The 288,358-nt window shown below is 35.4% G+C and overlaps 1 pseudogene; it reads right to left on the bottom strand.

Annotated features, from left to right (window-relative positions):
- Positions 1-69,391: 69,391 nt before the first annotated feature.
- LOC736312 (little elongation complex subunit 2-like) lies at positions 69,392-271,673 on the bottom strand (annotated as a pseudogene).
- Between the last annotated feature and the right edge of the window lie 16,685 nt (positions 271,674-288,358).

Here is a 288,358-nt window from a genome sequence, read left to right as displayed (position 1 = left end):
AAGTTTTAGGTACTTTTTTCTACTTTCCTTTAAAAATCCTCTTTATTTCCCTGTTCGCTCAATCTTCAATTGCTAAAGAAGACCAATAAGTCATCAGAGAAGTGCTTTAAGTGCTCACAGCATAGGAAAAAATTGGTCTTCTTTCCTCCCAAAGAATGCATTATTAAAAATCTGTAAGATGTGTTTTAAATGTACACCCATGCATCCAGACAACCACTGCCACCACAAAGAAGGAAAATAGTCCAAAAGTGACTCGAAAGGACATCTTTGTACATCCTGCACAAAGCTGGGGCCTTTCAACATATTTGTGGCTTCATTGCAGGAAACAGACTCTTATTTGTTGATGAAGCTATTATGTAGTTATGAAGCAATGCTCTTTTAACTGAGGCTGTGCAATTTTTTTAAACTATTGGTTAAAATACAGTAAATTTAAATTCTTCAGCAAAAAGAAAAATAGAAAATCAAAGAAAGAGATCAATCCCCCACCCAGTTTTGTAGGAAAAGTTGCCACCTCAAAGATCAGAGGACACAATATGTTTCCAGTTATAATTTCCTCATGCTTAAAACTTGGCTGTGAAAAGCCAAGTCCCTTCAAGGGGATGAAATTTGGCACAGAAACCAGTGAATTGCTTGTTCTTAAAACTAATTTAGCCCGGGCATGGTGACTCATGCCTGTAATCCCAGCACTCAGGAGGTCAGGAGATCGAGACCATCCTGGCTAACACGGTGAAACCCCGTCTCTACTAAAAATACAAAAAAATTAGCCAGATGTGTTGGCATGCACCTGTAGTCCCAGCTACTCTGGAGGCTGAGACAGGAGCATCGCTTGAACCTAGGAGACAGAGGTTGCAGTGAGCCGAGATCACGCCACTGCACTCCAGCCTGGGCAACAGAGCAAGACTCAGTCTCAATAATAATAATACTAAAATTAAATTAAATTAAATTAAACAAATAAATAATTTAAATACCTCACTTGCTTCTGTGGAACAGGAATGCCAAAATTTCAGGTTTTTCTGTAATCATATTTCTTCCCCTCCAACTTAAATACCTAATGTGATAATGATGCTGAAAATGATTAGTTTTCAACTGCTTTTACATTATGTGTAATAGTTATCCAGATAAAGTAATATTCTTTACTCCTTTGCATTAGATAATATGATATATCAAAGGATGATTTTCAAATAAAAAGAAATATATGCTAGCAGAAGTTTAACTTACAGGCTCTATTGTGAAACGCGGTATATTAACTAAAATATTTTTTGTAATAATATAAACATATATGTCGTTCTATGATCAGCACTGATATGCAGGTATGTTACTGTGTTTGAACAACTACAATGTAATATTTAGAACTGGATAAATTGTATTAAATATTAAAATTTGTTTAAATTATGTAGTAGATATTAGATTTGCTTGCCAATATTTCTTGTACATGTGAGTATTGCAATTCTCCACTGCCCTACAATAAGTCATGGCCTTGGACTTTGCTTTGCCAACAAAATGTGACTTTAAGAGAGTATTAGTCTACTCTCACATTGCTATAAAAGACACGGGACTTGAGATTGGGTAATTTATAAAGAAAAGAGGTTGAAGTGCCTATAATCCCAGCACTTTGGGAGGCCGAGGCAGGCGGATCACAAGGTCAGGAGATCGAGACCATCCTGGCTAACAGGATGAAACTCCGTCTCTACTAAAAATACCAAAAAAAAAAAAAAAAAAAAACCCAAAAAACAAACAAACAAAAAATAATTAGCCAGACGTGGTGGCGGGCACCTGTAGTCCCAGCTACTCAGGAGGCTGAGGCAGGAGAATGGGGTGAACCTGGGAGGTGGAGCTTGCAGTGAGCCAAGGTCGCACCACTGTACCACTGCACTCCAGCCTGGGCAACAGAGCGGGACTCCGTCTCAAAAAAATAAATAAATAAAAATATATTAAAAAAAATTAAAAAAAAAAGAGGTTTAATTGGCTCATGGTTCCACAGGCTATAGAGGAAGCATGGTGCTGGCAACTGCTCAGCTTCTGAGGAGGCCTCAGGAACTTACAATCATGGTAGAAGGCAAAGCAAAGTGGGAGCAGGCTTATCACATGGCCAGAGCAAGAGCAAGCGAGTGAGGGGAAGGAGTTTCACACTTTTAAACAACCAGATCTCAGGAGAACTGACTACCATGGGGACGGTCCCATGGGAGATGGTACTAAACCATTAAGGAGAAATCCACACAATGATCTAATCACTTCCCACCAGGCCCCACCTCTGACATTGGGGATTATTTTTCAATATGCGATTTGGGCAGGGACACACGACCAAACTCTATCAAAGAGCTTATGCACAACTCTCCCCTCTTTCTTTCCCTGTTGCCCAGACCCCTGTTGCCCTGAGGCCATGTGTTTATAATGAAGCAGTTACTGAATGCTTGACCCTCCCACCCAAGTTGCTGTATGAAGGACAGTTGCCTTGGAGAGGTGCTCACATCTATAGCAGACATTGTGTAAGATAAAAACAACACTTTTGTTGTACTGAGGATCTCATATTTGTATTTTGTTTATTATGGATTCATAATCCAGATTGGCAGTAACCTAGAAACAGTAATTTTCAAACTTTTGAAATTTGAGGGTATTTTATATACATATGGGAATATGTATACATATTTATAAAAGTTATAGCTTATTTTTTTACAGTTTTTAAAAATTATACTTTAACTTCTGGGATACAATATGTAGAACGTACAGGCTTGTTACATAGGTATACAAGTGCAGTGGTGGTTTGCTGGACCCATCAACCCATCATCTGCATTAGGTATTTCTCCTAATGCTATCGCTTCCCTAACCCCTCACCCCTCAACAGGCCCGGACAGGTGTGTGGTGTTCCCCTCCCTGTGTCCATGTGCTCTCATTGTTCAGCTCCCTCTTATGAGTAAGAAAATATGGTGCTTGGTTTTATGTTCCTGTGTTAGTTTGCTTTGAATGATGGTTTCCAGTTTCATTCATGTTCCTACAAAGGACATGAACTCATCCTTTTCTAGGGCTGCATAGTATTCCATGGTGTATTCCAATGTGCCACATTTCCTTTTTCCAGTCAATCATTGATGGGCATTTGGGTTGGTTCCAAGTCTTTGTTATTGTGAATGGTGCTACAATAAACATACATATGCATGTGTTTTATAGTAGTAATGATTTACAGTCCTTTGGGTATGTACCCAGTAATGGGATTGCTGAGTCAAATGTATTTCTGGTTCCAGATCCTTGAGGAATCACCACACTGTCGTACACAATGGTGGAACTAATTTACACTCCCACAACAGTGTAAAAGCATCCCTATTTCTCCACATCCTCTCCAATATCTGTTGTTTCCTGACTTTTTAATGATCACCATTCTAACTGGCATGAGATGGTATCTCATCATGGTTTTGATTTGCATTTCTCTAATGATCAGTGATGATGAGCTTTTTTTCATGTTTCTTGGCTGCATAAATGTCTTCTTTTGACAAGCGTCTGTTCATACCCTTTACCCACATTTTGATGGGGTTTTTTTTTTACCCACATTTTGATGGGGTTGTTTTTCTTCTGGTAAATTTGTTTAAGTTCCTTGTAGATTCTGGATATTAGCCTTTTGTCAGATGGATAGATTGCAAAAATTTTCTCCCATTATGTAGGTTGCCTGTTCATTCTGATGATAGTTTCTTTTGCGGGGCAGAAGCTCTTTAGTTTAATTAGATCTCATTTGTCAATTTGGCTTTTGTTGCCATTGCTTTTGGTGTTTTAGTATTTTACTTATATATTTTTATATTATAAAACATAGTCAAAAGGTAAAAAATTAAAAATTAAAAAAGGATGAATTTTTAAAAATAAATTGGGCTCTAATACTTTTTCTACATTTCAATCTAATATCTTTGCTCCTCAGATACCTGCATTTTACTTTGGAGATCACTGATCCAGAAGTTAATGAGACCATGAAATTGATGTAGAGATAATTAAGAAAAAAAATCACTATCAAATATAAAGAGACACTATAATTTTAGATTCTAATCATTAGGTCTCCTCTCTATAGGCAATGTGTCTGAGTGTGGCTGAGTATTGTTAGAGCCTTCCTTCCACACTAAATAAATCACAATCTCTGCAGAGGCTAGAAATCTCTGTATTTCAAAGGCCCCCACATGATTCTTACATGTCTTAACGTGGTAAAAATATATGTCTTAAAGTGTTCTGGAATAAGGTAGCCAGATGTACCTTTTCATGGCAAAATACCTGAAGGTGATAATATGTAGGCCATTGAGATTTCTGTGCACTGTTCTATACTTGTTGGTAATGACTAATTTGAAGGTGAAGTTCAAAGACAGAATTCTATGGAACTCAATTTCCTCCTGGAAACTATCTCAACTAAAATATCATTTACAGAGGAAGCCAAAATTTGTCCAAAATGCAAGCTAATAGAAGTATTTTATGAAGTGACAGCATAACATAGCACTCTAGAAAGCTTGCATTATATAAATATTTACCCTATATTATGCTATTTGTATGTGTGTGCACATGCATGCATGTATGTATGTATAAAACCTAGAGTCACTATCAGAATGAATATATATATATATATGTATTCAAACGGTAATTGTTATTTTAAAAAGACTTAATACTGACTACCATTAACAGATTTCATATTTCAGTGTCTTGAAGAAATGACCTCACAAATGTTTTGACTATCATATTTTTTGTTTCCACACAGGGTTTAAATGGAATGAAATATCCACTGTTTTGTAACATGATTGTTCATCAGTTGGATGTTTCAGAGATGACACAAAGAAAAGTAGCCAAATTCGATGCAACGAAAATTTTCATCTCATATCATTTCAACTGCTCCCTGTCCTAATTAAATCATCCACATAGGTCGAGTCAGTGGTTTTCAAACACTAAGATCTCCTTTAGCAAACCACACAATGTAGATTAATAGATGGCTTCAAAAATCTATACTATTATTATTTTTATAATTGTGATGTTAAGCTCAGGAGGTGCTTTTATATATATAATAAAATATTGACAATAATAAGAATAATAATTGCTGCTATTTTCAGAGTTCACTATCTCAATTGGCAAACAGGATGTGTTACATTACAGGAACTCAACAAATAAGCATAATGAATAACTCATTCTAATGATGAGATGAGGCTGGAATAATAACAAACCAACAGCTCACTGAGTTAGCATGTAGAAGTATGCCTCTGTATAGGATTCAATGAAGAGGTTTGCTGTTACGAATGATGACAAAATATAGAGAACCTTATATTCATGGATGCTATCTTATCCAGCTCCTCGTCATTCAGATTATTTTCATCTCTTAAAGCTTTGACAAGCAATTCATCCATCAAGTAGGGATCAACTCTAAACAAACTTGTTGTGGGTAGTTTGTAATTAGGGAGAAAGTGACTTCAAGGGCCTGAGATACATGCTGTTTGGTTGTTTGTTGTTTCTTTCCTTTTCAAATTCTGAAATATCGAATTTTTTTCCTTTCACTTATTCAAAAAATCTGAAACAAAAATCTTGCCTTTATTATCAACAGATGAGGTACATATCCCTGAGGAAGACCACAGCCTAAGAAAAGTTCATTTATTGTTCAACTTGTTTCTGTGTGTAATTGTGTGCCCTTCATGCCATTCTTTGACAGTTTTCTCCATTGTCAGTGACTAGTATAATATCAAGCACAGTGTAGACATGCACCAAAATAGTTCCTTTTGAAAGAATAAACGAATACTTACTTAAAAACATATTCTGGGTTGACTTAAATGCAAGTTCAGGCATTAATTATTACTTACTTTTCTATGTTCCCCCTAATGATTTGTGCTTTCTATTCTTCTAGAATGTGCTGTAATAACAGGTACTCTTTTATTTTATGTGTCCATGTCACAAACTTTGACCTCCTTGAGTGTACCGGTCATTACTTAATTGAGCATTATGTTCTCACACCTAGAACCATGTCTAGAATACAATAGGCGCTCAACAAACATTTGTGGACCTGAATTATGTAGATGTCATAGGAATCTCCATCCCTCAGCTGACATAGCTTAAGACTAACCTAGAAGAGCAACAGGTGACTGAATCACTCAGAAGCAAAAAAGAATATGAATCAGAATGGCCCATTGACATTATGGAGCAGTGCGTGGCTACCAATGAAGGACTGCCTGACTCACGACACAAAATTGGTGAAGGTAATGGAAAACTTCCTTTGGTTCTAGTAGTGATGACAATATAGGATAGAGAATCCTTGTAATCACATCTGCCACACTTAGGTGCTACAGAGCAAGGGGACATAACACAGATAGATGACAGCCAACAGAAAGTCAAAAGCTGATTCACACGTCTGTACAGAACTCAAAGCCTAAGTGTCAGAGCTGTAGGTAGCCTAGAGGGCTAAACTTGCGCGATGTCTAACGTGAGTGTTACCTAAATCAGCGTGCCATCTCTATGATCATAGCCCAATCTCACCTGATCCCATGGAGGAAATACTGGAGCCATGAAACAACCTCATAAGTCCTTGGGCATATGTTGAACCCATAACTATGGGAAAGGGTTGAAGAGGACTCAGAGAAACTAGACCAAAGCCCATGTGGGTATTGGTATGTGCCACACAGCCAGAACAGCTGATTCTAAGCACTTGATAGAAGCTTAGAAAGTTTTGAGAAAGGCATTCCAAAACATGAGGAGCCTCTGATGTGAGGGCCTACAGCAGGGACCCCACTTGCCTAGACCTAAGAGTGGTATTGATCTGAATCAAAATTTCCTGAGGTGCTCATTGAATATGCATAGTTCTTACTTCACTCTAAACATACTGAAACAAGACCTCTGTGGATCAATCATAAAATTTATGTTAACAAACTTGTCAGTTAATCTTAAGGACACTAACATTTTAGAGCCACTGATCTAATCTATAATATCTCTGACCCACTTGAGTAGATACAGATTGATACCCAGGCTCATTTGCCACTCAGAATCTCTGAGTACCAATGGTTGACCAATAGACCAGATGGAACCATTTTCTATCCCCCAAACCTTCTGTGCACTTTTATGTATTTACATCTTTGTTCACTGTATTCTTTCTGCTTGGATGATTTATTTTATTTTTTATGAGCATTGAAGTCTACCTCATTCTTAACGGCACACCCTCCGCAATGCCTGTTGATGTTTGTGTGTGTCTTTTGTATATTGTTTTTAGTTATTGCCTCCATACCTATATTTCCTTTCAGATTTGACCTCTTGAATGCAAGGAAGGCATGATTTATTTTGGAGCTCATTTTGTCACATTTGTAGGTGCTCAACTAATAGATTAAATATAATGACAAAGTTAAAGCTTACCTTTGTATTCTGCTTTCAGATAAATGTCTTGCCGAAAGAGTTCAGACATACTTTAGTAGAGTCATGTATTTCTAAAACCAAGCCATTCCTAGAATAGAGCTTAGACAGACAGGGTTTCTGCAGCCTACCCATTGAAATTAACATAATGAGTCCCGTTTTAGATCAGGGACCATCAACACTGCAGAATTATTTAGCTTAAGAAAAAGGCACATCTAGATGTCCAATTAATGCTACTGAATAAGGTGTGTTCTGATAGCAGGGATTGATCTAAAGCAGGAGGAAGTGGCTAATGTATGGATAATCCAAGTCTGGAGTAAGAAAATAGGCTTCTTTTTAGCTCTGAATGCTTTTGCCAGATGCATTTATTATACCATATAAATAAAGAGCAAGGCACAGAACTGACACTGTAATTTCTACTCACACAGCTTGTGAATATGAAAAGTCAGCTTTTACAGGAGAAACTTAGAGCTAAAGCTCTGATCAAACCTCACTTACAGAATTCTATATATCACACAAAGAGAGAATTGAGCTGTTTTGAGCATTATAATTGGTCACAGAAAATTATTTTGGAAATCCTAAATTCCTAAGGAATCTGGGATGTGATGAAAAGCTACACTAAAAGAACACTAATGTGGTTGGCACACACTTAAGGAGTAGTGAGAAGACTAAGCTTGATTGAATTATGAGGTCTGTAAATCATGTAGTTTACAGTCAGGCATGAATTCAGTCAAATGGGTGAGTAGTGATTGAAATGTGTTCTTGTGATTAAAATCATATTTTTAAATTGAAAAAAAAATCCTTCAGGATTACCTCAACTGTATTCATCTATCAGAAGCAGAATATAAAGGCTTCACTAAAATAAGATTTCTTTTTCTCTGACCCCTGAAGGTTATTAGAACTCAAGACAAATTCAAAAGTTAAATGAAAAAAAAAATCTATGTGAGTTTAATAAAAGCTTAGCCGAGTAATTCTGATTTAAAGGCTCACATGTATTTTTATCATAAGTTCATTATCCTTTTCAGTAAAAAATGTTACCCATAGTTTCTGAAAATTGAGCAGCTGGTTTCAGTTGATTGATGGGTATGTTTAATGAAAACAACGAACTGCAAATGAGCTAGCTTCTTGCAGTTGGTGCTATTTCATTCACTGTCTTATGCAAAGGTTCCATCTGTAACTATGTCAGTCACTGAAACTGTTACCCCTGCCAATTCAGCTCTGGAAGATATTAGACATTTCTGAAAGAATATCCTTTCACTTGTACTCTTTTCTACTAATATGTATTGACTATGTCTTATGTACAAAAAACCCTGTTAGTAAGTAAATGCCCCTTTCTCCGAAATGTTAACAGCTGGCAGAGATAGGCTCCTGCCATTTTAGTGCATTATGTGACTCATCCATTGGCCAGTAAATTTGTATTGAACCCCTGCTCTCTCTGCAGGAGACAAGAGGTACATGGAACAATGTTTCTGCCCTCAGTGAGTTATGGTCAAATTGGGAGACAGATAATGAAGAAGTAAGCAGATTAATATGTTTTAATATGAAATATTTTACTTAAAAAGAATAAAAGTCGAGGAGACTTTGGGGTCTGATAGGAGAAGATAATTCTTCATAAGTTGTTCATGTAAGAACTCACTAAGGAGACAACATTTAAGCAGAATTTAATAAAGAGAGGGAGTGACCCTGTCCATATCTCAAGAAAGGAGGCAGGACATATTTTTTACACAAACAGTATAATGGTAACTCAAGTGTGATGAAACACCAATATAAATATTAAAATTCCATTAATGTAAACATTTTTATCGCATCTATGAGCATGATAACTAAAAGGGATATTTGTATAACTCTGGTACACTTATTTTCCCCCAAATTTTGAACAGTGTTGTAAAGTACACATAAAGTAAAATTTACCATCTTAACTGTTTTTAAGTCTATATTTCAGTAGTATTAAGTACTTTCATATTATTGTGTTAGCATCACCATAACCCATCTCCATAGCTCATTTATCTTCACAAATTGAAACTCTATACCCACTAAACTACTCTCCATTCTCCTCTCCCTGAGCCCTCACCAACCTCCATTCTACTTTCTGTCTCAATGAATTTGGCTACTCTAAATACCTTGTATAAATAAAATTAAAGAGTATTTTTGTGTGTGTGATTGGCTATTTCACTTAGCATAATGTCCTCAAGGTTTATCCATGATGCCGCCATGTCAGAATTTTCTTCCTTTTTAAGGCCTATTAATGTTCCACTATATAGAGATAAACAACGGATATATATATATATATATATATACACGTATATATATACACATATATATACACATATATATACGTATATATATACGTATATATATACGTATTGGACATGAGGTGGTATCTCATGGTAATTTTGATTTGCATTTCCCTAATACACATATATATATACGTATATATATGTGTATATATGTATATATATGTATATATGTGTGTATATATATATGTGTATATATATATATATGTGCTGTATACACACACGCACACACGCACATATATACAGTATATTTTAAAAATTCAGGCCAGGTGCTGTGGCTCACGCCTGTAATCCCAGCACTTTGGGAGGCCAAGGTGGGTGGATCACGAGGTCAGGAGTTCGAGACCAGCCTGACCAAAATGGTGAAACCCTGTCTCTACTAAAAATACAAAAATTAGCCTGGCATGGTGGTGCATGCCTGTAATCCCAGCTACTCTGAAGGATGAGGCAGGAGAATCTCTTGAACCCGAGAGGAAGAGGTTGCAGTGAGCCAAGATCATGCCACTGCACTCCAGCCTTGGTGACAGAAGGAGACTCCATCTCAAAAAAAGAAAAAAAAATGCATTTGTCTGTCAAAGGCCACTTGGGTTCTTCCATGTTTTGCCTATTGTAGATGAATGCTGCTGTAAACATGGGTGTGCAAACATATCTTCAAGGCCCTGCTTTTAATACTTTGGGCATATAACCAGAAGCAGAATTGCTGAATCGTATGTTAATTCTAGATTTGATTTTTTTATGAACTGTCATACAGCTTTCCATGACAGTTGCACCATTTTGCATTCTCCACCACAGTGTACCATGGTTCCAATTTCTCCACATCCTCCAAACAATAGTTATTTTCTTTGTTGTTGTTGTTGTTGTTGTTGTTGTTGTTGTTTGGTTGGTTGGTTTTTTTGAGACTAGCCATTTTATTGGACATGAGGTGGTATCTCATGGTAATTGTGATTTGCATTTCCCTAATGATTGGTGTTGTTGAGCATCTTATGTCCCTATTTGTAGTTTGTATGTTGTCTTTTGATAAGTTACAACTCAAGTTCTTTGTTTGTTTTTACTTTTTTTTCTTTTTTTGTCGATGAATTTTACCAATATATTTAGAAATATAGTCTGGATATTAATTCCTTACCAGACATATGATTTGCAAATATTTTGTCCCATTCTGTAGGTTGCATTTTGACTTTGTTGATGGTGTCTTTTAATGCACAAAAATTTTTAAGTTTTCATGAAGTCGGATTTGTGTATATTTTTGTTGTTTTTGCCTGTGTCTTTGGTGTCATATCCAAACCATTGCCAAATCCCATGTCATAAAGCTTTTTCCTTACATTTTCTTACAGGTGTTTTATAGTTTTAGATCTTACATTTAGGTCTTCAACTCATTTTGGTTAATTATTGTATACAGTAGGAGGTAAGGGTCCAATTTCAGTCTTTTGCATGTGAATATTTAGTTTTCCCAGAATCTCTTGTTGAGAAGAAGGCCCTTTTCCTGTTGAATAATTTTGGCCCCGTTGTAAAAAGTCATTTGACCATATATGCATGGGTTTATATTTAGGCTTTTTATTTCATTCCATTGATCAATCAACCTGTCTTTGTGACAGAACTACATTGTTTCGACTACCGTAGCTTTGTAGTAAGTTTTGAAATCAGAGTACGAATTCTCCAGCTTTGTCCTTCTTTTTCAAGATTGTTTTGGCTATTGAAGTTCCCTTGAAATTTCATGTAAAAATTTTCAGAATTGTTTTTATATCTACAAATACATCAGCTGGATTTTGAAAATATTTTACTGAATCTTTAGATCACTTTGGATAGTATTGACATTTTAAAGATATTAAATTTTCCAACACATGAAGATGAGATATTCTATTTATTTATGTCTTTTTAAATTTCTTTCAGCAATGTTTTGTTGTTTTCATTGTACAAGTCTTTAGTTTTTTGGCTAATTAGTATTTTATTTGTTTGATGCTATCATAAATAGAATTGTTTTCTTGATTCCTTTCAAATTGTTCATTGTTAGTGTGTAGAAATGGAACTGATTTTTGAGTGTTGGCTTCATATCCTGTAACTTTTCCAGATTTATTAGTTTTACCATTTTTTGGGAAGGAGTGAAATTTTCAGGATTTTCTATGTATAAGATCATAACATCTGCAAACAGAGATAATTTTACCTTTGCTTTTCAATTTGGATGACTTTTATTTCCTTTTCTTTAAATAATCTGGCTGGGATTCCAAGCAATATGTTAAGTAGAAGTTGTTAAAGTGGGCATCCTTGCTGTTTTCCTAATCCTAAAGAAAAAGCTCAAGTCTTTCACCATTTAGTTTGATGCCTGCTGTAAGTTTTTTATATATGGCACCATATATATATATATATATATATATATATATGCATTTTTCTTTTATTTCTGGTTTGTTTAATATGTTATTTTAACCATAAAAGTGTGTTGAATTTTGTCAAATGTGATTTCTGCATCAATGGAGATGGTTATGTGTTTTTTATTTCCTTCATTCTGCTAATGTGGTATGTTATATTGATCAATTTTCAAATACTGAAACATCCTTGCATCTCAAGAATAAATTCCACTTGGTCATGGTGAATAATCCTTTGAATATGCTGCTGAATTTAGTTTGACAGCATTTTGTTGAGGACATTTTAATCAATGTTCATAAGAGGTACTGGTCTGTAGTTTTCTCTAGTAGTGTATTTGTCTCGTTTTGGAATCATGGCACTGCTGGCCTTATAGAATAGTTTACAGAGTGTTCCCTACTTTTGAATTTCTTTGAAAAAGTTTGAGAATGATTGATTTTAGTTCTTCTTTAAATGTTTGGTAGAATTCACAAATGAAGCCAGATCCATTACTTTCCTTTTCCAGATATTTTTGATTACTGGAGTAATATCCACGTTCTTTTTTTTTTTTTAATTATACTTTCAGTTCTGGGACACGTGCAGAACATGCAGGTTTGCTACATAGGTATACATGTGCCATGGTTGTCTGCTGCACCCATCAACCCATCATCTACATTTGGTAGTACACAGGAAAATACAAAATATTATAACAATGTAACTGTGAAGTGTATACTACTCTTAAGTAGAAAGACTATGATGACCAAACAAAAAAAATAACTACAACAACTTTTTAAGATGCAGACAATACAATAAAATATAAATAAAAACAACAAAATGTAACAAAAGCTGGGGATGACATTGAGGTATAGGGTTTTTATTAGTTGACTTTGCTTCTTTGTTTATGCAAGCAGTGTTAAGATGTTATCAGCTCAAAATAATGGGTTATAAGATAGCATTTGTAAGAATCATGTTAACATCAAATCAGAAAATCATGCAGTGGATACATAAGAAATAAAAAGCAAGAAATTAAATTATACCACCCTAGAAAGTCACTGTTCACTAATAGGAAGACAGGAAGGAAAGAAAGGAGAGGGGACCACAAACTAACCAGAAAACAAATAACAAAATGACAGAAGTAAGTCCTGACTCATGAATAGTAACACTGAATGTAAATGGACTAAACTCTCTGATTAAAAGACATAGAGGAGCTGAATGGTTAAAACCACAAGAACCAATGATCTGTTATCTACAAGAAAAACACTTCGTCTATACAGACACACATAGACTTAAAATAAAGTGATGGAAGAAGATATTCCATATCAGTGGAAACCACAAAAAAGCTGGAGCAGCTGTCCTTATGTTAGACAAAATAGGTTTGAAGACAAAAAGTATAAGAAAAAGATAAATAAGGTGATTATATAATAATAAAGGTCTCAAATTATCAAGAGAATATAACAGCTGTAATATATATGCACCCAACACTGAAGCACTGAGATATGTAAGGCAAATATTATTGGAGCTAAAGAGAGAGATAGACCCCAATGCAATAATAGCTGGAGACTTCATCATCCACTTTCAACATTGAACAAACCGTCCATATAGAAAATCAATAATGAAACATTGTACTTAATCTGCATTAGAGACCAAATGGATTAAACAGACATTTACAACACACTTCATCCAATGGCTGCTGAAGACAATTTTTTTTCTCAGGACACAGGTCATTCTCAAGAATAGACCACATGTTAGGTCGCAAACAAATCTTAACACGTTAAAAAATTGAAATATTATCAAGTATTTTCCCTAATCACAATGAAGTAAAACTAGAAATCAAGAACAAGAGGAACAAGAGGAATTTTGGAAATTATACAAATACATGGAAATTTTTAAATGTGCTCATGAATGACCATGGAGTCCATGAAAAAATTAAAAAGAAAATCGAACAATTTCTTGAAACAAATGATGATGGAAACACAACATACCAAAACCTATGATGTACAGGAAGAGAAGTATTAAGAGAGAAGATTATAGCTATAAGTGGCTATATGAGAAAAGAAGAAAAACTTCAAATAAACAACCTAATAATGCATCTGAAAGAAACAGAAAAGCAAGAGCAAATTTAACCCAAAGTTAGAAATAATGAAAATCAGAACAGAAATAAAATTAAAACAAAGAAAACAGTACAAAACTCAATAAAAAAGTTGATTGTTAGAAAAATTAAACAACAGTGATGAACCTTTAGCCAGACCAAGAAAAAATAGGTAAGACCCAAATAATTAAAATCAGAGATGATAAAGGAGATATTACAACTGATACTGCAGAAATTCAGGGGATCATTAGTTGCCATTATGAACCATTATATGCAATACATTGGAAAATCTAGAAGAAATGGGTAAATTCCTAAACACAGACAACCTACCACCATTGAAGCATGAAGAAATTCCAAATGTAAACAGAACAATAACAAGTAACAAGATCAATGTCATAATAAAAATTCTCTCAGAAAGAAAAGCCTTGGACCCCTTGGCTTCACTGCTGAATTTTACCAAACATTTAAGGAAGAATTAATACCAATATTACTCAAACTACTCTAAAAAAACAGAGGATGAGGGAATACTTCCAAACTAATTCTACATGGTCTATATTACTCTGATACCAAAATGAGACAAAGACACATTGAGAAAAGAAAACTATAGGTCATTATCTCTGATAAATATTGACTCAAAAATTCTCAAGAAAATGCTGGAAAATTGAATGCAACAATACATTAAAAAGATTATACATCATGACCATGTGGGATTTACCCCAGGGATGCAAGTGGTTCAACATATGCAAATCTGTCAATGTGACACATTATATCAAAGGAATGAAGGGAAAAAACCACATGATCATTTCAATTGAAGCTAAAAAAACATTTTATAAAATTCAACATTTTTTCATGAGAAAAATTCTCAAAAAATTATGTATATGAGAAACATATCTCAACATAATAAAAGCCACATATGACAGACCCATAGCTAGTATTACACTGAATGGGGAAAAATGGAAAGTCTTTTTTCCAAGATCGAGAACACAATAAGGATTTCCACTTTCAATACTGTTATTCAACATAGCACTGTAAGTCCTAGCTGGAGCAATAAGACAGGAGGAAAAAAAATAAAGGGCTCCAAATTGGAATGGAAGAAGTCAAATTATTTTTGTTTGCAGATAATATAATCTTGTATGTGGAAACAATCTAAAGGATCCCCCAAGAAGCTATTAGAACTGATAACAAATTCTATAAAGTTGCAATATACAAAGTCAACATACAAAATTCACTAGCACTTCTACATGCCAACAGTGAACAATCCGAAAAAGAAACCAAGAATGTAATCCCATTTAAAATCATAACAAATAAAACACCCAGGAGTAAACTTAACCAAAGAAGTGAAAGATCTCTACAACAAAAACTAAAAAATCATTGATGCAAGAAATTGAAGAGGACACAAAAAAATGGAAAGATGTTTTATGTTCATGGATTGGAAGAATCAAAATTGTTAAGATGTCCATACTACACAAAACAATCTACATATTTAATGCAATCCCTATCAAAATAACAGTGGTATTCTTCACAGAAAAGAAAAAAAATCCTAAAATTAATATGTACCACAAAAGGCCCAGAATAGCCAAACCTATCCTAAGCACAAAGAACAAAACTGGAAGAATCATGTTACCTGACTTTAAATTATACTATAAGGCTACAGTAAACAAAATGGTATGTTACTGGAATAAAACCAGATACCCATGTCCTTGGAACATAATGGAGAACCCAGAGATAATTTATATATCTACAGCGAACTAATTCTCAACAAAGGTGCCAATAACACACACTGGTGAAAGGAGAACCTCTTTAATAAATGGTGATGGGAAAACTGGATATCTATATGCAAAACAATGATATTTGATCCCTATCTCTCACCTCATACAAAAATCAAATCAAAAGTAGATTAAAGACCAAATCTAAGATCTGAACCTAAGAAACTACTGAAAGAAAACACTGGGGAAACTCCAGGATATTGAAGTAGTCAATGATTTCTTGAAAAGTACCCCATAAGCACAGGCAACCAAAGCAAAAATAGACAAATAGGATCGCATCAAGTTAAGTAGCCTGGAACACAGGCATAGGAAAAGGTCCTCAATATCGTATATCACCAGAGAAATGGAAATCAAAACTAAAAATCAGATATCATCTCACCCCAGTTAAAATGGTTTTTATCCAAAATTCAGGCAATAACTAATGTGGGAAAGGATGTGGAGAACAAGGAACCCTCATGCACTGTTGATTGAAATGTAAATCAGTACAACCTCTATGGGAACAGTTTAGAGCTTCCTCAAAAATTAAAAATTGAGTTACCATACAGTCCAGCAATCCCACTCTTAGGTATATGTCCAAAAGAAAGAAAATCAGTAGATTTTCTTTATCTGAAGAGATAACTGCACTCCTATGTTTATTGCAGCACTATTCACAATAGCCAAGAATGGAAGCAATTAAGTGTCCATCTTCATATGAATGAATAAAGAAAATATGGTACATATACACAATATATGGCACTATTCAGCTATAAAAAAATGAGATCCTTTCTTTTCCAACAACATAGATGTAACTGAGGTCATTATGTTAAGTGAAATAAGCCAGGCATGGAAAGACAAACTTTACATGTTTTCACTTATTAATTGAACTCATGGAGATAGAGAGTAGAAGGATGTTTACCAGATGCCAGGAAGGGTAATAGCATGGTTGGCGAGGGGTGGTGGTGGGGAGGAAATGGAGATAGTTAATATGTACAAAAAAAAATTTAGAAAGAATGAATAAGACCTAGTATTTGCTAGCACTGCAGGGTAACTATAGTCAAAAGTAATTTAATTGTACATTTTAAAATAACTAAGAGTATAATTGGATTTTTCAAAACACAAAGGATAAATACTTGAGATGATGGATACCCCATTTACTCTGATGGGATTATTACACATTGCATGCCTGTATCAAAATATCTCATGTAACCCATAAATATATATACCTACTATGTATGTACAAAAATTAAAAATTAAAAAATAAAATATCAGCATTAGCAGGAGTGTAGAAGAATTTAATCATAACCCTCTTGTTGACTTTTAGGCATTCAAGACCTCAGTGGAGGAAGCAGCTGCACATGTGGAAACAGCAAGAGAAGTGGAATTAGAAATGGAGCCTGAGGATGTGGCTGATTTGCCACAATCTTGTGATTAAACTTTAAAGAATGAGTAGTTTCTTATAGATGAGCAAAGAAATTAGTTCGTTGAGATGAAATTTACTCCTGTTGAAGATATTCAGAACATTATTGAAATGACAATCAAGGATTTAAAATATCACATAAACTTAATTGGTGAAACAACAAGGTTTGAGAGGATTGACTCCTACTTTGAAAGAATTTTTACTCAGGGCGGAATGCAATCAAATAGTGTTTCCTGCTATGGAGAAATATTTTGTGAAAGGGAGCTTTAATTGATGTGGAAAATTTATTTAAATTTAATAAATGCAATTTATTTATTTATTTATTTAAAAGAAAATATAAATTTTAAGAAATTACTACTGCCACCCCAGCCTTAGGCAACAATGACTCTAATCATTCATCAGTTATCAATAAGAAGTTAAGACCCTTCGCCAACAGGAAATATTAAATTTTGCTTTAAGATCTGATGATTATTAGTATTTTGAGCAATAAAGAATTTTTTAATTAAGGTATGTAGTTTTTATTAGAGATATACTACTGCACACTTGATAGGCTATAGTAATATAAACTTTTATATACTCTGGAAAATGAAAGAATTCATGTGACTTGCTTTATTGCAATATTGACTTTATCATGGTGGTTTAGAACTGAACCCACAATATCTTGGATGTGTCTGTGTATCAACCCATTGCCTTCTGGCCTCCAAAGTTTCTTATGTGTACTGGCAATCTTATTACCAATTCCTTGTATGTGGTAACACTCATCTCTTGTTACTTTCAAGATTCTTATTTTTGGCTTTTGACATTTTGATTGTAGTGTGTCTCAGTGTGGGTGTCTTTGACTTCATTTTACTTTGAGTTCATTGAGATTCTTTCATGTTTATATTTAAGTATTTTATCAAATTTGGAATTTTTCAGCCTTTATTTCTTCAAATACTGTCTCTGCCCCTTTCTCTCTTTTCTCCTTCTGGGACTGCTGCTGTGCATAAGTTGGTTTGCTTGATGATGTCTCATGGATCTCTTAGGCTTTTTCCACTATTCTTCAGTCTTTTTTCTTTCTCTTCCTGAGACTCAATAATTTCAATGATCTTATCTTCAAGTTCACCAATTCTTCCGTCTGTTTAAATCTGCCTTTGTATCCATGTAGTGAATTTCTTATTTCAGTTACTGTGCTTTTAAGCTTTAGAATATTTTTTGTTTGATATTGACTTTTCCATCTTTTTAATGTATTTTCCATTTTGTTCATACATCATTTTCTTCACTTTCTCTGTATCTTTCTTCAGTTCTGTTAACAATTTTAAAAACACTTGTTTTACACTTTTTAGGTTTTCCTCAGTGACAGTCTCAGTTGGTTTGTTTTTTTCCTTCGACTACGTTATACTTTTCTGTTTTTTTGTATGCCTTGTGATTTTTTTTCTTTGTTGAAAACTGGATATTTGAGTCTAATAATGTGTAAATTCCCGGAAATCAGATTTTTCCCCTTTCTCAGCATTTGAGAAATTGTTGTTTAGTTTTTCTTTTTAAATTGATGTCAGCTGTCTTTGTGCTGAGAATGAGCCTAAGGTATAATCTTAAGGTCTTTGTACGTCTTTTCTGATCCTGCACATTTCCACAGGCATGCATAGTGATTTTCCAATTTTTCCTGTGTATGTGATTGCTTTGGAATGTTCCGATACTTAATGTCTGGCCCCTAAAAAGAGGACAAGATAAGAATAAAGGGGGTTAAGAATCACTAGTCCTTTATGTCCCTTAGAAACCACTTCAACTAGAGATTTGGGGGGCTTGCAACAATGGGGGGATGCAAAAACGATAGCTATCTGCCTCTGTATCTGTACCTCTGTAATCAAGCACAGCAATCAATAATTAGATCACACTTCCCCAATATTTGGGGGACAGCTCCTTATTGCCTACTCTTGTTTTTGCATGCTGCATGCAAGCTGTTCTAGGAACATGAGCATGGCTGCCTGCCGGGAGGCTAGGGTTCAGGGATGGGTAGCTGCTGTCAAAATAAGACCTGAAATTGACTGATATTATCTGTAATTTGTTAACCAGGACTTCCCCTGTGAATTATAAGCCTTCAGTGGAGTCTACAGTTTCAAAATAGTTACAACAAACAGATTCTGATGGAGTAATTGTTATATGTGTGTGGTATGTGGTGATTTCTACTCCACCATCTTCCTATAATACTGTTTCTCTGGTGCTTTTAAGTTTGAATTTCTTCCCTCACTCCCTAAAAGCTATGTAGATTATATAGGGAGTCATTATCTCTCCTTCCATTTTCAGAGTAGGAATGATAATTTAACAGTAAAAAGCATTCTCAATTGTTGTGTCCTGCTTACCATGATCCAAAAAATTGCAAAACCCTTCAATCTATAGACCATGCAGTTTGCAGGCAGTTTGAGTCCTGTAAGGAGCTCAAGGCCTATTTGCTTCCTATAGAAACTGTGTTAAAAAGACAAAGAAAAGTAAAATCCAGTGCTTCATTATAGTCTCTATATGATTTAATGATTGAATAAGTAAAAATAAATCAGAATCATATGCAGTGCATTCCACGGGAATTTCCTTGGGATTAACATTTAAGAGAGAAAAGCGTTTGGCGAAATTCACTTGTATTTTTTTCTGAATATAATTATTGTTAAAATTTGAGGGTTAAAAAACAAACATAGTTGGCCTCACACATTCCTAACAATTATTTCGACATACTTTTAAGAATGTCCTCATGAAGATGTGGGCCAGATACATCCTTCTCCCTGTATGGTATTAATTTCTGTAACAGTCCTTGCTTAAGCCATTATTGTTGCTGAATCATCCATCTGATTCTGAAAAGTTTTTCATCCTTCTGTATTTCAACGGATAAACTCCTGAAGGTAGCAATTATAAGTTCTGCAAAGTTTTAAAGTTTAGTATGTGATGCCAAAGTCCCAGGATAGCTGCTTACCATGAATCAATGGTGATGACAAATTACTTTTATTAAATTTATCCCGGGAATCAGCTGTTTTAAAATGAAGCAAATAATCACTTCCAAAATATTTTATAGACTGTGTCCACATACTAAAGGAAATAGAGATTTGGTGCAATTTTCTGACAGTTTGGTTTTAAAATTTCACTTGCTTAATCATGCTGGGTAAGTGAGCCAAAGTGTACTTCAGGCTTCACTTATTGTGGGAACATAATAATGAGTAAGTCTTTATTGACTACACTGTTAGAAAGTAGTTTTGATATAGCCCCTGGAAGAAAGTAGAAATTAGAAAGAAATGAAAGAAAGAAAGAAAGAAAGAAGAAAGAAAGAAAGAAAAAGTTCACATAATACTTTGTTTTCAAATGAAACGATTCTGATAAATCTAACATGATCCATTGCCAAGTCCTATGTCGTAAACGTTCTATATTCTCAATGCAGAAACAATGCTAATAGTAATGGCCCTGAGTATTACCAGATTTTTGTTAACAACAAAATTTTCATTGTTATTTTTGCTTAGTAAAGCAGGAAATTTCTCCAGAGCTTTTTGGGAAATATATTTAACAAGAAAAAAATAAGAAAAAGAGAAAGATAATTTCCTAATTTTTTAAATGAGTAAGCTTTTCCCAATTGTTTTTGTAAATGTGTCATTTTTATACTTAATATAAAATATATCTCATGCATATTTTTGAAAATGTGGCCATCATTGATGCTAATGTTATAAGAATGCAGGGTCTGAATGAATAATGTTTGAAGAATATTGTGACTAAGGTCTTGGGATCTGGGTAAGCATAAAGCATAAAATAAGAGTATGTAACCCGTAAAAGACCTGCCAAGCAGTGTAGGTTAACATAAGAGAAGACAAAGAAATAGAGTCAAAAAAAACATGGTGTAAAAAATGAGAGTAGTAAATAAAAATAAGTAAGTCTGTGCATGTATGAATGTTTAAAAAGAAGTTCCAAAGATCCTGACTCTTATCTACCACGTGAAGCAGTCAATTGGGAGGAGTTACCTCCAGCTTTAACTCAGAAGTTGTATTTGGAGCCCTGCCAAATATAATAGCTTAGAAAGATTGCCAAACCTACTGTGGATGGGACTGAAACAGAAAAGAGCTGTAAAGCCAGCTTATATTAAACCAAAATTATCAACACCAATGAAAGTAAATTCACTTCTTAGTGTTCCCAAAGAGTTTTGTTTCATGATTCTTCATAATTTAGATAACTACTTCATGACAAATGAATGGTTCACTGCTTGTATAATATTCCAATAACGATTGGGAAAGAAGGGTCACAGAGTAGATAGGACTGGCTCTAGACCTGAGAACTCACCAATTCAACAGGCTAAGTATTATGAAATCACAAGGGATGGTGATAAACCACCTATCTCTAGTTCTTCACAACCAGAAAACTGTAAGATACAAACCATAGCCAGATCTTTCTCTTCCTTCAGTTACTTATTTGCTCATATTCATTTCTTCATTCATGTAGTCATTCTGTAAATATGTATTGAGTATCTATTATATGCCAGACTTTGTGCCAGATGCTGAGAATAGAATGGCGAACAAAGAATTATGTATGTTTTACACATATAATTTCAAAAAGAGAGAGTGATAAAGAACAAATAAATAGATTAATTATAATTTTGATGAATGCTTTGGTGTTGGTAGTGGGGGTGGGCCTGAGAGAGAGATAGAATAAATAAAAAGAATCTATTTTACACAGGTTGGTTATGGGATGGCATGTTCAATTTGGGATCTCTGAGACTATCAATTTAAATAAGTAACAATGAAAATAAGAAACTGGAAATATACAGTTTGGGTCACAAATAATGTTATATACTTTATGTTGTATTTTCTTTGAAAATATTTCAGCATTGGTTATGGAATGTAATTCTAATTCCATTTAAATGCATTTGTTTTGCTTATTCCACATCTGCATTCATGCAGTTGAATGTGTCTGGAAAAAAATGCATCACCAAAGTGAACAACCTTGAAATCATGACTAATAACAACAAATGGGCACCTAATACTGCAAATAAATAAAACTTCATTCCCTAATCCATCCATGTTCCTACTATCTTATATGTTGATTTCATACCCTTCCTTTTGTCTTCACCTCCAACCCTTCTTCTCCATCTCTACTTTCAACTGATGACATCCTTACATCACTGAAAAAATTAAAGAAATTATAATAGAATTTTCCTAAGGTCCAAGAGAAGCAGGAAATTTTTCCTGACCCTTTTGCAGGCGAGTACTGGGAGTGCACGGGTGCTAGAACTAGCCATCCACTTCTGTGCTGGGAGGGGAAGACTCCTTTTGTTGGGTCCTGCTGTGTTCCACCCCTTACAGGAGGGGGAGCACAGGTGAGAGGGTGCAGGAGCTGGGTCGAGTGCCTTTAAGTGCCTGTAGGAGCAAAATTCCTTGTGGTTCTCCTGCAGCATCTAACAGGGAGTACCCATGACCCACAAAGCCCCAGAGGGTGTGTGTTACAGTGCTTTTTTAGCTTTGCCAGCCACAGACAGCTTAAGTGTTAAACAACTCAGTGGGCCCTCTGCTTTTTTGCATGAGGTGGTTGCTCTTTGTCAGTGAGGATAGAGGGTCAGTGTGACAGCCTTTAGCATCTGTGTCCATGGCACCTGAGCTCTTGTTCACCATTGAGGAAAAATCAGGTCACACAAACGAATTGAAGGGTGGTGAATACAGAGGATTTCACTGGCAATGAAAGTGGCTCTCAGCTGGAAGGAGAGCTGGAAAGGGGATGGAGTGGGAAGAGGATCTTCCCCCAGAGTCCGACTGTCCCCAGCTGGACTCCTCTACAAAGCAATGCCATCAAGCCACCCCTCTGAGGTTAAGCTGCTTCTCTCCCACATCAAACCATAGTCTCTGGCCTCCAGCTGCTTCTCCTCTTCTCCTCTCTCTCTGCCAGTGAAGCCTGAGGGTTTTAAGGGTAGAGGATGGGGGGCAGGCGTGCCATGGGTGCTTTTGGAAAAGGCAACATTTCAGCAGGAAAAGAGGAATGCCTGTTCTCACTTTGGGCCGTGGTTCCATGCTTGAGGGTGAGGCCCTCACCAGACTCACCCTCTTCTGCCCAGAATTTTCCTGCCTCCTGTTCCTATCACAAGTATATCAATCCAGCTTCTCTGCCTCCAAGGGATGTTAGAAGTAATTGTTCACTGGTAAAATGATGGTGTTCAAGACAGGTGTTTAGAAAGGTGACACGGGCCTTCTTTTTCATATAGGAGTCAAATGCTAGAGCCCACTTGTTCCTGCAAAGCTATGATTCTTGGCAGATTAATTCCCCTAAACCAACCACAAGGCTGGTTGCTCCAGGTCCTCAGAATTGAGAGTCTTCTATCTCAGCATGATGGGGGACCAAGAGAGGAGTTTCTCCATACTACAAGTAGAAGCTGAATCACTTTATATATCTGAGTGCTTATAGGTTGCCTTAGTCCATTTGAACTACTATTACAAAATACCTTAAACTGGGTGGCATATAAATAGAAATTTACTTTCAGTCTTGTGACTGGGAATTTCAAGATCAAGGTCTCAACTGATTCTATCTCTGGTGATGACACACCTTTCTGGTTTATAGAGGGTGCCTTCTCGTTGTGTTCTTATGTGATGGAATGGAAATAGGTTTCTCCTGGGCCTCTTTTATAAGGGTACTTATTTCATTAATAAGGGCAAAGCACTCATGAACAAATCAACTCCTAAGGACCCTAGCTCCTAATACCATCACCTTGGGGATTAAGATTTAAGCATATGACTTTTAGGGGGACACAAACATTCAGACCATAGCATAGATTCTGGACAGCACATAGTTTAACATTTGGTTTCATTATAAAATCTCACCTGGGGTCCAGATTATGGATGGAAAACCATAAAGCCCCCACTTATTCTAATATCCAGAGGCTCTTTGCCTAAAGTACCAGATAGTTGTAGAAATGCCGAATAGGTTGTCAATAGTTTACAAGTAGTAATATTTGCTTTTTTAAAATAATACTTGTTGCTCACACAGAACAGAAGTGTAGGAAAAAAGAAGGTCTTGTGGAAAAAGCAAAATGATTCAATATAATAAAAGCGTTGGAGGAAACGGGTCTCAAAAACACAAGACCCTATTGAGCTTCAAGTATGCAGCTTATGGAAAGGAGCCATAACTGCTACTAGGATGCTATCCAGAGACCAATCAACTTGGAGAAAATACAGGACACGTTTCCTCTGTGTATCAGGTAGGTCACAAAATACTCTGCTTTTAGTTTCATAAAGAATTTCCAGTGAAACAACCTGTATTATATTATTACATTCTCTGGTTTCCCTTGTCCCCCAACATAACACACACACACACACACACACACACACACACACACGCCCTTCAGAACAAACAGGAATTGTGTTACAAGACTATCTGGGTTTAACCCCATTAATATGCACAGATAGTCCTTACTTAACAGACCATTCCACATGAGACTGGTGCTCGGATCTATATGAGAACATTTCTCAACCAGCCTAGAGATTTATAGGGTGACTTATGTCCCTGAAACCATATAGCTGGCCTCCTAGTTATATTTTGTTCTTTTCAGCTTCTGATTCTTCAAGAAGTTAGATTCACCTTGAGCTCAAGACTCCATCTCTACCAACATGCCTTGACAAGTCTGAGCTGGCTGGAGGTATAGGTTAGACAGGCTTTCTGGGGACTAATTATATGAAAGAACAGAGTAAGGAAGAGCTGGAGTGCTGGACAATCCAGCTGTGATCTAGGGGTGTTTCTGTGTTGAGAGTGTTCCCTGCGAACAGATATCACATCCCTTTTAAAACCAAACCAAACCAAACAAAACAGCTTCAATTTCCATAATAGAGTTCTTCCAGGTAATTTGGACAAAATAAGTATTTTTCTACAACTGTCAACTCAGTCTTTATTGTCTTTTCTGTGGGAAAGCACATTCTGTATAACACATCCCTTGTACTATTTGTAGGTCATGTTGTTTTTCATATTTGCCCAGCAAATCCACCTGTATTTAACGGGCAGTTCTGATGTTTGTTTAATCATGATGTCCCAATAAGGAAAACTAAAAACTCATAAAGAAAATAGCAAAGTGACAGAAAATGAGGATAAAGGGATTCTTAGACAGACCTGTAATAACCCATGAAGGAGCATTTAACATGGTGCTGTCACTGATTTCCTAAGAATGCCTGGGACTCTTTCTTTCTCGACACTGACAAACTTGGGAGCTCTGGGTTCATGGGAGAGAGTTACTGCTTGCATACTAAGTTTGTTGCCTGTCTCTGGTGCCGTTTTTATCAGAGATGTTAGACAGAAAGAGTACTCTGTCTCTCTCTCCCTCTCATTGTGTTTATCTCTATTGTATTCCCACATGTGCTGTTAGTAGAGAAAATATAATTATTTATCACTGTAATTTCACTTCCAGCAAGTTCTAATTATAGCACTTTGGCAGAGTGAATACTGACAGAATTTTGTTGTTGTACATTCCATAGAAAGGGCTGTGTTCCTTTTGTTGCCTTAGCTATTGTAAAAATTTAAGAGGTGGGAGGATTGAAATCTCTCCCAATAAGGACAATGAGTGATTAGTTAAAACAAGGTCATACATTTCACTTTTTCTTGTTGCTCTGTTTAACATAGCATCACATTGCATTCATCCCAGGTTTATGTATGATTATGCATTTTAAATAATAAATAAATTTGGAACATAATTCTTTATATGTTGAAGTTAAAGGTGAAATCAATTTAGTTTAAAAAATAGAAATTTTTATGTCATGGATTGAATTAGTTGGGAAGAAAATCAACTTGACATTTTCCTGACGATGTTTAATTGTCTGCTTCCCATTACCACCATTATTTTATAAAATCATTGTGTGTGCTACTGTAATTTCTGTTAAATTCTAGATATCATGGTTGAGGATTTCATTATTTGTTGAGATGATTATACCAAATCACATACCATACAAAAGACTGGATGATAAGAAAGCATCTCAAATACAAAATAATAATTAAAAGTGGATTGAGCTTGTATATGGAATATTCAATTTAAAACATGACCTATCTGAGCAAATTAGAATTTTTAAAGTGAAACATTACCTAAAATAACTACTGTTATTTTTCGGGGTTCCATATGTATTCTTATATGTTTCTTCCTAATTGCTTCTTGAAATTTAATTTTGTCTTTTATTGCAATCTTAGAGATAACCTGGACTGCTTTGGGAGGCAAGCAAAGAGTGATACTTTTTTTGTGTTTCAAAAGATTGTAATTTTTTTTTGGTGTCAAATGAATGAATTCGAATAAATGAATAAAGTAGCCAAGCCTGGGCTTGATAGAGAAATCATAGCCCAGGGGTGAGAGAATTAAGATTTTAATGAGCAAGAAATCTAGTGATGGCCTTTTGGTAGAGAATTCAAGATACACAGCCATCAGAAGTTTTAGTCCCCTACTCTCACTAAGAGTTTTTTTGGTGGGGAACCAGCATTAATTAGACATTGGAACTCCTGAGAGATTTGGTGCTTCGTGATGCAAAAGCAATCAATATTTCTTTTTATTATAAAATTGTTAGATTATGATGTCACTTTTTTTCATGCTAGTTGTTTTCCTGATGTTTATCAACTTTCTTTTCTTTTCCTTTCCCTTTCTTTCTTTCTTCTTTCTTTCTTTTTCTTTCTTTTTTTCCCCTCCCTCCCTCCCTCCCTCCCTTCCTTCCTTCCTTCCTTCCTTCCTCTCTCTCTCTTAAAGACAGGGCCTTGCTCTGTCACACTGGCTGCAGTGCAATGGCACAATCACAGCTCACAGCATCAGGCTCCTGGCTCAAGTGATCCTCTCACTTCAGCCTCCCAAGTAGCAGAGAATACAGGTGCAAACCACCATGCCCAGCCTTGTTTTTTTTTTTTTGGTAGAGATGGGGTCTCCCTGTGTTTTTCAGAGTGCCCTCAAATACCTGGGCTCAAGTGATCCTATGCCCCGACCACCCAAAGTGCTGAGATTACAGGCGTAAGCCACCATGCCTGACAACCTTTTCTATCTCCGTGAAACTAACCAATTGATGTTTTGTTGCAAACTCCAGTTTAACATATTCCATATTAATCTCGCAACTGAATGAAATTTTCTATTTCACATAAAAATCAAATATTTTACTTTCTTAATTTTATTCTGACTTTATGAAAACAGTTCCTATCATTTACATGTGGATTCGTAGGATATTTCTTAGCTCATTCAATGTGCAATTTTTAAAAATGTGTACTCCATGTTTAGGTATTTATAGACTAATAAAGGATATTAAAAAGTATGCACACATTATAACAGAATACCATGATTTCTACAAATTATTTAAATTATTTTGCTTGTACAAAGAAGAAGAAATCATATCTTATTTGTGACATACTGCTAGGAATCTCGGAAGACCTCAAATGAAAACAGATATTTTAATTATGTCTTGAAGCATGAGTAGCATTTCAATACATAAATAGAGAAAGAGATTGTGGGGAATGAAGACAAGTCAGATGGAAGTGTATTTCAGTCAGATCAAAGAATATGAGAAACTGTATGACAGTGGAAAACCAGGTCATGTGTGAAATATTGGAGCAGCCTAGTTTGGCTAGAGTTTTCAATATCTGCATCAGAATAGGCAAAGGCAACTTTGAAAGGTGCCAGATCATAGATCAGGCACTACACAGAGTTGCAGTTGACTAAAGAGGTCATGAGAGGAATCTGAATGTTTCCGAGAGGATCAGTGTCACAACTGTGTGAGCAAAGGTGTGCTATTAGGGCACAGTCTGCAACATTTATGGAGTTTAAAGGTCAAGTTTTGCATTTGAAAACAGTCTTCTTGTTTTCTCCGGTGGCCGAGTTGCTCTACATCACCATTTTCTATAGGAACAGAGTTACCATTAGCCAAGAACATGAAATAGTATCTCTCGCCTGTATATACACTTCCATTCATTGTGCTCCCATTGTTTTTGCTCAGAACCTGCTCACTTACAATCCCCACCCCAGCACCAGCTCATCAAGTTCCTGACAGGACATCTATTCTACCAGGTTATTTCTTCCTTCTACTTCTCGATTCCTTTTCATTTAAAAATACTCATTGTTGTGACATAGTACCCTAATCCAGAAGAAGGATTAAGGGATTCATTTAATTTCATTATACTAGGTATTTCCAGTATCAAAAAGATGATTGTAAATAAAGCTCCAAAGGCATATGTGGAGGTAAACTAAAAACTAGGAATATGGTAATAGCTGTAAGTTAGATGAATCTCTCTCTCTCTCTCTCTCAGGGAAATTTCCATATTTTTTATGACATATATATTATAAACACACACACACACACACACACAGAGAGAGAGAGAGAATGCAGAGAAGAACATTGAATTATTTTCTCAGTATCACGAGGGATACATTTGTATAGGACATCACATTTGACCTGGATTATGAGAGATGCATACAATTCTATCAAATGAATGAAAGGCAGGAGGTTGTTTCAGGTGGTGACGTTATCCCATATGGAAAGGTTGGTTTGAGTAAGAGAATGTAAGGGCGCGTAAGACATGTTTAGAGATGAGAAAGAGCTTAATTTGGCTGAAGTATAAGGTACATGTATAGGAATAACTGGAAGTAATGGTTATAAATTTTGAAGCCAAAGGCTGAAACGGAAAAAAATCAGATATATTCAATGGGATATGAATAACCTTTGAAGATATTTTTATAGACAATTTTAAGATCATCACTTATCTTTATAATATTAATAATAGAGATATAAAAAGTAATTAAAAATAAGGCTACAACACTATTCAGATAAAAAGTTTTGAAAATCTGAAATTGTAGGCAATAGGAATACAAAAGAACTAAGAAGTATAAAATTCCTCACAACATACTATGAGTTCATTTTTATCTGCTGTTATATGAGAAATATATTTAAGAGAGATCTAGTGCATTTTGTATATTCCAAAAGGACGCTGGTAATTAGTACTTAAGAAACTAAGGTTACTGGCACAGCTATTTGCAAACCAAATGTACTTGATATTTTTAATGCCCAGTTAGTTTTTGTGTTATACCTTGAATGAACATTTGCTTTTTAATTGAGAAAGGACTAACATTTATGAGACACTTCTAGACGTTTTGTCTTCTCATATATTATTTCATTTGATATTTAAAATACCATAAAAAAATGCTATTGACTTATTTTCTAGATAAAGAAACAGGAATTCCAGGATGTAAAATGTATAGCCAAGCTAAAACAGCTGCCAGTTAGCCTAGATGAGATTTCAAACCATAAAAAATGCTGCTGCCAGGAAGTTGATGACAGTATTGCTTGAGGCAAAGAAATAAATATCTAAACATGCACATTTATGTCTTCAGGAAAAATAAAGCATTACAAAAATAAAGTGTGAAGCCTCCTGGAATTAATTTCTGTGCCTATATTATGCACTAATATTCAAGTGTAAATATTGAAAATTGAATAAACTCAAATTAAGCATAAAGTTGCTATGACATGCTATCAAGGATTCAAATTATCTCCCCAATTTTTCATATATATATAATTTTATCCCATTGTATAACTCTGTCTTCTCTCTGTGATTCTTCCAGAATTTTTTAGCACCTCTTGGCCTCTTTCCTGAGTAACTGGACAAAACTATTGGTCCTGTTTTGATAACATGAATGCCAAAAAAAGTTATCTGTTGTCAGATAGATACTACAAAACCCCTTTGTGACACACCCATTGAAAATTTCTGCATTAATTTCAAAACTTTCAAAGTAAAATGTTGACTCCATACCTCTTCATAGCTAACATAGAAAATGTATTATAATGAAATGAGAAAAAAAGAGAAAAATCTCTGGTGTCAGCATTGTTGCTATGTACAAGAAAAGAAAGAACATACTTGGTACTATGGATTGAAATACCTGAAGGCGGCACATTAATGCAAACCCAATTTCTGAGATAAGGAATGAACTCTTTGATTCTTTCCAAGAATGTGGTAGACTTTCAGCTTTCTTCACCTCAATATAATAAGAGTAAAGTGTCTACATTATTTGGCTGCTTCTGGAAGATGGTACAAAAAAGAGAATCCATAGTCTGGCCTTTTAAAAGGATGCTGTCTAGCTAATCATTTCAGTGTGCTCTTTGCAGAGAGCTAATATTGTTAACACCAAACTAAAAAGGAACTTGACAATTTACAGCTCACAATTAAAAGATTTATTAAATTATCAGGCTTTCAAGCATAATTTTAGTTCAGAGAATGCTAGTGCCCCAAAGGAATGCAGAACAATTGCTTCAGGCAGGACACTCACAGCATGTACTACTCTGCAGAGTGAATCATGGTAGTATTCTGTGCACCTAAGGTTTACACACAGTGTTTTCTAATAAGGAGACTGAGCAAGAGGGAAGGAACTTGTGGTTGAGAAAGTAATACCTCCCTGTAGACAAACTCCAAATTATTATGCATTTTCGAATAAGTGTGAAAAATTGATTTTTATTTTTCAAAGAGATTTGCTTCAGGGATTTGTTACTCAACCTAACTGTACCTTCCAAGGTATGAGGATAGTGCTAATTTGGAAAAGGCAAGAATGTGTGTGATGGGAAAAAGCAGCTTTTTCTGCAATTGAATAAGCCTACCAATCAAACGAAATTCAAAATTTATCCAGAACCTTTACAAAAGAGATGCAGTCAAGAGCAGAGGTTGGCATATAAACCTTTAATCAGTGTTATTTAAGGAAATTTTGAAGAGTTTTATGCCAACCTACATCTACTGTCAAAACCTACATCAGGAATGTCTGTATCTCACTGGTATCCCTCTGTGGAAAAGTGGCAGCTCATCCATCTTACTTCTTGTCTTATACTATGGGGAAAATAAAAGATAAATGACTGGGATGACTAGACAGAGATTCATTCCTATGCTCAAAACATGAAATACTATAGCTATACAAAGTATAATTGGGGACTAGCATATAAAATTTTATGGATTAATACATAATCCATTTTCTACTTGAAATTGAAAACTTTTTCCTCTCAAAACCACATAATTTGCTTTCCTTGAAAACAATTTTAAGGACACATTCTAGGTCATACAGCCAGTCACCTATGTATACTCACGAAATAAAAAGGTAACAACAATATATGATGACTTAAGAGAACCAGCTGACATCTGCAGGATAAGCACAACTTCATTGCCCCTTTTGAATCACACTGGGTGTCATGAATTTTATTGATTTATTTAGACGGTGCCTCGCTCTGTCACCCAGGCTGGAGTGCAGTGGTACAATCACAGCTCACTGCAGCCTAGACCTCCCAGGCCAAAGCGGTCATCCCACCTCAGCCCCACTCGAGTAGCTGGGACCAGAAGTCCAGGTAGGCATCACCAGGCCTGGCTAATTTTTCTATTTTTTTGTAGAGACAAGGTCTCACTTATGTTGAGGAGGCTGGTTTCGAACTCCTGGGCTGAAGTTATCCTCCCACTTTGGCCTCCCAAACTACTGGTATTATAGGCGTGAGCCACCACGCCCAGTTTTTTTTTTTTTTTTTTTCCTTTGAGACAGGGTCTCTATTCTAATGGCAGCTTCTACCTCCTTGTCTCAAAGGATCTTCCTATCTCAATCTTCTGAGCATCTTGTATCACAGGTGAGCACCACCATGCCCAGCTAATTTATTTATTTTTCCTTTTTGTAGAGATAAGGTCTCTCCATGTTGCTCAGACTGTGATAATTTTTTGGTTTGCTTCTTGAATTTTTAAAACTCCCACTTGACCCACTGCAATTATTAATTTGTATTATCACTAAGATATTATTCTCAAGATGATTTACTTAGGTGGAGTTGAAAGTTCCTCTGAGTATTTGTATTGAAAGTGGTAATTTTCCAAATAAAACTTAGTTTTCCACAAAATTATTATCTCTTGTGCTAAAGACAACATGAGGTATACGTACTATGGCTAACTAATTATGTTAACTAGACTATAGTATCAATCAAGGTTAATCATCCAGACCCAAGTCAATACATGTGCAGCATATTTTACAATTTCAGTTTGTATTTTCATTATATTGGCTGTTCCACAAAACCTGTTGAAAATGTTAATTGGTCTAAACTAAACAAGAGCTACAATAAGTGACCTTTATAGCAAAGTGAAAAGTAAACCAAAAATTTTCTGCTGATCTTAGATATCACAGTATTCACTCCTTATTCTTGAGTACATTCCAAGACTGTCAGTGGATAAAGATTCCTAGTGAAACTGCAGATAGGACCAAACCCTATATATACTGTGGTTTTCCCTATGCATACGAGCTATGATAAAGTTTAATGTATAAATTAGGTGCAGTAAGAGATTAACAGTAAGCCAGAGACTTAATTCAAGAACCTTAGATATCAGCCTGGTGGTCTATTGTGACTGAAATGGCACTCAAACCGTGAGATGCAGTCCTTCCCACTCTTTCCTCCCTTTTCCACATGCAGAGGAGTCTCCCCCTGTGGCTAACATCACCAAAGGCCCATAGAGAGTACTGCCAGGGTACCAATGTCCCTTTATGATCCAAGGGCTCTTCAGTCAGCTTGTCGTGAATGCTGCCTGGCCTGAGACTCCCCCTTCAGGGAAGTGGCCTCCCATCTGGCCTAGGGAAGGTCCAGAAATGCCATCCTGGACCCAATGCCTGGAATCAAGGACTCCAAGAGCCCACTTGGTGCTTTTCCCTCCTGCAGCCAAGCTGGTATCTCAGATGCAAGACAAAGTCCCCTTTACTTTTTCCTCTGCTTCTGTCAAGCAGACGGAGTTTCCCATCATAGCCACCGTGAATATGCTGGGTGTCACCTGAAGCCAGCACATCTCAGAGCCTCACCGAATCCCGTTGGCTTACTACGTAGGTATCACTGTTTGTTATTCAGGGCCCAAGAGCTCTTTCAGCAGGTGATGGATCCTGACAGGATTGAGTCATTTCCTGAAAGGCAACAGATTCCCTTCTGGCCCAGGGCATGCATAGATATGTCATCTGGTAGTTAGGCCTGGAATGGGAGCCTCATGACTCTGACTGTGCCTTATCCTACCGTGGCTTAGCTGATATCCAAGATGCAAGATAAAGTGCTCTTTACTCTTCCCTCTTCTCTCCTCAAGTAGAAGGAAGGGGTCTCTTTTGGAGCTGCAGTTTGCAGCTGTGCAGCGTTGCACAACCACTGCCTTAGCCACTCTGGGTGGTGTCTCAGTAGTTTGCATGCCCCCCGAATCCACCAGCTCCACACCGGGCTCAGCAATATGATTTGTCTAGGAGTTGCAGTCCTTGTGGCCTAGACTGCCTTTCAAATTTATTTAGGGCCTCAAAGTACTTTAGAGTACAGTGACAAGGCTTGCTGGAACTCAGCTTCCAGCCACTGGGATGGGCAATTCCCCTCTGGCTAGTGCTATTCTAAATGTGCCCTCCGTGGATTGATGTGAGCTTAGTTCCAACCTAGTTTTGCTTTCTGCTATGACAAGACAGCAATGAGATCAGTGCAAAGACTCACAGTCACTGTGTTCTCCCTCTCCTGAGTGCACAGATTCTCTCTGTGGCAAGGCACTTCTGTGGGTGAATGGGGAAGGGGTGGCATCAGTAATTCAAGACTGTCTTTCCTACCTTCTTCAGTGCCTCTTTCAGATATGGAGTCAAAACAAGGTACTGTGAGTGCTCATTTGATTTTTGGTCCTCATGAAGGTGTTTTTGTGTGTGTAGATAGTTGTTAAATTAGGTGCTCCTGTCGGGCAGATGACTACTGGAGCCTTTTATTTGGCCATCTTGCTTTGCCTCTCCATTTTTTTTTTTTTTTGGAAAAGTTTTTTATTAAGTCAGATGTGTTATTTTCATTTACATTAAGTGTATTGAGCTATATTGCTTATTTATTTCATTTTGGCTTTATTTCAGTCAACATTATGTTTTTAAAAATGTTTCCATGTTTCCATGAGGATATTTATGTCATTGATTCTAATAGCTTTATGAGATTCAATATAAATCCACCCTGTTTTACTTGCTGAATTCCACAGTGATTGTCATATAAGATGCCTTCATAGCTTCACTGCCACAAAAAATACTGCAAAGAATATTTTCTTAGAGGTTCACCTAGGGAGCTTTTCAAAAATATTTCTGGAATGTATAATCAGAAATATTGTGTCAGAAAGCAAATCCTACTTATTTCTTTGCTTCACCAGAGTCCTTTCAATATTTATATTACCTATTATAAGTGCATTAAGGTTTTTGCTTTCTTACATCGTTACCAACCCTATTCAAATTTCATGCCTTTTACCAATCTGATGTGTGAGAAGTAGTATACTATTACTGTTTTAAGATTTTTGCACCTAACTAATGTTGCAGTTAAATATAATCACAAGCTCTTGACCACTTCTGGCGCTAAGAGACTGCAACTATTTCCTCTTTCTGTTTTTTTTTTTTTTTCCTTTTTTTTTGTTTTTTGTTTTTTGTTTTTGAGATGGAGTCTGGCACTGTCCCCAGGCACGATCTCGGCTCACTGCAGCCTCTGCCTCCCAGGTTCAAGTGATTCTTCTGCCTCAGCCTCCCTAATAGCTGGGATTACAGGCTCCCACCACCACACCTGGCTAATTTTTCTATTTTTAGCAGAGAAGGGTTTCATCATGTTGGCCAGGCTGGTCTTGAACTCCTGACATCAGGTGATCCGCCTGCCTCCCAAAGTGCTGGGATTACAGGTGTTAGCTACTGCACCTGGCCGATTTCCCCTTTCTTTATCTGGCTATGTGACTTACTATAACCAATAGAATGTGGCAGAAATGATACTATGCTAGTTTGTGCTTCTGCTTTTGCTCTCTGAGACCCCTGAACTGTATAACGAGGTGATCTACATTGATAGAAAACATACCCAGATAAAGTGAGATGTGTGGCCCCATCTGTTCAAACCATCCCAGCTGAGGTTCCACATATGTAAGAGAAGCAAGCCTTGACGTTCCAATTCTAGAAAATCTCAAAGATAAATGCAGCTGAATGAGTAATAAGCCAGTCATTATCCCATGAGGCAAAGAAGAAATCACTTTTTTGTTTCAAGCCTCTCCATTTTGGGTTCTGTGTTATGTAGCATTACATAAGTGAAACATCTTATTAAAAGTGAGTTTAGTCGTATCTTTGTCTACTTCTTAGGCATTCTAATTTTCTTTCCTGTGATGGATCTGTTCATAACCTGTAGCCCTTTATCCATAGCATTTTCTAATTTTTTTCATTTTGATTTTCAAGAGTTCCTTTTATGTTTTTACTGTTAATCTTTAGATGCTTTAGATATTTTAAATATTGCTTCCTGGTCTATGAAGTAGCTGTTGATTTTGTCTATAGTGTCCTTCATTGAAACAAAAATACTTACTTTGATGGAATAAAACCCATTTTTTCTTATGATTTGTGAAATAAGAGGATTAGTAGGAAGAGATGAGAGCGAGAGGCTATTGCAATTCCTTATAACGTTTTGTAAAATGTACAATTTGTTAACATCTGTAACATTTAGATGAATATTTAAAACAAATAATAAAATTTAAATAGTAATCTTTGTTTGAAATGGTGAAATTGCACATTTAGGTAGTATTGACTTCATGTTTCAACCAAAAACTTTCCATTAGCTGAGACTGTTAGGTTGATGAGATACTTTCTAAGTTATAAAACATTCATAGTACATTGTTTGCTAACTAATTGGCTGCTTCATATTTTTATTATTTATTCAGATAAGATTTGATTAAAATGAAATTAGGAAGAGAGACATTTGCCTTCCTTTATTTTAAAGGAAGTTAATTTTTTCAAATATTTATATGCGAAACAAGTGATCGAATAAGTAAGATTTGGATAATACTTTATACAAGTGTTTATTTGTTATGACAGGGTTTGACTTGTAATAGTAATCACACGTATATAAACTTCACATAACATATTTTCATGAACTAATACTTTTATCATTCATGCTACGAAAAATGTTTTTAACAAAGTATTACTATAGACGCAGAACATATTAGTAAAATATGAGTCTATAGCTTATTCTTAAATATTTTCTTAGTATTTTTTATTGTTTTCCAGGACACTCATAGGAACATTCTTGGGTGAACAAGCCAACCCTACTTAATTCCAAACCAGGAAAGCTGACATTTTGGTGGTTATAAGATGTTTTGTTGAGGCTCCAATCTTCCTTCTTCACCTTCTCCCTAATTTGGATGGCAGTAGGGTTACAAGAATGTTGTCTGGAAATGATGAGCTGATTTAATTTGGAAGATTTCTCTTTCCACCCAATCTGTTTGTGTAGGACATAGTACAAAACTTGTTGATGTAAGCTATTGGTTCAATGTGGGTTTCAGCCATGTTTATGTTCCAGAGACCTCACAGCAGCAACTAATGTCTCCTGACCACAAGATTTGATTATTGTGATTCCTAGACTTTAGATCCTCCCACGTAAATCTTCTTTTTCTTTGAAAATGGCTTCCAGGTTTATTGCATGCTTATTGCCCAATAATGATCTTTAGGGATTTAGTGAATTTTTTAAAACATGGGATCTGAATTACATAAAATTTGTTAAGTATCAATTATAAGTAATAATGTGCTATAAAGAATAGGCAATTCCTTTGGAAAAATTCTGCTTAAAGTTATGAATTTATGGGTCAGAAAGGATGCCAAAAAGTCATTTGGACAAACACCCTGGCTTCAGCTGAACCATTCCAGACACATGTGTTTAATTGCATTGAAAGATAGCTTTGCTTGTATAACTGGTAGGCCAAATGCCTTATTATCCTAAGGATCCAAAATTTGAACAAATTTTTCAATTCTTAATTATAATAACTCAACTATCAGAAGCTTGAGTAAAGGAAATGTTCACTGTCTAGGGTACCCCAAAGGAATGACTCATGTTTTTAGCAGATCAATTTATTTATGTATCATCTATGTACCAAGTCCTTCCTTGTTAGATAGCTCCCCTTAGCAGATGGCTGTTGACCTTGAAACTTCCTGAAGGAGCTCTCATGAGTTAATGCTCTCATTCCCTTGATGGGTTTGCCAGATCTATATTAAGAATATGGTCTACTGATGCACTCGGAATTGCCAGGTCCTGAGAAGCTAAAGCAGTGTTGGTTCTCATGGGACATTAACACTAGTCATTAAAAATAACTCAAGAAAGCCGTTGGTATTAGTTGTCTATTGCTATGTAACAAGCCACTCCAAATATTAATGACTAAAAATGACAATTATTTTTAATGTTCATATGTCTATAGGTCAGCTGCAAAATAGTTTTGTTCTCAACTGTGCTCCCTCATATGTCATGTCTAGAGACAGTTAAGAGAGATGTAGATGGATTTTCTAGTCTATCACATAGATTTTCTAGTCTATGTTTGAGATCATCTTGCCATAGAATAGTCCAGGATGGCTTTGACTGAGATAACTGGGCTGTGCTCCATATGGTTTCTTGTATTCTAGTAGCTAGTCCAGTCTTATTCTTGTGGAGGTAGCAGGGTCCAAAGAGGAAACAAGAAAGATAGGGAAGGAATGCAAGACCTTTTAAGATTTAGGGCTATAATTAGAGCACCATGACTCCTGTAGCTTTCTCTTGGCTAAGGCAAGTCACAAGGCCAGTTCAGAGTCAGCTTAGGAGGGGACTATAAAGTTACAGGGCCAATAGCTGGGCTAAACAGAGGCCATTAATTTATGAATTGGGGCCAAGAACGCAATCAGTTAATCTATCACATTATCATATCAGCCTGGGCTTTCATTCTTCAGCACACTAGTCATCTGAAGCCTCAGAGAGAAAATAAAATACTACTTTTGTTTTATTTTATTATGTATAATGTGTTATTACGAATAAACATATTATTGGCATCCAATATTTTTACACAAATCCTGACACCATAGACAAAACAAGTTTGTAAGGGAAGTATATATATTTATATATAGTGTTTGTAAAGCAAATAAATCAATGAATTACATTTGGGATCAGAGCAGTGCTTTGGTGTCCTTCACTCTAGGAGAAAGGATGTGAACTCTAGAGTTAAATGAAACTGTCTTTGAATATTGGCTTCATCCCTTACTAATATGTTGAATTTGTATGAATTATTTAACATCTCTGAGCTTCAGTGTTTTCAGTGGTAAAAATGAGAATTTCTCTGTTAATGTGAAAAGTATAAAAAGGTTACCTACATTTGTATTTGAAGCAGATCAGATACTTTGCCCATGCTTGTTTGTCTTCTTTCCTACTTCCCCTAACCTAGCCACCACACCTGCTTGCTTTCACCACCACATATTCAATAGTGTTAACTGGAGGCTCTTCTTTTCTCCTCCCTTCACTGCTCCTACCAACTTACATGTTTCAGCATTTCTTTACAAGAGCACTATGAGCATTTTGGGTGGGAGGTTTTTATAATACACAAATTCCCTTATGCTTGAAGAATATTCAACATGCTCATCTCCATCCACAAGTATGAGACCTCACCCAAAGTATGTGTTGCATCTCCATCCACTAGTATGAGACCTCACCCAAAGTATGTGTTGCTTCTAAAATACCCCCAATTTTCCAAACATTTCTAGCAGTGGTGGGGAGGGGGTTGCTAATAATTCTAGGTGGGAGTAATATGCCTTATAATCTAAGTTCCACACTATCAATCAATTCATTAAAACTTCTATATCCTGCCTATAGGAGTTTTTAAAATCTCTATTACATCATACTGCAATTCAAATTTCTAGAAATGAGAGATAGAAAACAAATTGAAGAGGAAATATTTTCTACAGAGTAAAACCTAGGGAGTGCTGCCTTCATGTTCTGGCCAGAACTATGATTTGAAGCACACCTGTTTTACAAGATGCTTCCTGTATGTCTATTACTATCCACTACCTCCATTTGGATTAAGATGTACAAGACTCTTGAAAAAATCTGAGCATATAACTTAGAACAAATGATAATATCCTTTTCTATATTCGCTTTTGTGCAAAATAATCTATCAAGTTAGTACTGTAACCTGGCATGGACCTATGAGGTCTATGTACAAGGATGACAAGAAGAGATTCAAAACCTTCAAAGCCTAGGACAATTTGGGAAAGGATAACCAGATAACAAGTGCATTAGGTATCCAGAGAATGTATAAGAGGAAGGCATCAAAAGACATCAAAAATAAACATTGATTGATTTAAAATTATGCCCAAGAGTACTGCTTTCTCTATTTCACAGAAAATAAATCAATAGCTTTTCTAGAGAGCCACCTGGATACTAAGGCAATCTTTTACACCTTTGATCACTAAGATTGATTATTGGCTATTTTGGAAGTGGGTGAAGCCTTCACCTTTCAATTCCTCATAAACTTGTGTCCCTCTTCTTCTCAAGTCTTCCATTTAGTGAACAATAGCCTTCCCAGAAAGAAAATAAGGAGGCTGTATTTTAGCCAGTTAGAAAGCCAAGTGTTTAGCCAAGTGAGTGGCAGAACTTAAAAGAATACATAGTAGCTTGAATAAACCTAGAACTCGTTATAATTTAAGGAAGAAATCAATTTTCATGGTAATTTTTAGTACATATCAGAAACCAAAAGCTACCTCTAGAGATACTTAAAGAGAAAGTAGAATAAAAGGTTTTTCTAACATAGTTTAACAAAATAGATTTTATAGAATAGTTAATAAGTACATTTTCATATTTTGTGAGGGATGTTTATTATCTCAAAGACTTCACACTTGTGTTACAACTTAACACTAAGACCGAACTGATTTGAACAGTAGAAAGTCTTTGCTCAAATATCATTTCAACACAGTGTGATGTAAATACATGATTTTAAAGTGTACCCCACCTGCTTTATTACCCTGCCTTACATTTCTCTCCCATGTCATTCATGGCCACAGTCCAGTCAGCTAGAACAATATTTGTTAAATTTATGGCAGAATGAAGAGAGGGAAATATAGAAGGAAAAACTATTTGCCTGGAATCTGTAAAATCTGAGCAAAGATGTTTTGAATTCTTTGTCCTTGTCTAAATTAAGAACAAAATGAGAAGATAAATTTGTCGCCTTAAACATTGTGTTTTCAGTACCTTCCCTTCTCTTTCATCTCCTTAACTACTGAGTCTCCCTAACCCCCTTTGCCAGTTCCCATTAACATAAACGTGTCAGATGAGTATGAAATCTTCACTACATGAATTTTTTTTTTCTGGTCTAATCCCTTATTATTTGCCTCAGTCATATGGGCCTTATCCTATCAATGTTATAAATTCCACTAAAGATTATTAACTTGCCGCGAGTTACACTTTCATAAGAAACAAAATATGTATTGGTAAATTCAGCAAAATAATTTCCCAGGTATGATTAATTGCTTCCTTAATCCCCTTTATTGATAGCAAAATCCCCATTGTCACTCAGGGAAGGATGTCACTTTTCTTAGGTCCAAGGGTAATTTCTGATTTGCCTAAGCCAGTCATGGTGGCCTTACTCCCCTTACTTGCCATTGGTTTAACCTTAGAGATGTGACATAATACTGGCCAAGGAATATAGGAAGATGTTTTCTCAAATCTCCTGGAAAAGGTTTCTTTTTTTCTTTTTTTCCTTTTACTGGATAGAAAAATGACTGCGTATAATGTCTGAAATTGTAGCAACGATCTTCCCATTATGTCAAAAGCTAAGCTGTTATACTGAGGATTAAAGGTCCTTCATTATGTCTTTAGAATACTCCATTAGGCCCTACCTGAGGACTTTTTGTTTTAAGAGATAAGTATTTTTTATTGCTGAGTCAAAATTTTCTGTCACTTCTAGTTTAATGCTTCCTAACAAATAACCACCAATATTTTCTAATAGTAGAGTTTTTAAAACAACTTCTAATGACATACATTTTAACAGTGACATTCTAGCAAACGTTTTTTTTCTTTTTAGTCTATGTTTCAGACTCATTAGCAGAAAAAAGATTATGCAGTACTCTTCCTTTTCAACTATTTTCAACACACGCAATCTGGAAGACTGTCCACAGTTTTGTGGGACTAGTCTGATTCTGGGTTACAAAATTAAATAGTCTCTGTTCTATATTCTTGCTTGGATGTAGACAAGTTTTAAGAAAGATCCTCTGGAATCTGGAATCATCAGAATGTTCTCTTCCTCTCTTGTCTGGTAGTTGAGGCTGGCAGATGGCTAAAATTTGACTCTAACCTTGTGATAGGAGTGTCAAAGCTTTTGCAGGCATGTTTTAACAGACACAGGACTCTTTTGGGTCTGGCTTTCTTTTGTTCAGCAGAATATATCAGAAATTCATCTATTTTTCTGTGTGTATATAATTGGCTCCTTTTAGTATTTTATTTCACAGATAAGACACAATCTGTTTATGCATTCATTTGTTGATGAATATCCAAATTGTTTCTAGCCTAGGGTTTTTATGAATATAGCTACTATAAGACTTACACAAATATTTTGTCTGATTTTTTTTTATTAAATAAATATAGTAAATGTAAAAAAAAAAAAAAAAAAAGAAAGAATAATTTTCTAGTTGGGTGCTGTGACTCATGCCTGTAATCCCAGCACTTTGGGAAGCCAAGGGGGTGTGGATCACTTGAGCTCAGGAGCTCGAGATCAGCCTGGCCAACATGGTGAAACCCTGTCTCTACTAAAAAATACAAAAATTAGCGAGGCGTGGTAGAGGGAGCCCATATTCCCAGCTACTCAGGAGGCTGAGGCAGGAGACTCACTTGAACCCAGGAGGTGGAGGCTGCAGTGAGCCAAGGTTGTGCCGCTGCACTCCAGCCTGGGCAACAGAGGGAGACTCCATCTCAAAATAATAACAATCACCATCATCATCATCATCATCATCATCATCAAAATAATTTTCTGGTTACTGGCAGCAACAAGAATACTGGACAAAAAAATAGCAACAAAATGCTTTTAAGATGCTAAACAATAGTTTAAAATGAACATTGTTAAGGTGTCACCTAAGGTTCTTATGTTACCTAGTAAATAGCTATCTTTCCATATTATTTAATTAAAAGCACAGTCATGAACTATATATTCTCCCTTTTAGAAGGTCACAATGCAGAATAAATAGGGATATATATCTGAATTTATATATGAAGCCAGGATGAAATAGTCCTCAAACATTTGAATCCAGGAAGGTAGGCCTTTGACAGAAAGGAGGATGTGATAGGCACAGGGAGAATGTGGCAAAGAGACTAAACCAGGGCTGCCATAAAGGGAAGAAAGGGAACTGGCCTTCACTTGCAATTTTCAGACTGAGGAGATTCTCTTAACATGTGAATTATTTGTGCTAAAAAATGAAAGGAAGGTATGAAAGATGGAATAGCATTTAGAGCGCTTTAAATTCTGCAACACTGACTCTTCGGTGTAAAAATATGAGACCAAACACAATCGAGTAGATCATATATTGTTTCTACATACTGCTGTGCTAGTGAATTCATTCTTGATCTGAATGGTAAGAGCAAATTCATGGGGAATGAATAATAGTGTGACATAGCTAATTAATGCCAGTTCAGTCCAAGCCTCTTAGGCAATCATGCCAAATTGTACAGTGCGATGGGGTGTTTTTTATGTGACAGTGGTGTATGGGGGATAGATCTTTGAATGTAAAGATGGCATCAAACTGCAGGGCCAGAACTAACTGCTCAGCATTATGGTCGACACTGAATTATGGCTTTTTGATCTGGCAAAACTGCCACAAGACTTAACATTTCTGAAATACTATCACAAAATGGAATTCTGAAATAACTAGCTCATCAATCACTGACATTGCATGCTGCTTCTCAGAACATGAAGCACATATGCAAGTATTTTGAATGTTCTTAGTGGAAAGAATCCTTTTTAAATGCCTCATTTTATACAATCACATAAACCAGGTTTAAACGGCCAGGTAAAAATATTCTATTTTATATCAAAAATTGAATGAAATATTTGAATATAAAGTGGATTAACAAGGGGATCCTTTTCGAGTAGTTGCTTATGTAACATAGAGGAAAGACATCAAGATTACACATTTATTAACTAATTCTGAGTAGTGGATTATTCTTCTACCTTGCCAATTTCAAGCTAAATTCATGTTTTATGGATCCTTGGGAAGATACGTTCTCTGTTTCTTGCATATAAAGTTTCTTATATTTCTTTTAAATCAACCATATTAATTATGTTATTCAGAGCATTATTTATTTTTGTATATTTGTTCTAAGAATTGATAGAAATGTTTTCTTATATACAGTCATTGCTCAGTAACCATGGAAGATTGGTTTCAGGACCCCTCACAAATACCAAACCTAAGACCATACCCAAGACCCTTCTGTAAAATAGTGTGGTATTTGCATAGATTCTATGTACATCCTGTTGTATTCTTTAAATCATCTCTAGATTACTTATAATACACAAGTGAATACTTACTCATAATGTCATTAGTATAGATTCCAAGTGGTACTCAATGCAAGACAGACATGGTGGCTCATGCCTGTAATCCCAAAGCTTTGGGAGGCTGAGGCAGGTGGATCACTTGAGGCTAGGAGTTTGAGACTAGTCTGGGCAACATAGTAAGACCCTGCCTCTACAAAAAAATTTTTTTTTTAAAACTAACCAGTGGTGGCGTTGCATGCCTGAGTCCTAGCTACTCTGGAGGCTGAGGGGGAGTATTGCTTGAGTCCAGGAGGTTGAGGCTGCAGTGAGCTATGGTCGTGCCACTGCACTCCAGCCTGGATGACAGAGCAAAACTTTGTCTCAAAAAAAAAAAAAAAAAAAAAAAAAAAGGTAAAGAAAAAGAAAAGAAAAGAAAATTAAAAAAAAATTGACAAACAAACAAACTCTAGTACTCATTGCCTCAGTGCATGGCAAATTCAAGTTTTATCCAAATATTTTTCACCTGGGGTTGGTTGAATTCACAAATTCAGAACTCATACATACAGTGGGTCCACTATATATAAAATATATATCTACTTTTGTATACAGTCATTCCCCATTACTCATGGGGGAACTGTTCCAAGACCATCAGTGTACTGTACCAAACCCTATATATACCTTTTTTTCTTATACATACCTACTTATGATAGAATTTAATTTATAAATTAGACACATTAAGATATTAACAATGACTCATAAATAAAATAGAGAAATTGTGACAGTATATTGTAATAAAAGTTATGTCAATATATTTTATCTCTGTCAAAATGTCTTATCATACTGTATTCACTTAGTTTTGGATCACAGTTGACTATGGGTAACTGAAACCAAAGAAAGCGAAACTGCAGAAAAGGGAGGACTATTGTATCTGACTAATTTCTTTGAATTTCCAAGACCTTAAGAAATATTTAATATTGTGTAATTTGGGACATATTAATGATACTTACATGTCTTTCCCAAGCATTATCTCTCATCAAAGTACTTTTTTTTGCCTCAATTAAGAAAACATTTTTTTCTTGAATGCCGCTTTGTCAGATTTTAACATTATCTCTTGTTTTATATTTGCATAAATATACAGATGTTAATGTTACTTGTGATCTTAATATTTTCTCCTGGTTTGTATATGTATGCATTACATGTCTGCTATACATGCGCTTATTTCATTTAACATAATGATGTCCACTTCCCTCCACGTTGCTACGAGTGTAAGGATTTCATTCTTTTATGGCTAGATAATATTCCATTGTGTATATATACCACATTTTCTTTATCCATTCATCTATTGATGGATACATAGGCTGATTCCATATTTTTGTTCTTCTGAAAAAGTACTTCAATCAACATGGCACAATGCATATGTCCCTTTGATATATTGTGTTTTTTTCACTTTGGGTAAATACTGAATACTGGGATTGCTGGATTGTATGGTATTTCTAGTTTTAGTTTCTTCAGAAATCTTTGTATTGTTTTCCATATTGGTTACACTAATTTACATTTCTACCAACAGTGTACAAGAGTTTCCTTTTCTCTACATCCTTGCCAACATCTGTTTTTGTTTGTTTGTTTGTTTTGTTTTTTTATCTTTTTGGTAATAGCCATCTTAACTGGGGTAAAATTATATCTTATTGTGATTTTGATTTGTGATGATTTGTGATGTTGGACATCTCTTTTGTACATCTCAGGAGGTATATGGCTTGCATTGAATATATAGATTGCTTTGGTTAATATGGTTATTTTAACAATATGAATTCTTCTTGTCTATGATCAAGGGATATCCTTCCATTTGTTTGTTTCCTCCTCAATTTCTTTCATCAGTATTTTGTAGTTTTTCTTGTAGAGATTTTTTACTTTCTTGCAGTTTTTAAAGGAACAACTTTTAACTTTTTCCCATTCAATATGATAGCTGTCAGTCCTTAAATATGGCCTTTATTATTTTGAGTTATATTACTTCCATGCCTAGTTTGTTGAGCATTTTTATCATCATGGAATGTTGAATTTTATCAAATGCTTTTTCCGTGTCTATTGAGATGAATATGATTTTTATTCTTTGTTCTTTTAATGTGATATATCATATTTATTATCTGCATATGTTGAGTCATCTTTTTCTTGTGTTGTTGGATTCAGTTTGCTAGTGTTTCGTTGAGGATTTTTATATCAGTGTTCATGAGGGATATTGGTCTATGCTTTTCTTTTTCTTGTTGTGTACTTTTCTAGCTTTGGTGTCAGGGTAATGCTGGCCTGCCTTGTAGAATGAGTTAGGGAGAATTTTCTTCTCTTCAATTATTTGGAATGGTTTGAGGAAGATTGGTATTAGTTTTTACATATATGTTTGGTGGAATTCAGCTGAGAATTTATTCAGTCTTGGGTTTTTCTTTACTGGGGGATTTTTTATTACTGATTCAATCTCCCTACCCATTATTGGTCTATTCAGGTTTTCTACCTGATTTACTCTTTGTAGGTTTTATGTTTCCAGGACATTATCCATTTCCTCTAGGTTTTCCAATTTCTTAGTGTATAGTTGTTCATAACAGTCTCTGATGATTTTTGTATTTCTGTGATATCAGTTGTAATGTCTCCTTTTTTATTTCTGCTTTTGTTTATTTGCATCTTCTCTCTTCTGGGTTAGTTTAGTGAGCAGTTTATCCATTTTGTTTATCTTTTTAAATAACTAACTTTTAATTTCATTCATCTTTTATTTTTTTTTTAGTCTCCATTTTGTTTAATTTTGGTCTGAGGTTTACTGTTTATTTTCTTCTGTAAATTTTGTTTTTTATTGGTTTTTGTTTTTCTAGATCCTTGAGGTGTATTATTAGATTATTTATTTGAAATCTTTCTGTTTTTATAATGTAGGTGTTTATTGCTATAAAATTCCCTCTTGGTACTGCTTTTGCTGTGTCACACAGGTTTTGGTTTGTTGTGTTTCCAATTTCTTTTGGTTCAGAGCTTTAAAAAATTTCCATCTTAATTTCTTCATTGACCCAATGGTTGTTCAGATTCATGTTGTTTAATTTCTATCCATTTGCATAGTTTCTAGAGTTCCCATTGGTAGTGATTTCTAATTTTATTCCAGGTGATGTGAGAAGATGATTGATACAATTTTAATTTTTTGAAATTTGCTGAGGCTTGTTTTGTGGCTTAACATATGACTTTTCTGGAGAATGTTCCATGTGCCAATGAGAAGAATGTGTATTCTGCAGTTGTTAGATAAAATGTTCTGTAAACATCTGTTAGGTTCATTGATCTAAAGTTCGCTTTAAATCCAATGTTTCTTGATTTTTCTGTCTGGATTATCTGTTTAATGCTGAGAGTGAGATAAGTCTCCTACTTTTATTGTATCAGAGCCTATTTCTCTTTTTAGATTTAATAATATTTGCTTTAGGAATGTGGGTACTCCAGTATTGGAAGCATATATATTTAGCATTGTTAATCCTCTTGCTGGTTTGGTCCCTTTATCATTATTTAATAACTCTTTTGGATGTTTTTGGTTATTTTTTAACTTAAATTCTGTTTTATCTGATATAAATATAGCTAATTCTGTTCACTTTTCATTTTCATTTGTGTTGATTTTTTTCCATCCATTTACTTTCAGTTTATATGTATCTTTACAAGTAAAATGCATTTCTTATTGACAGGATATATTTAGATCTTGTTCTTTGATCAATTTAACCAGCCTATATCTTTAAATTGGGAATTTAATCTATTTATTTTATTTTATTTTTCTGAGACAAAGTCTTGCTTTGTCACCCAGGCTGGAGTGCAGTGATGCAGTCTCGGCTCACTGCAACCTTCACCTCCTGGATTCAAACAATTCTCATGCCTCAGCCTTCCCAGTAGCTGGGACTACAAGCATGCTCCACCAAGCCCAGCCAATTATTGTATTTTCAGTAGAGATGGGGTTTCACCATGTTGGCAAGGCTGGTCTCAAACTCCTGACCTCAGGTGATCCACCCGCCTTGGCCTTCCAAAATGCTAAGATTAGAGGCGTGAGCCACTGTGCCCTGCTTAATTTTATCTATTTTCATTCAAGGTTATGGATATCTGAGGTTTTGTCTCTGTCATATTTTTAATTGTTTTCTGGTTGTTTTGTATGTACTTTTTCCCTTTCTTTTCCTCTTAATTATTATTGTAGTTTGGTAGTTTTCTTTAGTGGTGCCATTTGAGTCCTTTCTCTTTCTCATTTGGATGTTTGCTTCGCCCACGTGTTTTGTACTTTTGTGTGTTTTCATGAAGGTAAATATCACTCTTTCACTTCCGGGGTTAAGACTCCCTTCAGCATTAATTATACGCCCAGTTTAGTGGTGATGAATTCCTTGAGCATTTGCTTGTCTTAGAAAGACTTTATTTCTCCTTTATTTTTGCTGGATATAGTATCCTTGGATGGCAGTTTTTTCTATTTATTTATTTATTTATTATTTTTTTCTTTTTGAGACGGAGTCTTGCTCTATTGCCCAGGCTGGAGTGCTGTGGCGCGATCTCCGCTCACCTTAAAGAAGTCTGAGGCCCTTTTGATTTTTTTCTTTATCTTTATCTTTATCATTAGAAATGATTTTCCAATTCCTCCTTCCTGTTTCTAACATACCTACTATCACTGATGACACCATTCTCCTCACTTTGTTTTCTGACTACTACTAACTCTCCTACAACCTCATCAATTTTTTGATTATCTCATCATCGATCTCTTTTTCATAGATTTCATGGTCTACTTGGTTGAGTACTTGATGCACTTGTCTACTAAATTTATTTTAGCACTTGGTGAATTTCTTCTTTAAGCTTTCTTCTTGTTTCTATTTACTTGGATTGTATTCTCCATGTATCTCTTGATTACTGCATTCATTCTTTGATTTGTTACTCCCTAAAATAGCTGTACAGAACCCATGTGAATTCTCTTTTCTCTTCCCCCTCTGACTGGAGACAATTTTACTTAAAGCTGGTTTTCAGAAACAGAGTGAATAGATTCTTTGTGTGTCTCTCTATTTACCTGGATAACCAAATGTGGGGAGTTTGTATTATTATTATTATTTTTTTTTACATTTCAGATACCGGAATGGTGTGGAGTAGGAGTTTCAACTATTTCAAAGAAACTTTTCTTTGCTTCTTTTTCAGTCTTTTTGTTATCAGGGCATACTCTTCATTCAGTTCTATCCTATCCCATCCTATCAATGTGTGCATTTAATGCAGGAACAGCCTGACTAGGTTTTGGTAAAAGCCCTTTGGCCTTCAGTTTTTGCTTTCTTTTCCATTTTTCCTTTATTAATATAGACTGGAATTGTTCTTTCTTTAATTATTCTCCTCCTTCTCTTTCTCTTCTTCTTTCTCTTCTAATCAAGTAAATATTTCTACCAAAGAAAATTGACCTGAGAAGATTATCGCTGAGGTCCTTGAAACCCAGGCATTAATTTGACTATGTCTTCCTGCCCCGCTTGCTTTTGGTACTTGATTTTTGTTTTTGTTTCCTTTTTCCAAAAAAAAAGATGAGGCTATTGTAGCCGAAGGCTACAACTTGGCTACTGAATGCTGAAACTTAACTTTCACTATCTATTTTATAGATAGCATTCATAGGTCATAGTGGTAATGGTCATTTCAGTTGCTTTTCCGGAACACGGGCCAACTCCTGTCCTGTTCAAACCAGTTGAGATCACTGACCCTTCACTGGGCCTGTGCAAGTGCCCTAGAGGTAGTTTTTGATATTAGATGGTCAAAAACTCCACCCTCAGATCATGCTAATGCAACCATTTTCTGCATATATAAGTCCTCTGAAACGCCATGAACCCCAACTACAGTTGCTCAAAATAAGTCTGTTACTTCATTTTTCCCCACTGCCAGTCACCTCTCCCTATGCCTTAGACCAGCCCATTTCCCTAACCCATAAATATCCCTAAGCCTTATATTCAGGGAGGTGGATTTGAGAGCTGTTCTCCCACCTCCATGGTTGGTGCCCTTGTAAATGAATCTTTTCTCTTTTGCAAAACCAGTGTGATTGTGATTGATTTACTGAGCATGGACAAAATAAACCTGAACCTGGCTGGCAAAATCCTATCTGCAAACCACAGGAAGATGTTGGCCAGAAGAAAAAATCAATAATAATAAAAATAGAGTAGATTTAAGTTTATTCTCTAATGTTTAGAAAATATCAACAAGGTTTTTCATAACTATGTTAGTTTTGGGAAAGGGACATCTCCAAGTGTCTGTTAGGAACTATATTCAGCATATATAGCATCATGTTTAAAAATGACAGTTTCACCCCATACTGCTCAGTTCAAATCCTACATCTACTATTATGTCCTCTGTTTGAAACGGGCAAGATATTTAACATCATATCTTACCTTTGTGTATAAAACTCTATGCAATCATTGTGCCCTATCTCCTAGGATTTTTGTTAGGCCAAGGTTCTCAGGAAGCTTAAATTTGCTGGATCAAGTAACTTGGTAATTAATATCTGTAAATTACTTGGCAATAAGCACTCAAAAATTATATTTTTATTTGTAATGTCTGTTTATATACTTAATAGAGGGCTGCAGAATAACTCTCAAGCGATACTTCTAAAATACTCCATATCTACATGCGTATTTAGTGTGTTATATCACATCATTAAAACTGCAAATGATATTCCATTTAAATTTGAAAAGACAGAACAGAACAGGAAGTAATGAAACTTTCCAGAGAAAAGTAGTGGTGTCTCATTGCATACAATCTATAATGATCGAATTTCTTCAAGTTATTGTTATCCAAGCTGTGACTACCCAGGTGCATCTAAAATAATGTTCATTTTTCTGCTTTGTATTCAGCACCTGCTAAGGTGTATCCATTTTCCTGAATAGCATTTAATGAATTAAAAATGTACATGAATACAGTGCTATTTCTACCATATAATTCCGCTTTCAGTGTATTTGAAATGACTGTGTTATCATTTATATTCATTTTGTTTTTGGATGATTGTTTAAACAATGACACCGTTGTTTAAGATGTGGTTTTTAAAAATTGTTCCTTGGATGCATAATTACTATTTTTTAACATCAGTTTTTCATGGAGATAAAATATAACATAGATATTTTCCTGTGCCAGAATTGATTTTTACAAATATATTTTGCCTAAAGACCAATCAGCTTTGCTGATATTTTACTTTGTACCTCTTCAGTGGGAAATTTGTTTAGCAAAACTGCCATAATCAAGCATGTTATAAAGATTTCAATTTAGTAAATGAAATGCAAAAAAAAAAGAGTTACAATCTTTTAACAGAAGTGCCAAGTGTCTTATAGTCTTTCTTAGGAAATTTGGTCTTTCTGGGTAGGTGTTTATCACCAAGCTCATTTGTTAGTGATCACGGTTGGACTGTCGTCTCTTAATTATGCAGCCCAATATATAGAGATTCTTGTTACACTTTTAAACATTATGTGGATAAATTATGATCATTCCAAGTGCACTGTACTCATATGTAGAAAGGCAGAACATCAACTTCTGCATTATTTTATAAATCAATAATTTAATCATATGTAAAAACATAACATTACCCACCTCACTGTTTAATTCCCCCTTGAGACTGCTATTTAAACTACAAGAACTTCTCAGAATTTTATTTTTGATTTGCTTCTCAAATATCATCTTGCTACATTTGATATCAAATTGGTTTAAATGATATGCAAGTGTTTCAGTTTTAACTGTATGTGTATGAAACTTACGAAGCAATTTTCTGAAACCTTAATTCTCAACCTGATAAAGCTCTTGTTTTATGTTTTCTAGTCAGGACTTACTTTTAAGTTATCTTCTAGTAAAAATAATACTGGTTCAAGAATACTTTTATCTTTTAAAAATCTCAGATAAGTCATTTTTATAACCACTTACTGTTAAACCAGTCACCTTAGATTCTCTAAGAACCTATTTTTACAACTGTGTAATACATCAAAGCCAAAAGTTATAAAAATAGCATATATAATAATTCCCTATATTAGCATAAATATGTTATAATTTAGAATGTAAGTGCATTCTATTATTTAAATAGTCAGTTTGGGATTAAAATTAAGTATAATGGAGACTAGAAACAGAAGAATTTGTTTTCATTCCTATAAGCCTGCAACCTGTATGTCATTAAACACATGCCCACTCAAAATTCACTCACATATATAAACATAAAAATACAATTATAAATGTGTAGAAACATTATAAGAAAAGTAATACTACATCTGCTTCTTAATTTTTTATTGGATAATGGCATTTTCTGGTTGAATAAATATTAAGTTCTAAGCTTTCTGGTGTAATATATTTTAAAACTCTTAAGTGTTGCCACCATTCTATATAATGACACTTTCAAAAAAATCAAAGGAAAATTCTGATACATGCTCGGGTTTTTCTCACACTTCTGAGATGCTGATTGGAACACCAATTTCAAAGAAGACCTTAGGTTCAGTTTAAATAGCTGAGAGAGAAACTGACCCTTCCTGAAATCACCCTCAACATAATAACTTATATCTTTGCAGGATACTATCTACAATTTTTATATAAGGACATAGAATAAGCAACAAAAATAAGACTAACTCACTTTATGAATATGGACATACAAAAAATTTTCAAAAGCTTGCCAGAGCTAAGAAAAAAGCAATTCGCCATTTTTATCCCTGTTCCCTTTTCCACAATGTTCTATGTTTAATTATTTCCTTTGTGTTTTAGTTAAGAGTATTTTAATGAAGTCTGTTTTAGTTAATTGCTTTTGCATTAATCTCCCCCACTACGTTGTGAACAAGTTGAGAATAGGGAATCTAATTCGTATTTGAATTATCTCACACAGAGCTTTGCAACTATTACAGGTTCAAACCAAGTAGGCAATGAATTCAGGCAAATATTAAAAGTCTTTTCCTTGTTACTTGTTATTTTGCCATTTCAGGCAGTGTCCTCTTTTCTTATAGTGGTTTATGGACAGTTGTGGACAGGATGGGCCTCCATTTGTAAAATAGTTTGGGCAGGTAGACAAGTCGACTTGTTGCTGGATCAAGCTTGCGCACCTGCCCTTTGATTTCAACCTGGAAAACAGGAAAAAAAAATAAAAAGATTTCTTACGATATTCTGGCCATTTGCTCTTTAGAGTTTGAATGGATCTTAAGACAAGATGTTAATTTGGTTGGCATATTAAATAATTCTCCTTTTATTGGCCTTGGTATATGCTTGAGATAATACTTTTTGTTGCTCAAAAAAAGATAAAATTGTGTGGTCCAAGTTTTGTTTCCAACTACCTAGGTAATTTTCACTCAAGTGAAAAAATTAAATTTTGTATAAAGTACAAATTTTCTGCATTTTTTGGAAAATTTGTGCTCAGTATTTGGTCTGAGTATTTAGTTGCTACTGAAAATGTGAATTTTTAAGCTAAAAATAACTGCCGCTCTCCTGGACTTCTTGCAGTGCCTTTCTGACTCCAGGACTTCTGCTGAAATTACTTGGATAATTCCATACATAGGAAACCTGCTATGGGTCTTAATGATTTCTATTGTAGAATTGTATAAGTTCATGATTTTCCTGGACATGTCCCAAAATGGATGAACTAAGTGACCATTTTTTTTAACAATATAAAGAGTACTAATTCAATTTGACTGTCACAACTGAAAATTGTGTGTGCCATGAAGAGTTTTATTGTGTAGATCTCACTAAGTCTAGTCATTCCATTATCTTCTTTTCTACTGCCTTTTGAGCATGACTTTTATATAAAGTCCCACTCTACCCACTTGGTATGTGGCAGCAACATTGGTAAAACATTATTTTTCCCTGCTGGAGTTCATCCTCTAACTTCTTTGCGTTTCAGAGAACTGTTACTGCATTTTGACTTTTAGTTTGGGGGTTAAAAATGCAGCAGGAAAGGAGAGATAACAAGACCTGCCCTACATTTTCAGGTGAATAAACCAACATGAGAAGATAGTGCCATGCAAACTTGGTTGAAAGTGTTGTCTCCTGGCAATATAGATATAAATGTTGAACTTGTATAACATCTGACTTCAAATAGCTAGAAGATTTGCTTGATAACTTTTTTAAAGGATGATGCCATGCTAGTAAAATCAGTTTTCATCTTCAGACTTAATGTTTATGTTTTTCCTTACTAAGGTGTCAAAGTTCAAGACATCTCTTTTAGCTATTTCAATTCTATTTTCATTACGGTCCCTATTCTCATCCCTTCTTCCAGATATTTTAGGTTTTCCTTTTCCCTTGAGGCAAAACTGCAAGGAGTAGCCTAATCAATTAATGGCAAATTTACTAACACATTATTACTAAATAAAACACTTTGAAAGCATAGAAAGTTTTTTAAAAAATCCAAAAAACTTCCATACATACCTCAATGGTAGTACTTAGTGGTCTTCCTTTTTTGAACCAGTTGTAAGATTCTTGGGAGTACGAGCCACATTCTGTTCTTTGAGTCCCCAATGCTCAATGCTTGGCAAGAAGATAAAATTAAAATATTTATTATTAGATCAGTCAGTGGTTCCCAACTGGGGATGATTTTCCCCCAGGGTTATATTTGGCAATGTCTGGCAACATTTTTTTGGTTGTCACAACTGAGGAGAGTTGCTACTACATCTAGTAAGTAGAAGCCTGTACTGATGCTAAACATTGTATAATGCATAGGACAACCCTTTCCAAGAAAGAATTATCTAGCCCAAACTGTCAATAGTGCCTAGATTGAGAAACTCTGAATTAAATGATGTGTTCATATTCTCAAAGAATTCAAGAAATTAAGTAATATTCAGCTATAGTTACCAGCTTTCATAAATTACCCTGATTATCTCAATGATAAAAACCATGTAGAATAGATTTTGTGATATTACAAAATGACTTCTGAGATAAAATTTTAAAATAATGTCAATGCATGGAGTGATTAAATGACTGAATTTGTGTTTGAACAGTTTTGAACTAATAGAAAATGCCATCCTGAACTTGCTTGTGGTGGTATGAGTAATAGTTAGTACCTATTTATATCTGGCTTATTCAGCTTGTTAGAACAGAATGCACATTAAGTTAATAGTGCTTTTAGCAAGTTGGCCTTAATTTGTTCTATATCCTTAGGGGTGTCTACAACTTATCTTGACCTGGCTTAAGTGCCATTGATCACAAGAAGCAAGGATCAAAATAAGGTGAATGGATTATTTTAAAATTATCATTACTATATTATTGTATACAACAGTGTCAATGGCAGCCCCATCCTGCCAGTAGGTCAGCATCGTGATTTTATTCTGGAAGGACAGCTTATAAACTAAGCAGTTGACTTTTATGTCAGTCAATCAACATTGGGTGATCTAGGTCTGCCAAAGACATTAACTTTGAGCAATGGCCACCTCACCAAAGGCAGAAATGCAGTATTTATGAACCTCTCATTGTTGTCTTTGCCAAAGTCTCAGTGACATTGTCTGGTTATCATTTTTTGTCATCGATTAAAAGGCAGGAAATAATGATCAATTGCCTAGAACATTACCTGTAAAAAATACAATGTCCCAGAAGTTAAGAGATACACAAAATAAAAATTCTAAGTAATATGCTTATTTTACAGCTTTTTGCATCAGAGCACTACAAAAGATTAGAACTGTAAAGTATTCAGTGATATTTTTATTTTCCCACTTTTTTATTGCACAGATGTAGAAATAAGGCCCTGAGACCAAGTACCAGAACACACACATACTGGACTCTTAAGTAATTATCACTTCTCATTATCTAGTTAAATGGTCTCTGCATTACATAATAAGGCCACATAACTGAAAATATGAGTTAGACAATATTATATTTATAAATAAAATATGACATGCAGTGAATGTCACTGCATTTAAGATACTCTCTCCAACCGTGGCAAAAGTAGGAAGTAATCGGAACCTCAAATGATAATAGTATTGACCTAAGTAGAAATCCTGTGTATCTGTTTGATAAAAAGCCTCACTTAACACAATTATTGCATACTTATTAAACACTTAGAGCACGTTGGAGACACAAATACAAATCAGGCACAGATATATAACACTGAGGGAGTTTACAGACAATTGATAATATTAGAAAAGATGTTTGTATAAGTTAGGATACACTCAAGTTAGGATGACTTGGGAAGGATTTATTTGTGGATGGAGTTATTACCAAGGTGGGGGCATGGTGTAAGGAAACACAAGTAGAATAGAAGTACCAGTAGTCTAGAAAGCGCCAAACTTGGTCTGAATGTAGTGGGGAGGGAGAAGTCACCTTAACCTAGAAAGAGAGAGAGTCATTAAAATATAGACAACTCCTGAAACAAAATACCTTTACAATTATCCAAGCTGGTATATTGGTAGAAGGGATTGCATTAAATGGTGTGTTGTGTCAGGTATGGTGTGTGAGAAATATTGGATAAAGGTACCTATAAGGACATAAAACTTGTGGGTCAGATAAGTGCTATTGCCTTAGAAAAAAGAAAGGGAGAGGCTCAGAGTGATTAATTGATAATTGAAAGCTAAGTGTGAAAGCTAGGGGACTTTTACCACATAAATAAAATTTCACTTTCTGAAGTTAGAGTCAGAGAAAGTTGGGGACTAGGTCCAGGACTTAATCACAGGAGTGGCAGAGCTTCAAAGATGGTTTAACTCTCAATATAAGTAGGTTTGCTATGCTAGGACCAAGACTCCAGTTAGGAAAGAATGTGACCTTGACACATGCGATGGGGACATCTAGATTTATTGGACCTAGAATTCCCTAAATTCCCCTAAGCCTTGAGGGTGAAGTGGCTTACTGCTTCTAATTTAAGGCTAACAGTCTACCCTTCTTTTGAAGATGGTGAAAAGGCTTCCTTCGTGCACCTCAAGATTTGTCCCCAGTTCTCCTACTGGTCTCTAGGGTTAAGTCATGATATAACCCAGCTAAAGACAAGCAGGGCCTAATAAGGAGGGAAATTGAGAATACTTCAAAAGAGCTGTAGGACCTACTCACCATGATTATGCATGGGATGAGAATCTAAGGATTCTTGTTCAAGGGACAGGGTTGGAGGGAAAAAGGAGACAAGAAGGAGAGTCACCATTTTGGCAGAGTTCATCAAATCTGATCAGGAATATCCAGTGGGTCTGTTGTCACATAGTGGTGGCAAGAAGAAACATATTTAGCATTCAGTTAGTACATTTAGTTTCTCTTGATAGTCTCTTTCCCAATATTGGTGAATGGACAAATGCAACAACCTTAATTTGATAAGAACGTGAGGAACAAGGGCTCAAATTTCTCAGAGATTATGGTATTCATCATGCCAGGAAGATCAGCAAAACTGCTAGTCAGTGTTGAAGGGAAGGGCATATAGAATGGATGATAGAGGAGAAAAATAAAAATAATGTTTGTGGTTCTAAGACCAGTCATAGCAGTAGTGTACATGGTTTTCTCACTAATCCACTTCAACCAAATTTCCCTAAGAAGAGAGGTTGACTAGATTCCTGGGCTAACTGTTCCCTGAATTTTTAAATTAAGTGGTGCCAAGTGGTTCAAGCAGTAGGCTTCTCCCAGCTGTCCCTTCAAGAATGTAGCTGCTAGAAGAACTGTCTGCATAGCTAGTCCTCACCTGCCAGCCCCATGCTGGGCTTGCCTTGGCTGCAGACAGGTACACTGCTCAAGGTCATACCTTCTTCTAGGGGCAGCCTGCATCTGGTAATCACTACAGGGCTATAAATATCTGGCTCTCTCACCCCGGTTGGGGATAAATATAAATGGTTATTCTGGCTGCAGTTGGTTTGTCTGATGCCTCCACTGAGACTGTATCACAGCTCAACTTCTCCCTCTGCCTAGCTGCTTTATTTATTACCAAAGCAGTTGAACCCAACAACTCTCTAATAAAACGCTTGCACTCTAAACTCCATCTCAGAATGGTTTAATAAAACACTTGCACTCTAAACTCCATCTCAGAATGGTTTTCCAAGGGACCCCGACTTGCAACAGCTGGTGAGACATTTATTTGTGCCATTAGGTGGAAATACCAGAAATATTGGTTAAAAATCACTTAAAATATATGTTGGGCAGTTTTTATATAGATGTTCTATAAATAACTGCTACTCTGCCTGACCTCTGTGTCTTACTCCATTGCAGACTTTGTTTGCACTATTTTTTTTTGCATTAGACTAAGATTTATTTATGTTTAACAGTCAAGTTCTTACAGTATATTCTTATTAATAAGCTTCATAATTTCCTAATGTTTCAGAAACCCACAATGTGACATTTACATAATAATCCTAAAACTTGCACAAAATTATAGTTGCTAGTATAAAATCATTTAAATATCATAACCTTATAATTTACCTTATTGTTATTTTAGTGTAGTAATAATTAAGAGATTCAGTCTACATATACAGTACTTTTTTGAGACCCTGATATTAAAATGAATACCTGATTCATGTCATTAAACAGCTTTAATTTAGTTTAATTTAGTTATTTTCAAACAACGATACATGAGAAAACATAGAGTCCATGGCCCTACCCACCAAAAGTCCTGATTTAGCCAGCCTGGGAGATGGGTGCAGAAATCAACATTGACAAGGAGGGTGCAGGGTTCATGACACTCTTGGAGAAGCACTGATTTATGAGCTAGAGAGAGCAGACTGAAAAGCCTTGGGTTACACAGACATATCACTGTTGGTGCTTTGAGCTTTTCTCTGAGTTTTCTCACATCGTGCAAAGTAACACTAGGTAATAGTGTCTATGCACTAATTTTTATTTCACATTATCATAATCTCTCTCTCATTACTTTTGATATTCTCATTGTTCAAAAATCAGGTTTATCATGCTAATTACCAGTATGTTATGCATCAGGGTAATAGTTCTGTCAGTACTAGTATACATTTTAGGCAAGTGTTGCAAAACCAAAAATTTGTTCAGCTTTAGCTGTTAAGGAATTGTTATAACCCAAAACGACTGCTCTTCTAGACACAGTATTCCCACCTAATTTCTTTAAATTCAACACTTCAGTTTCGTAGAAATATACAGGTAGATTTTCTTAAGATCACATGTCTAAGACAGCAGCTGTTTTTAATCTGAGGATCATGATAAAAATACTTTCTTTACTGTTTATAAAGGACTTTAACATAGAATCAATCATATATTTAAAATTGATAAGGTGTCTTAATAAACCATTAAATACTAAATTTTGAACATTTTTGTACTCATAGAAATTCTTTTCTAGTTTACCTCTGAAAGCATGTGATATTATATCAACATTAGATCTTCACATTTACTGCAATTTTCAACCTTAGGTGCCTATGGATTTGAAAAATCTCTTTCATCTTTTCTAGGTTCTTTGTTTCATAAAACCATTGAAATCTGGTTTGCCAAAGACACTTTGCATATTATTCTCCTTTTCTATTCATTTTGTTTATAATTTTGTTGATTTCTCACCTAATTGTTATTATTTGTTTAATCCGCTTACTTCAAATTAATTTTCTTCTTTTATCTGATTTTCTGAAGTGAAAGATTAGATTGTTGATTTTAGATTTTTGTTCTTTTTGGATATATGGAGTCAATGCTAAAAAATTTTCCTGTAAGTAGGTCAGGCTGGGTGGCTCATGCCTGTAATCCCAGCACTTCAGGAGGCCGAGGTGGGCGGATCACCTGAAGTCAGGAGTTCAAGACCAGCCTGGCCAACATGGTGAAACTCCGTCTCTACTAAAAATACAAAAATTAGCCAGACGTGGTGGCGGGCACCTGTAATCCAAGCTACTTGGGAGGCTGAGGCAGGAGAATCACTTGAACCTTGGAGGAGGAGTTTACAGTGAGCTGAGATTGCGCCATTGTACTCCAGTCTGGGTGATAAGAGTGAAACTCCGTCTCGGAAAAAAGAACAAATTCTGTAAGTATTACATTCCACACATTTTGACATTTTGTTTTATTTTAATGTAGTTTAAGGTATTTTTAAATTTTTCTTGAGATGTATTTGACCCAGGTGTTATTTAAGAGTGTTTTCAGTCTACAAAAATTTTGGAAATGTCCAGGTATATTTATGTTATTGATTTCTAGTTTAATTCCATTGTGTTCTGAAAACATATTTTGAATGATTTTTGTTCTTTTATATTTATTAAGTTGTGTTACATGGCTCAGAATACAGTTTATCTTGGTTAATGTTCTGTATGAGCTGGAGAAAAAATGTACATTCTGCTGTTGTTATATGAAGTATTTTCTGTCAATTAAGTTCAGTTTATTGATGGTGCTATGTAGTTCAACTACATCCTTACTGATTTTCTGCTTGCTGGATCTGTCCATTACATGTAGCAGGGTGTTGGCATCTCCAACTATAAAGGTAGATTCTACTATTTCTCCTTGCAGCTCTATCATATTGTAGATGAGGAACATGCAACAGATATCGGAGAAATAACTTGCCCACGTTCCATGGCTGTAAGTTTATGTTTTCAGATGATGATGGGGGAGCTAACTTGTTAATCTAACAAATAATACTTATTTACATGCACAGGAATGAATAAAATTGTAATTTACAAGTGTTTTGGGCAAATGTTGTTCCGCCAAAAGGTATCTCCACTAGGAACCTCAGAATTTGATCTTATTTGGAATAAGGGTCATTGCGTATGTACTTAAGGATTTGCAGATGAGATCATCCCGAATTACGATGGGCCCTAAGCCCAATAACTTTTGCTTTTATAAGAATAAGTACAGGGACATTTGAGACACAGAGAAACAGAGGAGGAGGCCATGTGAAGATGGAAACAGAGATTGGAATAATTCATCTACAGGCTAAGGGACACCAACAATTGCCCACGGGCACCAGAAGCTGGGAGAGAGACAAGGATTGGCTTCTCCCTCAGAGCCTACAGAAGGAACCAACCCTGCCACCCTTAATTTTGGACCCCAGAACTGTGAGAGAAAAAACCTCAGGTGTTTTGAGATGCTCAGTTTGTGGTAATTTATTATGTCAGCCCTAGGAAACGAAAATGAGTATATAAGTACTTCACAAATTGTTTAGCTCAGTGGCATGGTAAGCTAAATCCATTTAGCATTTTCTTATTGAAATCCTGACCTGAAAAAGACACAGAGAAAACTAAAACAAACAGAACTGTGTGTGTATGTGTGTGTGTGTTAAATAAAACATAAGGGCATTAATTAGTGATTTAAAAAATTATTCTCCACTAATCACCTTATAATATATCAGGCTTTAGAAAGCAATTAGATTTCAATTAGAAAAACAGGAAAAACTTCATAACATTAGTATTATTTATAGTTTGTAATTATCCCATTTATCTTGGTTTATCGTCTGTGCTCCCCACTAGAATATAAGCTCCTTGACATATTGGTGACATTGTCAATATTGTTTGTTGTATTGTTTCAGATATCTAGCAAAGGTATGTAATAACTGTAATAAATATGTGTCGAAAGAAAGAAGGGTTGATTCATAAAGAGAAATCTTTATTGCTATGATGCAGTTGTATGTGAAAATAAGAATTATTTCATATATCTAATCAACAGAGACAGGACAGCAATGTATCTACTGAAATATATCACAGGTAACAAGCTGACCCTACCTATGGGGTTATTACCGCTTGGACGTAGGGATTCATGGATCTATTGCATTCAAAATGACCTGGAAATTGACTTTTTATCCCATACCACTTTTTGTGGTTATACTAACCACACTATTATTTTTCATAAAATTTTCTCTGTCTCGTGGCTTTAGTAAAAGAAGTATATCGAAATACAGTTGAGCATTTTGGTAAAGAATCTTATACTGCAGTTTTAGGAGAATGTAACATTGATTGTCAATATTCATGAAAAATGAATCATTTGTTTGCCCTCATTTCATGCACAGAATTCACCATGACATCAGTGGGAGCTTTTTACAGCCATAAATCTGTGCCAAATAATAAATTACATTTCCTCATATTAAATTAAAATGTGCACATTGGAGAGGCTTAATTTTAAATTTCCATGACAAATGGAAATCTGGACACTAAAATAAAACAGGAGAGAGAAAAGAAAAAACTAAAATGCAGTTTAACTACAAAGAAAAGGCCTAAGCTTTGACTCTCAGGATTTTCTTTGAAAGGTAGTTTTTTTTTAAATTAATAACTGTTAATATTAGAGGTTGTCAGAATGCTATTTAATTCTTTCTAAAAGGAGGTAAGTGGTATTTACATCATTTTTGGTAACTGAATATACATAGAATATTTCTACATGTAGAAGAACAGTAAGAAAAATAATCTCATAAGAAAGCAAATGAAATTAGACACACTAACAACTCTCCTTCCAACATGTGAATGTAACTCAGAATTTCAGAACTATTCCCTTTTTTAGTGAATGCTGGCATGATAGCTAAACTGAGTTAATGCAGCAATTTCTTACATTCTGGGATGCTAATCATATTACTACCCACAGAAGTCCTGTAACACTCTACAGTTCTTGAAAGGGTCAGATGAAACCTTCAGATATTCTTTCATCACCATCATAAAACATCAGCTAAAGGTACAAAATGTCATGTTCCTATTCTTCTCTTATCAGTGTGAGGTTCTCAAAATAATCTTTACAGCACAGGAAGCATCATGAAAATAGTGTGCCCTCATTTCACTCCTAATAAGAATGGAAAACATCAGGTATTTTCTAAGTCTTATCCTGGGCCACTGCTATAGGCATCACAGTGATTAATTTCATCCTGCAGTCTTCAGTTTACAGGAAATCCATATAAATCAACCAGAATATGGAAATTCATACCTCCCAGGGGTAACAGGTTAACAGATTCTAAATTGGAGCAAAAAAGAAAGGTCAATAAGAAAGCATCAATGAGGAACAGGGGAAAAATATGCCAGACAACTGAGTACTTTCTTTGGAGAGTTACATTGTGGGTTATTATTATTTTTTTCTGACTCAAAATGACACAGCTTTGAGCTGGCAACCACAAATATGAATATTTGGGAGCCAATAGAATTACTGTCGTGAGGAAGTTTTTTGACTCAGAGATTCTTTTCAACATCTGAGATAAGCCATGGAAACTCTCCTTCCAGAAATCTCCATTTTCACACCACTTCAGAGAGAATTCTGTTACTGAAAGTATAATCAGTGCATGGTTAGGCTAGCTTTCCATAAGGGAGAGAACTGAAGGTAAAGAGGGGCTCAAAGAAGCCAGATGGAGACCAGCCAGAAACAGCTAGTACAGAGTTTCTGTTTGCTTTGCCACAAGGTCTAAACGTTTTCATCCTTTAAAGTATTTCCTAAAAACACAGTGTCTCCAAAATTATTCATTTAACTCTAAGGTCAATCCGAGTGAGAATCTGGAGTGAGGCCTCATGAACTATATAAAACCAAAAAGAATTAGAAGTGTATGTTATTCTTGAAATGACCTCCTATGTGATCTCTTGGGTAGGAATTAGTGCAACTAGTGTTGAAAAGTAGAAAAGGATATATACAAAAAACAATTTTTGTTTTTCATATACAAAACAATTGTTTTGTTGGCTAACCAAAGTGGACACTTGCAAAGTAGTTCTGAGGAACTACTTCAAAGAGGAACTTGAAGGAAGTTACATTTTTGAGCTAGGTACCACTGAAACTATTGTTCATATTTCATGGAAACAAAAATATTTCTGAGCTATGTCATCAACTAGTGGATGTGTGTTGGAATTGATCATATATTTTATTGAGTGATGAAACTGCATTAATGAATTAAGAAAGAAACCTGACAGAGCCATTCCTAAGACAGAGAAATGCAAACAGAAGCTCTGGCTTGTTTCGGGGTTGGGATTATTATTAGACTCTCAAATGTATTATAGATAAAGGATACGAAGGAGGAAACACTGTCAGCCAGTGCAGAAGAGACCTCGTGTGCACGCACATTTTAATCAACCCACAATAAAATCTCTAATGAAAACAAAAGCAGTTAATAGGTCTACACAGCTTTTATATACTTTATTTTTTTCTACAAAATCAGATCTTTGGGTATCTTTTATTTAATTAATGAATGCTCTAGATGTTCATTTTACCTGCATTAGTTTCTTATACTAATAAGCTGGGCGCCACTATAAGTGAAAGAGCTTGGTAATTTGCATAAATAAAATATAGAGTTATTATATATTGAGCCTTGTTTGTATATAAGGAAATGTTCTAGATACTTTGTAAATAATGTCTTTGCTTCTTACAAAAACGTTGCAAGGTTAGTGATGCTGTTATTATTATTATTGAATCAATTGAAAGATGTGGAGTTTAAATATCTTGCCAGAAAGCACACAAACATGAAGTGTTAGGGTTGGCGCTAAAATCGGTTTGCCTTCAAAATTATTTGAAGCCCATTCTATTAAGCCATGTTTTCTATTATGGATACGCATAAATGAAAGGTCAGAGAATTTCAAAATATCAAGGTTTTTTTTTCCAGAAAGTGAAAATATAAAGCTTTTGATATCAGGCCAAAGGTGGAAAGACCAAATTTTACAACAACAAATTTACAAGTACCAAAAACTTGTGCAGGTTGTAAAATGAGCCACAGGCTCCAATCCAGGCTGAAGTGATAACTATAAAATATTTGCTTTTTAAAAAATTGCTCCTCGTATTGTAGCAAATAAAGGCTTCCCATAGTAAGGACGTTTGTTTATGCACATGGGCTATGAGTAAACAAAGAACTCTTATCTCCATATACATCAGAATATTTTTGCTGAAGGCAAAAAGAACAGCCAAGTGTATTAATAAAAAATGCTAAGCAAGAGAAAATAAAATTCTGTGTCTATTCATTCCGAGAATTGAAAGACTGAAAATAATTTGAAGCGTTGAAGCTCAACATTCACTATTTGGGAAAGATATACATATATATTTTTCTGAGAACAGCAGTCCATGATTACTGAAGACGACATCGACACTGGTAGTATTCTTTGTTGAAAGAAATGAGCCATCATGGGCCATCAAGGGGCAATGGCGGATTTAATGGGGCCATTTATGCAGGGAACTTTCCGTCTTATTGCTGTTCATATCACATTGTGCAGTGGCTTCTCCTTTATATTCAGCCTGTTAACTAAAATAGAATTCAGAGGGGAAAAAGGAACCTGGAGGGACTGCTTGCTCCTGCAAAACCCTAATAAATTGTTCAATAGCCATTTAACACATACGCATGAAACTCTTTAGTAGAGCTATGTTTTCAACTTTGTGTAACACCTGTCTAACATGGTTTAAAAGAATGTCAAGAGAAAAGAAGATCAACTGATGGCAATGACGGAAAGGATATACAAGGTACACATTTATATTACCGGCTCATTCCAATCCAGGCAAGACATAAACCAGGGTGCTGAGAGCAGTGTTGATCATGACAAGATTAGTGACCAGTGCCTTTCTTCTCCTCTGACAGCTTGTGGATGCAGGATGGATTTACGTGTCCCTGGAGGACAGGAAGGCATAATAAACAACGCTTGGCATCAGCATCATGAAGTGCTGACATCACCAGTTCAAATCATCTGACTGAGCCAGAGAATTAGAATCCAAAATTTGATTTCGTAGTATACTGCCTTGCAAATGAGGAAATATGACAGATCTCAAAAGTGCTTCTGAATGTACACCCTCTTGCCCATTTTTTTTTTTTTTTTTTGCATTCTGATCAAGTATATTCAAAGGGAGATAATATTGCAAGCACATCCTGGGCAACTGGGGAAATGAAGATTTGAATATTGGCCCTGAAGTTGTAGACTAAGTGGTAAGCAATGCTTCATAACAATAATAATAAGCTCCAATCACACGAAGGCAAAAACCAGTCCTAACCTCAAGATAACAGACATATTTATATGGTGGAATCGTGCCATCTCCTGCTTGGCAGCATCAGAATGACGAGCAAGCTGTGTTTGAGCTGTCAGATGCTCGGCCATCACTGTCAGTTCCACTTTTGACACTTCAGTTATGTCTGTATTTTGAGAAAGGGCAAAAGACTGATGCTTCCCAAATCTATTTTCTGTCCCAGAGTTTCATTTTTTCATCAAAAATATCATTTATCAATATCTAGGAGAGAGGTTACTTTTTTTGAAGGAAGGGAAGGATTTCTGAAATATAATAAATTTATTTCAACATTTATTTTGCTTTTACTTGGTGATCATTACAATCTCTAAAGGGCACTTTTTTCAAAGAATAGGTTATTTATTTTATAAAACTATTTCATGATGCCATTTTCACCGTTATTGCAATACACTTCAGCATTTCAGGCTCAACAGCAGTTATTTTAATGTTTTCAGGGAGATAATTCATAAAAGCAGTATATTTTACAATGTCTATTTTTTATGTATTTATGTATGTATGTATGTATGTATGTATGTATGTATGTATGTATGTATTTGTTTGTTTGTTTGTTTTTTGAGATAGTATCTCACTCCATCGCCCAGGCTAGAGTGCAGTGGTGCGATCTCGGCTCACTGCAACCTCCGCCTCCCAGGTTCAAGCAATTCTCATGCCTCAGCCTCCCGAGTAGCTGGGATTAGAGGCATAGGCCACCACGCATGGCTTATTTTTGTATTTTTAGTAGCAACAAGGGTTTCGCCATGTTGGCCAGGCTGGTCTTGAACACCTGACCTTAAGGGATACACCCGCCTCGCCCTCCCAAAGTGCTGGGATTAGAGGCATGAGCCACTGCTCCCAGCCAGTGTCTATATTTTATATTTGATTATTTGTTTCCAATGTTATGTACCTACAAAATTAGTAAAATCTGTGTTTATTTGTGAACTTAATATGTCACCTAATGAACATTATTTTATCAAATAAAGTCAACTAAAATATGTTGAATAGTTTTATATATTCAGCCTTATAAACTACATTCAGTTGTCACGTGATATTAATAGTAATATTGCTAACCAACAAGAAAACTAACTATTTATTGAGAGGCTACTATGTGCCAGACATGGGGTTAGGCAATTTGCATGCAAAATCAAAATTAATGTTTACACATTTAAAATAACTTCTTGGAAGATAAACCTAAATTAAGAAATATTCTTACATCTCCTTTGAAATAGTTTCTTTTCACCTACATTTTTTAATAAACATGAAGGTTAAGATTATCTTATTAGTCATTTTAAGGGGAATGTGTGAAATGAATAACTTCTCAGTGTTATCATTTTCAAATTTCTGTCCTCTACTTAAGCACAAAAAAGTCTAGATAGTTTCAACTGAAACTTTCTTCCCAACATGAAATTTAATCACATTTCATGGAATAATGCCTTCCCTACTTGCTATGAACAATGAAATCAGAATTACTGCTTACTGGAAATTGTCTCACAGGGCTTTGGCCTCTGTGATATGAATATAAGCATGGTAAAATATTAATTTTAGCATAAGGTTTTTTGTTATTCTACTTGTACAGTAAACATAAAAAACAAAATCTTCTGGCAAAAAAATAAAAGGATGAAAATGATAGCTAGGATTTTCTTAGACGGGGAAAGATGGCAGGTTGCTGTTCACAACTTGAGATGGCTATAATAAAATAACACCAGAGAAAAGTTAGGAGATTCATAATTGCTTACTAAAAATGAATTAAAGCCTCTAATTGTGGTACATTCCCAGTGTCTCAGGTACCTCATCTTTTATTGGTATTTATAATGTCTGTATTGACCTCTTTGACCTTGGCTACAAACATAGCTATTACTCCTTTACTGATTCTCTCTCTAGGAGGCGGTGGAAACTTTTACCAGTCTGGTCTGCTCTTCTGGCTTCAAAAGGAAGTTGGATACATGTTCTCTTAATTACTCGATCCCACAAAATGTATATAGCGGCCTATAGCTAATGGACTAGGGAGTGCTGATAGATAAGAGGCCCTCAATATCCATCTAACTCTCTGCTTTCTCTTTCTTTGGCATCCCAGGATGTTGAGATTCCTTCTGTGATAAAAAATACACACATACATACCTACATGCACACACATATAAATACTCAAATAAAGTTTAAAATTGCTCTGCAAGGATTCTTTCAAATGTTATACTTTGAACCAGTCTATCAATTTCTTCACTGTTTTAAAAAGCTCACACTGAAACTATAATAACTGATTAACTGTTCTAGGGTGTTGGCTAGGTCTTTTCAGAAAAAAATGAGGGGGGGGGGTAGTAATGTTACAAAGTGGAAAGCATCTTGATTATTATTTCACAACACTGTTTTATTACAAAAAAAAAAAAAGAGAAAGAGAAAAAAGAAGTACACATATTCAACTTACATCCTTTAGGGTATATTGCTTGTGATACACCTCCAAGCAAGGTGATATAATATCAATATAATAACAAATCAAAGGACTTTGTTTACCATGCCATCCAACACCCTTTACTCTGAAGATAAGAACGAAAAAAGCCCAGAGAACATAAACAGTTATTCTGATGTTACATACATCCTTCTGTCAAAACATATTCTAGAATCTAGTTCTCCACTTTTTGGCCTATCTCATTGACAACTTTGTTACCAGTTTGGGGTATTCCTGTGTGCTCCTGGACAAACTTTGGCCTGATTTTCCCACTATGGCTGCCTCTCTAGTTTTTTTTCTCTTTATCACTTAAAGAAATATAACTAGGGATGATAATGTATACATGGTAAATTGTTTTCCTTTATAATTTCAAGGAATTAAACACTGAGGTATTCATACCTTCTTTCATATGGAATATTAATAGTGATAAACACAGGTATACCTTGGAGATATTGTGGGTTCACTTCCAGATCACCTCAAAAACATAAATATTGCAATAAAGCAAGTCACACAATTTTTCTTCATTTCTCAGGACATATGAAAGTTATGTTTACGCAATATTGTAGCCTGTTCTGTGTTCAAGCACACGGTATATAAAACAATGCATGTATCTTAATTTGAAAATATTTTATTGCTAAAAAAATGCTAATGATCACCTGAGCCTTCAGCAAGTCATAGTGGAAGGTCTTAGCTAGTGGAAGATCTTCCCTCAATGCTGATGGCTGCTTATAGATCAGGATGGTGTTGCTCAAGGTCGTGGTGGCTGTAGCGATTTCTTAAAAGAAAACTATAAAGTTTGCCTCATCAATTGACTTTTCCTTTCTTGAAAGGTTTCTCTGTAGCATGTAATGATGTTTGATAGCATTTCACCCACAGTAAAACGTCTTTCAAAATCGCAGTCAATCTTCTGAAACCCTTCCACTGCTTTCTTAACTAAGTTATGTAATTTTAACTTGTAACATTCATCATTTTAAAGGAGTATATAGAAACTGTCAAAATGGGTCAGAAACAAGGTTTGCAATGCTCATAATTATCTTCAACAGTGGCAATATTTAACATTTTGAGTCAGTCTCAACAGACTGGCAATATAACTAACATAATACATAATGGTAAGTGTTGTTCTTGATTTAAAAAAAAGCAAATTATTTTTCTATTTAAAATTTTTAGAAAAGGTTTAATGTAAAAATATTTTTCTTTTTTATCTATTTCCCTGCCATGATAATGTTAAAACTTATCAAGATCCTGCTCAAACTTTAAGGATGAAAAGTATAATATTATGTTTTAGTGGAAGCATTCCTTCACGTAGCCAACATATTTTTTCAAGACACTCTAAGAACTCTTGAGGATACTACAGGAAAAACGTTCCTCTTGCCTACTGATCTTTTTGTCATATTTCCCCTCAAACTTTTCTTTTCTTTTTTTTTTTTTTTTTGAGGCGAAGTCCTGCTCTGTCTCACAGGCTGGAGCGCAGTGGTGCAATCTCAGCTCACTGCAACCTCCGCCTCCCGGTTTCAACTGATTCTCCTGCCTCAGCCTCCCGAGTAGCCGGGATTACAGACGTGCGTCACCACGCCCGGCTAATTTTTGCATTTTTAGTAGAGACGGAGTTTCACCATGTTGGCCAGGCTGGTCTCAAACTCCTGACCTCAGGTAGCCACCCACCTCAGCCTCCCAAAGTGCTGGGATTACTGGCGTGAACCACCAAACTTTTCTAAACTAAACATTGTTATAACTGTTTTTTAAATTTAATTTTCCATGGTACAGTCCTCAAGTTATTTTTCTTTTATTTGGAAGCACTCCTTCAGTTTCAACTTGCTGAGCAGGCAAGCAACTGCTTTAGGTTTCTATGGAAACTGGAATCCTGTGGCTGCGTATAGGCATTCTGGTTCCACCAACGTTTTGTTGTGGTATCCAGTGATTTAGGTGGAAAAGTACAAGGTATTCTTCCATGATGGATATGATTTGGTAATAACAGCCTGGGATCTAATGGAACCCGGGGAAATGAGAGACTGAAAGGTACGCCAGGAAGGCTGCAATGGGTTTTATACAAATTGTATGCTGTCCTAGTAACTTTTCCAACAGAGACCTTATAGTTCAGGAGTGAAGAATCTTCTGCTGCATGATATAACAAGTAGGAACCCTCCTGCAAGCTACTTAATTTCTTTAGACTGTGTTGGAGGATGTTAAATAAATTGGAAATCTTGAGTGCTGAAAGCTTTTCTTTTAATTCTTCTGAGGTAGTTTCTTCCAGTAGAAAATGCTTTGAAGTAAATGCATCAATATGCCCAACATAAAATGAGCTGTTGGAATTTAATAAACTTTCAGTCCTTAAGTGACAAAGTTCACTTTCAATCAGAGCTTCAACTCCATAACAAGCTTGATACTCTACTTTTGGTAGTACATCAACTGGAAATTGTCTTCTGATTTTCTTCTGTTCTTTTAGAATGTGGTCTTGTCTCTATCCTCTGGACACTGCAGCACATGAGAAACAACAGATCTTGAAGGCTAAATAACTTATAAACAAAATTTCCTTTCTGAGGAGCTAGGTATTCTGATGTATCTTCAACATAGTCCTGAAGTTCATATGGCAATTGTCCTTTGGGCTTCTGAAATGCAGAAGGCCATCCAGATTTCGGTCAACTAGAGCCATCTGAAGGAACAGACAATTGCTCAGAAACAGAAGACTGTTTAGAATTTCCTAAATTCATTAAGGACAGTTTGGGTACTTTTCTGGAAATTGGCTTTAAGAGCTCATCCTGCATTTTTAAAATTTCTCCAACTGGATCATATTTTTTATATACTCATTTGATACGTTTTTTAAAAAAAACACACGACTCTGCAGGCCTACAAACAGTAGTAGTCTGTTTTCCTACAGAAGCCTGTCCTGAGGAAGAATTTGGACTAGCTGATCTAAAACTTAAGTTAGAACCCACAACATCTGTCTTTCCATCGCTATTATTTTTACACTCTCTATCAATGATTAAACACTCCTCATCTGTATCACTGCTGAAGAGAACTGTATCTTCAGTTTTAGCTGCTTCTGATCTAACAGTCTTTTCCTTTGAGTTGTCTAGGTTTTCCAGAACATTGGGTCTTTCACCATCAGCATGTTCCATATCTATAGTCATATCATTTTTATTAGAAGTTTCAATTTCCTAAGAATCTTCTAACTGTAAGGCATCAGATGTTTTCAAGTCACTATCTTGCATCAAAGACTTGTCAGAATTTGATACCTTATCACCACATGATTCAAACTCTGATCATCTTTATTTTTGCACTCTTCAGGGCCAACATCCATACCAGTGACAAGTTGTTTCTCCTTTGCCATTGTTCAATCAGAATCTGAGATGAACTTCTAGAATTAGCAGAAATGTCTGGTGCACTTGGTGCCACAGGTGTTGTTACTGCTTTGGGGGCTGTAGGAGCATCTGTCATGTTAGGTACTGTGGAAGTACTTGCTGGAATTAGTGACTTTGATGCTTTGGTGGTGGTTACTCCAAAAGTTTCAAGTTCTGTGACCTCATCATCAAAATCCAGATACAAGTTTTCAAGAGTCTCAATTTTTCGGCACTCATTGAATTCATGGGACATGTCCATTTCAGATATAAACTCTTCAGGTTTGTCCATAAAGACTGCAGATACTGGAACAAATGTGTTTTGGGGCATCATAAATTTTAATGGAACTTCATGAAAGATTTGTTTTCCCTCTCTCATAGTTATTTTATTTCGGGGAAGTGGCCAATTAATATATATTACTTTTAACTGGTTTTGAACCTGCAACAGGTATTACTTGAATCAATACTGAAAGTCCCCAAGGTTCCTTGTATGTTGGTCCATGATTATTTAATAAAGTAAATAATGATTGACTAGTTAGAGCTAGCTGAGGGTGATATCTTGAAATAAGCTTCTCTGCATTTGGATCTTTTCTAATATAATAATGCATAGCTTCAGCCGTTCATTCTGGCAATTCAATGGCAATATATCATCTTTTGAGAGCTGCAACTTTATAAGCATTGAGGGAAATACTGTTTTCACATATTTTACCCTGCCCAATGCAAGAAGAGATTTTTCTAACTTTAATTCCATCTCTTCTCTGAATGGGAAGAATACCATTAAGCTGGTGACCTCGTGGAGAGTGTAGAATTCTAGGAACTTTTTCAGTTGTTCAATGCAAGCTCTTAAAATTTTCACTGTGAAGAGACAAGCATCATCAGAAAGCATATTATAATCCTGTGCACATTTCTTTGCAGAATTCTGCAAAAACTTTAGGAACTCAGTAACTTCTTCATTCACATGTTTTTTTCATATCCAAGTACTACAAGAAGTCATTTTTCTTTATTCTGATAGTTTTGGAATTTGCAGAAATCTTTGTATATTTAACCAACAAGTCCACATAACTCCTCTGCTCTCTCTGTTCAATAAAACACATAGTTCTTTTAAACTTGGAGCCATAGGATAATCTTTATAATTTTCTCAAGAGAAAAATGTCTTAAGGCCATTTTTGGGGAAGATATCCCAATTCAGTCCTGGTTCACTTATGACCAACTTGCAGCTCGTCTTCCTAGATTTCTGCTTCACTCTAGCTCATAGTTCACAACTGCCTGGCTGCAAAGGCTCCAATAGAGGCAGAATCCCTCCAGAATTTACTCAACTCATGGTCCGCCGTGGTTCTTGCCCAGGTGGCAGCCACACAACACACACGCTCCACCCCACTCCTCACATTGTCTTGTGCACCTGGGAAAGCCATATTTAAAGGACATGGCCCAGGTTATGTAATTTTTGTTGTCATTTTGATAATGTTCATAGCATCTTCCCTAGGAATAAATTTCATCTCTGAAGAAACCACTTCTTTAGGTTATTCGTAAGATGCAACTCATCTGTTCAAGTTTTACCATAGGGATTTAGTAGTTCAGTCACATCTTCAGATTCCACTTCTAATTCTAGTTCCCTTGACATTTTTACCAGATCTGTAGTTACTTTCTCAGTTCAAGTCTTGAACCTCTCAAAGTCAACCATGAGGTTTGGAATCCTCTTATTCTAAGCTCCTGTTAATGTTTATATTTGTCCTTCTTACATGAATCACAAATGTTTTTAAGCATCTAGGAGAATGAATCCTTTCCAGAAGATTTCCAATTTACTTTGTAGATTTAAGTGATTTTTCAGATCCCTCAGAGGAATCACTGTGATCACTATTTGTGGCAGCTGTAGCCTTACAAAATATATTTCTTAAATAATAAGACCTGAAAGTCAAATTATTTCTTGACTCATGGGCTGCAGAATTGATGCTGTGTTAGGAGTCGTGAAAACAGTAGTCTCCTTATACATCTACGGCAGAGCTCTTGGTGACCAGGTGCATTGTAAATGAAAAGTAATTGTTTGAAAGAATTCTTTTCTAAGCACTAGGTCTCAACAGTGGGCTTAAATATTCAGTAAACCATGCTGTAAACAGATGTATTGTCATCCAGGCTTTGTTTCATTTATAGAGCACATGCAGAGTAGATTTAGCATTGTTCTTAAGGGCCTAGAATTGTCAGAATAGTAAATGAACATTGACTTCACCTTAAAGTCATCTGCTGCATTGGCCTCTAACAAGAGAGTCAGACTTCCCTTTGAAGCTTTGAAGCCAGGCAGTGATTTCTCCTCCCTAGTTATGAAGGCCCTAGATGACATTCTTCTAAAAGAAGGTGGTTTCTTCTACATTGAAAAATCTGTTGTTTAGTGTAGCCACTTTCATCAATTATGTTAGTTAGGTCCTCGGGATAAGTTGCTATAGTTTCTCCATCAGCACTTTCTGCTTCTCTTGCAATTTTATGCTATGGAGAAAGCTTTTTCCCTTAAATCTCATGAACCAATCTCTGCTAGCTTCAATCTTTTCTCCTGCAGCTTCTTCGTCTCTCTCAGTCTTCATAGAATTGAAGAGATTTAAGGACTTGATCTGGATTAGGCTTTGGCTTAAGGGAATGTTGTGGCTGGTTTGATTTTCTATCCGGTCCACTAAAACTTTACATCAACAATAAGGCTGTTTTGCTTTCTTATCATTCATGTGTTTATTGGAGTAGCACTTTTAATTTCCTTCAAGAAATTTTCCTTTGCATTCATAATTGGCTCACTGGCATTGAAAGCCTAGCTTTCACCCTATCTTGACTTATGACATGACTTCCTCACTAAACTTCATCTTTTTTAGCTTTTGATTTAAAGTAAAGGATATGCAAGTCTTCCTTTCACTTGAACTGTTAGACACCATTGTAATGTTATTAATTGTCCTAATTTCAATATAGTTTTGTGTCAGGAAATAATGAGGGCCAAGGAGTAGGAGAGCGTTGAGAGAAGAACTGGTTGGCAGAGTAGTCAGAACACGCACAACATTTATTGATTATGTTTGCCATCTTAATATAGATGTGGTTCATGGGTAACCCAAAACATTTACAATAGTAGAAAAAGATCACTGATCACAAATCAGTATAACACACATAATAATAATGAAAATATTTTAAAAATTTGTGAGAATTACTAAAATGTGATACGGAGACATGAACTGAGTACACGCTGTTGAAAAGTGGTGCTCATAGACTTTCTTGACACGGGGATGCCACCGACCTTCAATTTGTAAAAAATGCAATATTTTCAAAGCATAATAAATTGAAATGTAATAAAATGAGGTATGCGTGTACTAGGAAGAACCATTCAAGAATAGAGAATGACCCTCTCTAAAAGTAGAGGTTGATTTAATGTAGCAAATACAGTATGCTTCATCATAATGGTTGTTGAATTCACTAGTAATAGATTTTATAGATATATAAAAATTGTAATATGATATAAGAGCCTTTGAAACAGTCACATAATTTCAAGTTGCTAATAAAAACATTACATTAATTCTATGAAAGTAATCATTAACATCTGAAATGTAAAGTAAAATATTTAATTTTAAGGTCCTAGATCCAACAGATTCATAGAAGTTTTCACTTTTATAATGGAGACTAAGAATAGAATTTTAGTCCCTCTCTGAATTAGAGGATTTAATATTATCTGTTCTCAGAAGAATATGATATAATGAAATGGGCATATTGAAAATATTCAAATAAAAGGAAGCAATCCACAATGTTAAACTCAAACTCAAAAAGAATTCCTAGTTCTTTTTGAAAATCATAACAACGTTTCTATAATTTGCTACCTGAGGAAGTGTTTGAAAATTTGAAAGGTCTTTTGGTTTTTGGTGGTGGTGTTGCTAGTGGGGTACACTTTATGTAACATCTAAGAATGATATTAGCATTTTTAATTATTCCAGTAATTTTTTTAAAATTTAGAAAATCTAAATTTAGGCTTTCTTTGTGATTGATTTTGTAACATACTAATTCTATTCATGATGGCTATCAGGAAAACTCCTAAATATCAGCATTGCTTAACGTTTTACTTGATTTAGGCTCCCCTTTGGATACATACAATTCATATTGATATTTAAGAGCTTCATATACAAATGTATTGAGTGAGTTTCTTTGGCTATCTGTGGGATTCTGCTAAAAAAAAAATTGATCTTTCCTCGCAGTGAACAGCCCCATTTGATTCACTGTTTTTTAATATCTAGGGAGCATTGTAGCACACAAAGTGCAGAAGTAGACATGAAAGGTTAGTGACTTGCTTTTATAAGACATGCCCTCCTTAATCTGTTATACTAATGCCTTTCATAGCATCACCCTGTAAGATAAGAAACTTAAAGCCATGTTTTAATAATGAGGCCTCACTGAGAATTCTAAGAAGAAGCTTCAGCTGGAGTCATAGCGTGAACACTGAGTAATGGCTGGGGTCAATAAAATCTGAAGTAATTATTTCAAAACATAGTTTGTATCAACAAATTTTTATAGCTCATGTACCTTGCTTCCCACTATAGCTGAAGAATGCAGAAGGGGTTTTTGTATTCAAGTCAGATCAATATCAACTTATATACATTCATAGATACAAAAGTAATTATCATGGATTGCATTGACAGTATCATTTGTTACCAGTGGGTGTTGTCATAGTCATTTACATTTGGCATCACAGTTAAACAGTTTTATGCCAGTCTTTTTTTGTGGTCTAAAAACATTGAACCAATGAGTCATTTAGGAAATAATAAGTATCCCATTTTGTTGATTATTTCCAATGGCACATGGCAAGCTATGATTTAGAATGGTGTAGGATTTTATTATTACAATTACCTTATAAGATTGCACCTTGGATAATAAGGGTGATTCAGGCAATCAAATGCTGGACATTACTGTGTTTTAGAACTTTAAGAGAACTTGTGTATCTTGAGAGAGCCTTAGGATTAAAGCTAGGTTTCCTATGTGAGGAAAATGTTTACTGTAGGCATAAAGGGTGTGTGTGTGTGTGTGTGTGTGTGTATGTGTAAATTAGAAAGAAAAAAGAATTCAGAAACACACAAAAGAAAAATAACAAAAAGAGACAGATGACTGAGGAGAGACATATTTGAGGTTGAGTTATTGGAAATGCATTGCTCTCTGTAGAGCAGTTTAGTCCACCAAGCACAGTGCTTCTTTTAGGAAATGCCTCTGCTGCACTATCAGGAGCCCTATGTGTTGTAGCTGTTTTTTTCAAGGAAATCAGATGGATGTGTTTTCATCTATTCATGTGTACCCAGGCCTCTTTATGATAGAAGGCAGTTACTGATTTCCAAAATAATTAGTTGGGGTCACAGGTGAACTGAACACACTTTACCAAGGTAATGGTTACAGAATGTTGGGGTAGGGCTTGGCACATATTAAGGGCTGGACAAATGTACGTAATTAGTATAATTCACCTTTGTGAGGCCCTGTTATGTTTAAGAAAAAGCATCATTTTATAATAATAACAACAAAACAACCATAATTCACAGCCAGTCAGGCAGTACTTATTTAGCTTGGTATTATATTGAATATATGTGTGTGTATATATATATATGATATAGATATATGATTAACACAATGACCTATGAGGCAGGTACTGTTACAAATAATTTATAGGTACTAAATAGCTATGTTACTGATATGAAAAGTGAGGCACAGAGAGATTAGATATCTTTGCCTATCACCTAAACTATTATGAGCATGTTTATTTAAATCTAAAAAATATAGTTATTTGACTCCTTCTATGCTCTCTAATACATATTTAATTAGTTTTCACATACTATAACTTTATTTGAATTTTGTAGAGATGGTCATATCAATCTTTAAGTGAAAGTTCTTCTATTTCTACTATAAATTCTGGTCATACTCTCCCAGCAAATTATTTCCATTCATTCATATTTCTGCAGTTGCTAACAGAGTAGAGAAAAACAAACTCAGTTTCTCCTGCTATACTTTCACAACATGCTTCTGACACCAGTTGTGCAGAGGTTTACTCCCACACCTTAAGCTAACAATCAGTTCTGCAACAGATACCAGCTGGGTTTCCTCCAGTTCAGTTCAATTCAATTCTGACACTATCTACCTGGGCATAGGTTCAGATCCTACAGGTTGAGGGCTCAGCCCCAAAGACTACCCCTCACTTCTGATGTCAATCACAAGCCCCAGGTTGCTTTACCTGTGCATCTGACAGGCTGGCTGTAAATCCAGGTTCCCACAGTTCCTTCCTTAGGTTCAATTAATTTGCAAGAGTGGCTCACAGAACTCAGGGAAATGCTTACTTATTTTTACAGGTTTATTGTAAAGAATATTACAGAAGATGTAGATGAAGAGATGCATACAAAAAGGTATGGGGGAAGGAGTTTGGAGATTCCATACTTCTCCTCGTGTGCCACCCTTTAGGAACGTCCACATGTTCAGCTATCTTGAAATTCCCCAAACCCAATCCTTTTGGGTTTTCAATGGAAGCTACATTGCATAGGCATAATTTATTAAATCACTGGCCATTGGTGATCAGCATATCCTTCAGCATCCCCATGTCCCCTCCCCGATGGTTGGGGTGTGGGGCTGAAAGTTCCAACCCTCTAATCCCACCTTGGTTTTTCTGGTGGCCAGCTCCCATCCCAAAGCTATCTAGGGATTGCCAGCCATTAATCATCTCATTAGCATACAAATGACATTTATCACTTCGCAGATTCTAGAGATTTCAGAAGCTGTACACAAGAAGATGAGGACCAAATATATATTTCACAATATCACACTAACTATTCTTCCTAATCTCTGTTGCTCTAAGCTATCTCTCTCACCATTAATAGATTTACCTTCACAAAATCACACAAAAAAGTTTTATGCATGAGCATGTTCTTCACATTATCAGTGTTACTCAAGTGACTCAAGTTACCAAAGTCCCTGAGACTTGAGTGGACCTTTATTATAATGGTTCCCACTCCATATACTATAAGAAACTCACTTGCCCCCACCATGCTGTTGATGATACTGAGGAGTTGTATATTTCTCTTGAGCACATATATTGTTCCAATGGCCTGTTTCCTTTGCATTCTTAGTTTCCACTGTGCATCTTGTCTCAAAAAGGTTATTTTTTTCTTTGCCATTTTCCTGAATTTTGGATTCTACCCCTATTTTCTCTTTATCTTAAAGTACCACTTCTCTAAAATATATTACTTAATCTTAAAGTACTATTGGAAAAACATTTTAATTCATATTTGGATGCAAAGAAGAGAAATACATATTACAATTAGTACTGGAAATAATTTAAATTGTAACAGTAGATATCACTGTGCAAAAAATTGTCAGGTGTGTCCTACCATGTGGGCGGCACCCCAGGGCCCCTAGCCTCTTGCTATAATTTTGAAATTCTCCTTCACATTATTTCTTCTCCTCTTCAGATTATCTCCCTTTTATAAAAGAATACTGAAAATATCAAATTCTTTCCACTCTTTTAAACCAAGCATTTGTTTTTATTTATTTGATCCAGAATGGGAATGAGTAATCTGCATTTTAGCTAAGGTGACAATAAAGCATAATTGTCTTGAGCTTGTTCTCCTGGCTTAATTATCAAAGCCCCCTGTTTCTCTCTCAAAAGGGTATTGGATTGGAAGATGCATTATACGGTCATCCTAAACAAGTATTCCTGGTGATTCTGGCACAGTTGACTCATGAACATAAACTGCTCGAATGTTTGTCCTAATTGAGTAAGGAGAACACCAAACCATCACTTTTCCTCCTTGAGTGAGGCCATGTGTGGCTATCTTATGAAATAGAAAAATGGTATAAAATAAAATATAAATATGGAACTAAATGTTCACAATACGTTCTCTCTCTCACTAATATTTTGCTTCTTTACTTGCATTTCACTCTTTCATTCCTCTGTAAGCCCTGATATCTGCAAAGGGTTTTACAAATTGGAAACCCATTACTAGCACCAAAGGCCATTCAATTGAGAGAGTATTGATAAGATCTATATCCCAGCCAGGTGAAACTGCCATGTTCACTGTCTCTGAGTGTGTGGAACACAGATGTTCAGAGATAATTTTCGTGACCATAAACGGGCACTTAAATTTCAAATGATCTCTAAATATGTGTTAACAACATAACATATGTGTTAACAAGGAACTACTTTATGTTGCTGCTTTCTTCTCCAATTTGCTAATTGTCTGAAGAAACTGAAAATTCAAAAACTAAAAGTAATTTGAAAGTTTCTAAGATTAATCTTCCTTCAAGGGATTCAAAGAAAGAAAATATACACATACGGGAAGTGTAGGACACATTTTAATCAAATAGTTTGCTATGGATTTTCATATTAATTGAATTACAAAGTTAATATATTTCCAGGAAACCTAAATTGACCTATGAGAATGGTGATAAACCTTGAAGAATAATGCTGATGTTCATAAGATTGCCTTAGTGATGTGTGCAATGAGGAAAAAAAAGGAACAATCAGTTTTAAGTAGTATTATCATCAGCCTCTGCAGCATCTATACATCTGTTTTTTTTAATAAAAGTGTTTTTGTGATTTGTCTCAGCAATAAATTTTAATAAAATTATCTTGTTTTATAAGCTAAGGTGAAATGTTCACTGTGAAGAATGTACACTGAAATGATAGTTAAGGAAGTGTTGATTGGAAAAATATTTCATACCACTCCTAAATACTAATTTGTCATACATGATTTCACAAGCATAGGGCTGTTCTTGATACAGATGTGATATAGTTCTGGAGCATGTAGTTGCATATATACTAAATACCCAGGGGATAATGTCACAATTTACTGCCTTGCTTTTCTTTTAGAGTTCATTTCAATGCTTAGGATGACACTGATTTGCTGCCTTGTGCCTGGCCTCTATCTATCTTCAGCTGCTGATCTATGCGTTAATAACACCCAGGGGAAATCTGGCCCACGTTGAATTTGTTTAGTCTTTATATTCTCATATCTATTGAAAATCATTATTGGCATTTTCAATTTGGTTATTAGGCAAAACCTTTCATGTCAACCAGCAAATTTAGGTAGAATATCTTAACGTAAATCATCTGTACAGCCATACATTATATAGCATGACCATGGCAAAACACATTTTTTTGTAGACAACAAAGCACAGGCATTTGCCATATTAATAGTCTCTATAATGGTTGTAGCATAAATCCTATTGTTTGTATTTAAATAATAAATAAATATATTTTCAGAAGTCACGGTAGGACTGATTTTGTAGGATTCATGAGACATAGAAATATTATGGAGAGAGAATAGATGTGTGAACCAAAACATGCAGTTCAAATTCTGAAGTCTTGAAACTATGTTTTATTATTATTATTATACTTTAAGTTTTGGGGTACATGTGCAGAATGTGTAGGTTTTTTACATAGTTATACACGTGCCATGGTGGTTTGCTGCACCCATCAACCCATCATCTTCATTAGGTATTTCTCCTAATGTTATCCCTCCTCTAGTCCCCCACGCCCTGACAGGCCCCAGTGTGTGACGTTCTCCTCCCTGTGTCCATGTGTTCTCATTGTTCAACTCCCACTTATGAGTGAGAACATGCAGTGTTTGGTTTTCTGTTCCTTTGTTAGTTTTCTGAGAATGATGGTTTCCAGCTTCATCCATGTCCCTGCAAAAGACATGAACTCATCCTTTTTTATAGCTGCATAGCATTCCATGGTGTATATGAGCCACATTTTCTTTATCCAGTCTATCATTGACGGGCATTTGGGTTGGTTCCAAGTCTTTGCTATTGTGAACAGGTTACAGGAGTTAAGAAGAAATTACTTAGGCAGATAGTAAGGGTATGGAAGTCCTCAGTATGGCTTTTCTGAAAAGCAGATCCAAATCATTACCTAACAAAGAACAACCTGCAAAGTTGATCTGCAAATATAGACAAGCGAGCTGGGAGCTTGAACTGGTGAATGCTGGCAGGAACTAGGAATTAGACATGTTCAAGATGGCAACTCCATCTTCCCCTTTCTGCCAGCAACATCTACAGTAAGAAGCAGACAAGATGGCACCTATCAACTGGAAAGTCCATTTGGATGATAAGATTGGGGGGGATGACAAGCCTTCCCTGCGCACTATGTAAAGGATATTCCTGATCAAGCCAATCTATAAGTCCTGTGTAAATCAGACACTCCCTCCTCAAACTGGATTATAAAATTCAGCGCATTTGCCACCAGCCAGTCCTTTCTGCTTGGAGACTCCTTTCTCTATAGAGAAAGGTGTTTCTCTTTCTATTCTTTTCTGCCTATTAAACCTCCACTCCTAGACTCCTTGTGTGTGTCTGTATCCTAAATTTTCTTTGCACATGACAATGAACCCCATAGTATAAACTGCAAGTAGTGTGATATGGTTTGGTTGTGTCTCCACCCAAACCTCATTTTGAATTATAATCCCCATAATCACCACATGGCAGGGGCGGGACCGAGTGGAGGCAATTGGATCATAGGGGTGGTTTCCACCATGCAGTTCTTATGATAGTGAGTGATTCTCATGAGATCTGATGGTTTCATAAGCATCTGGCATTTCCCCTGCTTGCACTCACTGCTGCCCTGTGAAGAAGGTGCTGACATTTCCCCTGCTTGCTTCATCGTGGTGCCCTGTAAAGAAGGTGCCTGCTTCTTCTTTGTCTTCCCCATGATTGTAATTATCCTGAGAACTCCTCAGCCATGTGGAACTGTTATTCAATTAAACCTCTCTCTTTTATAAATTACCCAGTCTCAGGTATTTCTTCATAGCAGTGTGAAAATGGACTAATACAGACTATTGCATTGTTTTCCTTCTTTTCTCAAGGTACAACACATAATTTCGCATTTTCACTCTCAAGTAATCATTGTTCCTGTTTCATTAAAGTGACATCATTCAAAGAGAATTTTCTCAAATTCACAGGAACCCACCTATCTACCTACCGCAATCAATATTCATGCTTCTGCCTTCTAATCCATTTCTAAAGATGAAACTTATCTGATTCTATCTAAGGAAACACTCTTTTCTTGTGCACTTGATTCTCTTAACTATCTTTTTTTTCTACTATTTTAAATGTATTTCTCCCCTGTATCTTTACATTAGTATACAAAATTATTATTATTGAATATCCAATGTAACTACAAATCTTGTTTGCTTTAGTTTTAAAATATACCCAGAATACAACTAATTCTTACCATCTGTACTGCTACCACTATATCCAAGTCACAATCAATTCTTGCCTTGAAATATTCTCTTGCCTCTTTGGATTTTTTTTACATGTTTGCCTTGGTTTTTTGCTTATTTATGACAGATCCAATGTCATGTTCCTTTTAGAATTTAAGTATATTTGGGTCATTCTTTGGCACAAAATCTTCCCTATCTGAAAACAATCCAAACTTCCCAAGATGGTCTTGAAGATTCTGCTTTGTCTGGCCTCTGCCTGCTCTCTGGCTCACCCCATCTCACTCTGCTTCATTGCCCCGATTCTTGTCCACACTAGCCTTCAAGCTGCTATTTACTTCAACGTGCCAGACACGTGCTATGCCTCAAAACATTTGCAAAGTTTCTTCCTTCCATATGATATCCTTTAAAATATGCTTATGACTTACTTTCTCATCTGTTTCATGTCTTTTCTCAATTATCACCTTCTCAACAAGGCCTACCCTGACCACTCTATTAAAAATTTAGCTCCCCAAATCAGTAGCAATCTTCCTTTTCCTTCTCTATATTCTGTAATACTTATAACTTAATCATATAATTTACTTATTCATCTTGTTTGTGTTTAGTTTCCACTAAACTGGATAGAAGGTTCATACGGGCTAATTTTTTTGTTGATTTTATTCATATATGGTTAGAATCTATATTAGCTCTGTACTATTAGATTATTAGTAGTAACAATAAGTGTTTACTGAATAGTCAAATCAATAAAATCTGCCACCCATGTCAGACTCTTCTATGACACTTTAAAGACAACACATTTTCAACTCCTTTGGGTTCTCTTTTTTTAAAATAACTTTACATTCAGTATCTTACGTTAACATCCATAATTCACTTCTTGGATTCTTGTGGTTGTCTCCTAATACATTTCTAGTTCTCTAGTAATATCTCCTTTCAATCTGCTATTTTCTTGGCCACAGAGTGATATTTTAAAAACATAATTTCATTACATTTTTACTTTGCTTATAATCAATTATTATTGTTTTGTGATTATTGCCTACTGAATGCAATATAAGTCCCTTAGTACAGCAGATCAGGTTTTTGTACTTCTGTCCCTCCACCGCCATAGCTTCATCTTTTCCCAGGCTCGAATCTTCACACTGACAGCTGGCAGTAATTGCTGTAAGCTGCAATTATCTTCTGAACACTGAGCTGTACCATCTGTGATGACACTGTTTGCCTTATAAATTATTGCATAACTAGTATCTGGAGTATAAGTGATCGATAAATATTTGTTGGAAAGTTAAAGATGAATATACTACTTCTCTGCATGTATCATATTTTCTTGCCTCCATGGTTTAGTATATTCTATTGCCTTTGCCTGAGATTCTGTCCCTGTGCTTTATCTGGATAGTGTCTTTTAAATTTCAGATCACTTGCCAATCTCTCTCCAAGTATTTTCTTATCCCAAATATGTTCACTATTTTTTATTTGTCTTTCCATGGCATCTGCTATGTCTTTCTATGCACAGATACTAAAACCTCAATAATGCTCACCATAATATCTGTGCTACTAATAATTTACTTACTTGTCTGTCTTCTTCACTGGGCTCTGAGGAACTGAGTTTCTTGAGTGCAGCAATTATGTCCCCTTTATCACAACATGGAACATAATGCTTAGTATATTACCTATTTAATGAGTCTAGGATGAAGTAAATAGTATTAAATTATATCATGTTTAAACAATAGTCATGAATAGTGTCAGTTCTATCGTTGAATCCAACTCTCTCTGGACACAGAGGACCAGAGATAGTCTGCGACTTGCCCAAGTCATAAAGTAAGTCAGCAGCATAGGAGAAAATTGGTCCCAGATTATCTGAACCCAACGCCATTAGTGGCAAGGAGGATGCTTTTCTCTACAACCTGCACAATGGGAAGGCAGCCACACAGCTCCTCCTTTAGGGAGCCCATGACACAAATGAAGGTCAAATAAGGATTGTTCCCAATGGGAGCAAGGTAATGTTACATAGCCTCTGCTAGTCTCAACATAGCCATCCAATATTCCCCAACGGATGGAAGTAAGCATTTTGTGTGTTTCTGTTTTTGAAAGTGTTGGTCTATTTCTTTCCATGACAAGCAGTTGGGATCTAAGTTCAAGGAGCTGGATGGGATAATCTGTTTGACCTCACTAGCAAATGTGGCCAATATACCTCATTTATCTGAATCTAGGAATATGCAGGAGACATAAAGATGATATTAAAAGTTAAGTTTTGGTGATTCAAGAGAACTCAGACTCTTAGAATGAAAGAATCAGGTCAGAATCCTATAGGGGAATGCTTAGTAATCCTACAGACATGGACAACACGTATTTGAAATTGGGGACTTAGAAAACCCTAACTCAACCTAAAGGTGATCCAAGGAAGCAGCCTAAAGAGCGAGTATGAGATGCACTCAGTCATACAGGAAATCTAGTGTAGCCATGAATAAAAATCAAAGATAGGGAGTGCTTTGGATGGAGTTCAGAAATAAATTTGTAGCTTTAAGAAAAAATTGACACTTTCAACTCATCACTTCATTAAATATTTATGTAACAGTATGTAAAAGAATTATGTTAGTACTGAAAAAAAGTGATTAGTAGAACTTATTCCCTTAGTTAATTTATAGTTTAGTTAGACTTGATTGAACAATTGGTTTTTTAACAAATCATACAGGATAATACAATATGAACATTACATGATAGAAAGAAGGACACTGTGAGCTAAATGAACTGTTCTGAAAGAATTCTGGGTGCAGAAATTTAGGGCTTATAGAGTGAATACCAGGTGGTTCATTACAACGATCAAAGAGTATGAAAAAGGTCATAAACAGGTGAGATAAGTTTTGAAGTCATCTGGGTAAATCCATGTTAATTGTTATGTTTGTCTTCACATTAGCGGAATTCTTCCCATAAATTCAACGAAGGAGGAGGTCCAAATATTCTCTGTCTCAACATGGCACTGGTACAGGGGAAAGCTTCCTTGGTGTTTTGTATCTATTAATATTAGCGAAGGTGTTGTGAATGAATAGTGGCACCCTCCAACATATGTATCCACATCCTAATCCCCAGAACCTCGGAATACTAACTTACTTATATGGTAAAAGAGTATACATTATCTTGTATGGAAAAATATGTGATTAAGTTAAGACTTTGAGAAGCATAGTTTAGCTTGGATTATCGATGGGGATATAAAAGTAGTTACTAGTATCCTTTTAAGAAGTAGACAGTAGAAGAGGAATACATAAAGGAGGACATAGATATGCAACGGAAAAGGCGATATAAAAGAGAGTAGAGGCCGGGAGGGGTGGCTCACTCCTGTCATCCCAGCACTCTGGGAGGCCGAGGTGGGTGGATCATGAGGTCAGGAGTTCAAGACTAGCCAGGCCAACATGGTGAAACCCCATCTCTAATAAAAATACAAAAATTGGCTGGGCGTGGTGGCGGTCGCCTGTAATCCCAGCTACTGGGGAGGCTGAGGCAGGAGAATCACTTGAACCTGGGAGGCAGGGGTTACAATGAGCCGAGATTGTGCCATTGTACTCCAGCCTGGGCGATAGAGCAAGAATCTGTATTAAAAAAAAAAAAAAAAAAAAAAAAAGAGAGAGAGAGAGAGAGCAGAAAGAGATAAAGTCAAAGCCAAGGGATGCTGATAACCACAAAAAACAAAGCAACAAGGGAAAAAGCCAACTCCCTTGAGCCTCCAGAGCGACTTTAGCTTCCATGCTTGTACTCTGATTTCAGACTACTGACTTCTAGAACTGTGAGAAAATAAATTGCTGTTGTTTTCAGCGACTGAATTTGTGCCAACTTCTTATAGCAGCCTTAAAAAAACTAATATATAAAGAAAATGGTAATTTTTCTCTCTTAAATATGTCATCTTGCTAAATGTTGTATGACTATTTCTTGGCAAAGCATTAATATTCATCAGGATCTCCACTGGGCAAGAATATTACATAAAATTTGAAAGAGAAATGAAAAGAACTACTATGATTGCAAAGGATAATAATCGATGATTTTATAATTTAGACATCATCAATCATTTGAAATCATTGAAAATGTCTACCAACTTCTTGTTCATTGATTTTTTCTTACAAATTTTTGTTTCTGTGTAGCCACTTTATAGAATTAGGGTGAAACCCTACCCAAAATGAGGTTTGGATGTCAAGAATGATGACACCAGACACACACCAAAAGCATATGAAAAGGGTTTATTCCTTACCTAACAGGGCTTTCCAGGGAGAACATGGCAGGCCTTCCAAGCAGGTCCAAAGGTGGCTTGAGAGAGCTAAATAAGGTTACTAGCTTCAGGGTTCTTATGATGGTTAAGGGGTGGGTCCATGGTGAGGATTTCCATGTGTGGCAGGAGCTTGTGTTGTTTGAACTTCTTGCCGTCACCAAAATAGGAAGTATCAGGCATTCTTGTCAGATTTCCCACATGTTGGACAGGCAGAAGGGGAAGAGGGAAGGCCGAGGCTCAAAATTTGCCAGCAGCAAAGCATCAAAAATAGGTCAGACTATTACATAAAATAGTCTGTCTCCATAAAATTAGTTATTAAATATAGTAAAGGTAGATCGATAAAATTTCTCTATTCCTTCATCTATTGTAGCTGCTTCCCCCGCTCCCACCCCAGTTCTTCCTCCTTCTTACATTTCTTCTATTTTCCTGTGGCTATGAACTAAGTCATCTGCAGCAACCACCAGCATTCTAATTGAGTAATTGAGGCTGAGGGAGATCTTGACTTTGCTTATAAATGACTAGCACTGACCCATCAGAATCAGGGGATCTTTGGTTTTCTCATGTTTACACATTAATGTTTACACTTATACTCATGCACTTAACAAAAACACAAGTAATCTGGTAATCTGTAATTATCTGGCAGACTAAAGCTTTCTGTTCTATCTTGAAAGTAAGTATTGCAAGGAGGCATAAATAGGTACCTGATCAAGTGAGAGGTCTCTAGGGTGCAGGATTCCAATTTTATATAATGATGCTCAGTCACTATCTGATGCCACTCTATGTTTTATCAGCCTCAAAAGATACCCTAGCCACTTTGCTATCTTCCCTAATAGCCCTCCTATCAGACAGATGATTGTATCACTAGCAAAGTAGGAATGAAGGAAATGATTCTGCAGTCCTCGAAGATTCTGAAATTGTCCAATATAGAATAAACTAGGCAGTAAGGCTATATTGCTCACTATAATGATGCTAAAAGTAAGAGCTTCTAGTACAACTTTGTCAGGAGAAACAAGTTAAATAGATTGTTTATGGAGTAGTTTCTGTGATTACATGAAGTGCATATCAAAATGGGTTTATGCATTGCATTTTATATCACCATTCTTGTTCCTGTAAAAACATTTTATTAACCTAAAAGCAAAAAACTGACATTTTAATGTCCAACTTCAGAGTTAAAATGACATTTATAATAATACCCAGTAAATCTATACAACTCTTCAGTACACTAACATAATTAAAATAAAGGTAACAGCAACAATGCAATACTGAAAGCCTGCATGTTTCATCCAATTAGAGGCAAGAACACTTTCTAATTTTAGGAATGGAACCAAAGATAGTAAACATATGCATTTAAGTAAATATAGGTTATTTTCTTTTAAGACATTTGCTTTTATATTTTAAATACGTGCTTTTAAATTTTACTATTTGGGGAAAAAAAGGGACAGCCATCGATAACACAATTTTTTGTTTTGCATTTTTTCTTTTAGTAATTGTTAACCTGCCCTTTTTGACATATGTAAAACCTCAATATGTTAAATAAAAAAACTTCCATTGTGTTTTCTTTTCATCTTATTTACATATGCATATGTAAATACATATATAGTTATTTCATTTTATAGAATTCATATTCTCATTTTCCTGATTCTTAAAGTTTATTTTATGGAAACTTTTTCCTCCACAGAAGGAAAATTAGAAGAGATTAAAAACAAGAATCTACAGTGAATATTCAGAAAGCTATATGATTACATGTAACTGAGAGAAACATCACAGAAATTTGATAAATAAGATTGAAGATATTGGCCAATGAATGCATAGATATTAAAAGTTATACATAAGTATTATCATTCAAAGAAGGTGCAGGCATTTAGAAGATCACATTTAGATATAATTCGGTATAGTCTGTGGTATACACACAGTAGCCTCACTCTCTTACTTCTTAATGATAATATCTTAAGTGATAATGTAAATTAAGTACTGGACTGTTTGATTATATTTTGTGTCAGCACAGATATATTATGTAATACGGAAAAATATTTACGTCAAACATTCTATACTTGCACAGTTTTTGAGTTTTAGAGCTAGAAACAAACTAGAAATCCATATTTATTAAGAGACTAATGCACAAAATGATGTAGTCACTTGATCAATGTCACAAATTTATTAGGTGGCACAGCTAGGACTTGAAATCTTGTGTTTTGACTTCATTGTTCTTTCAGAGACTGAGCGCTATTTATTCAGACATGTTTAAATTCTGTGATGTTGTATTGCATTCACCAAGAAAATTAATCAAGGCCAAAATATTGTTTACAAAGAAGTAAACATTTTCAGAAGATGACTGAAATACATTTGAAGAGAGAGTGCCTCATTGGTGGTTAATATGCAATATGGATGATTACATACAGAACTTAGTTCAATGTGCTCAATATTATTCAAATTATTTAATTTGATTTTTCCAACATATGTGCTACATGTCCACTTTCTTCCTGATCTTGTATAAATCAAGCAGAAATGTGGATTAGAAACTGGATAATAAATAAAGAAGGAAGGAAGTTTAAAAAGGGATGTAGGGAAGGAAGGCAGAATGGAAGGGAGGGAGGGAGGAAGGAAGAAAGGAAGGAAGGAGGGAAGGGAGGGAGGGAGGGAAGGAAAGAAGAAAGGAAGGAAAGAAGAAAGGGAAGAAGGGAAGGAAGGAGAAAGAGAGGAAGGAAGAGAGAAGTTGTATATCTGTAAATGTTTAACAATCATTTCTACAGGTGGGAAAACCTGATTTCTAGTGTTTTCCATTTTTATTGGTGTAAATGCTCCCATCCATAGCTGATTTTTAGTTACAAATATTACATTACCGAGCAGTTTGGAAAAGATGTTCACAATCGGTTCTTGTAAGAAGCTGTGTGAAGGCTTCAGTATAGGGTTAAAAAAGGCAAGAATAAAGGAAGTAAGGGAAAGAGGAAGGAAAGAAGAAAAGTGAGGGAAGAATAGAAGAAACAAGTTTTACTGACCTTAATTCATCTGTTAATGATTCTCCTTTCTTAGCCAAAGTTTCAATTACTTCTTACAAGGACTACTATACTTAGTCATCTCTCAAGTGGCGTTTGGTAGTCTCCTCTTTCCCTATGGCTGCTAGATTAATTTTCTTAAGGAAAAACTCAACTCTAGCTTTTATTAACCTTGTGGTCACAGAATCCTTCAAAAATATGTGGAAATCCTGAGCCCTGTCTCCAGAAAAACATTCACATGCATGCAGGTGCACTTATAAACTTTTAAACAAAAATCAGGACAGTTCACAAAAGCTCATAACTCACAGATTAAGAGACTTCTATTTTACTCCTTTGATAAAAATTTGTAATGGCTCAAACATCTACTAACGTTTATGACAATTTCGTGTATAAGCCACGTTTTCAACTACTCAAGTCAAAATCACTTATTTCAGCATTCAACATCCTCTACCTTTAAGCCTAACATTTTTCTGCCAGTCCTATCTGCAATTGCATAAGCTTCTATAATAATTAAAAAGTAAGATTCAAAAAGAATGTTCCTCTGTCTCATTGTAGCCTTACTATCTTTAATCTGAAAGTTTCTCAGTGTTTAGAGTGCCTGACACATAGCAGTTGCCCAGTACATATTTGTTGTATAACAAGATAAATAAATATGTTGATAAATAATAAAGCTATATCAGGGACTTCTTTAAACTTTGTACTGAATTTTCAAATCTATTTCAAATTCATTTTGGGTTAGAGCATGAGTGTAAACTGTGCAATCTTTCAGCTACATTACCGGAACAATTTATTTTACTTCTTTTGACTTCTGTTTTCTCATCTATAAACTGAAGATAATTTTCCAGTGGATTATTTTAATAATTAAACAAAATAAATAAAAATGAAAAGACACCTTTCAAATTGTAAATGTATAACTTACAGTTGATCATGTCTGTGTTCTTTACTATTACCAGCCCACATCCGGAACATGTTTTTGCCGTTGCTTTGGTTTGGCTTTGGTGCCCATACTTAAAAAATTACATTGTGCCAACTTTTAAGAATTGGAATATTTTCAATAAAAATTTCCATTTTAGTTTTTTTTTAAAAGCATAATGTTTGGAAATATTTTAGGCAGGAAGCCAAGAAGTATATTCTCTGCTTCACTGTAATCCTCATCATTCATTATACGTTTTAACTGGCAAACTTCAGTCGCATTTGCTTTTGGGAGTTTGAAAAGTCCCATGAAAACTCAGGGCTTCCCTTGGCTAGGGGAAGGAGCTCCGCTAGCCCCACCCTCCTTCGGCTTGCCCTCCGTGAGTTGCACCCACTGTCTAACCAGTCTCAATGAGATGAAGTGGGTAGCTCAGTTGGAAATGCAGAAATCACCCACCTTCTGCGTTGATCTCCTGGGAGCTGCAGACCCGAGCTGTTCCTATTCGGCCATCTTGCCAGCCAGCCAGCTTTGTCTCTCTTGATCTCTTAACTGAGCTTTCAAAACGTGGTTTAATTCACCCATTTGCACACGACTGGGCCCCTGTAGATTTATGACTTTGCCATCTCTCTTTTCTGTAGTAATTTCCCCATAGTAAGTGCCAAATACGTGTGTGCTCAATATGAACCTGGTGTGATTTGAAGGGCCTCAGGGAGACTTTGTCCCTGCCACAAAATCCTGCACAAACTGGGAGTTCTGCTAACTCATAGTTTCATTTTTTTTAATTAAATGTTTGGATCTTCATTAAATTTTGAATATCATTGGAAAAAATAGTGATTAGTTTTCAATACTTTGTATAGTGACTCTAACGATAAGTATCAATGTCGAGTTTTGCATTCATTGTGGCATTTGATACACAAAATTATTCTGTGTAATACCTAGAACATTGTTATCGCTTAATTTTACTTTTTGAATTGGCTGACTTCTGTCACATTTAGATCCAGGAGATCAAACAATATCATTAAAACATGATCTCTTTTCAAGACTCAGTTCAGCTTTTCTCTGTGTAGGTACCATTCTCAGGCAGACACTCTTCCTGCAGGGCCCCAGGAAGAAAAGACTTACAATTTTTTTAGATTTCGACCTTAAATGGGAAGATCATATCATTTTCCTAATGCCTCGTGGAATTCTCATGAGGATTAAAAAATTGAATGCATGGAAAATAGGTCAGATCCTGGCATATAATAAGTATGTATTTGTTATTATTTTCATTCTCGCAAAAATTCTGGGCTTCACTTGTACTGGTATGTCTGGGACCCTATGTCTATGTCCCTGTATCAATCCAGCATCCCAAGACCTTGTGGAAGAGGAGCAAGGTAGGATTGGAAGTCAGGGTTACGTTATTTAAAGGCAGGAAAAAAGAAAATTATTCAGGGGAAAATATGCATAGCCTCCAATATGGAGAGGAAGATAATTCTATCATTTGTGTAATCCTAAATCAGGTCCCAAATATAAAAGAAATTTATTCCTTATGTGAAATATTGACATAAATAGTAATGTGTAGTGATATCTATTTACAATACTAGTTTTTCCAGCAACATAGCACTTCCTTTTCTGCTATTTCACTTTAAGAAGACTATCATTACATTTGTAAGTAATGAGATTTTGGGAAATTCCATTATCTTTTGGCAGCCAAAGTGTGATACGTATTTCTTTACCATCTTAAATATAGAGGAAATTAATGGCTGGATCCTGACCTTTTGTGTTTATGTGGAGATAAGCAACGTCCTTTACACACATGGATTAGTACTTTAGGAGTATACGTACTGGTAACAAGAATCAGAACACATACTTTATAGGTCTGTCTAGGTGCACAGTTATGTTATGATTCAATAATGATTTATGAAACAGAAGCAAAAACTTCCTTAATAGTAGAACCATATCCTTCATAAGCATAAAATATGTCTTATTCTTCTCCAGATACTAGAAAAAGTTATATTATATCCATAAAAAAGTAATTGGTGGTAGTATGGAGAGATTGATTCTGAATCCAACATTAGGATGGCCAGGAAAAAAAACGTAAAAGAAACTTGGATGCATTTGGATCTTGGTTTAAATTGTTAAGTGGCTTTCTGTGTGTCATGATGGGAAATGATTGGCTTTTAATCGATATTCAATAATATCTACAGAATTGTACTTAAATATGTTTTAACATTTTAACTCTTATGTTGATAGGTCACTTTTTTATTGTTTAAGGCTGCTACCAAATTTAAGCTTATCTATTTCCATTATATTAAAATAAAAATATGTGCTAAGTATACACAGTAAGAATGTGTTTGATGAACTAAGAACCTAGTCCATACAATTGGCTGGTTGATGTTAAGACATAAGTTGTAAAAACAAATATCCCTCTTAAAAATATCTAAATGATTTCTTATAATAGACACTAATTCCTATTTCAAGGCACCTTAGGAAAACAAATGGCTTATTAGTTTATTCTTTCTTGTAAGCATGAATTGTGCTGAGGCTTCACTTGCTTATTAGGGAGATGCATTCGGTCACAGATTTTCTTTGATTAAGAGTTATTTTAAATACCATTTCCTTTTTACTTTGCTCTGAAATATTTTTAAGTGTGTAGCTTATGATTCTTAACATACTTTAATCATCTTCAAAGCAAGTCAAAAGTATGTTTTAAATTGTTGAAATGAAATTTTCACCATCAGCTTCCACCAAGTCCAACATAGGGATGCTCAGTATAAACATTTTTAATAATAATTTGTAAAGTCCTTACATCTGTTGGTTTTAGATTGAATAATAGATTTCATGCCTATAGTTCTCTATAGATTATAAGACACTTTTATATGTGTATTTCCTCTAGCACTTCTGCCACTTCCGTGAAATTAGGTATGTATTTGAGGAGATACCTCCTGTTCCACATTAGATTGCCGCTGGCCAAGCCCTCATCCAGTAGATTCTTGTGTCTATCTACCCCACTGCAGAAGCACAGTCGATAAGTTGAGACTCAACTGCTGATTAATATACCTATAGGATACTCCATTATTTCAGTTATATAGCTTAATTTTTAGTGTTTAATAGTAAAAATGTACAAATCTTCCCTATTTAGAACTGTGTAAAGGCAGTAAAACTCATGTCAAATTTATTCATGAGAGAATATAGTTTTTCAAAACTCCCTCAAATGTCCATTAAACATAAATTCATGTGACTATAATCTTCATATAATTCTATCAATGGCTTACTGCTGTTTATGAGTAAATTATCATCTTCACATACTTCTTGTAAATATTTTCAACAATTTTGAGGATTTGGTTCCACTAGGATACTTAAACCTAAGAAAATATGTGCCCGTTTTGTCTATGACACAAAGAAGAAAGGGCTTGCTCATATTTGGAAACATAAACATTACCAGATTTCTCTTTTTCCTTTCATTAATAAGATAAAACATATAGTTATAGATGAACAGCAATAATATATGAGTCATATCTGAGCTTCAATATTAAAATTATCAAATAGAAAAATAAAAAGAAACTTGCAAACTAAACTCATCTGCCATTAATAAACCCCATCTGCCATTTTATGGCACATACACAAACTGCTATAGGAAGATGCCAAGACAATTTAAAATTTCCTTCTACAAGGGCCTGAGCCAGAGCTAATTTCATTCAAAGGATAAATGAGCAAAGTATTCCTTTGCCAACTGACAAAATGTAATGATTCATGATTAATGGATCCTTGTTCTTTTCTTCTAAGACCTCTCCTTTAGGCATGGCAATACTGTAATCAGTGCAGGAGGAGAACCTGAAACTCTAAATGTGAGGGCAACAAATCTGATCTATATTTTATGGTTAAGATTGGCTCATTATTAGCCAAGAGAATGATTGATGATAGGAAATTCTGTCTTTGAATCTTATAGGGCATATGCTAAAAATATTTTAAAACATTTGTCCTAGATGAGACAATATTAAGTTTTCCTAGGAAACAAACTTCTGTTGTTAAAATGTTTTTGCTCTGATGATCAAATCTAATTACTTAAAATGCCATTAAGTTTTGTTGACTCAATTACTTATGACTTGCTTTCTAATTATAAAATTGGAATAATTTTTTATTAGAATTAGCAGTCTCTTTAGTCTTTTTAAGCTGTAGAGTATCATAGTAGCTTTATATATTGTTAAATGACTATGTAAACAAACAAATGCTCATGCTGGAAAACAAGAAAGTGTTCTATTTTTATTCCTAATAATGAAGATAAGAAAAATTTAATTGAGAAAAAATTAATCAGCATCCATTTCTTCACCATCCTCAATGATATTGGTGCCCACAGTGTGGAGCCTATTTTCCGGTACTGTATCAGAACAACTAGATATTTCTCATTGTTAATCTGTTTGGGTTTCTCTTTTGACTCTGGGCATCCATTTACTGAAATAATAAACTACTGTCAGCTTTTAGCTAACATAATTTATAATTATGTTGCTGGTAAGTAGTGGAGAGATTTTGTAAACCTGAGATCAATAAAAATGTGAAAATATGTTGATCTCATTTGAAAGGATGATTAGTTGGTTGAATAAGTCATTAATAAGCAGTGTATGCAAACTGACTAAAGGCCAATAAAATGGCTACATTTTAAAATATCTTATGAAACAAAATCATAATGCACAAACAAACTTTATTGTTCAATAAAACTCTTGCTTTGATAAATTTTCATGTTTATAAAATTTTACATGGATGTATATTTGCCTATTACACACTTATATGTTATCACCTTTAAAAGCCAAATAAAACCAATACATATTTTATATTAAGATGAAACATATGAAAATAATTCCAAATGTTTTCACTACAAAAATGACAATTTTATTTATTTACATTTTAAAAGGACCAATAAGAGTTTTACTTGTCTCTTCAGTTTCTGTTAAAGAAGAAGATTTAGGTTATCTAATGTATGTAAAGTGCTTGTAATAGTAACTGGACCAAACTACACATTCCATATGTTAGTCCTTATATCATTATCATCATCATAAAAAGGTTACCAGGAACATGTGGCAGGATTTTCAATATAAACACCAATGGAATTGATGAAAAACTTCATCAGATATTCAGTGGCAATAAAGAAATGGCTATCCACACCTGATAGATTTAGATAGAAATGCTAGGATGAAGGCTCAATTCTCCTCAGTAATATAGGGTAGAAATATTTACTTTTGACATTATTGTTTGAATAAATTTAGATCAAAAATATAATTTATCAATGACATTTATTATATGTTCCTTTTTCTCAGGACACAGATATTTCTCATGTTTTTATTTATGATAAGTGACATGCCAACTTAATTTGGAATATCTTGGAGGTTGAAGGCAATCTCACCAGAAAAAGAATATGTTCACATTAAGATTCCTATTGGGTGACTCTTTTTAAAGATTTTGTATTGGGTTGCTAACATTAATAATTATCACTACACTGATATTACGACGTATATCAGGAAAGCCTTCATTAAAATTTGTAAGGTAAGATAGACAATACTGAAAAGTTAACCTTTAAGCCAATTCCGATACAATTAATTCTTTTGTGACTGGGTAGTTAGTGTATTCTGATTTGAGACAGGAAGTGGATAGACTCTCAATACTTTTTACAGCATGGTAGCACAAGTCAAAAAAACTAAGGGACAATAAATCATATTAAACCCTAGTGTTTCCTAAAAGATTTTGTTTTTGCTTTTGTTTATTCTTAAAATCTAAAACGGGAAGTTATTATTTTGCAATCAAGCAGTGTGTTTAGCGTGCTGCATGGAGCAATTTATATGAGCATAGAGAACTCTTTGTGCCTGTGTAGGTGTCTGAATAAAACAGTAAAAAGCATTTCCTTTCCCTTCTCCTTTCTATTCCCTCACTGACTGCCTCCACTCCCAATCCCTAACTCACATGGAAACGGTTAAATCTTGAATTAGCCATTTGACTTTCTTCTACTTTACCCAACACATTGAATATATAAAATGTTATAAAATGCTTTGATTATTGGATTAAACACATTTTAATTATTTTATTTTACATTCTTCACATTTTCAACTACGTACCTAAGTTTTAATGACCATGATGGAAATGAATGTGTTTAGTGTAAATATAAGAGAAAAAGGAAAGAAGAGCTAACTGTGTGAGCATTACATTTTAAATATCAAGGTTCTCAAGACCTATAATTCTATTTAGTTCATGATGCAAATGAGTTAAATCAGCCCTTCAGTACTGAGTGTATTTGTTGAATGAGGATCTATTAACATGCCTTATATATCACAGTGATTCACAAAATTTCAGAGAGTTAATTGTGTTTTTTCCAACTACAAGTAGAATAAACATTGACTATGTTGTCTGGTAAACAAATTTTTTTTTCCTTTCTGGGTGGGCTGTGGTATTTTGTTTTCCACATTTTTGTGTATTTTTTTCCATAGTAAATGTAAATTAAATATGTTGGTATAATGTTATTGATTCAATTGACTATCACCTCATCTTTTTCATTGTTTTGTGTATTTTTACCTGTAAAAATATTTCCCTAATTTCTTCACAAGAGTAGCTAAAGGCAAACAACCAACCTGCTACCATTCATATCCGTGATATTTCTTTTGAAGATGCCATGTTCTTTGGCTGGAGAGAGAGTTGGATAGCTAATTTGTGTAGAGACACATTAAACTGTGAGAGATGAGAAAATCGTCTAATACATAGTTCTGCAATTTCATGCTAACAAACTAATGGCAAAGTAAGTATTCCTCTTAAATGAAAACCATTTCCCCCTCTAGAAAATGCTTCTAAAATATCTTCTTAAATACAGCCTCTGCAGGGGCACTTCTTTCCCACAGACATCAAAAATATACAAAACTTTCCTTTACAAGAGATTCTGGATTGGGTTTAATGCATTCTGAACAAGAAAGTTGGAGATTAAGAAGAAAAGAATTGCTGCAAAGAGGATGGGGGTGTCTACCCGTTTAGCAAAACCCACAAGGCCCTGCCACCCATCTTCTTGCTTTTTTCAAACCATATTCTTTTTTCTCTGTGATTTCCATCAGAAATCCCTCCTCTCCTGTGAGAATGTCTTCTTTGTTCACATGCGTGGTTGATCACATAACTGAGATTTAGGCTGAAGCCAAGTGACAGTGCAACCAAATACGGATTTTCTGTCTTCCATTTTCCACCCCCTGTTGCCAGGTCTTTGATATTTGCAATCTTGGTCAGAGAAATTACTTGTTTTGGAGCCTTTAGTTTTAGTTATTCTTCACTCTATCTGACAAAAAGTAAAACATTAAGCTTGATGAAGAGATAAGTAATTGTAGATATAAAATAAAACCACAATATTTGAAGAAAAATTAAATTTGTGTTAAGCCTTATGGAGATTTTGTTACGTCTTAATTCTTCAGCAGCTGCTAAGTCCTCATTTATTCTAAATATATCATATGGCAGGATACTTATGCTAACTCTGAAATATATAAGCTAAGCCTCTTTGAAGAACTAACAGTAATCAAAGAGCATGCTGATTATCATAATTTAATAACCAATATGTTAATCATTATTAATGCACACAGGGTTTTTGTTTGTTTATTTCAACAAGACACATCCACCAAAAACACTTAGGTGAATCTAGAATGTGTAAAAAATGTACTCTGTGCAGTCCTGGAGTGAGGAATTGACATTTTTACTTTTAAAACTAAGCTTGGACTGAAAGACCAGACATTCAACAGGCAGGTCAGCCAGGAATGGTAAAAATAGTGCTGAAAATTTGTTTTTCTTCCCTCGTTTATTCATTCATCCAAAGATATATGGAGAGTGCCCACTGAATGCAGGCATTGTCTTAAGATGCTTGGTAAGTTGCCTCGTTCTTCATCCATTGTAAGTACTGCCTTAGACATTCTGTCATATGATGCTAATAACACTTCCTAGTAGTCAGGGCAGATGGTCCTAATCACCATGTACTTTTTCAATGCAGTTTAAGAAAGATGCATGACTATACGAAGCTCAGAAAGATGACACAGATTGAGGCTAAAAACTAGATCTTGTTCTAGGTATACTCAGTGTCGTTTTTATTTACTTGATAACCTTAATCATTATAAATTTGGATGCTCTGATTATTTGTGTCAATGCTCCCCAAGATTATTTTGTGTAAAAAAAAATAGAAAGCCCTGAGGATTTGTTAAACAGCAGACACATCAATAAATGATCAAAACATACTGAAGTAGCCTGCCTTTCCAAATCTTGGTTGATATTAGTAGTGATTTCCATAAAATTGCAATTTGTGCTCCTTTCTACCCCCAAAATACAAGCTCCTGGATATCAGGGCTATCTGTGTACTGTTCAGTGAGGTATCCCGATTTCCCAGAACAACATCTGGCACATAGAAAGCACTTAATAAATATTTGTTGAATAAAACTAATTTGTGAGTTTTGGGGTATGTGGCGGGTAACATGAGCTGTTAGCAGTTTTATTCTCTTAAGGGAGCAAAAATAACATGGACCACTAATTCTTTTCTCTACACGAATTAAGGTTGGCAGTAAAAAATACCATCATAACAAAAACACCTTATAATGCCAATTTAACAAAATCAAACTGGCTCATTGTTGACTATCTCCTTTAATAACAGAACAGAGAGAAGAGGCACAATTCATACACTAAGACAATTCCAAAACATTATTTTACACTATGCTGTTAAAGTCCTCCTAGTCAATTTTTTACTATTTACACAAATAACTTGAAACTGGCTGTAGTTCATGTCTTTATACAATCCATAACACATTCTTTAGGAAAACTGATTAAGATAGAAAAATAATTACAGGCCAAGTCAGAAGGAAAGAATCAAAGAAACTTATAAAAATCAACAGCGTTATTGGCTCTTAAATAAGTTTTACACTAAACCCTAGAAAAGGAGGTTGTGGAGATCAGTCAGTTTAATTTACCTTGGCATTATTTGTGTGAGTGTGTGTGTGTGTGTGTGTGTGTGCACACACAAGCTTTTGTCTGTAGACATTCCTTACACATTCGACCTATCTTTTTTGGAATATTCTCTACGCTTTAAGATGTCAGAGGGGGATATTTTTGCTTAATTTGCTTGCTACAGAAAGTACATTCTATTTGGTAAACAAAAAGTGAAAACTCAAAACAAATGTAAGTAGGAGACAGCTTAGCTTAAAAATCTAAAAATAAACTACAAGTCTATCACTTACTTTAACTTCATTTCCCACTATCTCTTTTTGTCGCTAGTGTTTTCTTTCACATAATATTTGTCATGACAACATAGGGTATGTTCTTCCTGACCACCTGGGCCCAACTCCCAGGTCCATGTAAAATACAAAGGCTTAGACATGCCAATGCGTTGTGCTTAGAAACTTAGCTAACTCTTCAAACAAAAGGTATATCAATTTGTAATCAGGTTTCAATATTTCTCCTTGTTGGAAATATAAAAGAGAAACATATTTTATTCCTATGTTGCGTGTGTTTAAATGAATCCATTTCACCTATGAATAACTCTTGATAACATGTTTCATAAGAATTAATGATCTTCTAGTATCTTTTTCCATATGGTATTGATGTAATATATTTAGTAATCTGTTAATTAAATTTTAAAAGCAGACACAAAAATATAAAAAGTGAAAATATTTTTTCCCTTGGAACTTAACTTTTCAAGTAATTCTTTGTGAATGTACAAATAAGTAATATATTTAATCAATTTCCACAGCATTAATATATACGATGTTCTGTTTTTCATGTTATGTTTTTTGTGTATTTGTGTTTGCTAATGTTTTTCTTTGCTTTTGGTACGATATGGCTATAATAGTCCCTATTTCATGCAGGTATTCCTCATTTTTGGTATCCACATCTTTGAATGTGTTTATATGAGACAGTGATTTTAAGAATGTACACTGGCATTTTATTGTCATGACTTTATGGAAAATGGACATTTAATATATTTTTAAAGAATATTTGAAGTTCAAAACTCTAATAGAGAAACTGTGTCTGAAAAAAATTATTCAACGAATACAGCATTTATATAAACACTCTATTATAAATTCATACTTTTGGAATTAAATAATTGATCTATGCCTTTAAATATGAGGAGAAATCAGAAAAAAATTTTCTAGGGGCTGAAAGGATGTGATATTTGTGAAAGAGTTTTAAGTAGATACACTGTACTTACCCTTTTCACATTTGAAAAAGTACCTCAGAAAATTTTAGCGTTGATTTTTATTAAAGTGGAAAAAATATACAGTACTTAGAAATGTATACTCACACTTTAAATCTTAAGTCCAATATTGGAATTTCGATTTCTTTTCTTCCTTCCCTCTTTCTTTCCTTTCTTCCTCTCTCCCTCCATCTCTTTCTATGTCCATCCCTCCATCTATCCACAGACATTTACTGAATTTGATAGTCTTCTAAAAGCTAACTAAAAGAGGAAAGTAAGCTTACTGCTGTAATAGGGCTTAACAACGTTTAGCCTCTTTCTGTTATTTATAGGCAATAATGGATACCTGATATGGTTCTTTTTATGATAAAATAAGTGTGATATTTGAAAAGATTTGGCTAAATACCTGTCATCTGGAATAAGACCTGAAGGAATAGTATTTTCTTTCTAGTAAACTCATTTTCAGCGTTCCAGATGGCCTATTATGGCAACCCTTAACAACCTCTATTCCTTCTTCACTTTCAAAATCAGGAAACTGGATAGATCCTTGACCACTCTCTGGTCCAGACCCTTGAGCCAGTTGAAACAAGGTTCTTTATAATTCTCAGTCCTTAGATCTACTGAGCATGGCTGACTTACTATATGAATGAAATATGGTTGGATCTCCCTTCCTGTTCAGTTCTCAGGCTCCACAATGCTCAGCAGGCAGTAGTCAATTTAGTAAGGTCTTATCCATCACAACTGAAAAGATACCAGGCATTGACTTGATGAATGGAAGATAAATCATGAGAGGGTTATCCATTCAGGCAAAGCTGAATGACACTGACAGAACCCTGCGTGAAAGCTCATTTTGTGTTTGCCTGTACAATATCTCATTTGTCGTGCGCTTCTCTTGCCAATGATATCGGTGGCTTCCCCTCTATGAAGCCTTCTCTCTTTATTCCCTTCAACAAGTCACCCAGTTGGTAAAATGAAAGAAACACCAAGGAGACAAGATGCTATTATGATCTGAAAATTCAAGTTCAGAAATGTATTTTGTCTTTGTTCTTTGATACAACAAAAACTAAATGCACAATTTTTGTTGTTATGTGGGAACAGAGGAGACAGACCCAGTAGGTGGGACTTAAAATGTTAATTGGGCCACAAGGCATTACTCCATAGTCAGCCTTCAAATTCTCACTAAAGTACATTTGATCACCATGCTATTCTATTTTAAATATAAGCAATAAATTGTCTTATTTTTCAGAGCTCTCAGAAATCTGAGACTAATTTTCGAAAGTTAAACATCCTAAGGATTTTTAAGTGGTATTATAATTTTCATGTAAAAATGTTAAAATGAAATGAGCAGTTATTTTGTGTTTTTCCCTTACATTTTTATGGCAAACTGTTAAATAAGGAAAATTAGTGGACTATTTCATAATGTGTGAAGGCCCATTAAAAATCAAGTTAGCTTTATATAGAATCACATAACTTGATAATGAAATATTTTTACATCATGATATAGAAATTGGTAGAAACAAAAGATAACTCAGGTATTGAAGCTAAACAAGCTGTAAGTCTGTTAGTTTGCATTTCTAATAATATTCAAAAGTCTCAAAATGATTTAAAATATCCTATTATTAGTGACTCCCCCTGTACTTGCTGATGCTGTATATATAGATAGAAAAATTGAGTCATACTGTACTTGCTGATGCTGTATATATAGACAGAAAAATTGAGTCATACTGTAAGGTTTTATCCATTTTTCTCTAAGATAATGGTAAACTGACACCAGTAATATACTCTAAAATTTCAAAGAATAGGAGAAACTATATAATCCATTGTACTATTTTTATTTTAGTCATTGTGTACAGTACACAAAACACTACAAAATACATAAGAAATATACCATTCTTGTAAACATAGATGGTACCAAGTTTTGAGATTATCTATAAAATTTGTGTTATATTCATTAGAAATTATTTAAAAGAAAAAAGTAAAATAAACGAACTGACAAAACTGACACTCCATTCTTTAGACCTCATTTGTATCTTTAAAACAAGATACTCAGCTGCTGTAAAGTACATTTACTATCTTTATAGTTATATTAAGGGAAATTTAATATATATTCCAGTTTGTAAAACATAACAAAAACAATAAGAGATATTTAAAAGATCACTCTTCTCTGAATTGGGGAAAGAAGAAAAAGAGTTTTAAAAAAATCCTACAACCTCATTCTAAATATATCAACAGTTAAATAATCAATGCACAAAAGATTATTAAAAGCCATTTTAAAATATCAGCGTTATGAGAATTTCGAGGATCTTTATTCATATGATACATTCTGAATAAAGGAACTGAAAAATGGCAGCCTTTCAGTAGAATTGAATAATAAGAAATCAATAATTATATAAAGTTTCACTTAAAAAAATCTTTCTATTCCGAGATGTCTACAGTACTTTTTCTATAAAACATTTGATGTGAATATAAATCATAGCTTGCTACTTCCTATAATGTTATAAATTTTAGATTTTATAAATTTCATTATATATTATGTTGATCTCATATATTATTGTAAGAAATATCATACCCTATGATCTATCAAATAGTAGCATTTTTATGAAAAAAAGAAAACTCACTTTTAAAGGCATATCTTAAATGCTATCTTATAGTACAATCTTTATCTGCATTTTATTGCTAGTGCAGACATAATTAAAATTGATGAATAGTTTCCATTTCTTGATTTTTATAATATTAACCTCGAAATAAATCCCTCAATGTGATAAATTGTATCCATAGTTAAAAATGACCAGTATATGTAAAGATTTACTATTAATTTTTGTCACTAAAGGCACAACTATATTTAGCTTTTTTTAAAAAAAGGAAAAATAATCTTGATAATCTAACTCTTTTGACATTATGAATATCTCTTTTGTTATTGTTCTTATTAATTTAAAATACCTATTTTCCATCTATTTCTGTGTACTAAGTTCATTCAATGTTAATGAACGGTATGTGTGGGAAGAGAAGTTGTTACATACTTTTAAGGATTAAAAACAGAACTTAAACATACAAGTATTACAATAAAGTACAGGCTTGTTAATGTAAGGGGCAATGAAGTTTCAGAGGTACTGCTTTCCAGTGAGATCCAAGAAGATGTCATAATAGAAGTCACATTTGAACATTGATAGGTAGTGATGCAGAAAAGAAGTGGAAACTTCAAGAAGAACAAAATAATCAGATCTGGAACATATTCATGGTACTGACATAAACATGGAAGAGCAGACTTCTAAGGATGCTATGTGTAGAAGAATAGAGTGAGAATAAGTTTGGAAAAGAAATTTAGTTTAGATTTCGGAAAGCTTTCAATACTTGTTTTGAATAATTGTTCAAGGAGTGAAAACAAGTGAATTGTCTTTTCAGAACGCAATAGGGAGTTTGGAAAGTTTTTGAGTATGAATATGACATGATTGGATTTGAATGTCAGGATACTTCATGTGATAAATCTATACAGAGTGGAATGGAAAGTTGAAAAGTGGAAGAAGGGAAAGGAGAGTCAGAGGCTGCAGCAGTTGTCAGACCAAAGGTAATAAAATGCAACTAAAGTAGTGTATACAACATGAAGACATACAAGAAAGAGTAGCTACAGGGATTAATATATGATAGTAGACAGAGAAAGGGAAAATGAAAGGGAGCATCGCTTTCAAAACTGGACAAAGTAGTAACACAGTGTACAGAATTAAGCAATTAAGAATTTCATTGGAGCATCACAATGAATGAAGGTCTCAACACACTCCCACTTTCAGTGACTGGTCTCATCTGGTGATCATTTCTCAGCTTCAAACTGTATGTACAAAATTTTATATACAGTATAGATATAATCGTGAGCACATACTTTTGCAGAACAAAGTATTTGATATCAATTACCACATTCTCTTTCATAAACTGGTGCTTCCCTTAATTTTCTCTGTTATATACTTAAAATAATAATAGATGGCTTAGAGAATATGATGAGCCAACCAATTTGTTTGCATGTTTTTTTAAACTCTTCACAGTCCATCATTAAGTTTGTATTTTTTTCTCCAAAGAAATGTATTAACATTAATACATTATTAATAATTATTTTCCCATAAAGTGTATTTTTAACTACGGCTTGTCCTTGTGATGAGACAAAATAGCTTAAAACAGATTTTAGAAAAAGTCTGAGATGGATTAATGTTCTCACCACATACACAAAGTAATAGGTAACTATGTGAGGTGATGGATATGTTAATTAGATTGATTGTGGTAATCATTTCTCAATGTTGATGTATGCCAGAACATCACATTGTACACCTAAAACATACACAATTTTTATTTGTCAATTATGCCTCAATAAAACAGAAATAGAACCGCTGGCAAAACAGGATTTTAAGAAAGTATACTAGTGAATATAGACTTATGACAGTGTCATGAATTAAAATGCTCATACTGGTGAAGCACAAGTTTCTTTTCTCTCTCTTCCCTATATTTCTGTCATCTCCCTTCTCCTATCACCCCCTTAGCCACATCTGTCTCTCTTGCCCCATCTCGCTGCCTGCTTCTTTCATGTCCTCTAAGCTTCTGACTTCTCTTCTCCTTCCCTTGTTTTTCTCTTTCCTTTCATTTACATTTATTTTTGTTTTCCCAAAAAGAATCACTGAAAACATATACTTACTCTTATTACAGAATCAATACATTCTGTGGTTCACATTAGGATAGCAATTATATGAATTAATTATAGCATTCATTCTCACCAAAAAGTCTAAGTAATTTTTATTTTAAGTGTAAATATTTTGTTCCAAAGTGAAGATAATGTAATAAAACACACAATCATGTGCACACACACATACACATGCACACACACAACCTTCTATCTGAAAAAATTTACATTGCTTAAAGAAAACAGCTGAAGAATGGTTGTATTCTGTACTCATTTATTTAGCTTCTTTACTGTTCCCATTGGTGGTTTTCTTTTCCCTGATTATGGGATCAGAAAGAAGAGAGCATTTCCTTACTACAGCATATTATAAAATTATCTTCATCATTTTATAAAGTTTGAAAATTGAATTGAACATTTCTAAAACAGATTAACAAACTTTTGCCAAATTTTATTCGCTGATTATACATAGCTTTTTCGTGAACAATTCTATTTTTCTTGGAAAGATTTTAAACCCACGTTGGGTTTAGCTCGAGGTCAGGGGGTAATAATTTTTCAAGTAGTAATTTATCATGTGTTTATTATGTTTAGGAAATAAAGGAATTATTTGATTAACTTTATCTACTATCATGATGGAGATAAGCCAAATGCAGATATTTAAAAATAAATTTTGTAAAAACAGTTGTAGCTTAGCCAGCATCTTAATTTAAAAAAAAAAAAAAGGAGTCTTTAAGATTTTGCAACAGTGCAGGAATAGAAAAATAGATCATTCTCCATGGGAATTAATTGAATATAAGCACAGCATAGATTTAGTTATAAAATATGTTGTAAAGTTCTTTTAAATTGTCTTCAGTTAATATTATCATTTTAAAGCACAAAATTTTAGATTCTAAGGAAAATTTTAAATGTACTCTCTTGGTTTAATATAAAGTTTTAACTTTATTTTGACTCTCCTGAGTGCCAAGTGAATGGGTCAACTGTGACACGTGGCACTAATCCTTCCAATATGAACAAACAATATTTTGCTGCATGAAGAGCATTGTAAGGTTTCCAGGCCTCATAACCATGAAACACCACAGAGTTCTAGAACTAAACACATATTTTTCAAAATGAATAATTAGACAAATGTGTAACTCCTTGGCTTTATTATATTGTTCAACATGTTTTAAGTTTTTTGAAAAAAATTCATAAAAATATACATTCAGTGTCTATATGAAGTCTTAAAATAATAAAATTGTACAACATCTCATACTTGCCACATGCCCAGGGTAATTAGGCTGGAGAAAAACAAATTATTGGAAATATTCAAATAGTACATTCAAACAATGAACTAAGGAGGTATTAAGAAATTAAAGCTACTTTGAAAAGTTTAAAGTCAAGTCACAATTATACCCATTTAGGTTCATAGCAGCACATTATTTTGTTTCACTGACTTAAATGAACTTAAAATTTCAGTGGTTTGCTAGATAACAGAAGTGTCATTTATATCATAGAGTCAATTAATATTGAAAAACTGTGAAAATATTAATGTTTACAATACTATGGATATGCCAGATGATACTGATGGAATTCAATTCAAAATGCTGAATTAAGCATTTATCTTTCATGTAAGTATTGCTGCACACAAGTAATACTCATCTTTTAATAAATGCCTGTGTCCTGTATAGGGAAGAATAAAATCTTTTCTTTTATGCAGTAAATATAGTAACATATAAAATACATTACTGAGACTTCTTTAATTTTCCTAATTATTTTTTACTCAGGAAACACGAGTTTACTCTCAAATAAAGCACAGTATTTTATTAATATGATAATTAATAGATGCTATAATTTTATGTGATTACTTTCCCATGGTAATTGCAGCAATTTTAAAGTTGATGAAGAGGTTAACATTACTATGTCAAACCACACCAAATTTAATTTGAAATTAATATCATGAATAAGTCATGAAAGTGTTCTGGGGATATACTTTGCACAAGAGTCTATTGCCTTCTTTCAAACTATGTGTATATTTGTTTACAGTTTTAAAAATCTTCTAGAGAAAAATGTTTTGCCAAGTTATCTGCTGGGCATCAAGTATGAAAGGTTTCCCCAGTGGTCCTTGGCATGAAGTAGGTTAAGTACCCAAAATATTTTGTTTGGAACCAAGAGTACATGTTTAGGAAACCAAGGATGTTCATGATTACAATTGCTTGGGATTAGGGCACCAGCCTGAATTAAATCCAAGAAGGATTTTAAATATTGCAGCACCATTTTTCTGTTTTACTGAATAATTGGTAACACTAGATTACAAGATTTGCAAGCCCCTAAGTTGCTGTATTTTCACAGGGGAAAGGGTTCCTTTCATTCAAGCTTAATAAGCTTGGCCTATATCAGCTTTTCTCACATCAGCCCAAGTGTCACATTTGGGCTGGGGGAAGCTTGTTAGCAGTAATTACCAGCCGTGGGTTCTATTATTTGCCAAAGTAATTTTCACCACTAAGTACCACCGAAACTGCCTCAAGCCTTTAATTTTTTTCCCTTCCTCTTGCCTTCCTTTGCTTTCTTTTAGGTTAGTGCATTTTCCCATGATACTGCTCTCTGTGGTGTGGGACAAGGCAAAGGCAAGGCGCTGGGTATCAATGTGCTCCTGAGACATGGGGTCAGGCCTAGCGAAAGCCTTTCACAAACAGAGCCTGAACTCTATTAGAGATGCAAATCCACTCTCTGAGTAAGGATTGTTTCAGCTGCATAATGGGGCCAAGGAATTCCACAGCAGCTCTCCTTTCAGCATAGGCCCTTTGTCTGCCTCTTAGCAAATTTCAGCAGCCTGTTTAAACTCCAGCTATTGTCCCCTTGGCTTCATTGATTTCTCTGCCTGCCACAAACTCACAAAGGACTGATATGAACATCTTTGTTACTGCTTTTGTACTGTATATCAGAGTAATGTTTCATCAGCTTGAGGCGTAGGAGGAAGAATTAAACCTGTACTACACAGAGCATGATGAATTGCAGGATTTACATATCATTTTGAGACTTTGGGGATGGAGGTCTTTGCTGAATGCTGTTGTGTCTCAAAGGATGTTGTCCGAAGACAGACTGACAGAAAAGGAAGTGATTTAGATAGTCCCTGACAGCTTAATACACAAAATACAGGCAGATCGTGAAAATTCACAGGCATCTTATCATTTTCCTATACATGATAGAGTTGATTGGGAATCTTAGTGTGGTTCACATGATGGAATTTGATGTGGTAATCTCATTTTATTGTTTCAGAATTTTGGAGGTAGAACGCAGAATATTAACAATTTAGATTCCATTATTTTTGATTTCCATAGAAACTTCTTATGCTGAAAACAAAATTTTCAATGTTAATAATAGTAGTCACTTCCAAAATAAATAATCACTTTATTCATAATATCAAGGGTTCCTTACCTAGTATTAAGATTTTTCTGAGTATGTATTTTTTAAAAATCATGTTCATGCAATCTATAAACTATGAAGTAATTTTTCTTCCAATATTAAAAGATTTTCATAAATATTCAGTTGTATGCTAGAAAGTGTTTAATAACTGGTTGCCCCAGGGGAAAACAAAACTGATGTGTCATATTTGCTGATTTCTGTTGTATACATACTGCTACCATGGCCAATTTCAATCTGCCAATACAAGGTCACTGAATGTGGAATTGGGGAAAAAAAAATGTACTCAACTGTCTTCTGCGAGTCTTACTAGCCAGCTTCAGCACAAAACTGTGAAAATCTAATTGCATTTTATACTACTTTTTTATAAAACAGCAACTTTTTCATTGATCTTACAAACTTGAGTGAACAATGCTATAGAAATGCATAGAATAGTGCATAATGGTGCTTAAAATGCTACAATTATACTGGGTTATCATCTAAGGAATGCCACTTTTATGGTTGACATAATTTATGTGTAAACCATGCTTTTTTTTCCACTTAATTTTTTCAACCACTGACTCTGGACACTATATGGTATGTGATTGGCATCAAAATGAATGGGTAGAAATGAATCTGAATAGACTCATTCTATATGCTTCAAGTTTCCAAGAGGTACACAGTTGGGACAGAAGAATTTTTTTCATTTCTTGGTTAAAAAAGAAGAATCATTTATCTGATGAATTCTAATAAATGTACTTAAAAATGATATAACTTCTGTTTATATGCATATTAAGATGACAAGACCCTACATGGATATCTATTTGTGAAAAATATATTAAGAAAAATAATTCTTGAAAGTCTGTGTTTTTTTAATTTCAAAAATCACTGAATCATCTATAAATCTCTGAATACACAACGCAGTTTTCACACTTTCATACCATTGCATCTGCTGTTCCTTGTATTTTGAGTGCCCTTCTATCACACTTATAAATTCTTCAGTGAGCTGTCACCTTTCTTGTATAAAAGTCTATTTTGATATACATCTTACATTATTTGAACACGTTTTCTGTTCTGTTAGGCAGTGGACCCCTTAAAGAGAAGCCCGATGTGTTATTCAGCTTTCTATTAGCAAAGCATAGTAAAGTGTCTTAACACATAGTGGCTGAACTAAAATTAATTGAATCGTAAAATGTTGGCCTCTTTTTCGTATTTCTGTGCCCTCACGCTTTTTGTATTGATTTCTGTTTTTTTAAATCTTTGCAGTTTCAGTGTTTTAGATACTGCCACCAATTAGCTGTCAAAGTGATACTGTCTAAATAAATTATAGCAGAGGTAGCCAACCTATTTTTATCACCTGTGTTTTCAATATTCTCAGTTTGAATATTCTTATGACAGAGTATATTGACTGCATTCAGAGCCTGTAAAAGTAGCTTTTCTAATTTCCTCGTGTTATTATCTTTAACCACTTCATTGACTAGCATCAAGATACGGAGCCTTTTGGTATTTAGTGTTTTTGAATAATGCTTTTGAATAATTTTCACAGTTTAAAAAAAAATGGTAATATCCAATCATATATTTGTTACCTTTTTGACTTGTTTCATAATTTCTTTCAATTGTACCAAATCATATGTGAAATAAGATATGCAAGAGTTAGAGATTTTATTTTATATCGTATCCTGTTCATGGCCACCTATTGAAGGAAGAACACTACAAAATGTTGTTGCCAGAGTTAAGCAATGTCAGTGGTGAGTAATTTATTATTTTTCCATTACCTTTTAAAAATTTCATTGTGAATCAGTATTTGATCATTTTACCATTATATCATACGCCATTTAAAGAAACCTAGGCAGAGGCCTTAACCATTACACAAAAATTAACTCAACAGGCTTAAGTGAAAAATGCAAAGCCATAATAGATCTAGAAGAAAACATATGAGAAAATCTACATGACCCTGGGCTGGGGATGAGGTCCTAGATGCAATACCAAATGAATGATTCATGAAAGAAAGAATAGATGGTATACTTTATTAAAATTTGAAATTTCTGCTCAACAAAAATACTGTTAAAAGAATGAAAAAGCAAGCCGCAGACCAGAAGAATATATTTGAAAGAAAATCTGAAAAAGGACTTGTATCTAAAGCAGAAAGAGAACCCTAAAAGCTCAACAATAAGAAACCAAATAGATTAAAAATGTGCAAAAGTTCTGAAGGTACACCTCTCTATTATGTTAAATAAGCATACAAAAATTATATACAACACCATCTGTCATTAGGAAAAGGCAAGTTAAAAAACACAACGACAAGCTAATACTATAGACCTATTTGAATAATTGAAATCCAAAAGATATGACAACACTAATTTCTCACGAGAATGGAAAGCAACAGGAACTCTCATTCATTACTAGTGGAAATGCAAAATGATACAGTCATTTTGGAGGATGGTGCATTAGTTTCTTATAAGCCAACACACAGCCTTACCATGCAATCTAGCAATTGCTCTATCAGATATTTACTATCTGATTTAAAAACTTACATACACATACAGACACATAAATGGAACACGAAAGTTATAGAAGATTTATTCACAACCCCAAAATTAAAGCAACAAAGATGCCCTTTAATAAATACATAGACAAATAAACTATAGGACATAGATACAATAGAATACTATTCAATGACTAAAGGAATGAACTATCAAGTCATGGCAAAAAAAAGATGGATGAATCTTAAATGTTTCTTGCCAAATGAAGGAAGCCATTCTGAGAAGTCTGCGTGCTGTATGATTCAAAACATATGACATTCTAGAATATATAAAACTCTAGAAAAATTAAAAAGTTCGCTGGTAGCAAAAGAAATCTGTAAGTTGATGAAATTCTTCTTCCTGATACTATAAGGGTGCATATACAAAATAATGCATTTATCAAAACCATAGAAAATTACAGTACAATCATAGACTCTTAATGTATACAAATTTTAAAAAATCATATAGAAGTTCGAGTGATTCCAAGATGGGATTCAGACTGAGACAAAAAATCTAAATATACTAAAAACGTATGAAATTACCTTACCTATTGGATTAGGGTATAAAGGTGCTAATCTAAGTAATTTGCAAAATGACTAGAGACAGTAAGATGAAAGACAAAGGTAAATGTACATGAGTGCTGTACTCTGGTTGACAAAGTTATTTCCCATGGAGTACATGCTAGCACCACTATACATGTATATTGAACAATCAAGTGAATGGATGACTAACGATGGCAGTCTGACTGTTGTAATCCAGGGATTACTGAATTCGAGTTGGAGACATCAGTGTTACAGGGGAGGAAAAATAACTTTTTCTTCAGCTCTAATAAGTTATTAGTTGGAATGGACCCCTGTAAGAAAAGATAGATTAATAAAAGAAAAACAAACAGAAGTTTACTAACATGTTTATTTCATATACACATGGGAGATACCCAGGGAATAACTAGTTCTCAAAGAGATGGCTTTGGATTCAGCATATATATTATGGCATCTTCAACAAAGAACAATACAATTTTAGAGAAGTGACAAGACAAACGAAAAGGATTTTTAGTCTCTCGCAACAGCAACTTGTGGAAGAGGCAAATTAATGGCAGATAAAAGCTAGTTAGTAAAACTTGTTGGTCAGATTCCTCTTGGTAACATCTCTAGGACCAAAAGGATCTAAAGTCTTCTGCAGTTTTATATTATTTTTAATTAGATAATTATATATATATTTATGAATATAATGTGATGATTTGGTACATGCATACATTGTGGAATGATCAAATCAAGCTATTACTCATATGATGTGATTAAAGTGGCACTTTGCCTCTCTGATCTTCCTTTTAAAAGCCTATAATTCAGTTTTACCATGAGAAAAATATCAGACAAACCCAATGGAGTTGCATTCTATAGAGTACCTAACCTGGACTTTTCAACTGCCAAGATCACCGAAAACAAGCAAAGTCTAAGAACTGTCATAGCAAAGCAGAGACTTAGAAGATATTATGATTAAATGTGATGTGGTATTGTGGATAGAATCCTGAAACAGAAAAAGAAAGCTCGCTAAGGAATATGGAAATCTGAATGAATTATAAATATATATTAACAGTAAAGAGTCAGTGTTGTCTCATATTACAAATAAGCCTTACTAAAATAAAATCTTTATAATACAGAAACAGTGTGGGTGGGACATATGGGGACTCTCTAATATCTTTTTAACCTTTCTGTAAATCTGAAACTACTCTAAACTTAAAAGTTTACTTAAAACATTAAAAACTATTGCTTAATATTTCTTCAGGACAATGTTCAAAATCTTGTGAAAGTTGACGTAAAACTAAAATATAGATGTTTTGATCTCACTTCCTGTGCCTGTCCTCCATCTTAAAGTAATCATTTTGTTCATTTTTGAACTGTGACATGATTGTAATATTATTTCTTCCACATTTTCCCACTACATTTTTACTTTTAGACACAGTTCTATAATGAGCTTATTGATTTTATTATTTCCTTGCATTTTCTAAAAGAGTCTTTTTTTAAAAAACTTTTTATTACATGGTCCAAATTTTAAAAGTCTCCAGAGAACTTCTTGTTAAAAATGCAGACTTTAGGGTCCTGCCCAAGCTATTTTTATGTTCCAGTCTAAGGTCAGATCCAGCAGTCTGGATTTTTACAGGTATTTCAGGTGATTATTATATATTCCAAAATTGGAGAAAAACAGATCTAAGACATCTAGAGGGGTAGTATTTATTTATTCTCATTTTTGTTTTCCCCTAAATCCTTCTAACAATTTTATTTTTTGCATTTGAAGTTGCTTTGTAGAGAAAAAGAAAAATATTGGGGTCCAATTAATTCCCTCTCAGTTATTCTTGTTGCTCCTATAGGAATTCATAAGCATGCTGGAACTTGCTAATGAGCAAATTTTGTGAGTATCTACTACTTAAAAATAAAGATTTCCAAAATTTAACTATTTATCTTATATTTGCAATCTCTGTTCTAAAAATATTCTATTATCAGTATATTTTCTAAATTTTTAGTGTTTTGAATTCTTCAGTTCTGTCTAGAACGAAAATAGAAAACCAGCATTTTTCTTATTTTTTAAGTTTTCAGAGTGTTGATACATTCTTTTTCTAATTTTATAGAGGCGTAATTGATATGCAAAAATTGCACGTATTTAATGTATACATTTTGATGAGATTTGACACTTGTATACACCTATGATACCATCCTCTAAAAGTACTAAAGCATATTTATCACCCCCAAAATATTTCTAGTGTTCTTTTGGAGTGGTTTTTGTTTGTTTGACTTTGTTTTGTAGTAATAACACTTAACATGAGATCTATTCTATTAAGTATAAAGTGCACACTGCAATACTGTTAACTATAGGATCTATGTTGTACAGCAACTCTCTGGAATGTATTAACCTTGCATAACTGAGCAACATGTTGCCATTTTCTCCTTTTCACAGCCTCTAACAAACAGCATTTTATTGTCTGCTTTTATGAGTTTGGCTATTTTAAATACCTCATATCTTTTATGCATCAATCCTACCAGCTCTACTTTGCTTTATCTCTTTCTATAGTATATGTATCTAAGTAATTAGCCTATATCCCAGATTCTTGTAGTTTAATTATGAATTTTGAGTTAATTTGTATTACTTTGAGATATATCTTACTTTCTTAAAATACAGTAATGAATAGTAGCAAACCAACAACTTTTGTTTGCCTCAAAGTTTCAAATTCTTAAACTAAGTTAACTTTCTTATTTTTTTATTTTCATATGTTTTTGGGGAACAGGTAGTATCTGGTTGCATGAGTAGGTTCTTTAGTGGTGATTTGTGAGATTTTGGTGCATCCATCACTCAAGCAGTATACACTGAACCCAATTTTTAGTCTTTTATCTGTCACCTTATTTCCATCCTTTCCCTCAAATTCCTAAAGTCCATTATATCATTCATATGCATTTGTGTCCTCATAGCTTATCTCCCATTTATGATTGAGAACATACGATGTTTGGTTTTCCATTCCTGAGTTACTTCACGTAGAATAATAGTCTACAGTTCCATCCAGGTTGCTGCAAAGCCATTAATTTGTTCCTGTTTATGGCCAAGTAGTATTTCATTCTGTGTGTGTGTGTGCGTGTGTACATATACACATACCATAATTTTTTAATTCACTTGTCGATTGTTGGGTATTTGGTCTGGTTCCATATTTATGCAGTTGTGAATTGTGCTGCTATAAATATGCATGTACAAGTATCTTTTTCATATCATGACTTGTTTTCTTCTGGGTAGATTCCCAGTAGTGAGATTGCTGGATCCAACAGTGACCAAGCTGAGAATCAAATCAAGAACTCAACCCCTTTACAAGAGATGCAAAAAGAAAATAAAACACTTAGGAATATACCTAACAAAGGAGGTGAAAGGCCTCTACAAGGAAAGCTCCAAAACACTGATGAAAGAAATCATAGATGACATGAACAAATGGACATACATCCCATACTCATGAATGCGTAGAATCAATATTGTGAAAGTGACCATACTGCCAAAAGAAATCTACAAATTCAATGCAATTCTCATCAAAACACCACCATCATTCTTCATAGAACTAGAAAAAAATCCTAAAATTAATATGGAATTTATTCGTGTGGAATTAGCCAAAGCAAGACTAAGCAAAATCAAAAACAAAAAAATCGGGAGGCATCACATTACCTGACTTCAAACTATATTATTAGGCCATAGTCACAAAAACAGCATGATATTCATATAAAAACAGGCACATAGACCAATGGAACAGAATAGAAAAGCCAGAAATAAACCCAAATACTTACAGCCAACTGATCTTCGACAAAGCAAACAAAAATATGAAGTGGGAAAAGGGCACACAATACAACAAATGGTACTGGGATAATAGGGAAGCCACATGTAGGAGAATTAAACTGGATCCTCATCTCTCACCTTATACAAAAATCATCTCAAGATGGTTCAAGGGCTTAAATATAAATCATATAATTATAAGATAGGTTCTGAAATTGAGGCAGTAATTAATAGCCTACCAACCTAAAAAAGCTCAGGACCAGACAGATTCACAGCCGAATACTACAACAGGTACAAAGAGGTGCTGGTACCATTCCTTCTGAAACTATTCCAAACAATGGAAAAAGAGAAACTCCTCCCTAACTCACTGTATGAGGCCAGTGTCATCCTGATACCAAAACCTGGCAGAAACACTGAAAAAAAAAAAAAAAATTCAGGCCAGTATCCCTGATGAACATCGATGTGAAAATCCTCAATAAAATACTGGCAAATCGAATCCAGCAGCACATCAAAAGCTTATCCAACCCTATCAAGTTGGCTTCCTCCCTGGGATGCAAGGCTGGTTCAACATATGCAAATCAATAAACGTAATCCATCACATAAACAGAACCGATGACAAAAACCACATGATTATCTCAACAGATACAGAAAAGGCCTTCGATAGAAGTCAATACCACTTCATGCTAAAAACACTCAATAAATTAGGTATTGATGGAACGTATCTCAAAAAAATAAGAGCTATTCATGACAAACCCACAACCAATATCATACTGAATGGGCAAAAGCTGGAAGCATTCCCTTTGAAAACCGGCACAAGACAAGGATTCCCTCTCTCACCACTTCTACTCAACATAGTATTGGAAGTTCTGGACAGGGAAATCAGGCAAGAGAAAGAAATAAAGGATATTCAATTAGGAAAAGAGGAAGTCAAATTGCCTCTGTTTGCAGATGGCATGATTGTATATTTAGAAAACCCCTTCATCTCAGCCCCAAAACTCCTTAAGCTAATAAGCAACTTCAGCTAAGTCCCAGGATACAAAATCAATGTGCAAAAATCACAGCATTCCTATACACCAATAATAGATAAGAGCCAAATCATGAGTGACCTCCCATTCACAATTGCTACTAAGAGAATAAAATACCTAGGGATATAACTTACAAAGGATGTAAAGGATCTCTTCAAGGAGAGCTATAAACCATTGCTCAAGGAAATAAGAGAGGATACAAACAAATGGAAAAACATTCCATGCTTATGGTTAGGAAGAATCAATATTGTGAATATGTCCATACTGCTCAAAGTAATCTATAGATTCAGTACTATTCTCATCAAGCTACCATTGACTTTCTTCACAGAATTAGAGAAATCTACTTTAAATTTTGTATGGAATCAAAAAAGAGCCTGTATAGCCAAGAGAATCCTAAGCAAATGGAACAAAGCTGGAGACATCATGCCACCTTACTTCAAACTATACTACAAGTCTACAGTAACCAAAACATCATGGTACTGGTACCAAAACACACATATAGACCAATGGAACAGAAAACAGGCTTCAGAAATAACACCACACATCTAAAACCATCTGATCTTTGACAAACCTGACAAAAACAAGAAACGGGGAAAGGATTCCCTATTTAATAAATGGTGCTGGGAAAACAGGCTAGCCATATGCAGAAAACAGAAACTGGACCCCTTCCTTACACCACACCCCAAAATTAACTCAAGATGGATTAAAGACTTAAACGTAAGACCTAAAACCCAGAAAACCTAGGCAATACCATTCAAGACATAGGCATGGGAAAAGACTTCACGACTAAAACACCAAAAACAATTGCAACAAAAGCCAAAATTGACAAATGGGACCTAATTAAACTAAAGAGCTTCTGCACAGCCATAGAAACTATCATCAGAGTGAACAGGCAGCCTGCGGAATAGGGGAAAATTTTTGCTATCTATCAGTTTGACAAAGGGCTAATATCCAGAATCTACAAGGAACTTAAATTTACAAGAAAAAAACAACCCCATCAGAATGTGGGCGAAGGATATGAACAGACCCTTCTCAAAATAAGACATTTATGCGGCCAACAAACAAACAAACAAAAAAAGCTCATCATCACTGGTCATTAGAGAAATGCAAATCAAAACCACAATGAGATACCATCTCATGCCAGTTAGAATGGCAATCATTAAAATGTCGGGAAACAACAGATGCTGGAGAGGATGTGGAGAAATAGGAACACTTTTACACTGTTGGGGGGAGTGTTTCAACCATTGTGGAAGACTGTGGAATTCCTCAAGGATCTAGAATCGGAAATACCATTTGACCCAGTAATCCCATTACTGAGTATATACCCAGAGGATTATAATCATTCTACTATAAAGACACATGCACACGTATGTTTATTGCAGCACTATCCACAATAGAAAAGACTTGGAAGCAACCCAAATGCCCATCAATGATAGACTGGGTAAAGAAAATTTGACACATATACACCATGGAATACTATGCAGCCATAAAAAAGAATGAGTTCATGTTTTTTGCAGGGACATGGATGAAGCTGGAAACCATTATTTTCAACAAAATAACACAGGAACAGAACAGCAAACACCACATGTTCTCACTCATAAGTGAGAGTTGAACAATGAGAACACATGGACAGAGGGAAGGGAACATAACACACTAGGGCCTGTCGGGGGTTGGGGGGTGTGGGGGGCAAGGAGAGGGATAGCATTAGGACAAATAACTAATGCATGTGGCGCTTAAAATGTAGATAACGTGTTGATGGGTGCAGCAAACCACCATGGCATGTGTATACTTATGTAACAAACCTGCATGTTCTGAACATGTATCCCAGAACTTAAAATATAATAAAAAAGAACATTTTGATTACATTAAACAAGACTGATGATTTTGCTACTTTTCCAAAGAAACATTTTTTTTATAAATTTGGTTTCTTCCAGTTGTAACCCATAACATGTATCTCTTAAGCTAGTGTTTGTTACTAAACATCATGAATTTTAAGATAAAAACATGCAAATCCTTCTTTCTTATCACACATTGTCAACTCTGTTGATTTTGTTTGTCTCCAACATTAGCCTCTCTGAATTTCACTAACAACCCTCTGATCATCTTTATTCACTAAACCACTAATACATCTCTACTTAATAATACATGAATACTTCAAATTTAGAATATCTAAAATTGACTCTATCTTTTTCTCTCTCAACTCTGCTCTTTTTGTTGTGAGAGGGTGTTTTATACTTTAGTTGATGGTAACTATCCTCTAAACCTGAAATCTGAATGCCATCTTTATTTTATTCTTTTCTCTTGTCCTACATATCACAGTTAATATCAAAATAGAACTAAATTGTCTCTTAACTTCACCCTTCCTTTTCTTCTCAGTGAGTGATATCTTAACTCAAATTCTTATTTCTCAGTTAAAATGATCTTGAGATCACTTTCCATTCCCAAAGCATAATCCTGATTAGTAACAATCCATATCAAACACTGTAAATTATGATTAATAAGTTGAAATGACATGGTTTCTTGAAAACATCCATAGGCTTCTTGTTAAGAAAGTAACAACACATGTCTTTCTGCACGAATTTGTCAAACTTGGTGAACTGTATCATTGTCACATTTCCCAAATCAAAGTCAACCATCTATTGACCAAAATTAACGGTTTAATGCTAGTTAAGCCATCCAAAAAGATGATCTATTTTGGGATACACACACACACACACACACACACACACACACGCACACACACGGTGGTTTAGACAATAGGATATTTGTATTTATTTTCTCCTGCGGTATCACTCTTTGGCTTATAGATTGCCATTTTATCCCGAGTCCTCATATGATCTTGCCTTGATGTCTATCTCCTAATCTACTCTTTCTATAAGGCCCCAGTGATGTTGTATTAAAACCAATTCTAATGACCTCATTCTAATTTTATCACTGATTTTAAGACCCTATCGTCAAAAACAGTCACATTCTGAGGTATTGGGGGCAAGGACTTTAACATATGAATTTTGAAGGGACAGAATTGAGCCTATCTGTTTATCTATCTATCTATCTATCTATCTATCATCTATCTGTCTATCATCTATCATCCACATGTTTCATAAACAGGGAGGAATGAGTAGCTGTGCTGCCTTAGGTGAGGGTAAAATTATTTATTGAGTTTTAATTTTGTTAAGCACTTGAGAATAGCTAGTTGAAAAAGAAAATAATGTATGGATCTAAGGTGAAAAGACATATATCTTATGAAATGCAAGTTACTGCTACGGGCACTATCATGGAGGTAAGTGTAGATATCATGGAGACACATACAAGTGAGGTAACTACCTGTAGACTTCAAGCAAGACTATTCTCCCTCTGATATGTTTGTCTCTGTCTTTCTGCATAACTTCTGTTGCACAAACTGTCCGCAGTGAAACGTTTTGTTTTTCTAATCACATTTTTGCTGACTGTCTCCTATTCTTAGCTTAAACATCCCCATTTCTGGTAATGCAACTACCTGTGCTCCCATAGTACCTACTTTTTACTTTCTGTATCACAACCTCACCAAATTTTATTGTATTCTCCCTCTGATATGTTTGTCTCTGTCTTTCTGCATAACTTCTGTTGCACAAACTGTCAGCAGTGAAACGTTTTGTTTTTTCCAATCACATTTTTGCTGACTGTCTCCTATTCTTAGCTTAAACATCCCCATTTCTGGTAATGCAACTTCCTGTGCTCCCATAGTACCTACTTTTTACTTTCTCTATCACAACCTCACCAAATTTTATTGTATTTTTAAAAAGAATTGCCATTCTTGCTTGAATGTAAGATTCATTTTTAATAATATTTTAATTAATATATTTTATAAATGATTTTAGTGTCCCCAATAGCTGACACTGAATATGGCACAAGTGGTACTCAGCGCCACTTCTCATATTTGTGAAATAAGTATGAACAGATGTGAGGGAATTAATGCACACTTCCACTGGATAGCAATTAGCCCTTTCATATTAATTAGAATTTTATGTCATTTTCTTAAAGTTCAAACTTCAAATAATAAAAAGTGTTCACAATGTTTTTCTCCCTTGAACAAACTTCATGATGCCTCCTTCAATAATGTAACCCTCTTTGTTGCTCGAAGGAAATACTGTGACTCTTTATCTTTTCAAATATATGTGTATATATGAGTATTATTCATAAATATATCATACTTTCGTGTCAAAATTTTCATTAGAATAGGAATTTGCACTACTTCAATTGTAACTCAAAAATTTTATATTTTATCATAAATGTAGAAATTATGCTCTAGATAATAATCAAAGACAAAAATAGAAATATATGGCTTATTAATTATATTAGCTTTTACATAATTTTTTTAATTATTAATATCCAATAGTTATTGCTTATTATGTTAGCTTTTGAATAGTTCTGTAAAGTTCTTTATGATAGGAACTTCTTAAATATTTGTATGTTCCTCCATCCTGTACCTCACCTCACAGCCACTAACCACAGCAAATATTGCGTGAGGTATATACTGATTATATTTTTTAAAATTCTGCATGTAAAAACGATTATCTTTACTAAATAGAGATAATATTGCAAGCATTTGGAATAGTCCTTATATAGAGAATAAAGTGAATGATTACCATGTGCTTTGGATACTTTTAAGTGATTCGAACAATATGTAAAACTTAATTCTGTAGACATTGCTAATATTTACATTACTTGACGTTTTAATGGAAATCTCCTTACTCTTTGTCTTTTGAGCTCATTCTTTTCATTGTAGCATTTCCTAATGCTGCCTATTTAGCAGTGTTTTATGTGGCTGTCTTGGCACCTAATCAGAAGAGGAAGGCATAAAATTCATACAATTCTCTAACCTTGTTCTCATTCTAGAGCCAGCTCTCCCCTTAAGGATCAATTTCTGAGAATCCAGGCACCTGGTTTCTTTGAGAGAACCCTAGAGGAGAGCTCCTAATCATCTTTTAGTATTCACATAAAAATGGAATATGATTTCAAACTTTAAAAAATGACATTAGTATTCCTCATACTCATAGTTGAATATATATATATATATAATTCTGAAGAAATCTAGGCTCTTTTTGAGACAGAATATGCAGTAGAATCTTGGAACTGGATAAAAAAGTAAATATTGCCTTTCTAGTAAAAGTGCGGACTTTAATATCATTCCTGCTTTAGGACCAAATAGGCCATGAATTGCATAGGTTTATATCAAATACCTCTGTAATATTAAATATGACAATGCCACATAATTTTAATTCCATAAACATTTATTAGGTGACTCATATAAGTGAGATACTATGGACGACACAATGAATGCCATAATTTATGCAATTATTAAATATAATTTACCTAGGAAATTATTTCATTTTTTATTAATGAAAATATCTATTAAAATGGCTTTGGAATCTTTTTCTGGTTGAAAATAAATTGTACTTCGAGATGGGTAAAAATGTGTCGGATTTTTCCTTTTAGATGTGAAAGAAATGAAGAATGGCCAATAGCTTTCACACATAGCAAATCAATGTCACATACTTTATATTCTCTATTTCTCTTCGGATCAACTATATTCAGACTGAAATTACATAGCATTCTTAACCGACTCCTAAATTCTGATATTTTTTACCCTAAATAGTTTCCTTGTTTATAATCTCCTCAAACTTTCTTAGCAATTCCCACAGGTAGTGGCTTAGTATGAATATGGAGTGCAGCGGTGCGATCTCTGCTCACTGAAATCTCTGCCTCCTGAGTTCAAGCGATTCTCTGCTTCAGCCTCCCGAGTAGCTGGGACTACAGGCGCCCGCCACCACGCCCGACTAATTTTTTTGAAAACAATTTTTAGTAGAGGTGAGGTTTCACCATGTTGGCCAGGCTGGTCTCAAACTCCTGACCTCAGATGATCAGCCCGCCTCGGCCTCCCAAAGTGCTGGTATTACAGGCATGAGCCACTGTGCCTGACCTAACCTGTCGTATTTTTACATGAGGTTCTAAAAAGAGGAAAGGGTCTGAGAGCATTTAATACTTAGCCTTAGAGCTCCACAGTTAAATGCATTATTGACCTAATCAGACTTGTTAGGCAGCTTCTCAGCTCTGTGGAAGAAAACTTAAAAGCAAATTTTAAGCCAAATAAAGTTGCTTTGCTTTTCACATGAGCACATTTTATTTTGCTTTGCTGTTCCTTAGACAAACATATTTCCTGTGATGCTTACCACAATGGATTATTTAGCTGAGATTTCTAAATGTCTTTGATCTCTTCAGATAAATGGCATTGAATGAGGACACTATTATAATAATTAGCACGATCTTCATCATATTGTAATTATACAAAAGATCAAATAAGAAGGAACCAATCCTTTTAAATGCAACACATTTAAATCCACTCCAATTATTCGTAAATCTATTCATGCACTATCCCAGCTTTCCTCCATAAAGGTCACTTTCATTTACAGGCATGAATATATTTATTCATCAGTTCACAAAAAGCTACCAGATAGGTTAACCAGTAAAAGACACTTTCTTTCTTGGAATCTATAAATAAGCCTCTCACAAAAAGACCTGTTCAACCCTTAATGATGAATTTCCTTGTCATTTTGTAGCTATATCATTGTCTTGTTGTGAATTTGATATGTGTACATGATGCTTCCATTGAAGACTCATTTTTTGCCAAGACGGCTGTCTCATAGTTGGCCTCATCAGTTTATGTGGACATAATTGTAACTTTAAAATCCCCCTATTAAAATAAGTTTATATCCTGCTAAACATTATATATGTATAGAAAAATTATTGATAAACATTTATCAATTATGATAAGCATTTATCCTGAGATACAGATAAGAATTAATTACCAGGATCTCCCTTAAACTGATCTTAGGAAAAACCCAGCCTTTAGCATCATGCATTTACTACTGATGTTTTTGAGTAAAACCCTCCTCTTTATCAAGTACAACCCTCTTCTTTAATGTGTTACTTCAGGTAACTAATGTGAAAAATTAAACTGTTATATACTTATAATGAATAATATTTACATGAATTACCCTCCTTACCGCATTTATGTGATTTTAGTTTATCTACATTCAGCTAAAGTAATATGTGTGTACAATAATAAACATGTACATTACTCAATATGTAAATATGTCTGTACACTACTAAAGTAACTAAGAAGTAATTGATAAACTGCTTCTTGTACTATACTTAGGCAAAGGTCCAAATTCTTAAGCCTTAATATATAAAGTGAATTGGTCTTTCTGAAAACCTGTGCTCTAATTTTCTGTTTAATCCCCTGCCATTTAATGAGACGTTTTTCTATCTTTTCAACTTCTTGTCCCAGGATACTGATGTTTTCTCATTTTGTTTCAGATTGTTTTCTACATATTTTTGTGATATTTGCTATTAGATTTAGATGAGAAGTTTCTCATTTTGGAGGGGATGGAAGAGTGAAAAGGAAACATGAGGAAAATCATTTTTCTTCCCTTTAAGCACATATTAGTCTATCTTAAAGGTTACTTATAATTTTAAATTTAATCTTGCAAAAAACAGAAATAATCTATTGCATACTTTATAAAGTCTGACATGGTATTTTTAAAAGCAGCCCTCAAAATTATTTAGTTTTAGGTTGATTTTCATGCACAGTACAATGTGTGTATGCTATATTTTTTGTGCAAAGTCTAAAGTATAATAGCAAAGATTTTAATCACCAGATTTAAAAATAAAATGTAGGCACAACTATCTTGTAATAAGATAAGCATATTTTAAAATACTAACATACATATATTAACATTTTATTAATAATTAAAACATCAAAGTCCTTAGAAACAAATGCAACAGGTTAGAGATCCTTTTAACAGATACTTCTCTTTACAAGGTACAGTGAAGTTGAATAATTCATAGAAGCTATTCTCTGAGCTGACAGGTGCTTCTGAATCATGCTATGACACATGATTGTGATGTGTTGGCATCAGCCCCCCTTTACATTGCTGAGAAAAAGCACGATGCTGCCTGCACATAGCAGACCTCAGACAGTGTCTCTCCAAACCTACTTATTTTATAGGTGAAGAAGCCAATGATATCCTGGAGTTTAAGTGTCTTAGTGAACATGTTCTTAGTTAAGGGTGAACAGTAGAAGAAGGGGGGAGGCGGAGAAACTTTTATTGAACACCTACATTTGTGAGGCATTCTGCAAAGTACTATATGGGTTTTATTTTTATGTAATCTTTTAACTATAAGTTCAACCCTGATCTTACAGATGAAGAAAATCTATAAACAGGGTAAGATACAAAATTTTCTGGGCCCATTGCAAAAGGAACATGCTAAGCCCTTTGTTCACAAAGGAAGAAAAAAAGTGTTTCTTTCTTCTGCAGTTTCTTTCTTGACTTGTCATGGTGTTTTTTATTTGCTGTTTCATGTCACTTTAACTTTATGATAGGAACTGATGTCCCTTTTGTTTAATAATTTATTATCTGACTTGCTTCTCTAGAATATAAGCTCCAGGAAATCATGGAGCAAGTTAATTTAAATGGAAAATTCTGATTTGTATAAATGCTCCTGGGACAGAATCAGAGTGAACAAATTTTTCTGAGTTTTAGGGTTAAGATATATTTGCACCTACTAAGGTACCACTTTTCTGGTGGCTAATGTTGGCACTCTTCATTTAAGACAAAAATTTTCAAAGTGTCTGATCACAAGACTGACTTGAGTCAATCATAAAAAGCATTCTGATGTCCCATCCCCCACCTCGAGGACATGTTAATGCAATTGATCAACTAGAGGACTAGTTTTCTTTTTTTTTTTTCAATTGTGCAATATATAAACTTTATTTAAATCCCAATTCAAACAGATACCTTTATAAGGTAAGCTGGAACTTAAATGCTGGCAGGGTATTTGATGATGCTAAGTAACTCAGGAATGGAAAACCACATATTGTATGTTCTCACTCATAAATGGAGGCTGTCTGGGTGCAGTGGCTCATGCCTGTAATCCCAGCACTTTGGGAGGCAGATCACCTGAGGTCAGGAGTTTCAGACCAGCCTGACCAACATGGTGAAACCCCATCTCTACTAAAAATATAAAAATTAACCAGGTGTGATGGTGGGCGCCTGTAATCCCAGCTATTCAGGAGGCTGAGGTAGGAGAATTGCCTGAACCCAGGAGGCAGAGGTTGCGGTGAGCCAAGATCGTGCCATTGCACTCCAGGCTGGGCAACAAAAGCGAGATTTCATCTAAAAATAAAAATAATAAAAAAAATGAGAGCTAAGCTATGAGGACGCAAAGGCATAAGAATGATACAATGGATTTTGGGCTCTTGGGGGAAAGGTGGGAGAGGGGTTAGAGATAAAAGACTACACATTGGGTACAGCGTACACTGCTTGGGTGATGGGTGCACCAAAATCTCAGAAATTACCACTAAATAACTTATTCATATAACCAAAGAGCACCTGTTCCCCAAAAACCTATTGAAATAATAAAAAAAGTCACTTTCCTAAAAAAAATCCTTATTTCTTAGATATGATGGTGATATTGAGGGTTTTTTAAAAATTTTATTATTATACTTTAATATAATTAATATAATTATATATTATATTATATATAATATAAGGTAATTAAAACTAGAGGACTAGTTTTCAAATGTCAGTCATACATTACTCCTCTACATAGCCAATCCAATGGCTTCCATTCTACACAAAACAAAATTTAAATTCTTTGCTCTGGCCAACAAACCCATATGTCAGTTCTCCTTAACCTTCTCTCTCACCATTCTCTCCCATGACTCTGTGTTCAATCTACAGGTTTTTAAAATGTCTTGTTCTTTGTAAACGTCAAGCTTATTTCTGCCTTTGTATTTGCAATTTTATGTGGCTTGAATATCCTTCTTCTGATCTCTTCATGGAAACTATTTTCTGGTCATTTAGGTCCCTTTTCATCATTATTTGTTACACAGGCCTTCCCTTGACCTCTTTTATTTTTATTATACTTCAAGTTTTAGGGTACATCTGCACCACGTGCAGGTTTGTGACATATGTATACATGTGCCATGTTGGTGTGCTGCACCCATTAACTCGTCATTTAACATTAGGTTTATCTCCTAATACTATCCCTCCACCCTCCACCCACCCCACAACAGGCCCTGGAGTGTGATGTTCCCCTTCTTGTGTCCATGTGTTCTCACTGTTCAATTCCCACCTATGATTGAGAACATGTGGTGTTTGGTTTTTTGTCCTTGTGATAGTTTGCTGAGAATGATGGTTTCCAGCTTCATCCATGTCCCTACAAAGGGACATATGTATGGCTGCATAGTATTCCATGGCGTATATGTGCCACATTTTCCTAATCCAGTCTATCATTGTTGGACATTTGGCTTGGTTCCAAGTCTTTGCTATTGTGAATAGTGCCACTATAAACATACGTGTGCATGTGTCTTTATAGCAGCATGATTTATAATCCTTTGGGTATATACCCAGTAATGGGATGGCTGGGTCAAATGGCATTTCTAGTTCTAGATCCCTGAGGAATCGCCACATTGACTTCCGCAATGGTTGAACTAGTTTACAGTCCCACCAACGGTGTAAAAGTGTTCCTATTTCTCCACATCCTCTCCAGCACCTGTTGTTTCCTGACTTTTTAATGATTGCCATTCTAACTGGTGTGAGATGGTATCTCATTGTGGCTTTGATTTGCATTTCTCTGATGGCCAGTGATGATGAGCATTTTTTCATGTTTTTTGGCTGCATAAATGTCTTCTTTTGAGAAGTGTCTGTTCATATCCTTCACCCACTTTTTGATGGGTTTGTTTGTTTTTTTCTTGTAAATTTGCTTGAGTTCATTGTAGATTCTGGATATTAGCCCTTTGTCAGATGGGTAGACTGCAAAAATTTTCTCCCGTTCTGTAGGTTGCATGTTCACTCTGATGGTAGTTTCTTTTGCTATGCAGAAGCTCTTTAGTTTAATTAGATCCCATTTGTCAATTTTAGCTTTTGTTGCCATTGCTTTTGGTGTTTTAAACATGAAGTCCTTGCCCATGCCTATGTCCTGAATGGTAATGCCTAGGTTTTCTTCTAGGGTTTTTAGGTCTAAGATTTAAGTCTTTAACCCTTCTTGACTTAATTTTTTATAAGGTGTAAGGAAGGGATCCAGTTTCAGCTTTCTACATATGGCTAGCCAGTTTTCCCAGCACCATTTATTACATAGGGAATCCTTTCCCCATTGCTTGTTTTTGTCAGGTTTGCCAAATACCAGATAGTTGTAGATATGTGGCATTATTTCTGAGGGCTCTGTTCTGTTCCATTGGTCTATATCTCTGTTTTGGTACCAGTATCATGCTGTTTTGGTTACTGTAGCCTTGTAGTATAGTTTGAAGTCAGGTAGTGTGATGCCTCCAGCTTTGCTCTTTTGGCTTAAGATTGACTTGGTGATGAGGGCTCTTTTTTGGTTCCATATGAACTTTGAAGTAGTTTTTTTCCAATTCTGTGAAGAAAGTCATTGGTAGCTTGATGGGGATGCCATTGAATGTATAAATTACCTTGGGCAGTATGGCCATTTTCACGATATTGATTCTTCCTACCCATGAGCATGGAATGTTCTTCCATTTGTTTGTATCCTCTTTTATTTCATTGAGCAGTGGTTTGTAGTTCTCCTTGAAGAGGTCCTTCACATCCCTTGTAAGTTGGATTCCTAGGTATTTTATTCTCTTTGAAGCAATTGTGAATGGGAGTTCACTCATGATTTGGCTCTCCCTCTGTTATTGGTGTATAAGAATGCTTGTGATTTTTGCACATTGATTTTGTATCCTGAGACTGAAGTTGCTTATCGGCTTAAAGAGATTTTGGGCTGAGACGATGGGGTTTTCTTGATATACAGTCATGGCATCTGCAAACAGCAACAATTTGACTTCCTCTTTTCCTAATCGAATACCTTTTATTTCCTTCTCCTGCCTGATTGCCCTGGCCAGAACTTCCAACACTATGTTGAATAGGAGTGGTGAGAGAAGGCATCCCTCTCTTGTGTCAGTTTTCAAAGGGAATGCTTCCAGTTTTTGTCCATTCAGTATGATATTGGCCATGGGTTTGTCATAGATAGCTCTTATTATTTTGAGATACATCCCATCAATACCTAATTTATTGAGAGTTTTTAGCATGAAGCGTCGTTGAATTTTGTCAAAGGCCTTTTCTGCACCTATTGAGAAAATCACGTGGTTTTTGTCGTTGGTTCTGTTTATATGCTGGATTACATTTATTGATATGCGTATGTCGAACCAGGCTTGCATCCCAGGGATGAAACCCACTTGATCATGTTGGATAAGATTTTTGATGTGCTGCTGGATTCGGTTTGCCAGTATTTTATTGAGGATTTTTGCATCAATGTTCATCCGGGATATTGGTCTAAAATTCTCTTTTTTTATGTGTCTCTGCCAGTCTTTGGTATCAGGATGATGCTGGCCTCATATAATGAGTTAGGGAGGATTCCCTATTTTTCTATTGATTGGAATAGTTTCAGAAGGAATGGTACCAGCTCCTTCTTCCTTGTACCTCTGGTAGAATTCGGCTGTGAATCCATCTGGTCCTGGACTGTTTTTGGTTGGTAAGCTATTAATTATTGCCTCAATTTCAGAGCCTGTTATTGGTCTATACAGAGATTCAACTTCTTCCTGGTTTAGTCTTGGGATGGTGTATGTGTCGAGGAATTTATCCATTTCTTCTAGATGTTCTAGTGTATTTGCATAGAGGTGTTTATAGTATTCTCTGATGGTAGTTTGTATTTCTGTGGGATCGGTATAGGCTCAAAATAAAGGGATGGAGGAAGATCTACCAAGCAAATGGTAAACAAGATAAGGCAGGATTTGCAATCCTAGTCTCTGATAAAACAGACTTTAAACCAACAAAGATCAAAAGAGACAAAGAAGGCCATTACATAATGGTAAAGGGATCAATTCAACAAGAAGAGCTAACTGTCCTAAATATATATGCACTCAATACAGGAGCACCCAGATTCATAAAGGAAGTCCTTAGAGACCTACAAAGAGACTTACACTCCCACAAAATAATAATAGGAGACTTTAACACCCCACTGTCAACATTAGACAGATCAATGAGACAGAAAGTTCACAAGGATATCCAGGAATTGGACTCAGCTCTGCACCAAGTGGACCTAATAGACATCTACAGAACTCTCCACCCCAATTCAACAGAATATACATTCTTTTCAGCATCACACCACACTTATTCCAAAATTGACCACATAGTTGGAAGTAAAGCACTCCTCAGCAAATGTAAAAGAACAGAAATTATCACAAACTGTCTCTCAGACCACAGTGCAATCAAACTAGAACTCTGGATTAAGAAACTCACTCAAAACCGCTCAACTACATGGAAGCTGAACAACCTGCTCCTGAATGACTACTGGGTACATAACGAAATGAAGGCAGATATAAAGATGTTCTTTGAAACCAATGATTACAAAGACACAACATACCAGAATCTCTGGGACACATTCAAAGTAGTGTGTAGAGGGAAATTTATAGCATTAAATGCCCACAAGAGAAAGCAGGAAAGATCTAAAATGGACACCCTAATATCACAATTAAAAGAGAAGCAAGAGCAATCACATTCAAAAGCTAGCAGAAGGCAAGAAATAACTAAGATCAGAGCAGAACTGAAGGAAATAGGGACATAAAAAACCCTTCAAAAAATCAATGAATCCAGGAGCTGATTTTTTTTGAAAACATCAACAAAATTGATAGACCACTAGCAAGACTAATAAAGACGAAAAGAGAGAAGAATCAAACAGATGCAATAAAAAATGATAAAGGGCATATCACTACCCTTGTCCTCTTATAGAGGTCTTTCCTTGACCACACAAATTGATGTTGCCCCTTTCCTGTTGCTGTTTATCACACCACTCTGCCATTTTCCTTTGTTAGCGTGTTAACATATAATATAAACATCTAAAATTATCTTGCTTATTGTTTTTATTACTTACTATCTTATTATCTTTCTATAACAGAAACTCCAGAAAGTTATAGAACTAATTAGTCATCTCTTTTTATGGCCCCACTGCCTAGGTCAGTGTCTGTCAATCAATAAATATGAATTCACCCCTTCCCCACCCTTGACTTCCACAGTATCTTGACACTCACCTGAATAATTGTCCTGAATTTATTTTAAAGAGGAAGATCATGGCACTTCCTTACCTATATCTCACTCTAATATGGCCATAGTCAGAATATTTAAGCACCAAATGATATAGCACATCATATCGAGGGAAAATATTCAGTATTCTCTATAATGGTGATAAAGCTAAGAAAAGGATGGGTTGGAGAGTAAGGATAGAGTGAAAGACAGATACATGATGAGAGTATCCACTGCATATATTACTTGCTAATAATTATACTAGTAAGTTTAACTTAAATTATCCCCAGGAAACCCTATCTCCAAATACAGGTATACCTGAAAGATACTGTGGGTTCATTTCCAGACCACCACAATTAAGTGAATATTTCAACAAATAAAGTCACACAAATTTTTTGGTTTCTCAGTCAGTGCCTACAAAAGCTATATTTGCACTATACTCTAGTCTAAGTGTTCACTAGCATTATATCCAAAAAATGTACATACCTTAGTGAAAAATTAAGGTATTGCTTAAAAATGCTAACAATCATTTGAGCCTTCAGTGAGTTGTAATCTTTTTGCTTGTGCAGGGTCTTGCCTCAATGCTGATGGCTGTTAATGTATGAGGGTGGTGGTTGGTAAAGATTGGGATGGCTGTGGCAATTTCTTAAAAATAAGACAAATGCATAGTTTGCCCCATCATTTGACTTTTCCTTTCATGAAAAATTTCTCTGCCTCATGCAATGCTCTTTGACAGCATTTTACCCACAGTAAATCTTTATTTTCAAAATTAGTCGGTCCTCTGAAACCCTGCGCCTGCTTTATCAAGGACGTTTAGGTAATATTCTAAGTCCTTCATTGTAATTTCAATGATGTTCACAGCATCTTCACCAGGAGTAGGTTTCATCTTGAGAAACCACTTTCTTTGCTTGTCTATAAAAAGCAACTCCTTGCCTGTTCTAGTTTTTTTTTTTGTGAGATTGCACCAATTTAGTCACATCTCCAGGCTCCACTTTCAATACTAGTTCTCTTGTTATTTCTACCATATCTGCAGACTTCCTTCACTGAATTCTTGAACCCCTAAAAGTCATCCATGAGGGTTGAAATAAATATATTTCAAATTCCTGTTAATGTTAATATTTTGACCTCCTTTCCTAAATCACAATTGTTCTTAATGGCATCTAGAATGGTAAATTATTTCCAGAAGGTTTTCAGTTTACTTTGATCAGATCTATCAGAAGAATAAATATCTATGGCAGCTATACCCCACAAAATGTATTTTATGAATAATAAGACTTGAAAGTCAGAATTACTAATTGATCTATGGGCTGGAGAATGGATGTTGTGTTATCAGTAATGAAAACATTAATCTCCATCATAACACTTGGGTGCCCAGGTACACTGTGTGCAGCAGTATTATGTAGTTTTATGAAAGAAACCTCTTTTGTCTGAGCAGTAGGTCTCAACCACGGACTTAAAATATTCAGTAAACCATGTTTTAAACAGATGCATTGTTACCTGGGCTTTGTTGTTCCATTTATAGAACACAGACAGAATAGATTTAGCATAATTGTGAAGGGTGTTAAGATTTTCAGAATAGTAAATGAGCATTGGTTTCAACTTAATGTCCCCAGCTGCATTAGCCCCTAACAACAGAATCAGCCTGTGCTTTGAAGCTTTGAAGTCAGACATAGATTTATCTCTCTAGCTATAAAAGCCCTAGATGGAATCTTCTTCCAGTGTAAGACCGTATCACCCACATTAAAAATCTGTTTTTTGGTGTAGTCACTTTCATGAAATATGTTAGCTAGATCTTCTGGAAAACTTGCTGCAGCTTCCACAACAGCACTTGGTACATCACCTTGCACTTTTAATGTTACAGAGACAGCTTCTTTCCTTAAACCTCTGTTAGCTTCAAACATATTTTTCTGCAGCTTCCTCACCACTCTCAGTCTTCATAGAGTTGAAGAGAGTTAGAATTTTGTTCTGGATTAGGCTTTGGCTTAAGAGTATGTTGTGGCTGGTTTGATCGTCCATTGAGAATATTAAAACTTTCTTAATATCATCAATAAGGCTGTTCACTTATCATTTGCTTGTTTTTCCTTCCAGAACTTAATGAAGTTTTGTGCAAATTTAATTTCCTTCTAGAACCTTTCCTTTACATTCACAACTTGGCTAACTGGTACAAGAGTCCTCCTTTCATCCTATCTCAACTTTTGACGTGCCTTCTTCACTAAGCTGAATCATGTCTAGCTTTTGATTTAAAATGAGAAATGTGTGACTTTTCATTTGATTTGAACACTTTACAGGTAATCATAGAGTTATTAATTGTCCTAATTTCAACATTGCATCTCAGCAAATGTGGAGGCTCAAATATGGAGAAATGGAACATGGTGAAGTATTCAGAGTACACACATTTATTGATTAAATTTGTCATCTTATATGGACATGATTCATGACACCTTCAAATAATTACAATAGTAACATCAAGATCACTATAACACATAAAATAATAAATAAATAGTTTGAAATATTCCAAGAATTACCAAAATGTATCACAGAGACCACATGCTGTTGGACAGACTTGTTGTATCCAGGGTTACCACATAACTTCAATTAAAAAAAAATGCAATATCTGCGAAATGCAGTTAAGTGATGCTGAATAAAACAAGTATGCCTGTAGCAAAATTCAGGCTTAGGACTTTACCATGAATTTTGTGGGGAGACAATTTAGGTTATAACATTTTCATACTATGCAAAGATAAACTGATGCATCTCAGTACTGTTTTTAAAATCTCAAGAGTTGAGATTCATCTTATTTTCTAATAATTTGACAAACACATAAAAGTAGGTTAATAAGAATTGTCTAATAAAAAACAAGCAATATTTATAGAAGGCTTCAGAGTGAAAACAGAGGTGCATAGACTCATAGAAGCTTGCCCAAAGTGCACACAATTAGTGGAGAAACAAGTACACTCAGGTATTCTAAATTCAAAGTCCACCGTGTTACATCACTTTTCTGCACAAAATAATCAATAACAAATGCATAAAATGAAATCAAATAGGGCAAACCCCTTTGGATCCCCTCCCTTTGTGTGAGAGCTCCGTTTTCACTCTATTTCACTCTATTAAATCTTGCAACTGCACTCTTCTGATCCATGTTTGTTACTGCTGGAGCTGAGCTGTCGCTTGCAGTCCACCATTGCTGTTTGCCGCCATGGCGGACGCACCGCGGCAGACCTGCTGCTGACTTCCACCGCTCTGGATCCAGCAGGGTGTCTGCTGTGCTCCTGATCCAGCGAGGCGCCCATTGCCACTCCCGATTGGGCTAAAAGCTTGCCATTGTTCCTGCATGGCAAAGTGCCTGGGTTCCTCTTAAACAAGCTGAACACTAGTCACTGGGTTCCACGGTTCTCTTCCATGACCCACAGCTTCTAATAGAGCTATAACACACACTGCATGGCCCAAGATTCCATTCCTTGGAATCTGTGAGGCCAAGAAGCCCAGGCCAGAGAACACGAGGCTTGCCACCATCTTGGAAGCGGCTCACCACCATCTTGGAAGCGGCTCACCACCATCTTGGAAGCGGCTCACCACCATCTTGGAAGCTCTGTGAACAAGGACCTCCAGTAACATTTTGGTGACCATGAAGGGACCTCCAAAGCATTTGTCTCTTCCAGAATCAAAGCTGCAAAACTACAAATCATTCTTCCAACGGAGCCCCAGATGCAGTCTATGACTAAGATCTACCGCGGACCCCTGGACTGGCCTGCTAGCCCATGCTCTGATGTTAATGACATCAAAGGCACCCCTCCTGAGGAAATCTCAACTGCACAACCCCTACTACACCCCAGTTCAGCAAGAAGCAGTTAGAGCGGTCATCGGTGAACCTCCCCAACAGCACTTGGGTTTTCCTGTTGAGAGGGGGGGACTGAGAGAGAGGACTAGCTGGATTTCCTAGGCACACTAAGAATCCCTAAGCCTAGCTGGGAAGGTGACCGCATTCACCTTTAAACAGGGGGCTTGCAACTTAGCTCACACCCAACAAATCAGAGAGCTCACTAAAATGCTAATTAGGCAAAAACAGGAGGTAAAGAAATAGCCAATCTATTGCCTGAGAGCACAGCGGGAGGGACAAGGATCTGGATATAAACCCAGGCATTTAAGCCGGCAACGGCAACCCCCTTTGGGTCCCCTCCCTTTGTATGGGAGCTCTGTTTTCACTCTATTAAATCTTGCAACTGCAAAAAAAAAAAAAAAAAAAAAAAAAAAGATGAAATCAAATGAATAAAATGATTTTACATTCCTTTAGAAAATATTGCTTAGGTTTAAAATACAATATCATGTTTTCTCCAAAATATTAATTTATCCTGGAGGTTATTATTCAAATGTTCAAAGGTCTTTTTTGGTTAGTTTGATATATTCTATTGATTTGATTACAATATTCAACTTTGCTTGGCAAAAAATATTATTTGGATATAAATGTACTGTACTTGGTTTAAATTGATAAAGATAATTTCTCTTTCTAAAACCATGTGGAATTCTCTGCTGGTTCCATGAAATCAACGGCAAACTCTGTCCTATATCCTCTTACATTTATGTCTCCCTGGGCCAGACTTCGGTAAGGAATGTTGTCTAAATAACTCTCCCCATTATTCTTGACCAATGTTGGTTACTGAGAGTAAAAAAGTTTCCTGACACATCATCAGAATCCCAAATGCAAGTATTAAAGTTTTACATCAAAGGAGTGTAATACAACTTGGACTATGTGCTTCACAGTTTGAAAAAAAAAAGAAATGGAAAGTTTTCTCTGTTAGTCTGCAATGGTATTCTTGATGCTATAATTCCCAAATGACATAAAATGGAATATGTGATTTCCTCACAGAAAGTAAATCTTCAAAAAAATTAAATGGACCTCCTTAATAAGGTCTAAATTTAGTAAGCTCAAATGCCATGGTAGTTGATTATTGGTTCTGCCCTGAAGAAGATGAGCTTACTTTGAGGGAAAACATAATCCTCTTAATGTGTTTGCTATGTGAAATTCTAAGTATATTTAAATGAAATGATTTTAAACTCGATAGCAACTGAGAGTTTAAGTGGATTTTGTTCTAGTATCTTTCCTCTAAAGAATAAGATTGAGTTGAAATTTTAAAAACTCCTTCTTGGCATGAAGAGTAAAAGAAATAGAAATAGGCACAATTAGATAGTTCTTTGAGGATCATATCCCTTGTAATTGTTTCTTTTTTTATGAAAATGTTACTACGATTTCATTTATTTTTCTTAGAGGGCCTAATTATACCTATGAGCATTCATAACAAACAGTATTGAGCTTATGTAGCTGCACTTATACAGATCCTTAAAATGATTAAAGGATGAACACTTCTATTGTCAATTTATCTTGCTACAATAAAAGTGTTTGATGTGTAATTTTTCTATACAAGTAACTGAGTGTACAATACAAAAGGAGAGCACAAGCAAAACAGATACAGATTCCCTATTTGTGAATATTCTAGGATAGTTGGAGGCCTACTGCATTCACAAATAACTATAGGAAATGGAAAATATGCCTGTCATAAGAAGTTTAAAAATCAAGAGAGGCGGGATGCTGAGGGAGGAGAGAGAACATCTAGCTTTGTGAGTTGGATAGTTTGTTGAGTAAGTGACATTATCATTTGGTCTTGAAAAGTAGAGAAAATGTTAGCATTTAGAGATTGTGTAGAATATGGGACATGAGTGTGAGGAACGAAAGTGGGGAAAATGAAGGTAGTTATTTCTCTTAGACGAAACAAAAGTACAAAAGTCAATTGTTCCATATTGCTTAAATTTAGGGTGAATATAGAGTTAAAACATGTTCCTTAAATTTAAGGTCAATATACAGTTAATCCATGTTGCTTAAATTTACGATGAATATAGAGTTAGAGAAATGATGTAAACTGTGGGGATAGAAAAGGTAATTTGAGGCCTGGTCTGGGGAGGAACTTGAATGCAAATATTGGCTGGTTTTGGTCTTGTGAGCAGAGAAATGGCATGATTACAGTTGTGTATTAAGAAAATTAATTAGTAAGCGTAGCGCTTATGTTATTTGAGGAAAAAAAGAGCAGACTAGGTAGAAAACTATGCAGTCATCCAGGGGAAAATTAATGATAGTCTAATCTCTTGTGGAACAATAAAATTAAAGGAAAAAGAACAGCTGTGACAGACAGCACAATGCCAGAAATGTAGGTGCTTAACCACCCACTGGATATGAGGCTAACAAAGAAAAAAGGTAAAGATAATTGCAAGGATTTACATCGTATAATGAGGAGGATATTAAGTTATTTAATAGTGAATAAAGAAAGAAGAGCAAGTTTGGGGAAAAAAATGATGGATTCACTTTGGAGAACATCGTCTCCATGCATTTTCTCTGCCAAACAGCAACCACCACATATAAATGGAAAACTGAACAATATTATATTTATTAATGTCATATTCTTTTTATTAAAATATATTTATTGAAGATAAACAATTATGTAATAGAAACCAGCTACAGAATATAATAATATGACTAATGAAAAAGGCATTTAATTACAAATGACATAATTACTGAAGGTTAAGAGCTATGCAATTGATATTACTTGTTATTTCCTTTTTTAAATTGTTTCAATTTTTACTTTAAGTTCTGGGATACATGTGCAGAATGTGCAGGTTTGTTACATAGGTATACATGTGCCATGGTGGTTTGCTGCACCTATCAACCTGTCATCTAGGTTTTAACCCTACATGCATTAGGTATGTGTCCTAATGCTTTCCTTCACCTTGCCCTCCACACCCTGACAGGCCCCATTGTGTGATGTTCCCCTCCCTGTGTCCATGTGTTCTCATTGTTCAACTCCCACTTATGAGTGAGAACATACAGTGTTTGGTTTTCTGTTGCTGTGTTACTTTGCTAAGAATGATGGCTTCCAGCTTCATCCACGTCCCTATAAAGGACGTGAACTCATTCTTTTTTATGGCCGCATAATACGACATGAGCTCATTCTTTTTTATGGCTGCATAAAACTCTTTTTCTTAATTAAAAAAAATGGGTTCCTTTTTCTCTCTCTCCTCTTCTTCTAAGATTCCAGTTACTGGTATATTAGAATGCTTGATTCTATGAGTTTTGAAGTATTTTTTTATTTTGATTTTTGTGGGTACATAGTACGTGTGTATATTTATGGGGTACATGACATGTTTTGATATAGACATGAAATGTGTAATAATCACATCATTGAAAATGGGGTATCCCCTCAAGCATCCTTTATGTTACAGACAGCCCAATTATACTCTTTTAGTTACTTCAAGATGTACAATTAAATCATTATTGACTATAGCACATTATTGTGCTAACAAATACTAGGTTTTATTCATTTTTTCTAGCTGATTTTTTTGACAAATAACAACAATTTGCCGTTATTTTATTTCACACCTTACTCATATGTATGATGATTTTATTATTATTATTATACTTTAAGTTCTGGGATACATGTGGAGAATGTGCAGGTTTGTTACATAGGTATACATGTGCCATGGTGGTTTCCTGCACCCATCAACTCGTCATTAACATTAGATATTTCTCCTAATGATATCCCTCCCCTAGTTCCGATCCTCCAACAGGCCCCGGTGTGAGATATTCCCCTCCCTGTGTCCATGTGTTCACATTGTTCACCTCCTACTTATGAGTGAGAACATGCAGTGTTTGGTTTTCTGTTTTTAAAGTATATGAAAGAGCAAAAGAGTAATTATGGTCACAGCTGTTAATGATTCATGGGCTACTATGTTGTAGGCAGTCCTCATGATCACTTAACCATGGTAGCTGAAACTTCTACGTAGAGTAGCAATGACTTTGCTTTGCATGGCTCTGATGTGCATGAATCTCACTTAACACAGCACTGTGAAAAGTGAGGTCTGCCTGTATAAGGGTACATTACAGGAATTACAGACATTTTTTGGTATATATACATATATATATATGCACACACATATATATACATATATATACATATATACACATATATACATATATACATATATATACACACATATATATATAGCCTTTTAATTAATTAATTAACAACATAACATAACTTGCCAAAGGGAAGTTAACTAGTGGACAGGAAGTATGTATTTCCCTACCAAAATCAAGTGGGAAATAAGGAAGGGTACATTTTTGTATTTTTTTTCCATTCCAGGATTTCTATACATTCATAATGTCCTAATACTCTTTGGGGTGCATTTACTATCTGCTAATGCATTTCACATTACATTAGGTCATATGTTTTTCATAACAGTCTTGTATAGTAAGTATTGTTACCTCCATCTTAACAACACGAACATTTGGAGACAGAGACATAAAGCAAGTTGCCTGATGTCACATACCTGTAAAATGGATGGTCCATGATTGAATTCATGTTCATATTCATTTCATAGCCCACAATTAAACAACAATTGCCTTGCACTCCTTTTTGTTCCTAAAGGGACAAAATTATTTCACTTCTTAGGGTAAAAACAAGACAAGTCAACTTTGGAGACAAGTCAACTGCTATTTAATCTGGCATCATATTTGAAGTTTTTTTCCCCCAAAGGCACCAACAATGTCCAGATTTTGTCACCATAAACTATGGCTAGTAGGCTGACTCCAAAGAATGCTCAGGGTGGCATTTTGGTACTTTGATAAATTTGTCCAGTCCTGGATCTGCCCTTGAGCCTTGGATGCTCAGGAACTGGGCTTTGTTAATGTAATCTGAACTGAGTTAATACCTTTATCAGGAATGGGTGGGCAAGAGGCATACACTGAGTCCAAGAGATTTTTATGTGAAACCACAATCCCAGATTATTGATTTATAATGAGATATTGCTATTAAATGACTTTATTTTTCTGACAGGCAGACCAATGTGAAAAATGTCAGAAGACAACTTAATAATCATGAAATCGGAATTAAGGGAGTTTGATGAATCCAATATTTAATATTATTTGTTGGCATAAATTTGTTTAACTATTTCATAGAAGGAAGAGCCTACCAAGGAAACACGATTTTAAAGACCCAGTGCCTTCCCTGTGTGTTCAAATGGATATTGGGGCCTTTTACTTCTATACTTCCATATTTTCTCTGTTTTCATGACTGACCTATCTCTCTTCAAATATTATCTTTCCGATATGTTAATCTCTTCAATCATCTCTTAACAGAGTCTTGATGAATATATGTTGATTTTGAAGTACAATTCTCAGATTTCAACTCTTTAGTCTATTATAGAATGGTCTTCACAACCGGATCTAACCTGTACTTGCACTCTTACATTACACACAAAAAAATTTTTGTACTATAACATTTTGTTTATTAGGGAATTTACAAGCTCCATTTGGATGTCTTAGAGGAATTCCATACTCAACAGGTACAAATAAAAACTTGTTGTTTTCTGTCCCACCTGCCCGAGATTTCCAGTGTGCATTTCAACAGTAACTGACCACCATCCATTAAGCTTCACATGCCTTAAGCCTGGAAGTCTTCTTTGACAATATATTCTGTCATCCTTAACACCTTCCCCACCGCCATTAATTTTCCAACACATATATCTTAAATGGCAACACTGTTTGAGTTGCTGGAGAAACAGCAGTTCAATCCAAGGAAGTTCCTTGCAATTATTAGGTTTATATTATAGTAGGGGAGTATAGACAGACAGACTTAAAGAATTAAAAAAAATATATAATGTGATCAGTTGGTAAATGCCAGTTCCTTAAATAAAACTCAATAAGAGAATAGGAATATATGTGAGAAGAGAGTGCTTTATAGTTTGGGTGGCCAGGGAAGACTGCTCTGATAAATTATCAACCTTTCTTAAGAAATTATATATTGATGTTGACTTTTATTCTTAAATCTTGATCATTTTGGTCTACTTTCTGTCTTCAGAGTCAACACAGTACATAGCCTCCATGAAATTGAATCTTTCAGCACTCCTATTACTAAGTACAAAGAACACAACCTACCACAGTCCCAGTTGCTGCACCCCAAAATCTATTACCCCATCCATACTTAGGCTAAACATCCCAGGGACTGCTGCCAGGCAGTGACTAAGTACTACAGGGACTGCATGTGTAGGCCCGTTCCTGAAAGACAACGGATTCACCTGAAAGAAAACTCCAGAGCTTCCCATTATTCATGTCGAAATGCCACCTAAGACTTTCCACTCAGATTTTTTCCTTCCCTCTCTCCCTCACAAAGGTCAGACCTGTGTGGTGATCCAATGACTCCCAGGCTTCTCCACATTTTCCTGCATATCTAATCTCTGCTTCTCTGAGGGCCTGGACTAAGACATCATATTTGAGTTTCCCCCTACCTTCTCTCTGGTCCTTCTTTTCATCCTTTGTTTCCCGCAATGAAAATCTTATGTTACCACTGCTACTTAGAATCCTGTAGTTTCATTCTGTTGCTCTTCAAATATAAATTCAAGTCCATAAAAGGGCATCCAATGCTCAGTATGGTGGTGCTTGCTGTCCATGCCTAAACTCCATCTCATGTTCCTCTCCTTCTTAATTACCCTGTTTCAACTAACCTTCCCTTCTTTTGTTCTGTGAAGATATTGTGCTTTTACTTAGCTGACAAAATCCTCTACATTTTCTATTCCCTTTGCCAGACCACTAATTTCTCCCACTGATTTGGGGCAGTTAACTCATTTTTCATACAGTTCTCCTATTCAGACCTGCTCTGATCACCATTTTCCCTCATCTAAGTCAGTCTTCTTTATTTTGTTCTTCCAACTTTCCTAATAAGCATTTACACATTCATTAACATGATTGCTTTCAGATAATTTGCCTCAGTTTGAAATTATGCATTTATTAGTGTGATTATTTGATTAATGTCTACTTTCCCTACTGGGCTATAAGTTCATCTTTTTATCCTCATTGTATTCGCAGCATTTATCTCAGTATCTGTCCTAAAGGAGGCATATAATAAGTAAGTATTAAATAAAAGGATAAATGAACTATGTTTCTTTCTAGGAAGTATGATTAAACAGTGTAGCATCTTAAAACTCAATTTTTCTCAATTCTAAGTAACTGAAATGGGAATTGAAAGTACATGGGAATATAATAGTAGAAAATGGATATAAATGTTAAGACTGTATACCAAACTGCAAAGACATATAACAGGTTTCATATGTATTGAGCACATACTATATGATAGGCACTACTAAGGACTCTGCGAGCATTAACATTTAATTCCTACTATCCCAAAGAATGCTTGTATAATGTCCTTGTTTCTGATGAAGATCCTGAGGTGAGAAAGGACAAGTTATTTACCAGTGGTTACTACATGGCAGAGAAAGGCTTGGGTATAGGTGTGTTTGAAACCAGACACACTCTCCTCATTACTGCACTATATAGACTCTTTTAAAGAAATTTTGTGTTTTCCAATTATGCTTGAAGACTTTGAGGGAATATAAAAACACTTCTATTTTGGGAAAACCTTTTAGAAGCACAATATGCTTTAACTTGCTTGTGAATTGTGGCACACACCACAAGGTGTTTCACACTGCTATTCTATAAAAATCAGCTTGGTTGTTTCTGCAAGCCACTTCTCTGCACAGCTGAGCCCCCTGGGCTACTTTGCACAGCATCCTGGGCATAAGCTTAATTTAGCTTTGAACAGATTTTATTAGTGTTTTCTGTTCATTTGTCTGTCCCTCTTTGGACTACGAATTCTTTGAGGGGGAGTCATGATGTCTTCATGAGAGCAAACATTTATTAAGGCTTTTATTGGGCCACATGTTATGTTAAACACTTTAATAAACTCAAATAATTCTACCAATGACACTACCTATGAGGTAAGTACTATCATATCTAAAATTAATAAGCCTAAAATAAGAAAGCCAGTAAGTAGCTGGGGCAAATTTTCATTTGAAGTTTTTTTCATTTTAGAATTCATTCTCTCACCCACTTACTAGAGCAGAGCAGTTCTTCAGGTTTTCAAAAATAACCACATACGTCTGTCACTTAGTAAGCACGTAGTACTTTCTCATTTTCTTTCTCTCTCTTTGTTTCTCTTTATGTATTTTACTTCTTTCCCTTCCCCTCCTTTCCCTCCTCTGTGTGTGTGTTTGTGTGTGTGTGTGTGTGTGTGTGTGTGTATGAGAGAGAGTGAGAGAGAGAGATTTTTAATTCAACTTTTTCTTTCTTAGGCAGACTTGTAATTTCCTACCAAGGGGATGAATCTGGAAAACTTAAAGTAGAACCAACAAAGAATGCTCAAATATTAAAAAATCAGAGGAAAACAAACTTTAAAGATGAAATATATTATTAGTATTAAAAATACGGTCGATTGACTAGAAAAATATATAGGTACTTAAAATTATTAAGCCAATTATCTGAGGAAAAAAGCCGTTTTTTTCTGGCAAGCTTTCCACTTTATGAAAGAGAAACCTAGGAAATCACTGACATGCATTGGTCTTTACTTTTAAGATCAGTTTAGATTGCAAATTGGTTTTAAATTAAATACTTGTTGAAGTTTAAGGCTTCTGATAGCGTGTTGCTGTTTGCAACACTCTTAGTATGTTTCTGATTTTTATTTCACTTATCCTATATTTTAGCAAGTTGAACATTATGTGGATATAAAGGCTATTGGAAAAGACTTAGGATAATGTCCTTTTCCCTCTCCTAGAAATAAACATAATCGATGTGACTGTATTAGCAGAAAAAAACAGACACTTAGATGCAGAGACTTAGATGTTCTTGTTCTAACATATCATGTTCTTTATATCATTATGACCAGTGAGATCAATAGTTTATTGCAGGAAGAATTTCTCATCAGTGTCACTTACAAATGACAATTCTTGGGATGTAAAGTGTTGAGATATTTCCTGTCTCCTTCATTTATTAGTGAGCTGATTCTAGAATGAATGATTTCAGTAAGTGATAGATTTTCCTTCATAAATTTTTATTACATTTTTCCTTCTGGTGAAGAATTTCCAATATTCAAGTAAATGAAAACTTTAAAAAAGAAGCTTGTCTTACAGTTTAAATAAATCAGTCTTATGATGTAGCTAATTATGAGGTCTATTTGTGTACATCTCTTCAAAAACTAGCATCCACTGATCAGTGGTAGACTAAAGGCAGAGAAATGCTCCAGGTTGCTGAAATATCTGAGAGCAATAAAAAATTTCCTCTGAGGGAACTTATATGAAAAAGGATTATAATACAGTATAGTCAGAGCAAGTGGGAACAAATGACATGGTGTTCTGGCATGTCATGTCATGTAGTAATGGCATACACAGAACCACTCCTACGTGAAGGACTGCATACCAAGCCCTGACGGAGATACTTAAAGGAATCATGTCACTAGGCAGAACAATGCTGAATTGGTCTATTCTACATGTTTTTAGTGTATTTCCAGTATGATGCACTTCCAGGAAAATTAATAGCTATAAAGAAATCATAAGTGGTGAGTTTATTTGGTTATTTGATAGGCGAAGCTGACAAGGTAGAAATGCTAGAGTAGTATCCTCATGTCTGTAATCTTTTTTTTTTCTTGACAGGGTATGGGTGCTTTAAATACCAGTAAGATAAGAATCTCCTGATCCTTTGAGAAATATCTATGTATACTTGGAATCCGCAAGGATGGACAATTCCACCTAGTATTTATGATGGTTACCGGAAATTGTGCCGCTTTAAAACTTAGGAGGTAGGCATCATTTCTATCTAATTTCAAAAACTGGCCAGAGGATTAGCAACAAGGCAACTTCTTACATTTTGTGGAGGTCAGACATTCCCAGTTACTGAAGGTTAAGGGGACATAATACAAAAAATAAGAGTTGATATGTCAAGTGAAAACACTGCAATGTCATAAAGATATTTGTGTGTATGTGTGTGTGTATTCAGTGTATCAAGCATATATTCAAATACCAAGAAACTATATACTTCCTGTTGAACTGTCAAATAATTCTGGAAAGAAATCTTCCAAAGTCAAAATGTCAAAAGATGATGATATAATACTAGTGATGGTATTCATCTAGAAAGGACCAAATATGTTGTTAGTACACTTTAGATGCTTCCATAAGCAAGTAAAAAAAATCACTTCAAATATTGTCATGAAAATTGGACAGCATAACCTCTGCTTTCATTCTCCATGACTGGAAAATAAATATTTATAGCTCTATAGTGATGTATCATAGATAACAGAAGTTTTTCATTATAAATGACCTTAGGAATGACCAGGTCTTCATTTGTGAGCTAGGAAAAAGAATGAAAGTTAAAGAGATCAAGTGACTTGCTCAAGGTCATCACATAGATCTTTACAGATGGGAGAAGAGAACAGTTGTGTTTTATTTTTTGTTTGTGTATTTGTTTTTTGTTTTTTTTTATTATTATACTTTAAGTTTTCGGGTACATGTGCACATTGTGCAGGTTAGTTACATATGTATACTTGTGCCATGCTGGTGCGCTGCACCCACTAACTCATCATCCAGCATTAGGTATATCTCCCAATGCTATCCCTCCCCCCTCCCCCCACCCCACCACAGTCCCCAGAGTGTGATGTTCCCCTTCCTGTGTCCATGTGATCTCATTGTTCAATTCCCACCTATGAGTGAGAATATGCGGTGTTTGCTTTTTGTTCTTGCGATAGTTTACTGAGAATGATGATTTCCAATTTCATCCATGTCCCTACAAAGGACATGAACTCACCATTTTTTATGGCTGCATAGTATTCCATCGTGTATATGTGCCACATTTTCTTAATCCAGTCTATCATTGTTGGACATTTGGGTTGGTTCCAAGTCTTTGCTATTGTGAATAATGCCGCAATAAACATACGTGTGCATGTGTCTTTATAGCAGCATGACTTATAGTCATTTGGGTATATACCCAGTAATGGGATGGCTGGGTCAAATGGTATTTCTAGTTCTAGATCCCTGAGGAATCGCCACACTGACTTCCACAATGGTTGAACTAGTTTACAGTCCCACCAACAGTGTAAAAGTGTTCCTATTTCTCCACATCCTCTCCAGCACCTGTTGTTTCCTGACTTTTTAATGATTGCCATTCTAACTGGTGTGAGATGGTATCTCATAGTGGTTTTGATTTGCATTTCTCTGATGGCTAGTGATGATGAGCATTTTTTCATGTGTTTTTTGGCTGCATAAATGTCTTCTTTTGAGAAGTGTCTGTTCATGTCCTTTGCCCACTTTTTGATGGGGTTGTTTGTTTTTTTCTTGTAAATTTGTTTGAGTTCATTGTAGATTCTGGATATTAGCCCTTTGTCAGATGAGTAGGTTGCGAAAATCTTCTCCCATTTTGTAGGTTGCCTGTTCACTCTGATGGTAGTTTCTTTTGCTGTGCAGAAGCTCTTTAGTTTAATTAGATCCCATTTGTCAATTTTGGCTTTTGTTGCCATTGCTTTTGGTGTTTTGGACATGAAGTCCTTGCCCATGCCTATGTCCTGAATGGTAATGCCTAGGTTTTCTTCTAGGGTTTTTATGGTTTTAGGTCTAACGTTTAAGTCTTTAATCCATCTTGAATTGATTTTTGTATAAGGTGTAAGGAAGGGATCCAGTTTCAGCTTTCTACATATGGCTAGGCAGTTTTCCCAGCACCATTTATTAAATAGGGAATCCTTTCCCCATTGCTTGTTTTTCTCAGGTTTGTCAAAGATCAGATAGTTGTAGGTATGCGGCATTATTTCTGAGGGCTCTGTTCTGTTCCATTGATCTATATCTCTGTTTTGGTACCAGTACCATGCTGTTTTGGTTACTGTAGCCTTGTAGTATAGTTTGAAGTCAGGTAGTGTGATGCCTCCAGCTTTGTTCTTTTGGCTTAGGATTGACTTGGCGATGCGGGCTCTTTTTTGGTTCCATATGAACTTTAAAGTAGTTTTTTCCAATTCTGTGAAGAAAGTCACTGGTAGCTTGATGGGGATGGCATTGAATCTGTAAATTACCTTGGGCAGTATGGCCATTTTCACGATATTGATTCTTCCTACCCATGAGCATGGAATGTTCTTCCATTTGTTTGTATCCTCTTTTATTTCCTTGAGCAGTGGTTTGTAGTTCTCCTTGAAGAGGTCCTTCACATCCTTTGTAAGTTGGATTCCTGGGTATTTTATTCTCTTTGAAGCAATTGTGAATGGGAGTTCACTCATGATTTGGCTCTCTGTTTGTCTGTTGTTGGTGTATAAGAATGCTTGTGATTTTTGTACATTGATTTTGTATCCTGAGTCTTTGCTGAAGTTGCTTATCAGCTTAAGGAGATTTTGGGCTGAGACAGTGGGGTTTTCTAGATATACAATCATGTCATCTGCAAACAGTGACAATTTGACTTCCTCTTTTCCTAATTGAATGCCCTTTATTTCCTACTCCTGCCTAATTGCCCTGGCCAGAACTTCCAACACTATGTTGAATAGGAGCAATGAGAGAGGGCATCCCTGTCTTGTGCCAGTTTTCAAAGGGAATGCTTCCAGTTTTTGCCCATTTAGTATGATATTGGCTGTGGGTTTTTCATAGATAGCTCTTATTATTATGAAATACCTCCCATCAATACCTAATTTATTGAGAGTTTTTAGCATGAAGGGTTGTTGAATTTTGTCAAAGGCTTTTTCTGCATCTATTGAGATAATCATGTGGTTTTTGTCTTTGGCTCTGTTTATATGCTGGATTACATTTATTGATTTGCGTATATTGAACCAGCCTTGCATCCCAGGGTTGAAGCCCACTTGATCATGGTGGATAAGCTTTTTGATGTGCTGCTGGATTCGGTTTGCCAGTATTTTATTGAGGATTTTTGCATCAATGTTCATCAAGGATATTGGTCTAAAATTCTCTTTTTTGGTTGTGTCTCTGCCCGGCTTTGGTATCAGAATGATGCTGGCCTCATAAAATGAGTTAGGGAGGATTCCCTCTTTTTCTATTGATTGGAATAGTTTCAGAAGGAATGGTACCAGCTCCTACTTGTACCTCTGGTAGAATTCGGTGTGAATCCATCTGGTCCTGGACTCTTTTTGGTTGGTAAACTATTGATTATTGCCACAATTTCAGCTCCTGTTATTGGTCTATTCAGAGATTCAACTTCTTCCTGGTTTAGTCTTGGGAGAGTGTATGTGTCGAGGAATTTATCCATTTCTTCTAGATTTTCTAGTTTATTTGCGTAGAGGTGTTTGTAGTATTCTCTGATGGTAGTTTGTATTTCTGTGGGATCGGTGGTGATATCCCCTTTATCATTTTTTACTGTGTCTATTTGATTCTTCTCTCTTTTTTTCTTTATTAGTCTTGCTAGCAGTCTATCAATTTTGTTGATCCTTTCAAAAAACCAGCTCCTGGATTCATTAATTTTTTGAAGGGTTTTTTGTGTCTCTATTTCCTTCAGTTCTGCTCTGATTTTAGTTATTTCTTGCCTTCTGGTAGCTTTTGAATGTGTTTGCTCTTGCTTTTCTAGTTCATTTAATTGTGATGTTAGGGTGTCAATTTTGGATCTTTCCTGCTTTCTCTTGTGGGCATTTAGTGCTATAAATTTCCCTCTACACACTGCTTTGAATGCGTCCCAGAGATTCTGGTATGTTGTGTCTTTGTTCTCGTTTGTTTCAAAGAACATCTTTATTTCTGCCTTCATTTCGTTATGTACCCAGTAGTCATTCAGGAGCAGGTTGTTCCGTTTCCATGTAGTTGAGCGGCTTTGAGTGAGATTCTTAATCCTGAGTTCTAGTTTGATTGCACTGTGGTCTGAGAGATAGTTTGTTATAATTTCTATTCTTTTACATTTGCTGAGGAGAGCTTTACTTCCAACTATGTGGTCAATTTTGGAATAGGTGTGGTGTGGTGCTGAAAAGGATGTATATTCTGTTGATTTGGGGTGGAGAGTTCTGTAGATGTCTATTAGGTCTGCTTGGTGCAGAGCTGAGTTCAATTCCTGGGTATCCTTGTTGACTTTCTGTCTCGTTGATCTGTCTAATGTTGACAGTGGGGTGTTAAAGTCTCCCATTATTAATGTGTGGAAGTCTAAGTCTCTTTGTAGGTCACTCAGGACTTGCTTTATGAATCTGGGTGCTCCTGTATTGGGTGCATATATATTTAGGATAGTTAGCTCTTCTTGTTGAATTGATCCCTTTACCATTATGTAATGGCCTTCTTTGTCTCTTTTGATCTTTGTTGGTTTAAAGTCTGTTTTATCAGAGACTAGGATTGCAACCCCTGCCTTTTTTTGTTTTCCATTTGCTTGGTAGATCTTCCTCCATCCTTTTATTTTGAGCCTATGTGTGTCTCTGCATGTGAGATGGGTTTCCTGAATACAGCACACTGATGGGTCTTGACTCTTTATCCAATTTGCCAGTCTGTGTCTTTTAATTGGAGCATTTAGTCCATTTACATTTAAAGTTAATAGTGTTATGTGTGAATTTGATCCTGTCATTATGATGTTAGCTGGTGATTTTGCTCGTTAGTTGATGCAGTTTCTTCCTAGTCTTGATGGTCTTTACATTTTGGCATGATTTTGCAGTGGCTGGTACCGGTTGTTCCTTTCCATGTTTAGTGCTTCCTTCAGGAGCTCTTTTAGGGCAGGCCTGGTGGTGACAAAATCTCTCAGCATTTGCTTGTCTGTAAAGTATTTTATTTCTACTTCACTTATGAAGCTTAGTTTGGCTGGATATGAAATTCTGGGTTGAAAATTCTTTTCTTTAAGAATGTTGAATATTGGCCCCCTCTCTCTTCTGGCTTGTAGGGTTTCTGCCGAGAGATCTGCTGTTAGTCTGATGGGCTTCCCTTTGAGGGTAACCCGACCTTTCTGTCTGGCTGCCCTTAACATTTTTTCCTTCATTTCAACTTTGGTGAATCTGACAATTATGTGTCTTGGAGTTGCTCTTCTCGAGGAGTATCTTTGTGGTGTTCTCTGTATTTCCTGAATCTGAACGTTGGCCTGCCTTGCTAGATTGGGGAAGTTCTCCTGGATAATATCCTGCAGAGTGTTTTCCAACTTGGTTCCATTCTCCCCATCACTTTCAGGTACACCAATCAGACATAGATTTGGTCTTTTCACATAGTCCCATATTTCTTGGAGGCTTTGCTCATTTCTTTTTATTCTTTTTTCTCTAAACTTCCCTTCTCGCTTCATTTCATTCATTTCATCTTCCATTGCTGATCCCCTTTCTTCCAGTTGATTGCATCGGCTCCTGAGGATTCTGCATTCTTCATGTAATTCTCGAGCCTTGGTTTTCAGCTCCATCAGCTCCTTTAAGCACTTCTCTGTATTGGTTATTCTAGTTATACATTCTTCTAAATTTTTTCAAAGTTTTCAACTTCTTTGCCTTTGGTTTGAATGTCCTCCCGTAGCTCAGAGTAATTTGATCGTCTGAAGCCTTCTTCTCTCAGCTCGTCAAAGTCATTCTCCATCCAGCTTTGTTCCCTTGCTGGTGAGGAACTGCGTTCCTTTGGAGGAGGGGCGCTCTGCGTTTTAGAGTTTCCAGTTTTTCTGTTCTGTTTTTTCCCCATCTTTGTGGTTTTATCTACTTTTGGTCTTTGATGATGGTGATGTACAGATGGGTTTTCGGTGTGGATGTCCTTTCTCTTTGTTAGTTTTCCTTCTAACAGACAGGACCCTCAGCTGCAGGTCTGTTGGAATACCCTGCCCTGTGAGGTGTCAGTGTGCCCCTGCTGGGAGGTGCCTCCCAGTTAGGCTGCTCGGGGGTCAGGGGTCAGGGACCCACTTGAGGAGGCAGTCTGCCTGTTCTCAGATCTCCAGCTGCGTGCTGGGGGAACCACTGCTCTCTTCAAGGCTGTCAGACAGGGACACTTAAGTCTGCAGAGGTTACTGCTGTCTTTTTGTTTGTCTGTGCCCTGCCCCCAGAGGTGGAGCCTACAGAGGCAGGCAGGCCTCCTTGAGCTGTGGTGGGCTCCACCCAGTTCGAGCTTCCCGGCTGCTTTGTTTACCTAAGCAAGCCTGGGCAATGGCGGGCGCCCCTCCCCCAGCCTCGCTGCCACCTTGCAGTTTGATCTCAGACTGCTGTGCTAGCAATCAGCGAGATTCTGTGGGCATAGGACCCTCCGAGCCAGGTGTGGGATATAGTCTCGTGGTGCGCCGTTTTTTAAGCCGGTCTGAAAAGCGCAATATTCGGGTGGGAGTGACCCGATTTTCCAGGTGGGTCCATCACCCCTTTCTTTGACTCGGAAAGGGAACTCCCTGACCCCTTGCGCTTCCCAGGTGAGGCAATGCCTCGCCCTGCTTCGGCTCGCGCACGGTGCGCGCACCCACTGGCCTGCGCCCACTGTCTGGCACTCCCTAGTGAGATGAACCCGGTACCTCAGATGGAAATGCAGAAATCACCCGTCTTCTGCGTCGCTCATGCTGGGAGCTGTAGACCGGAGCTGTTCCTATTCGGCCATCTTGGCTCCTCTCCCCTGTGTATTTGTTTTTAGTTAGTTTGGTGTTTCCTTTTATACTACAATATGCCAAACAATTTTCAAGGTGGTAAAATGTTTTTGTTCATTTAGGAATGTAGGAAATGCTGTGATTAATACAAAACTACTCATTTAAATTGTTTATAATTCCAAAAATATATAATACGTATACATTTTGGAACAGATTCAATGAGAATATGTAGCTAAGTACTTGATGCAAAGGTCCTACCCGGCTCCGGTGACTTACAAATAGAGTAATCCTTCGTTTTTAGTTAAAGAATGTATGGATAAGTATAGGGGTAGCAATTTGGTTACACAAGTGCACAGATCAACAATTAGGTGTTTATCTACTAGTTATTATTTGGAGCCTTATATGGTTTAGCTGTGTCCCCACCCAAATCTTATCTTGAATTGTAGTTTCCATAATCCCCATGTCATGGGAAGGACCAGGTGGAGATAATTGTATCTTGGGGGATGGTTCCCCCATCCTGTTCTCATGATAGTGAGTTCTTATGAGATCTGATGGTTTTGTAAGGGGCTTTACCCCCTTTTGCTCTGCACTTCTTCTTGCTGCCATGTGAAGAACGTGTTTGCTTTCCCATCCACTATGATTGTAAGTTTCCTGAGGCATCCCTAGTCATGCTGAACTGTGAGTCAATTAAACCTCTTTCATTTATAAATCACCCAGTCTTGGGTATGTCTTTATTAACAGTGTGAGAATGGACTAACACCGAACTCTTATATTAAAAAGACTATGTAAGGGTGAAGATTGGGTGATATAAGCTATATTTATTTCTGCCTGTGATATTTACAGTACACTAAAGAGTGGCAATGTCTTTAATTTCTCAAGTATTTATGAAATACCAATATACTTATCTTGTTTGTTCTAAGATATATGCACAAAATTCCCTTTGATTTATATGGTACTAAGTGTGTCTATAAAATAGGGAACTAATGTGTTGTTCTTTCATATCTTCTCTTGACCAATGTAGAAAATGCATTTAAAAACACCTGTGAGCTAATAGATAGATACTGGACTCCAAAAGTATACTATTATTTATAAAGGACTAAAAGATAGATTAATTAGTCATATAGTTATTCTATAAAATGACTCTGCATTTCTCTTTGAAGGATGGGTTTCTTTGGATCAAGGTCATGGGCAAAGCAACATGAGGAAAATTCTTTTGCAGATGCTTGCTCTGTGCAGGCATACGGAAAATAAGCAGATGCCTTCAATTTGCAGTGTCATTACTCACCCCATTCCTGACATTGTCCTAGCACGCACATACCATGAGCAGCACAAGAGCTATATTCCCACATGACTGATATTTGAACTACAGTATGTCAACATAGATTTGGAGAAAAAGGTGTTGGTTGATAGATGGCATGTATTCATTTTAAGTAAAGATGAGTAGGTATTCACCTCAGTTTCCTTAGGGTAACTGAACCTCCCTGGCTTCTTCTTTTGTTTTTTAAAGAAACATTATCCAAACTGTTCAAGACAAAAGCTGATATGATTTTTTTAATGGAGCTTGGCCACCTATATAGATCATGTTGGTCACATGACAATGAAAAGTCATAATAATTTTCACTGGACTTTTAAAGTAAATTTATTTTTAATTGACGAATAACAATTGTGTATGGTTTATGGGGTACAACATATTTTGTCTATGTATACAATGTAGAAGAGTCAATTAAACTAATTAATATATCTGTCATCTCACCAACCTATTTTTTGTGGTTAATATGTTAAACATCTATTCTTGGAGGTTCCACAAAAATAAAAATAGAATTATAATACAAATCTAATAACCCCATTGCTGGGTATATATCCACAGAAGATATCAGTATGTCAAAGAGATAACTGCACTCCCGTGTTCATTTCCGTGTTATTCACAGTAGCCAAGATATGGAAACAACCTAAGTGTCCATCACTGGCAGAATGGATAAAGAAAATGTGGTACATATACACAATAGAATGTTTGCCAGATTTTGATACAATTTGTCTACACATGAAAAAGGAAAGTATTGGGGATTTGGAGGAATTCTCCACAAAAATATAACAAAGAAGATTTTTGACCAGAGATATCAAGTTTTCTTTCATGTGACTCTGGTTATAGATTACATAATGTAAGCCATTCTGTGACTACTTTTCTCCCTGAGTAATACAAAATGTTTGTAAAGTACAAAATTGTCTTCACTTCTCAGTTCAGTGCCAGGGATATATGGATGCCTTCATGTTAATCTGTACCACTTTTTATTAATAGAAATTAAAAGTTTGCCATGATGTCACATGCAAGATCAGTGAAAATGTTTTTTATTTTTTATGGGAGCAGTACTTTCTGTGATATGTTTATAGAGTTTTAAAAACTAGTTTTAATAAATTTTATTGATGTAACTTTTAAGTAAAAGGCACCAACTTTGAGGATACAGTTTTAAGAATTTTAGCAAATATAGATACCCATATAACAACTGCAATTGGTTTTAACAGGGGAATGTATGCATGTATAGGATGAGAATATGTATTCTTACCTGGTGAGGTTAAAAAATATCAGATAAAAGATCAAGGACTTTTTCTTCTAGAACCCAGGGATCCAAGGAAGGCATCCATGGAGGAAATTACAGCTCTCAAAAGAGGCCCTGAAATTATACACAAAAGTATTATGGGAATATACATGTGTATTTTTCAGACAAAAGTATTAATAACTTCCATCAGAATATCATTAATGCCTCTGATCCTGTAAAATTTCAAACTCACTGAAATGGTTGAGATTTGTGTCCCCACCCAAATCTCATATCAAATTGTAATCCCCAATGTTGGAGTAGGGGCCTGGTGGGAGGTGATTGGATCATGGGACCAGATTTCCCTTTTGCTGTTCTCACGTTACTGAGTTCTCACGAGTTCTGGTTTTTAAAAATGTGCAGCAATTTCCCGTGCTCTCTCTGTTTCTCATTATCTACCCACCTAAGACTTGTCTGCTTTCCCTTCACGTTCCACCATGATTGTAAGTTTTCTGTGGCCTTCCCAGCCATGTTTTCTATACAGCCTGTGGAACTATGAGTCAATTAAACCTCTTTTCTTTATAAAGTATGCAGTCTCAAGTATTTCTTTATAGCAATGTGAGGATGAACTAAATACACTCACTAAAATTAGCTTAAAAGCATCATGAAAATAAATACATTTCAAACTCTTTAAACGTCTCTTTCATGCTCTGGCTTGCGGCAATATCTCTTTCCCTTGAAATTATTCCTAATATTACTCATAAATAATTATCAATATTGTTCAAAAATTACTCACAAAACACATATTAAGTGTATTAGTCTGGTGTCACACTGCTGTAAAGATAGTACCCGAGACTGATAATTTATAAAGAAAAGAGGTTTAATTGACTCACAGTTCTGCATGTCAATGGGGAGGCCTCAGGAAACTTACAATCATGGCCAAAGGGGAAGAGGCACATCTTACATGGTGGCAGCTGAGAGACAGCGAGCAAGAGCAGGGAAATCTGCCTTATAAAACCATCAGATCTCATGAGAACTCACTCATTATCATGAGAAAATCATGGGGGTAGGCGCCCTCATGATCCAATAATCTCCCACCTGGTCCTTCCCTCAACAGGTGGGTATTGTAGGGATTACAATTCAATATGAGATTTGTCTTGGGACACAGAGTCAAACCATGTCATTAAGTTTCTAATATATGCAAAGCACATGGCTTTAAATTGTAGAGATAAAAAATAGAAAATACCCCCCTTTAAAACAAAACAAAACACAAACATCACAGCCTAGGAAACCTTTTAACATACCTACTATTGTTCTTTGACAAATGTATTAATTGAATGATCATGCTTGTTGCAATCATAACAAGATTGAGAGTTAATTGAGATCAAGAGTTAAACCAGACATTGACCATTGTTTGTGTTACAAATGGGTATAAAAACAATTTTGGAAATTTGTTTAGCTTTAAGGACAGGGATATATATTCATATCTCTCTGAAGACTTCCCCACATCTAGAGCACTACATTGCATAATGATTACTGAATTAAAATAAATGTAATTTGATTTCTGACTCTTGCTATTTGTTGTTAATGATGGATCAATTTAGTTACATTATGAAGCAAGTATATTTTGATCATGAGTTGTATTACTTCAGAGGAGGAATGAGATCTTTGCCTAGTGATGCTTCAAATTTTCTCTCTATAAATGGATATAAAGAATTGGGGGCACAAACTAAGGAAGAATGGCTGTTCACCCAAGAAATATTTTCTTGTGGCTTACGTTCTTTCTGTTATCTAGTTCTGTTTTTTTTTTTTTTTTTTTTTTGAGACGGAGTCTCGCTCTTTTGCTCAGGCCAGAGTGCAGTGGCGCTATCTCGGCTCACTGCAATCTCTGCCTCCTGGGTTCATGCCATTCTCCTGCCTCAGCCTCCCGAGTAGCTGGGACTACAGGTGCCCGCCACTGTGCCCGGCTAATTGTTTGTATTTTTAGTAGAGACAGTGTTTCACCGTATTAGGCAGGATGGTCTCGATCTCCTGACCTCGTGATCTGCCCGTCTTGGCCTCCCAAAGTGCTGTGATTACAGGCGTGAGCCACCACATCCGGCCTCTGTTATCTAGTTTTTAAAAGCAAATATTAGACCAATTTTCAAGGACCTCATGTAAGTCTTAACAAAATATTTTGTAAAAAGAAAGAAGAAATTGTATACTTACATTGAATTTGCTCTGGGGATGTGAGAGGTGGAAGGAAGGGAGAAGAGCAAAAGTTGAAAAAACCTCCTGTTGGGTACTATGCTCACCACTTAGGTGACAGATTCATTCATGCTCCAAACCTCAGCATCATGCACTGTACTTTTAACAAATATGCACATGTACCCCTGATTCTAAAATACAGGATAAAAAATAAATAAAATTACAATAAATTATTTTTAAAATGATATGCTTCCTTTATGATCTTCCTTGGAAGTTTGGGGATTGAATTTACAGAGATATGCACATGTGTAATTATAGGCCCGCACAATAAGACCTTGCCTCGTCCTCAGCTTCAAGATAACTTATTTCCTACTTTGGAGTCATTTAGCTCTGACAGAAGACTTGGCTGTGCTTTGTAATTTAAGTATAACCATAATATTAATTAGAAGAAATTTAAAATTCTATTCTCAAAATATTGAAGTTAATATCACTTAGAATAATATTCAAGCTTTATAACCCAATTATGTAATTTAATACCATTTTAAAAATCTGATCATTTTCAGTTATAAATTCCAAAGGATTTTATTTTCAGATACAACATTTTAGCTCTGGGTTCAGAATAAGCAGAGATAATTTACAATAGTTTTATAATAATTGGTGGTGACCATAAATGAGAGACACTTATTAATTCAGTGAAATTTAGTCACTTCTAGAAAACTTGGGAAGTAGAGAAACTGAACTTTTTTAAAGTATTGGCCTGAGTGATCCACAGTGAGTTTAAATCAAATAGAAGTTCCACGTACACATTGGTTAGATGAAAAGGTTTTCTACAGTGGGTAGAAATTGAGTAAGATAGTTGTTGGGATTCTAAAAATTGTTTTAAATATTCATCTTGAATATTTTGTATATCTTGAAAACAACACGTGTTTTTCTCCTTTTATATAAGTAACAATAGAATAGAGTAGTACCTCAGATTGTTTAGAAAGATGAATTATATTATGGAAATTCAGAAATTTTTGAATTTTTTGAATTAGCAATTAGAAAAACCAAGTTACATATGGAACAGATCTATTCCCCCCCCCAAAAAAAAAACAGAACAATAAGTATAACAATGATAACAATATTGACTTTCATGAAGTCTGGTTTCTTTTCATCTGTCAGAGGTAAGCTCTCTCTCTTTGGGAAAGAGCTTATTCTTGTAATTACTTTCAGGCATCCTTCTAACTCCTTCTTTCTTTAAAGCAGGAAAGGTTTTGATACAGTCAGAGTAGTGGTTTAACTGGAGAAATGGTAGTTAGAATGATTTTTCAATTCATGTGCTGCTTCATTAACATTTTCATTTTAGACTAGTTGCTGCTGCTGCTTTTGATGTTTCCAGATTCGAGAAGTTTCAGACATAACATGCAGGATTTATGAGAATATGAAGAAGAAAATTGAAAAAGAGTATAAGGCATATTGACAAATGCTTAAAGTGCAGATCTTTCTTTTTAAAAAATTTTTTTCTATATGATTTCAAACACTGATCAATATGTACTAGAATCAGAGAGCACATCGCTGGATGGGTGCAAATTAAAAGATAGACAGTCTTAGCTATAGCTCTCCCTATTCTGAACCCATTGAATCAGAATTTTCACAGATGAAATCAGACATACATATTTTTATAGGAAGTTGCAGACCCTGACTCATTCTTCTGTTTAAGAAGCTCTAAGAGAGTGATGAGTAAACTGCATAATATTCATGTAGTTAACCTATTTTGGGAATGAAAATAAGACATACAACTTGTAACTTGCTGAGTTTTTTGATGTGGAGTCCGATAGTTCTCAAATCTGGCTGCACAGCAGATTCTCTTTAGAAGCTTTTAAACATTATAACAACCTGTTATTAGGAATCGGTGTGTCTAAAAGTTCTCCACATGGTTCTAATGAAAAGACAAGGTTGAAAACCAATGATGTAGAAAAACAATTCATTACATTATTGACAATTATGTGAATTTCTTGTTTTTCTTTATCCTACTAGATAATTCTGGTTGTGAATGATTATATGAATTTATATCTGTAAATGTGTATCTTCAAGGTAAAAGAACAATGTATGTAATATTTGGTAATTTTCCTTGATCATAGTGCTTAATATGAGCTTCTTTATTAATTATGTTAAGACAACTCTTAGGAATTTAAAATTGTTTAATATATTCTACTCATTTAATTAGTTACTTGAATTTTCTCTCTCGTTATCAGTAACTAGACAGTGAGGATAATGCCAGCTGTTATTTCAAATATATTTAAGATATATGAAGGCTTAAACACAATAGGATTTTATTGCTTGCTTCTGTAAAAGTGCTGAATGGGTTTACAATTCAGTCAGGTGAGGCGGCTCTGTGCACTTATCCAGGAATTCAAGACTGGTAGATATTCTACTGTCCTCAACATGTAACTTCTAGATATTGCTGGGTGTTGGGTGTTCTGACTATCTACAAGGGAAAAAAGTGCTTGGGGAGACTTTATATCTCAGGCTGGAAAAGGTGCATATTAACTTCATTCACATTCCATAGCAAGAATCAGTAAACATATCTAATTAAATAGAAAGTAGGATATGTAATCTTTCTGTGCAACCATGAAATAACTAATATTTTCTGCCATAGTCTGAATTTGTGCTACATGTTTCTTGCCATACAAACAATACATCCTCACCCTTCCCCATGGGAGATAACCCAAAGCCCCATCCAGATGTTGTGCCCAACCCAGCATATGCAGTCTCAGCTGAGTGTTCTCAATAAGGTCCAGATGTTCTTCTTTATGGGATAAAAGCTCTCTGCCCACTGCCCAACACATCTTAATAAACACTGATAGAATGGGGGCAGAGTAAGTTAAATAAAAATTTCTATTCATAAAAAGGAAGAAGAGAAGCCACATATCAAGAACTTGTCAATACCAATGGTGAATTAATATATGTATGCTGTTTGTGTGTATGTGTACACATGTGTATGTCTATGTGTGTGATGTGTATCCACACCACAAGATCTTCAATTGCTATATTCCCTACAACATCTTATTCAACATTATTCAACTCATGTCCAATTCATGGATTTGATCCCAGAATTTGGTCTGATTTTAGATATGGAAACTGAGAACAAGTCCTGATATAGGCCATAGTGTCAGGAAATGTTATAAACAACAGCAACTTTAATTTGAGCAAGAAAAGTGAATTGGTTGGCCAGGCATCATGGCTCATACCTGTAATCTCAGCACTTTGGGAGACCAAAGTGGGAGAATTACCTAAGCCCAGGAGTTCAAGACCAGCCTGGACAATATAGCAAGACCCTGTCTCTACAAAAACATTTTAAAAACTAGCTGGGCCTGGTGGCATACACCTGTAGCCCTACCTACTCTTCAGGCTGAGGTAGGAGGATCGCTAAAGCCCAGGAGGTTGAGGCTGCAGTGAGCCATGATCATGCTCCTGCACTACAGCATGGGTGACAGAGCAAGACCCTGTCTCAAAAAAAGAGTTGGGGGGGTGGGGAATTGGTAGTTGATGGGTGGTGGTGGTCTAATTTTTTAAAGTAAAATTGCATTTTAATTATATTTAATCCGTAAAAACCAAAATTTTACATAGTAAAAACTCAATAGCCAATTTCTACATATATTTTATTTTCATTTTTATTTTTCCATAAGTTAATGGGGTACAGGTGGTATTTGGTTGCATGAGTAAGTTCTTTAGTGGTGATTTGTGAGATGTTGGTGCACCCATCACCAAAGCAGTATACATTGCACCCTATTTGTAGTCTTCTATCTTTTGCCCTCCTCCCACTCTTCCTCCCAAGTCCCCAAAGTCCATTACATCATTCTTATGCTTTTGCAACCTCATAGCTTACCTCCGACATATCCGTGAGAACATACGATGTTTGGTTTTCCATTCCTGAGTTACTTCACTTAGAGTAATAGTCTCCAATCTCATCCATCTACCTACACTTTTAATCCCTATCAATTTATTTTCCAAAACTTTTGTAATGACTAGATTATATGTTTCTCTGATAGCATCCTTATTGGCTGCCAAAAAAATATATTCTCAAATCCAACTTATGCTTAGAACAAGGAATCTTAAAGTAATACAAAAACATGAGCCAAAAGAGTGTTCCTATTCCTAATACCATTCTTATTGATGAATGACAGCTACAGTAAGTAAATCGCCTTAGTTTTAATTGGCCATCTCATACTTGATTCTTAGTTGTATAGAAATATTCTAAAATGTTTTAGAAATTGCATTTTGATTCCTTATATTTATAATAAGTGATGATTGGGATATATCATATAATTCATACAAAATTTAAAACTAAAATATATAATTCAAAACAATGCATTTAAGTAGTGAAAAGAGTTACCCTTTTTCCTTAAATTAAAAATAGGAATCAATATTCTTCTATTTAGAAAATAATTATCCTCTAATGAAGATATAGTCTTTATTTCATGTATATATTTTACTTCAATATGAACTTGAATGCCTTAATAGAAATTAGTACAGAAACATTTTTAAATTTATATTTATGATATGTTAGTTACTAAATTTCATACATATATGTTTACTTTCAGTGTTTATGTAAAAAGAAAGACATGTGGCGCCTCAGAATAGGACTATATCTTAACTGATCCTATTTGCTCTGTATCTTCTATGATTTATTTCATCTAGGATTCCATCTGATTCTCTGGTCTACCATGTTTACAATATTATTTCATCTTCATGTACTCAGTAATAAAAGTTGAAAGTGGCTTGATTAGATTGAACTCTGAATAGATGGAATTCACAGTATTATATAACTTGCTTAGTAATCAACTTGAGCCATGTCTACACAGCAAAATCAATTCTAGTATCATTCTACCACTTTAGTTAAGAAAATTGAGTAACCTCAGCAAAACCAAATTACCTTTGAGGTTACTATTCAGTAACATTCTATGCTGGCATCGATGAAAAATTTCCTAGGAAGTTAATTGAAATCTTATTATAATAAATTGGGAAAATTTTAGTTTTAATACAATATGGTAAACTTCTAAACATTAAAAATCTATTTGCACCTTGAGCTTTCTAAAGATGTATTCATTTATTTTCAAAACATATTAAACATACTAAGTACCTACTATGTTCCAAGCATTCTTCTAGATTTAAGAGGTGACAAAGAATGAATGGTCATGCTTTGAAGTTAGAATTTAATAGATGACCAATATAGTAAACAGACAGAAATAGAATACAATTGCAAATTGTGCTAAGAACTATGAAAGAAATTAAAATAAACATGCTATTACTGAAATTTAACTGATATCTTAAGGACAAGAATTTATCCAAGTAAAGAATGAGGTTAAGGGCATTTCAGGCAGAGAGAAGAAGAAAGATCAAAATACTTCTATAGCAGAGGAGTTTGTACATCTCAAAGAACTTAAATAAGCTGTCATCACTAACTGAAGAGAAAAAGGGCCTAGAAGGAAATGGTGTAAAGATATGCAATTGTCACATCGTATCAGAGTACTGCAGATCTGATTATAATTTGCAACCCTGCCCAAAGCACAATAGGTGTTTATTACAGTTTTTCCTTCATTTTTAAGACAGATTATGTGACTTATATTTTTATATTTCCAGATTATTGTGACATTTTAAGGAATGAAAAGATTATAGCTAGATCACAAGTGTAAAGACCAATTAAGAAGCAAGAGATTAGTATTTAGTATAACAGACAAAAATATGACGGTATAGACTAAGATGGTGATGGGAAGATAATGGACAGATGGTGATACATTTTTTAGGCAAAACTGATGAGCTTGGTAATGCATTGCATACGAGCAGGCAAACAGAGGCATAAAGAAAACTCCCAAACATGTGAGTTAGCTTGAGTCGATGTCATTTACTGAAATGTGAAAAATGATGGTGGGTGGTTACCAAGCAGTGGTGGGCCAGGTCATGTCAATTATTTGATGCACGTGAGAAAAAGTATAAAATATTAGCCTGGAATTCAAGGGAGACATTGATATTTCTTAACATAGAAATATAGTAAGTCCTCACTTAATGTCATTGATTAGTTCTTGGCAACTGTGACCTTAAGGAAAACAATGTATAACAAAATCATTTTTTTTTCTCTGATCAAGGGTTTAAGGAAATGATGATGTTGGAGAAAATTATGTTATTCGACGACCTGCTATATGTAGTTCTGATGATGTTGAGGACTTCCTGTGCCAATTAAAGCTATGTGTATTAGTCAGGATTCTCCAGAAAGATAGAATCAATGGGATATAAATCTATATAGATACATGCGAGGTGATTTATTACGGGAATTGACTCAAAAAATTAAGAAAGCTGAAATTTCCTGCCATACACTGTCTACAAGCTGCAGAACCAGGGAAGCCAGTATTGTGGCTTATTCCAAGTCTCAAGATCTCAGAACCAGGGAAGCTGATGATGTAACTCTCAGCCTGAGGGCAAGGGCCTGAGAACCTGGTGGGGTTGTGAAGTCTGGTACATGTCCTTGAGTCCAAGGTCCAGAGAATCTGGATTTCTAAAGTCCAAGCAAAGGAGTAGAAGGATGTCCCAGCTCCAGGAGAGACAGAGAGAGTAAATTTAGATTTTTTCTGCCTTTTTATTCTATCTGGGGCTCCAGCTGATTGGATCCATTTCCATATTAAAGGTGGGTCTTCCCCATGAAGGCCTCTGATTCACAAGCCAATCTCCTGTGGAAATAGCCTCACAGATGTACCCAGAAATAATGCTTTTTCAGCTATGTAGGTATCCCTTAATCCAGTCAATTTGACCCCTAAAATTAACCATCACATTATGTGACCAAAAAAGATAATCTATGTACACATTTTAGGGTGAGACAAAAAAGAGACTTAGGGCTACAGCCAAAGAAAACGTGATGTGTGGAGGTCCTATTGAGTAGAAAACTTAGTAATGAAGTCTGCAAATAACCACCAAGAGTCAGACAAGGGAAATAAGAAAGCATGGTATCAAGAGAGCCAAGAAACAGAATATTTTAAAGAAGGATTTCTAAAAACTATGTTCATTGCTACAAGGAGAGGTAGAATTATAAGGCTTTGCCTTCCACAATATTTAGACAATATTGATGTGTCTTACCATTTTTACAGGATGTTTCCTAAAAGGAGCATAATTCAAAACCAGTGTTGTGAAAGAAAAAATGCATGAGAAGTGCACAGAGAGAGTCTATCTTTAACAAGGAATTGAAAGATAGGAAAAGATCTGGAAGAAAATTTGTTGTCAAGGAAGATTTTAGTCTTATTTTGGCTAATTTTTTAATTTTTTTAGAAGTCCAATTTTAATTTTTTTATTTTTATATTTTTAAATTTCTATTTTTATTTTTGATCCAGGGGGTATATATGTAGGTTTGTAACATGGGTGTATTGCATGACGCTCACCCAGACAGTGAGCAGAGTTCCCAATAGGAAGATTTTCAGGCCTTGCTCTCCTCTCTGCTTCCCTTTTTTTGGTCCCCCCAGTGAATATTGTTCCTCTCTTTATTTCTGTGTGAACTCAAAATTACCTACCACTTATAAGCAAGAACATACAATATTTGCTTTTCTGTTTCTGTGTTAGTTCACTTAGGATAACAGTCTCCAGTTGCATCCATGTTGCTGAAAAAGACATGGTCTCAGAGTTTGTTTATGGCTGTGTAGTATTTCATGGTGTATATGTATCACACTTTCGTTATCCAATCCACTGTTGATAGGCATCTGGGTTGATTCCATGTTTTTGCTATTGTGAGTATTGCGATGAACATACAAGTGCATGTGTCTTTTTGGTAGAATAACACATGAAATTGCTGGGTCAAATGATATTTTCATTTTTAAATCTGAGAAATCTCTAAATCTCACATGCTTTCCATAGTGGCTGAACTAATTTCCATTTCTACCAACAGTATAAAAGAATGTCCACTTTCACCACTTCAATTCAACATGCTACTGGAAGTGGTAACCAGAGAAATTGGGCAAGAGAAATTAATAAAAGGCAACCAAATAGGAAAAAAAAATGAAGTCAAATTATCTCTGTTTGCTAACAATATGATTTTTTACCTTTTTTTATTATTTTTTGTTTATTTTGAGATGGAGTCTCGCTCTTGTTGCCCAGGCTGGAGTGCAATGGTGCGATCTCGACTCACTGCAACCTCCGCCTCCCGGGTTCAAGGGATTCTCCTGTCTCAGCCTCCAGAGTAGCTGGGATTACAGGTGCCAACCACCACGCCCAGCTAATTTTTGTACTTTTAGTAGAGACGAGGTTTTGCCATATTGGCCAGGCTGGTCTTAAACTCTTGACCTCAGGTGATCTGCCCTCCTCAGCTTCCCAAAGTGCTTGGATTACAGGCGTGAGCCACTGTGCCTGGCCAACAATAGGATTCTATACCTAGAAAACTCTAAAGATTTCACCAAAAGACTCATAGGCCTGATTAATGACTTTGGGAAAGTCTCAGGATAGAAAACCAATGTATGAAAATCAATTGCATTCCTGTAACACCAATAACAGCCAAGCTGAAAGCCAAATCAAGTATGCAATCCCATTTACTACAGTCATAGAAAAATAAAATACCTAGCAATATATCTAACCAAGGAGGTCAAAGATCTCTACAAGGATAACTACAAAACACCACTTAAAGAAATCATGCATGACACAACTAAAGGAAAAGCAATTAATGCTCATGTGTTGGAAGAATCAATATTATTAAAATGTCCTCACTGCCTAATCTACAGATTCAACACTATTTCTATCAAATTGCCCATGTCATTTTTTACAGAATTAGGAAAAAAACTATTCTAAAATGTATATGAAACCAAAAAAGAGCCCCATTAGCTAAGGCAATCCTAAGCATAAAGAACAAAGCCAGAGTTACCACACTACCTAACTTCACACTATACTATAAGGTTTAGTAAATAAAACAGCATGGTACAGTTACAAAAATAAATGCATAGACCAATGGAGCAGAATAGAGACTCCTGAAATAAAGCCACCTACCTACAACGAACTGATCTTTCACAAACTTAACAAAAATAAGCAATTAGAAAAAGATATCTTATTCAATAAATGGTGCTGGAAAACCCTGACAACCATATAGAGAGGAATGAAACTGGACACCTAATATTTCACCATGCACAAAAATTAGCCCAAAATGGATTAAAGACTTATATGTGAGGCCTCAAACTATAAAAATTCTAGAAGAAGACTCTAGAAAATACTCTTCCAAACATTGGACTAGAGAAACAATTTATGATGAAGATCACACAAGTAAATGCAACAAAATAAAAAATAGAAAAATGAGACTTAATTAACTAAAGAGTTTCTACAAAGAGAAAGCAACTATCAACAGAATAACTAGACAACCCATAGAATGAGAGAAAATATTTGCAAATTATGTATCTGACAAAGGACTGATATCTAGAATCTTTGAGGAATTTAAACAAATCAATAGGGAAAAAAAAACATTAAAAAGTGGGCAAAAGACATGAGCAGACACTTCTCAAAAGACTTACCAGTAGCCAACAAATGTGAAAATATTTTCAGTATTCATAATCATCAGAGAGATGCAAATCAAAACCACAATGACATACTCTCTCACACCAGTCAGAATAGGTATGATTAAAAATTATTTTAACTATTTTAAAGATGAATCTAGAGCATGTTAAACATATAAGAAAATGATCTCATGGAAAAGAAGGTAAAGAGTCATAAAAAGATAATGAAAAGTACAGCAAGAACTTATCAAGAATATTGAAGGGCTATAATTTTTAACTTCCTTGCAAGCCAACATGTTAGCCTGACACAGTTTCATGGATGCTGGAAAAGATATCAGACTATTAGATCAGAAAAACAAGACTTTACAACACAGGAACAGCAAGTTTGAACTTTAGACTCATGTTAATTCCTCTTTCCTACAAAATTCTAGAGGGTAAAGAAAATTGGCCCAGTTAGAATGGCAATCATTAAAAAGCCAGGAAACAACAGGTGCTGGAGAGGATGTGGAGAAATAGGAACACTTTTACACTCTTGGTGGGACTGTAAACTAGTTCAACCATTGTGGAAGTAAGTGTGGCAATTCCTCAGGGAACTAGAACTAGAAATACCATTTGACCCAGCCATCCCATTACTGGGTATATACCCAAAGGATTATAAATCATGCTGCTATAAAGACACATGCACACGTATGTTTATTGCGGCACTATTCACAATAGCAAAGACTTGGAACCAACCTAAATGTCCAACAATGATAGACTGGATTAAGAAAATGTGGCACATATACACCATGGAATACTATGCGGCCATAAAAAATGATGAGTTCATGTCCTTTGTAGGGACATGGATGAAGCTGGAAACCATCATTCTCAGCAAACTTTCGCAAGGACAAAAAAACCAACCACCACATGTTCTCACTCATAGGTGGGAATTGAACAATGAGAACACATGGACACAGGAAGGAGAACATCACACACCGGGGACTGTTGTGGGGTGCGGGGAGGGTGGAGGGACAGCATTAGGAGATATACCTAATGCTAAATGACGAGTTAATGGGTGCCGCACACCAACATGGCACATATATATATATATGTAACAAACCTGCACGTTGTGCCCATGTACCCTAAAACTTAAAGTATAATAATAATAAAAAAAATACAAAAATTAACAAAAAAAGAAAGTTGGCCCAGATTGATCCTGAATGCAATGAGTTTAACTCACATGTGAGGAAAATTTAGCTTAGGGAACCTGAATCTTTTATAATAGGCAGTAAGTAAATCTGCCCAATCTTTGTCACAGTGGAAGATATCTTTATTATACTGGATGGCAAAAATATCTGCCCTCTGCCCCAAAAGCAGACACCATTCTATCTTTCAAGGATGTTCACTATACAAATAATCTTAGAAAGATAAAAGAGAATAAATGGTGTCAATGTCCCTATTTGCCATGTGCAGAAACATAAGAAATCCATGGAGAATTGTCTTGTGATAGGGTTCTAAGATGACAAGAAGGCATATGGTGGGATTAAGCTGTGCAATAAAGGAAACTTATTCTGTTTTGAAAGGTAGGAAGAAAGAGAAGACCTTTGTAGGGGGAGGTAAGTTTATGAAATAATTGTTTGAGTATATGTTCTATTTTATCAATGAAGTTTGAAATGTGGGGGCTTTAAAGAAAATGGAAACACATATAGCAGAAAGTGGGAAGGTAATTTTAGTACAGAAATGATATTCTTGAAAGATTTTTATTTTGAAGATATGAATCATGAATTCATGATGATGCTAATTTATTTGGATATATGATTTTTCTTCAGAAATCAATTGCATTCCCAAAAGGCTATTTCACAAGTTGGAAAAACAGAAGGAAAGGAGTCAGTTTAAAGTACTGTATGGGAATAATTACACTGGTTCATTATAGAATCTAACCTGCATACAGAGGGAAGTGTTGAAAGAAAGTGACACATTGATTGAAAGAATTTAAAAAGACCAATGAATAAAGTCTTAATAAGTTTAAAGAACCATTTGATTCAAGTACTGGAACAAACATAAGAGAGTTTTCAGCAGAGAATGGAATGTTTTAATTATTTTAGAGATGGTAGAGTTTCTGGTAATAAAAAAGCATGATTGTAGAAGTGGGTGAATTAGATGTAGTAAAGTGAGACATCATCGGAATAAGGAAATCAAGAGGCAAAGATGATGGATAGGTTTTCATGATGGTTGCCGATTTTACCAATAGCAGATGTGAACAGGGGGTCTAATAAAAAAGTGAAAGTTTTCACTGATTGATGTGGAATAAACAAGATTTGGTATATGAGATTAATGAGGAGAGGGACAGTGATGTAGCACCATGATGTGAGCGCAATGGAACAGAGAGTTTTAAAATTAAATTTATACTAACTTAAACTAATTTCTATTCTTGAATATTAGGGTCCCTTATCCCTATTCATAATATTTTCAATGCTTTTTAAATGGTTTTATTTTAAACAGGGCTTTCTTAGTTCCAGGCATATAGAAAATGGAAACAAACAAGTCAAGGATAGAGTAAAAAGGACTTGGTATTCTTACTTCAATGTGCAAAATGACTACAGTCATTCTACCAGTGCTTTGTGGGAAGACTGCATTCTGACTACTGTGTTTAATTCTTGTTGCTGTATTTATAGGAAGGACACTGCTGAGATTGAAAAGGTCAGACAAAATGACAGTAACTAATTCAGAAATGACATGTCAAGAATTGAAGTTCTAAAGCAGGGATTAACCTATAAGCAATTTAAGTAGGTTTAGACACACACACACACACACACAGACACACACACACGCTAGTTAAACCTATAAGCAGTTTAAGTAGGTTTAGACACACACACACACACACACACAAAAATGCTACTTAAAACAGTATTTAATATAAATCGACAAGGTCAACAAAAAAAGCAATTTATGTGAGCTGAAGAGTGAACTTCTGTAAAATAGGGAAAGTGAAGGTGAACTCTAAGACTAGAAAGTTTCTGTACGTTTTAGAAATCAAATATTCATACCATAGGTACTACTATTGAGCTACATGTACACACAGAAGAAATAATTACATAATTAATACAGAAAAGAAAGAAATTAATCATACAGTTAACTTAGTTTACTAATCTGCTTACGATAATTATTGTTTTGAATGGCTGAATATGTTGCAGTTTGGGCTTTTAAATAAAGGATATGTCTATATTGAAGAGGCGTTTGTAAAATATTAACAAATATTTTCTAATACCACTTGCATCTGATTTAGAAAAAGGGCTGAAAGGAGGTCAAAGCAATATATCTTCAAATTATTTATAGAATTATAATAATTTATTGAGCACTTTATATGTATCAAGCATTGAACAAGCAATTTATCATCACCTTTAATCCTCATACTATCCAGTTAGTACATTGTCATCACCCACTTATAAATAAAGAAATTGAGGCATGCATAAATCAAGCTCCAAGTTACATGTTCTTATATGCTGAATTTGATATTTCAACCTGTTTACTAAGCTTGATACCGTATCTTGAATTTTGATGGACACTGATAATGAATATAATTTGTCCTCCTACCTGAAACATGAACCTGCTAGCCTGGAAATAAATTATAATAAAACATATTCTGCTAGTGTTCCTTTTCCCATCCATACAGAAATCACTAATCAATAACTTAGCATGAATTTAAGTACTGGTAAAATTACTGGGCACAGGCCCAGAATTCACAACAACACAGTGCTCAGGAATCACCATCAACAGATAGAAGATAGTCCTTGAGTTGGAACCAATTCATTTAACTGTGAGCTCTACAAAGATTATTTTATGCTATCTCCAGAATTAAACACAATTATTAACACACGTATATGTTAGTGAATATATTATCATTAATCTTGGCGGCCACATTATAGACATAAAAGTAATATACAACAAAAATCAACCATCAATATGTATTTAAAGCATCTATGTAAAAATACCTGTGTAGGGCCAGGCACGGTGGCTTATGCCTGTAACCCCAGTACTTTGGGAGGCCGAGGGGGTGGGTCACCTGAGGTCAGGAGTTCAAGACCAGCCTGGCCAACATGGTGAAACCCCGTCTCTACTAAAAATATAAAAATTAGCTGAGCGCGGTGGCAGGAGCCTGTAATCCCAGCTACTCAGGAGGCTGAGGCAGGACAGTCGCTGGAGCCCAGGAGGCGGAGGTTGTTGTGAGCCGAGATAGTGCCACTGCATTCCATTTTGGGTGCCAGAGTGAGATTCCATCTCAAAACAAACAAACAAACAAAACTTATGTAACAGGTAAGTCCTTCCAATCAAACTCAGAGGTGGAAAGATTTATTATTTTCCACGATTAGCCTAAATCTGATTCTGAGTAAGAATTTTGTTGTGATGGAAGCAAAACTATTGAATTTTAAATATAATCAGAGTAACTCTACAGTGTTGTGCTCATGTCCCAAGATTTTGCTCAAAGACAAGCAATGGCGAAATAACTCTAGCCTTAGGATATAGTGCTGAAATATCTGATCTCTGAAATCTTATGATTCTTTGGATCTGGAACTGAATCTTATGATCTGAATCTTATGTTTCTCTGGATCTGATCCTGTGTGATGTTATTTGAGTTACAACAATCTTGGGTGAGGCTGAGATACCCTGGACTTAGGGTCTAGTTTGTCTGGGTCTTGCCGTCTCCTTTCAGGTATTTCTACTTCCCTGGGGCTCTTTAGTGGAAGAGTCCCTTCTGGGATTCCCTAAGCAGACCTCTAACTCTGATCTTTCACGTCCCTTTCCTAGCACACACAGAGCATTGTTGTTGCTCCTCCTATCAAATGTCCAAACAAGGTCTTTAGTAAGCTCAGACATTTATAAAAGAGAACGAGTACCTTTGATTTCATTCATCTTTTTCTTATATCCTCTGCTAAATTTCTTAAGGAGAGAAATGAAAAATGCCTGCTTACCTGCTTGTGTCTCTTTTTTCATCAGGTCTTTGATACAAAAACCACAGTACATCAATAGGGTTTGAAAGCAAGAGCTACAAGATACAGAAATAAGAGAACATTTGGCTTGACAATTACTCAAATAACCAATGAATTGAACTATTTGGTTTGATCATCATTACTAATTAAAGAATTACCAATGGCTTGAATTATTAGGTTTGACTATCATTACTAATTAAACCTGACTAAATTAAACCATATAATTTTTGGAGTCCCTTTGAAATGATCTCTTCTTAATTCCGATAAATAAATAAATAAATAAGCCTAAACAAAGAGTGGCTATAATTTATAGCTGGAAGGGATTGTAGAGATTAGATTAAATTCTCAAAGTTGGAGCCTGCTTCTTCTACCTCCTCCTTTAATTTTTTTCTCCTAACTCTCACTGCCTTTTAATTACAAAATCTTCTCTTTATTTTGAGAAAATCAAAATTATTTTCAAATATTTATTTGTTTTCCTCTGATGTTTTTGTTGAGCACCCCCAATTTCTCTTTTATTAATAGTATGTCAAGAATTTAGAAATGCTACCAATTTTTTATATTGATTTTGTATCCAGAAACTTTGCTGAATTTATTTATCAGTTCTAGGAGCCTTTGGGGAGAGACTATAGGGTTTTTCTAGGTATAGAATCACATAGTTGGCAAATAGAGATAGTTTGACTTCCTGTTTTCATACTTGGATGTCTATTATTTTTTTCTGTTGCCTGATTTCTTTGCCTAGGACTTCGAGTATCTTATTAAATAGGAATGGTGAGAGTGGGCATCCTTGTCTTGTTCTGGTTCTCATGGGAAATGCTTTCTGCTTTTGCCCATTCAGTATGATGTTGCCTATGGGCTTGTCATAAATGGTTCTTGTTATTTTGAGGAATGCATAGTTTGTTGAAGGTTTTTTTTTTTTCTTTTTTTCGGAGGAGTCTCGCTCTGTCACCCAGGCTGGAGTGCAATGTTCCAATCTCGGCTTACTGCAACCTCCGCCTCCTGGGTTCAAGCGATTCTCCCACCTCAGCCTCCTGAGTAGCTGGGATTACAGGTGTCCAACACCATGCCCGGCTAGTTTTTGTATTTTTAGTAGAAACAGGGTTTCACCACATTAGCCAGGCTGGTCTCAAACTCCTGACCTCAGGTGATACACCCCCCTCAGTCTCCCAAAGTGCTGGGATTGCAGGCGTGAGCCACTGCACCTGGCCAAGTTTTCTTTTTCTTTTTCTTTTTTATCGTTCCTCTGCCAGGTTTGGATATCAGAATGATGCTGGCCTCATAGTATGAGTTAGGGAGGAGTCCCTCCTCCTTGATTTTTGGAATAGTTTTAGTAGGATTGGTATTAGTTATTCTATATCTGGTTGAATTTGCCTGTGAATCCATCTGCTCCAGGGATTTTTCTGGTTGGTTTTTTTAACTGCTTATTCAGTTTCAGAACTGATTATTTATCTGTTCAGTATTTCAATTTATTCCTAGTTCAATCTTAGGAGGTTGTATGTTTCAGGAATTTTTTCATTTCTTCTAGGTTTGCTAGTTTGTGTTCACAGAAGAGTTAATAATAGCCTCTGAGAGTTTCTGTATTTCTGTGGGGTTGGTAGTAATAACCCCTTTGCCATTTCTAATTGTGTTTATTTGGATCTTCTCTCTTTTTATATTTGTTAATCTAGTTAGTGGTCTCTCAATCTTGTTAATTCTTTTGAAGAACCATTTCCATATACCAAGAACATCCAAGCTGAGAGCCAAATCAAGAATTCAACCCCATTCACAATAGCCACAAAAACAATGAAATACCTAAGAACACAGCTATCCGGAAAGGTAAAAGATCTCTACAATGAGAATTTCAAAACACTGCTGAAAGAAATCAGAGATGACACAGACAAATGGGAAAAATATTCCATACTCATGAATAGGAACAATCAATATTATTAAAATGGCTATACTTCCCAAAGCAATTTATGAATTCAATGTTATCCCTATCAAACTGTCAACATCATTTTTCACAGAATTAGAAAAAAGTATTCTAAAATTCACTTGGAGCCATAAAAGAGACTGAATAGCCAAGGCAATCCTAAGCAAAAAGAACAAAACCTAAGGCATCACGCTACCTGACTTCAGGCCGTATTACAGAGCTACAGTAACCAAAACAGCATACTGGTACAAAAACAGACACATAGACCAACATGTAAGAGAACTCAGAAATAAATCTGCACTCCTACAATCATCTGATTTTTGACAAATTCAGTAATAACAAGCAATGAAGGAAAGGACTCGCTATCCAATAAATAGTGCTGGAGTAACTGGTTAATTATATGCATTAGAATGCAACTGGATCCCTTTCTTTCACCAAAAAATAACTCAAAATAGATTAAAGATTTAAATGTAAGACAGAAAATTATAAAAAATCCTAGAAGAAAACTTAGCCATTCTGGACATAGGCCTTAGCAAAGATTTCACGACCAAGTCTCCTAAGGCAATAGCAACAAAATCAAAATAGACAAAAGGGGCTTAATTAAACTAAAGAGCTTCTGCACAAAAAAATAAGATATCAACAGACTAAGCAAACAACCTACAGAATGGAAGAAAATATTTGTAAACTATGTATCTGACAAAAGTCTACTATCCAGAATGTATAACAAACTTAAACAAATTCATAAGCAAAAAAGAAACAACACCATTTGAAAATGGGCATAGGACATGAACAGACACTTCTCTAAATAAGACATACACATGGCCAACAAGCATATAAAAAGGCTCAACGTCATTAATCATTAGAGAAGTTCAAGTCAAAACTACAATGAGATATCATCTCACACCAATCAGAATGGCTATTATAAAAGTAAAAAATAGCAGGTTCTGGTGAGGTTGTGGAGAAAAAGGAACACTTATACACTGTTGGGGGGAGTGTAAATTAGTTCAGTCATTGTGGAAGATGGTGTGGTGATTCCTCAAAGATGTAAAGACAGAAATAACATTTGACCCAAGAATCCCAATCCTGGGTATATACCCAAAGGAATATAAAGTATCAGAATAGCAACACTACAAATTCAATTGGTAGTGGTAAGCATAAATGTAATAAAATACATCTGAAAGTTTTCTACTATGAATTACATAGAATAACTGTATGTGTTTCTTCATGCTATTTTTCTATTAAATCTATTGATTTCATCCATGTTTACAGTTAATGAGACACTACCAGAAATAATATGATTGTTGAGGTTTCGTAGATTTGCCAGTGACTCAAATTTATAACCATCAATCTTTTGATAATGAGTGTTTTAATTATTTTACATTGGATGTTGTGTTAAACTTTAAAACTTACTATCAGAGTTGCAACTTTATAATCTAAGTAGGTCATAGCAAAAATAGCAATCATGCACATAATGTAATGGTTTGTTTCATAAATACAAGTATGTCAGTCATTCTATAATTGAAGTTTTCTAGATTCATTAGAATTATTTCTACATAAATCTTAAGAAGTACAAGTAATGTAAGCAAATGTGATAAGTGGGAAATTGCTTCACTTAAAAAGATTGGAAAATAAAGCTTTTGATTTATAGGTGGTTTATTTAGTAAAACAATAATAATAATCCTCAACACCTAAATCTTCTGGCATTGTGAACATTTTGAAATATTTACTCAGAACTAAAATTTACTTTATTCTATACATTTTAAACTAGAATTAGTTTATCATAATATTTTTTTCTAGGAGAGTATATTTTTTAACATACAGAACATGCTAATACACATTTCTAATATGCCTAAAACTTACATTACCACTAGAAAATGGCAAATGCATCAGGTTTAAAAATCAGCCACGTACTTATTAAACTGAACTATAAAGAGTAGAATGTTTAGCACAGTAATTATCTTTATAATCTTCAAATATTTGAGGTCCAAGTAATTGTACAAGAGCTACTGTATTGTAAATATCATATTTATTTAATGTTACTAGAAGTATATTCAGTGAGGAGTAAATCAGAATAATTGCTTTGGGAGATATAAGGCATTTCTGCTAAACAGTGATTTAAAGAAGCAACCAATGAGAGATAAAGCTTCTTCTGCATCCTGATGTTATAATCGACTGAATATCCATATACAAGCTATAAATATATATATATATAGACACACACACACACACGCTGTTTGTAAACACACAAACACATACATATATAGATACACACTTATGTGTATCTATGTATACATAGATACACACTTATGTGTATGACACACTTATGTGTATATATAGATACACACTTATGTTTATATATGTATATGTTTGTGTGTACACTCTCACACACACAAACATACCTCTCTCATCTTTACCAGTGCAGATCAAAATAAAAAGTGTTTATCTTCCTCCATTCAATTATCAGGTTTTATTTTTAGTTGTGCTCTTTTTTACACTTAATCTGTTTTTGACTTAAGTTTATCTTCTTCAAATATTTTGAGGATAAGCAAATCAATTTTACTGTACTCCAGGCTTGCTATCCTCTTAGGAACTGCCCTGAATGTCATATCTCTTGGATGCTCCAGTGCTATGGCTTAGCCAAAGTTTTTCCTAACCTTCCTTCAAATATGTTAAGGCATATCAAAATGCTGGAACTTTTCACTCTGGAAGTGTGAAATTTTATTATTATATAATTAGTTCATTGTTTGGCCTCTAGGAGCTCAATTCTTCCCTGCTTCTTCTGGCTATGTCTCTGAATACCAATGACATGATCCTTCCTAGGTACATTATTTCAACCATCCAAATGACAAGGTCTTTGGGACCTAAATCTTGAGCTCCTGTCTTTTATTTCTAATAATCTTTATAATTTACTCAGAAGGATGTTATGGGCTCTTGAAACTCAACTTTTCCTCATCTAGCCATGTCCCTTTTCCTTCCAGTTCTGATCTTCCTGTTATTATTTCTTTTTTTTTTTTTTTGCTCCGCCTCCCAGGTTCAAGAGATTCTCCTGCCTCAGTCTCCCGGGTAGCTGGGATTACAGGCACCCACCACCATTCCGGCTAATTTTTTGTATTTTTTAGTAGAGATGAGGTTTCACTGTGTTAGCCAGGATGGTCTCGATCTCCTGACCTCGTGATCCGCCCTCCTCGGCCTCCCAGAGTGCTGGGATTACAGGCATAAGCCACCATGCCTGAGCGTTCTGGGCCATCAATTAGAAATTCAAATATGTGATTTTTAAATTTTCCTATAATAAATTATCTGTCAGTGTGAACACTCAATCCCCACCTTAGCCTAATGACTGCTTAAACTCTAGCAAACTCAGAAACATTTGGATTTAGACTTGGTCAATCAAGTAGTTAAACTCTATGAATATTGTATATATATTTCTGAAAAAAAATTGCAGCAAGAAGAAAATCACCCACTGTATGTTGACTTTCACATTTAATGAAAAATAAAATTTTCTTTGAAATCCATAAATTCAAATAAGATTAAGTTTTATTTTTTATAAGGAAGGTGAAAACTCTTCTAATAGTTAGACATAATAAATGTGTAGAGCCATAGCACATATATTAAAAGGTTTGTGATTTTACATTTATTAAGTAAATTTGTAACCAGTATATAAAGTTCCATCTTGTGCTTGAGGAAAAATATTTTCTTTAGTAAGAAGCAAAATGATATGGTTTGACTCTGTATCTCCACCCAAATATCATCTCAAATTGTAACCCCTATAATCCTCATGTGTCAAAGGAGGGACCTGGTGGGAGATGATTGGCTAGTGGGTGTGATTTCCCTCATGCCTTTCTTGAGATAGTGAGTTCTCACGAGATCTGATTTTTTTTTTTTAATCTTTGACAGTTCCTCCTTCACACATGCTCTCTCTTGCCTGCCGCTAGGTAAGGCATGTCAGCTTCCCCTTCTGCCATGATTGCAAGTTTCCTGAGGCCTCCCCAGTCATGCAGAACTATGAGTTTTTAAACCCTTTTTCTTTATAAATTACACAGCCTCTGACAGTTCTTTATAGCAGTGTGAAAACAGACTATTACACCAAGCAAAAAGTATTTCTGTAAGTGTTTTAATAGTAAATAAGTAAATTAAATATTTTGTCATGCTGCAGAAACCTTGCATTTGGAGAAAGATTAGTTCCAGCTGGCGTGGTCAGTAAAATTTCACTGAAAATGCAGCATTTAAGCTGGTCTTTGGAATTTAAATGGGATTGGGACAAATCTGTGTGGGGAAAAGGCATTTTCTGTATTTAAGGATGCAAAAAGATGACTAAAACCATCAGTTGGAAGAGTAAACGGAAAAGCTAAACAAGTTGGTGAAGAGTTTAAAAAATTGTGTCAAAGGCAAGAGAAAAGAGAGCTTCAAGTACAGATTCATTAACTTGCTACTGAGAAAACTTCTAATTATGACTGCCTCCTGTCCTCCACTCTTCCAGCTACTGCCTGAGCATACCAGAATACTTACTACTACCTCTAAACCTTTGTCAATTTAATGTGACACACTGAAATTCTTTGCTTCCTTCTTTGTCTTTCAATTCCTGCCATATATGCTAAAGCCAAGGTTTACTTCATCATTAAGTAAACACTTGTTGTGGCAGTCAACCTGCTGGGCAAGGGCATAACAAGTTAAAAAGAGTTAAATGCTATGCAGATTCCTTGTAATTTGATATGTATTCAAAGGCATATAAGGATGATGATGAGAAAAATCTGTTCTCAAGGAACTTGTCTCATAGAAAATAGTAAGTGAAAACACAAAGCCTATGTAAGTCAGTGTTGTTACTATCTCTAAATACTTCATCTTCTGTGACATCTTCATATCCACATGCAGATCTGAAGCCTGCTGTATTCATACCACTTTATACCACTGATTCTGTCAGCAGTAGAACTGGTTAACTCTTTGACTTATCCTTTTCTATCAGGCAAACTATATGCTTAATTTTTCTATCCCATGTAAATTTAAAGAAATGCTGTCTACATAAAAGACATCCAGTAATATTTTGTTTAAAAAAACTTGAGGAAGCACCAGCAGTTTCAAATAATGTTGAAAAGTATGAAAACCAAGAATGTAGACATGACATTACATCAAGGTTCAAAGACAATATCAAGGTGCTCTACAATCCCATTTTAATCTAGCACCCTGCTATAACTACAATTAAAAGTATTAATTTGTGTGTCCATTATCAATTTCAATACAATGGCAGGAACCTTGTACCTGATTAAAAAACTAAAGACAAAATTAAATCAGTTCTGTTATGATCTGATTCTTCATTCTAAAATTAACTACACGATACAAAATGCAGTAATTTCGCAGCACTTATAGAGAAATGGAGTTAAGGACACAAGAGGCAAAAATTGTCAATGATATGTTAAACCAAAAAAAAAATGAAAGAAATGCAAAACCATATGAATGTAATAAAAGTTGTATTACACTTTTAAAACTATTAAATAGTCCAGAAATACATAAAATGTAAAAATATATACATAAATACATATACAATGTATAAATAGTTAAGAAATGCACAATATATAGCATATACTGCAATAAATACAGGATTCAATCTTAAAAAATACCTGAAGTTTGCTTGTGGAAGTGGGCTTTAGAAGGGTTTTAGCAGCTTGAGTGTTATTGTGAGGTGGTGGAAGGAAGGTTATCTGAAATTGGATATAAAGTTGTAACATCATATGTAGATGAATATGCTCATAACACACATGGTAGATGGAGACACCTGCAGATTTTTGAGATGTATATGTGTGCTTTGCATATTATGTGGCTAGGTTTAGCTAGATGCAATTTTCTGCATGTTTTTAGTATTTACTATGATCAAAATCATGCATAAGAAAACACAAAATCTGATTTTGCTCGAAGAGTTCCTTAATATATCAATCTTATTGGAAAACATGTCCATTTCATAACAAGTATTATGGTAGAATAAACTAAAGGCAGTGAGAAAATATGGTGATTTTGGCAGTGGAAGGAAGAAATGAGAGTGAGTGTTGGAAAGGTGTCAAGAGAATAAGAAAGTCTTTAGAACCAGATGTGACTAAATTAAAAGTATGTGATTGATAAAGTCTCAAAATAACCTATCTAGAGGAATTTGTGTTCTGTCAAAAATCAAAACTTAAATTGTAGAAACCAAGCTCTAGTGATTGTAAAAGACAGGGAAGAATATGTACAGAGGCTACAACACGGTTCTTTCCACATGCCTTAAAATTCAATTTCAATCTAGTACCTTGCTGTAACTACAATTAAAACTATTTCTACAAAAGGAAAATGCTTGTATTAAAAATATTCAAATTTGTAAGTTTTTAAAAATTAAATTCAAGTTTTTAAATTAAATTCACTCTTTTTCCCAAAATTTTTTATTTTTATTGGAATATTTGTTTTTTACTTTCTCATTCTGTGTCAGAAGTGCTAAATCCTGATAAATTTAGAATATCTTATTTATCAGGGAAATCTAACTTCAGTTTTCTTCTGATTCTGCTTCTGGATCCGTTTGAGCAGGAATATAATGTGTTATCCTTCCCACATTCAAGGCTCTGTTCATTTCTACTTTAATAAAGTCAAAACATTTCATCTACATGGATAAAATGTAGATAGAATTACAGGCATTGTGTTCTGGAAGAATCAGGAATCACTGAATCTTCTGGAATAAAAATTTCCTTTTTACCAAGGCCAATGCAAGAACATTTATTTTTAGTTTCCCATAGGAACTTACTTATCTGGTAGCATGTAGCACAGAAAAGAGAAACAGAGTGAGACTGACAAACACTATTTGACAAACTTGACTGAGGCAATTTCTCAAGAACATATTCTGAGTTTTAAGGAAGATAGGGAAAGATCAGATATCTATCATAAGTTAAGTTAACGGAGTCATTTATTCTTCTTGCTAAAATACCTTCTTTAATAAATGTCAATTAAACGACCAGAGCTTAGGACCCTCACGGAGCCCATTGCACCCTCTTCTACCTCCACCAGAACAGGCGCTGGAATCTGTGGCCGAGAGATCCATGGACGGTTCACATTACAGGACTCTGTGCAGACAACCCCAGTACTAGACTGGAGCTGGACAGACTCACTGGGTGGCTACACCCAGAAGAGAGACAACAATCACTGCAGTTTGGCTCGCAGGAAGCCACATCTATAGAAAAAGGGGGAGAGTACTACATCAAGGGAACACCCCATGGGACAAAAGAATCTGAACCACAGCCTTCATCCCCAGACCTTCTCTCTGACAGAGCCTACCCAAATGAGAAGGAACCAGAAAACCAACCCTGGTAATATGACAAAACAAGGCTCTTCAGCACCCCCCAAAATCACACTAGTTCACCAGCAATTGATCCAAACTAAGAAGAAATCCTTGATTTACCTGAAAAAAGAATTCAGGAGGTTAATTATTAAGCTAATCAGGGAGAAACCAGAGAAAGGTGAAGCCCAATGTAAGGAAATCTAAAACATGATACAAGAAGTGAAGTGAGAAATATTTGTGGATACAGATAGCTTAATGAAAAAATGATCAAAACTTCAGAAAACTGTGAACACGCTTTTACAAATGTGAAATGCTCTGGAAAGTCTCAGCAATAGAATTGAACAAGTAGAACAAAGAAATTCAGAGCTCGAAAAAAAGGCCTTCGAGTTAAACCAATCCAACAAAGACAAATAAAAAGGAATAAGAAAATATGAACAAAGCCTCCAAGGCGTCTGGGATTATGTTAAATGATCAAACCTAAGAATAATTGGTGTTCCTGAGGAAGAAGAGAATTCTAAAAGCCTGGAAAACATATTTGGGGGAATAATCAAGGAAAACTTCCCTGGCCTTGCTAAAGACCTAGACATCCAAATACAAGAAGCACAAAGACTATCTGGGAAATACATGACAAAAAGACCTTCACCTAGGCACATTGTCATCAGGTTATCCAAAGTCAAGATGAAGGAAAGAATCTTAAGAGCTGTGGGACAGAAGCACCAGGTAACTTATAAAGGAAAACCAATTAGATTAACAGCGGATTTCTCAGCAGAAACCCTACAGTCGAGAAGAGCTTGGGTACCTATCTTCAGCCTCCTCAGACAAAAAAATTATCAGCCAAGAATTTTGTATGAGTGAAACTAAGCATCATATATGAAGATAAGATACAGTCATTTTCAGACAAACAAATGCTGAGAGAATTCGCTATTAGCAAGCCACCCCTACAAAATTGCTAAAAGGAACTCTAAATCTTGAAACAAATCCTGGAAACACATCCAAACAGAAACTCTTTAAAGCATAAATCACACAGGATCTATAAAACAAAAATATAAGTTAAAAAAGCAAAAACAAAAAACAAAAGTACACAGGCAGCAGAGAGCACAATGAAAGCAATGGTACCTCACATTTCAATACTAACATTGACTGTAAATAGCATAAAAGCTCCACTTAAAATATACAGAACCACAGAATGGATAAGAACTCATCAATCAACACTCTGCTGCCTTCAGGAGACTCACCTAACATATAAGGACTCCTATAAACTTAAAGGGGTGGAAAAAGACATTTCATGCAAATGGACACCAAAAGCAAACAGGGGTAGCTATCCTTATATACAAACTTTAAAGCAACAGTGGTTAAAAGAGACAAAGAGAGACTGGATATAATGGTAAAAGGCCTTGTCCAACAGGAAAATATCACAATCCTAAACATAAATGCACCTAACACTGGAGGTTCCAAATTTATAAAAAAATTACTAATAGACCTAAGAAATGAGATAGACAGCAATATAATAATAGTGGGGGACTTCAATACTCCACTGACAGCATTAGATGGGTCATCAAGAAAGAAAGTCAACAAAGATACAATGGATTTATACTATACCTTGGAACAAATGGACTTAACAAATATATACAGAACATTTCATACAACAATCACAGAATACACATTATATTCAAGAGCGCATGGAACTTTCTCCAAGATAGACCATATGATAGGCCATAAAACAAGCTCCAATAAATTTAAGAAAATTGAAATTATGTCAAGCACTGTCTCAGACCACAGTGGAATAAAACTGGAAATCAACTCCAAAAAGAACCTTCAAAACCATGCAAATATATGGTATTTAAATAAACTGCTCCTGAATGAGCATTAGGTCAAAAATGAAATAGAGATGGAAATTTAAAAATTCTTCAAACTGAATGACAATAATGACACAGCTTATCAAAACCTCTGGGACACAGAAAAGGCAGTGCTAAGAAAAAAGTTCATAGCCCTAAACTCTTACATCAAAAAGTCTAAAGGAGCACAAACAGGCAATCTAAGGTCACACCTCAAGGAACTAGAGAAACAAGAACAAACTAAACCCAAACCCAGGGGAAGAAAGGAAATAGCCCAGATCAAAGCAGAACTAAGTGAAATAGAAACAAAAAATTACAAAAGATACATGAAACAAAAAGCTGGTTCTTTGAAAAGATAAATAAAATTGACAGACCATTAGCAAGGTTAACCAAGAAAAAAAGAGAGAAAATCCAAATAACCTCACTAAGAAATGAAACAGGAGATATTACAACTGACACCATTGAAATACAAAATGTCATTCAATGCTACTATCAGCACCTTTATGCAAAACTAGAAAACCTAGAAGAGATGGATAAATTCCTGGAAAAATACAACCCTCCTAGCTTAAATCAGGAAGAATTAGATACCCTGAACAGACTAATAACAAGCAGCAAGATTGAAATGCTAATTAAAAAATTACCAACAAAAAGTTCAGGACTAGATGGATTCACAGCAGAATTCTATCAGACATTAAAAGAAGAATTGGTACCAATCCTTTTGACACTATTCCACAAGATAGAGAAAGGAGGAACCCTCCCTAATTCATTCTATGAAGGCAGCATCACCCTAAAATACCAAAACCAGGAAAAGGACATAACCAAAAAAAGAAAACTACAGACCGATAACCTTCACGAGTATAGATGCTAAAATCCTTAACAAAATACTAGCTAACTGAATCCAACGACGTATCAAAAAGATAATCCACCATAATCAGGTGGGTTTTATACCAGGGATGCAGGGATGGTTTGACATATGCAAGTCAATGAATGTGATACACCACATAAACAGAATGAAAAACAAAATCACATGATCATCTCAATAGATAAAGAAAAAGCATTCAACAAAATCCAGCATCACTTTATGATTAAAACTCTAAGCAAAACTGGCATATACAAAAGACACACCTTAATGTAATAAAAACCATCTATGACAAACCTACAGCCAACATAATACTAAATGAGGAAAAGTTGAAAGCATTTCCTCTGAGAACTGGAACAAGACAAGGATGCCCACTCTCACCACTCCTCTTCAACATAGTACTGGAAGTCCTAGCCAGAGCAATCAGACAAGAGAAAGAAATGAAGGGTATCCAAATTGGTAAAGAGGAAGTCAAACTGTCACTGTTTGCTGATAATATGATCATTTACCTTGAAAACCCTAAGACTCCTCTAAAAAGTGCCTAGAATTGGTGAAAGAATTCAGCAAAGTTTCCAGATACAATATTTATGTAGACAAATCAGTAGCTCTTCTATACACTAACAGCGACCAAGCAGATAATCAAATTAAGAACTCAACCCCTTTTACAATAGCTGCACAAAAAAATAAAATACTTAGGAATATACCTAACAAGAAAGTCGAAAGATCTCTACAAGGAAAACTACAAAACACTGCTGATAGAAATCATAGATGACACAAACAAATGGAAACACATCCCATGCTCATGGATAGGTAGAATCAATATTGTGAAAATGACCATACCACCAAAAGCAATCTACAAATTCAATGCAATCCCCATCAGAATACCACCATCATTCTTCACAGAATTAGAAAAAGCAATTCTAAAATCTATATGGAACCAAAAAAGAGCCTGCATAGACAAAGGAAGACTAAGCAAAAACAACAAATCTGGAGGCATCACACTACCTGATTTCAAAGTATACTATAAGGCCATAGTCACCAAAACAGTGTGGTACTTGTATAAAAATAGGCACGTAGACCAATGGAACAGAGTAGACAACCCAGAAATGAACTCAAAACTTACAGCTAAATAATCTTCGACAAAGCAAATGGAAACATAAGGTGGAGAAAGGACATCGTTTTCAACAGATGGTGTTGGGATAATTGGCTAGCCACACCTAGGAGAATGAAACTGGATCCTCCTCTCTCACCTTATACAAAAATCAACTCAAGATGGATTAAGGCATTAAACCTAAGACCTGAAACTATAAGAATTCTAAAAGATAACATTGGATAAACCCTTCTAAACATTGGCTTAGGAAAAGATTTCATGACCAAGAACCCAAAAGCAAATGCAATAAAAACAAAGATAAATATCTGAGACCTAATTAAACTAAAGATCTTTTGCACTGCAAAAGGAACAGTCAGCAGAGTAAACAGACAACCCACAGAATGGGAGAATATCTTCACAATCTATACATCTGACAAAGGACGAATATCCAGAACCTACAAAGAACTCAAGCAAATCAGTAAGAAAAAAAAAATAATCCCATCAAAAACTGAGCTAAGGACATGAATAGACAATTCTCAAAAGAAGATATACAAATGGCCAAAAATCATATGAAAAGATGCTCAACATCACTAATGATCAGGGAAATGCAAATCAAAGCCACAATGTGATACTACCTTATTCCTGCAAGATTGGTCATAATAAAAAAATCAAAAAACAGTACATGTTGGTGTGGATGCGGTGAACAGTGCATCCCACTGCTAGTGGGAATGTCAACTAGTACAGCCACAGTGGAAAACAGTGTGGAGACTCATTAAAAAACTAAAAGTAGAACTATCATTTGATCCAGCAATCCCACTATTAGGTACCTACCCAGAGGAAAGAAGTCATTATTCGAAAAAGATACTTGCACATGAAGATTTATAGCAGCATGATTCACAATTGCAAAATGATGGAACCAACACAAATGCCCATCAATCAACGAGTGGATAAAGAAACTGTATAAATATATATACTCACACACACACACATATATATATGTATGTGTGTATATATATATGTGTGTGTGTGTATATATATGTGCGTGTATATACACATATATATGATGGAATATATAGGTGATGGAAAATACATATACATGATGGGAAAAAAAATATGTATATGATGGAATACTACACAGCCATAAAAAGAATGAATTAGCAGCATTTGCAGTGACCTAGATGAGATTGGAGAGTATTATTCTAAGTGATGTAACTCAGGAATGGAAAACCAAACATCGTATGTTCTCACTGATATGTGAGAGCTAAGCTATGAGGATGCAAAAGGATAAGAATGATACAATAGACTTTGGGGATTTGGAGGGAAGAGTAGGAGCAGGGCGAGGGATAAAAGACTACAAATATGGTGCAGTATATACTGCTCTGGTAATGGGCGCACCAAAATTTCAAAAATCACCACTAAATAACTTACTTATGTAACCAAATACCACCTGTACCCCAATAACTTATGGAAAAAATGAAATAAAGTAAAGCACCTAAAATACATTCAAAAATAATAATTATTGAATGTCACTTACAGTTTCAACTTACGTATTCTGAGAGCAAAGCAGTATTTTTTATGTAGGGAAATTATGAAAACTGGCAGGTTTAATTGAAACAAATGAAGAACAATACAAGGATCAAATAAATTTTAATTTCTTATAACAAGGAACTAGCAAACATGCATATGAATCTTCAAATCCCACACATAACCCAGCATGACATATCCAGTGTGCCTAAACTCCAGCACTGTATTCTTAGTGCCTCCAGTAATCAGCTAGGGAAATTTTCTGAACTGGTCTGGTTTTGCATATGAGATTTTTCCAGGAAAGCCAGTGAAATTCACCTGTAGTTCAGTTTTTAATGCTGCGCTAAGGTGCCTTCATTCATTTATTCATGAAGCTATGGATCTTGTTTTTTTATAGCAGCAATCAGACATTTATTCACTGTTCTAATTTATTTTATATTTGAATATTTCAAGTGTCAGTATTAATCTTCTGGTATATATATACAGTATTAATCTTCTGGTATATATATGTGTATACACACACATATATGTCAGAATTTATATATATAAATTATGTATATATAAATTATATATATTTATATATATAAAATTGTAAACCCTATCACTAGAGAATACAAAATGAGACCACAGAACCCGTAACTATTATGTTTAGTTATACAAAGGCAAATTTTTGCTCTTATAAAACTTAGTAATGTTTTCAGCAGGCAGATTTACATGTCTAAATCCCTTGGCAATGTAATTCAACTGCCACTATAGTTATTAGAAATGAACTAAGGCATATACTTATCAGATTATGTTAAATTATTTTATACTGATAGTCTTTTCAGCAAAGGCTCAATTTCAGACTACTGTAAATTGCCCATGAAATATACCTGTTAGTGTATTAAAGTAATGACAGAATAAGAGAAATATGCAAAGAAACACTTCTCATACACTGAAAGAAATCATGGATGATAGGTCCTCTTTTTAATTGAAATGTATTTTTCCTGGGATCATAAGTTTGTTTTCATTATTTCTTTAAAACCTCATGCCATTTTGCAGGAAAAGGTCAAATTTCACTGCTGGGAAACGGTTGCAAATTCAAATATAGACAACATTGTTTTCAAATGATTTTTTTATATAACACTGGAATTAGGGCTTATTATCTGTCACTAAGTGACAGAAGGGAACCCACCCTGGATATCAGAGCTACATCACACAAACAAGTTATAATGGTATATATTTAAAATCTGAGAAATAATGCAGGGCATCCAACTCTGAGTTCCATATAATGAAAGTTAGCATATCAGACTACGAAAATAACTTCTGATATTTACCCTCATGATGATTGTTTCTTGTCCCTCAAATAGTTAAGAGTTAGTCTTCATAACAACCTTTTAAAAATCTCAGCTCTAATACTTTATATGGATAGGAAGAGTTAGGTAAGGTTATGTTATTATCTATCTCATATTTGTACTGGATTTCTGATGAATTCGGTTTTATTCTGTGGTCTACTAAGCATTTTTATAAACTCCCAAGTAGGAATGAAAAAACTGGTACTATTTGAGGCTGGAAAAATGTTAGAATAGAACCTGAAACACAATCTGCAAACCACAGTTCCTCTTCATTTTATGTATATTTCAAGGAAAATTTAATTCAGATGTTTCTGATTAATGTATACTTAGCTCATGAAACTTGTTGTGCAAAACTATTTGACTTCCAGGAAGCCTTTTTCTTTGCAAGACATTTTCCTCTGTACAAGGAAATTTAGTTCTGCCTATACTAGATGGTATGCAAAACTGGAAACACTTCTGCTGTTTTTTTTTTTTTTAACTTTGATTTTAAGTTCAAGGTACAAGTGCAGGTTTGTTACATAGGTAAACTTCTGTCATGGCGGTTTGTAGTACAGACTGTTTCCTCACCCAGGTATTAAGCCCAGTACCCATTAGTTAGTTTTCCCGATCTTCTCCCCGTTCCCACCCTCTCTCCTCAAAGGCCCCAGTGTGTGTTGTTCCCCTTTATGGTGCTTTTAAAAAATGTATCTGAGTTCACATTTTTATTTGATGATAGTTTTTAAAGCAAACTATGTCCATTGCCTTTGTAAACAATCAGGAAAAAAAAATAACTAATATACCAGAAGTGACTTAATCAAATCCCTAAATAAGAAAAATAACTTGTGAATTTACATTATACTGAACCATACAATCTTTGACTGTATGGTAAAATGGCTAACATATGTTAGAAACAGTAATGGAAAGAAATTGAACCAAAAGTCAAGGGAACTGGCTTCTAACCTCAATTCTGTCACGCACTTTCTAAGTGATTTTTTAAAAATCATATTGTTTCCTTTATCTTCATCTATAAAATGAAAGGGCTAGATAAAATAGCTTCCCCAAAAACAGTTCTTGAATATTTGTCTAATTTCTGAATTCTATATACATTACATCAATAGTTGATTTGACCAACTTTACCTCAAGTAATGATCTTAATTCACTTAAATAATATACACTTAGCTCATCAAACTTAAATATGATTATAGCAAAATACATATTGGTCAACATTCAAAAAACCAAAGTCTTACACATATATTTTCTTTAATTTTTCCCATTAACTACTTTTATTTTATATTTTATTTTTTATGGGTACATAGGTGTATATTTTTATAAGTTACATGAGATATGAAAGAGAGGCAGAAAATATGATACAGACTGCATTATGGATTATTGTTAAGATTTTTTCCATATTAGATTGTGGTGTTTATACATAATTGTCTAGAGCTATCATGTCAATGATCTTTACATGGAAATAATATAACAAAGATGACCCTAAAACACGGAAAACTTTGGGTTTATGTTATTCATCATGATAGGTGGCATTATGCTGCAGTAAAAAAGAGTCCCTATAGCTCAGTAACTTCAAACAACCATAGGATATTTCTTACTCACATTATATGTCCTTGTAGGTTTCCTGGGGGCTATGTTCCATTCCAGCAATCAGGAGATTTTTTTCCCAAGGTTTATTTCACAAGGATAACATCAGTCAGCTGAAGAGAAATGGCAAATAGTTAATTTGTTCTGAGACTAGTGACCAAAGCAAGCCATCCAGCCACTCATAAACTTCAAAAGGGTAAAGAAGCACAAGTATTATCATACGCCAAAAAAGCAAATCAGCAATAAATGGGAGACACTATTTACGACCTCCACAGTCACACACAAGCCAGACTTAAGTGATATTTAGTATAGCAGTCTCATTAAGAAAAAAAGTTGGCTAACTAATCTTAGAAATATTTTTTGAAATTAAAAAGTGATTTTTTCTAATTGAAATATCATAGAATATAATGACATATAATAACATACCATATAATTAGATATTCCTTAACATTTATTTATTCAAAATGTTAATTTCAATGAGCACATTCAAATATATAAATGTTTATTATCCTTAATGCTAAAAAGTACTTTTTAAAAATTTTTATAAAATCTTTTTTTACTTGGTATTGACATAGATTTAGAAAAACAATATTATTTTAAATAATAGTGAATGTATCATAAATATACATATTAAATGTGTAATAATATGCATAATATAGTTATCAAATGTATTCTGTGCAACGATTAATACAAATTATTCTCTTTATATCCAAAATTAAACAATTTGCTCATATTGTCTTTACTTACATATCTTAAAACTGTTGTTTTATTGCCATTCTAGATCTATCAACTTAATAAGACATGACCCATCAGAGTCTTCCTTTCATATATGAAAAATTACTAACCTCCCTCAAGCCTTCCTAATATACTTTTAGCTCAATTTTCAGTATGCTCTTTGTAACTGTAAATCATATACTTATATTTTATTTTTTGATACATAAAAAACAGTCACAAGCTTTTGACTTTCCTTATTGTAAGATGAGGTTTTCTTGCACCTGTCCTTTTTTCAGCTCTCCTCTCTCATCTCTTCCATCTTGGTACTTACCTACATACTTTTATTATTTTCCTTTGCAAGATGAAAACGTTAATATTTTGCTTTTATCAGAGATAAGCCTTCCGTGTTGTGTTGTTTATTATATGCAAACATCAGTACTATTTATATTGTTTTCACTATTTAGATACTATTTACTGGGGAACCTAGTAGTATAATTTCATTCTATTTTTTATCTAGTTTATAAAGTATCAGTTTGGGTGCCTATAGTGGATTATTCAGTAGTTATCTAATTGTTAGAACGCTGAGCATTCTAAAATGAACCCATTCAGTCTGTTGAATTTTGGGGGAGGCTCAAAGGGCTACCTAGAATATGTTCATTTGTTTGTTTGTGGTGTAGAGGAGGATCCTGATGCAATGGCATGTGAACCAGTGGTCTAAGTGACATGAATATGATTTCAAAGGTATTTCCTCTGCATGTTTTATCGCTTCCTCTTCTATGCTCCATAATGCATACTGACCCATGGTAAAACACCATTTATTGAATTGAAATTAGAGCTTCTCTACTAAACTGCAAGCGTCTTGACGACAGGCAGCATGTCATATACATTTCAGTAACTCTAGAACTTAACCTCAAATTGAGTGAAATCTAATATTTATTGACTATGAAGCATGTCCCATGCACTGTATAATGCACTTTCATATATTTCATCTCACTTAACCTCCTCAAATGCTCAGGGAAAATGATACTACTGCATTTTACACATAAGAGTAATAAAACACAGATGATGTAACAAAATACCCAATGCTGCAAGAGAGACAGAGGCAGGATTTAAAAATTGTTATTGTGACACCAAGTCTGATCATTTCTTCTATATGCTGCTGTTTCATATATGAGGAATCTGGTACAGAATATATAGTCAATAAATATGTGCTAAATGCATCAACAGAGTAATCTTTTATTATAGAATTTGTAGATGTAAAGATTCTAACAGATAGTAGGCATCGTAGGAAGTGTCTGGAGAGTCCCAAGGCACTGGAACATAGAACATGGTCATTTATTTTAGTCAACAATGGGAAGTTTAAAAGGAGGGGAAAATGCCCCAAATAAAGATTGTTTAAAGGACAAAACAGCTGCATGCCATTTGGACAAATTATTATGAAACAAAGGTTGAAGTGATGGTAACAGTGAAATGACTCTGATAACCCAAAGCCATTTAAATGATAACTGACTCTTTCTATTGATACATAATATTTATACGTATTTGTGGGTTACACATGATATTTTGTTACATTTATAGAATGTATAATAATCAAGTCAGGGTATTTAGGGTATCCATTACCTCAGGTATTTATCATTTCTGTATGTTAGGAACATTTCCAGTCCTTACTTTTTGCTATTTTGAAATATGCAATACCTTGTTAGATACAGTCATCCTACTCTGCTATCAAATATTAGAATTTATCCTTTCTATCTAACTGTATATTTGTACTTATTTATCAACTTCTCTCCATTCCCCTCCTTCCCAGCTATACACCCTGCCCAATCTCCAGTATCTACCATTCTACTAAATCTTTGTATGACCCACCTTTTTTATAGCTCCCATGTGTGTTATTTGTCTTTCTGTGTCTAGCTGATTCCATTTAACATAATGACTTCCAGTTCCATCCATGTTACTGCAAATGACATGATTTTATTCTTTTTATGACTAAATAGTATTCCATTATGTATATATGCACATTTTCTTTATTAATTCATCCAAATATGAACATTTAGTTTGATTCCATATCTTTGCAACTGAGAGCAGTGCTACAATAAATACATGGGTGCAGACATTCCTTTAATATACTGGTTTCTTTTTCCTTGACTAAATAGTAAGTTAGATTGTTTTATTTTACCCTGCTCTTCTTTCATTTTGTGTAGCTACTTATTGATGTAGCTACACAAAATGTAGTAAATATTGATGCAATTCCGATCCTTTTTTAACCTAGCCATGAAAATAAATATATCTTTTTCTTGGAGATAATCGGAATGTGTTAATGACATGAAACCACTCTTATAAAAGAAACTAAATGTATTGCACTCAATTAGTCTGCTATTTCTGGTTTGCTTTTCATGAGAGTTGGCTTTTTTCAGATAAAAATGGTTTCAGGCTAATATTTACATTTTTTAAAAAATTAGTAATATAATAACATAGAGATAAAAAGAAGCTGTAAGTGTATATAGAAAGATGGATGCCTCTTTCAAATTTTAAAGCTTTAATGTATTTTAATCCTTATTTTCTAAGTTTTCTTATGCATATTATCCTACATTTAAAATCTATTTCTTGCAAATCAAAACCGCATGAGAGACTGTCTCACACCAGTCAGAATAGTTATTATTAAAAACTTAACAATGCAACAGATGTTGGCAAGGCTGTGGAGAAAAAGGAATGTTTATACACTGTTGGTGAGAATGTAAATTAGTTCAGCCACTGTGGAAAACGGTTTGGAAATTTCTCAAAGAACTTAAAACAGAACTACAATTTGAGCCAGCAATCCCATTACTGGCTATCCAAAAGAAGATGAATTGTTTTACCAAAAAAAAAAAAAAAAGATTCACTCATATGTTCATTGCAGCACTATTCACAATAACAGAGACATGGAATCAACCTAGTTGCCCATCATGGTGAATTGGATAAAGAAAATGTGGTACATATACACTATGGAATGCTATGCAGCCAGAAAAATGAATAAAATCATGTCCTTTGTAGCAACAGCAACATGGGTGGAGCTGAAGGCCATTATCCTAAGTGAACTAATGTGGAAACATAATACCAAATACTGCATGCTCTCTCTTGTAAGTGGGAGATAAACAATGGGTACTTATGGACATAAAGGTGGTCATAAATATACACTGGAACTAACTATTGGGTGCTATGCTGAGTATCTGGGTAACGGTATCAATTGTACCTCAAACCTCAGCATCACACAATATACTCAGGTAACAAAACTGCATGTGTAACTCCTGAATCTAAAGTAAAAGTTGAAATTATTTAAAAACAAATAAATAAAATATGTATTTTTTTTTACTTTAAGCTCATTTTAAATTCTGGACCCATTTTCTAGGGGAAAACAAACACTCCCTCTCTGAAATATCCTGTCCCGTTTCTGTCAACAATAAATGCAATAAGCTTGCTTCTAAGATATTACTTAGGTCACTGATGAAAATTCTAAATATCTTGCTGTATTGTGGATGCTGGAAGCATTATAGAATCAATTCTGAAAGGTAGCATTTCTGTCATGTGGGACCTGACCATTGTGACTCTCAGAGGACACTTACTAAGTAGAGACAGGTACATCTGTTTATTACATAACACAAAAGTGATCATATATTATGTCACTCTGTTTCCAGAGTGATGTCAAAGACACCAATATTTCTCAAGCTATTCATTTTATAATTGCCATAATACAACTAATCATAGAAATAATGATTAAATAAATAAATTCACTATGTTTTCATTGTACTCAAAAATATATCTTGATAGCCTGTAAAGGAACCAAAGAAACATAGTAGAACCAACTTATATACATGAGATAAGTAGGATCTATCTTGAAGTTTTCAAAATCATTGTTCAAATTACATTAGTTTGCAAAGAACTTTACGATTCAGTCACAAACTGAAAGAAATAAGATACTGTACAGCCATATAAAAGGGCAGGGAACATCACACACCGGGGCCTGTCGGGGGGTGGGGGGCTGGGGGAGGGATAGCATTAGGAGATATACCTAATGTAAATGATGAGTTGATGGGTGCGGCAAACCAACATGGGACATGTATACCTACGTATCAAACCTGCACGTTGTGCACATGTACCCTAGAACTTAAAAGTATAATTTAAAAAAAATTAAAAAAAAGAAGAGAATTTCAGGGCCTCAATACATGAAATGGTTTCAAATATGTCTGAATTTGAAGGAAAATTTAAGTAACATGTAAGAGTGAAAAGAGCCCTCATGAAGGAGACAGTGAACTGGAATTTTGATGTTTCTCTCCGCCGCTAATAAGCAATGTGATATAGTACCAAAATACTTAACTTATTGCTACCTTAATTTCTTTATTCGTGAAATAAAGTATTAGGGGAAAATAATTTTTAAGATTATTTTAATACAATAATAAAAGGTTAAAATAAAAGTAGACCACTAAATTGTATGGATCTATATACATATACATAACTGAGGTATACACATATCTACGTATATGTAAATGTATGTATGTTTTATAGGTATATGGTACAATGCACAATTTTTCTCCTCTGTAAGTAAAATATAAATGCAAATAAAAAGATGTGTATTTTATGTGACAATGATTTGAAATGCATTTCTTAATGGATCAAATAATCAAAAATATACACAATGAGTAAATTACATAAATCTAAATAAGGAAATCAAACAAATCTTTAGACACACCAGCATGGGCATATTGAGGGTGGAAGACTTCTAGAGAGATGAGCATGAGGGGCCCACTGTGCTATCATAACAAATTTCGCAAAAATGAATGCTTATTATAATTTCACTCTAGATTGAATATCTTTTATTTTTCACCTGACATAAAAGTCTCTTGTTATAAGACTTCATAACTACCTCTTCCTCACAAAAAAATACATACACATTTCATAAGTCTGTGAACTTATGTGGGGAAAATAATTTTTAATAAATGTGTATCTGTCCCTCACAACTTCATGGTGTGGCTAAAGCATTTTGAAGCACATGCTTGCCAAAATGGCAAATGTATCATAAACCTTCATCTCTGCCTTGGCATCCATTGGATGAATGGCTGTTTTCATGTATGTCAACATGAAAGGTAATGTCCACAGTTTAAAAAAATACATACATCGTTTACAATTTTAGCACCCAATCCTCCCCATGCTCCCAAGTTCTGAGTTCATACCCCTGAATGACAGAAAAAATATATAGTCTTTAATTTTAAAAGTCTCTTAAATCCATTTGCCAATTTTAAGGATAGAAGAGGTAAAAAAAGAAATAAAAAAAGAAAATAAAAGATAGGAAGGAAGGGAAGGGAAGGGAGGGGAAGGGAGAGAAGGAAGGAAAGGAAAGGAAAGAGAAGAAAGGAAAAGAAAGGAAGGAAGGGAAGGAGAAAGGAAAGAAGGAAGGAAGGCAGGTCAGTTGCTAAAAATAGAGTTTGCATGGCGATGAATAAATATTACTGACATAGACTGGTTATCTGGTTATCCAAACTAAATAAACTATGATATAAGTTTACTCACAAAACTAGTTATAATTTTTAGTTTAATAAAGAAAAAGTACCTTAAAAATCACACCATTTAATATGGTTTTTATTTCAACTTTTGTCTATAAGCATCTTCTTGTGTGTGAAATGTATTTCCCCACTGAGTGATTTTCCACATTTACCACACAACACTCCCCCCTGCTTGGAACCTGTGCATATTTTTCTTTTATAAACTTTGACAGAAAAATTGGGGCCTTTTTACCAATTAGATAATAAAAATAGCTTCCCCTATTTTTCCCTATTACTGAGGAAAATCTCAGTTGTTCTGTTTTCTTATTTCTTCTAGTTACATATGATCTTAATATATGCTTATTAATTCAGACACACTGAACATTTATTTTATTTATAATTTTTGCTCCCTGCTATTCTCAGGAGAGGCACATCTCAATTTTATGGGTGACTTGGGAGTAAGTAGTTATGCAGTCACGCTCCAGCCTGCTTCGGTGTCACACATTCATAATGTTGAACACTCAATCTACAACCCACAACAACACATCACAGTCACAAGTCCAATCACACAATGTCCTATTGCAGTATTTCATGTCATTCCTTTGAGACAGGCAATTCCTGATTAGCCCCTGGATTTTTCCTGTTTTTAATGTCTGGGCCCATTGGGCTGCAGACCTAGCATAAATGGGGATGGCGAGTACGTCTCTGGTCTCCTGTAGCTACAGAGGGCTCAGAGCAGACATAAAACAGGCTTACAGCCCTACAACATCTGAACAGTGTTTCCTGTCTGTAGTTCTTATTTTCACACTTGGCATGAGCTGCAGTGACCTTTCCCCTGTTCTTTAAAGGGATGTCTTTTATGGAGGTTAAGAGTGACTTGGCCCCCAAGTGAACAAAGTCCTGGGCCCCCACTGTACTCCAGCTATGCCATATGTGCATAGTGCTGTGAATGCTGATTTAGTGGTATGGGCAACGGTCCACCAGAACTGAGCATACTGAGATCACCACAATTATGTGACTTGAAGATACTTGTGTGCCCCACTGATCGTTACCAGAGTTATGAAAGTTAGGCTTTGGGCTGCACTTATCTGCCAACTCAGCGGCATTTTGACCACATGAATTAATGATAGCACAGTAAGTACATTTTACGGCTACTTGTAATTGTTATTAAAGCCAAACATGGGACTTACACTGAAAATAGTGTCCTAGCCAGTTGCCTCTGAATAGAGCCATACACGTTCACTTTTTCTTCTTCTACACATGGTTTTGACTCCACGTGTATTGCCATGTGGGAGGGATCACTTTGGCCTAAAACCTAATAAGCTAAATGTATCTTTCTGCAGTTAATTTCTTAGGAATTCCATCCATAGGAGATGGTGAGAAAACATGAGAGTTTGAGTATTCCTGAAAAATGCACAGGACAAAGCTCTCTGGAAATAAATGTAGTGTTTATTAAGTGAAGAATTCTCATATTGGCAAAGTAGTAAAAGTTTAATGTTTTACTATTTAAAATTATAATGGCATTTGTTTACCATAAGTTGTATTGATTCTACTTTTAATGCAAGTCAGTGGGATAGATACAGAACTTTATTTATTCATGTTACACATTTCTTCTCATTTTTGGTTATTTTGAAGATGCCATCTTGATCGTGCCATCTCAGGAAAGAGTAGATTCCTCATTACTTGCTATGATATCTCTAAGTCTTTAGATGATATAGGAGATATTATTTTTGTCTGCCATACTATTCCTTCTATCCTTCTAGCAAAGCCATTGAAATAATAACAAAAGTAACTAGAGCTAATTAGTCCATCATGACTAAATGCAGCTGTGTGTAGCAAATGAGGGAGCAAGCAGAACATGATGCTTCTTCATGTTTTCCCTCCTATTGACATTTTTGGCTCCTATAATTAGTAGCCTTATCCAATCATGAACACCAGAAGAGATGGAATTGAGATTGCAGCTTCATTGTTTTCTGACACACTGTGTGGGGAAAAAAATCCCAACAACCAAACATCATTCAGTCCATAAAATGAAGAGGTTACACATAATTTTTACTTTTAAATATAAATAAACTTATGGAATTTATTATTCATAGTGGGGCTAGCAAATAGTTTCACTTAAGTACAAGTTTAAGATATAAATAAATACAAAAGACTAAAAATTGATAACTTGATGTCACAGGTTTATTACCACAGTATTCAAATGTCTTTTTGAACTAAACAATGAGTAACTGGACAGAAGGCCTGTGTTTTATTTGTTCCTCTATTTCCAACATCTATCCAATAAATAGTTACTCAATACATATTTGTTGAATTGAATTGAATAGGAATATTCATTGCTGTTAACTCACTAAAATGAAGAAAAATTAAACTACATTTTCTTTCTGCATAAGCCTTCATTTTGAAAATCTTAAATACTTTTTACCTTTCCTTTTACATTTGTACATTTTCATATAGTTTTATTCCCATGGAAATGTACTTCAGGGAAATTGATACTTACATTCTTCTTTACTTGCACACAATAAATAATCCATCATTATAGTTAAGTGAAATTTCTAAATTCACATACATTTTCAGGAGAAAAACAAAAGACAGATTTTTATTTTAAGGTCAGATTTACTAGAGCATTCCTGTTATTCTCTAAAAAATATATGTTCTCCACATAGAAAATATGTGCTTTTTTGTGTGTGTATGTGTATGTGATCTATGACCTAAAAGGAAGATTCAATTATTACTTTAAGTCTCATATTTTGTCTGTAAAATATGAGAGATTTTGTAGTGTAATACAGAAGTATTTAATAAAATGTTTTCCCTACCCTGTATTTGCTTAAAATTAAACAGTGGTTAAGTCCTAATTTAAAATGGCTAAGAATCTATACGTACGAACATTTTTAAAAGCATACACTAATTGCATAAATACAAGGAAGCATTAAACAGATTGTGGCAGTGTGAATCCAAAATTGAACTGTTTCACGTTATTGAAAAAAAAACTAACTCTTTCTTCAACTATCAACTTCAAAATTTGAAGTTTCAGCCTATAGATTCTGCAGGCACTTTGCTGCTTGCAGAAACGCAGAGAAGATGGAAAACAGTTTAATCAATATGCTCAATAAACCGTTTGCTCACCTAATTGAGGGGAGGGCAAAAATAACTTCCAACCATTTCATTTCATTGACAGCAAGCCTTGGATACATTGCCTACTTGTCTTTTTAAAGTAGAGCATCCAAGGTGGTTTCTCCTGGATGGTCTTTTCAGAGGTCACATAAACAGGCTTCCATCCTGATCCTTAATCCTAGCTGAAGTGTGAGAGTAAATGAGAAAACATGTGCTGATTTTTTAAATACGTCTAGAAAACAGTGATGTATAAACTGACGATTTTGCAATTAGGAGCCCCAAGCACTGCATCTCATTTAATGTCATACCACTTTCAAGCTGTATAATTCTATATTGTCTTTATGAGAATGTCTTATTAAAGAACAGGGAAAGAAAAAAAGTGTCTCATGATACCCTGTTCCGCTGAGATTAGGATTGATTAATGAGCGTGTCTTACATTTTCCATAGTTTACTATAGGCAAATGTGCTGTATGTTTTTGAATGTCCTTGGATAAGGTGCTGCCATCTCAGTCACTAACTGCCGTAGCACGTGGAAAAAAAAAGCATAACATTTTTCCCCACAGATATAAAACAATGGGACACAGAAGGCCTTACCTCTATGCCATTAATAAAATGCTTGTCTCTGTGTGGCCATAGAATGTACAATAGAAATGTACCTCCAGTGTGTTTAGTATATTTGCATGCAGCAACCTCACCTGGATTGGCATCATTTTATGTCATTATCCCGAAACAAACAAAAAAAATGGTGTAGCTCCTAGAATACATCCCAAAGTGGATTGGTGGAGAAGTTTGTCTAACAAGACTTGCTGGCTTTTTTATTTCTCAACACTTGTGTGACATTTACCTAGCAAATAAGCCCTCCTCCATTCATGAAAGATCACTGTAAAGTTAGAAGGATTATTTATGTGCTGCTTTACCCTTTTACCTTCCATTTTTCTGTATTAATCCATGTTTAAAAAATTGAATCAGCCCTTTCAATTGGTAATAGAGAAGTATTTTGGGATGGCCCATTGATACGTTACCAAGGATCTAGGGCTGCTTTGTTTCCAAATAATCTTGTTCGAGATCCAACATGAGTTAGTCTTTGATAATAATAATACAATTAAATCAAGTCCTTGGATTTAGAGGGTAGCGACAGACAAGGGAACCCTGTGTTATTGTGATGCCAACAAAGCAGAAAGGTATTCTACATAACTGACCTTACATTGAAAAATACTTTGAAGCACTTTTCTTACGGTCTTTTTATATTTGATGTCAGTTGTATCTCATGTAATATTCACCAGAGTTGCAAAACAAAAGAGGTAATTGTTTTCTCTTTAGCCACCAAATCTGCTGAAACAGTCTTACTTGCTCTTATAAACCAATAGATATCTTATAACTGACATATCTGAGCTTTAAGAGAGAGAAAATAGTGGCATAGTATTACCAGTGACCAAATAAAGCCCTATAAGCTGAAGCGTGAAATTAATTTAGTTGTTTGTCAGATAATTGGCTTAGAAACAGTTTGTTTTCTGTATTCAGGCTAATCTGCTAAGCACAAGATTCTGAAAGTGACTTAATTTCATCCTGCCAAGAGTTTTTTGTTCTTTTGCTTTTTCTACCTTGTGATAAGAAATGGAAACTTCTCCACAACAATAAGAAAATCCATGGGGAATGTTTTGTTTGTCTGTTTGTTTGTTTGAGATGGAGTCTAGCCCTGTTGCCCAGGCTGGAGTGCAGTGGTACGATCTCAGCTCACTGCAACCTCTCTGCCTCATGGGATCTCAGCTCACTGCAACCTCTGCCTCATGGGTTCAGGAGATTTTCCTGTCCCAGCCTCCAAAGTTTCTGGGATTACAGGCGCCCACCACCATGCCTGGCTAATTTTTTTTGTACTTTTAGTAGATACGGGGTCTCACCACGTTGGCCAGGCTTGTCTCGAACTCCTGACCTCAGGTAATCAACTCCCCTCGGCTTCCCAAAGTTTATCTAACAAGACAATCACAAAATGCTGTGATTACAAGCGTGAGTCACGGCCCCTGGCCTCATGAGGAATGTTTTAAAGGCAGATTTCAGTTTGTACAAAGACTAATTTTGTGTTTATTATAGTCTTGAATAACCCATAATGTTCTTATTAACTAAGGACTTGAAAAAGATAATAGTAAATAATAACTATTGACCACTGACATAGCACAACCATACTTGACATTTTTAATTTACAAATATTAATAAATACCGATGCTTGTGAAATAAAGTATCGTATAAAGAGCCCTAACCATATGAACGCCTTTCTTCTTTGGCTTGTGCACAATCAAGACTATCTGATTCATGTCAATAGAATATTAGCAAAACAAGAAATACAATGGCAATAAACATATGAAAAATGTAAATTATTCTGAATAATTAATATATGCTAATGTAAGCAAAGATGTAATTGTTCACTTCTATAATTGATATAGATTATTTCTTAAATGAGAGCCTCTGATATTAACAAAGTATATTAAAATGATTTCTTGGGCACTACAGTAATAAAGTGTACATTAGTATAACTACCTTTGAGATAATTAGAACTAGTTATAAAAATCTAAAATACTCTCTCACCCTTGGCCTCAGAATTAATCTTTATATATTTATTCTGAGGAAATGAATTTGATTGATAAGCAATCTATAGTTGCAAAAGCATAAAAACAAGCAAAAATAATAAGAGGATAATGGTTGGTTGAATGTTTAATATCCAAATGATGCAGTATTTTCAGCACTAACATTCATGTTTTTCAAAAGAATTACGATAAGATCTATATGAGAAGAGCTATAAAATATCAGATGAAAGAAATAAAATAATTAAATAGAGATATTCCATGTTCATGAATAGGCAGACTCTATATTATCAAGATGTTAGTTTTTCCCAACTTTATCTGTAGACTCGATGCAATTCCAATGAAAATCTGAGCAAGTTATTTTGTGAATATAGACACACTGATTCTGAAGTTTTTATGGAGAGGCAGAAAAACCCAGAATAATGAACAATGTTTAAGGAGAGAAAAAAGTTGGGAACTAACACTCCCTGACTTCAAAGCTTACTGTAAAGCTACAGTAATCAAGACAATGTGGTGAAAAAATAAACAAATACATGGCTAAAGAAGTATAATGAGCCCAGACATAGGCCGACATAACTATAGTAATCTGACAGTTGACAAAGGAGCAAAAACAATACAATGAAGAAAAATAGTCTTTTCAACATGTGATGCTGTAACAACTGGACATCCACATGCAAAAAACAAAATACACCTAGACACAAATCTTATAACTTTCACAAAAATTAACTAAAAATGAATTATAGACCCGAATGCATAATATAAAACTATAAAACTTTTGGAAGATAACATAAGAGTAAACCTAGATGACCTTGTGTATGGCAATGACTTTTAAGATACACCAAATACACCATACAAAAACCTGGACTTCATTAAAACAAAAATTTTTGCTCTGTAGCAGAGAATGTGAAGATAATGAGAAGACAATCCACAGACTTTGATAAAATGTTTGGAAAAGCCACATCTGACAAAGGACTATTATTAAAAATATACAGAGAACTCTTAAAACATATTCAGAAGAAAGCAAACAATTCAATTAAAAAAATGGGCCAAAGACATTAAATGACACTTCACCTAAGTTAGTATACAGATGGCAAATAAGCATATGAAGAAATGTTCCACATCATATGTCATCAGGAAAATGCAAATTGAAACAACAGTAAGATACCACTACAAATCTGTTAGGATGACCTTTCAGAACACTGACAATACCAAATGCTGGCAAGGATGTGGAAACTCAGAAACTCTCATTAATTGCTGGTGGGAATGCAAAATTATGCAGCAACTTTGGAAGATAGTTTGGCAGCTTCTTACACAACAAAACACATTTTTGCCATACAATACAGCAACCATGATCCGTGGTATTTACCCAAAGGAATTGAAAATTTATGTCCACACAAGAAGCTATACATGGATGTTTATAGCAGCTTTGTTTATAATTTTCAACACTTGGAGGAAACCAAGATGTCCTTAAGAGGGTGAATAATAAATGAACTGTGGTACATCCAGACAGTGGGATATTATTCAGTATTAAAAAGAAATGAGGTAACAAGCTATAAAGTGACACAGAGGAAACTTAAATTCATATTGCTAGGTGAAAGAATCCAGTCTGAAAAGGGTACATATGATTGGATGATTCCAACTACATTACCTTCTGGAAAAAGCAAAACTGTGGACAAGTAAAAAGATCAGTGACTATCAGGGGTTAGGAAACAGGAAGGGTTGACTAGGTAGAGTTCAGAGGATTTTTAGGACAGTTAAAATATGCTGTATGGCAATATTATGGTGCATATATGTTGTTATACATTTGTCCCAATTCATAGAATGTATAACACTAAGAGTTCAAGAGTGAATCCTAATGCCAACTATGGACTTTAGGTGATAATGATGTGTCAATATTTGTTCAGAAATTGTAATAAATGTACCACTCTGGTGGAATATGTTGATAATGGGGGATAGTATGTATGTGTGAGGGCATGCGGTATATGGGAAACTTCTGTACCTTCTCTTCAATTTTGTTGTAAACCTAAAACTGCTCTAAAATTTATTTTTTAAATAATGTCTTTAAAAATTATTTTTAAATATTGAGGTGAGTAATACTCCTACTTAATAAAGTTAGAAGGTTAAATATAAAATAACTTGTAGGATCTGAGTGGACAGTTTTCTCTTTTCTAAAGTAATTTAAAGTGGTCATTTTATTTTTTCTGTCCTTTACTCTTTCTAAAAGAGATGTCAGTAATAACTTGCATCATCCTTTCTTCCATATGTAAAGTGTCTGTTTTATTTGGCTGCTTCCATGGTGTTTTTTCCATGCTCACTTTTCAGCAGGTGCATTATGATGGGACTATGTGCACTTTTCTTTATATTTCTAATGATTGAGGCTTTCTGAGATTATTTAAAGTGAAAGGTGGTGTTTTACAGTATATCTTGCAAATTGTCAAATGTAATTTCATTTGCTATTTCCTTCTCCCTCATTTTCTTACTTCAGGATCCCAGTCAGATGTACGATAAATTATTTGACATTGACCCTTAGGCTTTGTTCATTTGTCCCCATTTCTTCACTATTCTACAGACTGGATTATTTCTAGTAATTTGTCTCCAAGTCTTCTGATTTTCTCTTCTACAATCTCCTACATGCTATTAAATACCTCCAGTGAAATTTTTCTATTTCATTTTCTTTGAGTTTAGAATTTTGATTTGATTACTTTTATTAGTTTCTGACTGTCTGCTGAGATCCCTATCTAGTCACTCATTAATTAGTTGACTATATTTTCTTTAATTTTTAAAATATATTTACACAAGCTTTTAAAAAGATTTGGTCTTCTAAATTGAACATCCGAGCCATCTCAGGGTTAGTTTTCCTTGAATGCTATTTTTCCTGAACATGGATCACATTTCTGCTTGTGTACTGGCTATTGTGGATAATACATTATAGAGATGCCAGATTCTGTTACCTTCTCTCTGAAGTGTTGTTTTTTTTTTTCTAATAGTCCAATTACTGGATGATCACCTTGAAATTGTACAGGCTTTTTCGCATGCTTTGTGAAAGTCAGTTTGTAGAAATCCCAGTATTCCTCAACCACTTCAAACTTGGTAGGTCTCAAACTCCAAAGCACTGATCTCTTTAAGTCTTGGTTTTAAACTTTGTTAAGGTAAGTATAGAGAAGTCTTTACTATATGGTGTGGTCCTCACTCGTAAGTTGGCTCTTTTTGTGTCTCTGTGGAATGCCTAAGGTCTTAACAAGGTGTTAGCGATCTCTCTCCACTCTGGCCGGGCTAGATCCCGAAAATCTGCCGGTTCTCCTTACCTCCATGAGCTCAACTTCACTCTCAACCCAGAAGCAACTGTTTTCTGAAAATTCAGTCACGTATATATGCAGCACAGTCCTCAAGCAAGGATGCGTGAGGGACTCTCATACTTCCTTCTGCACAATGTATTTCTCTCCAGTGTATGGCACCAGACATTCCAGTTACAGCAGTTGTTCCAAACTCTAATCAAAACTGAGCAGGTTGTATTTGCCCTTCATTGACTTAGCTTCGTGCACTGTAAATGTTGATTTGGCCAGGGGAGACATGAGGCTTACTTTGGGAGTTTTTACTCTGTTAAAGATCAGAGACTTGTGCCGCTTGTTGATAGCACTTACACAGTGTCTAGGACAGAGAAATGGCTCAATAATTATACTGTGAATGAATAAAGAAAGAACTTGTTTCATATATTTTGCCCAGCTTTATGATTGCCTGCCATAAGATAGCTGGTCCAGTACCAGTAACTTCATAATATCCAGACCTGGTAATCCTCTTGATAAATCCTTAATCTTTGCGACACCCCATCCCTCAGGGTCATTGTCTTTTCTCTCCCTTGCACTAAGTCATAAATCAAACTCAGATCATTTTACTTGTGTTTTCCAAAGATAAGATTATAGAATTTACTGGACCTTGGGAATAGAGGAGATTTTACATTACAGAAATATAAATATTTAAAATTCCTTATTAGACACTTTTGTGATTTAGCAGAATTTTGGTCACACTGTCCCTGCAAAATTCTGCCTGGTCATTTTTCTGCCTAATCTTCAGCCTCCCCACCTGTGATTTACCTTCTTCACACTTCCATCTCTATACTTCACCTTTCTCACTTTCACACTCCCAAAGTTATCTTCATTTATTTTAAGCATAGAAGCTTAGCTATTAGTTTCCTTTTGCAGTTTATTTTCACAGTATAGCTTCAGGGTCTCATTTTCCACATCAAAGAAACATAATTTCCTAAACAGTATTTCCTTCCTAAGAAGAATTTTGATGCTAGTTGAAAAAATAATATCTATAAATGTACATTTACAGAAATTCAAAAATACGCATATTCAAACATATTATGCAAGTACTCATTTACGTCATTTATTCATTTGGTAGGCATTTATTGACAGCTTTCTACATTTCATGAGCTGGAGTTTAAAAGACTCAGAATGCATAGTCCATTCTCTCCATGAACTCCCTGTTCAAGTGTTAGAAGTCGAATCAGCAAAACCAACATATCATTATGGCTAATGTGCACACACGGTTTGCTATGGGAACAGAGAAGGGATAGTAACTCAGACAAAAGAATTGAGACTCAGTTTCATAGAGCACAAAGTGATCTGAACTCAAATGTCTATTTCTCTACTATGCTTCCCTTGACCCTCAAACTGTATAGCCATGCAACTTGCTATCAACACTCTTTGTATTTTTTCTTTCATAATTTTAATGACATTAATATATGTGTCTCTGCCACTAGCTAGTAAGTCCTGGAGAATTGTCTCTGGGTTCTCAGCATTTGCACAGAGTCCAGCATACAGTAAGTGTTCAATAATTGTATATTGAGTGAATAAATGAATACATAAAAAGCTTGAAATTTTTGTGCCTTTTGATGCTTAAAACATAGATTTAGTTGGATATATATTTCTGGTAAATAATGTCTTCAAAATACACAGTCTTCCTTAGTTTTTTTAGTGTTCATGATTAATTCTCCTAAGAATCAAATATATTTTCTTTGCTTTTCTTGATATTTTACAGATAACATTAAGGTCTTAATTTTTACACAGAGTTTTGTAAAAATATATGCATCCTTTATTTTTAGATGTTTGTGTGTATGATTTGAGGAAAATGTTTTACTCTTTGTGCTGTTTACTCTTTTTCAATAAGGACAGTGCGGTTAAGTCTTTGAAGATGCTATTCATTGATATATTCAGAAAAGAAATTATGTGCTCTTTTGATTGACTTAAAGCTCGTGATTGCAGCGGCAGGAGGGAAAAAAAGTATTTTTAGGTGTGCTAGAAAGAAGTGTCAAAGCACCTCAGGCTGAGCAGACAGTCCAAGATAACACTCTTGCCTGATGTTAAAGACAATCTGTTCCTGCCTCTTCCCCACTCTGATTATAGCTCATGCACCCCTAAGTTTCTACTTGAAAAACTTCAATGCTTATAGTTGCATATTTAGATAAGTGAATAAGGTGACAGGAAAGCATTTATTTTGAAAATTATGATTGTGAGTGCTCACTGTCTGCTTCTATTACAAATTTAATGTTTAATTGTTCAAAACCTGTTTAGAGAACCGCATATCTTGAAAGATTTATAATGGCATATAGAATTGTCAGCAGGAAGAAACACCAGGACTCATTAGTTAGTTCCCCAACTTCTTGGTAGGACTGGATCCAAGCCTACCCCAACATATGGATAGCCTTAGGAAAGAAGATTCCTCAGCTCGTTTTTGTACCTAGTTCAGTGCCTTGAAATGTTATGTTGTCACAAGAAGCCTCTACGGGAAGTCACAATATCTGACTTCTATTTTTAATACAGCAATGTGCTCCATAGTGTTATGTTTACAAAACCTACCTACATTTTTGTATGTCTATAGTGACAATAGTTGGATACAAGCTTAAAATCCCATTCACAAAAGTGAATTTGGAAGGAAAACATCACTTTCCCCCTTGTGAAACACAACTCTGAAAGGTACAAACCAAAAATAGCAAATCCGTTTAAAAGTAGGACACTATGATAATCCATTGATTTCATTTTCATAATTCTTCTCAGTGTTGGTATTCAAAGTTTTTTTATTTTCAAAAATTAGAGATTCTAAGATTGAAAAGTAATTTCAAACTATAAATAATATTTCTGTTCCTTGTAGGAGGGGATTCATTATACATTTGGGCACCTAGAAGGAGAAGAAATGCCTGGAAACGTGAGAAGAAATAAATTAACAAATACAAAATATTGTTGGTGCCTAACTCTTTAAGGAATAAAAGTTGATTTTGAACCACCACATACCCTTTCTTGTTCACAGAAGAGTTTGAGATGTTCATTACAGATTGCATTACTCAGCACCATCCTAGTGTTTCTGAGTCAAAAATCTCGAGAATAGGACTTGTAAAGCTGTATTTGTCACAAACATCTCAAGTTGTACCTTTGCACCTGGCTCAGGGACCATATTTAGAAAATACTGTGTCTGGTTAGTATGAGTAAGGAAGGGACATTGGTTTTTTGCAGCTATAACAGAAAGCATACACACACACACACACACACACACACACACATACACACATGCATATATAATGCAATAAATACTTTTAAGGAGCCCCATCACCCCAATATCCCTCACAAGTATAAGGGGCAAGCCCATTACACTTGCCCTCCTGTGATACTTCATCCCTGGCATTTCTATTTGCTAACTATGCTTCCTGATATTTAAACTTTGGTTATATCTATAAAGCTGCTACTTTAGCTCATTTTCATTCTCTTCAAAACATGGAATATTATCTTTTTTTCAAGCTTTATTGGGTATAATTGGCAAATAAATAATTGTATACATTCAAAGTATACAATGTGACATTTTGATTTATGTATATATTGCAAAAAGATTTCCAACAAGCTGATTGACATATTTAACACCTCACCCAGTGACCTTTTTCTTCAAGACTTATCTCTTGAGTATATTCATCTTGCTTAATTAAAACTTTAGGCCCATGAATTAGTAACTCTCCTGTTTCCCTATTCCCTATAATCAAGAGAGATACATGGTACACTTAAAAAAATTGTTGACAGGGTAGATCTCATGTTAAGTATTCTTAGCACAATAAGTTAAAACTATAAAAGAAACAATAAATGGCTTAGAAAGGTAGCTCCTTCAGTAGGATGTAAACCTTTAGTACTCTTGTGTAATACTATGGAAAAGACCACAGATTATTCTGCCCCCCTGAGTCCTTGCCCATTATACACCCCTCACACTCTGAGTCCAGTCTTGGTGATGCGCCTTGCTTTAGTCAGTGGTTTACAGCAAATGCGATACAATAAGGTGCTTGAAAGTGTTTATATCCTTACTGCTATTGGAATCCTATGACTACCATGTGGAATGCCCGAGTGAGTCAACTATGGAATAAGTCACCTGCATCCTAGTCATTCCTCTGACCCCATACCAACAGCTTCCAAATGCTACACATGTGAATGAGGCCTTCTTAGGCCACCCAGCTGTTAGGACATCCTTGAGTAAAGTGGCTTTCTACATTTAGGGTGAAATTTCAATACTGTGTCATTAGATTCGTTAATTTATAGATTTAAATAATTAAGATGTTCAAATAATGAAAGTTTCATGAGACTAATTATTGAGGTATTTTTAAAAAACAGACATAATGGGTTTTTTTGGTTTCTGTTTGTGAAGTATTTTGACAACCTGCTGTGGTTTTATTTGTAATTAAATAATTTATATATTTAAATTAAATAATTGATCATCCTGTAGTAAAATTCCTAAAATCTCCAACCAGGGAATATAAATGCTTGTAAAACAAATGATATGTATGACAAAGATGCCTACTTATGCCTATTTCCTTAAATACCTACATAAAAAGTTTATGCATATGCTACATGAGATGAACATAGAAAATGAGTATACTCATAAATAATAAAGGTTTTAAAATGTGTTCAAGAATATAATTACTAAGATAATTCAAGAGAGGATATTTTCTATATTGTGTGAATATTACGTAGCTATGCACATTATATATTAATATATTTCAAAACTCTTAAAATTGACTTTACAGTTAATACCACATCATCACCAAAACCTAAATTTAGTAGTAAAAACAAGGTAATCCCACTGAATGGATCTCTAAATGCCTAAGTTATTGTGCTGTTGTAAATTAGGCACTCTGGGCATTTAGTTTGCTGAAGTAGTTGTAAATGCAGGTACCTAACATGCTTAATGTTCAAACACGTAATTCTTAGGTGCTTGGGGAAATAAGTTAATTAGAAGAAAATATGATTTTGCATAAATGTGCATGTGTATTTGTGCATTACTATATCAGACACATTAATAATAAATGGGGGAATATTATTTTGTTTACTTACATACATATTTTTGTGTTTGTATCTTGTACATAAAAGCATAAACACATCATATGACCTCTCTCTGGCACTTACTGAAAAACTTACCAGTCCATAAACATTTATTTACATTGACCTAAGCTTGTCTAGTTCATCTGTCAAATCCATTTCCTTTTATGTAACACACCTACTATAAATCCCATGAAAACATTACGAGTATGGGTGTTAATATATGTACAGAACAAATTATAGAGTAACTATTACTTCCACATACCAAAGAAAAGTATTACAATAACTTTTCGTTTTTTAAATAAATCAACTCTCCCTCTGGCTCCATGAAACTTTAATTCACATTGGGATAAGTGGACACCTGTTTATTTACAAAGCTTTCAGTCATGGAGATACAGATTCAGAGACTTGAGACAAGAATAAAATAAGTTAGATGGCCTCCTTTTAAATCCAACTGTGATTTTCATCTTTGTCACAAAATAAGCACAACATTTGGCAAGACTGGAAGCTTCCACTGCACACAGGTCCAAGTTGGCATAGAATCACCTTGACAGGCTCTCAGATCAGCAAGAACTCTCAACTGTGAAAGGGTCCGTTTGCTAAATTTAACTTTTCCTTGGTAAAATAAATGAGATGCTCCTAAGGAGAAGAAATAGTCTCAGGATCAAGGAGAAGAGGCATCAGGCTCAGTCACCTCATCAGGTATGTAAGATATCAAGGTAGGTTAACAACAGCCTGTGCAAGAGAAATGCAAAGTGTATACAAATTAGGATAGTCCTGAAAATTTGGGAAGATAAATGATTGACTTTGCTTTGTTTTCCCTCCAGGACCATATCATTTCCATTTTCTTTGGAGGCAGCTGAGTCTAACAGTCAGAGTAAGGAAGACAGATAATTATGTTGTGTCTCGATGTTTGCAATTCTGGGTCTGAAGGCTATTTTCAATGTTAGGTTTTATGATTAGAAGGGACTCCAACTTTCTTTTGCTTAAATTGAATATCTTCCTAAAACAGAGCCCAAAGAAATACATGTAATGAAAAAGTTGCAGTGCTGACAAGCTGTGACACTACCAGGCTGAGTCATGCACACAGCTTGAACTTTGAAGTCAAGAACGTTTTTGTCTTTATTTAGGTTCACGATTTGCACAGAGGGCTATATCTTTTCCCACGTCACACAAAACATGTTGGCAAAACCTTGATGAGATGCTGTAGCATAAGTGTGGTTATTTTAGGAATCGCCTTGGCTCACTGTAGGGTGAACCAAGCTGTCAAGTGGTATAAGAAAGTTACTTAACTAAAGAGTGTCTTAGTAAATTAAATATTGATGAAAAAGAGCCCTTAATCTCCTTCTGCCTCTGGACAGGCATTTGCTTAATTTCAGCTTTATTTACTTAAATTCTCAGTCCCCCTATTTTTATTAGATAGCAGAAACAGAGAAGTTTATTATCTTGCCAGAGACAGACTTCTGTGCCCCATGATGTAAATTGTTCCCTTTTTTCTGGACAAACATAGTTTATTACATACTCATAGCTTTAATATATGTAATCAGTCTACATTGATGGAACTTTTCCAAAGTTTCATTCCTCTATCAACACAACATAAAATACCGTTTTGCTAAGTTGAAATGCTGTGCCATTCTACAGTGAAAGTCTTATGTGTTTTACTAGCTGGGATTTTCCCCTTGTTCATTTTACTTTTAGGAATGCAATAGTCAGAGAACCTTAGGAAACTACTGTTCTAAACTGTTCATTTTACATTTGAGGAAACAACTCCCAACATGTAGAGAAATTTATCCTAACTCATGCAGCTAGTCAGTAAAAGACTTCATATCAGAAATTAATGTTCGTGGCTCCTGGTGCTTTTCTTCTGATAAACAGGCTCCCTAGAAGTTTTCAAAGCTTTTTTAGTTCCCTCTTTATTCCCCATATCAAAAACTGGAGGCTTTCCCTATTTATCATCCACTGACCATATATGAAACACCCTGCTAAAAAGTGACAGTGTTAAGGAATGGTAAATACCTAATATTGCTATCTCCAGGCCTATTGCCTTTCAGGAGGTGACTTAGACACTGATGCTAGTTTTACATTGTCACATTTTTTAATTTGAGAGTCCTATTCAAAAGAAGAAAAATAGAGAAAAATTTGAATATGAATGTTCAATATTGTGATTTTTAAACTTTATTCATCTTAATGTATTTTTCTTTTTAAAAATATATTTTTTTAAAATTTAATTCATTTTAAACTTGAAAAAAATCTCTAAAATATGCTGAAAAGACAATAGAAAATATATTCCACAAGATTTTTTTTTTCCATTCTGTGAAAATATAGCACTCCAAAAGGACTGAGATTTCCCTGGATATTGTAAAATAGTCTCATAATTGTACCCATTATCTCTAGTTTTTGTTCTCCTAAGGAGAAGAAAGGCCCAAATCGATTTTTCCCTGCACTATTATATTCTAACTTTCTTAGTCTCAACATCCCAAAATCTTTACACAGTCAAGTCCTCTTTATTTCAAATGTTGGAACATCCAGAAGATTTGGAAGCACAGATGAGGCAGCGGATCTAGGGAGCTCCCTCTCCACCTTACACATTTCAATCACCACAAATTTTCAAAGGACTCTTGAATTTTGCCAAGGATGGGCCTAGGTAGAACTTAATCCTTTGACCACATAGAATATGACTTTTTCTCGTTTTCTTCCAAGCGCTCCAGTCTTCATAATAGATCCTCAACTCACCAGAAAAACATTCTGATCCTCAGTCTTACCCTGATTTTAGGCATTTGCTTCAGTGGTGATCAGGAAATTTCAGACAGCTTGACATCAGGCTTGCTGTTAATTTTGCAACATTATTACTGGATCACCTCAACATACAAGGTAAGGCGTCACTTTCAGGCCCTCAAACAGTAGAACCAGTAGTAAGCAACAGTAGACCTAGTAGTAAGCAACTATACTTAAGGAGAAAGCACCAACATATGTAAGAGAAACGATTAGGTTTACCAGAAGTATTATTTGAAGCCAGCGCTGTCCAATCAATAGATGATGGAAATGTTCTCATCTGTGCTGTTCAATATGATAAACGTGGCTATTAAGCACTTAAAATGCAGCCAATGCAACTAAAAACTGAATTCTAAATTTTATTTACTTTTAATTCATTAATCTTTAAAATTTAGATAGTCATATGTGGCCAGTTATACCATACTGAATATTATAGTTTCAGACAATATGTTTTTACAATAGCAATATGATTTTTTTAAAACTTAAAAAAACTTTTGTTAATTAAGGCACTCTTTTGTGTTCCAGAAATAATAATAAAGGCAAAATTCAATATAAGATCTCAAGGTAAATTTGCAAATATTTTATGATTTTATAATGGCTATTTTTTTCTGAACTTCTTTTTTTTTTTGTCTAAAAATACAGTCTATTCTCACTTGATTTTTTTCTTCCCCTTTATTTCCCATGCAGGATGCTGCTTTCTACAATAGTAAAGGAATTGAGAACTTTTAATTTGGGCATTTAAAGCAGCATCTGTTAGAATAAAAGTACAGTACATAATAACTAGGGCCACATAAATTATGTACTACATAAGACAAATTAAACTGGAAAATTGTCTAGGAGTAAAGGGTCAGCTCTAATAAGCTGAACATAATCTCCCGTATTCTATCCCTAAAGAAAATTAAATTTTAATTATCCTGAGAGCTCACTGTTCAGGAATGTCACTCTAAGTAATCATGTAAATGACAGTTAAACTCTGGAATAGAGTTAAAAGTTAAATATTATCTGCAATTGCCCTTTAAGTCCAGAGTTTGCTAGTTGCTTCAGGCAAGCTATTAAGAACATCAGATATTGACAAGTTAAACCAAGATGCAAGACGAGTCCTCATGTCTGCAAAATTAGTCACTGCTGAATGCCTTATTGAGTCACATTCTTGCAGAACATTACACTAAAAAGTATTTTAGACACTTTAGAATTTACATTGTCTCTCAGACAATACCCTTCATAGTGGGAAATTTATGTCAAAGGCTTAAGCTACTTCTTTAAAACTAAGCTTGTAGAGTCAGTGAGAAAGAGATTGAGAGAGACAGAGAGAAAGAGCTCCTGCTGGCAAAGTGATGAGATGATTATCTCTGGGCCTGAACTTCCAGATGTGGAGTTCCCAAGCTTTCCTAACACGGATATTGGTGGGAGGCAGAAGTGGAGGTGGGGCGGGGGGCAGGGTCAATCTCTTCTCTATACACTATTAACATATAAGAAAAATTTGGATTTTTCAGGTTGAGGGTGGGTGGAGGTGAATTTTTAAAAAGTTCTAGAATTTGTTATTACCATTTTTCACCAAATCTTTTAACTAACTTGGATAATGCTTTTCTGGCACTGTGGTTTTATGTATTTAAGAGAAGGAGAGCAGGTATGACATGTATATTGTCACTGAGCTTTATAAGAAGCATTATTGAAAAAAATAGTAATTGATTGATCAGAATAAAAACAATAAGTCTTTATGTCAAGAATACATAAAAAGAGAGACTGGGAAGACAACAAGGCCAATAAAGTTATTTTATAAATGGGGAAAATTATATAACTTTAAAATGATATATTGATCTAAATGCAAAGTTTCATAAAGTTATAAATTAAAATTAAGGAATTACTAAAAATGAGATATAACATGTAAAGATGTAATTAGTAAAATAACATTGCTTTGACTTGGAATTAGTGACTATGTTTCGAAGTTGGATGCAAATAAAGAAAAATATCTTTAAAATATAATAAATATAAAGGACTCTACATATGTACCACATTACTATTAGCAGATGATTTGAGATTTGAGACATTAAACTTGGAAGAAGAAAACCTTTGCAGAGTGAGACAAACCAAGTTCTCTACTGGTAGCCCTGTGATCCACTCTCAGCAGCAGGAAGGTGGTTGTGCTCAGCATGGGTCCTTGCATTAGCTGTAATTTCAGACTGCTTCTCACCAAAAACTTTGAGGAAAAAGGAACCAAATGACAAAATAAGAAATTGGATTGTCTTAAATAATTAGAACATCTTAAGAAAAGGGCAAAATGACTATATGAATGAAATAGCATCACATGATCTTCAAATACATCATTTGGCTACGACTCTCACTCTACAGCAAAACTTATGTCTATCTGATGGAAAATACTTTTTTCAGAGTTTAAATTATGGTTATTAGAAATAAATTATTTCATATTCTAAATAGTCCATTTTTTCTAGGTATTGAATTACTTTTCTTTTCCATTGAATTTATAGGAGTCATTTAACCCTCTATATTAAGAACTCTATATTTGACCAAAATTTGACCAAAATATTTATAGAAATGATTTTATCATATATATTCAAGAGATGTGAAAAAATATTTTCTAAATTTCTGAGCTTTAAATTGAGAAAAGCCACTACAGAGAAGATATTCTCTGTGTAATTTTATGAATTAGTTGATAAGTTGGAATATAACTATAGTCTTTCTATATGTAACTATAAAAATATTACTATAGTATAACTAGATTAATGTCTAGTTTGGGTTGGGAAGTGAGATAGAAATGGGAACATAGTATTTACATTTTGATTTAAGAGAACTAGACTTACCTTTCAAAAATGTAGTGATTAGAATCCTAAACTCTGTGTGGGGTTCAATACAGATTGCATTAGATTTGAACCCTTGCTCTTCCTGGTACATAGCCCTCTCTATGCCAGAAATATCTCATTTTAATTTGGTGATAATAATGACATTCATTTCATAGAACTGTTAAGAGCGTGAAATGAGTTGAATTATTGCTCTTTATTTCCAAAGCCCTTAGCTCAATTTCTTGCCCACAGTATCTGCTATGTAACTGTTATTTTCTTAATCTACCACTTTTCTGTTCTTTTCTCTTTTCCTTTATTTCTTTTGTTTTGTTTTTGTTTTCTTTTCTTTTTGTTTTGTTTTGTTTTCTCTGTTTTTGTTTTTAACCAGATATTTACCTAACTAAATTATCTGACTAGGAAAGCAAACTTGAACTTCACCTTTAAAACATGCAGCTCCCCAACTGTACCCCAATTTCATGCCTAGAACAGAAGCCTAAATTGATTAACTAAATTCAAAATTAGGCACACTACCTAGTTGCACGCTTGACAACCCTTCAGATCTGAGCATGCTAAAGTAGCACAATCCATATTGTTCTCTTTAATATATTTAGCTGTTTTTTTCTTCTCTTCAATACTGCTGACATTTGCATCATGTCAAAGTGAGGGTCACTACTGATCAGCAGCCTAAGTGTAAATAATGCTGTAAATAATAATGCAAATGACACTTCCTGAGAATAATCTACTTCTTTATCCAGGTCCCAAATTTTTCCTTTTTTTGGTTTTAATGGCTTTCTGAAATAGGTAATATCAATTGGATGAGAAACTAATTGAACTGAAATATTACCTCTGAAGTAAGAATGTGACATTACATAATGCTTTTGCCAAGCATCACTGAGGAGCATTTATAAGGGAAATTTACTTCTTAACATTGATTTCTGGCAATTAGGCCATATTTTTACTTTAATTGTGTTTTTTTTCAAAGGCATAGTAGAGGAAATATCATATTTTCCAATGTAGCTTTCTTGTTTTGGATAATTACTAGCAATTAAAAATAACTAAGCTAAGATCTAAACTCACTTTGCTGACAAAGCATGCACACAGTGGAGACAGGGTTCCAAATATTGAGTTCCCATCCTTCTTTCTGAGATGCACTATTTTCAAAGAAAGATTTTTTTTAAAGTAATGCTTGGATGTCCAAATCATTTGAGTGTCTTTTTCCAGACCTGAAGAAGCAGCATTTTTTAGTACACGCATGGGAAAACTTTGCCATTAAGGTCAAATGAAGGCCTCATCCTAAATTCATCCGATTCTCAGAAAGTTTATTGTCCATCCTAATTCCCTCATTAAGAGTAAAAAATCTAACAACACTCACCTGTGAAAGACAGTCCTCAGTTTTACAATCCTGCTGTAGTCATTATGCTTATAATTTCTTATATCTTTCTCAGAAGATTTCAGAAGACAAGCTTTCTGATATTTCTCTTCATCAACTTGGTTTTCTTCTGTATCCCTGAAAAGAGTGAATAATAATTTAAAAAACAGTGTATTAACTGCTGACAGCAAAACTTATTGAAAAATCACAATGAAAGAAGTAGATGGGAGATCTTTATAATTGATAATATGAAAAACCCAAAAGGTAATAATTCAGAAATAGCTGGATTTAGAGCCCCCAAAACCATGTCTAGCACTCACTTTTTAATCTCTCTGATGTATTTTTTCTGTGATACTTAGCTAGACAAGCTTAATAATCTTTTGCACTGGATTCTCCTTTTAGGCTTGAAATATTATTTTTCCCCTTGATCTTGGCAGCTGTGTCTCTTTCTAGGAGTTGTGCCCACCTGAGAAGATCCACCTTCCCAAGGACAAATTCTTTCCTTGGGTGCAGCCAGCATCTGAGAAAATCCCTGCCTCCCTACCCTTCCAGGGGTGATTTCTGTGGAGCCACCAAGTTCCAGAGCTCCACAGGATCAACTGAGGGCTTTGGGACTCATCCAAACCCTATCCTCCCTCTGCCTGATTCTCATTCTTTTTCCCCCTTTTAATTGCTGATTTTGAGTACTTCCCAGTAAACTTTCTAAACACAAATTTCTGCTCAAAGTCTGTTTTCCAGGTAATGCAACCTGGGACATAGTTCCAGATTTTTATCATCCTACCTTCACTCAACCTCAGCAGAAATAGAGCTTTTCTTTTGTTCAAATAAAACCTAGGAAGTAATCCCCATCAGCCTTGTTATGTTAATTCAGTCACAGGGTCTTAAAATTTAAGAGGAGGTACTGAGATATGTCTATACATATCTATAATACATTTAAATGTGGAAATGGTTATTTTGAGAGATTCTGAAGTCAGAATTGATACCTCTGCTCAGGCATCTCATCAACATACAAAGCTTCCTTCCTCATATGTCAACCAAAGATTTCTAACGTGGACATTCAGTCCAAAACTCTCTTCTAACTCTAAATATTTGATTAATTTTTATCTCTGTTTAAAACTCTATAAATAGTTCATCGGGTAAAAGCTGAACTAAAACACTAAAAATGGTCTACAATATTCTACAAGGTCTTTTACTTGCTACTAACTGTGGAATCTTCCCACAGTTTTCTCTCCCTTGCTTTTCAAAATCCAGTGAGTTTCTAAACTGTGTGATGTTGCTGTGTAAGACAGGTAACTATGCCAAGAAATTAATCCATTCTGATATGCCTACCACCATCACCCATGACATAAACATATACACCCACACAAATATGCACACTTGTGCACTAATACACATTCACCCAATATGCATACACAGACCTTCAGAGCATTAACTCATCCTCAGACTGCAACTTCAACATCACATACTCATAGGATCTTCCCCTGACCCACCCAAAACTAGGTTAGATCTTACTATTGTGGCAGCATGACAGCATCAGCAATTTTTTTCAGAGAGCTTGTTTATAATTCAGAGTAATTGCTTCATGGTGACATGCTGGGATAAAAGCACATGAAGTTTGAGACTCTCTTTTGCTCATTATTATATCCTTTACACTAGTCATAGGCTTAAGACATGCAGTAGTGCTTGAATAAATAATGAATGATTAAAAGAAGGTAAGAATTATACAAAATATAATCTGATATCAAAGGTTAGAGAGGTTCATTCACTCCTGACTTGAGTGGTTATAAAAAGGCTATGGAAAAGGTAACAGTGTGGGCTGGGTGTGGTGACTCATGCCTGTAATCCCAGCGATTTGGGAGCCTGAGGTGGGTGGATCATTTGAGGCCAAGAGTTTGAGATCAGCCTGGCCATCATGGCAAAACCCTGTCTCTACTAAAAATATACAAAAATTAGCTGGGCGTGGTGGTGCATGCCTGTAATCCCAGCTACTTGGGAGGCTGAGGCATGAGAATCGCTTTAATCTGGGAGGCAGCAGCTGCAGTGAGCTAAGATCATGCCACTTCACTCCAACCTGGGTGACAGAGTGAGACTCTGTCTTAAAAAAAAAAAAAAGTAACAATGTAAACATATCTTTAAAAGATGTTGCGAATTTTGACAGACATAAATAAGGTATATTTCAAATTAACCAATGTTTGGTTTAGCAAAAACTAAAAGTAATACAACAAATTAGTGAAAGGGAAATAGGAGTAATTCTCAGTTTCAAACCATATCTTCCTTCAAAGGAATTTTTAAAAGCAATCATAAGCAAAAATAACAAAACTGAAGGCATGATGCTACCCAACTTCAAACTATACTACAGGCTTGTAGTAACCAAAACAGCATGATACTGGTACAAAAAATCGACACATAAACTAATGGAATAGAATAGATAGCCTAGAAATAAACCTGCATGCCTACAACTATCTGATCTTCAACAAAGTTGACAAAAGTAAGCAATGGGGAAACCACTCCCTATTCAATGAATGGTGCTGGGATAATTGGCTAGCCATATGAAGAAGACTGAAACTGGACTCCTTCCTTACATCATATACAAAAATTAACACAATATGGGTTAAAGACTTAAATTTAAAACCTGAAACTCTAAAAACACAGGAAGACAACCAAGGCAATACCATTCTGAATATAGGAATGGGCAAAGATTTTATGACGAAGATGCCAAAAACAATTGCAATAAAAATTGATATATAGGATCTAATTAAACTAAAGGTTTTATGGCAAAGATGCTGAAAGCAATTGTAAGCAAAAATTGAAAACATGGAATCTAATTAAATCAACTAAATGGCTTCTGCATATCCAAATAAACTATCAATGGAGTAACAGACAATCTACAGAATAAGAGAAAAATTTTGCAAACTACACATCTGACAAACATCCAATATCCAGCCTCTATGAAGAACATAAACAAGTTTAGAAGAAAAAAAATCAGAAAGTGGGCCAAAGACTTGAACAGACACTTCTCAAAAGAAAACATACATGTGGCCAACAAGCATATTAAAAAAAAAGCTCAATATCACTGGTCATTCATTAAGAGAAATGCAAATCAAAACCACAATGAGATACTATCACAGACCAGTCAGAATAGCTATTATGAAAAAGTAAAAAAATAACAGATGCTGGTTAGGTTGTGGAGAAAAAGGAACACTTATACACTGTTGGGGGATGTGTAGATTAGTTCAATCATTGTGGAAAACCGTGTGGTGAATCTTCAAACGCCTAAAAACAGAACTACCATTCGACCCAGCAATCTCATTAGTGAGTATATACCCAAAGAAATGTAAATCATTCTACCATAAAGACCCATGCACTCGTATGTTCACTGCAGCACTATTCACAAAAGCAAAGACATGGAATCAACCTAAATGCCCATCACTGACAGACTGGATAAAGAAAATATACACCATGGAATACTATGCAGCTATGCAGCCATAAAAGGTAATGAGATCATGTCCTTTGCAGGGACATGGATGGAGCTGGAAACCATTTTCCTTAGCAAACTAATGCAGAAATAGAAAATCAAATACCGCATGTTGTCACTTACAAGTGGTAGCTAAATAATGAGAATATATGGACACAAAGAAGGAAACAACAGACACCAGGGCCTCCTGGAGGGTGAGGGTGGGAAGAGTGCAAAGATCAGGAAAAATAACTAATGGGTACTAGGCTTAATAACTGGGTGACAAAATAATCTGTACAGCAACCGCCCATTACATGAGTTTACCTATATTACAGGCCTGCACATGTACCCCTGAACTTTAAATAAAAATTAAAAAAGAAAAGAAAAGCTAACCTAAGGAAGACAAAAAAGCATAATTTTGTTGTCATGGAAATTGAGAATTAAGTTGAAGACGCCCCTCGTTGACATAAGATGAATGAATTTGTTAGTAATCTAGAGATAGTTCTTAATGAAATAAATATTTAACTGATAGACAACCATAAACTAGACCTAGAATATTTGAGTTGTAGGTTCCATGATTATCTAAAACCACTCTTTAATTAGAAAGATGAAGATGAGATCTAGCTTGTTGAAGAGACACACTCAAATTTGGATGAATGATAACATTGAGACTAGAACTCAGGACTCCTCATTTTCTGTTAAGTTCAATTAGGGAAAAAATACTCCGTAAGAAAATATTGTTCAAATTCTTTCCAATGATAAGTTCATATAATAGTAATACTCGGCAATAAAATGGAACAACTTTCTGCTCATACAATATCACAAATAAATCTCAAAATATTATGCTGAACAATAGAAAACAGATACAAAATTATAAATACTGTATGTTTTTTAATAGAAAGTTTTAAAACAGTCAAATAAATTTATAATAATGGAAATGAAAACAGTCACATGTAAGGTTAGGGTGGAGAATTTACTGAAGAAGGGAAGTAGAGAAATTTTCAGGGTAATAAAATTTTATACAGCTTGACTGGGATAGTGTTATGTGGAACTATACATTTATTTAAATTTATTGAAATGAAAGTTTAAAATACATAAATCATATCTCAATTAAAAATATCTTCTTGCCGTAATTATGTAATGCATTAATTTTATTTAAATAAGGCAAAATAATTGAACTGATTGACTGTAAGAAGTATAGCCAAATATCATTCAGATAAATGACATATAGATACATAGACACAGTATATATGAATATATACATTTATAATAATCATTTCTGTACTTCTAGTTCACATTGAGTATAACATTATTATAAGCAGTGGCCCATATTGCCATGTAGCTTATTAACTATTTAAATCATAAAAAAGCAAGAAACACAAGATTCACTTTGTTTTCATTTTGGAATACATGACAACGTGTAAGGTTTTTCTTCAATCACTTTTCTCTCGTGTGATGAAGCACAGGCCAAAATAAGACATTCCTTCTTACTACTATGCCTGATATATTTTTATTATGTATCCAATTGATAATGGTCTCATGAAAATGTTGTGTAAATTTCTAGAATACTCAGAAAATTTCTTTCTACTTCAAATATAATGTCCATACTCCTGCCCTTACTATAGCAACTCTACTCACCCACTTCCAAATGGATAATCAAGTATAGGAGAAATAACAAGACAGGAGACAGGCTGTCTTCTCATTTTTAAGAATAATAAACCCCTTCGTTTGATTTTATTATAATTGTGCCACTTTTAGATATAGTCTTTAGATTTGCCCAGACTGACGCCAATTTCAATTCCTGAGCACATAGCTGCATTATTAACATTCTCAGTTGGCAAATCTTTGCTTTCCAGACCTTCTGTTTATTGTGATATTCATGAGGTTTGCCTTTTATAGTGTACTCCTTCCAGAGGCAAACAAAGCTAGATTAAAAATAAAAGACTATTAATTAGCATATTTCTAAAAGGAAAATCGTTTTGTGTTGGTTTTTAATAATCTGATGTATACAACTGTCTTCCTTTATTTCTCTGTCTCTGCTTTATTTCACCACTGTCCTGTAAAACTGATGACTGTTTACACTGATTATAACAAGAGATGAATGTGTTTTATTTTTTAAAATCTCATTTGAACATTTGAGAAAACGTTCTATCAGTTGAACATGTTTCTTTCCTTTATCAAGCTCAGTATTAATGAGTATTTATCAGTTAATCACATGTACAAAGAGGAGGTTGCGCAAGATGCCAGAATAGAAGGCTCCACCAATCATCCCATAGGCAAGGACATCAATTTAACAAGTATCTACCCCCAAAAAAGCACCTTCATAAGAACTAAAAATCAAGTGAACACTTGAAGTACCTGGTTTAACTATATATTACTCAAAGAAGCACCGAAGAGTTAGGCAAAACAGTGTTGCGCCTCTGACACAACTCATCCCTCATCCCCCGGCAGTGGCAGCATGGTGCAGAGAGAGAATCTGAACTCTAGGGAGAGGGAGAGCACTGAACTCATAAGGCATTGCATTGAACTCAGTGCTGCCCTGTAATAGCAGAAAGCAAAACTGGAACAAACTCAGCTGACACCTACCTATAGAGGAAACATTTAAAGCAGACCTAGCTAGAGAGCAGTCTCCCATCCTAGCAGTTGAAACTTGAGTTCCTGCAAGCATTGCCACCATGAGCTAAAGTCCTCTGGGGCCTTAAACTTGATAGGCAGTCTAGGTCACAAGAGCTGCAACTCTTAGGTAAGTCCTAGGGCTGAATTGGGCTCAGAGCCAGGGTACTTGGGGGGCATACAACCTACTGAGAACCCAGCCATGGTGGGTAGAGGGATGCTGGCACTATACCTCCCCCAACCCCAGGCTGCACAACTTGTGGCTCCAAAAATAACCCCTTTCCTTCTACTTGAAAAGAGTAGAGGGAAGCATAAGGAGGGCTTTGTCTTCTATCTTTGGATACCAGCTCAGCCACAATAGGATAGGACACCAGTCAGAGTCGTGAGGACCCTTTCCAGGCCCTAGCTTCCAGATGATATTTCTAGACACACCTTAGACCAGAAAGAAATTGTTGCCTTAAAGGGAAGAATACAGGCCTGGAATGATTCATCATCTGCTAAATGAAGAGCCCTTGTGCCCTGGATAACCAGCTAGTATGTTGTGTGCCATGGGTGAGATTCTGAGACTTGCTGGCTTCCGGTGGGACTCGGCACATTACCAGCTACAGTGGCTATGGGGAGAGGCTCCCCCTGATTGAGAAAACAAAAGGGAAAAGTAAAGAGGAGTTTGTCTTGCACCTTAGATACCAGTTTGGCCACAGTGTGGTAGAACACAGGCTCTTGGGGTACCCAACTACAGGCCTTGGCTCTTGGATGGCATTTCTGGACTTCCCTGGGTCAGAGAGGAGCCCACTGCCCTGAAGGGTGAGTGCCAGGCCTTGCAGCATTCACCACAATCTGATTGAAGTGTGCTTGAGCCTTAAGGGAACATTAGCAGTAATATGGCAGTACTTCCTGTGGGCCTGAGGTGTCAGTGGCCATGGAGTGAGGCCTCCTGCCATAGGAAAGGGAAAGGAAGAGTGGGAAGCACTGCATCTTATGGTTTGAGTGCCGGCTCAGCTGAAGTACAATAGAACACTAGGTAGATGTCTAAGGTGTTTGACTCTAGCCCCTGGCTTCTGGACAGCAACTCTGGACCCACTTGGGCCTGGTGGAATTCACCATCCTGAAGGGAAAGACAGAGGCCTGGCTGGCTTTGAAACCTGCTGGTTGTAGAGCCACAAGGCTTTGATCAAACATAAACAGTAGCCAGAGAGTGATTACAGCATATCTTGGGTGAGACCCAGTGCTGTGCTAGCTTCGGATCTGAGCCAGTGCAGTCCTAGTTGCAGGTGGCCTCTGGGGTCTTGTGTCACTCTATCCCCAGCTCCAGATGGGTCAGAACAAACAGAGAGACTCTGTTTTGGAGAAAATAAGGAAAGAGAACAAAAGTCTCTTTCTGGTAATCTAGAGAATTCTCTCAGATCTTGTTTAAGACCATCAAGACAGTACTTCTAGTCTGCATGAATCACAGTGTTACTGGCCTTGGCGTGACATCAAAAGCAGAAAAAGTTTAGATCACAACACCCAAGTTCTTTTGAATATCTGAAAAGCCTTCTCAAAAAGGACAGGTGCAAATAAGACCAGACTGTGAAGAGTACAATAAATACACAACTCGTCAATACCCAAAAACAGACAAACATCCAAAAGTATCAAGATCATCCAGAAAACATGACCTTGCCACGTGAACTAAATCAGGGACAAAGGGGCCATCCTGGAGAAACAGAGATAGTGACCTTTCCATCAGGTTATTCAAAATAGCTATGTTGAGGAAACTCAAAGAAATTCAAGAAAATACAGAGAAGGAATCCAAAACTATATCAGATAAATATAACAAAGAGATTAAAATAATTTTTAAAACTCAAGCAGAAATTCTGGAGCTGAAAATGCAACTGGCATATGGAAAAATGCATCAGAGTCTATGAATAGCAGAATTGATGAGTGAGAAGAAGAAAGAATTAGTGAACTAGAAGATAGGCTATTTGAAAATACACAGTCAAAGGAGATAAAAGATAAAAGATTAAAAAAAACAATGAAGCACACCTACAGAATGTAGAAAATAGCCTAAAAAGGGCAACTTTAAGAGTTTCTGGCCTTAAAGAAGAGGTAGAGAAAGAAATAATTCAAAGGCATATGATCAGAGAACATCCCAACTCAAAAGAAATATGTCAATATCTCAGTTCAAGAAGGTTATAGAACACTGATATAGTTTGGCTCTGTGTCCCCACCCAAATCTCCTCTCAAATTGTAATCCCTACCCTTCCGGGGAGGGACCTGTTTGGAGATGGTTAAATCATGGTTGCAGTTTCCCCCATGCTGTTCCTATGATAGTGAGGAGTTCTTATGAGATCTGATGGTTTAAAAGTGGCAGTTTCTCCTACACACACTCTCTCTCTCCTGCCACCTTGTGAAAAAGATACTTGCTTTTCCTTCACCTTCTGCCATAGTTATAAGTTTTGTGAGGCCTTCTCAGCCATGCAGAACTGTGAGTCAATTGAACGTCTTTCCTTTATAAACTACTCAGTCTCAGGTTATATCTTTATAGCAGTATGAAAATAGATGAATAAAGAGAATTGGTGCCAGGAGTTGTGTACTGCTATAAAGATAATCTGAAAATGTGGAAGTGACTTTGGAACTGTGTAATGGGCAGAGGTTGGAACAGTTTAGAGGGCTCAAAAAAGACAGGAAGGTGTGGGAACATTTGAAACTTTCTAGAGACTTGTTGAATGATTTTGACCAAAATGCTGATAGTGATATGGACAATGAAATCTAGGCTCAGGTGGTCTCAGATGGAGATGAGGAACTTATTGGGAACTGGAGCAAATGTCACTCTTGCTATGTTTTAGCAAAGAGCCTAGCAGCAATTTGCCCCTGCCCTACAGATCTGTGGAAGTTGGAACTTGAGAGAGATGATTTAGGGTATCTGGCAGAAGACATTTCTAATCAGCAAAGCATTAAAGAAAGAGGTGACCTTACTTTTCCTGAAAATGTACAGTTATATGCATTCACAATGAGATGGTTTGAAATTAGAATTTACGTTGAAAGGGGAAGCAGAGCATAAAAGTTTGGAAAATTTGCAGACTGACCATGTGGTAGAAGAGAAAAACCCATTTTCTAAGGAGAAATTCAAGTTGGCTGCAGTGATTTGCATAAGTAATGAGGAGCCCAATGTTAATCCCCAAGACAATGGGAAAAATATCTCTGGGCATTTTAGAGATCTTCAAGGAAGCTCCTCCCATCACAGGCCTGGAGGCCTGGGAGGAAAAAATGATTTCATGGGCCTTGCCTAGGGCTCCGCTGCTCTGTACAACTTTGGGACTTGTGTCCTGCATCCCAGGCACTCCAGCATCAACTGTTGTTAAAGGGGACCATGTTGCTGCTTGGGCTGTTGCTTCAGAGGGTGCAAGCTCCAAGACTTAGTGGCTTAAACATGGTGTAGGGCCTGCAGGTATTCAGGAGACAAGAGTTGAGTTTTGGGAACCTTTGCCTAGATTTCAGAGGATGTGAGGAATTGCTGGATGTCCAGAAATAAGTCTGCTACAGGGGTGGAGCCTTCGTGGAGAGCCTCTACTAGGGCAATGCAGAGAGGAAATGTGGGGGTGAGACCACCACACAGAGTCTCCACTGGGGCACTGCCTGGTGGAGCTATAAGAAAAGGGTCACCAGACCCCAGAATGATAGGTCCACTGACGGCTTGCCCTATGCACCTGGAAAAGCTGCAGGCACTGAACACCAGTTCGTGAAAACAGCAGTTGGGGCTGTACCCTGCACAGCCACAGGGGTGTAGCTGCCCAAGGCCTGGGAGCCTACCCCTTGCATTAGTGTGCCCTGAATGTAAGACATGGAGTCAAAGGAGATTATTTTGCAGTCTTAAGATTTAATGAGTGCCCTACTGCATTTCATACTTGCATGAGGCCTGTGGCCCCTTTGCTTTGGCCAATTTCTCCATTTGAAATGAAAATATTTACCCAATGTCTGTACCCCACTGTATCTTAGAAATAACTAACTTGTTTTTTATTTTACAGGCTCATAAGTGGAAGGCACTTGCCTTGTCTCAGATGATACTTTGGACTTGAAATTTTAAGTAAATGCTGGAATGAGTTAAGACCTTGGGGGACTATTGGGAGGTGTGATTTGTTTTGATATGCAAAAAAAAAAAAAAACCGTGAGATTTGGGAGGGGCCAGGGGTAGAATAATATGGTTTGGCTCTGTGTTCCCACCCAAATCTCTTCTCAAATTGTAAATCCCACGAGTCAGGGAGGACCTGGTGGGAGGTAGCTGGATAATGGGGGAGTTTTCTCTCATCCTGTTCTTATGAAAGCAAGTAAGTTCTCACAAGATCTGATGGTTTAAAAGTGGCAGTTTCTCCTGCATGTGCTCTCTCCTGCTGCCTTGTTTCTTCTTCAACTTCTGCCATGATTGTAAGTTTCTTGAGGCTTTCCCAGCCATGTGGAACTGTGAATCAATTAAACCTCTTTTCTTTATAAATTAAGCAGTCTCAGGTTATATCTTTATAACAGTGTGATAACAGACTAACATGAACAGCAAACAATTTTTACCCAAAGAAGCCTAGTTGAAGGCACTTGATAATCAAACTCTTAAAGGTCAAGGCTAAAGAAAGGACCCTAAAAGCACCAAGAGAGATGAAACAAATAATGTAGAATGAATCTCCAATACATCTGTCAGCAAACGTTTCAGTGGAAACTTTACAGGCCAGGAGAGAGTAGCATGACAAATTTAAAGTGCTGAAGGAAAAACTTTTACCACGGAATAGTATGTCTAGTGAAAATATTCTTCCAATATGAAGAGGAAACAGACTTTCCCAAATAAACAAAAGCTTAGCAATTTTATCAACACTAGTCCTTTCCTACAAGAAATACTGAAGGGAGTACTTCAATCAGAAAAAATATATATATTAATGTACAATAAAAAATCACTTGAAGATACAAAACTCATTGGTAATAGCAAGTACATGGAAAACCGTAGAATATTATAATACTGTAACTGTGGTGTGTAAACTACTCTTTCTTAATTAGAAAGACTAAATGATGAACCAATCAAAAATAACAGCTACAATTTTTCAAGACATAGATAGTACAAAAGGTATAAACAATAAAAAGTTTAAAAGAGAAAAGGAAGTTAAGGTATAGAGTTTTTATTAGTTTTTTCAAATGTTTGTTTATTAAAATGTATCAAACTGTTATCAGCTTAAAATAATGGATTGTAAGATATTATTTGCATGCCTTATGGTAACTGCAAATCAAAAGTCATACAATGCATACACAAAAAATAAGAAGCAAAATATTAAGTCACATCACCAGAGAAAATTACCTTCACTAAAAAGAAAACAAGAAGAAAATAAAATAGGAAGAGAAGACCACAAACAACCAGAAAACAAATAAAAAAATGGCAGGTGTTAAGTCCTTACTTATCAATAATAACATTGACTGTAAATGGACTAAACACTCCAATCAAAATACATAGAGTGGCTAAAAGAATAAAAAAAACTAGACTTAATAATCTGTTGCCTACAAGAAACAAACTTCACCTACAAAGACACACATGGACTGAAAATAAAGGAGATAAGTCCTGATATAATAATAGCTGGAGACTTCAACACCCCACTTTCAGCATTAGGCAGATTTTGCAGACAGAAAATCAATAAATGAACATTGGACTTCACATGCACTATATACCAAATGTCCCTAATAAGTCTTTACAAAACATTTATTTCATCCAATGGCTGCAGAATACACATTTTTTTCCTCAGTACATTAACTATTCTCAAGGAAACACTGTATATTAGGTCACAAAACAAGTCTTAAATTATTCAAAAAATTGAAATAATATGAACATCTTCTCTGACTCAATGGAATAAAACTAGAAAACGATAAGAAGATAAATTTTGGAAACTATATAAATACTTGGAAATTAAACAATATTCTCCTGAATGACTACTGAGTCAATTAGGAAATTAATAAGGACATTAAATATTATCTTCAATCAAATTAAAACGGGAATGCAATATAACAAAACATATGGGATTTAAGGTCCCTCTTTCAATAAGAAGAGGGACATTTAAAACTATAAGTGTCTATATTGAAAAGGAAGAAAAACTTCATAAAAACAACCTAATGATACATTTTAATGTACTAGAAAAACAAGAGTAAACCTACCCAAAATTAGTAGCGTAAAAGAAATAATAAAGTGCAGAAATAAATTAAATTAAAATAAAAAATACAAAAGATTAATAAAACAAAAGTTGGTTTTTTGAAAAGTTAAACAAAACAGAAAAATCTTTAGCCAGACTAAGAAAAAGAGAAAAGACCCAAATAAATAAAATCAAAGATGAAAAAGAGGCATTACAACTGATACCACCAAAATCCAAAAGGATTATTAATGGCTACTGCAAGCAATTATGCCAATAAATTGGAAAATCTAGAAGAAATAGACAATTTCCTAGATACACACCACCTCTCAATATTGTACCATGAAAAATTCAAAGCCTGAACACACCAATAACAAGTAATGAGATAGAAGCTGTAATGAAAACTCACCCAGCAAAGAAAAGCCTAGAACCTGATGGTTTCACTGCTGAATTCTACCAAACATTTAAAGAAAAACTAATACCAATCCTACTCAAACTATTACAAAAAACAGAGGAGTATGGAGTACTTCTAAACTCATTTTATGTGGCCGGTATTATCTTGATACCAAAATCAGACAAAGACACATCAAAAAAAGTAAACTACAGGCCATATCACTAATGAATGTTAATGCAAATATCCCAACTATACTAGAAATTCTCATTCAACAACACATTGAAAAGATCCATCATCATGAACAAGTGGTATTTATCTCAGGGATACAAGGATGGCTCAACATACTCAAATCAATCAGTGTGATACATCATATCAACAGAATGAAGGATAAAAAACAAATAATCATTTCAATTGATGATGAAAAATTATTTGATAAAATTCAACATGACTTCATGGTAACAGCCCTGGAAAAAATAGGTATAGAAAGAACAAACTTCAACCATAATAAAAGCCATGTATTATAGACCCATAGATAATTCGTACTCAATGGGGAAAATCGAAAGCCTTTCCTCTAGAATAAGGAACATGAGAAAGATGCCCACTTTCATCCCTTTTATTCAACATAGTATTGGAAGTCCTGGCTACAACAATCAAACAAGAGAAAGTAAGAAGGAGCATCCAAGTTGGAAAGGAAGCGGTAAAATTATCTTTGTTTGTAAATAACATGATCTTATACTTGGAAAAACCTAAAGACTTCACCAAAAAAAAAACTATTAAATATAATAAATTCAGTAAATTTGAAGGATGCAAAATCAACATACCAAAAATAGAATTTGTGTATGTGAACAGCAAACAATTTGAAACAGATATCAATAATATAATCCAATTTACAATAGCTACAAATAAAGTACCTATGAATTAACTGAAGTGAAAAATCTCTGCAATTAAAATTGTAAAGCACTGATGAAAGAAATTGAAGAGGACACCAAAAAACGGAAAGATATTCCATGAATTTGAAGAATCAATATTGTTTAAATGTCATACCACTCAAAGCAATCTAGAGATTTAATGCAATCCTTATCAATGTACCACTGACATTCTTCACAGAAATAGAAAAAAATGTTAAAATTTATTTGGAATTACAAAATGCCCATAATAGTCAAATCTTTCCTAAGCAAAATAACAAAACTGGAGAAATCACATTAATTGACTTCAAATTATACTACAGAGCTATAGTAACCAAAATGGCATAGTACTGGCATAAAAACAGACACATAGACCACTGGAACAGAATAGAGAAATCGGAATAAATCTAAACATCTACAGTGAACTCATTTTCAGCAAATGTTCCAAGAAAATACATTGAGTAAAGGACTGTCTCTTCAATAAATGGTGATGGGAAAACTGGATATCCATATGAAGCACAAAACTAGACCCTTATCTCTCGCCATTTACAAAAATCAAATTAAAAAATGGATTAAAGTCTTTAAGACCCTAAACTATGAAAAAACTAAAAGAAAACATTGAAGAACCACACCAGAACATGGGAGCAAGCAAAGACTTCTTAAGCAATACCCTCCAAGCACAGGCAACCAAAGCAAAAATGCACAAATGGGTTCACATCAAGTTAAAATGCTTCTACACATCAAAGAATACAATAAACAAAGCAAAGGGTCAACCCATAAAATGCAAAAAAATATTTACAAACTAGACACCTGACAAGGGATTAATAACCAGGACACATAAGGAGCTCAAACAGTTCAACAGGAAAAAAAATCTAATAATCTCATTTTAAAATGCGTGAAAGTTGTGAATAGACATTTCTCAAAAAAAAAGACATACAAATTGCAAACAAGTATATGATAAGGTGCTCAACAACACTGATCATCAGAGAAATGCAAATCAAAATTACAATAAGATATCACCTCACCCCAGTTAAAATGGCTTTCAACTAAAAGGCAGCAAATAGCAAATGCTGGATAGGATGTGGAGAAAAGGGAATGTTCATAAACTGTTGGTGGGAATGTAAATTGGTACAACCACTATGGAGAACAGTTTGGAGGTTCCTCACAAAACTAAAAATAGAGCTACCATATGATCCAGCAATCCCACTCCTAGCTATTCATGCAAAAGTAAGGAAATTAGTCTATCAAAGACATATCTGCACTCTCATATTTATTGCAGTACTATTCAAAATAGCCAATATTTGGAAACAACTTAGGTGTCCATCAACAGATGAATGGATAGCCAGGCACAGTGGCTCATGCCTGTAATCCCTGCCCTTTGGGGGGCCGAAGTGAACAGATTGCTTGAGCCTGGGAGATTGAGTCTGCAGTGAGCCATGATCATGCCACTGCACTCCAGCCTGGGTGACAGAGCGAGACCCTGATTCAAAAAAACCAAAACAAACAACAACAGCAAAATAACACCGATGAATGGATAAAGTAAATGTGGTACATATACACAATGGAAAACTCTTCAGTCATAAAAAGGAATGAGATCCTCACATTTACAACAGCATAGATGAAACTAGTGGTTAATTTATTAAATAAAATAAATCAGGCACAGACAGACAAACACTGCATGTTCTTAGTTATCTGTGGGAGCTAGAAATTGAAACAATTGAACTCATGGAGGGAGAGGGTAGAAAGATGGTTACAATAGGCTGGGAAGGATAGTGAGGGGGAGGAGCAGAGGGACACAGGGGATGGTTAATGGGTACAAGAAAATAGGTAAAAAGAATAAATAAGACCGAGTATTTGCTAGCACAACAGGCTGACTATAGTCAAAAATAATTTAATTCTACATTTTAATATAACTGAAAGAGTATAATTGGATTGATTTAAACACAAAAGAGAAATGTTTGCGGTGGCGGTTATCCTATTTACCCTGATGTGATATTATGCATTGTATGCTTATATCAACTTATCTCATGTAAGTCATAAATACATACACCTCCTATGTACCCACAAAAATTAAAAATAGGCTGGGAGAGGTGGCTCACGCCTGTAATCTCAGCACTTTGGGAGGCCGAGGCGGGCGGATCACGAGGTCAGGAGATCGAGACCATCCTGGCTAACACGGTGAAACCCTGTCTCTACTAAAAATACAAAAAATTAGCCAGGCGCGGTGGCAGGCGCCTGTAGTCCCAGCTACTCGGGAGGCTGAGGCAGGAGAATGGCGTGAACCCGGGAGGCAGAGCTTGCAGTGAGCCGAGATAGCGCCACTGCAGTCCCGCCTGGGCGGAAGAGCAAGACTCCGCGGTAAGTGCTGCTTAAAAGGAAGACCAGTTACCTTCCTTATACAGGAAGAACAGTGTGTGCCTTTTTATTTTATGTAAATGAAATAGCTAGGTTGGTCTGTAGGGTTTCCTCCCCAGATATATAAAACAATTTTCCAAAAGCAGCAGTTAGGGGACAAATGTGTGTAAATTAATTCTGTTCAATTTAGTTATCCTTGATTTCGTTTCCTACCCTGTTGATCTATTCTATCAGAGAGTTACTAGTTGTTCACTCATATCAATAGCTGAAGTTTAGAGTGGTCTATAGTTATACTATTTCTTTCAAATTTTTAGGAAAGAAATGTGTATCATTTGCTTCTCTCAGGTAAACGATAATATTTTATTACTGTAGCTTTAGAATATTCATCTGAAAGTAAAAGAAAAATGCCAAAGTTCCATAAGTATATTATTTCTTAATATACCAGTAAAGTCATTTCTAATGACTTTCTCCTACATTCAGGGATTGTATACGCAGTCCATGCCCATTTAGGTGTACTTAGCAGGAAGTTACCTGCAATCGGGTAAGCAAATGCTTCTTAAGTAAATACACAATTCGAATCTGTATTTTCCTTTTCATAGAAAGCACTGAGCAATTAATTTAGACCTAAATATGCAATATCTTCATTGCTAATTTTAATCTTCCTTGAGCTAATTTGGAAAATAGACCATATTTACTTACCTCTCAGAAATAATTGTTGAATGTATTCCAAGAGTTTTAAATCATCCCATTATGTATATTTCTATTTGCTTATTTCATTTTGAGCCAATGAAAGGCAAAATCTTATATAAGTTGAACTAATTATTTTAGGAGGACATTTAAAAAGATGTTTCTCTGCATTTCGTCAAGTGTCTTGCACATAATGTAATAACAGACTTCTGCTGATGACTTTGATTATTATAATCATGTTTAATGGTGAAGTATTTCTAAAACATTCCTGCAAAATAATTGGCTTTAAAAAGTTTTAGGTAAAAATAAGTTTTAAAAGTTTTAAAAGATTATCCTACAAGTAAGCTACCATGTGATACCTATTGATTCAAGAGTGAGAATTAATTTTATTTCCTAAAACTTCATAGGTCCTTCCTAAACCTATGAAGGATTTTTCCTGTCATGAAAAATATATTTGTCAATTCCTTTGCCTTCTCCAGTTGATATTTCATGTTTCCATCATGTAATATTTAAAGTTAACATGGCATTCAATACAAATTGAATGCCAGTTTTTCAGTAGTACCTACATCTTTTAAAACATTTTATTGATATGTAATTGATATATTGAAAACAGCACAAATTTAGCACACACAGTTTAATGAGTTTGGACATATGCATACGCCCATGAAACAACATGACAGCCCAGTTAACAGACCTATCTACTGCCTCCCAAAGTTTTATTGTATCTTTCTGTTTTTGGTGTGTGTGTGTGTGTGTGTGTTTGTGTGTGTGTGTAGAATACTTAATATGAAATCTACTCTCTTAAACATTTTAGGGGTATAATACAGGGGGTATAAGTGCTTCAGCTTTGAGACTCCTGGACCTTTCACCAAAGATTGAAGGCTGCACTGTTGGCTTCCCTACTTTTGAGGTTTTGGGACTCGGACTGGCTTCCTTGCTTCTCAGCTTGCAGATGGCCTGTTGTGGGACTTCACCTTGTGATCATATGAGTCAATACTCCTTAATAAACTCCCCTTTATATATACATTTATCCCATTACTTCTGTCCCTCTAGAGAACCCTGACTAATATACTTTCCAACAAGGTAGACAGGTTCTGATTTCTCCATATTCTCACCAACACTCATCTTTTAATTTTTTGATAGTAGACATACTAACTGGTATGGAGTGATATTTTATTATGGTTTTAATTTATATTTACCTGATAATTAGTGATGTTAACCATCTTTTCATGTACCTGTTTGCCACATGTATGTTTTCTTAGAAGAAATGTGTATTTATGTCTCATATGGTTTTGCTGTGTCCCCACCCAAATCTCATCTTGATTTGTAGCTCCCATAATCCCCACATGTCTTGGGAGGGACCCAGTGGGAGGTAACTGAATCATGACGGCAGTTTTTTCTCATGCTGTTCTCATGATAGAGAATAAATCTCACGAAATTTGATGGTTTTATAAAGGGCAGTTCTCCTGCACATACTCTCTTGCCTGCCTCCATGATATGCCTTTGCTCATCCTTCACTTTCTGCCATAATTGTGAGGCCTCCCCAGTCATGTGGTACTGTGAGTCCATTAAACCGCTTTTTCTTTATAAATTACTCAGTCTCAAGTATGTCTTTCTTAGCAGTGTGAGAACAGACTAATACAAGGTCCTTTCACCATTTTTATTCAGTTATTTTTTTTTTTTTTTGCTATTGAGTTGTAAGGGCTTCCAATAGAGAGCTCAGGAATAAATCCATGCGTACATGATCAACCAATCTGTAACAAGGTAGTCAAGGTACCCAAGGTTCCCAACAAGTGTTGGGAAGAGACACGATGTAGAACAGACAGTCTCTTCAATGAATAGTATTGGAAAAACTGGATATCAAAGTACGAAAGAATGAAATTATACCCCCATCTTACAGTATACACAAAAATAAATTCGAAATGGATTAAAGACCTAAACCTAAGACCTAAAACTAAAGCTAAATCTCCTAGAAATAAAACATAAGGGAAAATATTATTGACTTTAATTTTGGCAATGATTTCTTGGATATGACACCAAAGGAACAAGCAACAAAATCAAAATTAGACAAGTAGGACTACATCAAAATAAAAGCTCTGAATAGCAAAGAAAACAATCAATAGAATGAAAAGGCAATCTACGGAGTGGGAGAAAATGTTTCCAAACCATATAGCTAAAAGAAATTAATATTCAAAATATATAAGGAACTAAAACCTATATCTTTGCAGTGTTTTCTTACTCTTGCTTTTTAAAACAACCATACTAAAAAATATGAAAACAACCACAGACCCTAGGGATATAAGCAATAAAACAATTAACTTTCTCATTAACAAGTTTCACTGGAGTTGTTAGTTAAAAACAACAGTAATAACAAATACTTATTCCTGAAATATTAAATCATACTCTGATGCCTGTCACTTCAAGTTATAACCTGCCCCAAATTCACAGACTCTCAGACATGCCCTGCACATTGAAAATAAAAATCGCCTTAAGAAAGCATATTAGATTTCAGATGTTTAAGCAACCAGAGAAAAAACCCCAAATTCACAAATAATAGCTAATATTCTTTAGATACTTTCCTAATTCCCTAATCAAATTACAATAGAGTCTCTAATTTTAAAAAACCGGTATAGGAGTAAACACTTGTTTCTAATCCTTACCTTAAATACATCTTAGTATAGTTACTAGGTTTTAAAAGGAGTATTAAGTAGAGAGAAGAGAAGTCCAGGAGTTGGCTATTCAGTGGATGGGGAGAATAAGGGTAGGAGTAATTAGAAGAAAAAACATTAAATCTAAGATCAATTTGATGAGAAATAGATGACACAATTGCAGGAAAAATCTAGAGGGTATAAGAGGCAGCAAAAGATATGCAAATCATCACATATTGTTACAGTTGAAAGATTAAAAACCAGTTATGCAAAAGAATCTAGAAAAAAATTCAAGTTCCTTACTAAAATTACTTGAAATTCAGAGAGCAGGTAGTGTTCAAATTTTATATTGATTCATTTCTATGAAACAATATTTAGAATATAAATGAATAGAGTTGCTACATTATAAAGATCTCACAGTCTAACAGATATCTAGTACCTGTGTGTATTTCTTGAAAATTCAACTAAAGGGTTTAGTTCTACCACTTCCTGTGGTGACAGATCAGATAATTAGAAACAACCACTTTGCTGAAGACAGATAGAAGACTTGACTATTTAAAAAAAGGGTATGTAAAGGGGACAAGACTTTTTATTAAATTAATAAAATTTATTTTTACAGCAGTTTTAGGTTCACAGTAAAATTGAGCAGAAAGTACAGTTTCCACATACCTGTGTCCCTATACATGCACAACCTCCTCATGACTAATCTCCCATGCCACAGCAGTACATTTGTTACAAACTGTAAACCTACATTGATACATCTTTATCACCCAAAGTCCACAGTTTACATTGGGGTTAATTCCTAGTGTTGTACATTCTGTGGGTTTGGACAGGTATTTAATGATATGTATCCACCATTGTAGTATCATAAAAAATAGTTCCACTGCCCTAAAAATCCTCTATGTCCTATTTATTAATCCCTCTTTCCCTCCCTTCAAACCCTGGGAACCACTGATCTTTTTACTGTTTTCATAATTTTGCCTTTTCCAGAATGTCATGTTGTTGAAATCATACAGTATGTAGCCTTTTCAGATTGGCTTCTCTAGTAATATACATTTATGCATTTAAGGTTGTCCATGTCTCTTAATGGCTCGACAGCTTTTTTATTTCTATTTTTTTATTTTTTGGAACCGAATACTATTCCATTGTCTGGATATACCACAGTTTATTTATCCATTTACTTACTGAAAGACATGTTAATTGCTTCCAGGTTTTAGCTTTTATGAACAAAGCTTCGTAACATTTGTGTGTAAGTTTCTGTGTGGACGTTAAATTTTCACTTTTGGGGGGTAAATACAAAGGAGCATAATTGCAATGGCTGGACCATATGTAAGACTATGTTTACTTTTGTAAGAAACTGCCAAACTGTCTTCCAAAGTGGCTCTAACATTTTGCATTCTCACCAGCAATAAATGGGAGTTCCTGTTGCTCCACAACCTGGCCGGCATTTGGTATTGTCAGTGTTTGGAATTTTTGCCATTCTAATAGAAATGTAGTGGTATCTTGTTGTTTTAATTTGCCATTCTCTAATGAAATATGGCATTTAACATATTTTCATATGCCTATTTGTCATATACATATGTTCTTTGGTTAGGTGTCTATTCAGGCCTTTTGCCCATTCTTTAATTAGATTGTTTCTTTTCTTATTATGGAGTTTAAACTTGTCACTTAAAAAATGTGCTTGAAGGTATTGGAGAAATAAAAGGCAGGGAGAAATAACAGAAATAATCTTTAAGTGAACACAAAAAATCAATGATGTGAACCTAGAATTTGGGGCTAAATTTCCCACTAAAATGTCTTTCAACTCCAGAAAAAGTGTTTGAGAGCTTGGTGAATTCAGAGTTCACAAAAAAAAGAGAAGTATAAACATTCTTATTTTGGGATGACAGTGCAAAAGACTATACTCTTAAAGTAAACTAAAGAGGAAAGCTCCTTCTAGGAATGTTTCTCAGCTTCAAGGCATTCTTTTAGAACTGCAAGTCTTTTTGATTATTTATTTTTATTTTGGATCTCATTACTTCTTCATTCAAAAATGACCACAAAAAATACCAAATGCAAATGGAATGCAGAAAATGGAGTTATCAGACACAGTCTTTAGCTGGTCCTGACATTTTCAAGAAGATGAATGAAACTGGTAATTTGAACTAAAAATTTTAAATTGTAAAAAATGAAACAAATAGAAAACATAGAACCATGAAATATAATAAACAGCACAGAAAATCTAATAGGTGGACTTTAAATTAGATTTAGCAAAGCTGAGGAAACAATTAGTAATAACTGAAATACGCCTGGGAAGAAAATGACCAGAATGAAACAAACAGAAATTAAAGGGAAAATTTTAAAAGAAAGTAAGACAGAAAATAGAGTAAAAAAGTCTATATAAAATGGGAATTCCTAAGAAAAAGAAATATTGACATTTTTGAAGAAATTGAATGGTTATGTAGTTTCCAGATTAATGAAAGATACTAAGTCACAGGCTTAAGATGTCTATCAAACACCAAGCAGGATAAACAAAATAAAGCAACATCCCAGAATATCATAGTAAACTTTCCAGCTTGCTAAGAAAAAAAAAAAAGTTTATGCACCTAATAGCATAATCTCAAAATAGGTGAACAAAAATAATGGAACTAAAACTAGAAAAAAATCTACAATTATGGTAAGAAATTTTTGCATACTTCTCTCAATTACTTCTAGAACAAAGAGGTTAAAGAAGAACAATGACATAATTTGCTTATATGACTGGCACTCATGTCAGCAAATGAAGGGACCAGCTTAGGCAAATGCTTGATTACTACCAAAGAGTAATTAAAGCTTCACATGGCTCGTCAAGAATTGTGTGTATATATGTATAATTTACATGGCCACCATACATGGGTTTCTCTTTCTGCACATTTTTGCCAGCATTAATTACTGCCTTTCTTTTGGATAAAAGCTATTTTAACTGGGATGAGATAACATTGTATTGTAGTTTTGATTTTCATTTTTCTGATGATCAGTGATGTTAAGCACCTGTTTTATATACCTGTTTGTCATTCATATGTTTTCTTTTGAGAAAAATCTATTCAGATCTTTCAGTCATTTAAAAATCAGATTATTAGGTTTTTTTCTTTATTGAGTTGTTTGAGCTCCTTATTTATTCTGGTTATTAATACCCTGTCAGGTTGATAATTTGCAAATATTTTCTCCCATTGTGTGGGTTGTCTCCTCACTTTGTTAATAATACCCTTTTATGTGCAGAAACTTTTTAACTTAATGTGATCCCATTTGTCCATTTTTGCTTTGGTTACCTATAGTTTTGAGGTTTTCTCAAGCAATCTTTGCCCAGACCAATGTCCTGGAGAGTTTCTCCAATGTTTTCTTGTAGTAGTTTCATAGTTTGAGGTCTTAGATTTAAGTCTTTAATTCATTTTGATTTAATTTTTGTATATGGTGAGGGATAGGGGTCTTGTTTCATTCTCCATATGGATATCCAGTTTTTCCAACACCATTTATTGAAGAGACTTTCCTTTCCCCAATTGTATTTACTATGCACCTTTTTAAAAATGGGTTCACTGTATATATTTGGATTCATTTCTGGATGCCCTATTGTGTTCCATTGGTCTGTATATCTGTTTTTATGTCAGCACCATGGTGTTTTGGTTACTATAGCTCTGTAGTATTATTTAAAGTTAGGTAATGTGATTCCTCCAGTTTTGTCCATTTTGCTAAGGATGGTTTGGCTATTTTGGGTCTCTTGTGGTTTCATATAAATTTTAGAATTATTTGTTCTATTTCTGTGAAGAATGCCATTGGTATTTTGACAGGGATTTCATTGAATCTGTAGATTGCTTTGGGTAATATAGACATTTTCACAATATTGATTTTTACAATCTCTGAGCATGGAATATATTTTATGAACATGGAATCTATTTCATTTTTTGTCTCATTCAATTTCTTGCATCAATATTTTATACTTTTCGTTGTAGAGGTCTTTCACTTCCTTGGCTAAGTTACTAGGTATTCTATTTCATGTGTAGATATTGAATGACATGGTTAGGCTTTGTGTCTCCATCCAAATCTCCTTTGAATTGTAATCCCCATAATTCCACATGGTCAGGGAGAGACCTGGTGGGAGGTGATTGGATCATGGGGGCAGTGTCCCCCATGCTGTTCTCATGACAGTCAGTAAGTTGTCATGAGATCTGATGGTGTTATAAGTGTCTGACAGTTCCTCTTTCACACACTCACTCTCTCTCACCTGCTGCCCTGTAAGATGTGCCTCTTCCCCTTCTGACATGATTGTAAGTTTCCTGAGGACTCCCCAGCCAAGCAGAACTGTGTCAATTAAACCTCTTTTCTTTATAAGTTATGCAGTCTAGGGCAGTTCTTCATAGCAGTGTGAGAACAAACTAATACAGTTAATTGGTACCCAGGTAGTGGGGTACTATTATAAAGATACAGAATTTGTGGAAGCAACTTTGGATATGGGCAATGAGCAGAGGTTGGAACAGTTTAGAGTGCTCAAAAGAAGACAGGAAGATGTGGGAAAGTTTGGAATGTTCTAGAGACTTGAATGGTTTTGATGAAAATGTTGATAATGATATGAACAATGAAGTCCAGGCTGAGGTGGTGTCAGATGGAGATGAGGAACTTCTTGGGAACTGGAGGAAAGGTCACCTCTCTATGCTTTAGCAAAGAGACTGACAACATTTTGCGCCTGCCCTAGAGATCTGAGGAACATTGAACTTGAGAGAGATGGCATGAAATTTGAACTTACTTTTAAAAGGGAAGCAGAGCATAAAAGTTTGGAAAATTTGCAGCCTGACAAATGCGATAGAAAAAAAAACATTTTCTGGGGATGAATTATGCAGAAATTTGCATAAGTAATGAGTTGTTGAATGTTAATTGCCAAAGCAATGGGGAAAATGTCTCCAGGGCATCTCAGAGTTCTTCATGGCAGCCCCTCCCATCAAAGGCCCGGAGACCTAGGAGGAAAAAAATAGTTTCATGGGCCAGGCCCAGGGCCTTGCTGCTTTGTACAGTCTTGAGACTTGGTGCCCTGCATCCCAGCTATGGCTAAAAGTGGCCAACATACAACTCAGGCCATTGCTTCAGAAGGTGCAAGCCCCAAGCCTTGGCAGCTTCCACATGGTGTTGAGCCTGTGGGTGGACAGCAGTAAAGAATTGAGGTTTGGGAACCTCTGCCTAGATTTGAGAGAATTTATGGAAACTACTAAATGTCTTGGCAGAAGTTTCCTGCAGTAGTGGCGCCCTCATGGAGAATCCCTGCTAGGGCAGTGCAGAAGAAAAATGTGGGGTTGGATCCCCCACACAGAGTCCCCACTTGGGCACTGCTTAGTGGAGCTGTGAGAAGAGGGCCACCATCCTCCAGACCCCAGAGTGGTAGATCCACTGACAGCTTGCACTGTGCACTCGGAAAGGCTGCACACACTCAAAACCAGCCTGTGAAAGGAGCCTGGAAGGGGGCTGTATCCTGCAAAGCCACAGGGGCAGAGCTTCCCAGGACTGTGGGAGCCCACCTCTTACATTAGTGTGCCCCAGATGTGAGACATGGAGTCCAAGGAGATTATTTTGGAGCTTTAAGATTTAATGATTGCCCTGCTGGGTTTCTGCCTTGCATAGGGTGTGTAGCCCCACTGTTTTAGCCAATTTCTTCTATTTGGAATGGAGCATTTATCCAATGCCTGTGCCCCCATTGTATCTTGGAAGTAACTAACTTGCTTTTGATTTTACAGGCTCCTAGGTAAAAGGAACTTGCCTTCTCTCAAATGAGACTTTGGACTTGGTCTTCTGAGTTAATGCTAAAATGAGTTAAGACTTTAGGGTGTGATTGGTTTTGAAATGTGAGGACATGAGATTTGGGAGGTGCCAGGGACAGAATGATATGGTAGGCTTTGTGTCCCCATCTAAATCTCATCTTGAATTGTAATCCCCATAATCCTCATGTGGCCAGGGAGAGACCTGGTAGGTAGAAGGTATTGGATAATGGGGGCAGTGTCCAGCATGCTGTTCTCATGACAGTGAGTGAGTTCTGATGAGATCTGATAGTTTTATAAGTGTCTGACAATTCCTCCTTCACACAGTCACTCTCTCTCTCCTGCTGCCATGTAAGACATGCCTCTTCCACTTCTGCCATGATTTTAAAGTATCCTGAGGCCTTCTGAGTCAAGCAGAAGTATGAGTCAGTTAAACCTCTTTTCTTTATAAATTACCCAGTCTCTGGCAGTTCTCTATTGCAATGTGAGAATGGACTAAGATATTGGAAAAGAAACTACTTTCTTGGTTTCTTTTTCAGACTGTTTGCTGTTTGCATATAGATATGCTACTGATTTTTGCACATTGATTTTGTATCCTGCAACTTTACTAAATTTGTTTATCAGTTCTAATAGTGTTTTGTGGGGATGCAGTCTTTAGGTTTTTCTAAATATAAGAACAGATTGACCGGGCTCAGTGGCTCATGCCTGTAATCCCAGCACTTTGGGAGGCCCAGGAGTGTGGATCACGCAGTCAAGAGATCAAGACCATCCTGGCCTACATGGTGAAATCCTGTCTCCACTAAAAATACAAAAATTAGCCGGGCTTGGTGGTGGGCGCCTGTAATCCCAGCTACTTGGGAGGCTAAGGTAGGAGAATCACTTGAACCTGGGAGGCAGAGTTGGCAGTGAGCCGAGATCATGCCATTGCACTTCAGCCTGGACGACAGAGCGAGACTCCGTCTCAAAAACAAAAAAAAAAAAAGGAAAAAAAAGAAAAAATAAAAGATCATTTGCAAACAAGCATAACTTGAAGTCTTCTGTTCCAATTTGGCTGGTTTTTATTTCTTTCCCTTTTCTGGTTACTATAGCTAGGACTTCCAGAATAAACAGTGGTGAAAGTGGGGCATCCCTGGGTTGTTTCAGATCTTAGAGGAAAGAATTTCAGTCATTCTCCATTCAGTATGATACTAGCCATGGGTCTGTAATATATGGCTCTTATTATGCTCAGGTGTAATATATTATACCTGAGGTATAATATAATATGTTCCTTGTATATCTTGATTTTTTAAGGTTTTATATCATGAGATGGAGATGAGGAGTTTCTTGGAAACTAGAGTGAGAAGCATTTATTAAATGATTTTTCAGCATCTATTCAAATAATTATACAGGTTTTTTTGTCCTTCATTCTGTTGATATGATGTATCACACTGATTGATTTGCATATGTTGAACCATCTTTGTATTCCCGAGATAAATTCCACTTGATCTGATGAATGATCATTTTAATGTGTTGTTGAATACAGTATGTTAGTATTTTGTTGACGATTTTTTGCATCAAAACTCATCAGCAATATTGGCTTGCTTTTTGTGATTGTTGTGTTTGTCTGGTTTGGTATCACAATAATACTGGCCTCATGGAAGCAGTTGAAAATATTCTCTCTTCCTCGATTTTTTGGAATAGTTTGAGTAGGTTTGGTACTAGTCTTCTTTAAAGGTTAGTTAAAATTCAGCAGTGAAGGCTTTGGGTCTTAGGCTTTGCTAATCTCATTGCTTATTATTGATCTATTCAGCTCTCAGATTTCTTCATGACTCAATGTTGGTAAGTTGTTTGCGTCTACGAATTCATCCATTTCTTCTTGGTTTTCCTATTTACTGGCATATAGTTGCTCATAGTAGTCACTACTGGTCCTTTGAACTTCAGCATATCAGCTGTAATGTCTCCTTTTTTTAATCTGTGATTGTATTTTTTGGGGTCTTCTTTTCTTAGTCTGGCTAAAGGTTTTTCAATTGTATCTTTTTAAAAACCAACTTTTTACTTTATTGATATTTTGTATTGATTTTTTTGTTTCAGTTTTATTTATTTCGGCTCTGATCATTATTATTTCTTTTTCTATCAGTTTTGGGTTTGGTTTGCTCTTGCTTTTCTAGTTAATTAAGATATATCATTAAGTTGTTTATTTGATTTTTTTAAAATTTTTGATGTAGGTGCTTATTGCTATAAACTTTAATCTTAGTATTGCTTTTGCTGCATTTCTTAAGTTTTAGAACATACTATTTTCATATTTATTTGTTTCAAGAAATTATTTAATTTGCTTCTCAATTTCTTCATTGACTCACTTGTCATTTAGGAGCATATTGTTTAATTTTCATGTTTTTGTGTAGTTTCCACAGTTTCCCTTGTTACTGATTTCTAGTTATATTTCATTGTAGTTAGAGTAGGTACTGGATACGATTTTGATTTTTTTGAACTTTTTAAGACTTTTTTTGTGGTCTAACATATGGTCTGGCTTAATAATAATCCATATGCTGAGAAGAATGTGTATTCTGCAGTTGTTGAATAAAATGTTTTATAAATATCTATTAGCTACATTTGGTCTATAGTGCAGGTGAAGTCCAATGTTCCTTTTTTGTCTGGATGATCTGTCTGATGCTGGAATGAGGGTGCTGAGGTCTCCAGCTATCATTTTGTTGAGTCTAATAATATATGCTTTACATATCTGAATGCTCCAGTACTGGGTGCATGTATATTTACAATTGTTATATCCCATTGCTAAATTGACCTCTTTATCATTACGCAATGAATTTTTTGTCTCTTTTTACAGCTTTTGTCTTGGAATCTGTTTTACCTGATATATGTATAACTACTCCTGTTCTTTTTTTTTGTTTGCCTCTATTTGCATGGGATGCCATCTTTTGTCCCTTAATTTTCAATCTGTGTGTCTTTTTAGGTGAACTGTGTTTTTTGTAGGCAGAAGATAGTTAGGTCTTGTTTTTAATTCATTCAGCCACATTATCTTTTTTATTTGGAGAGTTTAGTCCATTTCTATTCAATATTCCTATTGAAAAGGCTTACTACTTCCATTTTATTATTTGTCTTCTAGTTGGTTTGTGGTCTTCCTTCCTTCCTTTTTGTAAAAATAATTTTCTCTGGTGCTATGTTTTAATTTTTTTTAATTTTTTGTGTATTTGTTGTAGGCTTTTTTTATTTGAGGTTTCCATGAGGCTTGAATATAACATCTTATAGCCAGTTATTTTAAACTAGTAACAACTTAACACTATTCCAAAAACACACAAATAAGCAAAGAAAAAATTAATATAAACTCTACACTTTAAATCCATTGCCCCCTCACTTTTTAACTTTTAGTTGTTTCTATGTATATATTTTATACTATTAAAAAGTTGTAGTTATTTTTGATAGGTTTGTCTTTTAGTCTTCCTACTCAAGACATGAGTGGTTTACATACAATTACCATGTTAGAGTATTCTGTTTTTGTATGTGTATTTACTGTTACCAGTGAGTTTAGTACTTACAGATGGTTTTTTATTGCCTGTTAAAGTCCTTTCTTTCAGATTGAAGAAGTCCCTTTAGTATTTTTTTTGTAGGACACGTCTGGTATTGCCGAAATCCCTCAGCTTTTGTTTGTCTGCAAAAGTTTTTATTTCTTCTTCATGTTTGAAGAATATTTCTGCTGTATATACTATTCTAGAATAAAATAATTTTTTCTTCAACACCTTGAATATGTCATGTCACTCTCTCCCAGCCTATAAATTTTCTAGTGAGAAGTCAGCTACCAAATGTATTGGAGCTCCTTTATATATTACCTGTTTCTCTTTTCTTCTCGCTTTTAGAATCATTTCTTTATTCTTACCCTTTTGGAGTTTGATTATTAAACGTCTTGAGGTAGTCTTATTTGAGTTAAATCTGTTTTGGCGTTCCATAACCTTCTCGTGCTTGAATATTGATGTCTTTCTCTGGGTTTGGAAGGTTTTCTGTTATGACCTCTTTGAAGAAATTTTCACCCCAGTATTTCTATCTCCTCCCTAAAACCAGTATCTCCTAGATTTATCTTTTTAAGACTGTTTTCTAGATTTGCAAACATACTTCATTCTTTTTCATTGTTTTTTATTTTTTCCTTAGTAATTGTGAATTTTCAAATACCATTTTTTCAAGCTCACCTGTTCTTTCTTCTGCATGATCAATTACATTGTTGACTCGTGAATTTCTAAATTTGTCAATTAAATTTTTTAGCTCCCAGATTTCTGCTTCATTTTTTAAAAAATTATTTCAGCCTTTTTTTAAATTTTATCTGATAGGATTCTGAATTCCTTCTCTGTGTTATCTTGAAGTTTGCTGAGCTTCCTCAAAACAGGTATATTGAATTTTCTGTCTGAAAAGTCACATATCTCTGTCACTCCAGGATTAGGCACTGGTGCCTTTTTTAGTTTATACAGGTGACATTTTCCTGAATGGTCTTGATGCTTGTAAGTGTTTATTAATGTCTAGGAACTGAAGAGTTAGATGTTTATTCTAGTCTTTGCCCTCTGGACTTGTTTGTACCTGTCCTTCTTGAAACGGCTTTCTGAGTATTCAAAGGGAATTAAGTATTGTAATATAAGTCTTTGTTCACTGCATCCTTATCTGCATTAGTGGGTACCCCAAACCCAGTAACGTTGTGACTCTTGCACACTTGTAGAGGTACTGCTTTGGTGGTCTTTGGTAAGGTCCAGGAGGATTCCCTAGATTACCACACAGGGTCTCTTTTTGTTTTCTCTTACTTTCTCCCAAGCAAAGTCTGTCTTTGTGCTGAGCTGCCTGAAGTTAGGGAGGTGTGATTCAAGCACTCTCATGACCACCACAGCTGCACTGGAAAACACCTGATGCTAATATAGTACTGGGTCTTACTCAAGGCCTATGACAACTATTGTCTGTCTATCACTGATGTTTATTCAAGGCCCAAGGGCTCTCTAGTTGTTGGTGATGAATTCTGCCAGGACTGAGTTTTTCCCTTCAGGACAGCAGGTTCCCTTCTAACCTAGAGTGTGGGTCTTGAACTGCCATCCAGGAGTTACGGCCTGGAATTCGGGGCTTCAGGACTCTGCTTGGTGTTGTATTTTACTGTGGCTAAGCTAGTATCCAAGTTGCAAGAAAAAGTCCTCTTTTATCTTCCCTCTCCTTTCAACTAGAGCTGCAAGCTGTGCTACCTGGAATTAGGAGGGGCGTGACCCAAGCACTTTCTTGGCTGCCCTAGCTGGTATCTAACTAGGTCAATGGACCTCAAGTCCACTGTCTCTCAGTCTAGCACAGCACCAGGACTTGCCCAGGAACATCCATCCTTGTGCCCTAGACTGCCTTCCAAATTTATTCAGGACCCCAGGACACTTTGCTTCATGGTGATGGGCTAGTCGGAACTCATGAATGAATCCCCTCTGGCTTGAGCTGGTCTAATTCTCTGGCCAAATTCTGCCCTGTGTTGTGTTCTGCTGTAATACAACAGCACTAAGTTCCAACGCAAAGTACCACCATTATTTGGCTCTCCCTCCCACAAGTACACAATTTCTCTTTCCAAAGCAGGCAAGCAGGAATTCTAGGGGATAAAGGAGGAGTGTTGTATGCAATGCAAGACTGGCTCTCCTACCCTCTTCAGTGTCTCTTTCCTTGATATGATGTTAAAACCAAGCACTGTAATCCCTCGTCTGATTTTTGGTTCTTATGAAGGTGCCTTCTTATGTGGGTCGTTGTTCAATTTTTAGTTCCTCTGAGGGGACAAATACTAAAAGGTTTCATTCAGCCTTCTTGCCGCACCTATGTAATTTATATTACATAGAGGGAGTAATATGAAATATATATATATATATACACATATACATATATATAGTTTTTTTCTATGTGCAATGGTTCTTCTTAACCTTTTATCACTGTTCTAGTAATCATTACCAGTGGGGGTCATCATTTGTACTCTTGGAGTATTTTAAGTCTCATTTCCTTCCAGGACATGGTAGGAGTATCTTCACTGTCCCTGCTGAGATTAGGCCATGTCATGTGACTTGCTTTGGTTAATGAGGTGTGAGGAGAAGATATGTGCAAATTCCAGGCAGAAACTTTACAAGCCAGTGCATGTTTTGCCCTGTCTCCCTTTCCTTACTGCAATGATAAAAGAGAGCATTCTAAATAAATTATCCATTACCCTTGGCTCATGAATGACTTCAATGAACAATGTCTACCACTGCATTTTGAACATAATGTGTGAGTGAGAAATAAACTTTTAAAGATCCTGAGATGTAGGAGACTATTTTTTGCAAATAAAAAAATGGAATAAAATCTCTTCATTGAAAGCTTCAAATAATTTTTCCTCATTATGAACAAATACATGCTTCTTATAAACTACTGAAAAATAACAAAACAAATAGGACAAAAATGATCCTACCAATGATGTTATTGGTGTTAATGATATTACTTTGAGTTTTCCATAAATCTTTGCATTTGCAAACATAATTTTTAAGTTATTTGACTCTCTTACATCATTAAAATAAATGACAAGTTTTTAGCAAGAATATATAAATGTAAAAATGGCTTAAATATAGGATCCAATGAAATTAATAATTAAATATGGGAGCATAAGGTGTACCCCAAAACAAAACTAAAATATATAAAGAATTTATTAGAAGGTAGGTTAGGTAGGACACAATATTAGAAATAAGCTTTCTAACAAATAATATGTAAAGGGCAACTCAATAACTTATATAATTTATCTTTTCCTTAAATGAAACCAGTTTAATATTCAAAGTTTACCTCGGAGTGCATAGAACAGATTGTTTCCTTCTTCACTATTCTAAGTGATGCTTCCTTTAATGGGTTACATGTAACTCCAGAGGAATTTGGAGGCTTAGTGGCAGTCATTATTCAACCCCACAGGCCCTTTTTGAGGAACATGAGAATCAGCTGAATGGGTGGGCAAAAGTATAATGTCTATGGCTAAGCTTTAGGTGGGTTTCTTTATTGATGTTTAATTTTGAAAGGAGAAGTTTATTGGATAAATATGGCTATAACCAAGAAGGGTAATATCAGGTGGAAGAGGTACGGTGATTAGTTGGATGTGCACTGGTTATATCATGAGTTTATTTCTTAGAAGTTTTCATTAAATATGTTATTTTCTGTATCACATTACACATCTTATTTTATTTTATTTTATTTTTGTATATACAGAGTCTCACTCTTATCGCCCAGGCTTGAGTGCAGTGGTGTAATCTCGACTCACTGCAACCTCTGCCTCCTGGGTTCAAGCAATTCTCCTGCTTCAGCCTCCCAAGTAGCTGGGATTACAGGACCCTGCCACCACGCCAGCTAATTTTTGTATTTTTAGTAGAGATGGGTTTTCACCAAGTTGGCCAGGCTGGTTTCAAACTCCAGACCTCAAGTGATTTTCCTGCTTTGGCCTCCCAAAGTGCTGGGATTATAGGCATGAGCTACTTTGCCCAGCCCACATAGCACATCTTAATTTAGTTTTCAAAATATATAATGCAGGTCAAATTTCTGACTCATGATTATTGTATCCTCATTCATTATTCTTTACAGCATGTTACCTTTAGAAGTCTTTCTTAGCTAGAGTGCTAGTTTGTAAACCATTAACAATGGCATTTTAATGAGGCTTAGCTTTCAGCTCTGCTTCTTTTGCTTTTCAATGGAATCATCTAGTTTTCCCCATGTCCCTCTCTGGCTTCAATTTTAGCTTACAGTTTAGCAAGATCTCTTTGCTCTCATCTCATCTGACTAGCACCATGCATTATTTTATACTTTTTTCTATTCAATGTCTGAGCAAGTATGAATCAGCTATCAACGTTCCCTACTATTTTGAATAAGGAGATACACTTTGTGGTTTATAATTTTGGCTGGTGGCTGATTTCTTTTTTTTTATATGAGATGTTTTTGACATTGATATTTGATGCTTTCCTTTTTATTATCATACTTTAAGTTTTAGGGTACATGTGCACAATGTGCAGGTTAGTTACATATGTATACATGTGCCATGTTGCTGTACTTAACCTAGTAACTCGTCATTTAACATTAGGTATATCTCCAAATGCTATCCCTCCTGCCTCTCCCCACCCCACAACAGGCCCTGGTGTGTGATGTTCCCCTTCCTGTGTCCATGTGTTCTCATTGTTCAATCCCCACCTATGAGTGAGAACACGCGGTGTGTGGTTTTTTGTTCTTGCGATAGTTTGCTGAGAATGATGGTTTCCAGCTTCATCCATATCCCTACAAAGGACATGAACTCATCATTTTTGATGGCTGCATAGTATTCCATGGTGTATATGTGCCACATTTTCTTAATCCAGTCTGTCATTGTTGGACATTTGGGTTGGTTCCAAGTCTTTGCTATTGTGAATACTGCCACAGTAAACATACGTGTGCATGTGTCGTTATAGCAGCATGATTTATAATCTTTGGGTATATACCCAGTAATGGGATTGCTGGGTCAAATGGTATTTCTAGTTCTAGATCCCTGAGGAATAGCCACATTGACTTCCACAATGGTTGAACTAGTTTACAGTCCCACCAACAGTGTAAAAGTGTTCCTATTTCTCCACATCCTCTCCAGCACCTGTTGTTTCCTGACTTTTAATGATTGCCATTCTAACTGGTGTGAGATGGTATCTCATTGTGGTTTTGATTTGCATTTCTCTGATGGCCACTGATGATGAGCATTTTTTCATGTGTCTGTTGGCTGCATAAATGTCTTCTTTTGAGAACTGTCTGTTCATATCTTTCACCCACTTTTTGATGGGGTTGTTTGTTTTTTTCTTGTAAATTTGTTTGAGTTCATTGTAAATTTTGGATATTAGCCCTTTGTCAGATGAGTAGATTGCAAAAATGTTCTCCCATTCTGTAGGTTGCCTGTTCACTCTGATGGTAGTTTCTTTTGCTGTGCAGAAGTTCTTTAGTTTAATTAGATCCCAAAGCGAGAAGAGAAGTTTAGAGAAAAAAGAATAAAAAGAAATGAACAAAGCCTCCAAGAAATATGGGACTATGTGAAAAGACCAAATCTATGTCTGATTGGTGTACCTGACAGTGATGGGGAGAATGGAACCAAGTTGGAAAACACTCTGCAGGATATTATACAGGAGAACTTCCCCAATCTAGCAAGGCAGGCCAACATTCAAATTCAGGAAATACAGAAAACACCACAAAGATACTCCTTGAGAGGAGCAACTCCAAGACACATAATTGTCAGATTCACCAAAGTTGAAATGAAGGAAAAAATGTTAAGGGCAAGCCAGAGAGAAAGGTCAGGTTACCCACAAAGGGAAGCCCATCAGACTAACAGCTGATCTCTCAGCAGAAACTCTACAAGCCAGAAGAGAGTGGGGGCCAATATTCAACATTCTTAAAGAAAAGAATTTTCAACCCAGAATTTCATATCCAGCCAAATTAAGCTTCATAAGTGAAGGAGAAATAAAATCCTTACAGACAAGCAAATGCTGAGAGATTTTGTCACCACCAGGCCTGCCTTACAAGAGCTCCTGAAGGAAGCACTAAACATGGAAAGGAGCAACTGGTAGTGGCCCGTGCAAAAACATGCCAAATTGTAGAGATCATGGAGGTTAGGAAGAAACTGCATCAACTAATGAGCAAAATAACCAGCTAACATCATAATGACAGGATCAAATTCACACATAACAATATTAACCTTAAAAGTAAATGGGCTAAATTCTCCAATTAAAAGACACAGACTGGCAAATTGGATAAAGAGTCAAGACCCATCAGTGTGCTGTGTTCAGGAAACTCATCTCACGTGCAGAGACACACATAGGCTCAAAATAAAGGCATGGAGGAAGATCTACCAAGCAAATGGAAAACTAAAAAAAAGGCAGAGGTTGCAATCCTAGTCTCTGATGAAACAGACTTTAAACCAACAAAGATCAAAAGAGACAAAGAAGACCATTACATAATGGTAAAGGGATCAATTCAACAAGAAGAGCTAAGTGTCCTAAATATATATGCACCCAATACAGGTGCACCCAGATTCATAAAGCAAGTCCTTAGAGACCTATAAAGAGACTTAGACTCCCACACAATAATAATGGGAGATTTTAACACCCCACTGGCAACATTAGACAGATCGACGAGACAGAAAGTTAACAAAGATATCCAGGAATTGAACTCAGCTCTGCACCAAGCAGACCTAATAGACATCTACAGAACTCTCCACCCCAATTCAACAGAATATACATTCTTCTCAGCACCACACCGCACTTATTCCAAAATTGACCACATAGTTGGAAGTAAAGCACTCCTCGACAAATGTCAAAGAACAGAAATTATAACAAACTGTCTCTCAGACCACAGTGCAATCAAACTAGAACTCAGGATTAAGAAACTCACTCAAAACTGCTCAACTACATGGAAACTGAACAACCTGCTCCTGAATGACTACTGGGTATATAACGAAATGAAGGCAGAAATAAAGATGTTCTTTGAAAACAATGAAAACAAAGACACAACATACCAGAATCTCTGGGACACATTCAAAGCAGTGTGTAGAGGGAAATTTATAGCATTAAATGCCCACAAGAGAAAGCAGGAAAGATCTAAAATTGACACCCTAACATCACAATTAAAAGAAATAGAGAAGCATGAGCAAACACATTCAAAAGCTAGCAGAAGGCAAGAAATAACTAAGATCAGAGCAGAACTAAAGGAAATAGAGACATAAAAAACCCTTCAAAAAATCAATGAATCCAGGAGCTGGTTTTTTGAAAAGATCAACACTATTGATAGACCTCTAGCAAGACTAATAAAGAAGAAAAGAGAGAAGAATCAAATAGACGCAATAAAAAATGATAAGGGGGATATCACCACCGATCCCATAGAAATACAAACTACCATCAGAGAATGCTATAAACACCTCTGTGCAAATAAACTAGAAAATCTGGAAGAAATGGATAAATTCCTCAACACATACATGCTCCCAAGACTAAACCAGGAAGAAGTTGAATATATGAATAGACCAATAACAGGCTCTGAAATTGAGGCAATAATTAATAGCTTACCAACCAAAAAAAGTCCAGGACCAGATGGATTCACAGCCGAATTCTACCAGAGGTACAAGGAGGGGCTGGTAGCATTCTTTCTGAAACTATTCCAATCAATATAAAAGAGGGAATCCTCCCTAACTCATTTTATGAGGCCAGCACCATCCTGATACCAAAGCTTGGGAGAGACACAACAACAAAAAAAGAGAATTTTAGACCAATATCCCTGATGAACATTGATGCAAAAATCCTCAGTAAAATACTGGCAAACCGAATCCAGCAGCACATCAAAAAGCTTATCCACCATGATCAACTGGGCTTCATCCCTGGGATGCAAGGCTGGCTCAACATACACAAATCAATAAATGTAATCCAGCATATGAATAGAACCAACGACAAAAACCATATGAATATCTCAATAGATGCAAAAAAGGCCTTTGAAAAATTCAACAACCCCTCATGCTAAAAACTCTCAATAAATTAAGTATTGATGGGACATATCTCAAAATAATAAGAGCTATCTATGACAAACCCACAGCCAATATCATACTGAATGGGCAAAAACTGGAAGCATTCCCTTTGAAAACTGGTGTAAGACAGGGATGCCCTCTCTCACCATTCCTATTCAACATAGTATTGGAAGTTCTGGCCAGAGCAATCAGGCAGGAGAAGGAAATAAAGGGTATTCAATTAGGAAAAGAGGAAGTCAAATTGTCCCTGTATGCAGATGACATGATTGTGTATCTAGAAAACCCCGTCGTCTCAGCCCAAAATCTCCTTAAGCTGATAGGCAACTTCAGCAAAGTCTCAGGATTGTGGCTGATTTCTTATGGAGTGTGCACAACTTTTACAAGTAACAAAATTCAGATGTACCATAAAGATAGCTTTATTTTTCAATAACAACTTATATTTCAAGTCCAAATTCAGCCTTAAAATTAATCTAGTTACTTCAAGTGTATTCATCATTTCAAGTTTCACCCAATATTTTTCACTAATCTTCTTCTTCTCCCTAGAGTGACATTTAAATTCCTCCTGGCTTATGTATCTCCCCAAAACTGGGAAAGACAAAACCACATGATTGAGTATCTGTTCACTCTGGTGTCTGTTGAGGTGAGCAATCCCATTAGTGCATTGAATGTGTCATCTGAAATGTCTCATTGTCAGGCTTCGTCATGGCACCATATGGAAATTTTCTGGAGCCTGAATACCAAGCCAATTTTGGAACAGTTTTCACCTTCACGATCTCTGGTAGTTTCTCTTCAACCTTCTTTGCCTTTCTCAGGGCAAGAGAAAATGTGGCTGCTTTCTCATAATATGCTGGTGACATGTGACTCAGTGGGATGCCTCTCCTGTATGCCACCAGAAGCTCCTGTATGTGTGATTTATCCTATTACCAGCCTCCTTTGATGTAGGGGAACATCTGAGAATCTGAAACCATCAATATTCCATCATCTTTCTAAAGGAAACTGCTTCATTAAAGCAGTACCTCTTCTCAAATTTACTCAATGTATCTGGGGACTTCCTTCTTCATGCTTTCTCCCTGGAACTAATTTCTGCCCTGAGTCCACGTCACTAAGCCTCTTTTTTTCTCCTCATGGGATCTTTATCCAGTTCATGGTGGGAAAACTTGTGCCTATCTCAGTATTCATTATTCTCAAATCTATATTTCATCTATTGATGTTCTAGCCTGCATATTTCAAAAATTTTGTAACTCAAAAAATCAACTTTGGGAAATCAAATGGTTGTCTATGCTATGAGCTTCAGAAGACTATTTTCGAGCTCGAAATCAAGAACTTGAAAAGTTTTCTCGTTTGTTCTTGGTTCCAAACTTTGCTGCTTGGGTCAATATCCCTAGACTACATAACTGTTGCCTGATATAGAAAGACAGGATGGGAGTAAATAGAATTCCAATAATAAAAGACACATTAATGAATATCAAAACATCACTCTTCTGTATTTTTTTGTTAAAGACAAAATTATTCTCTACTTGTAATTATTTTATGTTTTATTGCTCTTATTGTTTTTGGTTGATGTAAAAATGGTGAATAAAGTAAAAATGTCTTTATTCCAGTATCTTTAACCACAAGTCCATTGGCTTGGAAGAATGCTGATATCTCTGCCAACTGAAATACTTCTCATCACACTGACAGTACTTTCCAGTTACTGCCCTAGCCTAGTTCCTTTTTTTCATTTCCAGATTACTCCAAGAACAATGAACAGCTAAAATTATGATGTAATGATTTTTTTTTTTTTTTTTGAAACGGAGTCTCACTCTGTCACCCAGGCTGGAGTGCAGTGGCGCGATCTAGGCTCACTGCAAGCCCTGCCTCCGGGGTTCACGCCATTCTCCTGCCTTAGCCTCCCGAGTAGCTGGGAATACAGGTGCCCGCCACCACGCCTGGCTAATTTTTTGTATTTTTGTTTTAGTAGAGATGGGGTTTCACCGTTTTACCCAGGATGGTCTCAATCTTCTGACCTCGTGATCTGCCCGCTGCGGCCTCCCAAAATGCTGGGATTACAGGCGTGAGCCACGGCGCCCGGCCTTTCACTGTCTTTTTGTGGTATATCAGGTCAGGCTAAACTGAAGGGAACTGATACTGCTCATCAGGCTTAATATTTAAGCAATTTCTCTTTTAGTACTTTAGATTTATAACATTTTGAGGGGAGAAGTGCATAAAAGTGTATAAATTCAAATCAGAGCAATTACTAAGAAAATCTACTCTGATTTATTACAAATAGTAAAACAATACAATATAATAGTAATGATCTTTGTATTAATTTTTAAATAGTATCTGGTTGAAAAAATGCAGTTTTTTAATATAGAAGAGTAACAATGTCTGTGATCCACTGAACAGTCTCTTTACTACATAAGCATAATACTCTTCAAAATACTGCTTTTAAAAAAAGATTCATTCTTTCTTTCAATACATATGTCTTGACTGTCCACTGTGAACCAATAAGCATACCAGTTTGCAGGAATACAATAAGGAAATCTCTAAAGAGATACCGTTTTTGGTCTGGTAAGAGAGCTAGACCTTAGTCAAACACTTACAAATATTTTAATATTGGCATTATGATAGTGTTATTAAAAAGAGGCATGTAGTTTTAAGATATCATATATCAGAAAAAAGCCTCAAGGAGCAAGTGTCAATTTGCTAGTATTTAATGTAGAGAAGCAAGGAGAGAAAAAGCATTTCACGCAGAGTAAATTGGAAGTGCAAAGTCCCAGAAGTAAAAAGGAACTTAAAAGTGTGAAAGAAGGATATATAGTTTGACATTTAACACAAAAGAAAAGGTAGTATGAAATATAACTAGAGATATAGATAATAACCAGACCATACAGTACAGTATATATCATGTTTGCATTTTTAAATCTTGCAACAGTATAACACTTCAGATATTTAACATTGATTTCAGGGTAAATATTTTGTTTCAAAAGATAAGTTCAATGAAGATGAACTAAAAATGTTGAAGACTTCTTGAAGTAATCTGGAAGTGAAAAAAATGAACCAGGGCAGTAGCTGGAAAGTACTGTCAGTGTGATAAGAAGTATTTCAATTGGCGGAGATATCAGCATTCTTCCAAGCCAATGGACTTGTGGTTAAAGATACCGGAATAAAGACATTTTTACTTTATTCACCATTTTTACATCAACCAAAAACAATAAGAACAATAAAACTATTAACTGTGAAGATATTTTGAACATTTATTTTGTTTGATGATACTCTCTTGGAGCACAATCAACTTAGAAATCAAGACGAAGAAATTAGCTCAAAATCATACAATTACATGGAAATTGAATAACCTGCTCCTGAATGGATCCTGGATAATTAATTTAAGGCAGAAATCAAGTTATTTGAAACTAATGAGAACAAAGATACAACATACCAGAATTTCTGGGACCACAGCTAAGGTAGTGTTAAGAGGGAAATTTATAAAACCAAATGCCCACATGAAAAAGTTAGAAAGATGTCAGTTTAACAACCTATCTAAAAGAACTAGAGAACTAAATAACTAAATAATAACTAACTAAATAACTAGAAGAACTAGAGAACTAAGAGAAAAGCAACCCCAAATCCAGAAGAGGACAAGAAATAACGAAAATCAGAGCTGAAATGAAAGACATTGAGATATTAAAAAAAAATTCAAAAGATCAGTGAATACAGGTGTTGGTTTTTTTGAAATACCTACTAGACTACTAGCTAGACTAATAGGAAAAGGGATAAGATCCAAATAAACACAATTAGAAATGACAAAGAGGATATTACCACTGACTCTACAGAAATAAAAATAAGCATCAGAGAATATTGTGAACATCTCTATATACATAAACTGGAAAATCTAGAAGAAATTGAGAAATTCCTAGACACATACACCCTCCCAAGACTGAGCCAGGAAGAAATTGAATCCCTGAACAAACCAATAAAGAGCTCAAAAATTGAAACAGTAATAAACAGCCTATCAAGCAAAAAAAGCCCAGGCCCAAATGAATACACAACAGAATTCTACCAGATGTACAAACAAGAGCTGTACCACTCCTACTTAAGCTATTCCAAAAAATTGAGGAAGAGGGACTACTCCCTAACTCATTCTATGAGGCCAGCATCATCCTGATACCAAAACCTGACAGATTAAACAAAAAAAGAAAACTTCAGGCCAATAACCTTCATGAGCATCGATGCAAAAATCCTCAACAAAATACTGGGTAAAGTGAATCCAGCAGCACATCAAAAAGCTCATCCACCACAATCAAGTAGGCTTCATCCCTGGAATGCAAGGTTTGTTCAACATACACAAATCAGTAAATGTGACTCATCACATAAACAGAAATGGCGACAAAAAATTGACATGATTATCTCCATAGATGCAGAAAAGGCTTTTGATGAAATTCAACACCCCTTCATGTTAAAAACTTTCAATAAACTAGATATTGAAGGAAGATACCTTAAAATAATAAGAGCCATATATGACAAATCCACAGCCAACATTATGTATGAGCAAAAGCTGGAAGCATGCCCCCTTGAAAACCAGTACAAGATAAGGATGCACTCTGTCACTACTTTTATTAAACATAGTATTAGAAGGCCTGGTAAGAGCAATCAGGCAAGAAAAAGAAATAAAGATCATCCAAATAGGAAGAGAGGAAGTCAAACTATCTCTGTTTGCAAATGACATAATACTATATGTAGAAAACCTCATAGTCTTGGCCCAGAAGCTCCTTACACTGATAAACAACTTAAGCAAAGTCTCAGGATACAAAATCGATGTACAAAAATTACTATCATTCCTAGATACCAAGAACAGTCAAACTGAGAGCAAAATCAGGAACACAATCGAATTCACAATTGCCAATAAAAGAATAAAATATCTAGGAATATTGCCAACCAGGGAGCTGAAAGATCTCTAAAAGGAGAACTACAAAATGCTCCTCAAAGAAATCAGAGATGATACAAACAAATGGAAAAGCATCCCATACTCATGGATAAGAAGAATCAATATTGTTAAACTGGCCATATTACCCAAAGAAATTTATAGATTCAATGTTATTCCTATCAATCTATTAATGACATTAACAGAACTAAAAAAAAAGCTATTGTAAAATCCATAAAAAAACAAAAATGAGCCCTAATAGCCAAAGAAATCCTAAACAAAAAGAGCAAACCTGGATGCATCACACTACCCAGGTTCAAACTATACTACATGTCTACACTAACCAAAACAGTATGGTACTTATAAAAAAAGAGACACGTAGGTCAATTGAACAGAATAGAGAGTTCAGAAATAAGACAGCCTGCCTACTACTATCTGATTTTTTACAAAGTTGACAAAAATAAGCAATAGGAAAAGAACTCCCTACTCAATAAAATATGCTGGAATAACTGGCTAACCATATGCAGAATATTGAAACTGGACCCTTTCATTATACCACATACAAAAATTAACTAAAGATAAATTAAAGACCTAAATGTAATACCCAAAGCTATTTAAAACCCTGGAAGAAAACCTCGGAGTACCATTCTGGACATAGGCACGGGCAAAGTTTTGTGATGAAGATGTCAAAAGCAATTGCAACTAAAGCAAAAAGTGACAAGTGGGATCTTATTAAACTAAAGAGCTTCTACACAGCAAAAGAAACTATCAACAGAGTAAACAGACAACCTTCAGAATGGGAGAGAAATTTTGCAAACCACGCATCTGACAAAGATCTAATATCCAGCATCTATAAGGAACTTAAACAAACTTACAAGAAAAAGACAACCCCATCATAAAGTGGGCAAAGGACATGAACAGACACTTTTTGTAAACTTTTATTTTAAGTTCAGGGGTAGAGGTGGAGGTTTGTTACATAGGTAAACTCGTGTCATGGGGGTTTGTTGTACAGATTATTTTGTCACCCAGGTATTAAGCCTAGTACTCATTATTTTTCCTGATCTTCTCCCTCCTCCCACCCTTGCCCTCCAGTAGGCTCTAGTATCTGTTGTTTCCCTCTATGTGTTCATGTATTCTCATCATTTAGCTCCCACATATAAGTGAGATACAAGCAAGAACATGTAGTATTTGGTTGTCTGTTCCTGTATTAGTTTGCTAAGGATACTGGCCTCCAGAACCAAACATGTTCATGCAAAGAACATGATCTCATTCCTTATTACGGTTGTATAGTATTCCATGGTGAATATGTACCACATTTTCTTTATCCAGTCTATCATTGACGGGCCTTTAGGTTGATTCCATGTCTATGCTATTGTTAACAGTGCTGCAGTGAACATATGTGTGCATGTGTCTTTATGATAGAACAATTTGTATTCCTTTGAGTATATACCCAGTAACAGGATTCTGTCCTTTTCTTTTGAAAAGGATACTTTAAAAAAAATTCAATAGTTTTGGAGAAAAAGGTGGTGTTTTGTTGCATGGAAATGGTCTTTAGTGGTGATTTTCGAGATTTTGGTGCACCCATCACCAGGGCAGTGTACACTGTACCCAATGTGTAGTCTTTTATCCCTCACTCCCCTCCCACCTTTCACCCTGAGTCCCCGAAGTCCATTATATCATTCTTATGCCTTTGCATCCTCATAGCTTAGCTCCCGCTTATAAGTGAGAACATATGATATTTTGTTTTCCATTCCTGAGTTAATTCACTTAGAATAATGGTGTCCAGCTCCATTAAGGTTGTTGCAAATGCCATTATTTCATTACTGTTTATGGCTGAATAATTATCCATGGTTTGGAAAAGTGTCCAAAGGACACTTTCCAAAAGACATACGTGCAACCAATGAGAATATGAAAAAAAAAAAGCCCAACATCACTGGTGATTAGAAAAATGCAAATCAAAACCACAATGAGATGCCATCTCACACCACTCAGAATGGCTATTATATAATAAAAATAAACAAATAACAGATGCTCGTTAGGTTGCAAAGAAAAAGGAATACCTATATACTGTTGGTGGGAGTGTAAATAAGTTCAGTTGTTGTGCATTGTAGCAGTGTTTACAACAGCAAAGACATGTAATAAACCTAAATGCCCATGAAGGTATATGGATAAAGAAATGTGGTCAATGTACACTATGGAATACTATACAATCATAAAGAAGAACAAGATCGTGTCCTTGACAGAAATGTGGATGGAGCTGATGCCATTTTCCTTAGCAAACTAACACAGAAACAAAATCAAATACTGAGTGTGCTCACTTATAAGTGGGAGCTAAATGATGAGAATACATGGATACATAGAGGGGAATGGCAGACCCCGGGACCTACTGGAGGGTGAAGGTGGGGACAAGGCAGAGGATCAGGGAACGCAACTTACAGGTACTAGGCTTAATACCTGGGTGACAAAATAATCTGTACAACAAACCCTCCTTTGTTACCTATGTAATAAATCTGCCATGAACTTAAAATAAAAGTAAAACAAAAAAAAAAAGATGTAGAACATTTTCGTCATTCCCAAAAACAAATGCTCTTTTGCAGCAAATTGCCTTCCCCCAACTAGCCCCTGGCAACCACTGACCTGTTCCCTGTTCTAATAATTTTACCTGTTCCAGAATGTCATATAAGTGGAGTCACACAGAATATAACCATTTGAGTGTGATTTCTTTCATGTAGTATAATAAATTTGAGATTAATCCACATCAAAATTTTTTATCATGTTCTTGCTCATTTTTCTATTGAAATCATATTTTCTTATTAATTTTCAGGCCCCATAAGGAATATTCAATCCAAACGTATCACATTCATTGCAAATATTTTTCATTTATCCTATATTCCTCCTGGATATTTACACTATGCTCTCCACCCCTTTGGGATCCCCCTGTCTCCCATCTATCTACAGGAAACTTCATGACACTTAACATTGACATGTCAAGTTTATACAGTATAAACTTGCTTTTCAAATGATCAGCTCTACATTGCTGTATTAGTCTGTTTCCATGCTGTTGATAAAGACATACCTGAGCCTGGGAAGAAAAAGAGATTTAATGGATGTACAGTTCCACATGGCTGGGGAGGTCTCACAATCATGGCAAAGACAAGGAGGAGCAAGTCACACATCTTACATAGATGACCCGGCAACGAGAGAGCTTGTGCAGGAAAACTCCCATTTTTAAAGCCATCAGATCTCATGAGACTCATTCACTATCACAAGAATGGCTCAGGGAAGACCTGCCCCCATAATTGAATCACCTCCCACCAGGTTCCTCCCATGAAACATGGGAATTGTGGAGTTACAATTCAAGATGAGATTTGGGGACATAGCCAAACCATATCAATTGCCAAAAAAGTGGGTAAAGTTCAACCCGTTGTTGAGAGCCCTCAAAATGACAACTCCATTTACAGCAATGACAATGGGAATTACAATTTTTATTGAGCACTATGCTGTGTGTTTCAGGGTATGGTATGTTGAATAATGTTCCTTCAAATATGTCCACATCCTAATCCCCAGAAAATGCAAATATGTTACAATACATGGCAAAAGTGGCTTTGTAGATATGATTAAAAATTTTGAGATAGGAAGATAATGCTGAATTATCAGGGCAACCCTAATATAATCACATGGGTCTTTATAAGATGGAGTCAAAAGGGCTAGTGTCAGAGAAGTTGTGATAACAGAAGTCAGAGAGGAGGAAGATTTGAAGATGTTGTACTGCTGGCTTTGAAGACAGAGGAACAGGCTATGGAGCCAAATAATGTAGATGGCGTCCGAAAGCTGGAAATGGCAAAGAAATAGATTCTCCCTAGCAACTCCAGTTGAAATACAGCCCTGATAACTGTACTTTGGACTTCAGACCTCTGGAACTGTCAGATACTAAATTTGTGTTGTTTCAGGTCACTGATTCAGGTAATTTTTTACCGCAGCAGTAGGAAACGAATACACAGGGTCACATGACTGGTAAGTAGTGAAGCAGTGATTTCAAGTCTTCCATATTTGATTTTCAAATCTCTGATCTTCCTTCTCATATAGACAACTTACATTTCTAATTACAAATGAATAAATAACGATGACATGACCATATTAATTTCAAATAGTTTGTATCATTTTTAAATTTGTGTCAAATAATTTACTCTGATATTTTCTTCTAAACATATAAGTATGTTAAAATAGCCAAAATTTTGCTTCTTGGAATGCTAACTTCAGTTCCTCCAATGTATTTTGTGTTTACTATTTTCTTAGCTGGAGTTCTGTCCTTCCTCTCCCTGCAACACACACATTGATCATGAGCCATTTTACCAGCACCTAATGCAAATGTTACTTCCCTCATTAATGCAGTACTGATCTTTTCAATATCCGTGACTCCTTGTTGCACTGGGTATCTCTTTTACAATCATGTATTATACTGTGCCATGTTTTATAGTTATTTATATGTGCCTTCTTTCTCTTTTAGATTGTGAGTTGCCTGAATCTGTGCCTCTGTTTTGTAATCATGAGTTACTAGCCTAGGATATGGCTCCAGGTAGGTGATCAGTAGAAATATGTCGAATTGAACGATAACTGCTTAGAGCTGTGTCTTTATAAGCCAGCTCTGACCCATTTAATAACTTCTAGTTCTGCCACAAGGCTTTAATAAATATGGTGCAAGCCCCAAAAATGCACTTTTGGGTCAAATATATTGAGTTCAATCCTCCTCTCCACAAATATTGCTGAAATGAGCCTGGATTCCATCCCAGTTTATGTCAAAAGGAACTTTATAGGCAACTCCTGGCTTTGGCTAAGGCCCTTATCCCAGAGACTCAAAGGCCATTATAGCTGCAAATGCTTCAAATCATAACAGAAAAGAAGGTTATATTACTAAATGATGTGAACTTTTTCAAATTCAACACATCAATCATTCTTTTTAAAACTGTAAATTCTCTGTACAGTGTAACACATTTATGAAGTAAAGTTATTTTATATTTTGCTGGCTAGCATTAAAAGCTTATAACTTATTTTTAAAATTTTGTATCTAGTATTCTTACATTATTAGCTTCCAATTGGCAATGGTCCATTAGCAAATAATATTCTTCTTAATTGTTATAGGTTATTCTTTTCCTTAATGTAAACATCTACATTAGGCTATTCAGACATTTATTTGAATTATTCTCATAGGTATTATTATGAAATCCTGGATCAATTATAATACCTATATTATTTGTCTTATTCCTTTGCTTGTAGGTTCCTGATACTGGCCTTAATGATTGCTGAAAATGTCTTAAACATATATGTTTCTCATAGGATGTTCTAAAAGTTTGCCAGATAGAATAGAAACAACTTTATCTCTCTTTCTCTCTCTCTCTCTCTCTCTCTCTCTCTATGTATATATATGTATGTATCTAATCAATGTCTGTGTCAACCTATAATTTATTTCTGCATCTTGCACATCTGAAGAGCCTCAAGAGTGTAAATATATCAGCATAAAAATTTTGTAATCATGCACGGGTCCTGATGTTAACATTTCATGTTTCTGTATTTCAGGAATTTTTTTCAAAGCTTACCATTAGTCATTTCAGTATGGTTCAAATATCCTGTACACCAATGCTTGCCCTATTTCTAGCTGGTGACAGACTCATTACTAAAGGCGTATGCTTTGAATATCTGTGGTAGATCATTCATGGAGTAACATTTTTAGAAATCAGATTTTCAAAGCCCATTTTCCCCTAAAAGGTCACTTTAGGAAAGATTACTGCTTCTTCACAACCACAGGTTTTCAAGGTTGAAGTAATGGGTACTGTCTTGGAGACTACAGCATTTAGCAACTGGGAAATATTCCTGAATTAATTATTTTTGGCGTGTAGATGAACATACCCATTTTTGAGTGGTTAGGGGAAGGGAATGTGAGGTCAAATGTCTTTGGACCTCAAGAATTTTTTTGTTGATGTTGTTCTTGGCCATATATTTTAAAGTACCCATGCTCATATATTCAAAATATACTGCTGTTACTGCTTTGTGTAAAACCATCATAGTCGAAAAGTGATGATGCTAGAGTCGCAGAAGCTTGGTTTAAGTTCTTGTTTAAGTTCTTGGTGTTTCCTCATCTGTTAAAATAAGAAAACTCTATTCCAGCATTGTTGTGAGAATCACAAATGGTATTTTACCTGCAGTTCCTTATATATAATGAGTATTTCACTAATAAAGTTATTACTATTACCCGATGACATTTATAAAAAGAAAAACTAGTCTGTTTTTCATTATCATTGAGAATTATAGATAAGAGTTAAGTCTCTCCACATCAGGCTAGGCTCAACTGATAAGTCCACGTTTTCATGAAGGACAAGGTTTTAATATTGTTCTCTTAGTCCATTTGTGTGCTATAGCATAATATCTCATACAAGGTAATTTATAACAAACAGAAATTTATTTCTCACAGTTATGGAGGAAAAGTCCAAGATGAAGGTGTCAGCATCCAGTGAGGGCTTCTTGCTCTGTCCTAACAAAATGGAAGGCAGAGGGCAAAAAGGCACAAGAGAGTGAACCCATGCCCAGGAGCCCCGTTTATAATGACATTAATCGAATAGTACTAATTAGTTATTAGTACTATTAATAAAGTACTGAGGTAGGATACGGTGCCATTTAAAGATATTCATTTTAGTTTAGGTTACATTTCTTAAACCATACTGAAAATTATGTGTCACATGACCTAAACACCTCCCATTAGGCCCACCTTCCAACACTGGGCATTAAGTTTCAGACACACGGATTCTGGGGACACGTTCAAAAATAAATTGTCACTTTGATTAATTTTTAAATTGTGATTTTAGATGTTTTGCAGGATTACAGATAGGAATTGTGTAATATGATGACAAGAGAAATATTAAAGATATAAGGATAAAAGGCAAGATGTGGTAGCTGGGAAACACTAAGAGTAGAGAGGAAATTTACAGGGGAGTTTTTCAAATATTTACAATGTATCCATTATATTTATTTCTCATCCCTCAAATAAAACTTCTACATCATAGAATAAAGAAATCTACATCACTTTTCAATGTTTTCAAATTGAATTTGTATGTACGTATGTGTGTGTGCACCGACATGCAATTGTGTCTATTTTCTTGACTGCGGTAATGTACTGAAGTAGCATATGATGTAGTTTAAAGACACCTAACTTAATTTAGGTTACATTTTTTGGGCCTCATCCAAAGTTATTTATACATTCTTGCTTAATTAATCATTTCCATCGTGTAATGTTATTAAAGAAGGAAATAAAGAAGGAAAAACAGTCAATTCAGTGATCTGCTTCTTATGAAATTTAACTGAACCAATTTGTGCTAACTAAACTCATGAGAAGCAAACTACCCGTTGAAGTTGAAGTGTCAGCTCATGCAGAAAGACTTCAGTGAGCAAAACCAGGCAGAGGAAATGCTCTCTCTTATCTGCCTTTAAACTATCAGGAAGGACATCAACAAGCATTGTGTAGTAAAGTTAGCTTTGTGCCTTTCTTTTCATCCTTTCATATTGTAAATTTCTTCAATATAGAGAATGTGTTCTTACTTATTTTTCTGTGCTTAGCTCAATGAATATTTGTTATTTGTTTCAAGAAATTTTAGTTTATGAAATGGAATATCATTTTTTCACATAGAATGAAATTTTCCAACATACTTCTTTAGTGCCTGGAGTAATTATATTTGCAAACTGTGGCATCTTTTTCTACTATAAAAGTATATGCTGACCATGCAATCCAGGCAAAGGGATTTCTGTGGTCTTGAGGGATATTTCATTCAGGCTGTGGTAGAGCCTGGAAAATTATCTTGCTTTCTATAGAGCACAACTTTCTAATGGCTCAAATGCCGATGCCTCTCAAATATTGTCTGGATACCATTTCAATCATTCTATAATAATACCAATTTATTATTTTGCTTTATTTATTCTCCCCAGATTGCATAAAAAATGCCATGCCCCTGAGAGACTACATTTTTTAAAACAAATTAAAATTAATTAAATCACAAACGTCTTGCTTTACAACAAAGTTACATACTGTCTCTTAGGGTGAATTACTTTTACAAATTATTAATCTCTTCATTATGAATTTATTATTTTACTTTAAAAGAGTGACATTTTATGGTCTGGCCCTGAGATTCTTCGAGCACATGATATTTGGAGCTGGGAGCTGCTGTCCTAACAATGAAGACAGCAATAAATGAAATATAAGGCTTTAGAACTTTTTCTGCTTTCTAGATTTAGAAAACAAATTTTTAAGAAATTATTCTGTCTCTCTCCCACTGTGTGTGTGTATGTGTATGTGTGTGCATGTGTCTGTCTCTCCTGCCTCTTTTTCTTAAAAATCAGGCAATGAAACAATTATTTTTCATGCATTAAATAAAACTAAATTGAATACATTTGCTAGTTATTTTAGTTCCACGTAAGTTTAACATGAAGGTAAAGGAAAATAGAATTTGGGATACCTACTGAGTTAATTTCCATATTTCTGTTAGATTTTGGTCTTATGCCTTCTAGCACTTTTTAAGAAACTGGGACAAAATAGTGAAATGCAGCATCCAAATGGAATATGGAGGTTTTGGATTTCCTAATGGAAAACTGAAATATATACTTTTTTCATACTTAGTGAATGCTCTTTCAATAGACAGAATATTATACTTTAGGCCATAAATGAAAGAAATTAAATACTGTATCAGCAAATGGTGAAAGGGAAAAAAACATACAGACATAAACATATTCTTACAAAGAAGCTTTTGGGTGGCCTGAAGGGGAAAAAAAAGCCCTCAATTAAAACCAAATGTTTAATGTGTATCCAAACTATAAAACTTACCTGTCAAAATTAACCCCACCCTTAGCCATTTGAAAAAAATTATCTAGCAAAGAAGAGAGCAATTAATTTCAGTTTCAAATCATGTGATAGAGGACTATCAAGTTGCTCCAACTTTTTACTCAACTTGGTGATTCTGTAATATCTCTGAACAGAAAAAAATTGTTTTTTATTACAGTGGACATTTATTGTATGTCTATTGTATGCCATTACTATGAGAAGCACCAGAGAAACAAAGATTCTTAAATCTCAGGCCTTTCATATAAGGGACTCAAAATCTAGCAAAGGAGAAAGGAGGTGGTGATGCAATTTACTTTTTAAATCAATGAGATTGATTGTAGTGTCTAATAGCAGTGTTTTTTTTTCATTTTCTTATGTTTATTGGGTTTTAATAAGATGTGGAAGAGATTATTTAATGAATAAATTATTTGAAAATGGAATTGCCCTCACAGTTAGTCTTAGATTGTGCTTACATGCATGAGAGAACTGAGTGGATTTGTCACCTGAGCGAAGTCTCATTTACCTCTTTTCCAGAAATGCATTGTTAGCAGGAATACACTATGTATACACTTGTAGTGACCTATTTTATTATTTATTCAGATTTTCAAGTTCTGTCCTTAACTCACATCAAAACCACTACTCTCTAAACTAAAGCTGCAAATCAAACTGCCTGAACCAAGTCTGCATCTGAGATTAGTGCTCAGATATTTTGTATTCAAAGAATTTGTTACTGAGAGATGCATTATATTCCTCTTATTTTCCCTTTGAAATCACCTTAACAGCAGCTCCATTCCAACTGATTTGGTGAGATGAATGCCATTTACACTTCAGTTTTCACCTTTTTAAAAATGCTCATAAGGGAATAAATCTACACTTTCCAAAATGATTGTGCATAAGGAAGTCTGGGGCTGCTAAGAGTAGGTGTTAGACACGTATGGGAATGTATTAGGTACAATCACACCTATATCTCAATGATTTCCTAAGTGATAGAGCTAAAGCATACAGGGGAACTGAGAGAGTTGGCAAAGATTAATTATACTTGACTTTCCTCTCACTAATTACAAATGTCTAAAACTTTATAACTTCTATTGGCAGGGCATTTTGTTATAAACCTTTGTAGAAATAAATATGAGATATGCAATTAGTTATTAAACACATTTAATTTGCTAATTTGTATAAAAGAACATATGAGTTATGATGTCTTGGCATTAAAATATGAACACTAGTTTATATGCAAGTAGGTTATCTTGCTTTTTCAATAACATGATAAGACTCTTCAACCTTTGTAATAATCACATGGTTGTGCCATTTGCTTTCCTATAGTGATTTACAGTAAAGTCCTCAAACAACAAGAAAAAAGAAATTGGTGAGCTCGAAAAACTATGTGCTACCAAAAACCAAGAATATAGGAGGGTAAAAAGAAATTGAATGAGTGGAATTCAGATTACTCATGGGTTGAAGTAGCCCTAAAAAAAAAGGAAAGCTAGCTGATGCTTACAGCAGGAAAAGAGAGACAAACACTGTCACCACCCTTATTATGGCCCAGGAAGGAAAAGTGTGTATTTAAAAAAAAAAAAAAACCGGATTTGGAGATAGATAGATTTGGGTCAAAATTCTATCTCTACCATTTATTATTTGTGTAATCATAAAATACCTTCAGATTCATCATTTCTTTTATTTTTATTATTATAATTTAAGTTCTAGGGTACATGCGCACAATGTGCAGGTTTGATACATAGGTATACATGTGCCATGTTGGTTTGCTGCACCCATCAAACTGTCATCTATATTAGGTATTTCTCCTAATGCTATCCATCCCCCAGTCCCCCACCCCACAAAAGACCCCGGTGTGTGATGTTCCCCGCCCTGTGTCCAAGTGATCTTATTGTTCAATTCCCACCTATGAGTGAGAGCATGCGGTGTTTGGTTTTCTGTCCTCGTGATAGTTTGCTCAGAATGATGGTTTCCAGCTTCATCTATGTCCTTGCAAACCCAAAGTACATGAACTCATCTTATTTTATGGCTGCATAGTATTCCATGGGCTATATGGGCCACATTTTCTTAATCCAGTCTATCATTGATGGACATCTGGTTTGGTTTCAAGTCTTTGCTATTGTGAATAGTGCCACAATAAACATAGGAGTGCATGTGTCTTTATAGTAGCATGATTTATAATCCTTTGGGTATATACCCAGTAATGGGATTGCTGGGTCAAATGGTAATTCTAGCTCTAGATCCTTGAGGAATCGCCACACTGCCTTACACAATGGTTGAACTAATTTACGCTCCCACCAACAGTGTAAAAGCGTTCCTATTTCTACACATCCTCTCCAGCATCTGTTGTTTCCTGACTTTTTTAATGATTGCCATTCTAACTGGCTTGAGATGGTATCTCATTGTGGTTTTGATTTGCATTTCTCTGATGGCCAGTGATGATGAGCATTTTTTCATCTGTCTGTTGGCTGCATAGATGTCTTCTTTCGAGAAGTGCCTGTTCTATACTTCTGAAAGTGTATAGAAAGAAGTGCCTGTTCTATACATCAAAAATTGCCCACTTTTTGATGGGGTTGCTTGTTTTTTTCTCATAAATTTGTTTGAGTTCTTTGTAGATTCTGGATATTAACCCTTTGTCAGATGGATAGATTGCAAAAATTTTCTCTGTTTCTGTAGGTTGCCTGTTCACTCTGATGGTAGTTTCTTTTGCTGTGAAGAAGCTCTTTAGTTTAATTAGATCCCATTTGTCTATTTTGGCTTTTGTTGCCATTGCTTTTGGTGTTTTAGTCATGAAGTCCTTGCCCATGCCTATGTCCTGAATGGTATTGCCTAGGTTTTCTTCCAGAGTTTTTATGGTTTTAGGTCTAACATTTAAGTCTTTAATACATCTTGAATTAATTTTTGTATAAGGTGTAAGGAAGGGATCCAGTTTCAGCTTTCTACACATGGCTAGCCAGTTTTCCCAGCACAATTTATTAAACAGGGAATCCTTTCCCCATTTATTGTTTCTGTCAGGTTGGTCAAAGATCAGATGGTTGTAGATGTGTGGTGTTATTCCTGAGGACTCTGTTCTGTTCCATTGGTCTATATCTCTGTTTTGGTAACAGTACCATGTTGTTTTGGTTACTGTAGCCTTGTAGTATAGTTTGAAGTTAGGTAGTGTGATGCCTCCAGCTTTATTCTTTTGGCTTAGGATTGTCTTTCCAATGTAGGCTCTTTTTTGGTTCCATATGAACTTTAAAGTAGTTTTTTTCCAGTCCTGTGAAGACAGTCATTGGTAGCTTGATGGGGATGGCATTGAATCTATAAATTACTTTGGGCTGTATGGCCATTTTCACGATATCGATTCTTTCTATCCATGAACAAGGGATATTCTTCTATTTGTTTGTGTCCTCTTTTATTTCCTTGAGCAGTGGTTTGTAGTTCTCCTTGAAGAAGTCCTTCACATCCCTTGCAAGTTGGACTCCTAGGTATTTGATTCTCTTTGTAGGAATTGCGAATGGGAGTTCACTCATAATTTGGCTCTGTTTGTCTGTTAATGGTGTATAGGAATGCTTGTGATTCTTGCACATTGATTTTGTATCCTGAGACTTTGCTGAAGTTGCTTATCAGCTTAAGGAGATTTTGGGCTGAGACAATGGGGTTTTCTAAATAATCATGTCATCTGCAAACAGGGACAATTTGACTTCCTCTTTTCCTAATTGAATTCCCTTTATTTCTTTCCCTTGACTGATTGCCCTGGCCAAAACTTCCAACACTATGTTGAATAGGTGTGGTGAGAGTGGGCATCCCTGTCTTGTGGGAGTTTTCAAAGGGAATGCTTCCAGTTTTTGCCCATTCAGTATGATATTGGCTGTGGGTTTGTCATAAATATCTCTTATTATTTTGAGATATATTCCATCAATATCTAGTTTATTGAGTGTTTTTAGCATGAAGGACTGTTGAATTTTTTCAAAGGTCTTTTCTGCATCTATTGAGATAATCATGTGGTTTTTCTTGTTGGTTCTGTTTATGTGATGGATTACATTTATTGATTTGCGTATGTTGAACCAGCCTTGCATCTCAGGGATGAAGCTGACTTGATCATGGTGGATAAGCTTTTTGATGTGCTGCTGGATTCGGTTTGCCAGTATTTTATTGACGATTTTTGCATCGATGTTCATCATGGATATTGGCTTAAAATTCTCTCTCTCTCTCTTTTTTTTTTTTTTTTTTTTTTTTTTTGTTGTTGTGTCTCTGACAGGCTTTGGTATCAGGATACCATTAGCCTCATAAAATGAGTTATGGAGGATTCCTTCTTTTTCTATTGATTGGAATAGTTTCAGAAGGAATGGTACCAGCTCCTCTTTGTACCTCTGGTAGAATTCAGCTGTGAATCTGTCTGGTCCTGGGCTTTTTTTGGTTGGTAGGCTATTAATTATTGCCTCAATTTCAGAGCTTGTTATTGGTGTGTTCAGAGATTCAACTTCTTCCTGGTGTAGTCTTGGGAGGGTGTATGTGTCCAGGAATTTATCCATTTCTTCTAGATTTTCTAGTTTATTTGCATAGAAGTGTTTATAGTATTCTCTGATGGTAGTTTGTATTTCTGTGGGATTGGGGATGATATTCCCTTTATCATTTTTTATTGCATCTATTTTATTCTTCTCTGTTTTCTTCTTTATTAGTCTTGCTAGAGGTCTATCAATTGTGTTGATCTTTTCCAAAAACCAGCTCCTAGATTTATTGATTTTTTGAAGGGTTTTTTTGTGTCTCTCTCTTTCAGTTCTGCTCTGATCTTGGTTATTTCTTGCCTTCTGCTAGCTTTTGAATTTGTTTGCTCTTGCTTCTGTAGTTCTTTTAATCATGGTATTAGAGTGTTGATTTTAGATCTTTCCTGCTTTCTCTTGTGGGCATTTCGTGCTTTAAATTTCCCTCTATAAACTGCTTTAAATGTGTCCCAGAAATTCTGGTACATTGTGTCTTTGTTCTCATTGGTTTCAAAGAATATCTTTACTTCTGCCTCCCTTTCCTTATTTACCCAATAGTCATTCAGGAGCAAGTTGTTCAGTTTTCATGTAGTTGTGCAGTTTTGAGTGAGTTTCTTAATCTTGAGTAATACTTTGATTGCACTGCTGTCTAAGAGACAGTTTGTTGTGATTTCTGTTCTTTTGCATTTGTCGAGGAGTGCTTTACTTCCAATTATGTCGTCAATTTTAGAATAAGAGCAATGAGGTGCTGAGAAGAATGTATATTCTGTTGATTTGGGGTGGAGAGTTCTGTAGATGTCTATTAGGTCTGCTTGTTGCAGAGCTGAGTTCAGGTCCTGGATCTCCTTGTTAATTTTCTGTCTCGTTGATATGTCTAATATTGCCATTGGGGTGTTAAAGTCTCCCATTATTATTGTATGGGAGTGTAAGTCTCTTGGTAGGTCTCTAAGGACTTGCTTTGTGAATCTGGGTGCTCCTGTATTGGGTGCATATATATGCAGGATAGTTAGCTCTTCTTGTTGAATTGATCCCTTTACCATTATGTAATGACCTTCTTTGTCTCTTTTGATCTTTGTTGGTTTAAAGTCTGTTTCATCAGAGACTAGGATTGCAACCCCTGCCTTTTTTTTGTTTTCCATTTTCTTGGTAGGTCTTCCTCCATCCCTTTATTTTGAGCCTATGTGTGTCCCTGCACGTGAGATAGGTCTCCTGAATACAGCACACTGATGGATCTTGACTCTTTATCCAATTTGCCAGTCTGTGTCTTTTAACTGGGGCATTTAGCCCATTAACTTTTAAGGTTAATATTGTTATGTGTGAATTTGATCCTGTCATTATGATGTTCGCTGGTTATTTTGCCCATTAATTGCGATTTCTTTATAGCATCAATGATCTTTACAATTTTGCACGTTTTTGCAGTGGCTGGTACTGATTGTTTCTTTCTATGTTCAGTGCTTCCTTCAGGAGCTCTTGTAAGGCAGGCTTGGTGATGACAAAATCTCTCAGCATTTGTTTGTCTGTAAAGGATTTGATTTCTCCTTCACTTATGAAGCTTAGTTTGGCTGGATATGCAATGCTGGGTTGAAAATTCTTTTCTTTAAGAATGTTGAATATTGGCTCCAACTCCCTTCTGGCTTGTAGGGTTTTTATTGAGAGATGAGCTGTTATTCTGATGGGCTTCCCTTTGTGGGTAACTCAACCATTCTTTCTGGCTGCCCTTGACACTTTTTCCTTCATTTCAACCTTGGTGAATCTGACAATTATGTGTCTTGGGGTTGCTCTTCTCGAGGAGTATCTTTGTGGTGTTCTCTGTATTTCCTGAATTTGAATGTTGGCCTGCCTTGCTACATTGGGGATGTTCTCCTGGATAATATCCTGAGGAGTGTTTTCTAACTTGGCTCCATTCTCCCTGTCACTTTCAGATACACCACTCAAATGTAGATTTGGTCTTTTCACATAGTCCCATATTTCTTGGAGGCTTTGTTCATTCCTTTTTACTCTTTTTTCTCTAACCTTGTCTTCTCGCTTTATTTCGTTAATTTGATATTCAATCACTGATACCCTTTCTTCCACTTGACTGAATGGGCTATTGATGTTTGTGCATGTGTCACAAAATTCTTGTGCTGTGGTTTTCAGCTCCATCAGGTCATTTAAGGCCTTCTCTACACTGTTTATTCTAGTTAGCTGTTCGTCTAATCTTTCTTCAAGGCTTTTAGCTTCCTTGCGATGGTTTAGAACATCCTCCTTTAGCTCGGAGAAGTTTGTTATTACCAACCTTCTGAAGCCTACTTCTGTCAACTCGTCAAAGTCATTCTCTGTCCAGCTTTGTTCCACTGCTGGCGAGAAGCTGCAACCCTTTGGAGGATAAGAGGTGCTCTGATTTTTAGAATTTTCAGCTTTTCTGCTCTGGTTTCTCCCCATCTTTGTGGTTTTATCTAACTTTGGTCTTTGATATTGGTGACCTACAGATGGGGTTTTGGTGTAGATGAACTTTTTGTTGATATTGATGCTATTCCTTTCTGTTTGTTAGTTTTCCTTCTAACAGTCAGTTCCTTCAGCTGCAGGTCTGTTGGAGTTTGCTGGAGTTCCACTTTTTGCCTGTGTATCACCAGCGGAGGCTGCAGAACAGCAAATATTGCAGAACAGCAAATATCGCTACCTGATCCTCCCTCTGAAACTTTGTCCCAGAGGGGCAGCCACCTATATGAGGTGTCTGTCAGCCGCTACTGGGAGGTATCTCTCAGTTAGGCTACTTGGGGGTCAGGGACCCACTTGAGGAGGCAGTCTGTCTGTTCTCAGAGCTCAAAAGCCATGCTGGCAGAACCACTGCACTCTTCAGAGGTGTCAGACAGGGACGTTTAAGTCTGCAGAAGTTGTCTGCTGCCTTTTGTTCAGCTATGCCCTGCCCAAAGAGGTGGAGTCTAGAGGCAGTAGGCCTTGAGCTGCAGTGGGCTCTGCCCAGTTCGAGCTTCCAGGAGGCTCTGTTTACCTACTCAAGCCTCAGCAATGGCAGACGCCCCTCCCACAGCCAGCCTGCTGTCTGGCAGATCGATCTCAGACTGCTGCGCTAGCAGTGAGCAAGGCTCCATGGGCGTGGGAGCCACCGAGCCAGGCACAAGAGAGGATCACCTTGTCTGCCAGTTGCTAAGACCTTGGGAAAAGCATAGTATTTGTGTGGGAGTGTCCCATTTTTCCAGGTAGTCTCCCACAGTGTCCCTTGGCTAGGAAAGGGAAATCCCCCGACCCCTTGTGCTTCCCAGGCAAGGCAATGCCCCACCCTGCTTCAGCTTGTGCTCCACCCTCCCTGCACTACACCCACCATCCAACCAGTCCCAGTGAGATGAACCAGGTACCTCAGGTGGAAATGCAGAAATCACCTGTCTTCTGCGTCAATCACACTGGGAGCTGCAGACTGGAGCTGTTCCTATTTGGCTGTCTTGGAACGCCCACCCAGATTCATCATTTCTAGAAATGGTACCTGCTGTATTAGATTGTCATAAAGGACTTAAATAATGAAACTCAGGTGTAGGAGGAAAACTAATGTAAAAGGCTGAGAAACGATAATGGAGATATAGAGGGACAACCAAAATGAAGTGTTATTACAGAAAGAAAGCGTCTTACTATGGTTATGGAATCAACAGGGATGAATGTTGCTCAAAGTTTCAGTAGAAAGAAAACGGAGAACTATCTTTAGTATTTGGTATAAGATGAGTGAAAAATGCCACAACATAAATGTGTTTGTAAAAATAAAGGCTGACAGAGGAGGAGCAATGGAACCATTGGAGAAGCTGCAGATGAAAAGGAGAGATGAAGGTCAGAGTAACGGAGTGGCTAAGGAGGTAGATGAAGATATGGTAGCATGATCAATGAGAATATCGTCTGACCCCAAATGTTATTTTATTTAATCACTTTAGTCTGAATGTTCCATTAAGATATACCAACTTTTCATGAGTCATAAGCTCTGTTAAATAATCTAAAAACACGGTGTCAGTAATTATCCTATGAAAAACTTATAGAATCTCTTTGAATGTGCATTAATGATATGGAATCTACAAAGACACAATACACTTGGACAGTGATATGTTTAGCGTGGTAAGTTAATGATTTTTGTCATATTCATCTTAGTATTTACCATAGACCCTAAAATTATTTCTGAACATTAAAGGCACAAATTTTTAGTGAATAAATGGAGTTAGAAATAGGCAATAATGCAATTTTTATAGGATGATGATAAAATAATTAATCTTCTCAAACCAGGCATGGTGGCACGTGCTGGTAATTCTAGCTACTCAGGAGGCTAAGGTGGGAGAATTGCTTGAGGCCAGAAATTTGAGGCTGCAGTAAACTATGAGGGTGCCGCTTCACTTTAGCCTTGCCTGGGTGACAGAGCAGGATGCTGTCTCTAAAAAATAAAAAATAAATAAATAAATAAAATATTTCCTTTTTAATTTTGAATACTTGTAAGCTAAGAAATCGTATAATCTCAAATAAAATAACATAGCTATGATGAATGTAAGGTTTACAAGGTAATTGAACAAGCTTCATTAATTTCTCTGTGTTTCTATAAGAAAAATATATAAAAGATTCTGAAAGGGTCATCTTGATGTAGGATTGATTATGATAGCAAACAATACACAAGGAAAATTACAATGAAATTTTGAATTCTTGTGGCAGGAAGTAATTTTGAACACAATCTTGCCTGAAGAAGAACCTAAGATTATGTTGGATAGAAAATTGGAAATAACTGTCCCAAGTTTTTTCTCATGAAGCCATCATGACATTCCACCTGTGCAGCTTCCGTTGAATTCAAGGGAGACTCCCAATGGAGGAAGAATTGTGGCTTGGTGGAAAGGAAGGAACTCAGTCCTACATGAATGAGCTCCAAGAATGTTCTGAAAACATGTTTAAAAGCAATCTTTCAAAGTACCTACTATATGCCTTAGGGATAAGAGAATAGAGACTGCCAACTTTTAAAGTCAGTTTATAAGAGTTTCTAGCTTTACAACAAACTTGAAGTGTAACACTCAAGTTTACATTAAGTAAAAAGAGACATCCTCATTTAATGGAAGGAAGAATGAAGAAACTCTCACAATTATTTTGGATCGCTTTTTTAAAACTGTATTTTGATGATCTAACTTTAAATGGATTAGAAACATGCAGATTCAATTTTCTTTAGCAAGAAGCTACTTAAAAATCAAGGGTAAGTTGCTGGGCCAAAGTTAGCTTGGCACTAGACAGCCTAGAGTCTTTGAAAATAACCCTCAAATATTTGATGAACCCAATTGGCAGCCAAGTTCCCAGAAAAATATTGAGTAGATGATGGTTACTCATGTAAGCTAAATCTCCTAGTGGATTTACAATGACTAGGACATTAACTGTGGGATATGTAAGGGAAGTAAGTGGTCAGAAGAAAGATAAATAGGACAAATATTCCTTTTCTTTATACTCAGTTCCTAATTGATTTTGTTCCCCATGCAATAAAGCACATGCGTAGTGTGTATATGCCTGTGTGTGTATGTCTGTGGGTGTGTGTATTTAAATCTGTGACTTTGAGTCTTCAGCATGGCGAGTCCTTATTTCACCATGCAGAGTACAGTACCCTGTATGTACCTTTTGACTCTCATTTATTGCTTTGCAATGTAAATTATAAAGGGCCAAAAAGTAATTTAGAGTTTTCTAAAAAATTATAAAACTTTTAATTGACTCTGTTTTTTTCTTTGCATTGTAAAATATTCAAAATAAGATAGAAATCACATGTAGAAAGAACAAGCAACCACATAGGAGGTAAAATATCAAACTACTTTGTAATTTCTGCAGAATTTACCATGCCCATGTCCTCCTATTTAAGTTTTTTTATTTGTTAACTGGCTTCAGAGTCTTTAATATCTTCAAATGGCTTACACACTGTCTTCAGGGTAATTTTTCTACAGATTAATTTGTGTCCCCTATAAAATATTGTTCAATTGAATATATGGTTCTTTTCCCAACCAGTTCTCTACACATGTGTTCCAGCCTTGTGGAGTTACATTGCCTCAGTACCCCTGCAAATCATAGTCCCTTTTAAAAACATGACATCTTTTCTGTTGTATTGTTGACCTGTACTAATACAGGAGGTAGCTATGGTCTCTACGTTCTCCCTAAAGCATTGCTTGACCTTCCAGGCATAATAGGGAATCCCATCTCTGGGTTTCCAGCTTGTGCCCCTGCTCTTCCAATGATAAATGAGGGCAGGTCTTATATTTATCTCTGTATCTCAGCAGAGAAGAGATGACTAATCAGACAGCAGAATTTGTTCCCCCACAGGCCAGGAATGGTGGCTCATGCCTGTAATCCCAGCACTTTGGGAGGCCAATGCAGGTGGATCACCTGAGGTCAGGAGTTCAAGACTAGCCTGGTCTACATGGTGAAACTTCGTCTCTACTAAAAATACAAAAATTAGCCGGGCATGGTGGCATATGCCTGTAGTCCAGCTACTCAGGAGGCTGAGGCAGGAGAATTGCTTGAACCCAAGAACTGGAAGTTGCTTTGAGTTGAGATCATGCCACGGCACTCCAGCCTGGGCAGCAACAGATTGAAACAGAAAAGAACTTGTTCCCCCTCTTCTATAGGATAGATTTGGTTTTTATAAGCAGCTACCCAAGCAGTATCTATATTTTCCCTGTTCCCTTGCATCTGAATGGGGTCTTGCCAGGAAAAAGTAGTATTTGTTACTTCCACCAGAACAAAGCAATTAATAAGCAACTTTACCTTGTCTATCCTTTTCTATTCCAACTTGTGATAGGAAGCATAATACTTTGAGGCCCTGGGTGATGATGCATCCACAAGATGGGAGGATCCTGGGTCCCTGAGCCATCATGCAGTGGAAAGCTGTGTTCCAACCAGGAGCATCCACATTGGGATGTTGCATGAGCCAGCATTAAAGTAGTGTTTTGTTAGAGTACTACCATTTAGAAATTTGTTTGTTACAGCACCTAGAATTACCCTACCTAGCATGCACAGAAACAGTAGGTAACTTCATAATTACTGAATGAGTCAATGAATAATTGAATAGGTTAGTGAGTAAATGCGTCCAGCTCTCCAAGAGCTCTCTTCTACTGAGTGCAAGAAATGTCAGCCTTAGAGCTTATTTCTTTTAGTTTTTCATGTCAAACATAAATGACCCTGAAGAGAAAGGCAGATCTGTTACCAAGTGTTGCCAATTGAAGGTGTTTGCTATGTTTTTTAAGGCTACTCAAAGCTTCCCATTTTCTTCATATTCCAGTACCTAATGCTGGGCCCTACCACTGCTACTAGCAACAAATATTTATTGAGCACTTGTGGTGTGCCAGGCACTGTTGTAAGCATTTCATATGTGTACACTCATTTAACCTTACAACAATCCTATGAAGAATAAAGTAGATAATGAAACTGAGGCGCCAAAAGGTTAAGTAACTCCAGCAATCAGGCTCCAGAGATTACATTGCTTAATAAGTCTTAGTTAAATTGAATTTGCACTGCAGTGTAATCAGTGCTGGGACTGGAGCAGGGCACTAAAATGTTAGAATGCTAGAGACAAGAAAGACAAATGTTGTGTAAGACACAGCCCTGACTAGGGTGGCAAATTGAGCCAGAGAGTTAAAAATAAACTTTTACTGAATAATATACTAGAGGTTTACCAGGGAATAAAAAAGGAAATATAAAATACATTAACTCTGTTTTCAAGCAGTATACAGTCTATTATTCTGGCTAGTGGGGCTCAGCATATTCCATTTATGAAGAGATATGTATCACTGTGCCCTCCAGAATTCCTGGAAACAGAAGCACACTGTGGCTGTGTGCATGTCTGCAGAGGCCCCTTTGACAATAAATAAATAGAACAACAGGAATAATAGGAACCAAAATGTTTTCACTTCCTTAGTATTCAATACTTGTATGCCTTTATTTCAAGTTGAGTGAGAACCATTAGCTAGGAGGCTTAGTTCTCAAGAGCCTTAACCATATACAAATGAAACTCAGGTGGTTTCTTCTCCAGGGACTCAAAATCAAGTAAAGGAAAGAGGAGCAAGGCCAGCAGGTCTTGTGGTTTTCATTGTTTCATTTGGCTACACTTACAGCTCTTGGCTTGTTCCATACACTTATGGAAAGGCAAACCTCAAAGTTTTGGCTAGAACTTCATAAGTTGTTTGTGAAATTCCCAAAGACAGAAAAGTAAACCACAGAGCTTTGGGTGAAAAATCTAGCACTGTGTTTTTAATGGAAATTCTTATAATAACTATCCTCCTTTAAGTGTACGATTTCCACCCTCAAGATTCTTTGCTTTCCAGTATGCGTTTTAATATATTCTATTTTTTTCCTTTGAAAGAAGCTCTCAACAATAAAAGAATAAGAATTAAAACCTGAAAACCAGTATGAAATAGGAGCAAGCATCATTAAAAGAGCTTTCAAGTAAGAGATGAGGATTTTAGTCCTAATTTAGCCACTAAGAATATTTTTTAACTTTAATAGGTCACATGATCTTAGTTTCATGTATATGTTTTCCGTTTCATATGATTGGAGTTAATTCCATTCTTTCAATTATAGTAAACTATTCAAGTTCCATTTTTATATCATTTTATAACTGCTTCTTCTACCTTAATACTCTCTTTAGTCTTTATCTCTATGTAGCAACTTACTGTAATTTTTATGGATTACGTCTTTGCATATGTATTGTATAGATGTCAGTGGCTATTCAAGAAAATAGAAGTCCCTCTAGTGTTTCAAGCAGAGGGAATTTTATATAATGAAATTTCTTTATCAATGATAAGCCCAACGAACAACAGATGCCAAAGCAAACAGAGTTAGGTAACAGCAGGAAGTAAATTATTCAGTAAATTCCTTGGATCAGCACACCAAGTATGCCATATTTTACCTCCAAAATTAAAAGTGATGTATCATTCTGGAGAGTGTATCTCAACATGTCCCAGCTTCCTAGATGTTCAGACACATTACTTAAGTGGCAGGGAGCTAGAAGTGCGTGGTGTTTTTCTCTTTACCTCTGATACCATGTATCTTCTTAAGACATCTGGAGAGCTTGCTCCTTGATGCTCCTCAGGAACAAACTGTATATTATCAATATAATTGACCTGTGTGACATTCCATGGAATGTGCTGATAATTAAAGTCACTGAATGCTATATTAGGACAGAGAGCAGGCAAGATAACATAGCCCCACACTTCTCCTTTTTTTTATAAACATTGATCACAATCAGAAACAGCTACAGTCTGTTATAGGCACCACGGTTACCATGATGAATATGTGCAGCCATTACTTAACCTTCCAAACACTTGCTTTCCACCAGTGTTTCACCTCAAGCACCTATGCTCACAATGCTTTCGCTTGTCACAGATTACCATGATTTCAGTTTCCATCTGCGAAGAAGTTATCATTGTATTAAAGGTTAAGCAGATCAGCTTCCCAATCTCAGTATCCCATTTTAGGGTCTATTGCCTGAGACACTCCTAATATCTGATACTGCTAAAAAAAAAGTTAAGAAGACAAACAAGATGGTGAAGCTAACCAGAGATTAGCAGAAGGAGACCATAAGAAAAGAAGACAGCAAGAGATCACGAAAACCCAATGGGCCGGAAGGACACTGGAGAAAAGTGATATTCACCAGAATCAAAACATCAGGGAAACCTTGCAGGTTCTAGAACCATGTCAGGAACTGCTCTGTAAGAGTTAGAGCCCCAGAATAGGACATGTCTGGTAAAAACTTGAAACAGTAGAGAATATATGGCAACTGCGAAAAACAACAACAACAACAACAACAACAACAACAAAAATCCACAAAAAGAAGAGAGGAGAGGAGAAGAGAGAAAGAGGAGGAAGGTGGAGGGAAGGAGAAAGTAGTGGGGAAAGTAGTGGGGGGAGGGGGAGGGAGAAGAGGAAAACGGAGGAGAGAAGAGAGATAATACTCTGATTCTCTTTGTCTTCCTCACCAGCTCCAACCAGAGCTTTCATTAGTCACACCTAATCAGAAAATAGCTCGCAAGAGAACTACAGAAATGCAGCCTAAATGTGAAGAATGGAGAACAGATCTGAAAGCAAACGAGAAACACAATGGACTATATATATGTCTGTAAAATACACAACGCTGTTAGAAATTTGTGCACATGTACCCTAAAACAAAGTATAATAATAATAAAATTTAAAAAAAGAAATTTGTAAATTTACATAAATGTTATTGTGGTATAGATTATATTCTTTTAACTACATCTATTGGCCTTGAAGATAGAAAGTGTCCCTGTTGCTGTACGTACACTGCTATAATATATACCACGGTATGGAGCCGCTACAGTTTACATATTCATCTTTTCAATGAGGGCTACCTACGTTGTCTTCAGATCCCTGATGCCACAATCAATGTTGCAAAAAATGTCCTTAAAGAGCTTATTTTATGAACTCTATGACAATTTATGAAGAGCGGAATTTTCAAAGTTTGGGCTATATGAATTTTAATCTCATCAAGGATTACGGGTTTCTCCAGAATGACCATTCTAATTTAAACGGTATCAAAATCAGGTACTTTTTGCTACATTCTCACCAGTAATAAGATTTTTGCTAATTTGAGCTTAAAGCACACACTCATTATTGTTTCAGTTGCATTGTTCTCCTTACTTATCAGAATTTCTCCAAATATCTATTATCTAGAGTTTTTCTTCTGTATGTTGCTTAGTCAAATCTTTAAATATTTTTCCAATGTGTTTCCTGTTTTTGAATTTTGTCATTGTCTATGTTACAAATTCTTTTAGTATGATAGATATTAATACCTAGTGAGCTCAATTCATACGAAAGTCTTTTACAGTGATATTTATGGAAGGTTGATATTTGGTGAAATAGTAAACTATTTTCGATGCAACAAAATCCAGTGGTTTTTAAATATGGTTTGTGTTCTTGGGTATTGTTATAGAAACATTTCTCTAACACAAGTGCACCCAAATATTCTTCTACATGCCCTTCTTAAAAAGTGATAGCTTTATTTTTACTTAATCCATCATAGTTCACCTTGTTTTATTTAAGAAATTAGCTCTCTTTTGCTCCAATCGCTGTATCAGTATTGCCCCACACCACATGCAAAACACTCCATCTATTCCCAAATGAGAGGCAATTGCACCCTGTGTCCCTACTTATACAGCACTCGAATTCTGGACTCTTTATTTTGCTTCATGTGTACATTTATCTTTCACTAGAACAGTATTACATGGTTTTAAAATGATACATTTATAGTGTGTTTTACAAATATCTGATAAGATGTATAATAACTCTTTGGCCTTTTTTTTTTGAGACAGAATCTTGCTTTGTCACCAGGCTGGAGTGCAGTGGCGCAATCTCAGCTTACTGCAACTTCCACCTCCCAGGTTCAAGCGATTCCCCTTCCTCAGCCTCCTGAGTAGCTGTGACTACAGGCAGGCACCACCACGCCCAGCTAATTTTTTGTATTTTAGTAGAGGCGGGGTTTCACCATGTTGGCCAGGATGGTCTTGATCTCCTGACCTTGTGATCCACCCACCTCGGCCTCCCAAAGTGCTGGCATTACAGGCGTGAGCTACCGTGCCCAGCCAACTCTTTGGCTTTATAATTTTTATTTTTGGAAATCGATGAAGCTACTTATGGCTCTTTGTTCTCATACATAAATTTTATAGTAAGTTTTTTTAATTCTTAAAACCAAGTTGGAATATTTGTAAATACTTTCTTTCTATATTTCTCTATCATTTTGTCTTTAATCCAAGTGTTTACTTATATGGTTGTTTTGGGTTTCAGACATGATCTTATGTATATCAGAAAATGTAGCTTTATTGTCACAATTTTTTAAATGTTTTTTAATCAGTTTTTGTTAATATTCTATGCAGATTCTGCCCTGTTCCTGGGCAGAAGGAGACACACATCCCAACTCTGTTCTTTCTGCTCCAGGTGTCCTGATGGGGTTCCTCTCTGGCTGTTCCCTGCCCACACTTGTTCTCTTGTCACACCTCTCTCTACTGAGTCAACAAACTCTAGAGTCACAAGACCTTTTCTTCAGGGTTCCATGGGGCTGCAAGGCCAGGCCTACCTCCTCAGAAACTAGGGGGATAGGGATGCTCTCAGCCTTGGAGTCTGTGCACAGTGTCAGGCAGTTTTGGTTTTCTGCTGCCCTTGTAGGATTTACCAGCGTCAGTGGGACATTTACTGTATGCCAAGAATCATGTTCATTGCTTGATATGTATCAGTTCACTAAGTCTCACAGCACTCCTACAAGAGGGGAGCCATCACCATTCCTATTTTATTGATGAATTAGCAGAGGCACAGAGAGGTTAAGCAAATTGTCTAGGGGGCTCTGAGGCCAAGGAACACCAATCTTTGCTGACCACCCATTCAGCCCTTGGCACTGGGCATTTCCCACCTGCTCCCTGCCATCACCTTGAGTTTGCTCAGCCATTTGGCATGAGTAGGTATTTCCCTGTTGCCAGTAGATTGTGGCTCCAGGAATGATCAGGGTCCTGCCTACGAGGGGTAAACAGGGCCACAGGACAGGACTAGCAGGCCTCAAACTCTATGTTGCCCCTGTCCCAGGTTTCCTCCCTAGCCCAGAGTGAAGGATTTTTGAACTCCCTAGAGTCCATTTATGGGGATGGGGGCAAGGGAGATAGGCCTAAGAGAGCACAATCTGGCTGCAGGAACCATAACTGCAAGGGCTGAGAACAGAGAGCTCCAGAACAAGAGAGAGATAAGCTATTTCATCTGCTTCCGGGCCCCACACTCTTACCTGCCCCACTTACTCATTCACGACACATATATCGACCACATGCTCTGAACCAAGCTATCCTGAGTGACAAGGATTCAGTGGGAAGCAGAAAGATAAAGAAGAAAACCCTACTCGTTGGAGTGGACTCACCTGCTATAACTCTAGATACTGCCAAGACCAGGCCTAGGAAATGTACGCAGTGGGATGCCTTCCCACTTAGGGCAATCCCTGGTGCTCAGGGATGAAGCATGTGGAAAGGAACCATTGGGCTGCTGGGGGCTGTGAGACTAGAGACTGAAGTTTTGACTGCAGGGTCATTTGCTACCACTACTCCAGTTGTTGCCATGGGGTAATGGAGGTCCAATGTCACCCAACACTTTGGATTTTCCAAACAAGCTTGGAATCTGGAATTTTACATAAAAGTATCAATTTGAACTAAGGGTTTACAGTCCCACCAACAGTGTAAAAGTGTTCCTATTTCTCCACATCCTCTCCAGCATCTGTTGTTTCCTGACTTTTTAATGATTGCCATTCTAACTGGTGTGAGATGGTATCTCATTGTGGTTTTGATTTGCATTTCTCTGATGGCCAGTGATGATGAGCATTTCTTCATGTGTTTTTTGGCTGCATAAATGTCTTCTTTTGAGAAGTGTCTGTTCATATCCTTTGCCCACTTTTTGATGAGGTTGTTTGTTTTTTTCTTGTAAATTTGTTTGAGTTCATTGTAGATTCTGAATATTAGCCCTTTGTCAGATGAGTAGGTTGCAAAAATTTTCTCCCATTCTGTAGGTTGCCTGTTCACTCTGATGGTAGTTTCTTTTGCTGTGCAGAAGCTCTTTAGTTTAATTAGATTACACTGTTTGTGGGACTGTAAACTAGTTCAACCATTGTGGAAGTTGGTGTGGCGATTCTTCAGGGATCTAGAACTAGAAATACCATTTGACCCAGCCATTTCATTACTGGGTATATACCCAAAGGATTATAAATCATGCTGCTATAAAGACACATGAACACATATGTTTATTGCGGCACTATTCACAATAGCAAAGACTTGGAACCAACCCAAATGTCCAACAATGATAGACTGGATTAAGAAAATGTGGCACATATACACCATAGAATACTATGCAGCCATAAGGAATGATGAGTTCATGTCCTTTGTAGGCACATGGATGAAGTTGGAAACCATCATTCTTAGCAAACTATCGCAAGGACAAAAAACCAAACACCGCATGTTCTCACTCATAGGTGGGAATTGAACAATGAGAACACATGGACACAGGAAGAGGAACATCACACACCAGGGACTGTTGTGGGGTGGGGGGAGGGGGGAGGGATAGCATTAGGAGATATACCTAATGTTAAATGGCGAGTTAATGGGTGCAGCACACCAACATGGCACATGTATACATATGTAACAAACCTGCACATTGTGCACATGTACCCTTAAACGTAAAGTATAATAATAATAATTTTTAAAAAGTATCAATTTGCTGTTGTTAATTTTTTTAATTCCCATAGGTTTTTGGGGAACAGGTGGTATTTGTTTACATGAGTAACTTCTTTAGTGATGATTTGTGAGATTTCGGTGCACACATCATCCGAGCAGTATACACTGAACTCAATTTTTAGTTCTTCATCCCTCACCCCTTTGCTACCCTTTCCCTCTGAATCCTCAAAGTCCATTATAACATTCTTATGCCTTTGCATCCTCTTAGCTTAGCTTCCACTTATGAATGAGAACATATGATATTTGGTTTTCCATTTCTAAGTTACTTCACTTAGAACAGTAGTCTCCAATCCCATTCATTTGGCATTGCTGCAAATGCCATTAATTCATTCCTCTTTATGGCTGAGTAGTATATTACATCATATATATATATATATATATATGTCACAGTTATATATATCATATATATTGCATATATATGATATATATAACAGTTTCTTTATCAATTAGTTGATTGATGGGCATTTGGGCTGGTTCCACATTTTTGCAATTGCGATTTATGCTGCTATAAACATACATATGTAAGTATCTTTTTTGTATAATGACTTCTTTTCCTCTGGGTAGACACCCAGTAGGGGGATTGCTGGATCAAATGGTAGTTCTACTTTTAGTTCTTTAAGACATATTCACACTGTTTTCCATAGTGTTATACTAGTTTACATTTCCACCAGCCGTGTAGAAGGGTACCCTTTTCATCGCATACACACCAACATCTATTATTTTTTGATTTTTTGATTATGGCCATTCTTATGGGAATAAGGTGGTATTACAATTGTAGTTTTGATTTGCATTTCCCTGATCATTAGTGATGTTGAGCATTTTTAAATACGTTTGTTGTCTCAATTCAAAAGTGTTGGTCATTAATTCAAATACTTTAACACACCACCTCCAACAACAAAAATTCATATCCTCACTTTATAGATGCTATGTGAATGTCAGATTGTAGCAGGTTTGGAATTCAGTGCTTTATCTAATAAATGTTTTCATTTGGGTGTATTCTGCTGAATAATTTCCTGGAGTGCAAAATGCATGTCTAAAACACAGCAACTTTTTGTGTAAGCCTTGAATTAGCACTTCTTGTATTATACAATCATAGAAACTGGTTAAAGGGCTAACTGCATATTCAGATTATCAATGGATTGGAAAACAAGCTTATAGGCTTAAGAGATGAAAGGAGGTCTTGCTTTATCATCTTCTCTCCATTCTCAAACACACAATTGCCTTCCAAATTTAAAAAATGCTACACATTAATACTCAATCTCAAAACAATAAATAAAGCACACTATCATATTAGAATGATAGCTTGAAGGAATTCAGTGAAGAAACTGGAAGATATTACATATAAAAACTTTCATGGTTGATAAAAAAAGTTAAATGAAATAATAAAATGAGAGCACCACGTGCACTCTGAGGAGCATACAAAGAAGGTTCTATAACAGTCAGTTAAGTCAGTGTTCAGATGAAGGCAGTTCTCTGCTCTTGTTTCAATGGTGCACTAAGTGAAAATAATGTACCTCTATGTGTGTTTGTGTGTTTGTGTGTGTGTATGCATACATAGGCAGAATTTTCAACACTTTTATTATTTTTCTTAAAATAATGCTTTTAGGTTGCACTTTTCATCCTTTTATTTCAAAAAATGTCTTATTTTTCTGAAATAAATTATGGTTGTAACTATTTTTGGTAGTTCCTTTTTCTTTTCATAAAAAATGATTTTCCTACTTTGGCAAAGGAAAATGTGTTGGTCTCAAAAATTCTTTAGGATTTTATTGGTTCAGGAAATACAAAATTGTTAAAACCACTGCTACTGAGCTTATTTCCTCTTCCTGTGTATATAACAGACCGCCTCCTTCTCCCGGATTAAACTAACTAAACTCTCAGCGATTCTAACCCCAGGCTGGGTGGAGATGTGAGAGAAACTCATCTAGGGTGATTGGTCTGATTTGATCAATCCCAATGATCACTTTACTTAATACCTATTGTCTATTGGGAAAAATGAACTTTTGACCTCTCTCTGAGCTGTTTCATTTCTCTGTGGCTTAGGGCTCCCTGAATTTCTTTTTAAGTCATTTTCTGGATTTATATTTAGTTCACATTCTCTTCAAAGAAAATAAATAATATAATAATTAAATTGTTCAATTCTTGAATGGAATTCTGAGAACAATCTATTTATTTTACACATTTCTTGACTGGAGCAAATGGTTCTGACAAACCTATTACCTAATCTCTTTCAAGGCAATGAGTTTCTCATTGATCTGCTAGGCTGCGAGCCCTGGAAAAGTGGAGTCATAAGTAATCACCTACCATGAAAATGAATCCACAGCACTAATTAAGGAAACTCACAATGAAAAATGGTAAACAAAGAGAGGATTATAAATTACTGTAGATTTCTACCTTTGCAAAGAATTTATAGGATGGTAAATAAAATGATGAATTCATTTAATAAATGAGTGTAAAAATATCTTCACATTTATGAGAATGACAAAAGCATTTACAATATTTTTTCAATACTTGGCAAGGAACACTACAAATGGATTTAAAATATATTTGTATTTTCACAAAATCTAGCTTACATCACTTCATCCATTTTATATAGACTTTAGCACATCCACATGCAATCAGTTCATATTATTTCTCTTTACCAGGTGTTGAATATCTTACTAAAGTAAAATAGGTCATTTTTTTGCTATGTATTATTTAATTTACTTATTTGGTTTTATTAAATGTTAAATCATATTAAACACATCATAATAAAAATTTATGAAAAATTTAATATTTAGGAAGATACCTGATATGCAGATAAAATGTATTTCTTGCACTATATTCAAGCATGCTATACTTTCTGCATATTTATTTCTTCTCTATAATCATCCAAACCTTATTACATATATCATGGAAATGTCACTGATCTGATAAATATGTATCAATGAGCAGTTAAAAATATGACCTTTGAATAAAACAAGAAAAGGCAGAAGAACCAACATTTCCTGCTTGATTATTATATGCTAGGCATGCTGCTAGGGGACACACACACACACACACAGCGTCATGCATTATTTAACAACCAGAATATGTTCTGAGAAATGCATCATTTGGTGATTTTATCATTGTGAGAATATTATAGAGTGTAGTTACACTAACCTAGATAATATAGCCTACTCCATACCTAGGCTATATTGTTTTTTGTTTTTTGTTTTTGTTTTTTTTGTTGTTGTTGTTGTTCTTTTTTGGGGGGGTCGTTTTATTTTTTGAGATGGAGTTTCGCTCTTTTTTCAAGGCTGGAGTGGAATGGCACAATCTCAGCTCGCTGCAAACTCCACCTCCCTGGTTCAAGTGATTCTCCTACCTCAGGCCCCCAAGTAGATAGGATTACAGGCATGTGCCACCACGCCTGGCTAGTTTTGTGTTTTTTGTAGAGATGGGTTTTCACCGTGTTGGTCAGGCTGGTCTCGAATTCCTGACGTCAGTGACCTGCCTGCCTATATCATTTAGCCTATTGCTCCTAGACTACAAACCTGTATAGCATGTTACATTTCTAAATACTGTAGGCGATTATAAAACAATTGTAAGTATTTATCTATCTAAATATTGCTTCTAGGCTACAAACCTGTATAGTATGTTACTTTACTAAATACTGTAGCCAATTATAAAACAATTGTAAGTATTTGTCTATCTAAACATTATCTAAAGATAGACAAGGCAATGCATTGTGTTTGCATTGTGATGGCTACAGCATCACTAATTGGTAGGCATTTTTCAGCTCCATTACAATCTTATGGGACTACCATCACTTAAGTGGCCTGTCCTTGACTAAAATGTCATTATGTGGCACATGACTCTGTGTCTGTATGTGTGTCTGTGTATGTCTGTATATAAATGTGTATAATCATAATCTCTTAAACTATCTTCATCATCTTCATTCATAGCCAAGAAGACCTATATGGAGAGATTTTTTAAATGCCTATGAAAACATATTTATTACTCTAGACAGGGAATTCAAACCCGGAGTCACTTTCCTGTCTTCTGCCTCCATCTATGATAAACTTGTGTCAGAGAGACTTCTGCCAAGAAACTGTTAAAGCTGGTTAAAATTAAAACAAACAAGGAAACAGCAGTTTGGGGGAATGTTGGAGCAGACAAGGAAGCCAGGATTTGAGAAGTCAAGATCTTGAGAAGAAAAATGCATTAAAGAAAATCCTACATTTTCCACTTTTTTTTTTTTTTTTTAAACTTTGCACATTTGCAAATTCCTAGGGCAGGACAGAGAGAGTGAACAGAAAGCAGCATCATAGATATTTGGAGGGATTCATTAGGATTGAAAAGAAAAAATATAGAAGTTCTCGGTTACCATATGGCAACAGGAAATTGAGCAGCCAATTTAGGAGTAAAGGGAATCCCAGGAAATGAAGTAACATTTGCTGTGCCTTTCACCTCAATTCTTTGCTGGTTCCTAATCTTTGCATGAAGGACTAAATACAAGAAATTCAGAGAAAAAATGGTTGATGAAGGCCACAAAACTAAACAGAGCTCTTAACAATTTTATAGTGTTAGGGTGACAAGAAATGGACCCTTCTGTCCAACTTAAAAGAAGAAACCTGAAAAATACTAGCCTTTTAGGTGAGATCACTGGAAATCTATCCTGCAGATCTGTCAGAACCAATTAGAAGTAGACTGTCCCTGCCAAAACCTGGAACTAGCTTAGAAAAAATCTGTCTTAAAATTGAATCAAGGTGATCTATCCATATGCCACATGGCTAACAAATGAATATTAAGTTTTCTCTGAACAAAGGTGATGAAATTCAGTCTCTACAACTTTTTACGCACAAAGATTACCACTCAATTAAAAATCACCAGGCATGA

Source organism: Pan troglodytes, chromosome 2, assembly GCF_028858775.2.
Source record: "Pan troglodytes isolate AG18354 chromosome 2, NHGRI_mPanTro3-v2.0_pri, whole genome shotgun sequence".
NCBI lineage: Eukaryota > Metazoa > Chordata > Mammalia > Primates > Hominidae > Pan > Pan troglodytes.
Note: the sequence above shows the minus strand (reverse complement) of the source record. Positions and strands in the feature narration are given on the sequence as shown.